Raw genomic sequence first — 288,358 nt, forward strand, 5'->3', positions numbered from 1 at the left:
CCTCCCACCTCTTTTTAGCAGTAATTAAATTATTTTTAATGAAAGTTTTTTCAGGATTTTCTGTTAGTTGTGGTTTTAGTGGTTTCCCACCCAAACTATCTCTACCTAATTCTTCATAGGATTTTTCAATTATTCTGGAAAGTTCAAAAGGCTCGTCTGCTATTTCTGTTTCTTTTAATTTTTGGCGGATCGCCACAGATGCTGCTTCTCCTTTTATGTTGGCTAGTAGTATAGCTGAGACTTGCATAAAGTCTTTCAGTAATTTCATACCTAGATTTAAAGCAGACTCTGGACCGTATTCATTTTGAATCTGTCTTAGTACGTCTGGTATAACTGCCATAGATGGAACACCATGTGTTTTTGTGTAGATTGAAGCAAATACTGTGCCCCAAGTGTCACAGTCCTCCACATGTGGTGCGATCCCCATTGGTGAACAGATTGTCAGAATTCTGTGTTTTTCATGAGGTGTACTATCAGGGAATACTGCCTCTATTTGAGTAATCTTTTGAGCCAACCAGAACGGAATTTGTTCCTGTTTTGCGGGTAATTTACCAATGACTGATTGTATAGTCTGTGGTGTAATTTTATTTGTGTTCCCCTGGTGAGGGGTGTGCTGTGGAATTTTTATAGCAGGTTGGACTGTTAAGAGTCTGCATGACATATTGGACCAATTGTCTATGTATTTTAATTAATTGTTTTAATTGAGCTAATAGTTCTCGTTCTGACATTTCTTCAATGTCAGGATGTGGTGTATAGCTGGCTAGAACCGGCCATGTGGCTCCTGGTCTACCTATTGGACTGAGCCTGGTAATGTGATTTTGATGTTTTAGGGCTCCATTAAACCAGAGCTGATGCTCCTGGTAAGTTAGTGGACTTTCAACGTCCTCGAAAGGAACGTATTCTGCTGGAGGTTCCTCTGCTTTGTAGTAGTGGAACTCGTGTGTTACAGCATTTGCTGCTGGAAAAGTTATCCATGAATAGAATACCTCTGTCTGCCGATTTTCATGTGCCTCTACCCCAAATATGACTGTACCACCTCTTGATGGTACACAACTATTTATTAGTCTGTGAGCTACACTCTTTCTTACATTTATCGGGGTGATTATTGCATCATCTTCATTTTCAATAAAGCCTGTAATGTCTGAACCCGGCTGATTCGCATCTACTGCAGCTCCCCCGGTTGCGTTGTTGTCGCCGAAAGTTGACATTGTTTAATGAAAGTTTGCAGAGCAAGTTTCAAGGAAACAAAGATTAGGTGCACAATATTTTGGAACACTGTATCCTTCAACGTTCAATAAACCAAAAAAACTAATACATAGGATTTTCGTCCTACTTAGTTCTGGCGGATACTAACCTTTTACCCACTCCAAACGTCTATTGGAGTTTTTACGGAAAAAGGGGTCTGTGTGAAAAGCACGACTGAGTTACTCTAGTATCTAGCGTTAAATTATCGCCTTACCAAACGTTGGGTGCCATGTAGTAGAGTTCCTATATTCCCAATAGGCTCTGCGCATTGGAATAACATAAACGATAGATTAGACGTAGGACTGAAGTCGACTAGGTCTCTATTGAATATGTTAGACTTGATTGTGAATGCCAGCTAGCACAGAGGTCACTAGAAACTTTCTCGAATACACAAGAAGGGATTAGTTTCTGACAACCATACCACATGACAACTTTGTTCCCCAAGAATAAGAAATATATCATCAGAGTCGCGGAAACAATAGATGGCTATTTCACTCAGTCAATCGTGCATGCCTCGTTTCACCAGAAGTGCAGAGAAATAGAGAGACGGGCATTTTCAATAAAAAGGTTATTTATTGAGCAGTCTTCTGTCTCATGCAAGAGAAGTGAATTGCTACAACCATAATACTCGCTATGAAGTAAAGTGCGTACAGTAAAAAGAGTATTATGAAATAATACTGTAAAAGCATTTATATGGTTTCTAAGCCATAAGATACATAAAATAGATAAAATACATACAATGATAAATAATGACTGAAAGTACTCAACTGGTGCATCTAAAATAGCATGGTGGACCAGGGCGGCTGCCCCAAGAGACACCTCTGCGAGCCCCTGTCCTGCTGGGCCCTGTTGCTGCTCTGCCCCCCGGAGAGCTCTGCACTGGCTGTCTTCTCAGGTAAGACCCTCTCTGTTTCACAGCTCTGTCCTCTCAGCAGGTGCCTTCCTTCCCTGTGGTAGTGTCCCAGCTGCAGCAGGCAGGAGCGTGTACTGCGCCTCGGAAGTAACAGCACTAAAGTAAGCAAGGAGTGCACCTCCTAACCGCAGTTAAATAGTGGAAACTGTCCAAATTGGGGTGCAGACAGTTCCTCTCACTCCTCAGCCTGGTGCCACTGCACCTGCTGCACTATGAATCGCTATACCTCCTGAACAGGCATGGTAGAGTTAACGCAACGCCTTATCTGGAATAACAAGGATGCACCTTACACATGCAGGCATGACCCTGTCAGCTGAATGCCCCGCAGGTGGAAGCACAGTTCCTCATCCGTGAGAGAGCAGTCATAGTTGCAGCTGGCATGCATCGCACTGTGTGCCTGTGTGCTCGTAACACAGATCTGCATGTCCCACACGTGGAAGTCTCACAGGCACGATTGGGGTTTCAATGCACTCACGGTGAGCGGAATAGCACACCAGTCAGTGTGAGGGTGAGCAACACAAGCATTTGCAATGCAATAGGTCTCGCATTTACAAGAGTTTAAGCTATCGCCATTGCAAATGACAATGCCTTTTATGTATGTTTTAAAAACCAAAACTTAAAAAAAGGCATTGTCATTTGCAAGGCCAATAGCTCAAACTCGTGTAGATGCGAGACCTATTGCATTGCAAATGCTTGTTTAGATATGCTGCCATTTGGAGTACAGAAATAAGGAGAACTGAAATTAGAAGGGAAATCTGGAACACGAGCAAGGTTTAAAATGATGAGTCTTGATCTGATGATGAAACAGCAAAGAACCTCTTCACACACAAACGCATAATCATAAATATAACCAGCATGTCTACCTTGCACACATTACTTCCTAGCACGTGGATGTCAGAGCTGCAAGAAAGTCCACAAGATTACAAATGTAAACGAAAGTTAAAATCAATATTGTATAAGTCTTATAAATTCATGGCTTATGAGCTTCGTGGTGAAAAAATGACAAGTCTTGTTGAATGATCTAGAAAAACTTTGTGCTTTGCTTGCTTTATGTTTTTGCTCCAGAATAAACAGATATCTAATTGCTTCTCTGTAACACAATAGTCCAGGTGGTTTCCCTTTTGCAGCTAATACAGTTTCTAAAATCACCCATAGTATTGTGAGTTTGGTTTGAGGCTAAATTGCGCCCTTGATGTCACCAAAAGGCGGTTTCAGTTGAGTTCAGAAACCAAGAAATGAAAACAAAGCGAGACCCCTCCCCTGCTACTCCCTGTCAGAAGAAGCTATCATAGCTATTGGCGTCATTTGATTTCAACTAAAACCTTATTTATTGCCCTGAGGGACTGGATTATACTCTTCCTACAACAAAGCGACTACCATCAATAGGTAGATTTGAAAAATACTTGTGAAAAGGGCCATTTACATTTGCATAAGGGGTGATTTACAAATGTGTTTTTCAGCTCAAGTGTTTTTTATGGCAAATAACATTTATTACGTGAACAAACCCACTTTTCTACGTTAGAAACCTTGGTTTTGCCCTCTAGAATTAATTTAGCCACATCTACTAGAAGGGAGTCGGAATTTGAGGTAAAGTAGGCTTTAGAGTTTTTGTGAACACAAAAAAATATGTTCGTGGTTATTCCCAAACTCATCTTTCATGTGTATATTTTCTTTTTTTTTTAAAGAAATATTTTATTTGATTTTCCAGCAACACAAACCATTGTGCCCCACAGGCACTCAGAACAATACATACATTGGAGTGCAATGGCTTCATAGTAGCAGCAAAGCAATGTTTTCTGACCGAATACAATGGGATGTGTCTGCGGTCATATTGTAACATATGTTTGGCTTTCAGACAGGTAAGACAGGCGGGACTGTAGTGAGGGGTGGTCCATTCTCCACCTCTCTTCCATTTAAACTGTAGTATGTCTTCCAGAGACCCCAAATCTTGTGAAACTTCCATGGGCTTCCTCTAGCTTTATATGTGACCCTTCGGCCACCATGTATAGTTCCATTCCCATTTTCCACTCCAGTAGGCTTAATACCTCCAATGCTCCACATTACTTGGCCACATCTCGTTTGGCCACTACTAATCCAAGGTTACTGAATAAGAGCTTGGGTCTCGGGAGGCCGATCTCAGTTGGTATCCCCAGTAATACATATTTTAGATCAGCAGGGATTACCTCACCCTGCACTGCTCCCCCAGTTCTTTCAAAGTGACTGACCATTATGATTGTATGTGTGGACAATCCCAGAGTGTGTGCCAAAAAGATCCTCCATCTGCCCCACATATTGAGCAATTAGTGTACGCTGTCCTCCCAAACCTGTGTATACGCACCCTGTCATAATATACACTGTGAAGGTTTTTCAGTTGTATCAGTCGCAGCCTGGTTCTAATTGCCACCTTGCGGGGTTGCATCAGGGTTGCCATGCAGTCCATGTTGTCCATCTCCCTTAAATCACCTTCCCACCTCTCTTGTAACTACTTAAGGGAGTCAGCAATTTATTATTGGTTATTTTGTATGTCCAGGAAATAGCTTTGCATACTAATTTGCACTGCAATAATCTCCCCTCAAGATGTGATTACTCCAGGAGATCAGATGGATCTGCGATTGCCAGACGTGCCTGAGTCACAGATATCTATAATATTGTGTGGTTTCTAGCTGGTAGTCCTCTGCAAAGAGGTGAAGGAAACAAAGTCTCCCAGTTCTATTAGTTCACCCAGTTGGGAAATGCTGATCATGTCCCAACTTCCAAAACCCTTTAGTTTTCCAACATCAGGCAGGCCTGCTCCCACCCATAAAGGTGTTTCTCGAGTTAGTTTTGTGTCTCATCGCATACATGTCCCTGCTCCTTTCCAGGCTGCTATTGTCATTTGTGTAGCCATCAATAATCTCTCCACCCCTTTACCTCCATACATGTAGTGTAGATACGATTTGTGATGGAATTGACTCCTTTCAAGTAGGAATGTAGGGTGATCTCCCCGTGTATGCCCCCAGTCATTAACCACTAGTAGGTGGGCCACCGGATCATATGCACATATGTCAGAGAGGGCTAGTCCCCCATTGTATGGGTTACGCTGCAGTGTTTGCAGCGCTATTCGCGGGTGTCCCACATCCCACAATATGGTCGGGACTTCTACCTCTATCTTAATGAAGACTTTCTCTGGGATCTTAATATAGCTGTTTTGGAGGGTGTATAATAACTTTGGTAGTGTGATCATCTTAACCTGTGCAGTTCTGCCCATCGACGTGACCGTTAATTTCCTCCACCGTTCTGCGTCACTGCAGAAATCTTTCACTATCCTCCAAAGGTTCTGTTCCCTATTTAGGGTCACGTAGACCCCTAAATATTTCAAACCCTCAGTGTCTATTCGTAGGTTCCCTGGTAAGTCTAACTGGGTGAGTTAGCCCCCGCTGTGTGTGTATATTTTCGAATTACAATTGAGTTCACAAATGGAGAAACCTGTGACTTTCATAAGCAAACCTGCAATTATCGTAGGGTTCCAGGCATACTTCTGGAAACCCTTGGGAATTCAGAAAATCCTAAATTTGCACCTGTAAGAGGTCACATCCATACGGCTGCAAACCCAGGGGCTTATTTACAACTCCTTGCGCTGCCGCTATGTCACTATTTCCCATATTAAAAGTGACGCACAAGCGCAGCAAGGGGCTTGTAAATAAGCCCCTGAGTATTTTCTTTTAGAGCCAGTGTCCAATGCCCTACAGGCCTGATTCACAAAAGTAAACTGTGGAAGCGGTGTCGCGCAGCGGGTGGAAGTGGTGTGATGCAGAGGACAGGGTGCCTGACTCCAGACCACGGCGTTCACATTTTGATCCCCGGTGCAGGCGGCAGGCCAGCCCAGCACCATGTGTCTCTAGGCCAGAGGCCTTCAAACTTTTGAAGGTTGAGCCCCCACCCAGCTGAATTTTATTAAATGTCGCGCCCCTCCCCCCCCCCCACCACCTGACAGAAATTTCTTGAATCTGGTACACTACATAATCGACCGCCACCCACATATCCTGGGCCATATCTGGCAAATAATGTTCAAAACAATGAGTGTTTCCTCCTCCATGAATTCCCTCACTACCAGTCACCAACAATGCACCTCATCTCTCTATAGCACCTTTCTGGCAAACATATAATTTTTTTATAGTGCTACTCATAGTTTCATCATACTCAGGGGCATATGTACAAGCCCCTATAGACACCACACCGTCACTTTCTACGATGTTGTGGTGGCGATAGGGGCATTGCCGTATTTACAAGGCAGAGTTAAGCCACTTAACTTGGCTTAACGCTGCGTTGTAAATAAGGCCCCCTTTCATGCTATGCTTAGCGTGAAAGGGTGGGCAGTGGGTGTTGCGGTGGGCATTCCACTGCAACAGGCACTGATTTTGATGTTGCGCCCTATTTACAAGGGCAGCGTAAAAGTGAGGCAGCGTTAAAATTAAGAACAGGGAAAACCTGGTCTTAAGATGGCGAAACTATCAGAAATGCATTATTTCTCCGCATTTTTGTTTCATCCATGTGTGCTGCCTTGTGCAGCACACATAGAAAAAGCAAAATGCCTTGTCAATTTTGTGATTTCTGTGTGTGCTGCATTAAGCAGCACACGTGGAAGTGGGACAAATGGCATTTAAAGATTGTTTATGTACAGGAAGGTCCCCCACCTGTACATAAGCAATCTTTTCCCTGCACCCAGACACCCTTGCACTATGGTGCAATGGTGTCTACGTTGGCGCTACACTGCTAAGTGTAGCGCCAGCGCAGGGAAAACGCAATGCTGCACCATATTGTTGTAAATATGGTGCAGCCTTCTTTTTCTGAAGTGGCGGAGAGAGGCATTAACCAATGACTGCTAACGCCTCACTCCACAACTTCCTTGAACGTATGCCTCTCAGTTCTTTGATCTGCATGGTACACCTTCTTTGTAGCAGGCACATTAACCCTCTGTGCTGTGAGGGTGGCAGGAGTGCTCATGTGAGTGCACAGTGAGGTATGCGACAGTGTGAGAGTAGGGTAAGTTGAGTGACTGCAGGGTGAGTTGACCATATGAATTTGGGTGTGCATGTTAGTGCAGAGCGGGTCTAATGAATGCATGGTTAGTGATGGGCTTGTTTAAGTGAGATTGCAGATTGAGCAGTGAGCGGGACAGGTGAGTGAAGTGTCACATGAGTTCAGGGTTGGTAGTGTGCTTGTGTGGCTGCAGGTTGAGGTTCAGGGAAAACCGCGCAAGTGCATTGTGAGAGCAGAGTGATCACTGAGTGCAGGGTGAATGGTGTGAGTGCATGGGGGTCAGTGTGAGGGAATTATGATCGCTGTGTGTGCAGAGTGAGCATGAAAGTGAAGGGCGAGAATGAGGCGCAAGTTGTCTGAATGCAGGGTGCATTCCCAGACACTTGCAGTAACTCAGCACGCTATTATAGGCAGCACAGGGTTTCAGATATGTTAGACTATTGCTATTGCAATTATGGCATTAACCAGGGATCAAGGGTGGAGGAAATAAATACTGGGCTGATCTTGCAACAAAATTCCAGTTTTATGATTAGGGTTGCAAGTTAATTAATTTGATGTCCCACGTGGTACAAAAAAAAAGCAGTCACCTAAAGCTCTATTTTCAGCCTTTATTTGTGCATACTCTGAACAGCAAATAGAAATATAAAGCACTTTAAAATGTGTTTTAGGGCTGCTTGAATGATATAACTGATAATAAAAGGGAATAAAGACAGAGAAGTAACATAAATGAATACATACTTCTTTATAACTCATATTTAGTGCCAAGAGAATCAATTTGCAGGCTGTTTAAACACCTGACTGGGATATGTCTTTTGGCAACTTAAAACCCTTTTAGCCCTGTGATCGTTGCTACTGCTGATGTAATTTAAAAAGCAACACTGTCGCCTTTCTGGGAAGAACTGTCCCTCCCTGGACGGGGTTAAATTCCTAGAGCTGAAAGGCTTCAGCTGCAGTGGGAGGCAGGAAGCCTTCCCTGCTAAAACCGAAAGCAAGTAACAGACATTCATTTCATCTGCAGTGTGAGGCAAGGAGTCTCCTCTGCTATGAAATCGTTGCTTTCAGTTTTAGCAAAGGGGGCTCCTTGCCTTCCTCTACAGCTAAAGCATTTCAGCTGTAGGAATTAACCAGGATAGCCCCCCCATCCCCAAACCCCGTGTGTGGCAGCCTGATGAGACAGCTTCCCAGCACGCACACAGCCCACCCGTATTTCACAGGTCTTTAAATGACCTTTTTCTTGTTAATGAGGCTTTGATGGCTTTTACCCCTGCTTAGGGCCCCTGCAGCTCCACTCTGCCTAGAGGACAAAGCAAAGGTGAGATTTTAGTGTGGAGTGCGCGCCCCCCCTGGGACAGATTGAAGAACTCTGCTCTAGGCAATAGCTTGCTTAATCTTCCTGAGGGCCCCCAGTGCCGGGAAACCACTTCGGAGGTAGCTGTGTGCTTTACAAATTCAAGGTTATTATTATTATTATTAATAAATTTACTCTTTTGGGTAAGTTTACTCTTTTTTGTTATTCACTAACTACGATTTAAAAGTAACCTTATGAGTGCGGCGTTGCTGCAGTCATAAACGAGAACACTGCACATAAAAAAATAGGGCAGATTTAATAGTAACTTTACAACTTCTGAGACTCTGCAGTTGGGGTCTCTGCAGTCGTAAAGTTACTATTAAATCATATATTTTGAATACCGAAAAAGAATAAACGTACACAAAAGTATAAGTTTAACTTTGTGAATCAGGCCCCATATTTAGAAATGGATTTAACAAAAACCTTTACTAACTGGCCTACTGGAAGTAAGTGTAAGTCTATTGATTTCATAATTGATGACGTCTTTGCTACACAATCCCCTTTGCTCGCTAAAATTGGGACTGTTAATGAGGTTTATCCGTGCTGAGTTGGGTCGATACGAGCTGCTCTATTAATTAAAAATGAAGGCCTAAGGTTCATGCGACAGTACTTGTACAATGTGCTTTTCCATCCCTCTGTTATTTTGTGCCCTGGCTCTTCACAAGGTTTTGAAGTTGTCTAAAAACAAAAAATCAATGCGGAGACCCATTTCAGATTGATTTTTCATCTTTCCTTTTAATCTTTTCAGAGAGGTGCCTACCAGATCTCCTCGCATTGCTGCAGATTTAGAAAGCTGCCCCTTCTCTCTGATGACCCAAGCATGGTAATGACGTGTCTGGGAGGGCCTCTTAACTCTCTTTTGAAACTGGTTGCACTTGTTTTTTTCTTTCTCGTTCAGCCCCTTAACTCAATGGATGAGACCCAGTGGCAAGAAGTGTCAAAGTGCAGGGATATCTTCTTCAAAGAAGGCTGCTGAAATACAGTCAATACATCGTTAGAAGCGTAAATTAGACATCACCCTTGTTCCATTTTTGAGTGTTTAATAAATGAGCTTCATTATACCAGGAAACCAGACTAACATGAACTTATTAACAGAATGTAACGACATTTATTAGTTTCGATCACTGAACAACTGTGTCGGTGATCAAGTTGTACTTCTTACATGCATCACTTTAAAAATAAATGTATTGTATTTAAAGGTTTTTGTATAGCACAACATTCACTGGTGTGCACTAGGTATGCAGTTGGATTGGAGGAGCTGGCGAGGGCTAGTTAAAGGCCACCAGATATGATAAAAAAATCACTTATCCAGTATCCATAAATCACTTATCACTTTCCAGTAGGTACAAAGTCAAATATCAGACGAAACAGCTCAATACTGTTGGGGAATCTGCTATTTTTTCAAGTCACTTTCTTGTTTTGATCTTTCCTTCTACTACTTTATAATTGAAATCAGAAAGAACATTCCATGACTATGGGTTCTTACTGTCTTCAAAATGCTATGGTATCTTGTGATGACATCCATGCATTATAAAAGCTATTCAGTAGAAAGACTGAACCACCACATATCCCTTTGCACAGGTACACCAAAGAATTCTCAGACTCCATACAAAAAAGAGAAAAAAATAATTCTCAAAATGTATTTGCTAGACGATAAACAAGAACTGACCAGCAGCACATGATCTTGTAAATCTTCATCTCTGCAGCTAAGACCACCACCTATGCATCTTCTCCAATAGAAGCAAAGCTTCTTTGAATCCTTCAAGTATAGCATCAACCACTTGAAGGACCCATCCTTACCATTTTCTAAAAATAACAAACAACAAAAGTGTGCTCCAAAATGCACCACCAGCTACCACAGCCATACCACTCTCCTTCTGAGTGGGCGTGGCTCATTTGCTACCATTGTTCATTGTGTGATGTTTGGATTTTTCACAATCCCTATAACTTAAGATATGTAACATTGAGTGCTGGAAAATGTTCCATCACTACTGGTGCAAATGAGAAACAACCAGGAGACTTTTGTTCCAGCTAGGGACCAAGAATGAAGAACACCATCTTCCAGCATCTATTCAGAAATGTGCTGAAGACCAATTTCTTTGAGTAACATCTTATTTACTAGTAATAGTGAAAGACTTCCTGCCCCACTACCTGCATACACCCAGGTATGATTAGTTCTTGTTCTTGTATCCTCTTCCATAGTTTATCATTGCACAGCATTGTTCCGTTGCATTCGAGCTAGGTTTACACTGTACAAATACTTGTAATCGAAGGATTACTGGTTGGAAGCCAAGTGGGTCAGACAAAATGTTTTATATTTCTGCCATTGATAAAATTGGCAGCAGAAGTTTGTCTAATAGTAATTCTGGTTATTAATTCTTGCTGACGTTTGAGTTTGTATTGTGTGCTATTTAAGTGTTAATTATGTTAATATTGTTATTGCAAGAAATTGCTCCTTCCAAAAAGATTTTTAATCTTGTCTCTCAAAAGGTAGCAGTCATGTAGGCGAGGAGTGGTAGCACAGTACAATGAGAACTGGTACAACAGGGTATTTGTAACCCCCGTTAAGAATCTTGGTCAATAGCTGAATCTCTGCTTCCTTGATACCAGTCTCTCATTTTTTTTATGTATGTTCTTATATAGCCCTCGACTACCCGGAGGCATTTCGGCGCTTGCCTTGGGAACCCGTCCTGGCTTTTCCCTGTGAGATAGCCCCTAACAGGCATCCCCAAGGTGAAAGCCAGGCATCCCGCTGCGGGGGGGCCGTTGTGGAGATTAAGCAAGCTTAATGCCCAGAGTTGCAGAGTGTGAACCCATGATTAGGTCAGGCACCGAAGCGAGAATTATCGAGTCCGTGGACATTTGAGCTCAAGACCCTGCCGCGTCGGGAATTGAACCCTGGTCCCGGGTCTGACCTCTGCTTCAGGGTCTGCCTGCTCTAACCAGTGAGCCACACTTCTCCACATTGACACCTAGGTCCCTATTTTTAAAACTGTATTATAATCTAACTTTATCATCACAAGTTTTATGACTGTTTTCGTGTTGCTTCTTTATCTTCAATAGTACGTACCTCCCCTGTATCTTCGGGACATTTGGTTTCACCCGTAATCCTCTGAAGCTCACCATGGAATTTTGATGTAAAGCTCAGTAAGATGCGGGACTGAGTTAACGTTGGACGGCAGTTGGGAAACTCTTGATTGTAATAAACCTACTTACCTTCTAACATTGTGTGGAGCAGCCTATCCCCCGGACCTCCTGGCGTTTCTCCTTTGGAACACTGTGCTCCACGGTTGCCGTTTTTCCTGCACTACAGTTTAGGCATTTGAAACCCTCTGTGAGGTGTTCTGCTTCCCGCAGCTTTTCTCCGCAGCGCATGCCCTGGTGAGGCATTTCCGCCGGAGGTGTTTCTTTCTGGAGTAGCCTCACAGGAAGCGTCATCAACTGGAAGCACAGCTCGTCAGTTTCCTCATTCCATCGCGGGACCGTCAGTTTTTATCACTCCTCAGGAAACGTTTCACTGGCGGTTACCTCAGGTCTAGTGCTTCGCGGAGAGATGTGTTTTTCTCCTCTGTGCTCCAGTGAGGGTGTGCCTATGGTATCCTATTTTCACCGGAGGTATTTATGGACAACCGCTCTACATGGTGAGTCCCTCATTCTATTGTGCGCCTGCCTCAGCGAAATCGTTAATCGCTGACAGGCTCAGCTTTCTACTGCCTGCTGCTGTGTTATTATTATGCTGACAGGCACAGCTTACATATTAACTTGTCCTCTACAAGGTCAATCTTTACTACTACATGGCTTTGACTGGCACAGTTGAGTGTTACCCCACTTCTACACGCTCAGCCCACTGCTGACTACCGCTCTATCAGCTTTTTTGGGGGGGATAACCATCCCAATTTACAACCTGCCTACAGCTGTTATTCTTATGCTGATGGGCACATCATTCTTATAGACCCTTCGTCTGCACCTTGCTGACTAATTCTGCCACTGTGTTTGCTCTCTGACTTTTAAGCCACACTGGTAGTTATTCTTATTTTTCCTGTGTTTTCTTTTTCCTCTCCAGTCATGTCTATCACAAACATGAGCCAACCCCCACCCCCCTTAAATGAAGAAGGTGAACCTGAAATCCCATGGGACGAATGAGTTAAAATACTCCATTCTTATTGAATTGCAATAGGGGGTGAAAAGTTTATGTCCTTGAGGAAGCAACACATCCTGTTGCATAATTTAGGTATTCATGGTAGAAAAGTTTATGAGGATTTAGCTGACTGTGCTGAAGAGGAAGGGGATGGTGATGTAGATGTGTTTACCACCACCTTAAGTAAATTAGGCACCCACTTTAAGGATAAAGTAAATGTGGTATTAGAAAGACACTAGTTTTTTTAGAGGGAGCAAGGAAAAAATGAGAAGGTTACTTCCTATATTGCCGCTTTGAGGGAATTGTCAGCAACCTGTGAATTCGGAGTTCTTAATGATTCCCTCATTAGAGATCAATGACCATAAAATGCAAGAAAGGTTGTTGACACAGAATCCCGACTTAGAAGTAGCCATATCGATAGCCAAGAGTATCGAATACACTGCTTATTGTGTTTAGGAAATGAAGGGCAACAAGGAGACCGCTAGGGAGGACAAGGGCATTAATGAAATAAAGGATGAAAATAATGTTTGTAAAGTGCAAACTACACACACTATGGTCAAAAGTAAGACAACAAATCTGAATGTCAGATGCTATAGTGTGGTAATGTTAATCACCTGGCCAATTTCCCTAAATGTCCAGCCAGAGGTGTCCATTGTAAAAAGTGTAATAGAATTGGACATTTTGCCAAGTGGTGTAACTCTAAAGAAAAAAGTAAGGATATACATGTAGTACACAAAGATCCAAACTCTGATCTAGGTAATGACAAATTTGTATTCCACGTGCACAATTTAGACAATGAAGAGAAGGTCAGATACCCAGTATGCGATATACATCTAGATGGCAAAAAAGCTAGTGCTTATGCAGACTCATGTTCACCCTACACGTTAATAGACAAAGTAACTTTCCATAATATGTTCAAAGATAATTAGTACACTTTGGAGAAACCAGATATAAGCCCAGGCGGGTATAACAAGGACCCCATTCCTTTAGAAGGAATGGTGCAGATGTGCATCACTTTTCAAGACAGGCACACTATCGGCAAGGTATACATTGCAGAAAGGGGCAGTAATTTGCTGGGTTGGAAACATCAGAAAGATTTAGGAATCACGCTAGATCCCAATAACAGTGAACAAGATTTGCTTATTAACAGATCCTTGGTAGCTGTTGATGTATGTAAGGAATTTCCTGAAGTGTTCACTGACAAGATTGGGATGTTGAGAAATTATGTACACAAGATTACATTAAGAAATGATGCCCATCCAGTTGTGCACTAGACAAGGTCCATCCCTTTGGTAATGCATGAACCTTCAAAAAAGGAATTGCAAAGACTAGAAAGACATGGTATCATTAGGGCTGTGGAAAACTCGGAATGGTTGGCCCCCATAGTGATTACGTCCAAAAAAGTGGGAAAAGACATTTGTTTGAGCGTTGATTTGAGAAGTTTAAATGCAAATATTTGGATTGACAGATATCCGCTGCCCAAAATTAATGAAATGTTGTCTACCATTAATGATGCAAAATACTTTTCAGCATTGGACCTTACATCAGCGTGCTATCAGGTTGCTTTGCATCCAGATTCCCAGGTTCTGGCGGCCTATACCACTCTGCCGCAGTTATCCAGATAATTATGCAGAATGTGCTGGAAGGAGTAGATAAAACCATTTGTTTTCAGGATGATATCCTCCTCTATGGTTCAAATGAAGAAGCATATAACAACAATTTGAGGGTAGTGTGAGCAAAACCTAGAGATGCGGGTTATACCATTAAGAAAGAACAATGAAAAATTGGGTTAGCATCTGTAGACTTTCTGGGTCACACCCTGTCCAGTGAAGGCATGAAACCTAAAATGAACTTAATTGAGTCAGTGTCGGAAGCTCCTATTCCCAACAACAAAGAGGAAACAAAATCCTTCTTGGGTTTAGCGGAGTATATGTCGAAATTCATCAAGAATTTCTCTGAGATGGTTCAACCCATCAGGGACTTGTTGAAAAAAGGGACACACTTTGTTTGGTTACCGGGCCATGACCATGCGTTTAATGACATTAAAAAAAGCCATTGCTTCAGCACCGTGTATTGGGAACTTTGATAGTTCCAGGGACACTTTTCTCACCACTGATGCCTGTAATAAGGGCATTGGTGCCATGCTTTCTCTAATGGATGGAGGCAAAGAAAATATTTTTGCATTTGCCTCCAGGTCTTTGAAAGAAGCAGAAATCAATTGTTCTACCACTGAAATGGAAGCTCTGTCATGTTTTTGGGCCACTAATCATTTCAAGTATTTTTATGGGGAATGCCTTTCATTCTTAAAACAGACCACAAACCGCTAGTATCCTTATTTGCCTCAAAAGACATTGAGAAAACCACTCCAAGAATTGGCAAATCGATGGTGTCTTTACAGAGTTTCAACTTTAAAATGGAATACGAGCCAGGCACTAAGAATCACGTAGTCGACTTTCTTTCTAGGCTACCCATAGATAATCCTGAAGATGAGGTAGTCGAAGACTTTGATGTTTTACAAGTTGCCATACCTGCCATATTAAAAGAGGATGTCAGGAGATGCCACATTAAGAGTGGTTACAGAATATATAAAAAAAGGTTGGCGTAAGAAATTTTGGCGACCTCTCCAAAGAAACACAGCAATTTTTGGAATGTAAGGGAGAAACTATCTATTGCTGGAATCAATGTTTTTAAGTCAGACAAGATTATTCTGCCGGAAAAGCTCAGAAGGCACATTTTTGCGAAATTGCCCATGAAGGTCATCTTGGGAGAAATCTTACCAAGAGTACGTTGCGTTCTGGATACTGGTTCCCTACATGGACATTATGATAGAGGAATGAGTGTAATATTCCCATGCCTATGGACTCAGTGATAAAGTTATTAAAAACCCCAGAAAGGCAGCCCTGGATCCAGTGCAAATTCCCATTAAAGCCTGGGAAAAACTAGGATTAGACATCATAGGTCCTTTACAAATTTCACGAATGCAAGAAAAATTCATTTTAGTCTTGGAGGACTATTTCTGTAAGTGGATCACCATCAAATTTGTCAATAGAGTGGATACTAAAACTATTATTCGTTTTCTTTCGGAGTTGTTTGCCAGCGAAGGTATTCCCCACACCCTCATTACCAACAATGGAGTCCAGTTGGTGTCGGAAGAAATTAGGGAATTCCTGGTCAGTTTGGCCTCAAACATATTTCCACTCCTCTATATTGCCCCGTGCAAATGGATAGGTGGAAAGATGCAATAGATTGATCAAAGACGTTTTGCAATTAGCTATGGTCGCTCAGAAGCCCATTGTTCAGTCCATTAGAGACATGTTATGGTCTTATCATATCACGCAAAACAGTGTGACCAATTATTCCCCTTTTTGCCTTTTAAGAGGGCGCAAACCTGGCTCTAAACTTACTCCCAACTGGCTATTCGAAAATGACTAATTCGAATGGGATAGTCAAGTTACCAAGGAAAGAATTGCGCTTCATCAAAAGAAATACAAACAAGTCTACGACTACAAATGGCTACCAAACAACGTACCTGGAAGGTAGGACAATGGGTCCTAGTTAAGAAACCGGACAACAGCCAGAACAAGTATAATAAATACTATGGTCCGGTGAGAATCAAAGAAGTGAAAAGAAATGTAGTTATTATGGCTGATGGACGAATGTGGCGCATGGACAGATTGGTGCCACATTGTGAGTAAAATAGTGGCAACCAGTGCACTGAAATGGCCAAGGAGGTTGATTCTACCTCGGACGTTACACGGAGTAGAAGATAAATTAATGTTCCCAAGTGGCATGGGAACTTTGTCATGAAATAACTTTTCCTTTTCGATATATCTTGTATAGGAATGCTGTTGTTAATAATCCTTCTCTTGCAGGAAGTGTTGCCACTACCTTTCCTTTTCTCTTTCTATTCCCCTGTTTCTCTCTCTTGCTCTTCCTCCTTTCCACCCGTCCACTTGTCTCTTCTCCTCTCCAATTTCCCCTTGAACTTTCTTCTTTTTTTCACCACCTGTTAAGGGAGATGTGTTATAATATAACTTTATCATCACTAGTTTTATCACTGTTTTCCTGTTGCTTCTATATCTTTTTCTTTACTCATCAATGGTACGTTCCTCCCCTGTATCTTTGGGACATTTGGTTCCACCCGTAACCCTCTGAAGCTCACCATGGAATGTTGATGTGGGAACTCAGTGGAACGTGGGACTGAGTTAACGTTGGACGGCAGTTGGGAAACTCTTGTTTGTAATAAACTCACTTACCTTCTCACGTTGTGTGTACTCATTACTTCAAACAGGGGCGTAACACAGGCCCACGCTGCCCCCGCAGTGCGGGGGGCCCGCTGCTCCAGGGGCCCCTTCACTTAGCTAAGCCAGCAAGCGCACGGCCTCCTGTGAAGAGCGAAGTAACAGGAAGCAGACTGTGAAAGTATTAAGAAATACTTTATTTAAGTAATGCACAGCAGATCACAGGAGCGCAGCCTGTTCAAGTCGAGTCCAGGGAACAACTGACACAAACCACTAAACATCAACTGTGTACAGGATTGACTCGAGGGACGCACTTTTGAAGAGAAACATTCTCTTCAAAAGTGCGTGCACAATGATGGAACACTGAGCGGGTGCTAAAACATGAGCGCGCCGTAGCGTGCTATGTTGACAATCAAATAAAGAAACTTACGTGTACATTACATCTTCTCCCTATTTACATAAATAAAAGAAAACAAAATGACAATAAAAAAGTCAATATTTAAGAAAGAAAATAATCTTTAAAACGAGCTGGGAGAGAACAATTCCTGTGAGACCTGTCAGAGGAAACAAGAGAAGAAGAAGTTGCAACAACATGAGGGTCATCAGCAGCATCACATGTTGTTTCTTCAATCTGAGAATCTGAAACAAAGTTTGAATTAGGAAGTGAAATTCGAGAAGAAGAACAATTATTAGCAAGTGTGTCTTCATCAGAGGTGGTACCTAAAGGGAAAAAGGAACAAGAGGACGATTCATTTACATATTTGGTAGTGGAAATTTTCCTTGCTTGTTCAGGAGTGAGTCTGACAATGACACGCTTACTCCACCACCCCCTTCCATCAAGAAAAAGAGATCCCTTAGATACTTTAAGGACCTGTGTAGGTAAGGAGAAGGTCGAAAGACCTTTCTTAACCTTGTTATTAAATTTAATCATGACCCAGTCTCCAACATGGAAGGGCTGAATAGGAGAAAGAAACTTTGAATTAAAATTTCTTTTTTGGGATAATTGCTTAGAAGCAACATTTACTTTGACAATTTCTTTGTCAAGACAAGCTAAACAAGAGTTGTCCTTAGTTTTCAAATCTTTTAACCAAGAAGGGCAAATGTTCCCATTAGGATTTCTCTTCCTCAGGAGTCTGAAAGGGGAAACACCAGTTGTACTATGAGGGGTAACCAAATAAGACCATAATTTGCCCCTAAGGAATTTTTCTACATCTAGACTAGAAGACACAGCGGTCTGTACTCCCTCCTTGAAAAACCTATTCAATCTCTCAACTAGTCCATTGGAAGAAGGAGAGTATAATGCCACTTTAAGATGTTTGATATCATAAGACTTGAGGAATGACTCAAACGAGGATGAACAAAAATGAGAGCCATTGTCACTGACCAGCTCTCTAGGGGGACCCTCAGAGAGAAAAACTTTACTGAGAAAATCAATGGCAGCAACAGAAGTGGGAGAGTCTGAGAAGTCAAAAACGCACCACTTAGAATGATAGTCAACTAGTGACACAATAAAACGTTTATTACTAGGTAAAACCTCCCAAGGACCAGAGAAATCAATAGCTAGCTTTTGCCAAGCTTCAGCAGGAAAAGGAACTGTATGCAACGGTAAAAGGGGTGTCTTCCAGTGCTTGTCCGAAACCAGACAAGTAGAACAAGAACCAATCCAGTTAGCAACATCACCATCTAAACCAGGCCACCAAAAGTGTTCCTTCAATTTCCTTGAGGTGCTGCCAACACCAAGGTGTCCCTGATGAGCAAAGTCAAAAAGTTTTTTTCTAATACCCAAAGGAGGAACACATAAATCACCCCTAAAAATGACATCATTAGCAATGGAAAGTTCACCAGACACTTGAGCAAAGACTTTCAAGGACGCAGGGAGAGAGCGAATTCTTGGCCACCCAGAAACAATTAGATTTTTAACATTGAGAAGAACTGAATCCTCAGAGCAACTATGCTTCCATTCAGTCTCTGATATACAAAAAGGTGAAAGGACCAACTCTTCTATGGATGCTACAACACACTCAACGTCATCAACGGAATCATCATCAACATCATTTTCAAGTAAAGTAAGTCTTGAAAGGGCATCAGCTCGCAAATTATTGCCACCTGAAATGTGTCTAATGGTGAAATTGTACTCTTGTAGCTTAGACAAAATACGAACTAATCTAGAAGAAGCCTTGCCTGTACCATTACCATTGAGAAGATGAAGTAAGGGCTTGTGATCACTGAGGAGAATAAAGTGAGAGCCCCATATAAATGTTTTAAATTTCTCAATTGCCCAGGAACAGGCAAGGGCTTCTCTTTCAATAGTGCTATAGTGAGACTCAGCTACATTTAAGGCTCTTGACGCAAAACCTATAGTATTCTCCCTACAAGAGTCTCTTTGAGTTAACACTGCACCTAAACCCTTTTGACTTGCGTCAACAGCAATGGTACATTCTAAACTTGGATTAAATGATGATAGTGCAGGTGCTTCAACAATAACCTTTTTAACAGTGTCAAAAGCCTTGTTAGCTTCTTCAGACCAAATGAATTTGATATCTTTCTTGAGTAAGGTGCGGAGAGGTTGGACAAACTGAGAATAATTTTGGATGAAGCGTGAATAGTACTCAGCAAGTCCAAGAAATGACCTTAGGGCATCCTTATCTTTAGGGACAGCAACATTGGAAATAGCTTTGGTCAAACAAATCTTTGGTTTAATACCATATGCAGAAATACTATGGCCCAAGTAGTCAAGTTCATTTACCATGAATATGCATTTCTTAACACCCAGAGTTATGCCAACTTCCTGAAAGCGAGACAAAACTTTCCTTAACACTTTAAGATGCTCTGATCTATTTTTTGAATGAATCAGGACATCATCCTGATAGGCTTGTACATTTGGGATGTCATGCAAAATTGTGTCCATAAATTTTTGGAAGACACTGGCGGCAGAAGCCAAACCAAAAGGGAGTCTGAGATATTTGAATGCCCCGAAAGGGGTTATGAAGGTTGTTAACTCATAGGAGGACCTCGAGAGAGGAATCTGATGGTACGCACTCTTGAGGTCCAAAAGTGAGAACATTTTTGATTCCGAAATACCTGTCAACAATTCTTGAATTTTAGGTAAGGGATGGCAATCCACAATGATGTTTTGATTAAAGGAGCGCAAATCCGCACATAAACGAATAGAGGAATCCTTTTTCTTAACGACAACAATAGGACTAACCCATAAAGAAGAATTGGTGGGGACAATAATGCCTTCTGAAACCAAGTTGTCTAGAACTTTTTTAAGGTCATCTCTTACATTCAAAGGAACATTCCTCAGTTTATGGCAGACAGGAATGGCATTGGGTTTCAATCTGATCAGATGCTCAAAATCTTTGATGTAGCCCACAGAATCTTTGAAAACCTCTGGAAATTCAGATATTAAATTCTGAATCTCCAAGTTTTCTTCATGAATTACATTAAAAATTGAGGTTTCATTGATTTGGACTGGTGTGTCAGAACCAGGAACCAATTTCAAACCCATTCTAGCCAAATCTTGCCATCCAACAATAAGTTTCCCATCAATGGCAATGTATACTTTCGTAGTAGTAAACCTACCTAAACATTCAATTCTTGAAATAAAATATCCTAACATGTCAATACGTTTCTTATTATAGGCTTTGGGAATGATGTCAAGAGGAGATAAAGTTACATTCTTGCTCCAGATTTCATCAAATAAGGTATTAGAGATGATGGTAACAGGTGCTCCTGAATCTGCCATCATGTCTAATTTTACACCATCAACAATTACACAGCAAGTGGGGTCTTTGACAAGTGTAGTGTCTAGATCAAGCTCAACTAAATCAATGGAGAGAATTTTCCTTTCAGGAATAGACAGGTTAGAATCAACATTTTGAATAGAGTTAATGTGAAGATCATCAAATGGAGAATGCAAGAAAGACATTTCAACATTGGAAACATTTACATTAGGGTCTTCAACAGAAGAAAGGTTATTGATTCTAACACCTTTCCTGTTTCTGCAAACAATATTAAAGTGGCCAATTTTGCTACAAAAAGTACATTTTTTACCCAACGCAGGACATGTGGGGCTGTTACTAAGGTGACTTTTTGATCCACATCTAAAGCAATAAGAATTAAATTTCTTTTGAAAAGGTTTAAATGATGAGTTTTTTTGAAGAACAGCATTAATTTGTACATCCTTTTCATGTTGAAGAGAATTTCCATCGGTGATGCATCTGGAAGAAACAATCGACCTTTCTACACTTTTGGCCATATCCAACACTTCATTTAACGTGGGGTCACGACAACTTAAAATCCTTTCCTGAATTTTTTTGTGATAGCAGTTGTAGACAAACTGGTCTCTTAAAACAGTATCTAGATATGCTCCAAAATTGCATTCCGCAGCCAAATTTCTTAAAACAGAGATGAAGTCTTCCACAGACTCATCTTGATGTTGTTTCCTTTTCATGAAGTTGAAACGCTCCATCATAACACTTGGCTGATCAATACATTTTTTATTCAATCTTAAAACTGCATCTGTGAAAACATTCCATCCTTCTCCATCTCCTGATGGAGGTACAGACAATGGAAGATTGTTGAAAATTTATTATGGCCGAGATACCCGCCACCCCCTCTCAACACAATCCCCAAAAGGAGGGAAACCGGAAACAGTTCTTGAAGTTTTTGGAAGTGGGATGGAGTGACCATCCCGGCCGTATTTATTAAAACAAAATTAAAACATTAAACGTTTCATGTTATGTACAATTTCATTACCATATTGCGATGTTTGGCTAACCTTAACAGATTCTCTAATACAGAGGTTCTCCTAGCCGAACTAGCAACCTACAAAACATTTCTTGACATATTGAAATTGTACAACCTAACGTTTAAGGGCCAACGGCAAGGTCATAACCGGTGTCAAGATCCCTAACCAGACTTACCCCTCCCACTTGGGATGGGCGACAGCACGGAGGCGTACCTCAAGTGCAACTACTACCAATTTCCCTTGACTTGACGGGGGCACCTAAAACTCGACGCCAGTTAAAGGTCGTTCGAATACTCGTGTGAGGTATCTAGAAGGTATCGTGGACCTTATCCCAACCCCACACAACTTACCGCATCTGCCGTCGCAGATGTCACTGGCCCCGGGAAATTCCCCAGGAGGGGGCTGTAACCCCTCCTACAAAGGAAGGGGCCTTGACCGCCTTTCCTTTACTTCCGGCGACCCATCCTTAGAAGGGACCGCCTCCCCATTGAGGGGCCAATGGCCACCTCTCCCGAGCGCTCCCATCCGTGTTGGGTGACGCCCACTCATAGGGATCTACTAATTAGTGCTCACCGATCATGACCTTACCGCCTACCAAAATAAATACGACAGTGCAAATTAACCTAAGAATACATTGGCCACTATGACCGAAAGATCATGCATCAAAATTCAACACTAAACTGAATATCTTTAATGGCAAACATACTCAAAAACGACCATTCTTTATTAACTCAAAATCAACATGGCACTACAACCTGTAAACGAAAACAGAAACAAAATTAATCAACTTTATTATACACAACTGGCTGTCTTCAGGGGCTGGTGGGTGGGTCAAAATTGGCTCTTCGTTCTGTCCCGAGCTCACGTGCAGCGAGGAGGTGCAGCTTCAGAGCACAAGAACAAGAGGATGTCTTCTGGTCTTGCGTCTCTTTTTATCCGTCTTCAGGGCGGGCGTATACCCGCCCCTGCCTGCCCCTGAGGGCGTGGCTGGCTGCGTCGGTGTCTAGGCCAGCCCACTCTAGGGCGGGAACGAGCGCGCCCCGGCTACGCCGCTTCGGGCATACCAGCTGAGACGCGCCTCCCGCCCAAAAATGGCTTCCCGGGGGGATCGAGGCACTCGGCCATACGTTCGGGGGGACCGAGTCGGTCGCCCCTTTCCATATGGCCGAGATACCCGCCACCCCCTCTCAACACAATCCCCAAAAGGAGGGAAACCGGAAACAGTTCTTGAAGTTTTTGGAAGTGGGATGGAGTGACCATCCCGGCCGTATTTATTAAAACAAAATTAAAACATTAAACGTTTCATGTTATGTACAATTTCATTACCATATTGCGATGTTTGGCTAACCTTAACAGATTCTCTAATACAGAGGTTCTCCTAGCCGAACTAGCAACCTACAAAACATTTCTTGACATATTGAAATTGTACAACCTAACGTTTAAGGGCCAACGGCAAGGTCATAACCGGTGTCAAGATCCCTAACCAGACTTACCCCTCCCACTTGGGATGGGCGACAGCACGGAGGCGTACCTCAAGTGCAACTACTACCAATTTCCCTTGACTTGACGGGGGCACCTAAAACTCGACGCCAGTTAAAGGTCGTTCGAATACTCGTGTGAGGTATCTAGAAGGTATCGTGGACCTTATCCCAACCCCACACAACTTACCGCATCTGCCGTCGCAGATGTCACTGGCCCCGGGAAATTCCCCAGGAGGGGGCTGTAACCCCTCCTACAAAGGAAGGGGCCTTGACCGCCTTTCCTTTACTTCCGGCGACCCATCCTTAGAAGGGACCGCCTCCCCATTGAGGGGCCAATGGCCACCTCTCCCGAGCGCTCCCATCCGTGTTGGGTGACGCCCACTCATAGGGATCTACTAATTAGTGCTCACCGATCATGACCTTACCGCCACAGGCCCGGATAGTTGACCGGCTATCCGGGCCCCCCACAAAACTCCTAGCTAAAGGTCATGTTCCAACGTTTTTAACCATGCTAAGAAGTCTCCTATGAGTAACTCATTTCCCACCCGAGACAAATGCACACCATCCCCCAGATACATACTGTCATCATTAATACAACCGTGCGAGATAGAATGCAATGTCCTGGAACGGAACAACCTACTCATTTTGTTATTAAGTTTCCTAACAGAATGGTTCAAAGCAGGGATCGAAATAGCCACCCGCCACACTTTTCGTGGGATCATATGAGACCACGCAATTATGCACCCCGGAACTTTCCTCGCCAACCAACTTACAGTGGAAAGCATTGCCTCCAGGAGAAGTCGTCTACCGGTGGTGACCAAATCATTGCCCCCTAAATGTACTATGACTATAGACGGCGGTGACCTCATCCGCCCTAACAAACCCTCAAAGAATGCCTGAAACTGGTCAATACAGAGACCGCCCCTTCCGTAGAAGGACATCCTGTACCCGTATTCCCCAGCTACGTGAATCATGTCACCTGCTTCGAATACGTCTGTGGCACGCCTCACGTATGAGTGGCCCACGACCCACACCTCCTTTCTCACAGCCGGTGATGTCTGACCGCTGGCCCGGTGTTGGGTCGACTGCATAGTCCGCCCCGCCTCGAAGGCTTGCGTAACTGAAAACCAAACAAAAGACAAGAAGCGTGAGTACATTATTACAGCTTCACAACATGTGCAACCGCACATACCTCTTATAACAATTGGAGGACCAACGCCCCACTCGTTTTACTTGTTCCACATTAAGACCCCTGGCTGTAGCTTCAGTGGCAGCCCCTATCCGAAAGGAATGGGTCCCAAACTCACCCGGGTCCAAGCCCGCTGCGGTAATTGACATCGCGAGCACCCGCTGAAACTGAAACTTCGTCAGTGGGGTGGCGTCCGCGTGTCTCAACAATGTCCCCCCCCATGATGCCACCCTTCGTGCTAGGTAATCTTCTAAACACTTCACCGGACACATGGAAGACCCTGGAATCCTGCGAATGACTATGCAGTCTCCCACCCCACTTTGATCGGTTTTTGACTTGACAAAGGATACCGTCATAGTCTCACCCCTGATCTGAACGTGTTCCCGGCACAAACCCCCCGCCACATCCCGCTTGCTCCTTGCAACCAGCTCACTTATCCTCATAGCCCCGTGAAATGCAAGCGTAAAAGCAGCTCGGAACAAACAGGCCTCGAACTGAGACGAGCATATGGCGGGGAGTGTGGCCAGCAACTGGGACAACCTATCCAGACCTATCGGGCGCCTCTCATCTACTCTGCGACCCTCAAGGCGTTGCCACCCACGCAGCGCTTTCTGTACCGCAAAAGACGCTGTCGGGTCCTGGATATTATGAGCCCTGGCAACAAAGGAGATGGCAGCACGATGCCTCTAGGCTGTAGCCACCGACTTCCCAGCCCTACGCAAGGACATCAGAAAATGTACTACCCAATCCTCATGCCCCCAAAGTCCCCCTCTCTCAGTCCCCAAAAAGGCTAAATAAGCCCGAAACGCCCCTTCGTATGCCTTCCTCGTCCTTGGTGCTAGACTCTCTCCCACGAGGTAACGAAGTTCGGGGCACCGAGAGACCAGAGAGCTTCGGGAAAGGGTGCTGGCTCTGGGTCCGCTGAGGGAAGGAAACCCGAGAAAGCCTGCATTTGAAAACGAGACAGTGCATCAGCAGCCTGATTCATCACCCCCGGGACATGTTTTGCTCTGAATACCACGTTCAGTTGCATACACAGTAAGACAATTTCTTTAAGCAGCCTCAAAATCATTTTACAACGTGCTGCCTGACTATTGATGCATTCTACAACGGTCATATTGTCAGACCAAAATATGACAGAGTGATTTTTGAATCCATCGGGCCAGGATCTGAGGGCCACCAAAATGGGAAACAGCTCAAGGAAAGCAATATTACTCGTCAGCCCCTCTTCGTGCCACCATGTTGGCCACTTTTGTGCCGACCATTTTGTGCCGAAGATGGCGCCGAAACCCATGCTTCCCGCTGAATCCGTCCATAGACCAAGCTCTTCGGAGGACAAGGCCGGTTTGTTCCAGACGACTCGACCATTGAAATCCGCCAAAAATGCTAACCAAATACGCATGTCTTGGCGGACCTCGGCCGATAACCTCGTGCGATGGTGACCCTCCTTTAGGCCGACCATCGCCTGTGCAATCGAACGGGAGAAGGGGCGGGCCATCGGGATCACCCTTAAGGCAAAATTCAACTTCCCCACCAATTGCTGCAATTGATGCAGCGTAACTTTAGATGCAGTAATACACATTTGCAGGGCTGTCCTGAATTTCGATACTTTGGAAGCTGGTAAACGAAAACAACCCTCACTAGAGTCCAACTCGACCCCGAGGAACTCGAGGCAAGTCGTGGGACCCACTGTTTTACCTGGTGCCAATGGCACGCCAAATTGATTCATTAAAACACAAAATTCAGTCAAGGCCCGGGCACATTCATCATCCCCAGCGGCCCCAAGGAACAGAAAGTCATCGAGGTAATGCATCACATTCCGAAAACCTGTTTTCTTCGTGTAAACCCATTGTAGAAAACTACTGAATTTCTCGAAATATGCACAAGATATAGAGCACCCCATCGGCATACACCTATCCATGTAATACGAACCTTGAAACATGAATCCCAGAAGACGTTGGTCGTCCGGGTGTACCGGGAGCAAACGGAACGCTGACTCGATATCTGATTTCGCCATCAGCGTCCCGGGCCCCAGGCGATTCAAAATGGCTACGGCCTCATCGAATGATGCGTACCGCACCGAACATACCTCTGGATCAATTGCATCGTTCACAGAAAGGCCATGAGGAGCTGATAAATTGTGGATCAATCGAAACTCACCTGGGTCCTTCTTGGGGACCACCCCTAAAGGAGAACAGACAAAATTCTGTACCGGGGGAACACTAAACGGGCCGGCAACCCGACCTCGGATAACCTCTTTCCGGATCTTATCCTGCACTACAGTCGAATGCTGCAAGACGGAAAGTTGATTTTTGCACGTCCCGACACCCTGAAAGTCCCCCACCGGGATGCGGAAACCATATGAAAAACCGTTCCGCAGCACCCCAGCAGAAGTACGATCCGGGTATTCGCTGAGCCAGGGAATCATCGCCAAGGTATCAATCGGGGTTGGTAAAGGCGCCCCTCGGACTACATTAGACCTGTTTGGCGCCTCCTCTACCCCCATTCTCACCCGTTCTGGCTCTGCACGAGGACTCAGGATGGGGTGCCCCGCAACCACTACATTCGTGCTTGAACTTACACGATCCCGGGGGCCTAGTACATTTACCTTTGTTGAAATTGAAACAGAAACCCTTCTTCCCTGCATTGCCGGCGGGCCTCGGATAATCGTCGGTACCCGTACCCGACCGAAAGGGCGTCCCACCATATTGGCGGGAGAACTCACCCATAGTACTCCCCACCAACGGTATTTTCAACATCCCGGACTCTTTCATTTTATCCCATGTCAAAGAATCATAACAGTCCCAGGTTAAACTTTTGTTATGCTCCATTGCTTTCCTGAACAGGTTGTCATAACAGAACCATTGGTTACCTTGGTGCGATATCGAGTACCCCATAATACGTGACTGATATACTGGAAACTCGGGGAGCAATTCAGGCCTACGTTCCCCCAAAATTGACGTAAAAATTCCCCATGCATTGCCCCAATTGCCAATATTCTCATTCACTTTAAAGGCGGCCATTTTTGCGCGCCAAACACTCGGATGCATCAGATCCTTCTGACTATTAACAGTTTCAACTTCATAATGATCAACAAGCAAGGAGAAAATGTTTACGTATTCCCCAGCCCAAATCTTTTCCTTTATAGCCAAAGGAACATGTTGCCCCAATTTTTCTCTACGAGAGGGTGTTGACTCATCCCTCGCGATCGGCAATGGCCGCTTACCTGCACCGGACGCTGCTTCCGTCCCTCGTGGCTTGTCTATCGCCGCATCCGGCGCGGGCACCTTGGCTGTATCACGTTTCTCGCGCAACTGCTTTATGAGTGCTTGCGCTTCGGTAGCCATGGCGCCCCCATTACCGTCCCCCAACCATGCTGCTAACTGTGCCGCCAACTCGGGAGGCATATCCTCGGCAGACGTCGGGGTGACTACTACGGGAATCGGATTCCCCTCCTCCGGTACCGGGGCCGGTACCGGGGCTGGCGCCTCGAGCGGTGAACAGGGAACCGGGACGTCTCCCCCGACCGGCCCCCTTCTCGGCCTCTTTGGCTTCCCTCCGGCCGGTGGACGCCCCGATCCCTCCTCGCCGTCTCGCTCCGCCAACCGCTTCTTAATTTCGGACATGTCCTTCATGAGGGCCCGAACCAACTGGTCAGTCGACATTCTCTTCGCGCCTTTCTTGGGCATCTTTTCAGACGAAGTATCTAAAAGACAAAGATAGAGATTAAAACGCTCAAAATTGGCTCTTCGTTCTGTCCCGAGCTCACGTGCAGCGAGGAGGTGCAGCTTCAGAGCACAAGAACAAGAGGATGTCTTCTGGTCTTGCGTCTCTTTTTATCCGTCTTCAGGGCGGGCGTATACCCGCCCCTGCCTGCCCCTGAGGGCGTGGCTGGCTGCGTCGGTGTCTAGGCCAGCCCACTCTAGGGCGGGAACGAGCGCGCCCCGGCTACGCCGCTTCGGGCATACCAGCTGAGACGCGCCTCCCGCCCAAAAATGGCTTCCCGGGGGGATCGAGGCACTCGGCCATACGTTCGGGGGGACCGAGTCGGTCGCCCCTTTCCATTTCCTGCAGTACCCAAATGGCTATATAAAATGGCCAGCTTCCTTTTTGCAGAGTATTCATCTGCTCCAATGGCCACTAAGTAATTTTCAAAACTTATGAACCACAACTTCCATGACTCTTTAGGTTTACCAGGATTGGGTAAAAAATGGTTCAAATAAACAATTTGTTGATTAGTGGCCATGATAAAGTAATTAAAACAGGAAGCTTTTAAATTTCTTGTGAAATAGTAATAACAGTATAAAACATGTAGTTAAAACGAAATGCAGAAAGTCTTTTAACTTGTAAATATAAAACAAATACCTTTTGAATTAGGTGTGCGCGCTGTTTAAAAGCAACTTGAGGGTCACTGGTTGAAGAAAATCAACTTAAAAATCACTCGTTAAAGCGTTGTCATAGAGACGAGTGAATAAACCTGGCTGTCTGGGCGTGAGCGTAATGACGTTGTGAAGACGATGTCATACGCGTAGTTGGCCGCTAGACGAATCAAACGCTGGTATCCCAAAACTGTGAAAAGAGAAGAAATGTCTCACGGCTCAGCGCAGTGCCACAGGATGACGAGGTTTCCAGGAATGTAGTAGCAGATCAAGATCGAGGTTAGCGCGGTGCACACAAAAATGAAGGTATTTGAGGAGGATGCGCAAAAATGGTGAAATGCTGGTAAAATCGCCGGAGTTGCCGAGATGCTTGTCGCCAATATGTGAAGAGCGAAGTAACAGGAAGCAGACGGTGAAAGTATTAAGAAATACTTTATTTAAGTAATGCACAGCAGACCACAGGAGCGCAGCCTGTTCAAGTCGAGTCCAGGGAACAACTGACACAAACCACTAAACATCAACTGTGTACAGGATTGACTCGAGGGACGCACTTTTGAAGAGAAACATTCTCTTCAAAAGTGCGTGCACAATGATGGAACACTGAGCGGGTGCTAAAACATGAGCGCGCCGTAGCGTGCTATGTTGACAATCAAATAAAGAAACTTACGTGTACATTACACCTCCCCATAAAATTAATTGAAGCGCCCACACCACGGGCTCTTCATTTATTAAATGTTTCTTGCGCATGCTCACGCCCGGGTCCGGGCGGGCCTCCAAGGCCTTTCATAAGTCTCCCCCGGCGCAGGTATGTGAAGGAAAGCGTGGCATCTGATGCAGAGCCCCTGTCTGCAAGCAGCGATGTGCCCGGCCTCTGCCAGCCCCGCAGGTCAGTCCTGGACAGTGGTCGAAGTGGGCGGGATCCGATCGGCAGGGCACAGCGTGCCCCTACTTTAAATTGTATAGAGTCCGTTACACCGCTTTCTTATTTTAAACCTGCCTCACGGATGGCAGAAATCGCCAAAGCCGATTGTTAAGGCTCGGCTTTTGGGGCGGGCGAAACGGGCAAAGAAGGAAAATGACTCTTGTCTTTTCCTAAGTACCCAAAGAAGACCAGGACAGTGACCAGTTTTCAGAGTCCTCCCCCACCCCTCTTTGTTCCCCTCTTCCCTCCCTTTCTGTCTCGCTCCTCTTCATCCCGTAAAAACCGAGACATCAAGAAACAGGAATTACCTTCTCTTTCCTCCTTTCGTTTATTTGCTCACCTGTGAAATGGATCCAAAAAAGAAAAACACTGGCACACATGTGTTTATATAAGTTGTCCCTGTGCCAGTCCTGAAAGGGCTAACTGGTTCAAGCGAAACATCACAAATGAACAACTGGAACAAACTAGAAAATCTCTTGCAAGAAACCATTGAGTAACACATTTCTTTAGAATTAATTTCAAAGAGGGGTTTACCAGATATTCATTATTTTTATCACACAGTTTAGCCAAATGTATAATGTGTTAGCTAAACCACCCCCACAGGTCCCAGGATTAAGAAGGGACGCTCTTTTCATGGCGTGTGCGACTGTGATGTCAGAGCAGCACAAGGTGGCTTCTATGAGTATTGACTTGAGTGCACAAGAGCAGGGTTCCCATGAGGAGCAGCATTTCTTCTGACCAGGCTAATATATTTTTAGCACAAATTAGTGTAGACAAGGCCATGGATACTGCTTACGTTTTGTAAAGATATAAGCAATGTTCATTGAAGGGCGTCCCTTCTGGGCCCTGTAGACATGGCCTTAACTTTTCAGGCAAACGCACTCACTCATTTCTGAATAACGAGTGTAAAAAAAAAAAGGTAACCATGTTCCTGCTTACATTTCACAAGATGTACTTAATATTGCATTACCTATAGGTGTTTGCTTTTTCTAGGATGTTGTTAATTTTTCATTAGGCAGCATATTGCTCTCGTCTAGTGCGTAATTTGAATTGAGTCACATCCAGGTGTGTATAGGTCAGTGCAGTGCATGTTTCTCTCAGTGGGGCAGCGTGGCGTTTAGTGGGGGAGAGGATATGGCACTATGGTCAGAGCTGCTGAATTTAGAACTGGGAAACCAGGTTCAGCCTTCATGACCAGTCCACCAGACCACTACCCCTGAGGGAGCACATTCCCATGCTATACCTTAGAAGGCCCAGCAAGATCTTTAAAGCCCTGGTGTCTTAGCACCAGCAGGTAGACCCTAGCAGTGGCAAGTGTAAGTTAACCTTGAAGGTCTGTCCACCACAATTCATAATGAAGTTCACCTCTGGTCTTGCAGGCAGGTCTATGAAGCAGCACAGCCTGGAGTGACAGTGACTCTGTCACTTAAGTCAGAGGACCCTTGAGCAGGGTGGTTCTAAGGCTGCACCAGGCGCTGACTAGCCACGGTCTGTGCAGGTATCAATGGTGAGGCAGAGGGGCCGGGTGAGGGGGGATTTCGAGGGACGATGCAGAGGGGAAATTAAATAAATAATTAATTTCCCCTCTGCATCGTCCCTTGAAATCCCCCCTTACCCAGCGCCACCGCCCCACCGCTGTTACCTGAATGGACCGCGACTGGCGCTGACTTCAGGTGGGGGCATCATGTTTGCAAGTATAAAATGGTTTAAAAGCACTTGCTGCCTCCTTCCTGGCCTCCAACATTTTTCGGAAACAATAAAAATGTCATGATAACTCCAGTGATTAATGATCTTTGTAGAGAGATAGTGTTTTGTCTAGTGGACATTTTGACTCATGGAAAAAAAGCACAGAGGGTTAAGGTGCCTGCTGCTAAGAACATGTATCATGCAGATCACACAGTGCACATAATGTAAATAGGGCAGTGGGTTACTGCTTTTGTCAGAGAGACCCTATTGTTACTTGCAGTTAATAAATTAAAATCCTAACAAAGAATTGTAAGCTCTTAACTTTCATGTAAGAGCTGCATGCAAACTGCAAGGTATAAATTAGAGCGTTATGGGTTTTCCCCAAGTCTTTGATTATCCTAATGTTGCAGAAATAACCCTCGCATGTGCCTATTCTGCGGAGACCCAAGCATACATACTTACCGGCCCCCGCATTCTGCTGTTGCCATTGGTGGGCAATAATGTCAGCCAACAATAACTGGTATTAGTAATGGTCGTTGTTGGCCGCAGTTTATTAATAACCAAAGACATATTAATAACACAAACTGGTTTCAAGCAATCTTCCATTTTGCGAACATTACTCATCAATCATAATTGGCATATTACACATTATGACACCATCTTGTGATAACAGGTGTCAGTCTTTTTGTGCCCTCCTTAGTTCGAAAATGGGGCTTGTACACAAACCAGTTTGTTGCCAGTCTATTGGTGCTCCAGTGGTTGGTTGCCCACGCCTTCTGCGTGTTGCGGAGGGGAGCTTTCCTGTCGGGAGTTAGGTCCCCAGCTCGCTACCAATTGCGCCCTGCCGTCCGGCCGGGTTTGGGCCGCGAGTGCCGTCTCCTCCTGTTACTCCCCTCCTTTATGCCGCCACGTCACCCTGCCGTGCGGCATTCAAAAGTGAGTGGCCATCCTCTTACACACCGCCCGCCGGTGTGTTTTCTTAGCCAACCAGTGTAGGATTTCCGCTAACGCCCCTTCCCTTATCCAGCACTGCGACTTTTGCTGTTCCTTAGGTGTGGATGGGTGGGCTTCAGTCGTTGTTGCCGTCGCGCCGTTCTCCCAGCTCCTCGAATGCGTTGTGCTTCTGCTGGGAGGGCGGCGCCGCTTAAATCCTCTTGAGCCCTCCATGCAGGCCTCAGGTGAGTCCCCCTGATTGGGGGGTTCAAATAAAGCCAGGTTGACCATTGGGCGCCCTTTGGGGGCGCTCAGGTCAACCGGTCACTTCCGGTCGGGTGGCTGGTGCGCACCCCGCTTCCGCTGGTTCCTGTGCGCATCGAAGCGCCCAGAACCAGTTTACCCCCGCTGGTGGCACCACGAGGGTTATGGCGCCGGCCTTCAAGCCTCCCCCACCCTTACGGGAGGGTGCGGCGGCCTCTGCAAAAGGGTTCCTTTGGGTAGAAATGAATTCTGATTATTAAAGAGAACCACCAACCATGGTACTACGTTTTAAATTCCGAGTCTGTGTTTCTCCAGACCAATCACTATTGAACTATGCTGCCTACTAGTATGGTTGTCGTATGGCTCCTACAAATGGTAGTCCTTTGTCTTATGTAACATTTCCTATACAGTGATTTACACACATATGATTGATCATCTATGTGTAATATGTGTGATGTAAAATGCTCTGACACTCTACACTGGTATTAGTGGTGCATCAATTTTTCTGATACTTTACTATTTTGTAATTTGTACACATGCTATCAGTCTCTGCAAAGATTTTTCCTTATTAGTACCAGTGGAACATACAACTGCAGCAGTGAGAAAGGTGACCAGTCAACCTTTGCAAAGCCCTCCACTTCACAGCAAGCACAAGTCACATTTTTTAGGAACTCTTGATCTTTGAGCTCTAAACAATTTACTAGTTAAAATTGTCAGACTATGAAGCACTCAGGCGGGAGAGGGGGGGGGGGGGACAGAGAGCGCCATTAAGCCGATCCTGAGTGCTGTCACACGGGGACAGCAGAGAAGGCGGGGAGTGGCAGGGATAGGGTGAGTGAGAAACTAAGTGCTGCAACCACTAAGAGACTGCCAAAGAGAGGGCCTGGTGGCAGAGAAAGAAAGAGGCTACATTGAGAACGCACCGGCCACGGCTAACTCGGACATGGATGGCGGGGCATGGTCAGAGAGGGGTCCGAGGCATGCAGCAGATCCGGGTCAGTGTCACGCTAGGGCAACAGGGGAGGGCAGAGTCGTGAGCGACTGAGGTGTGCCACTCGCTAAAAGATTGCCGAGAGATGGAGAGAGAGGGGTGCCAATAACTGAGGCAGAGAGAGCACACTGGCACGCTTGGGCTTAGAGGGGTTAAAGAAGCACCACGCGCAGGTCGCTGGCACTGAGACACCTGGACGAGCTGATGAAGGGAGAGCCAGAGATGGGGGAAAGGGTCATGAGAGAGGATTAGGGCAGAGGTGTTGTCTCAGACAGCGAGAGCTCGCTAGCAGAAGAAGAGGGCAGAGAGGAGGGGAGAAAACCAGGCATGGTTTGCACCAATATTTCACTGTCAGCACACACATGTGGAGCACAGGGCGCCCAGGGGGGGTCATAGAAAGGTGCTAGAAGCATGCAAAGTAAGCTCACTAGTGCTGACAGACTAGGACAGGAGGGGGCAGAGAAAGAGATGTGTGGTCTGACGCACAGTGGGGGCTTTGTGGCACACTCATGCAGCAGAAAGCACCAGCAGTTGTAGTCTAGATAGAGGGGTCTAGAGAAGAACGGTGCAGTACAAGTCAACTAGCTCCGGCGGACGGGGGTGGGGCTGAGACGTGACATGCACAGAGAGGCTGTTAGGACTGACACACACAAGTCCTGCAGGGAGGGGCACGGGCAGAGGGAGATGGGTGGCCTGCAGCGAGGACTCACGGGCAGGGACACACAGAGAGAAGAGAGTGACAGGGAGAAAAGGTAGAGAGAGTGACAGGGAGAAAAGGTGTACGCAGACAGGCACCCGAGTCTGCTGCCAGTGAAACATTCGGGAAACAGAGAGGGGACAAGGGGCCTTAAAGTGAGGCCTAGAGCAGAGTTCAGTGGTGCTAACTCTCTAGGCAGGCTGAAGATGGGGGCACGGAGATCTGAGGTCACAGAGCTGGCATTAAGGGGGGCCACAGTGAGACTAACACAGTTTGACAGTTACGTGTGGCACAAAGAGGGTACGGTTAGAGTTGTGGCCTTCTGGAATCTGAGGAGGTGGGCGACCAGGCCCGGTCAGCCCGCCTCCGTGGTAATTACCCAGCGCCGCAGCTCACGGCCTGGAAAGCTGAGTCAGATTCTGCACTGCAGGCTGCAGCGCATGTTAACAATAATTTGCTTTTTAGTGTAAGCTGCAACGCACCGCGCGATCAGCTGCCCGCCAGTATTGTTACTAGTTAAATCTCCCTTGCCAGTTTCAGACTACCTTTAAATGTAGAGAGTTGATGATGCTTTCATTGTTCATAAACCACTTGGACACATGCATCCCGCGGGTGCCACTTTTTGCACACTCTGCTCTTAGACTCAGGCGGGTCTCAGCCTTGGGGCACAACACACAAAGGCTCAGCCAGAGCTGCATGGGTGAGTTTTTTTAGTCCTAAGTTTACGGTTTAAGGCATACAAAGGCTCCTACGCAGAGGGCTAGCAGGTGCCACCGGTGGGGGCTGGAGTTATTCGAGTGTGACATCCAAACTTTGCCAGAGGTGTGTCCAACCTTGAATGTGCAGATAAAGTGTATTTGAAAAAACGCGCACATTCACCCAATTGTATCTTTGCGCTGAATAACAGATGTTTATCGTTACCCAACTCAATGGAACTCATTGTTCGAGGCATGTGGGCTGCTGAATTCATATCTGTGCATAGATCGCCGCCTAGTGTTGGGTCCGGATGATTGCACATTGTTGTCCTGGAAGAGTCTTCGAAGTATCACGAGATAGGAGGCTCCTCCCCTGGACTACAGTGCGCATGGGCATCGACTCCATCCCCAGATTGTTTTTTTCCGCCATTGGGTTCGGATGTGTTTCGGTTCCCTCTGTCGGAATCGATAGTTGTTTAAGTTTCTTTACTTGAGACCAAAAGGTCTTTAGGATCTCGCGTCGGTATTGTTATCGGTCGGGTTGGTTATTCATCGGCTCCGATCTACTGCTGCCCTCCCGCGTGCTGTCGGCGCGGACGGGCCTACACGACGCTCCAGACTACTTCAACATGGAACGAAGTCCATTTAAGAGGTGCCCAGTGTGTGCCTCAAAGTACCCGCACATCGACGTGCACCCAGTGTGCAACAAGTGCTTGTCGCCGGACCACGACGAGGCCAAGTTCCGGTCGAAGAAGACTCTCAAGCTACGCCGGGTCGCAAGACTGCAGGCCCAGAGTTCGGCACCCCCACCGGCTAACATCTTTGAAGAGGATGTTGAAGACGACACCATCCTAAATGTTTCGGACTCTAACCCAGCCTCGGAGGGCGAGGAAGACTACCACGCGGGAGACGAGGAGTTCGAAGAAGTCGTCGAGGAGGTAGGGGACGACGACTGGGCCATTGCCACCGTGGAGGATAGCTCAGAGGAGGAGCATCCTCAGACTGACTCCGGGGTCAAACCCCATCATAAGGCCCAGGTCGAGGGATCGCCTTCGGGCCTTACCCAGGACCTCAATACTCGTCCCACGGCCCGCCTCCTGGCCCGGCCACGGACATTGTTGATGCGCCACTCCCGGTCCAGAAACCGAAAGTGATGCCATCGGGGTCAACACCATCAGGATCGAAACCGAAAGTGCAAGTCGCACTGGTTGGATCAAAGGCGCCAGAGGCCTCGGCGCCGAAAAAATCCAAGATGGCCGTCGAGCTCAAGAGCCACGCCAAGGTGGCCGATCCGAAGACCACGGTGTCGAAGCCTAAGGCGAAGACGCCCGACGCTGCGGCGTCGGCGCCGAAGCTGGTCGACGCTCTAAAGAGTCGCGTCGTCGCCAAGAAGGTCGATGACCATAAGAAGGCCTCAAAGAAGCGTCAGGACGACCCCAAGTCTGTGACGGCACCGATCCCAGTCGAGAAGGCGAAGGGAGGTGCTGCGTCGGCTCCGAAGACGCCTGCTTTAGTCGCCGACCAAAATCCGGATTCGGGGGACTCGCTCGAGCCGATCCGGCCCTCCCCATCCCTCACCAAGAAGGTCGCGGAGTCCCTTCAGCGGATTCGAGAGGAGGCTGCGGCGACCGAGCCGAAGGACACCGTGCCGCACAAGCCTCCGCAGAAGCCGGCGAAGGCGCAGACGCCAATTCACTTCACGCTACCGCCAAAAACGGCGCCAAAGGCTTTCGCTCCGAAACATGGGGCCGGGGTGCCCTTAAAGCTGGTTTCTACACCGAAGGCATCATTGGTGGTGCCGAAACCACGGCATCAACCACTGGCAAACGAGGAGCGTCGAGAGGTCATCATCGACGCCAACACAGGCAAGCTCTCTCTCCTCAAGAGGAAGATCACCCCGGAACCGGCGTTGGAGCACTACCACATTCCCCTTAAACATAAGTTGGACTCTGCGGGTGCATCTGCCCCTATGGAACCGGCATCTCCACAGGGTCTGGACCTCTCACCCACTCACTCTAACGCTGGGAAGGGTGACGCAGACGAGGAGGACGAGTATAATTACCCAGCATACTCGGACCCAGAGGATGTGCATGAGCCATGGACTGCCGGGGGCGACCCTGAGGACCCTCAGTCGGGACACGAGCCGCAGCTTTTTGCTGCAAAGACTTCCCCAACGGAGGACTCTGCAGCCTTCAACGCATTAATTGAAAGAGCTGCAGCCAATCATGACGTCGACCTCCATGCTGACCCAGTCGATGTCGATTTTCTTTTTGACACTTTCTCAGTGGCTGAAAAGACAGTCAAAACATTGCCAATGCTTAAGGGTGTGCTAAAGCATGCGCCAGAGGTTTTCAAGGAGCCCACCCGGGCAAGAGTCATCAATCCTCGCATTGACAAAAAATACAAGGCAGCGCCCACTGACCCAACGTACATCAAGGGACAGTTGCTACTGGACTCTTTGGTGGTCTCCAACGCACGTAAACGAGCCAACTCACAGACCACGGGTGATGCTCCTCCCCCTGACAAAGAATCTAAAGTGTTTGAGGCATCAGGGAAACGTATTGCTGCGCAGGCAGCCAATATTTGGCGCATATCAAACACGCAGGCGCTACTTGCACGCTACGATAGGGCACACTATGACACCCTAGAAACACTTCTACAGCACTTGCCAGATCAGTATAAGGAGGGCGCAGAAATGCTGATTCAGGAGGGAAAAGTTATTACCAATGCCTCCATCAAGTGTGCTCTAGATGTGGCTGATACCGCCTCACGAGCAATTAATACTAGCGTTCTGCTACGCCGACATGCATGGATCAGAATATCAGGCTTTAAACCATACCTTCAGACTACCATCTTCAACCAAACAGTAAATCCAGACCACCTGTTTGGACCGGAAGTGGATGCAACACTTGAAAAAATGAAAAAAAGACACTGACACTGCTTAATCTATGGGTGCCCTTCAGTCCCAGCAGTTTCGGGGTGGTTCCTTTCGCCGCTCCAATAACAGAGGCACCTCAAGGGGGCAAGCGTCACAGTCCACGCAGTTCTATAAAACTAACACCCAATCCTCATATACCAACAAGGGTAGGGGTGGATACCGTGGCAACAACGTCAAGGGCAGAGGACGTGGAAATAACAGCTCCAGGTCCTCCACCGCCAGCAAGCAGTGACGCCTTGTCACTGCCCCCCGACCACACAACACCGGTCGGGGGGAGACTCCAGCAGTTCCTGCCCGTGTGGAGGTCCATCACCACGGACAGGTGGGTCAAATCTCTTATTCAGTAAGGTTATTGTCTGGAACTGACTTCCATCCCACCAAACATACCTCCAAAAAACCGTCCTATGTCCGGCGAGCACTTGCACTTGTTGCAGCAGGAAGTTCAAGTCATGCTGCAAAAAGGGGCAATAGAGCTCGTTCCACTGCAAGAAAGGGGAACAGGGGTTTACTCCCTGTACTTTCTAATCCCAAAAAAGGACGGATCTCTCAGACCCATCCTAGACCTCAGACCGCTCAACATGTACATTCTGTCAGAGCATTTTCATATGCTTACTCTGCAACAGGTTCTCCCACTGCTCCAGCAGGGGGACTTCCTGGCAACTCTGGACCTCAAGGATGCATATTTTCACATTCCCCTGCATCCTTCACACAGAAAGTATTTAAGGTTCACCATTCAAAACCAGCACTACCAGTTCAAGGTTCTGCCCTTTGGGGTCACCACAGCGCCCAGGGTCTTCACAAAGTGCCTGGCAACAGTGGCGGCGCATCTAAGACGTCAGAACATCCACGTATACCCCTATCTGGACGACTGGCTCATTCAAGCAAAGTCGCACAATCAGTGCACCGACCACGTGTCCCAAACCATTCACCTTCTGCACGATCTGGGATTCTCACTGAATTACCCAAAGTCCCATCTCCAGCCCGCTCACATACGGCAGTATCTGGGCGCGACCATAAACACTCTGGCGGCTACAGCACAGCCAAATTCAGTGAGGATCAACAGCATTCAATCGCTGATTCAAAAATTCAGACCTCAACACTCACTTCCAGAGCGAGTGTTCATGCAGTTGATAGGCATGATGGCCTCCTGCATCTCCATTGTCCCGCACGCGAGACTACATATGCGTCCGCTTCAGGAGTGCTTGGCACGTCAGTGGACTCAGGCTCATGGCCAATTAAAAGACCTAGTGTTGGTGAGCGGTCGGGCATACAACTCTCTGCATTGGTGGAATCCACAAAACCTTTGCAAGGGCCGACCGTTCCAGGAGCCTGTGCCACAGATTATCTTGACGACGGACGCTTCTCTCCAAGGTTGGGGAGCGCATGTACTCCACTACACAGTGCAGGGACTATGGACACTACAGCAGAGGAAGATGCACATCAATGTGTTGGAACTGATGGCAATCTTCATGGCCTTGAAGGCGTTCAAAGTACATCTGTGCAACAAGGTCGTGTTGATCCGGACGGACAACATGACGGCCATGTACTACATTCAGAAACAGGGAGGGACACACTCTCCACAGCTGTCTCATTTGGCTCAGAGCATGTGGAAGTGGGCCATTCGGAGGAACATCTTCCTCATGGCAGAACACCTCCCAGGCAAGGACAACCAGATGGCGGACCTGCTCAGCAGGCACAGCCACCAGATGCACGAGTGGGAGATGCATCCATCGGTACTCCAGCCGTACTTTCAGACATGGGGTCATCCAGAAATAGACCTGTTCGCCACAAGGGAGAACGCAAAATGCCAAAGCTTCGCCGCCAGGTTCCTACACCCGCAATCGCAGGGCAATGCGATATGGATGAACTGGCCAGGCAAATTTGCGTACGCTTTTCCCCCAGCACCCCTGATACCGCTGGTGGCACGCAAGCTCAGGCAACACTCGATGACCCTCATCCTGGTTGCTCCAACATGGGCTCGCCAACCATGGTACACCACGTTTCTGAAACTGTCCGTGGAACCGCATCAAAGGCTTCATCTCACACCCAGCCTTCTGACGCAGAGCCATGGCGACATTCAGCACCCAGATCTGCAACAGCTCAACCTGGCGATCTGGCTCCTGAAGTCTTAGAGTTTGGCTACCTTAACCTTCCTCCGAATTGCATGGACATCATTCGGGAGGCAAGAAAGCCCACTACTAGAGCCTGTTATGCGGCCAAATGGAAGCGTTTTGTCATTTATTGTGCAAACCACGACATCAATCCACTAGATGCTTCCATTCAGAACATCATTTGTTACCTGTTTCATCTGTACCAGTGTAATTTGGCATATACTTCCATCCGCATTCACCTGTCTGCGATGGCCGCATATCTCCAAAATAGACAGCACCTTTCACTTTTCAAGGTGCCTGCTATCAAGGCTTTTCTGGAAGGACTCAAAAGGGTCATTCCACCACGGACCCCTCCAGCTCCAGAATGGAACCTCAATGTGGTTCTTACTAGGCTGATGGGTCCTCCCTTTGTGCCACTACATTCCTGCGAACTTCAGTTCTTGACTTGGAAGGTGGCTTTCCTAGTGGCAATTACTTCGCTACGGAGAGTTAGTGAGCTGCAAGCCCTTACAATCCAGGAGCCATTCTTCCAGGTTCATGCTAACAGGGTAGTGCTCCGCACTAACCCCAAATTTCTACCCAAGGTTGTGTCTCAATTCCACATAAACCAAACAATTGAGTTGCCAGTGTTTTTTCAAAATCCTGAGTCACTGGCGGAGCGGATGCTCCACACCCTTGACGTCAAGAGGGCCCTAATGTATTACATTGACAGGACCAAGGGTTTTAGAAAGACTAAGCTGCTTTTTGTTGCCTTTGCGTCACACCACAAACGTAACGCTATTTCCAAGGCTGGTATTGCTAGGTGGATCGTGAAATGTATTCAGATCTGTTATGCAAAAGCTAAGCGCACTCTTACGATTCCACCAAGAGCCCACTCCACCAGAACGTTGGGGGCCTCTATGGCCTTCCTTGGAAACATTCCCTTAGAGGACATATGTAGAGCAGCCACATGGTCTACCACACATACATTTACAAAACATTACTGTGTAGACGTGCACTCTAAACAGCAGGCAGCTGTAGGGCAGGCTGTTCTCAAGACACTTTTCCAAACTGCTGCAGCTGGCACGGGCGGCCGCCGCTAATGGAGGGACTGCTATGTATTCTATGCACAGATATGAATTCAGCAGCCCACATGCCTCGAACTGCAAATGCTACTTACCAGTATGAATCTGTTCTTGGCATGTAGGGCTGCTGACATTCATATCGCCCGCCTTCCTCCCCGGCGCCTGTAGCAGCTGCAGTGTTTACATGCATTTCATGCCATGGTCATCACTCACATAGTTCACTCCATCTCGGCCACAATGGCTAAAAACAATCTGGGGATGGAGTCGATGCCCATTCACACTGTAGTCCAGGGGAGGAGCCACCTATCTCGTGATACTACGAAGACTCTTCCAGGACAACAATGTGCAATCATCCGGACCCAACACTAGGCGGCGATCTATGCACAGATATGAATGTCAGCGGCCCTACATGCCAAGAACAGATGCATACTGGTAAGTAGCATTTGCATTATCGACCTCAGAAGGATAAAAGGCCTGCTGGGATTTGAACCTGTGACCACAAGAACACAGGCCCCCACAGTGGATGTATTAATTCACTAAGCCACCAGACCCAGCTTGTTACTTAAGGGGGCGTGGACTATGTTGTAAACGAGTAACCAACAGGGCCATGCACATTTGCAGAGTGGGTAGAAAAGGGGTGGGAAAAGCACAACACACGACACACCATTCACCAAGCCTTAACACAGACACTGTGCAAGTGTAGGGTCTGGGGAATCACTCAGCCAGGAGCCTGCCAATCAAATCATTCTGGAGATTTTTTGGGCATAGTCCGGAATATTTCTGCAAAACCACGAAAAACGAATACATCGGATAATCTCACCAGTGAAATGTAAACCTCGCAGACGTAATCTATACCTTGTTTATGGAGACATTCAGGAATATCTAGAGAGGACATTGTCCGTTCATTGCCTGTGATGTAATTGTAGGCTCTGCTGATTTCTGATCTGGCCAACATCGAGCACAGAGCTCACCCACCCTGGCACAAACATGAACCACCTCATGGTGAGAGGGGCTCGGATGCATTCCCGGGCGAGGCCTTGGTGCTGGAAATGGAAACATTTCTCCATCCAGATGCAAACACCTCTTTTGAGGTTTCCAAAAATGAACGGAGACCCCCTACTGTTCCATCAATATCTCCTAGGAAGAGTTGTGCTATTGAAAACCTAGGATTCCAAGTATAAAACGCTTTTGTCCGATTCCATCACATAGATTTGTACATATTTGTCCTTTATATAAAGCGCTTGCCTTGGTCACAACTGGGTCTGGTAGGAACTATATAAAACTACAAATAAATGATCAACGCGACAAAGAGTAAGGAATAGTAGCTGGCCTGGGCCCGCCCTCGGTCTGCATTAGCGACTCAGAGTTCGAGAGAACCTTTTTTTTTCCTTTGCATCTGCTGCTTTCAGTTTGGTATTCCTATTTCAATCAGATAATGTTTATTGAAAGCAGTGACGCCAATGACGAGGTACATTACGCGGTGGACAGGTGAACATGATAGAAAATGTGTCCATGTCATGCTGAAGTCTAATCAAAATATACTAGAGTTCTGGGTGGTAAGGCAAAGTGGCAGGTGGTGGGCCGGGTCGCCGGGGAGGGGCCCCTTCTATGTGCTTTGCAGGGGGGCCCCCTCAAGTTTCGTTACGCCACTGACTTCAAAAGGTCTCAGAAATAAATAACCAGTTGAAATGTCAGCAATCTGATATGGTGTAGAGGCATTCAAAAATTATATTACACATATCAAAACGTTTTAGCCAGTCCTAAAACAAGTCCCTATTTCTGAGGTAGCCTCATAGACTAACAACTTTACAATGAAAGAGGCCATCTCCAGTCATAAGACTGCAGCATTTGGTTAAAAGCAGTGTGTGGTGAAAATTGGGAGCAGAGGAAGGTAGGCTGCAATCTATGGTATTCTACAAAGGTGCTTTTTAGGACCCTCTATTATACAAACATGGTGATATTTTTCCTACCTCACCTGTGGAGACTACACTTCTCACTAGGCCTCTACTCCCTGGTTTCAAGGTAATAAGGGAAAATGCAACCCTGTGCGCTAAAGAAACAAGAAGTGAGAGTTGGTCTCTAGAATTTGTTTTAGAGATGTAAGAAGAGAGATAAAAAAGAGGGCCCACCTAGGTATAGCTTGAACAGGCCTTATTTCCATGCACCATCTCCTAAAGAAGAGGAGCCAGCTCATGAATTATCGCAAAAGACATAAGCCCATGATCACAAAAACAATAACTCTCTCCACCCCACACTTTTATTTAGAATTAGGGTTCTCTGCTTTCAGTGGAGTTTTTGGGGGATTATGGTGCTCTTCCGATGCTTTTCCAGTGGTTTTCCAGCTTTTGGAAAAGTGTTTATCAGTGATTATCCAGTCCTCCCAGACAAGACGTTGCAGTGCATCTATTCAACATGCAAATATCATTGAAAGAAGGAATATTGCATAATGTAAAGAGTTCGTTTAGCATGGAGTTTTCTCACTGTCGTGTTTTCTCACTGTCGTGTTTTAGGGACAATGCCTCTAACAAACTCACACACTTTATTTCAAATGCTCACTGCCACAAGCACTGTTCTGTTCGGGAGATTATTCATGGATAAAGAATATTCTTTATTCAAATAATGATTTAAAACATGAATGCCTGGACACAATTAGAAGTCGTTCACATCATAACAGTTGCAAGGGTGGTCACGCTTCCTTATGAGAAAATACATTGTGAAACTTTTCAACGTCTGAGCAGCACCAAAGGTGTATCCTGTATCTATAAACCTCTAAAACTTGATTCATTTATCTTTTTCTTTTCTAATTATATTTACTCTTTGCCTAGTAACATTGTGCCAGTATTGCATGCATACACACTTTCAGCCAGTCAAGATTTTTAAACAGCATTACATTGCATTCTAATACTTATAGTTTCACTTGGAAGATTGTACATATGTTTTTAAAACCAATGCAACATTTTATTGACTAAAAAGCCCAAAATGGCCGAATATGTTATACATAACATTCAGTCACTAGGCCATTAAGAATACTGCCATCGCCACTCTTTCACCCATATGGTGCTCACACTCTTTCTAAAGATACCTGTCCTACAACCATGCATTGAATAATTAAAACATATATGTCACTATATGTCCTAATATAGATACTAGCTTTTGAACCAGCTATTTTGTTCAATTAGTAACAGAGCAAAACAGTCTTCCAATTTTCCAAGTTTCTTATTGAAAATATACTCGTAAGCCTTGTGTTTTTGCAGCAATCAGACTTCAGTGGGAGAAACTAATTTACACTATTCTTCCTTGCTCCTGTCTGTCTTGTATAGCAAAGCCACATGGTGTTAGCCCTTTGAGTAAGAATAGACAAATTACAGAATCTCTCTCTTTACATTTTGCAGGGAGCATTTTATCTGTGTGTTTGTAAGGAAATCTGTGTTTATTGGTGTTATTTGTTTAGACTAATGAGGACAATATCCCTTTCAATGGGTGTTTCCTCTGTTTTCAGGTTTAAAATGAAAACTTGTTTGATTCTGGATAAATCATTATATCTGTGTACCTTACTGCAATAATAAAATCATGCTTCAGAGGGTGACACTCTGAACCCAAATACTTTATTGTGACCTCAATATAGACCCAAACTCCTTATTGTTACCTTAACACTACAAACACTAAACGTAAGAATGATCAGGCTTCTAAGATGCTTCCATTCCAAATATCATGGAGCAATGGGCTAAGAAACTCAGCTGTTTCTGTTCTGCGATGATTTGACATAGTCAATGCATATTCGGGCGGATGCTGTTAAAATCACAGGATTAGATCCTAGGTCACCCCCGCCCCTCACCCCCAAAGAGTTTCCATTGTGGGAAATGTATAACCGAAAAACTTTGGACACTCTGCCAGGTCTATTTCCCCAGATGCAGCACAAATGACGTCCGTTATGTGAAAGCCTTTTGGACCACTGCTGCGTAGAGGAGCATGAGTCAACCACTCTAAGATGCATGCCTACCTAAAAGAGCGTTGCCTGATGCTCTAGGCTACATGCCCACTTCAATCTTGTGGTTCCTTCTATCAACTAGGAGCCACAATGTGATCACCTGGAGGAGCTGACTTGGCTATGTAGCACCAAGGCACAAGAGGAGTGGGTATGGGGCTTATAATGTTGTATAAAAAATTCAAGCCTAACATTGTACAGATTACATGCAAACACATCTACATTACATTAGAGCAATGGTTCTCTGGTACTAGATGATAATCATAGGTCTTTGGCTACATGGCGCTGGGCACAGGTCCACTTTACATGTCCCTGGCAATGAAGGACACAGTGTCCTTCATTGCCAGGGACATGTAAAGTAATGCTGGTAAAGTACCTTCACCAGCATGTAGACGGTAAATTGAACCAATTCTGGACCTGGTGCATCATGCTTGTAGGCCTTTGTGTCTTGATGGTACAAATAGCTTCAGACTATAGGGCAGGCGGATGTTGTGTCCAGAAAGTCTTTGGCACATTTCTAGGGTGACATGCAACTTTCACCAATTAATTCCACATTCAGGTGGTGAACTCTTAGCGCACACAGACCTGTGGTATGTAACTATACCCCTGGGCCACTCGACGAGCTGTCTACCATTGGCTGCAGTCCAGCAGATCAACAAATGCAGCTACACCCAGGTAGGTCCCTGTGTGTGTGGCAGGATCCATTACTTGCATTGTGACTCCATTCCATCACAAAGTTTGAATAATCACTGGTGGCCCCATGAACCCTTCACCAGATCATACACATGCAATACAGGGCCTTGCAAGGCAACACAGTAGACCTCAGTATGTGGGGCAAAATGGTTTCCATTGATTGGTTAATGAGTTTCAGTCCAGTCCAAAGAGCCTGAATGTGCGTGTGCAGCTGTCCTTAGTCAATGCCTTGTCTGCGAGAGACTGATAAAACCTGGTCGACATGGCCGGAGCACCTGGAGAAGTTGAAAGGAACTGTCCAGCCACTTTGACTCACAATTCGAGCTGTTCTCTGCAAGCCCCCAATACATCTTGTGGTCCAACTACTGTGCTGTCCAGGAAGTAGTACACAATACCCACAAAGGGCTCTTGGCCTGACTGAGAACGGGAACACAAACATGCATTCACTGATTTGTTTTTTTATTATTCTGTCACTGATTTGTTTTTTATTATTTTGTCACTGATTTGCTTCTTTATTATTCTGTCACTGATTTGATGTTTTATTATTCTGTCACTGTTTTTTTTATTATTCTGTCACTGATTTGTTTTTCTATTATTTTGTCACTGATGTGTTTTTCTATTGTCGTGTAACTGATATGTTTTTCTATTATTTTGTCACTGTGTTGTTTTTCTATTATTCTGTCACTGATTTTAAAAAAAATTATTTTGTCACTGTTTTTTTTTTCTATTAAAAAAACTGGGCAAATTCCTCCTCAATTTCAGCGTCTTCTGAAACTATCTTGTCGGTGTCTGGGCATCGTATATCTTTTATCCAGTTTCTCGTCTGGTCAGTTTTTATTTTCCAGGCGAGAAGTTTACTACACCCCTCCCCATATTCATGGTGTGCAAGTTTGCTAGCATCCCACTTTTTTTTTATAATAGATTCTAGGAAGTCAGCTAAATTATGTTTAGCAGAAGCTAAATTGCTTAAAGTTGTAGCATTCTCCTGATCTTTCTCAAGACACTCGTGTAATCTATGAATCTCGTCTTCAAGTTTTTTTGTTTCCTCTTTTCTTTTCTTTGCTTGTGTGCAAGAGATGGCTATCAGTAATCCCCTTAAGAATGCTTTATATGTGTCCCAAACCATTTCAATTGGGGCAGAATTTAAATTGATGTTAAAAAACTCTTTTGTTTCTGTTTTGAATTTTTCGATTATATTATATCCAGTAATAATGCTCGGTTAATAGTGCATCTTTGAGGTACATGTGCATTAGTAACCGCTATTTTCATGGTGACTGCCGAATGGTCCACCAAATGCTCAGGGGCATGACTAACTTTAGTATTCTTTCTGCTTACTATTGCACTGACTAGGAAAAAATCAATCCTTGACTGATGTCCAAATTTTTTTTGTACAAAGTGAACTTCTCACCCTTGGTTTTAGATTTAGTAACCATATCGCTCCAAATATCTATTAATCCTATAACGGACATTAGTTGTCTTAACGGTCTTCTCATTTTTTGTGTGCTTAATATAGCTCTGTTGGATGTAGAGTCGCTGCTTGGATTTAGGGCCAGATTAAAATTGCACCCTAGGATGGTGTAGTTGTTAGTTTGTTAAGTGAGAAAGCAAAGTGTACAAGGGACCCGGGTCATCCAAGTAAGGGCGTATTATCTTGCTAAAGTCATCCTAGTCCCATTAGTTTTTTATTTAGCAATAGCCCACCTCCCCGCTGGATCGGCTATACTTTCACTCAACACAGCCAATGCCATTTTTTAATTTAAATTCGCGACCCCTTTTGTCACACAGGATTGATTAGTGCAGATACAATATTCGATCCATCTCTGATTTTTTAAGATAGATGACCATTCCTCTTTAAGTAGGTGGGATTCCTGTATAAAGAAAATCTTACACTCTGATAGTCTCAGGTATTCCAGGATCTTTTCCCTTCTCCGGGGAACCCTCAGTCCATTTACATTCCATATCATGATTTCCAGGTCATTTACTCTAATATTTTTAGACATAAAAAATCAAGTATTTGTCGTATAATGTATTAGACATAGAAGCATCTGAGCCTTTAACAATCAAATATACATGATCTTCAGTCTCTAAAGTATGTCATGGTTCTGATTCCATGACTGGTATAGATGCTGAGAAAGCAAACGAGAGAACCAGGCTTGCACTCAGTCTTGAATTAAATTCTCCGGGATCAGACATCCATTTGCAAATGGCTACGATTATTAACTTTGAGACAGGGGAACATATGCTTATGATTGCTACTGACCTTGAAGCCGTGACCATTAAGATACATGTAAAAATATAAATACAGCCAGTCACTGGCAATCAATCAATCATTTGTAAAGTGCACTACATACCCTCGAGGGTCTCAAGGCGCTGGGGGGGCACTACTGATCGAACAGTTAGGTCTTGAGTATCCTTCTGAAGGTCAGCAGGTCTTGGATCTGTCGTAGGCTCAGTGGGAGGGTGTTCAATGTCTTGGCGGTGAGGTAGAAGAAAGATCCGGATGCGCGGGACGGTGGCGAGTGAGAGGTCGGCAGAATGTAGCTGGCAGTTGGGGATGTAGAAGAAGAGCCGTCTGTTGAGGTAGGCTGGGCCGGTCTTGTGGAGTGCCTTGTGTGCGTGGGTGAGGAGCTTGAAGGATATCCTCTTGTTGACGGGGAGCCAGTGCAGGTTTCTCAGGTGGGGGGTGATGTGGCCGTGGCGTGGTACATCGAGGATCAGTTGTGCCGAGGCGTTTTGGATGCGTTGTAGTCGTTTGATGAGCTTGGTCGGGGCTCCCGCGTAGAGGGCGTTTCTGTAGTCGTGTCTGCTGCTGACGAGGGCCTGGGTGACTGTCTTTCTTGTATCTGCCGGGATCCATCTGTAGATCTTACGAAGCATGCGGGGGTGTTGAAGCAGGAGGAGGAGATGGCGTTGACTTGCTTGGTCATTGCGAGCGTTGAGTCGAGGATGATTCCCAGGTTGCGTGCATGGTCGGTGGGTTCCAGGCTGCCCCCAGTGCCGTCGGCCATCAGGAGTCGTCCCAGGCTGAAGGGTTGGAGTCGAGGATGAGGACCTCCGTCTTGTCCGAGTTCAGCTTCAGACAGCTGGTCTTCATCCAGTCGGCGACGTCCTTCATTCCTTCACGGAGGATGGCTTTGGCGGTGATGGGGTCCTTGGTGAGGGAGAGGATCAGCTGAGTGTCATCGACGTAGGAGATTATGTTGAGGTCGTGCTGTCGGGCTACGTGTGCAAGCGGGCCATGTAAATGTTGAACAGCGTTGGGCCTTAGGGAGGATCCCTGGGGTACACGCAGATGATCTCGGAGGCTTTGGAATGGAATGGGGGGAGGCAGACGCTCTGGGTTCTGAGGTGGTCCAATCCAGAGCCTTAACTCGGATCCCTGCGGCGTGGAGGTGTGCGCGTAGTGTGCGGGGGCAGACGGTGTCGAAGGCGGCAGAGAGGTCTAAAAGGATGAGTGCTGCGGTCTCGCTGTTGTCCAGCAGGGTCCTGATGTCGTCAGTGGTGGCGATGAGGGCAGTCTGGGTGCTGTGGTTGCTGCGGAACCCTGACTGGGAAGGGTCCAGGATTCTGTTTTCTTCGAGGTATTGGGTTAACTATCTGTTGACGGTTTGCTCAATGACCTTGGCTGGGAAGGGGAGCAGAGAAATGGGCCGGAAGTTCTTGAGGTCTCTTGGGTCTGCCTTAGGTTTTTTGAGTAGGGTGTTGATCTCAGCATGTTTCCAGACCACTGGGAAGATCGCGGTCTCGAGGGAGAGATTGATGACGTTGCACTGGTGGGGTGCGATGGAGCTGCTTGCTCCGTTGAAGACGTGGTGCGGGAATGGGTCTGACGGAGAGCCGGAGTAGATTGTGCGCATGGTCTTGATGGTGTCATCGATGCTGCACGCTGGCCCTGGCTAGTAGGCGGTCGTGGTCAATGGTGTGCAGCGGGTCTGTTGTGTTGCTGACTGTTGGGGCTGTCTGGGTGTTGAAGCTGTCATGGATGTCTGCTATCTTGCGGTGGAAGAAGGTGGCGAGGGAGTCGCACAGGGCTTGCGACGACGGGATGTCGTTGGTGTTGGAGCTGGGGTTGGAGAGTTCCTGCACGATGTTGAAGAGCTCCTTGCTATTGTGTGCATTGTTGTTGAGGCAGTCTTTGAAGGAGGTCCTCTTGGCCGCCCTGATAAGGTGGTGGTGGTTGCGGATGGCGTTCTTGTGTGCTGCGTGCCTGTCTGGAGTTTGTTCACTGTGCCATTTCATCTCTAGTTTCCGGCAGGCTTGCTTGAAGGCTAGGAGTTCTGGGATGAACCAGTTGGCCCTCTTGCTGGTGTCTCCTTGGGGGGGGGGGGGTTCTTCAGCGGGGCGAGGGTGTTGGCGCAGTCCTCGATCCAGCATATGAGGCTGTGGGCAACGTCGTTGGTGTTGGAGGGTTCGGTGGGAGGGCTGAGAGTGAGGTTAGCGTGTAGTTGTCTTCGGTGATTTTGCTCCAGCAGCAGCGGGGGATCTGTTGGGTGAGGTGGTGTGTGGTGGGTTTCTGGAAGGTAAAGTGGATGCAGCGGTGGTCGGTCCAGAGGAGTTCAGTGGTGTGGCTGACGGAGATGCGCAGGCTTGAGTAGAAGAAGGGGTTGAGCGTGTGGCCGGCAGAGTGGGTGGGCATTGTGACGAGTTGCTTCAGTCTGAGGTTGGTGAGGTTATCGATCAGGGTTGTGGAGTTATTGTTCTCAAGGTGAAAGTTCAGATCTCTGAGGAGGATGTAGTCGGTGGAGGTCAGGGCATGCGTGCTGATCAAGTTGGCGATGGAGTCGCTGAACTGGGGGCGGGGTCCAGGGGGTCAGTAGACGAGGGTGCCTCTGAGGGTGGAGTTAGGGTCTGTGTGGATCTGGAAATGCATGTGTTCGGCAGTGCTGAGCGCGTCGTTGGTGCTAGTTGAGACCCAGATGCTCATCTTGTGGATGATGGCGATTCCTCCTCCGACTCCGTTGGTGAGGTCTCTGCGGGTGATCTTGTAGCCGTCTGGGATGGCTATGGCGATGTTGGGTGCGGAGAAGTTGTTAAACCAGGTCTCTGTCAGGAAGGCGACGTCCAGGGATGTTGTGTCGAGCATGTCCCAGAGCTCGACGGCATGCTTGCATGCGGAGCGGGTGTTTAGTAGTATGCATCGGAGGTGATTGGGGTCTTTCTTGGTGGTGGTTCTTCAGCTCTGAGGCTGGTGAAGCTGCAGTTCTGGCAGGTGAAGGGGCCATGTGTGCGTTTCAGGGTGGCCTTGAAGCAGGTGTGGCTGCCTCCGGAGTTGAGAGCGTGCAGAGTGCTGGCTCGTAGTGGTGGCGGTCATCGTGGCGGGTGTGGGGGCCAGAGGTTCTGGCGCTGGGTGCGGTCCAGGCGTGGACGGGCGCAGACGGGCTTGCCTTAGGCGCCCCTGTGGCGCGGCATAAATGGGGAGGTAGGAGGGAGGAACAGCAGGGAGGCGGGAGCAGAGAATGGGCAGTGGGCAGTCAGGGGGGCGGGGGCGCAGCGGCGAGGTCGGTGAGGGACAACGAAGGTAACAGAAGGAACAAGCATTTGCAATGCAATAGTACTCGCATTTGCAATAGTTGGAGCTATTGGCATTGTAAATGACAATGCCTTTTATTCTTTTGTTTTGAAAACCTACAAGCCATGCATAAACATTCCCTTTGTACGTATAGTCCTTGCTTACGAGAAGCAAGGCTGTCAGTAAAAGAGATTGCCAGTTTTGCTTCTCATAAGCAAGGACTACAATTACAAAGTGCTTGTTTATGCACAGCTTGCAGGTTTTCAAACGCTTTTAATAAAAGGAAATGCCATTTACAATGCCAATAGCTCAAACTCTCGCAAATGCAAGACCTATTGCATTGCAAATGCTTTTTTTAATGAACTGTGCAACTACAGATTTGACTCTAGTGAGTCCCTGCCTGTGGCGGCGCAGAGTACTGTGAGCCACAACATCCCAATGCTAGCCGTGCCAGGGGAAGGCCAGATTCCGACAGAGACGGGTATCCCTGAGACAACATAGAAGGAACAGTACCATAGTGTCAGGAAGCCACCCGAGCCCTGTGAGCCACGGGTTTCTCAAGTCACCAGAGCCTGTGACCGGGCAGAGAAAAGCAGTGAGCCATGGTGGCACAGAGCTACCTAGACCGTGGCAGGGCATCCTTTTAAGATGAAGTTTCGTGCAGCTCTGTCTTAAATGCACCAAAATGATTACAAACACAAAATTGTTTTTTTCCCCAAGGACTTGCGAGTCTAATAGGCACCAGAGAGGCACCAGTGGCACCGCATTCACACTTATAAACATTTGCATAGCTCCCACGCGGGTGTCTCTTGAGAGGCGCTGTATCAGCTGTGCGTTTTCCTGCAGACCCCGGCCAGTATGCACTAGCTGTAGTGCAGTGTGAGGGCAGCAGCAGCCCAGACCCCTCTGCGGAGGACGCCCTCTGACCAGTTGTGCGGGGCTAACAGAACGCTGGTGGGATATTAAGCCGGCCTTTGATTAGTAATTACAGTTATATGGGAATCCCAGCATATGACATGATAATCCACATTTGTAAAGCGGCATAATCACCCGTAAGGGTCTCTAGGCGCTGGGGGCCGTCGGGAAGATTAAGCAAGCTATTGCCCAGAGTCATGATGGTAATTTGGAAACGTTACTATTGATGCCAAGCCCCTCCAGAGATCCGCCCCAGCCCACTTTGAGAAGGTTGCAAAATTACCTCTGAAGCCCCCTTGAAGGGATTCCTCAGATCTTGCGGTTGTCGAAGTGCACATAAATCTGAAAGGCGCTGCTTCTGAGCGCTCCATAAAATCATAGCTCCCCGCCCCTTCCTCCGGGAGAGCCCCCTCTCCTGACCATTCATCCACTCCCTGCCTCGTGTTCATTTCTAGGCAGATGCATTCAGGGGGCGCTCAATGGGGCTGTGTGGCAGCCACCCCTAATTGGCGTTAAAGCACTCAGTACTTGGGAGCATATGCGGGGAGGGGGCTCGCAAGTCCCATCGAGCAGCGCACCCACCCGCAGGACCCTCAACCCAGAGGGGAAAGGTAGAGCAGAAGCTGAAAGTGTCAGGGTGTGAGGGAGCGGGAACTGGTACGGACCGAGGGACATTACCCCTTGCATTCCGCAGGTGTGGGAGCAGGAAGGGGGTTAATCTACAGGCAGAGAAATCTCGCTATAAGCCCCACAGGCCAGGCCACGAGGAAGGGCCAGTTGTTCTGCACTCTGGCTCTGCAATACAAATGGGAAAGGGTTGGGGGGATGCGCACCCCATGGGGGGCATCGATGGAAGTACATTACCCCTGCATTCCACAGACGGGGCCCAGTGAGGGGGTTCATGCACAGGTGCCCTCTACAGGCAGAGACATCGCGCTAAAAGCCCCACAGGCCAGGCCAAGAGGAAGGGGCAGTGGCTCTGCACTCTGCAGTACAAATAGGAATGGGTGGATGCGCACCCAATGAGGGTCCTCGATGGAGGGACAGTGGTTTGGCTCCCCTCAGGCAAGGAGCCCGGAGGGGATCTTGGTGAGCTGCACTGTACAGGCAGGGCCTAGAATGAGGTCTGCGGGCATCGGACTCAGCGCCGCACAGGCAAAACCCCAGAGAGTGTGCTTCAAGTCTTTGCGCCCGCATGCAGGGGCCCAATGGGGTGTGAGGGGGATCAGTACCTCAGAAAAGAGGTCTGCTTGAATCTCACAGGAAGGGCCATGAGAGGCTGCGAGAGAGTCCCAGAGGATAAAGGCGGTGGTCTCACCCGGCATAAAGAGGCCACTAAACAGGGTGCATCCAGCTCAGAGAGCCTGCAGTGAAGTCTGCCCAACAGGTGGATCCAAGGAAGACAGGATCTCGCACAGCTGAGGCAATCTTTTTTCCTCCTAAAACAGTCTATAAATGGTAACGTTTGTCTAAGGCTCTAAGAGTAAATAAATTTGTCATTCAGGTCAGAGTGAGCGTTGGAACTTCAGACTGAGGTGAGCTGGGGCAGAGCAGAAAGTGTGTCTCTCTCTCTCTCGAAGAAACCTAGGTTGGGATCCCGGCTCCCCACTTCATCAGCTTGTGTGATTCTTGGCCTATCGCGCCTCCTTGTATACAGCAACATTCGCAGCTCTTTAAAATGTAAATATTCTTATCTAGCTAATTGAAAGCTTATAGCGCATCAAACAAAGTTGGTAGACACTACTGAGAAACGCTGCAAGCAAATGCCGACCACAACAAGCAACGTACCTTTCTTGGATTGAGTGTTTCAGGTCCCTCTGCACGGGCGAGACACAGGAAGCCAGGCTGGACTGCCCGGGACTGCCTGCTTGAGGGCGGGGCCACCAGCACAGGCAGGAAGCGGACCGGAGCCTACACCGGGCTCCTGTGAAGGGAAGGGAGCTAGCCGCCTATGAATCCCGTGCAGCGCCACTACCGCGGGACAGGACGAGAGGAGTATGAGAGACCCGGTGAGTGGGGGCGTCGGGGCACATTGACGGCTAGACTGATAGACGGAAGTCATTAGGCGCGGTCATCAGGCACATTCGACACGTTCACAACACCAGAGCTGCAGCGCCCAGGAGAGTCTGAACATGTGATGCGAGCCCGCCAGCTGAAGCGCGTCCTCGAGGTGAAATCACTCAGGTTATGCGCGTAACCACTCCCTCTCAGCCATTCCCAGGAAACCCACAACAATAGGTCTTTTGCTGGAGCAGCGCTATGCGCTGCTAACACCAGCGAGACCTAAAAAGGGGCACAGAAACAAGGGAAAAACGAGTGGCACAGAGGGCGGAAGGGCACAAAAACGAGTGGAATAGAAGGCAAAAGGGCACAAAAACTGGGGAAAAACGAGTGGCACAGAGGCCAGAAGGGCACAAAAAAGCAAGTGGAACAGAGCGCAGAAGGGCACAAAAAAGAGGGAAAAATGAGTGGCACAGAGGGCAGAAGGGCCCAAAAAACAAGTAGAATAGAAGGCAAAAGGGGCACAAAAACAAGGGAAAAACGAGTGGCACAGAGGGCAGAAGGGCACAAAACAACATAGTGGAATAGAAGGCAAAAGGGGCACAAAAACAAGGGAAAAACGAGTGGCACAGAGGGCAGGAGGGCACAAAAAAAACGAGTGGAACAGAGGGCAGAAGGGCACAAAACGAGTGGAACAGAAGGCAGAAGGGCACAAAAAAATGAGTGGAACAGAGGGCAGAAGGGCACAAAAAACGAGTGGAACAGAATGCAAAAGAGGCACAAAAACGAGGGGAAATGGAGTGGCACACAAGGCAGACGGCCACAAAAAACGAGTGGAACAGAAGGCAAAAGGGGCACAAATACGGAAAAACGAGTGGCACAGAAGGCAAAAAGGGCACAGAAATACCGGAAAAACGAGGGGCACAAAGGCAAAATACAGACTACAGAAATACAGGGGCAGCTAAGAACAGAAGGCAGAATGGGCAGAGAGGCACGGGGGCAGCCAGGGGAACAGAAGGGAAAACCGGGCAGGGACACGGGGGTAGCGAAGGGTACAGAGGGAAAGACCGGGAAGAGAGAGCACAGGGGCAGCGAGGGAACAGAGGGAAGAAAAAGGGGCACAGACCACGTACACGCAACGGGGGAAGACAGACAACAGCAGTCACAGACACAACAATGAAAATACAGTCAATACAATAAAAGCAATCAAGCGGAGGAGGAACAAACCTACCTACAGCCTACCACTGGCCACCAGGGATGAGGCGCAGGTGGTAGCCTGCGGGTGGTAGAGGGCCTTGAACTTCCTCAGCAGCTGGGGCAGGGAAACACAGGCGGTGCTGTGCAGAGAGGTAGCGACCTACCTGGTAGGGTCAAGGGTGGTAATAACCTTTTCTCTATATGACAGATATTTGCTTGGTCATAAAAACAGGGGCCCAGTCACAGAAGTTTTGCTTTTGCAACAGAATTGTGCCAAGGACTGTGGGACTGCTGTCTATAGTTAGTTTTAGTTTTGTTTGTTTCATCATAGTATTGGAGAGTTGTATCTGCTGACAGAACCTTCTTGTACCTGGAAATGCTTGCTGGGGTTTAGTGTTTCATTTCCACATAGAATATGATTTCAGAAAGTCACACAGGGAACAGTGAGAAAGATAAGATTGTAAAAAAACCTCACGCAGTAGGACACATTATCCATGGGCCTGTTTTTTTGACACCGTCCATGGGGCTGATTTTGTGACAAACACTTTGGATCTCACGCTGTGCCTGTTGTGAGAGGTGGTAGTTGTGAAGTCACCACAGAGTTGAAAGGGTGGGTGTTGTATTCTATTGTACTTGTCATGATATTTCCTGGCAACTGCATCATAGCAACTGCAGGTTTCCACTACTGGAATCCAGTTTGTTGGAGTCCAGGAGACAGAGGCAGACGTTGTTCTGGATGGACAGCTGCTGGGGGTTGCTCCTCTTTACTTAAATAAACTACCTTCTGCAAGTATATATAGTGATCCATTTTTCAAAAATGGCGACGAGGATGGGATACACCTAATGAAGAAGGAAGTGAGGATGATTTCACCGAGATTTGAAGTTTTCATTATTTGGACCAGTATTGAATGGTATCTACAGGGTATTTTGTCTACTTAATACACGAAGACCCCGGCAGTGTGAGTATATTTCAGAAGTGTTAATTCGACAAATTTGTGATGCTACGGACATTTTTGAGTAAGTAACTAAACTTACTTAGCAACAGTTCTTCCTCCGGCGAGCACAAGCTGAGGAGGACGCCATTTGAGTCATCACGAAGTCGCGTAGGCAGGTTCTCTCCTTGATTCCAGTGCCCTGCGCCAAGCGTTCTTACCAGATGACATCATTTCGACACTGCGTGTCCAACGGGGTGTGACCTGTTGCCTTGAGCCCACGTCGTGCGTGCCGCCATCTTGGTTGGCATTACAGTGTTCTGGGGCTTTGTCGGCGGTAACGTTTTTGCCTACCACGGAGGCATCGACGTAAAGACTTAAGAGGAAGTCTGAAGAGACAATTACGTTGTGTGTGATTATTTAACTATTTGTGCAAAGTTACGGGTGACGTGATAAGCACATTGCCTGTCACTACAATCACACGGAAGACGTCAGTGATAGGTACACCTCCTGTCATTATAATCACACGCCTGTCCCTGAGGTGTGGATACTGAAGGATTGAGTGTAGTTCAGAAGACATCGGTGATAGGCACACCGCCTGTGATTACAGGTAACATGACCACTCAAGTTATTTCTCCTCCCCCTCCATTTCTACAAGATCCTGGTTCCCCTTGCATGGATTGGGAAGACTGAAAAGAGTCCTTTGCAACATATTTGGAGGCAATTGGAGGTGATGTTTATGTACCCAATAGAAAATTGGCTATTCTAAAACATATTTTAGGCTTGGAATGTAGAAATGTGCTAAAAACTCTTCCCAAACCTTCATCTGTATCAAGAAATGCAAATGAAGACTCTGATGACGAGGAAGATACATATGAAGTAGCCATAGCAATGTTGGAGGAGAACTATGGTAAGAAATTAAGCATTGTGGTAGAGAGACACAAGTTTTTTTCTCGCAAACAGTTACAAGGAGAAAAAAATTGAACAGTACATTGCTGCTTGAGGAAGATTAGCAACTACGTGTAGATTTAAAGACCTTGGAGATGAAATCATAAGGGATCAGATGATAAACGCTACTCGTAACAAAACAATCCAGGACAAATTGTTGGATTTAATTGACCCCACATCAGCGAAGGCTGTAGGAATTGCCAAACGAATTGAAAATACCTCTTTATATGTTAAAGAATTAACGGGTGTTGAATCTATGGTTGGTAATAATACTTCTAAAGTATGTAATATAGTTGATAAAAATAAGAAGAGTAGCGGAACTTAAGAAAACAAAAGTGAAAAGAAAAAACACGTAACTAGTGTTAATAAGTTATGTTATAGATGTGGAAGTAACAGGCATTCTACTAATGCCATTCATTGTCCTGCAGCAAAATGTAGATGTTACAAATGTAAAAGAATCGGGCATTTTTCGAGGGTTTGTAAAGCGTCCAACACATCTCGTTCAAAACTAGTTATAAAAGTAATTAGAGAAGATACTACTGTTGATTCAAATGAGAGTGATGTTGAAGTATATATGATGAATTAAGTCAATGATGTATGCATGAGCAACAGTGAAAATTACAGCCCTCCCAAATGCAACATTTATATAGTTGACATGGTCTTACCTATGTGGGCAGATTCATGCTCTCCTTTCACCTTAATTGACAAACAGAATTGGATGAATTTGCGTTCTAAGAGTCTACAGGTTGCTGACGCGAATCCTGTAGGATATTGTGGGCAGAGACTACCTGTTCTATGTAATTTTTCAACAAAAATTAAGTTTCAAGATAGAGAAACTGTAGCCAAACTATATGTTGTTGAAAAAGGGAAATCCTTGCTAGAATGGAGAAAACAAAATGCCCTGAACATTATTCTTAATCCTATTCATCCTGCGCAGGCACTCTTGACTGAACCTCAAGATGGAAATTAATGGGTGTCAAAATTTCCTAATCTTTTTAAAAAGAGTTAGGATGTCTGAGAAAATTTAGACATCGCATAATACTTAAGAATGGAGTTAATCCGAAAGTGCACAAAGTGCGGAATTCACCATTAGCACTGAGGTGACCTCTCAAAGAGGAATTAAATGGATTGTGCAAGGAGGGTATCACTGAACCGATTGAAGCATCTGAATGGCTTAGTCAGATTATAATTGCACGCAAACCGAATGGCAGTATCCGCATGTGTGTGGATTTAAGAGATTTAAATGAGTGTATTTGGATAGATCGCCATCCCTTGCCTCATATTAATAAAATGCTAGTTAGTGTAGACAACGGCAAGTTCTTTTCCACTTTGGATTTGTCAAGTGCATATCATCAGATCTTGTTGCAGCCAGAATCTAAGCACTTGATGTCCTTCATAACTCCTGAGGGAGCATTTCAATGTGTTTGAATGCCTTTTGGTCTGGCATCTGCTTCAGCAGTTTTTCAAAGGGTAATGCAGGGAGTTTTGAAGGATGTTTCTAATTTTCTTGTGTTCCAGGATGATGTTTTAGTGTGGGGAAAAGATAAGGTGGAGCACAATAATCTGTTAGGAATTGTGCTAAACAAATTAGAGCAAGCTGGTTTGACCATTGGTTTGCAATGTAAATTCTGTCAAACGGAAGTGGATTACCTAGGTCACACTCTATCTCAAGAAGGTATCAAATCTAGGTTTAAGTTGGTGGAAGATTTAGAAAAAGCGCCTGTTCCACAAAATAAAGACCAGTTAAGGTCCTTTCTCGGACTTGCTGAGTATTACTCAAGATTAATTTTCAATTTCTCTAACTGATGAAGAAAAATGTGACTTATGAGTGGTCTGACAAGTGTCAACATGCCTTCGAAGAGGTGAAGAAAGCAGTCGCTAATGCTACCTCCTTGAAACCTTTCCATTTTAGGTAAAAGTGCATTATTGTAACAGAGGCTAGTGGGTATGGATTGGGAGCAGCGCTAATGCAAATTCCTGAGGGTAAAGAAAGAGTAGTAGCCTTTGCATCATGCATGCTTCAAGGTGCCGGGGCACGTATTCCACTATTGAAAAAGAAGCATTGGCGAGTTGGAGGGGGTGCAACACTTCCGGAATTTTGTGTGGGGTACTAGTTTTGAATTACACATAGATCACAAGACCAAGGTTGGCATGTTCTCCACTGCGTGTTGCTAAGTCGATATATCGCTTGCAAGAATTCAATTTTATTCTTAAGTATGTTCCAGGTGTGAGAAATGCTGATTGTCTATCACTCTTTTCAGTAGTGAAAATGGACAGTGAAGAACTTGATTCAGAGATTGAAGATTGGGTAGTGGCTAATTTGAGTGATGTATGTCAGGCCATAGAAGAATCTGATTGGAAACAAGCCATTTTGGATAATGTCACTTTGAAAAAGGTTACAGAATGTTTGCCGATGAAGGAAGATTGGAAGCTACATGATGATCTATTACTATATAAAGAGGACTGGTGTGAATTATCTGTTGTAAATGGCATATTGAGGAGGAATGATAAATTACTGGTCCCCATTACTATGAGACCAAGATTGTTGCAACTGTTACATTATGGCCATGGTGGCATAACCGCCTTGAAGAGGAAGGCTAGAGAAGACTTCTGGTGGCCTGGCATGGAGAGGCAAATTAAAAGATTTGTAAGGGATTGTGTACCATGTTTTTGTAGTGACAAGGCACACGTAATACAGGAAACCTCTATTCATCATGTGAATTGGCCAAAACAGGCATGGGAAAGAGTGGCAATGGACATTAGTGGCCCTTTTGAGATTCTTGGCGTTGGTAGTAAGTATGCTATTGTTTTGATGGATTACTTCTCTAAACGGCCAGAGGTGACTTTTGCACGTGAAGTCAAAACTAACAATGTCATTGATTTTTGTGAAAAAATATTTTGCAGAGAAGGGTGTCCTGCAGAAATTGTGACTGATAACGGCCCCCAATTTGTGTCTAATGAATTTGGTGGATTTCTTAAAAAATGGGGCATCACACATCTTGAGACTCCGGTTTATCACCCAAGGGGAAATGGGCTTATAGAATGATTTAACCGTGACTTAGGGGGGGATTTAATCAGATGGCTGTACATAAAGATGTAGGTTGGAAGAATTTAGTGAAAAAGATGTTGTGGAATTACAGAACTACTCCACACTCAGTTACGGGTGAGATTTTTTTTTGTTTACTTAAAGGTAGAGTTCCGTGTTCAATGCTGTGCCTGCATGGATGGGGATGTGTGGGAAGAAATCAATTAATGAAAGTACCATTAGGAAAAAAGTTGAAAATTATAAAAGTTTGCATGAGCAGAGGCACAATGACAAGGTAGTAAAAAAAACAAGAATGTTTGAATTGGGTATGTATGTAAGAGTAAAATTGGGAACCACTCAGTGTAAAGGTAGTTCCAAACTGTCGGATCCTAGGAAGGTTTAGTCAGTTAATGGTGACGTCCTGAAGCTTTCGGATGGGAAGTGGTGGAATGCAAACGCGTGGCCAAATGCAATGAGACAGAAGTGCGTGAGTGGTTGTATCTCAATATAGTTAAATCTAAACCAGCTGTGTGCAACGAGTTTAATGATGTCCCTATCAGAGGATCAAGTGCACATCTCAATACATTGCTTATGAACAGAGAACTTAGCACGACTCCCAAAAACTGCCTAAGATATTTAAAGATTGTATTTGTGATTAGTCTGGTAATCTTTATCTAAGTTAATGTTTGGAATGTTATAAACTTTGGATATTTTATTTATGATATGTTTTCCTGGTTATCATTTTTGTTTGTTAAAGAAAAGGGATATATCCGGCTTATCCCTGTCCACGAAGTCGTCATGCTATTGGTGGGGAGAGTCCCTAGCCTCAGCTTCACATACAGGGCCCTATCTCTTGGAACCTGTATGAAATCAAGGTAGGGTTCCAGTCTGCAGATGGATTTATGTTCAAAGAACCCCTCAGAAAGTTTCCCTGCTTTGGGGTTCAAGATCTCATGTGTCTGAACCCAGTCCCAATATGCCCGCTTCAGAGCCTGTTTTGCGGGGTGGACCTGGGTCGCCCAGGCCTCCCTAAAACCTTGGTCCGACAAGAGTTGTCGGACGTAAGTTATCCACTTAATCCTGCCCCCCATGGCAGCTGCAATCAATTCATCTAGGGCTGACGCATTGTTTGACAGTTTAGCTGTCCTCCTTATGCGAGACCAGACAAGGAGGGGGCTCCGTCGTACAGTATCCCTGATGGAGCGCTTTCCCATATCATCAATTAAAGGTTTCAAGGGGGTTGAGGCAGGGAGGGAGACAAGATCTCAAATGAATTTATTTTCAGACTTGGTGAGCTCATCAACATTCTCAAAGCCCCAAAGCTCAAACCCGTAAAGAGCCAACGGAAGCGCTTTGCCGTCATAGACTGCTAAGGCAGGGGCTGCTGGCCTACACCTAGAGAGATGTTGCTCTTTGACGATAGCCCCAGAGACCCGCTTGTGGTTCAGGAGCATTTTGGCTAGATGGGAGCCCCACCTCATATTGTGAGAAATGCGGATTCCCAAATATTCAAAAGACTCAACGGCGTCCAAGGGGCAGTCGTTTAGGGTGATGCAGTTTCTAAAGCGTTTTGAGGGGTTGATACTCATAAGTTTTGTTTTGGACGTATTAATTATCAACCCGCAAGAGCTGCAAAGTTAGCAAACCTGGTCAAAAGTTTCTGAAGTCCCCTGGTGATTTAGAGATCAGAAGAGTATCGTCGGCGAACAGGAGGGTTGGTGTTTTCTCCCTTGCCAAAACAGGTGCGTTAGCTGGATCTTGTCTTAAAAAGTCAACCACCCTGTTGATGTAAAGAGAAAACAGGGTGGGCGCCAGCACACATCCCTGGCGGACCCCCCTGTTCACCGCGATCCTCTCTGTCAATTGCCCCTGGGATCCCCATCTGATTTTTGCATAATTGTCACTATGCAGACTTTGTATGATATTCAGAATCGGGGGTGAAATGCCTAGCTGTTGGAGGACGAGCCAGAGTTTTTCCCGGGGGACCAGGTCGAATGCGGTTTTCCCAAATTTAGGGGGTTGTGATCACTATCTACAGTGGGTTTAACCTCCATATCTATCAAGTCTCCCCAAAGCCGAACATCAATAATACTGTAGTCTATTCTGGAGGGGGAGGTTATCCTAATAAAGGTATTTGCCCCATGGGAGTCCAAACCTGTTCTCCCATTTACCGCTCTAAGATTAAATTCCAGAGGGAGGGCATTAATTTGAATAGCCCTCTGTGACCACTTCTTAATGGGGGGTATACCCCATTTTACATCCTCATCAGCAATGTCCAGTAGGTCATCCGCACTAAGCGGTTCAAAACTGCAGTACAGTAGAGTTGGGCGAGGTGGAGGAGACCATGCTTTCCAAGGATGTCACAGTCGGTTACCCGCGGAACCCCTTGCATAGATATTAAAAATTTCTAGAACTGCGGCGGTGCTCCTCTACAGGATAAATGCAGAATGTACTGTGAGGTAGACTCTTGGTGAGTAATTGTCCAATTTAGGTTGATACTAACCCAATTTTGGAGGCCCCCAGAAGGCCAGCCTTTGCCTGAGGTAACGGCCGGGCTGAAATCCATACTAATATAATAAAGAGAGAGCCCAAACCTTTGAGGCGGGTAATCTCAGGAACCACAGCACCAATCACAACACCCAATACAGCGTTGGGAAGCGCAGTTGTAGCAGAAGGACATAGGCTATGCAGACGCCCACCATATACATTTAAAAGGTAAAAGAACCGTGCCAGCAAAGTAGTCCCTTGTGGACGTGTCTGCGTTGTGCTGGGGGCGTGACGAACGCTGGGGGCGTGTGGTACGTTCCGCCCTTCATGCCATGTCTCATATTGTGTGCTAATCCCACCCTGCTCCCTTTAAATACCCCTGCACCCCATAATCATAACCCACCCTAACTCCTTAAAATACCCCAACACACTTAAACACTAACCCATCTTAACCCTATAAATATACCCTGTACCCCAAAACCCAAACCTATTACTAAACCCTAAAATACCCCTGTACCCCCAAAACCCAAACCTAGCCATGAACCCTATAAATACCCCTGTACCTCAAAACTCAAACCTACCCCTGAACCCTAAAAATACCCCTGTACCCCAAAACCCAAACCTAGCCCTGAACCCTGAAAATACCACTGTACCCCAAAACCCAAACCTACCCCTGAACCCTAAAATACCCCTGTACCCCAAATCTAGCCCTGAACCCTTAAAATACCCCTGTACCCCAAAACCCAAACCTACCCCTGAACCCTAAAAATACCCCTGTACCCCGAAACCCAAACCTAGCCCTGAACCCTAAAAATAACCCTGTACCCCAACACCCAAACCTACCCCGGAACCCTAAAATACCCCTGAACCCCCAAACCTAGCCCTTAACCCCTAAAAATACCCCTGTACCCCAAACCTAGCCCTGAACCATTAAAATACCCCTGTACACCAAAACCCAAACCTACCCTGAACCCCAAAATACCCCTGTACCCCAAATCCCAAACCTACCCCTGAACCCTAAAAATACCCCTGTACCCCAAAACCCAAACCTAGCCCTGAACCCTAAAAATACGCCTGTACCCCAAAACCCAAACCTAGCCCTGAACCCTAAATATAACCATGTACCCCAAAGCCCAGACCTACCCCTGAACCCTAAAATATCCCTGAATCCCCAAACCTAGCCCTTAACCCCTAAAAATACCCCTGTACCCTAAACCTAGCCCTGAACCATTAAAATACCCTTGTACCCCAAAACCCAAACTACCCCTGAACCCCAAAATACCCCTGTACCCCAAATCCCAAACCTAGCCATGAACCCTTAAAATACCCCTGTACCCCAAAACCCAAACCTACCCCTGAACCCTAAAAATACCTCTGTACCTCAAAACCCAAACCTAGCCCTGAACCCTAAAAATAACCCTGTACTCCAACACCCAAACCTACCCCGGAACCCTAAAATACCCCTGAACCCCCAAACCTAGCCCTTAACCGCTAAAAATACCCCTGTACCCCAAACCTAGCCCTGAACCATTAAAATACCCCTGTACACCAAAACCCAAACCTACCCCTGAACCCCAAAATACCCCTGTACCCCAAATCCCAAACCTACCCCTGAACCCTAAAAATACCCCTGTACCCCAAAACCCAAACCTAGCCCTGAACCCTAAAAATAACCCTGTACCCCAAAACCCAAACCTACCCCAGAACCCTAAAATACCCCTGAACCCCCATACCTAGCCCTGAACCCTAAAGATACCCCTATACCCCAAAATCAAAACCTAGCCCTGAACCCTAAAAATTCCCCTGTACTCCAAAACCCATACCTATCCCTAAACCCTAAAACTACCCCTGTACCCCATAACCCAAAAACTATATCTGAACCCTTAAAATACCCAAACACCCCAAAACATATACCTCAGTACCCCAAAACATATACCCCTATACCCATACTTACCTTATCCAAACATTTTTTTAATAAACATGCTTTTACCATTCATGCATTTACAACGAATTTCGTTGTAAATGTATGCGTGCTAAAAGCATATAAAATGTAATGCCATGCGTTATAATGGCATTGCGGAGTCATGGTACTTTCGTAATGAAAGTATGCGGAGTGATGGTATACGGAAAGAAAGTTGCAGAATAATGGGTGTTTAACCTCCCCCGGTAAGTACATTGGTGGCACGGCGGCCCACATCTCCAGCAACATACTCATATTTTTTCACCATCCATTTGAAAAATGCACAGATCTCTCTCATTGATGGCCAGCACCGACATACACTTTTAGACACACCTCCCGCCACAAGTTCTAGAATTGCGAACTTTAGAGCTGGGGAGCTACGTTCGAATGTCAGCATCACCTCAACATCCTGTGATTCCAGGCAAATCGCTTTGTCTCCCCGTGCCTACCACAAATGCATGTGTTCTTCTGTAATGTAAATTATGCTCATGCCATGTTGTCGAGTTCGCGCTATATAATATTGCAAGGAAAAATATGCAGGGAAACTCTTAAGTGCATCAGCAGTGCACTGTGAATCGGAGCGTTTCACAGCCCTGTCACAGATAAGAAATGCTATCAAAACGAATTCCTACAAAACAATATACTACTGGCCGGCAGCAATTCATACCCGGACAACGTCTGGAAGGGCTGCTAGTAGGTAATGTAGCCTGATTTATGGATAGGGGTTAGACTCCATGTCTCCTGAAATAAACAAATCTCAAAGTTTCCGACTAGTCTATTTCATTCCGGGAGCAGTATCTTCTTCTCCAACCCCGCTACATTCCATGAAAGGAGGTTAAGCTTGTTCGTATTTTTTATGGCTCCTGCAGGTATAATGATTTGACCAACACAAGATGCCCGCCTTTCTTCTCCCAACTGACTCTGGACACTTAAAGGTGTTGGGGAACCAGGGGAAGGTGGGGCAGAGGTGACCCTATGACTAACCGGTGAGATGGTAGTAATACAGGTTTGAAATGGATCTAATAATAGTCAGTCAACTTTATTCAGGCCCGACCCTGCCCAAGATTTCCCCTGGGTATCATTCTCACTCTTTTCGGAGGGGGACCACAGGGGAGAGCCCCTTATCTGGATAGATGAAAACTCAGGGGAAGATTTGTGAAATTCGAGGGCTAGTAGATTCTCTGCAAGGACAGTATTAACTAGCTGCAGCTCAATACAGTCTATCTTGGAATTATGTAACGCAATCCTCCTTGCACCAACAATGTCCTCCCTGATTATAGATCTACAACCCCTAACATGTCGCAACCAATGTATGGCTTTGTTGCGAAGTGAATTCCCAGTTTCATATCCCTTGCCAGTGTGACACTTTGGAACTTTCACCATGTAAACAGTGGCGCTTGGACTCTGCATTTTATTCAATATGCAATGACCCCGGGGCCCCGTACTATTGTGCATATCATTTCCAGCCCCAACATAATGGCTCAAAAGCCCATTGTTATTGTAGGCATCCCCAAAGACCCCAGGGGCTTTCAATAACTCCCCACATGTCTTCTTGGTACTGGGGGAGGAGGAAGAAGGGGCCACACGTGGCGAGGAAATTCCTTGATTGCATGATCTCCGAGGGCCCATACTGGGGGAGGGGAGGGGGACCAGTCGGACACCCAGTCCGAATTGGCTTATCTATGGAGGTAGTAAGTTTTGTCCACAGAGAACTAGGCTGGGAGGGGATATTATTCCTTCGATTTAATGCTCAAAAATTTTCCTCAGGGAGTCTAACTCTCTCTGAAGAGCTAAAACTTTTAATGATAACTCCTCTTGGCTGAGTCTACAGGTACAAGGTCTCATCGGCGGCTCTTCATGGATAATGCTACCTTCCCTCCCAACTGGTGGTAGTGTTCCCTCCTCCAGGCTCTCTAACACTGTAAATCGATTAGTGCAAAGAATTGGTGTGGGGGGCTCAACTATAGTTCTCTTTACATTTAAATCCCCTGTGACAATTGGATTCGGATTAGGCCCTGGTGAGGTTGACACAATGGTCCCCCAGTGCCTTCAACTGGTACACCATGGCATATGAAGTTGGGCTGTTGAGTCGACTTCTTTTTGAACATCGACGGAATTGCCCTTAGGGAATTGGTTCCCAGCCCTCTAATTGGTTCTCCCCACCCCCATTAACACCTAAATTGTCTGCCTCAAGGATTTCTGCACATTCATCAACTAAGCTCTCTAATCTGTCGAGGACACAGTTGCTGGCTGCATGTCTTAATTTTTTTATTTTTCGACCCTTTTTATTACCTGTAGCCCCCCACCCTCTATTGACTTTCTTATGCCCATTTACTAAAAAATATATGTCCAAAAGTCAAAGTTCGATGGTGACACACAACCAATGTTTTTGTTAGACCCTCATTTGGCCGTCAGAGAGTACTACGACAATGGCGGAGACCCTATGAATGTCCAGGAAAGATCATGCCGCCATCTAGCATTCCTTCGCGCCTCCTGGACCGGGCTTTCAGGATTCTCAGCGCCATGATGCTCCCTCCGGAGCGAACGCTGCACTTTAGAAATACCCCCTCAAATATCAAAATATCAAATATCAAATAGTTGTAAATAAAAGTACCTTGTGTCCCAGAACCTTGATGTTAGAGGGGGGGCCCTGGCCTGGCTCTTCCTGGCGAAGACGGGCGCGGACGGGCGCGGACGGGCCCGCCCTTGGCCCGGGCTTGGCCCGGGCATGTCCGCGCGCGTCCCGCGCTGCATGTGGTTCCGAGTGTTCTTTTGCACCTCCTGGCGCAGAGCTGAGACTCGTTGCGCCGCTGGGGATTCTGGCTATTGCAGTTCCCCACTGCGGCGGTGATGGTTCTGCAGGTGTAAGTGCTGGCGTGGCGAGAGGTAACAGCGTCCCCCGTGCAGCAGAGAACAGAGCCCGTAGCAGGATTAAGCTGGACTCACAGGTAATGAGAAATAGAACACAGCAGGGCTTCCTGGTAGCACGTCATGCATTTACTTTTTCATATACTTTTGCATATGTGCCAACATTTTCAAACTTGGAGATTTTGAAAACAAATCAGAGTAATGTATTTTTTCCATTGGCTTATATTAAAGCAGAGGCAATCATAGGCGGGAGACACTTAAAATAAAGACACTTTTTGGCTGCACAAATCGTGAGTTTTCAACTGGATTGGGTCAATTGGCATATATGCTTTTGTACATTTATTTATACACTTACTTTCAAATGCTTCACACACGTTCCTGCACTTCCATTACAAGATAGCCGCCACACTGACATTTCCTGGAGTCCCTTTTTAGGTCTCACCTAGGCAGCGCACAGCGCTGCTCTAGGAGTGACCTTTAGTAATAGGTCAGCTCTTTTCAAGCACTCGTGCTTGTGCTGGCGTCTACCTTGCGGGAGCAAGCAGCCCATGGGTCTACACCACCGCTGTTCACTCGCGCAACGTGGATGCCAGCACAAGCGCCAGTGCTTGTAAACAGCTGTTTGCATTTTCCTGGTTGCCCTCACTATCCCTTGTTTTACCAGCCATTTCCTTACATCCGTGACGCGGGAACCATATACCTCCAAATAAACTGCTTATGAGTAAGCGAATCCCCTGTTTATCTTAAGGAGGCACGTCATATCTGCATTCCAGATCTACCATACTGGCTGTCGCCAGCGAGGTTTGTGTCCCCAGGGTAAAATCGTGGACTTGAAACAGTGCAGTAAGGAAATGTCTATTTACTCTGTGTAGTGAGGAATTGTAAACTACGGAAGTTTTACTCTCTTCAATACCCTAGAATTACGCTCTCTCGCGTGCATTCCGTCTCTCTGGTTTTCCCCTTTCTCTCTCCTCTTCCTTCACTGCCTCTCTCCCTCCCTCTAGTCCTTTACTCCTTCTCATCCTTTCTTTATCTCGCACTTTCTCTCTCTATCTCTGTATCCTATCCCTGTGTCTCTTTTCTGCTCTCTGTGGCATTGTCTGTCTAAAGCACACACACTTGTGTATATTTGTTTATATCAACACTCCGACCCCGTCCTCTTTTCCTGTTTACCATTGGTTACGTGTCTTTAAATTTTGTTTTACACTATGGTTGTCTAAACACTCTATCCCTTGAGTACACCATCACTAAGGGTTTCTGATAAAAAATAAGATTCACTGTAAGAAGGTTTACATGGTCACACCATATTTTTCTCTTAATTTACGGCAACAGGACAGTGAAAGCAAAAGAGCATGTGACTTTAGTCCACTTGTCAATATATTCGGGAATGCGACTTTCACTTTTCTATTATTGAGATCCAGATTCCTTCGTGGACACTGTTGTCGCTTTATGTGCTCACACATTTCACGAGCTGCTGTATGTTTTGTTTTCTCTTCATCGTTGCACTCATAATTTACTTCAGTGTACCAGTCATAATGCTCCCGCATGCTGGGGAAAAGACAGTCTTCCTTTTTGACTTAAAATGGCAGCTTTTATGATACGATCTGTGCATGTCTCATTCATTTACTTTTCATTCATTTGTTCACCCTCCGCTTTTTATTTATCCTTTCAGAAAGCAGGAATCTTCACTAAGTTGCACCACTGGTCTGCACGTCATAGCCGTACATATTTAAATCACCGGAACCCAGTTCGTTTTATTCACGTATACTTACCCGGGCCCTTATTTATGAGGCCTTGCGTCAGTTTTGCGCCGCCGGTGTGTGTCTTTTTGTGACGCACCAGCGGTGTACAAAATGCGCCTTGTGGCGCCATATTTAAAAAGTGACCCATCTAGGTAGATGCGTCACTTTTTAAACCCCTGCGCCACATTATACCTGTGTCAGGTATAATGTATGCAGAGGGGGCGTTCCCCCGCAAAAAGCCTCGTAATAGTGACGCAGTGAAATCTATGAGATTTCACTGCGTCACTTTTAGGATGCTGTTGCGTCAAAATCTTGCGCCCTCCTCACAGCAGGCGTAAGACCGACACAAGCCCTTTCACATGGGGCTTTCCCCATGTGAAAGGACGCATTACTGGACTTGCATCACTTTTGTGACACACTCCAGCAATGCGTCACTTTTGCGCTTACAGATGCGTCAGAAATACTGACTTATCTGTAAGTCCTTGCGACATGATGCGTCATACATTAAATATGACGCATCATTGGTGTCGCAAGGAGTGCGCAGTGAAAAGTGACGCATCGCTGTTTTCACACAGCGATGCGTCACTTTTCATAAATGAGGCCCCCTGTGTTGCTGGTTGTGTGTATTCCACCAACATTCATTTATTACTTTCCAGGAGAGTATATCCTCTCCCAGAGTAGGGGGAGGAGCAATTAATTCACTATATTAAACAAATAAATTGTTCTGTGTTGCAAATTAATCTTTCAAATTTTTGTAAATGTAATGTCTTGCTTTATCATGCTATTTCATGTTCCGCTGGCCTTTCTCCTCACTCTTGCCTTGCATGTTTTAGTGTTGCATTTGAAGTAGCACATGGAAACAAAATAATAACCAAGTGCACATAAAGCTTCTCTTTTGTGCTGCTACCTATTACCACCCTTCTTTAACGGTGCAATATTGCTTAAAACTAAATCCACCTAACCCTCTTCCAAAGCCCTATTCTACTGCATGGCTAAACACTTACAAGCTTCCGTCGGCGAGACTTATTGGCTATGCCAAACTTGTTTGTTCATGTCAGGCTAAATAAAGACCTAAACATGCTCTGTATGTGGTCACTAGTCAAAAATGTGCATAATCTCTACTATTTAGCTTGCGGCTGGATGATGAGTAAGGAGTCAGATATTTTAGTTGATTCCTGCCTAAATTGCAGATATTATGGAAAGGGGCGACCACTCGGTCCCCCCGAACGTATGGTCGGGTGCCTCAATCCCCCCGGGAAGCCATTTTGGGCGGGAGGCGTGTCACGGCTGGTATGCCCGAAGCTGCGTAGCCGGGGCGCGCCTTTTCCCGCCCAAGAGGAGGCTGTCCTAGACACCTACACCGTTGGCCATGCCCTGTAGGCGGTCGGAGGAGGGTCCACGCCCTCCCGGAGAAGAATAAATGGAGCAGCAATCCAAGGAAGCATCCTCTTGTTCCTGTGCTTGGAAGCTGCACCTCCTCGTTGCACGTGAGCCCTTGACGGAACAAGAGCCAATTTTGAAAAATTGAATTTTTGTGTTTCTTCTTTCAGCGAGTTCGAAGCTTTCGGACCTAGACGATGCCTAGCAAGAAGGTCGGAAAGAGGGTTGGAACCGACCAGATGCTTCTTATGCTGATGAAGGACATGGCGGACATGAAGAAGCAGATGGTGGCAATGAATGGTGCGGGTGGACCAAAGAGAGTCATCGGACCAGCATTGCCAGGAGTAGTCCCTAACGGGAGAGGTAGAAGAGCCAAGAAGGGGGCATCGGGTGGGGAGGCCCCGGTTCCCGAACCACCTCCAGCGAACCCGGTCACCCCGACCGAGGCCCCAGTTCCGGTCCCGAACGCGGGACAACCGATCCCTGTGGTGGTCACTCCTGTGAATGGGGAAGATATGCCTCCTGAGCTGGCTGCCCAGTTGGCGGCATGGTTGGGCAGAGAGAATGAGGGGGCCACGGCGGATGAAGCCAGGTCGATAATGAAGCAGTTGCGGCAATCGAAGGATGCTGCGAAGGCACCGTGTCCTCTTGTTTCCCCACAGGTTCCCGTGGAACAACCAGTATCGGGCGTGGGTTCGGCAGCAACAACGGTCACAGCTACCGGTTCAGGTAAGCAACCACTGCCGATGGCGGGGGAGGGATCGGTCCCCTCGAGGAGGGAAAAAGTAGTTCAACATATCCCGATTGAGGTGAAAGAAAGGATTTGGGCGGATAAATATGTGAACATGTTTTCCTTGTTGACCGATCACTATGAGATTGAGCATGTAAAGAACCAGAAAGAGTTTTTGCATCCTAGTGTATGGCGCGCAAAGATGGCGGGTTTCAGAGTAGATGAAACGATCGCCAATTGGGCCAGAGCGTTTGGAATGTTCACTGCAATTATGGGGGAACGTAGGCCTGAATTATTGGTGGAATTGCCTGTTTATCAGACACGTATCATGGAATTTTATGAAACGTACGGGGGTAATCAATGGTGTTGTTATGATAGCATATTTCGTAAGTCCAAGGAGCACGACTCATCTCTGACGTGGGATTGTTTCGACTCCATTTCATGGCAAAAAATTGAGAGGTCAAGCACGGCGAAGTCGCCATCTTTAGGCGGAAACGGGGTTGAGCCTTCCCGCCCTTCGTTGGGGGCGCCCTTTCGGGCGGGTACAAACAGTGATCAGAACACAAAGAATAATGGCAACCCGGGTAAGAAAGGGGTCTGCTGGAGCTTTAACAGAGGCAAGTGTTCTAGGCCACAGGGAGCTTGCAAGTTCAGGCATGAGTGTGCAGGGTGCGGACAGTCTTCGCACCCCGAGAGTACGTGCAGAGCCAAGACTGGTGATACGGGAGGTAGGGGAGGCGCCAAACAGGTCTGAAATAGACCAAGGGGCGCCATTACCTACCCCTGTTGATATCATGGCACTGATCCCTTGGCTGAACGAATACCCGGATCATATCTCCGCCGGGGTGTTGCGAGACGGTTTCTCATATGGTTTCCGCATCCCGGCGGGGGATTTTTGGGGGGAAGCACAATGTAAGAACCAACTATCGGTTCAGCAGAATACGGCGGTGGTGCAGGCAAAGATTGGGAAAGAAGTGGCCCGAGGTCGGGTTGCTGGACCATATGACACACCACCAGTTGGCGATTTTGTTTGTTCACCTTTGGGAGTGGTCCCGAAAAAGGACCCGGGGGAGTTCAGGTTAATACACAATTTGTCGGCTCCTAGGGGTCTTTCGGTGAACGATGCGATTGACCCGGGAGTTTGTTCGGTGCGGTACGCATCCTTTGATGAGGCCGTCGCCATTTTGAATCGCCTGGGGCCCGGAGCGCTGATGGCTAAATCAGATATCGAGTCAGCGTTCCGGTTGCTCCCGGTACACCCAGACAATCAGCGTCTCCTAGGTTTTAGGTTTCAAGGACGCTATTACACGGATAAATGTATGCCAATGGGTTGCTCCATCTCTTGTGCGTATTTTGAGAAATTCAGTAGCTTTTTGCAATGGGCTTTCACAAGAGCCACGGGTTTTACACATGTTATGCATTATCTTGATGATTTTCTGTTTCTGGGGGCAGCCGGGGATGTGGAATGTGCACAGGCCTTGAGTGAATTCTGTAATCTTAAGAAGGTATTTGGTGTGCCACTGGCACCAGGTAAGACGGTAGGGCCATCTACTACACTCGAGTTTCTCGGAATTGAGCTCGATTCTGTAGAGGGATGCTTCCGCTTGCCTAAAGAGAAGGTGATGAAATTCAGGGCCTCGCTCAAAATATGTCTCGGCGTGAGAAAAGTAACTCTCCATCAGTTACAACAGGCTGTGGGTCAGCTTAACTTTGCCCTGAGAGTAATACCGATGGCTCGCCCCTTTTCCCGTTCTATCGCACAAGCCATGGTGGGCCTCAAGGAAGGGCACCACCGCACAAGACTGTCAGCAGAGGTTCGCCAGGATATGCGCATATGGCTGGCATTTCTGGCGGATTTCAATGGTCGTGTCGTGTGGACCGATTCCCCAGTTTCCTCGGAAGAACTGGGGTTGTGGACCGACTCGGCTGGGAGTGTAGGTTTTGGCGCCATATTCGGCAATCAATGGTCGGCGCGAACCTGGCCTGAGTGGTGGCACGATAATGGACTCACTGCTAACATTGGGTTTCTGGAACTGTTCCCTATTCTGGTAGCCGTAGAAACTTGGCCAGAGGGGTTTCGGGATCGCTCTGTGGTGTTCTGGTCTGATAATATGACCGTTGTTGAGTGTATCAATAGTCAGGCAGCACGCTGCAAATGGATTTTGAGATTGCTGAAGGAAATTGTCCTGCTATGTATGAGACTGAACGTCCACTTTAGGGCAAGACACATGCCAGGGGTACTAAACCAGGCAGCTGATGCGCTCTCTCGTTCCCATATGCAGGCCTTCCGGGGTTTTCTGCCCACAGCGGACTCGGTGGCGGCACCATTTCCCGAAGCTCTCTGGTCTCTCGGTGCCCCGGATTACAAAACCTCGTGGGAGAGAGTCTAGCACCCAGGACAAGGAAGGCATATGAAGGGGCGTTCCGTTCTTATTGGTCTTTTTTAGGGTCAGCTAGGGGGGAGCAATGGGGGCAGGAGGAGTATGTCCTGAAATTTCTGGTATCTTTACATCAGGCAGGCAAATCAGTGGCTACGGCCAATAGGCACCGGGCCGCCATTTCTTTCATGGCACGGGCCCATGGCATCCAGGACCCCACATCGTCCTTTCTGGTGCAAAAGGCCCTGCGTGGGTGGCAACGCATTGAGGGTCGTAGAGTGGATGAGAGGCACCCGATAGGTTTAGAAAGGTTGTCCTTGTTACTGTCCGTACTCCCTGCGACATGTTCATCTCAATCTGAGACGGTGCTATTCCGGGCCGCTTTTGCATTAGCATTCCATGGGGCTATGCGGGTAAGCGAACTGGTAGCGAGGAACAAGCAGGATACGGGGGGAGGTCTGTGTCGAGAACACATTCGAATAAAGGGCGAGACAATGGTAGTCTCTATAGCCAAGTCAAAGACCGATCAGGGAGCGATCGGGGACAGTGTGGCAGTCCAGCGGATTCCGGGATCTCCCATGTGCCCGGTAAAATGCGTAGAGGAGTATTTAGCGCAGAGGGCGGCATCATGGGGGGGAAGCTTGCTGAGGCACACCGATGCCATCCCACTGACTAGGTTTCAATTTCAGCAGGTGTTAACAATGGCAATCACGGCAGCGGGCTTGAACCCGAGCGATTTTGGGACCCATTCCTTCCGGATAGGGGCTGCGACAGAGGCTACAGCCAGGGGTCTGAATGTTGAAAAGGTGAAACAGTTGGGGCGTTGGTCCTCGAACTGTTATAAAAGGTATGTGCGGTTGCACATGTTGTGAAGCCTATGTCATGTACTCACGCTTCTTGTTTTCTGTTTGGTTTACAGTTTCGCGAGCAGGCTTTGCGGGGCGGACTGTGCAGTTGACCCGACACCTGGGGACCAGCGGTCAAAGATCACCGGCTGAGGAAAGAGTGGTGTGGGTCGTTGGCCACTCATACGTGAGGCGTGCCGCGGACGTATTCAAAGCAGGTGACATGATTCACGTGGCTGGTGAATACGGGTACAGGGTGACCTTCCACGGAAGGGGCGGGCTCTGTATTGACCAGTTTCAAAGTTTTATTGAGGGATTGTTAGGGCGGACGAGGTCACCGCCATGTGTAATCATAGTGCATCTTGGGGGCAATGATTTGGTGACCATTGGTCGACGAGTACTCCTCGAGTCAATTTTGTCCGCAGTGAGTTGGTTGGCGAGAAGGGTTCCGGGGTCCACAATTGCATGGTCGCACATGATTCCTCGGAAGGTGTGGCGGGGGGCCCTCTCAGTGTCAGCTTTGAACCAGTCGGTAAAGAAGGTTAATAACAAAATGAGTAGGTTGTTTCGTACAGGTAAATTGCATTGTATTCCACACGGATGTATCCGGGGGGACCATATGTATTTGGAGGATGGGGTCCATTTGTCCCGGGAGGGTAATGTCTTACTCATAGGAGACTTCATAGCTTAGTTAAAGAGTTTACGTAGCCATGACCTTTCGTAGGAGCTTTTGTGGGGGGTCCGGATAGCCGGTCAACTATCCGGCCTGTGGCGGTAAGGTCATGATCGGTGAGCAGTAATTGGAAGATCCCTAGAGGTGGGGCGCCACCCATTATGGATGGGAGCGCCCAGGGGGAGGCGGCCATTGGCCCCTCACACGGGGAGGCGGTACCCTTCTAAGGATGGGACTGCCGAAAGGGAAGGCGGTCAAGACCCCTCCCTGGGGAGGAGGTGCTACGGGTCCCCTCCTTGGAATTTCCCGGGGCCAGGACATCCGCGACGGCGGATGTGGTAAGCAGTGTGGGGTGGGAGGGGGGTCTACGCTACCTTCTAGACACCTCACACGAGTCCTCGGACGACCACCAAGATGGCGTCGAGTAAGTATGGGCCCCTGTTAAGACAAGGGAAATTGGAATTTGGCACAGAGGTACAGTCCTCTGTGCACCCGCCCCTCACAAGTAAGGGGGGAGTCTGGTATTAGGGATCTGACACCGGTTACGACCTTGCCGTTGGCCCGTAATGTTAGGATGTACAATTTGAATTTTGAGAAATGCATTTACAGGATGTTTTAGAATCGGCTAGGAGAACCTTTGTATTAGAGATATGTTAAGGTTAGCCAATAAACATCGAATGTATAAATGAAATTGTACATGTTATGAAACTGTTATTTTAATGTTTTAATTTTGTTTCATATTTTAATAAATACGGCCGGGAGGGTAACTCCCTCCCGCCTTCCAAAAGCTCAAGAACTGTATCCGTCTTCCCATTCTTGGGGATTGTGTTGGGAGGGGGTGACGGGTATCCAGGCCATATGTACTCTTTTTTCACGCACTGGGTAAATAGAAGATTGTGTACTATTTGGCATGTGCAGGTAAATAGTAACTTCCCAAAAAATACCCACAAACAAGGCAGATTTGAATGCATGCAATATGAAAATGAAAAATATCAGGAGAAACTCGGTGATAGCAGTTCATCACAAAGCTTCATAAACACATATCACCAGCCATCAAAATCCGGAACAGTAAACAAGAGAGCTCCTCAGTAAGTGAATTTTAAAGGAATAAGTGAATTATAAAGTACAAAGATATAAAAAACGTGTTCCTGAGACATAAAGTGCAAAGATTCCAAGCCCCAAACGTAATAATAAAACTCACTCTGACGGGGAAGATGGAAGCCAGTGCAAGACTTTGGGGAAATAAAATGTCTTTTAAAAGACTTCTAAATAAAATCTGCTGCATTTGAAAGAAACAAGTTCATCATCCAGATGCTCGGTGCATGAAAGAAAACGACAAAAACACCCAAATACTATTTCCTTGCTAGAAAATGCTTTCGCTTTCCTTGTGCGTTCTCATTTGTCACAGCAAACAAGACACACTTTAGAGTGAATGGCAAAGAAATTCAAGTGTGTTTTTCATTGAAATGATGTTTATAAATAAGCCACTGCTCCTGTACACAAAAGTAATCAATGGCTTTTCATTTAGAAAAGGGCACTCTTTTTTTAATTAATGTTTTTCCATTTAAACCACTAGAGCTATCCTTACAGTAGAAAGCTATTTCCGGGCCCAGCACCTCGGTTTGCGTTAATGATGTATTTAGATACAATCTGTTGTGAAAAACCTCCATTCAGAGATGAACACGCAAAAAAAAACAGGAGAGGCCTCATATTGTCAACAAGATGAAGGGGAGGGGGACAATGAGGTAGGAAAGAACTGGTGAGGAAGCGCCATACCCATTCAGCTAGGGGTGGATTAGAAGGTTACCTTGACAGATCTCTAAAAAAGGTATATTTAGAGTCGTAGGCAGGGCGAATATGCCCCCTTTAAGGATAGGACAATGGAATCTTCCTTGAGCCAAGCCACCTGTAGAGAGAGGACTTGTAATTGGCTGACCCAATAGTAAAATGTGAACACTCCGGACAGGCCATCTCTGAAAGGCGGTCATGAGTACGAGTGTCATGTGAATCCCTGAGAGGCGAGGCCCAAGTTTTATCCAGGAGCTGCCATTAAGAGTAGCACAGAGCATAAGTCCATACATTCCTCCAGTGCTTAATTTGTAAACAAACATAAGTGCTGGGGCGCTTGTCAGGATGTCACCGCAGCTTGCGCCACCCATTGCCACTGCCAGCACTGCCAATGACAGAACCTAAACAACTGCTTGGTGCACTTATATTCCTTAATTTCATTTTTCTATTCGCTCAGTCTTACCTACCCTACCTTAAGCAATACCTACCCTTATGATAGGTGTAAACACTTGTCTGAGGTACTCCTGTAAGAATAATGCCTCTGAGTGATTAGTTCTCATTGTCAGTAAATACCCAGCATAAAGGAGCCAGCTCAAATTTTGAAACAACATGTAGAAAGCTCTCCTAGAAACACAAAGAATGTACATTTAGGGAACCTTCTCTTTACCAAATTGACGAAAGCAGCCTTCTTGAGTTTTCGAAACTCCTTGTGCCAGACCCCATTGGCAGTGGAAGTACTGTGGCAGAATGGGCACCATCATTTCCCTCTAAATAATGGCGTAACATTACACAATATGTGATGCATAATATAATTATAGGAATAGACTGTACACAACAAACGTTGGTCCCAATAACAGGCAGATTTGGATTTTTTAAATAATCTTTATTGAAAAATCAAGGCTCTAGCAAGAAAACTATCAGTGATCTGTAGCAGGCACATAAAACCAGCTACTAAAAACAGAATATCAGTAGATAAATCATTTAAATAACAGTGGATCAAGCAGTTCATGTAGATTTCGAGCAGCATTCGCTACCTTTAAATGCTCCCAATGACAGGGTTATTGCAGTATACCCTCGTGCTCTTTCCTTAGCACGTGTGTAAGGTTCTTATTTATAGAAGAATAACGCAGGGACATTCGAGATGATTCTACAAGTAAAATAAGGTCAGGGTGCAAAATGCCCTCGAGGAGCCCCGACTGCATGGCATAATGAATCAGAAACTCGGACACACAAATGTAGGAGCCATTGTCTTCCAGAGTGGAAAGGAGGAGCAGCCCCTCACATTTAATCGAGATAAATAGATGGAGTGGTGATCAAATATGATGAAGTAAATTCACATTTCAGCATTATTTGTTCAGGTAAAATGTCCATCTGGTGCAAATTCTACATGCATGCATTTTGGTATTTTTTTCACTCAAGGACAAAATCTCTTAAAATTCTTTATGAATCTCACAAATTTACTCCAAAATTGGAAGTAATCCTGTGAGAGTAAGTTTCAAGCGTTTAGAAACCTGCCTTTTGAATTGTAGCCACAACTTTCCATCAAGTATGTTGTCTGAAAGGAAAAACGTACCTCTTATAAGCTTGTTTTACTTCAGTTGTAGAGAATATTTCCAATCTTTAACTACAGTGAGGCACCTTAGCAATTGATCCGACTTTTTCTCTTCATTGTGTAAACAAATTGTCCTAATTGCATTTCCAGGCTCATGAGATCAACTTAGTACTGCTGAAATAATTTTGCAATGCCAAGGCTTACTAGCATAGAGGGACGACAAAGAAATGCATGAGGGGGGTAAAAATGTGTCGAAAATCATAAAGGGGAGAGGAGTTGTCCTAACGGCTAGGGCAGCCGACCTTGAATCGGGGGAACCGGGTTCAAGACTCGGCAATGACGCTGAACATCCAGTGATTCTGGGCAAATCACTTAATCTCCAAGTGCCAAACAAAAATGAATGTGTCCTCATGTAGCGCAACTGGTGCTATATAAAGTGCTCTGATACCCGATACCGCGTCAAGTTTGCACTATAGAAAACTTCATAAAAAAATAAAAATAAAGGATAGTGTATGGAAACAGCAATAATAAACATCTGGATTTGGAAAAAAGGGATATTGTAGAAAGTAGAAACGTTTTATAAAATCTATCTTTTTAAGAAGATGAACAATTCATAAAGACAGGGATATGGGTGGAGTGTGAATTATGGAATGCTGGAGGCTACAAAAGCCATCCTACAAATGGTAACAAACCATTACTGACAGCCCATTAGTTTTCTGTACGAAAGCTACCCTTTGTTGTAAATTAGTTTATTTGAAACAAAGACTTCTTAGGTAAATCATGCGAATCAGGGCTAGTTTTGCCAGAGCCAGAAAGAGTTACAGTATTCCACAGTAAATTCAGCTTTCACAGATACAGCAAAGATTGAAAATGTCTGAATTTATGTGGTTAGTTCAGTAACACTATGCACTGTACACAGTCATTGAGAAGGAGGGAGGATTAGAATAGTTAAAATTCCAGAAGAGAGGGTGTGTGAAATTTGCAAATTTGTTTTTGTAACATTTCTGAAATGTTAGGCGTATATTTACAAATCTGCAAAATAGGCACATTTTTAAAGAAAAATAGAAAGTTGAAAGTCCCACAAAATGTAGGTTTTGTGATAGAAAAAACTTGCATACTCTACTCTTTTCATCTGATAATGTTCCTGCAAAAATGCTTTGCTAGATCAGACTCCTGCAAATCTATTTTTTTCCAAGACATTTTGCAAAAAAGTAAAGTTTTGGAAAGTGACAAAATTATGCAACTTAGTCTAATGTCTAAATCTGTCATTGTAGAATAACTGCCAGGTTATATATTTTTTTGCTAAAATATATTTTCAGACATGCCTTTATATGAAAATTCCCTGCAAATAATTTGAAGAGGAATATATTTTCTATTTCTTTTCAGGGTGTGGTAGACCACACTACTGCATGGGTGAACAAGTGGTAAAGTCGAAAGAAGTGAAAGAGTCAAAGGTGTTACAAGACAAGCATTGGCAAGGGACTGAAAAATGTAAGACCCTCTTGGGTTGTCTAGCATTGCGATAGGAAGTAGGATGGATTTCACTATTATTATTAGCACCTAGTTTCTATGATTCTCTGGGCCTCCTGTTGCGGAACGAACTCAAATTACAAATATCCAGACATGAATTAATCAGATGTTGACTTCTCCTAAAGCTTTTAACCATTACCTCTGCAATTCTACCAGAAGTCAGCTCAAATGCTGCAAAGGAGGGTTTAATTCCATCCATCCCAGCCCTCCCTTGTCTTCTCTCTGTTTATGGTTTGTCATCTTTCGAGGAAAACACAAACTTGTGCATAGCCCGGACGTAATCCGATCCATTGGTACAGGACAGCTTCAGCTTCATTAGGGGCATGAAGAACTGGGTAGTGAAATACCTCAGTGGGGGGCTGGGGGCTTGTATAGCATCCATGAAAACCTAAAGGATAGAAAGCATACACACTAAGTATGGCTTATCAGTTACATTGAAATACATGGGTGACAAATACATCCAGCCAATGGACAATTAAAAAGGCTGATGTGATGAGTAAAGCTTTCCCCATATTGCCTTTTTGTTATTGGTCTTTTAAAGAAATTACTAAAATATGTTACGCGTCATTTAATTGAACAATTGGATCAGCTTAAAATAAATAAAGGAATTACAAATAAACAACTACAGAAATAACACTTTTAATATCCTGTTCCAAGGCAACAAAAGAACAAATATACACTGTTCCATATCACAAATGCAGGAAAGCTTAAGAAGGAGACACAACAATGGAAGAATAAGAATCAAAAGCATAGAGAAGGTTGGGGGGAGGGGGTCTTAGGATACAGAAATCTACAAGCATTATGTTACATTTTTGACTTTGCAATGCATTTGAAAACAATTATTAAAATACACCATTATTTGCATACAATCCTTAAATGGATTTTCACATTTCAAGACATCCTGTGAAATTAATAGCTGATGTAGACAGTTTTAGCTTGCTAGTCTGTTAGTGTGTACTATGCCCTATGTATATGTTTTGTTGTGTTGGGAAAATATCCAGAGTTTCTTGGGTCTCATTTATTAAGGACAAGGAAATGTTGAGCGGACATTCGGGAATGCAAATTTTTAATGGATAGTTTTTCATGGTCTTTTGCTTTAAAGGCAACCTACTGTTTGAAGGATGCTCCTACATTGCAGCAAAGAACTGGAACAGCCTCTCCACTCACCACCGGACCATCACCTCACTTCCAGAATTCCGAATGGCCATCAAGACCTGGCTGTTCGAATAAGCTTCAGGGGTCTGCAAGTGCCTGGAAACCCTATCGTCCAGATTTGCTGTGCTCTATAAATCCTGATTGATTTAAAACTTACCCGCAAAACATCCTCTGTGTCTTGGGCAACGTCCTGAAATATAGTCTGGCAGTGCTGAAGGTACTGACCATACAGGTCTCTGGTCTCCGGATCCACACTTTCCAGACTCCCGTCTTCTGGGTCAGAGCACTGGACATTATTCAGGAAGTCGGTGTTCACAGGTCCACATTCTATCAAGCTCACACTTAGCAGGACAAGCCAGAGAGAGAAAAACACATTATAAGCGATTGCACCTCAAAAATGTTAACAACTTTTCGAGGCATTCCTCTAATAGATAATGAAAGTAACTGTGTGGTGTTTGCTCCTCTGCAAATATTGCACATTGTGCAATATTCACAGCTAAAGAATTGTGCAACTACTCTAAATATAAACGCAAAGCAGGAAAGAGGGACAAGATGCTTCTTTAGATTAATTGTATTTCCATTACACCGACATTAGCATGTATGCTGTTATTTAAGTTTAAATTCACCCTAACTAATGTAGACATAGGGTTAGTATGACTAGCGTTTAGGAGCTATCTTGCTTCATATGATGTGTGTATTTTATTTCTAGGAGAAGCAGCGCTCACAATTAACAAACAGGATGTGTCTTTGCTTTCTTTCTCATGTCAAATGATTTCCTTCACATGATAGCTGTAGAATGTTCTAATTAGTTGCTACATTCTACCTTCAGAGTACAAGCTGGTCCAATGTATCTTGTTTGTTGCAGATAACTGTCAGTTTGAAGGACGTTTAGAGAAGCTTCATTGTGTAGGATCCCGAGAAACTAACGACCCCTAGATATTATACTAGGTGATCCTTGAAGAGTTGTCTCTTAAATTTCTTCTTGAAATGGAGGAGAGAAGGTGCTTCTTGGATTTGGTTGACATGTTGTTCTTGTTCAACTCATTTGTGCTCTTAAACACAAGACTGGCAGTGTCCTGGGTATGGAGGCAAGTTGAAGGCCGCTGTTTGGTAGACGACTCAACAGGTCTTGCTGGTGACACAGCTGGCCAAAGGGAACCGACTGTTTTACAAGCGCCGCCACAGATCACTAGTCATTTTGACACCTGGGCCTTGCCAGGCTGTGCACAGTGAACCACCTCATGTTATGGCAGTGCTAGTGCCATATTGCTGTGGGTTTATTGGACTCACTTCTCACAAAAGAGGATTCTCGGCTGGAAGATCACGCCATGGCGCTTTTCAGTACGGCACAGTTGCGGCTCTGCATAACAGTTTAAAGTTTACAGTGACTACCTCACAGAGTGTCTTAGTGGTGCAAGCAGTGGTTTGTGTGTCTGGTGCACTGATGGCAGTGAAGCTAGGCTGACGGTGAGGTGAAGGTCAGCTGGTGGTAGAAGGTTCGACACCTGGGACAAATACATTTTAGAAGAATTCTTGGCTTTTTAGGTCTGGCTTTTGATAGTGATCTATTGGGTCCATATCTTTCGGCCATTGGTTTCCTACAATCAAGCTCTTTCAGCTATTGGCTTGAGACTTAGTCAATTATGTCTTGGCTCAGCCCAGTGGAGAATTCCTCTGCCAACTAATGCTGCTGGCTGTTTGGGTGGATTGTCTCAAATCCATTTGAATGCACAAAGGACTATTTTACAACTCAGTTTGTGCTGCATACTCAAGCTCCCACCTTGTTTACCATATGTCTAACCTGCTTACTCTACTCACAGATATATCGTGGCAATGCTCATACACCAAATGGACACACGGAGAGCTAGACCGCATCAGTGAAGACTCAGCAGTGGTGTGGAATCTGCTGGTGCACTTCTGTACCCAGAATCTCACCAGATGTACCCTGTCACTTTGCAATATCTGTGTCAGATATCCTTCACAGATATGAGAAACAGCATCAGTGTACAGGGTACTTGCAAGATTATAGCTCTTCTCTGCTTGTTAAAAAAAATATATAAGATATTTTGCAGGCTATCTGGTGTATGAACTCACAGTGCGATCATCTCCAGGGACTAGATTGTTTCTAGTGCTGTTTTAAAATAGATATGGACTTTTTGAATTTGCGCTGTACAACCCTCCAAAACGGTGAAGTGGCTTTCTACTTACACAGAAGTTTATTTATCCATCCCACGCTATTTGTCTGCAGCCCAAAAAAATCTGTAGCTAAAAAAATAAATAACAGACTTCTTTACGCCGTAGACATTCAATTCCCTCTCGTGGTCATTTATGAAATTCCACCTATCTACAATTGCAGACCAATGTAACATTTCATGGCTTCAGTGGAACTGAATACTTTTCTTAAATATTCTTTCTACACTTTGAAAAAAAATGGCGCAGTTATATCCTTTGTAGTGGACACTTGTTAAGGTGTAAAAGGTTTCTTTATTCAGGAGCAAGTTGTGTTTACATTGTACAAACCTTTGGATATACGGTACATGCTAACATGACCTAAACAATGATATACAATTGAATAACTATCCCTTCCCAAACCTCTACATAATTTCCAATGCCTAAATACCCCTCCCATCTTCTCTTTAAAAGCCTCAAACTCCAGTTTAACTTCTTGTCTTTGAGCCTGCATACCATCTGCGCTGACAAGGCCTACATGTCAATGCACTTTTCCTTCTCTCTCGCCATACTTTTTCCATTGTTCTCTTTACCTGTCTACCAGGATGGGATAGTAGGCATGCTCCGCAAGCGGAGTTTGCAGAGATTTGTTAACTACGCATTGCATTAAAAACACGGAATTCAGGCATACACTCCATAACCAAAGGCCCTGCAAAGCATTATGGGACCAGATTAGCAGTGGGGAGTGAATATTAGAGTATTCAATATCAAAACATCCTCAAGGGGCAGCAGCTCTGGGGCTGAGCTGAAAGCTAATACTATAAATTCTACAAAGAGCTGCAGTTCAACTAGTCGTTGCTTGGTGTCCCTCAAGTCAAATGCTTTTGCATTTGACTCATGAGGGACACCTAGTAACAACTAGTGGAACTGCTGTTTCATGAAAGGGTTTCAATGCTTTTGCATTTGACTCATCAGGGACACCTAGTATCGACTAGTGGAACTGCAGCTTGATGTAATAATTTCAATGCTTTTGCATTTTACTCGTGAGAGACACCTAGTAAAGACTAGTTGAACTGCAGCTCTTCGTAGTATTATTTTGATATTAAATACTATAATATTCACTGCCACTGCTAATCTCACCCCATAATGCTTATCAGGGCCTTTGGTTGGGATTGTATTTTTGCCCATAACTGTGCTTGGGGTGGCCCTAAGAGGATGGGACAACCACCGAATCAATCAGCAAGATGTGCACTTTGTTTTAAAGGCATCTGCTTGGCTCTGTCCCTAGGTTAGGGAGGATCCCAAAATCATCACCTCTTTCACTGCTTGCTAAATTTTCATTTTCACTTTTGTGAAATGACTATATGCATTTTAGCATGTAAAGACAAAGTTACTTGTTATTTTATCAAAAGTATATGAGGTCTGCGTTTATGAGGTCTCTGTTTTATTAATTGGGAGTCAGACGGAGCGAAGTTGCGGAATTCACTGAGTTTTGGTTCAACTTTGTGGAATTCCGCATACGCCCACCCTTAGTGATAACGCAAGTACGGCAGACGTGTCTCTTCCAATGCATGTTCTATAAATTATCACAAATTCAGAACATTACACAGTTATTTCATCATGGTCTTTTGGATATGCTACATTGACATACCATGATGAAATAACTGTGTAGTGCCCTGTATCTGTGATTGTATTAATATAAGGAAGAGCCTTTTTTCATGTATATCTTTACACTAGTTGGGTGGCTTAGTGTTTGTCTATCCATTTGAGCATACGCTACTTGTTCACTATATCTACTTGCCCTATATGTTGGATGTGCAAGCTGTTCGGTGTTACCACTGCTACCTCTTTGTATTGTTCATGTTTTATATCTATTGTGTGAGCATGTGTTCTCTCTGGCTTTAGTGACCTTCAGTGTGTGTGTGTAAGGCTTCCTACCTTGTCGAGTTGTATATATAGGTGCTTCTGTTTGTGTGTGCATGGCTTAGTGTTCATGTATGCAGACCCAGGCATGTACAAATGCTATTTACCAAGGGTATAATAAAACTTGAGGGGGCCCCTGCAAAGTACATGGAGGCCACCCCCATGCTTCGGACCCAGTCAGGGGCTATTTTACACTACTGCTATTTACTTGTGTTACCACATAAACCCAGACCTATTGGCTTTTGCAATGATTGTTACTTCTTTGTGGATGTCTGGTCCGAGGTAGCAGTCAGGTACGGCACCTCAATAATCTCTAGACCCATAAAGGTAGCTGAGTGGGAAGTGCATGTCAGGGCATTTCTGGGATGTAAATATAAAAATCTAATCTGTAGCGGTCGCTAGCTCTTTTTGTGCATACCACATACAGTGCACTCACACCTCACCCCCAGGCACACTATAGTTAAACACAGTTGCACACTTTTTTCACTTTTTTTTTAAACCACATGTAAGCACAGTTGCTTACTGTCTTCATGCACATCACATGTAAGCACAGGAGCCCTGCACCGCCTCTAGGATATAGGATATAGACTGCAGTTGCAGTCCAGTAAGCATTCTGCTTGATGAGAGCAATATTCAAGGCTTTCATGTTTTCAATGTGGACTTTTTGTGGATTTAGTGGTGGTTTCTCAGGGTTTTGCCGTGTTTATTTAGCTGCTTAACCCCCGAAATAGACATAATACTGCATTTTTTTCAGGATTTTCAAAATTACTGCCCTTTGCAGTGATTGTCACAGGGTTCATATTTAAGGTAAGGAGGTGTATAATAGGAGGCTGCGTTCTGTCTTTCCACTGGCAGTGTCTCCATTCGACTTATGGCTGATTGATAAGAATAGAAGTCTGTGTATTGTACTCACACTCACAGACTCTCTTATATCTCATTGCCGCTCACATTCTGTGTGTATGAACTCTGTCTGGTTTACAGGACTCAATTCCTGGACACAGTTGGCAATTTCTGGACACAGTTTGGGTGGATCATTACCATACTCGTCATTATTTCTATTTCTATTTCTATTTAGGGGGTTTTGTAAAGCGCATGGTGACGCACAGCGGCGTGTCCCCGCGCTGAGGAGCGACTCTTACTGGAACCTATAGAAGCGGCATACCTTACTGAGCGAATAGTGCAGTTTTAAGTTTGGCTCTAAAAATTGATTCTGATGGCTCTAATCTCAATGCCATGGGTAGTTTGTTCCATCTTGAGGCTGCAAGGTGCCTGAAGGATCTTCCGCCCATCCGTGCTCTAGACACCTTGGGAACAACCAGGAGTCCAGAGCGGAGGATCTCAACGATTATAACATTGTGGGGGTGGCCAGCCCTGCCAACAGCTAGGAACCGTGCAGAACTTGTAAAACTTTAAACTACACAAGTTTAATTTGCTGCCCTGCTGTCTAAAACATCTGAAACCTCATGCAGGTCTGACACTGCTGCTCTGAACTGTTTATTGGATTATGTGAAAGTTGTGCTACTGTGGTTGCATAGGGATTCCTAGCTGCCAAGTGACCCCATGCAAAATTTCACAGTTTCCCATTCTTAGCCCTGTAATTGATGTCACATTGCAATTTAGGATTTAAAATGTTTATGTTAAGATTGTAATCAAGGACTCAAAACCCTATCAATTGTCTTAAAAACTAGGATTAGTTGAACTAGTCACACATTACAATGGGGCACCATCCAGCAGTTAATGTTTGTTTTAATGCTTTTTTGGTGCGTGGAGTATTTGATATCAAGTTTTTACCACTGTACCATGCACATGGTGACAACATACTTTTCACAGGTATTTGTCACTACATATTGTAGTGAATGTTTAAAGCCTGGAATTTAGACAGCTGACCTGCTATCAATACTGGCTTGTGAGCAAAGGGGCCTGATTCTTCAAACGTTTTACCCAATCTGTAATTATGGAGGAATGTGAAAGTACATGTTGCCCAAGATTCGTATGAGCCAACTATTTCTCCAATCAGTGGCAGAATTAAACACTGCCAAAATATTAAATACTTTTTTTCTACTCCCAGATTTTCTGCAATGGACACAATAATTAGATCTGACCTGAAAACATGCTTCTAAACCCTGCACCTTTAATCAAACACCAAAACTGGAGGGAACAAGTGGAAAAAGAAAAACCATGTTAGTAATACCCCTAAACAAGAAAGCGTAAGCAGACTAATCTCTCTTGCTGCTTGTACACCAAAATCACATTGTTTTGGCGCCATACGGGAGAAATAAAAAAATTACTCATTCTTTCACACTATATTTTCTTAGTGTCACAGTTTAGTTTGTGGAATTGCACGTGTTTAGCAGTGTCAACATCTATTTCCCTTTCAACTGTGTTTTATCAGTTATTACAGGTTAAAACCTAAACTAGGAAAGCTTACATTTCCTACATGCTGCAACCATGCTGCAGCTTGTTTGAACCATGTGTTAAACTGTCGAGATTTGGAAACAAGCGGGGGTGCCTCTGTGAGACACCTTGTAGAACATGCATTTCGACTTTATTTGCTAAGCTGTGGCCATATAACAATCTAAGATCTGTGTGGGGTTGTAGGGCAATTTCTGAAATGTGTCAGTCTAACCTATGATGTCAACAGTTGGCAGGAGCACTTTGACGGAGGAAACAAGGGGTAAATTAAAATATGACTTTCCATGTTATCTAATTAGGATTCCATTATGTGATTTTCCAGACATGAGGCACTGACCAATGGAAAGGGTGATTTAACAATGATCTGTGACATTACAGATGATAATTTGTTCAAGCTTCAAAAATACACATATTTGCTTTACTCCCTTTGCCTTCACTCTACTGCCAACAAACGAGAGTAGTGCCAATTTCTATTCCCAATAGCTCATCTAATCTACACATACGATCTCTCCACTTATAGCTGTTTTGAAATGGATCCAGCAGAAAGTTTAATTTAGTAAAATAAATAGCATATTTCACTTAAAACACTCTTAAGCTCAACAACCAGAAGTTAGAAGTTAACAATCTCTGGGAGCACAGAAATGTTAGAAGTAAATCTATCTTCCAACTGGACCAGTGTTTCCCAAATTGTAGGTTGTAGAATAATTTTTGGTGGGCCCCGAAAGTTCAAGTAAACAATAAAGATGCCTTTAAATCCAGTAATTTGTCACATTTGCTGCACTACAAAGACAGAGGTCAAAGGTCAGGCTATCTTCTGACAAATTGCTGCCTAATTATTTATCATGGGGATTGCTGTCAGTGAAAGGAAAGCAAGGTGAATTATGCGATAATCTTGCTTGGATACAGACAGTGTAAAAGGAAAAGCTGTAGAATGTAATTTTTTGTAACACACACAACAAAATGTAAACACCTGTAAATGAACTGTACGCATTCAGCAGTTAAGAAAGTCAATACGATACACATTTTTTGTAAATCCGAAAAGTGATGCAAACGCAGATTTAATAGCAGCAAAAAAAATGAAGACACTTTACGCGGTGATGCACAAATGATAAATATTCACTGAAGGCCAATTTCCACACATTATGATTTGTGTGCAATATAGTTTTAGCAGTAAAAGTGGATAGCCATTTGATTGGAAAATGTGCTGTCTGTATGTGACAGTGCACTACCACATGATGCTTTAGGTACATAAAAATCACCGCCTCATACCCAGTAAAGCTGGGTGGGTTGCAGAAGTTTGTCGTTCAAAAGATTGGGTTGTGATTCTAAAACATTTGAGAACCACTGCAATACAAACAGGTTTAAAAGTAAATCTACTCTGACTCGCTCTGTATCTGTAATCAAACTTAGCACATGGAAGCAATACACTCTTTGTCAGACTGGTACCTACTTTGGCAACTTTCAAGAACCTACTTAAAGAATTCATGCTAGAAAAATCTCACTCCAAATGTAAATAACACCTGCAGAGCTGAATGTTTACCTCATATCCTGTTAGAGACATAATGATTGTTGAACCTCTCTTCACCTACCATGATGAAACACACTCTCAGTTGCAATGCTGTCTCTGTCTTCATATTGAGATCTCTGATACAAATCATCACGTCTTGGATCTAGTGACTTTTCGTTAATGAATCTCTGTACCTATGCACGCCAGTTCTGTTTCTTCGAATTCTCGTTTGCGTCACCATCATTTTTAATTAATGCCAGGTTGATGACTATAAGCTGGTGCGATATCATATAAAACTTCATTAAATATTGAAAGCGAGTTGCTAGTGCTAATGTAACCTAAAGCATGGTAATATTTGCCACTTTTGTCCATCTAAAAGATAGATCCACTAAAATATATAACCTGCAAATTACGTAAAATTCAAATTGAAGTAAATGTACAATATGATCCACGAACAGTCGTGTTAAATATTAAAAATATTAATTTAAGGAGAAAAAGAAAATTCAAAAAAGAAGAACAAACAAGATGAGAAAAATGGAAAGGGAGGGAGAGACGACCCGGATATAGTTCCGATGAATTTATAAATGATATTACATAATAGCAACAACATGCACGCAGGAATAATGATAGATGTGGCTGTATGAGTTGTGTATGGTGACGATTTGAGCCTCAGTTTCTCACCTCCTTTACTGTAAGTGAGTTAGCAGATGGGGTGACTTACTGAATATTGAAGTGCTGCAGGACAACAGCTAGGCTCTCACACAGACCCTCAACTGCAAATTTGCTTGCACAGTACACGTCATTGAAGGGAACCCCTGAGGAAGACAAAAGTGAGACCTTGAGTAGAGCCTCTGTATACCCTCACGTATAAATGCACGCATTGCTCTTCAGAAGCCAGATTAGTGAATTTCCCATATATAACAGTGAATAATATCAAGCACATTATACAGCATATATTAATGAATATGAGAATTGTTTTATTGAAAGTGCAAGAAGAGAGGCAGGAATGAGGAAGAAGCAACACAAAATATTGTTTGATAGAGATATGGTGTTCTAATTGAAGTGTTCAAGCATATCTGCCCTTTGGATATAGAGTTTCTATTGTTAACTCCATTGGGATAAAGTCTTTGTAAACTATATTTAGAATAAAATATTTTTGTCGATGATATTTAGGGCCAGATTTATGAGATTGTCATGCAGTGCCGTGCAACAAGTTACCTTGCTGCTGTAGCATCCTCCCCAGCCTGGGTACTCGCCAATGCCTATGCCACACACAGTGCTGGGTAGTACAGGTCTTTATCCGGCTGCGTGTAACCTCGAACTTAACATTCTAAACCTGCATTCACTTCATACGCTCTGACCCTTACATCAAAGTTCTAAGGAGTCCATCAGGATCTGAAAGGGTTCCGTCATTGCTGACTCACACAACACTACAGCTGTAATGCGCTGCACTGCATCGCCGGGAAAGGGCAGGAATGAGCTGTATTTAAAAGAAAATGGTCCCTTCCTGTCTTTTCCCTGTGCTTCTGCCATTTTGGCAGCCTAGTGACAACGCAGGCACTCTTGCACCATAGTACACAGGTGCCTGCATTGTGAGGTGAATAGGTGGCCCTTCCTGCACAAAAATAATCCCCTGAGGAGTTTTACTATTTATATGGGTGCCTAACATTTAGCACACATAGAAAAGGGAAAAAAATAAGGAGCAATAAAGATATTTCTCCTCATTACATCTCATCTGGAGAGGTGTATGTTTTTGGCGCATTCGCAGGTCTACCACTTCAGGTAAATCTGAGAATACGTCAAAATCCATGGATCTTGGGTGGGAACACACACGCAACACCCATGGAATGCTTTACGTTGTGCAGAGTAAGGCAACGCAGTGATTTGCGCTACATTGCATTTCTTGAGATTTATGTAGCCACTCAGGACCACGCAAGGTGACCTTGCGTGGCTTCATAAATAAAAAATTAGATTTGTGCTCCTCTTGCACCACGTTGCATGGTGCAACCTGATTGATCAATAGGGGAAGCAATCAGAGGCCTTGTTGGAACGTAGTCATTTAAAGGTGTTTGGACCCATGCTTATTTAGTGAGAAGCACGGCGCAGAAATGCCGGTGGTGCATCAAAGGCACGCCAGTCTGCGCCCTTCCTCGTCAGGTCGGGGCCAAGGGCCAGGCACCATGCCCAAATCATCGCTTACTCTTCGGAAGAGCTACTGGATGTCAGCCCAGTAAGCCAAAATATATGCCCTTCACTTACAATGCAGTTAAGTAAGTAAGTAAGTCCTAAACTTTTGTCACCCCTCAGCCTAAATAGCCCCATTAGCACAATTATTGATCTCCATTTCATTATCAGTCCTCATTTCACATAGACCTCCAACCGATCCTGGCACTTCAGCCAAGAACTGGTCTGAAGCTAATTTGACGTCCTTCTGTAACTATGTGGAAAAATCCCTGCCATCACCTAAGGAAGACATAGATGACATAGATGACTTAGAGGAAGCAATTACAGGATGGCGAGCAGAGGCAAGTAATGAATGTTCATGGCCCTCTCCTCATAATTAAACAGACAAGTCGCCATGACGCCAGCAGATGTTTTTCAGATGATCTGAAAATAAGTAAACTGGAACTGTGGCCCTTTGAACGGAAATGGCACATTGCTTACTCTCCTGGCCTCAGAAACACCATTGTAAGACAATTTAAAGAGTATAAACAGTCGATCAGGCAAGCCAAAGTTAGTTTTTTTCACCAGTAAGATCTTGAATGCCAGCAACAAATCTAAAGAAATCTTTAAAATTGTCTCTGAACTTTCAAACCTGGACAGAGTTACCTTACATATCATGCCCTCTCAAAACCTCTGTGATTCTATCAATTTTTTTTCATTAATAAGATTGAGTTCATCAGAAAGAGTATTCCTTCCATCCCCTTGCACAATAGTCTGCCATTCGATTATACAAATACACGCAACTCTTTGTCCTTCCCCGAATTCATTAAAGAGAGCCTAATGAACCTACTGATAAAAGTTAAATCAGGGTCGCCTAATGATACCTGTCCTCCAAATGTCTTAAAAACGGTATTCTCCCACTTTCCAAACATGGCATTATCACTTCTTAATCAGTCTCCCAATCAAGGCATAGTCCCACTTCCTTTAAAAAGTCAATTATAGTCCCCATACAAAAGAAATCAGGTGAACATGAAAAATTACCGGCCTATCTCCCTCCTTTCCTATCTGGCAAAACTGCTTGAGGCGCATGTAGCTTGTCACCTCTGCTTATTTATAGAGGCCTCAGACTTCCTTGATTCCTGCCAAGCGGGCTTCCACCCTGCGCACTCCACTGAAGCAGTGATCTTCTCGGTAGTTGATGACATGCCAAAGGAGGTGATAGAGGTAACATTGAAGCCCTAGTTCTCCTCGATCTGTTGGCGGCCTTTGGCACGGGTGACCACAGCACCTCTCAATAGGATTGTCTCTTTTCTCAAGGACAGATCTCAATCAGGTAGACTTTCCGCCTTTAAATATCCTGGAATCTAGTTGAATTGCAGGGTGCCACAGGACTCCTTTCTCTCCCCTCATCTCTTTAATCTGTACATTCATCCTCCTGTTTATTCTCTCAAAAACAGGAAAGTAAATATTTTTAATTATGCTGATGACATGCAACTCCTTTTTACGATTGATAATACTTCAAATTCCAAACTGCATTTCCAAGACACCATCCTGTTCTTCTGGGATTGGATGAACAGAAATCATTTGAAACTTAACTCTGACAAACAGAGATAGTTATCAAAAATAGGTTTAAATCTTCTGGAGCCCCTGCTTCCGGCTCACCCCCTAAGAAGTCCCTTAAGGTAAAAAGTCTTGGATTCATTATTTACGAGGAGCTATCTACAAAACAGCAGATTGGTTCAGTGAGTTCCTCCTGCTTTTATAACTTAGCAGGATTAAGAAAATAAAGACATTTCCTACTATTGAAGCCTTGGTCCAGGTTATAATTGCCTTAGGCATGTCAAGAACTGACAATGCTAGTTCTCTCTACTTGAGTCTTCCTAAATATCTTACATGCAGGCTCCAATTGATTCAAAACCAGGCTGATTAACTGATCTATCAACTTCCCAAATGCTGTCACACTTCTCAAGCGACAAAAGATCTTTGACTTCCTGTTGCACAGAGATCCATGTTCAAAGCATGTCGAGTTATCTTCAAGGCTTTGCACACAAATGTCAGATCCATATGTATTCTCCTACTAGGGATCTTGGATCCACTCATCTACACTATTTAGTGATCCCACAATTTAAGAGGAATAGGACGGGTGATGTCAGGTTCTCGGTCACCGCTCCCAGTGTCTGGAACTTCCTGCTCTGAAACTTTAGACCACTTAAAACTATGGAAAGTTCAGACAAACGTTGAAGACTTAGCTCTTTAACCAAGCCTATTAATAAGTAACCTGAGATGTGCTGAGACTGTTACCTAGCGCCAAGAGATGACATGACAACGGGGCTCGTAAATATGCCCCCTAGTCAATGATATTCTGTTACCATACCTGAGCTGCAGTATCTACGAAACAGTGAAATATGGCATACCAGCACACTTGCTTAAACAATGCACCACCTTAGGCAGTCAATGCCACATTAGAACTCAACTCATGAAGAAGGAAAAGCAGAAACAATAGCCAAACCCACTCTGTGCATTGAAGATCTGAATTAGGATTTGCTTCCTTATTGTGCTTCACCTTCACGCCTTCAATACAGAAAGGAACCGAGGGACTACTTCAATAAGGGCTGGTCCTACAATACAACCCCACCACCTGATACCCTCTCTATTCTTGTACATGATCCTGTATTATTCTGCTCTTCTCTCCGTCGCTTAACCATTCTGTGCTTGCTTATACTGCTTCCCAGCTAAGGATTGGCTATATAAATTACATTATATACATTTATAAGATACCCAATGGATAAATTTTTCTATTTGTTATTCAGCTGTATTTTCCATGTTTGTTCAAAATCCTAATAAAAACTTCTTTGAAATGAAAAATAGAATTTCCTGATTATTGTGATCTGTTCAGGATGCTAAATATAATGAATGCTGTCCTCCAAGTTGAATTCCACAGAGAGGTCAAGCAAATTTATCACTGCAATATTACACTTATCCATCATTTTCAAGAGGTTGTTTGATACATTACCTAAAGCCAACTCTGTATCATGCTGTAGGCAGAATCTGAATTGATAGACATCAAAGGATACTGTTGTGTCTGTTCTTTATTGTTCTCTGGGCAGGAGCTCGTTGACGGTCCGGCTCAGGACGCTTCCGTCAGCTTCTCGCTTGAGCCTTTGTCTATGCGTTAGTGCGGTGGTGGTTGGTGTTCTCTGTGAGCCAGGGGCATTCAGGAGCTGTTATCGGCTGCCGTCAACATATATTATTATGCTCAATAAATGACAACCTACAAGATGAAGCTGTCTTGCTGTCTTGCTGTCTGCTTCATTGCTCCTTGTAATAGATTCATATTTATCCAAGTGGTTTTACAACTCAAGGGTAGATTTATCAGTATTTTGCACAGCCTAGAAGGCCGGGCCCGCGAAGTCCAATTACCGATGCTGTTTCGTCTCAGGCAAACTGATTCGGAACGGCTGTCCGAATTGGTCATAGTACTCTCTCGTTGAGAAACCATCTCCATTGGGCTGTACGATTTGGCTCCGAACGACTCTGGCTGCCTGAATCCTGTGTGGAACCGATTCGGACACTCCGGTAGGCTCCCTTGCATCATACTTGGCCATCCGGAAAGGTGACCGATTCGGTCAGAAACAAGGCTTCTGAATTGGATTTGACCAAATTGAATGCTGTTCAGAGCTTTTCCTGACGACATCGAAATTGACCCCTTTGTAGTTTTTTTGCCCTAGTGCTCCCTCCCATGGTGCAAGGGCAATGTAACTCAATAATAAATGTGCCCCTCAGTTTTCAAGGACGTTTCTTACAGTTGGCATATTTCTAAATTGATATTTTCTCAAAATACCCCACTTCGGTTGACATCTAGAGTGCCACTCCTCTTTGAGCTTGTGCATGCTGTAATTTGTGTCCACTTTAACCCTTTCGCTGCTAGACCTTTTCTCCCCTTGTGCTAAGCTTTTTCTTGGCTATTTGGGGTAGTTTGCGCTTAGGCCCCTGTAACTTTTGTTCCACATAACGTATCCATGCCAAATTTGTGACCTTTTCTTCCAACATCATGGGGAGTTTAAAGGTACCCAGGGCTTGTGGATTCCCCTGGAGGGGACCCAGAAATTAGCCAAAATAAAGCTAAATATGTATTTATATGTTTTTAATGGGGAAAACGTGCTGTAGAAGAAATCGTCTGTTTGTTTCACTGCAAATGGTATCAACAGGGGTTTGTGGTGCTGAAATCACCATCTTCCCAACTTTCAGGGACAGGCAGATTTATGTTAGAAATCTAAAACTTTTTACACAGTTTTGGCATTTTACCATAGCCTATTTTTGCTACTTTTTGTGCTTTCAACCTCCTTCCACTTAGTGGTAGAAATGGGTGTGAAAACAATGATGGATCCTGGAAAGCTATACATTTCTGAAAAGTATAGAGAATTCTGAATTCATCAAGGGGTCATTTGTGTAAATCCTGCAAGGTTTTATTTATAGAAACTAACAGTTGAAAATAATAAAAATTGAAAATAAGTTGAAAAAACAGCCATTTGTGCCAACGTTTTCACCTGTAACTTCTGTATGACAGTTTTTATAAAGCAATATACTGTTACATCCGCTGGACACTTCTGGTTGTGGGGATATATTGGATTGGTAGGTACATCAAGAACCTGAGGAACCCAGAGCCAATAACTGATCTGGGTCTTGCAATGGTTTGTCATTGTGTACTGGGTATATAACAAATCATTTGGTACAATATAAAGAGTGAAAAATAACTATCAAGGGCACCTATGTATTTCTGAAATGGGAACAGAAATAGAGTTTAGAAGCAGTAGCTATTTGCCCATCCCACGAAATTGTTGGTACCTATACTAGCATGGGAATTATAGGACATTTTTCAAAGTGACTTCTTTTTTACACATTGTCTTACACTTGGAAGGCAGAAATGCATAGAAAGTCAATAGGTAATACCAGTTGCTTTACAATTCTGTGTTCCCCTTAGTCTCCCGGTAACAATGGTTCCTCACTTGTGTGAGAAGTCCTAGTGTCCGCAACAGGAAACGGCCCAAAATGCAACGTGGACACACCACATTTTTAAAGTGAAAACAACCCCTTTTTTTTTGCAAAGTGCCCAGCTGTGGATATTGAACACTAGCTCAGCTGGCGTCTAGGGAAACCTAGTAAACCTATATATTTTTTAAAACTAGACACACAGAGGAATCCTAGATGGGGTGACTTGAGTGTCTCTCAACAAGTTCTGTTATCCAGAATCCCTTGCAAACCTCAAACTTTGTAAAATAAATAATTTTCCTCACATTTCTGTGATGGAAAGTTCTGGAATCTACGTCGATCCACAAAATTCTACCCTCTTTGCATTTCCCAAAGTCTTCTGATAAAAATGGTACCTCACTTGTGTGGGTAGGCCTAGTGATTTTGAACCCTAGCTTTGCCGGCACCTAGGGAAATCCAGGAGGGGGTGATTTGTGTGTCTCTCACAAGATTATGTTACCCAGAATCCCTTGCAAACCTCAAACTTTGGAAAAAAAACATTTTACTCACATTTCTGTGATGGTAAATTCTGAAATCTGTGTGGAATTCCACACAAAGCCGCATTCCCCAAAGTCTTCTGATAAAAATCATACCTCACTTTTGTGGGTAGACCTAGAACCCATGACAGGAAACAGGCCAAAACACAATGTGGACACACTACATTTTTGTACCTAGCTGTGGACTTTGAACCATAGCACTGTCGGTACTTAGGGAAATCTAGCAAACCTATACATTTTAGTAAACTAGACACACAGGGGAATCCTGCAGGGCATGATCTCTGTGGCTCTTGCCAGGTTCTGTTACCTAGAATCGCTTGCAAACCTCAAACTTTGTAAAAAGAATCACATTTTCTCCACAATTCTGTGATAGAAAGTCCTGGAATCTGCATGGGTCCACAAACCTCATACCCACCCTGCATTCTTTAAAGTCTACCAATAAAAATGATACCTCACTTGCGTGGGTAGGCTTAGTGGCCGCAACAGGAAATGGCCCAAATTATACTGTGGAGACTTCAAAATTACCTATAATAAAACAACCAGGTTTTGCAAGGGGGGGTCACCTAGGTATTTGGCCCAGGGCTCGGCGGCCAACTAGGGAAACCTATCAAACCCACACATTTCCAAAAACTAGACTCCGTGGGGAGTTCAGGGAGGTATGGCTTGCATGGATACCCCAACGTTTTCCTACCCAGAATCCCATGCAACCCTCAAATTTAGCTGCAATTTAGTTGCAAAAATATAAAGAAATCTCAAATTTCTGTGTGGTTAATTTGTGGGATCACCAGGCTGACACAAATTTCCTACCACCTGGCGTTTCCCCAGGTCACCCGATCAAAATTGTACCTCACTCCTGTGGGTGGGCCAAGTGCCCACTACAGGCAAGGACCCAAAACGTATTGTGGAGACTTCAAAATTACCTATCACAAAACAACCTGGTTTTTGAGAGGGGGTCACCTGGGTTTTTGGACCTGGGCTCGACGGCCATTTAGGGAAACCTACCAAACCCACACATTTATGAAAACTAGACACCTTGAGGAGTCCAGTAAGGTATGGCTGGCTTGGAACCCCAAATGTTTTCCTACCCAGAATCCCCTGCAATCATCAACTTTAGCTGAAACAAATCACTCTTTCCACACATTTGTTTTTGGGATCACTGTGCTGGCGCAAAGGTCCTACCACCCAGCGTTTTCTTTGGTCACTCGCGTAAAATGATACTAGTGTGGCTGTCCAAAGCAGAATCGGCTAAAAATAAATATTTTTTAAATGTAGCGCTGAGAATTCTCTGTGCTATACTCTTAATCCCTATGTTTTTGGCCCTTCCCAGTCACAGGCCCTTGGCCCACCCACACAAGTGAGGTATCATTTTGCTCAGTAGAACAAGGGGAACGCTGGATGGTAGGACATTTGTGCCGGCAAGGTGATCCCATGCAAAAATTTGTGGAAAAAGTGAATTTGTTTAGCTAAATTTGAGGTTTGCAGGGGATTCTGGATAGGGAAACGTTGGGGGATCCATTCAAGCCATACCTCCCTGGACTCCCCACCATGTCTATTTTTCAGAAATGTGTGGGTTTTGGTAGGTTTCCCAAGATGGCCACCGAGCCCGGGGGAAAAAACCCAGGTGCCCCCCCCCCCTTTCAAAACCAGGACTTTTTTTGATAGTTAATGTTGATGTCTCCACAATACGTTTTGGGCCCTTACCTGTCGCGGGTACTAGGCCCACCCACACAAGTGAGGAACCACTTTGATCAAGCGACCAGGGGAATGCTGGGTGGTCGAAAATTTGTGTCAGCCTGGTGATCCCACATCTTTGCCACACAGAAATTTGAATTTTTCAGCTAAATTTGAGGTTTGCAGGGGATTTTGGGTAGGAAAACGTTAGGGGATCCATACAAGTTAGGGCAATCGGACTGCCAACACACCCGCTAGGGAACCGCCATTCCCTAGCAGTCTTGCTGTGGTCAGGAAGTATCATTATGCTTGGCGGGACCGCTGCAGTCCCGCCAGGCATATTAGGAGTTTCCTCTCTGCCATGGTTTTCATGGTTGTTCCTCTTCCATGAAAACCCTGGTGGAGAGTAAATAGAGGGGGCAGGGCCCCCTTGTGCCTCTGGACCCTGGGGTGCTTGCAGGGGGGCACAAGATCTGCCCCCCTGGGTGCATGCACCCCAGTTCCTGCATTGCATGGACATTTCAGTCCATGCCGTGCAGGAATTTTTTTGGGCATTCCAAATACGCCAAACTTGTAATCAGGCCCAAACTTAAATCACTTACAAATGTATTCAACCCAACACTATTACCTTGCAGGCTATGGTTTTACTTGGAGACAGCTACATTTTCCAAGTCTTTAGCAAAACTATGTGTTATTGTGGGTTTTTTCTCGCAAGGAGGCTGCTAAGGCAGCCATTGCCAGGTCAGCTGTTATTTGGCTCTCTCATGGGTATAATATTAACAGAAATCTGATCCTGGCAGACTTCATGACAATTCCACCAGAGCTAAGGCCGCATCTCTGGACCTCCAAAGCTAAGCCAGTTTTATTAGATGAGATGCATCATATGCTACTAAGTTCATTACAACCTTGAAACTTTAGCCCAGGTTTTCTTGTTCTGTCTTTCACATCTACTCCATCCAGTTCATGTGAACTTATAGATGTGGACTCCTTTTCTGATTGTTTAAATGACAGTATAATTTCGAGTGCAGATCCAGCCCTACCTGTGCTAGCAGGAGTTCACATTAAATTGTGAACTATTTCGACTAATAGTCCCAAAATTATTTTTAAAAATGGCTACTTCTAGGTTTGGCCTCAAGTACACCTTAAAGTTAGGCGCTATGTTAGAAATCAGTTGTTGAAAACATCTTGCCAATAGAAACCACTTTTTTTTAATACATGCATGTTGCTCCTTCCACCTTGTATGTGGTGTAGCATTAACTTGTTCAGGTAAAACAGCTTCAGGCCTGGTGCACTTACATTCTTCATTGTGTGCAGCAAGAAGAAGTCATAGCCCCATAAACGTGATGAACACAACACCACAACTAAAAGAATGGTGTTAGTTGTGCAACACTATAATTCAAATAACTTCATGGCACTGGGAACACCAGACTAACTGCAAAGTTAACATCTTACATCTTGAGTCACAAAGGTAAACTTACAATTACTATTTCTATTCTTTTGGTATTCACAAACTAAGAGTTTCATTTTACCAATAGTAATTTCAAGACTTCATAGACTGCACTCATGTTGAATGTCCTACACGTAAAAAGAGAAGCATGTCCTATCTTTTAGTAAAATTTAACTTACACAAAAGTGTAACATACCTTTGTGAATCAGGCCCTTATATTGCAATCTACACCAATAAAACTCTATCATACAATGGCAGATTTACAACACATTAACTACAAGAATACAGAAAAAAAATCTCTGTACCTTCAACACTCTAAATCTACAACCGCATTTAAACCCTACAAAATAACTGCTCATAACTTTAGAACTACATTACCTTGCAGTCCTCCTACACTGCTGGAGACGATAATCTTCCCACACTTTCTGCTTTTCATCCCCGGCAAGAAGGCCTGGATGGTGCTGATGGTTCCAAACAGGTTCACATCAAAGATCTTCTTCATGGTCTGGTAGGAATGGCACTCCAGGGGGCCCATTAACCCCACCCCTGCGTTACACACTGCAAAGAAAGGAAATATATCAGTGCTTGATCTACACACTGCATGTTCAATCCCACCGTGCACACTGAACACTGCACTCTTTTGTTCTGCACACTCTAAGGGGAAGAGATGCTGCTTACTGCCAGGGAAAGAGAAGTGTTGAGTTGCTCCCAAAAGTCGCATCCCATTAACATTCTTAGGTACATAGGCCACTCTATTATCACAGAGTAAGAGAGGTATGCCTGGCCCGGATTCGCAAGTTAGCCACCTCCTATATCTACTGCTTTAGTATGTCTTCACAGTAGTTTTTCCCTCTATGGTTTCCTGGGTTCCAGGTAGTCTTCTGTATTATTTGTTGTGCATTATCTTGTCCTATTTCTTTGTAGAGTCTCACCTGTGAGTGTTAGCATTTACAGAAACATCCAGACAGCGTGGCACCATCCCTTGAAACAAACGAAACGTCAGAGCGTGCACTCCAGCCTGGACTTCACTTTATCACTCCCTTCCCTGTTTATAGCCCTTTTTCTGTATCTGATTATATGTTTGTAGTAATCTGTGTTTAGTTTAAGTTTGTAATGTATTGAACATTGCTACTGTACTGTGCTAGCTCTTCTAAGAATGGTATGCCACTGCCTAGATACTATGGAATGTAGATTGATTTACTCTTGAGTTGAGATCTGTTGGAGTTGGCTGTGCTTTCGCTATTCAAGACATCTTCTGTTTCCTGGGAAAATACTACAATGTTCTATCTTGTTCATCAGTGAAGAAGGCAGGGACTTCAGGGGGTCCACAGTACAGAAACCTGACAGTGTGCCTAGCCTCTAAATGGGCCCATCTCAAAGACCCATACAAGTGGTGGCCCAAACTATTACTAAGATCAATGAAGAGCTTGAGGGTGGTTACAGGGGCAGAGATTTGTGCTTAACCAATTGAATCAATTAGAACCAACTTCAAGTAATGCTACACTGCCCTTGCCACGTAATGACAATCCGAAGCCATTGTCTCTATCGCAAAGGAAGGTATGAGTTGTAATATCTGTGTAAAGCATAAGTTATCGGTCACTCCAAATTTGGCTATAGCTCCTCAGAACAAATTTGGGGGGGATTCTCTTAAGTTTCAAAATTTTCTGGCCCAGTATTAATTCCATTTTTGTATTAAAATCGAAATTGTATAACAATGATTTCACCAGGATTACTTTTGCACTCTTGTATCTTACTAAAGATGATGTTGCTAGCTACTCCATTTATTTTGAGACATGGTTCCCTATTATCCAGCTGAACTCAATTTACAATGCAGTTTATTGCTATTTTTGGAAAGAGACATACAACCCAATCGGCTCACATTTCCTTGCAGACTCTCAAACAAGGCAGTTGGGATCTATCTAGTGAGACCGGTCATCCATTTTCAACACTTGGGGCCCCATTAGGATGGCAGGCGGATTGCCCCCGCCAGGCCGGCGGTTGTCACCGCCAGCCCGGTGGGGGCAATCCGCCCACCATCCCTGCAGAAAAGTCCCTCCACCTTATTACAATGACTGGGGGGTCTGCGGCGGACGGAAATTGTGACCAAGACCCGCCGCGGCGGGTATTGAACCCTGGTCCCGGGCCAGACCTTTACATCAGGAACTGCCGCTCTAACCATTGAGCCACGCTTCTCCACATGTAAGAGCCTTGGAGGAACCTAATATCGAGTCAGGCAAAGTTGATTAAGGTCCCTAAATTCAAGCAGGTAAGATTGGGGGGAGTAACTTTCTGCCAACAAACAGCTAAAACTGGAACCAACTCCCTTTTACAATAAAAAATAGCTCCTCACTACTATCATTCAGGAAGGCTGTAAAAACCTGGCTCTTTACCACCTAGTTAGAACATCATATCATTTGATAGCTCTGGACTTTTTGCATTAACGTAGCGCCAAAACGCCCCTGGGCATTCGTGCGCTTTACAAATGCACAAATTAAATCAATTATATCTCCAGGTGTCTGCCGCCTTTCCCCCTCCTCTCACTAACTGCGCAATGATGACTACCCCTTCGCCCTGTCCTGCCCCACCTTGCTTCTCCTCCCTCCCTTAGTCCTACACTCCCCTCTACCCTCTCCTCATTGCTTCCCTTTCTATCACCAGCCATATTAGAATGTGGCCTTGAATATGCCACCACGGAAAGGCATGCCGAGTCTGCTTGGGGGGCTCGTTGCGGGCCACCAGGGACTCTGGGGGGATGGGGGTGCACAGGGGGGGTACCTTCGGTACCCCCTTGCCTTTCAATGAACAACATGGCAGGCACCGCGTGGTGCCTGTCACGTTGTGCTTTGAAAGGCACAACGTGCCACTGTGGCATTGCGGTGGGCGGTGCTCCCTCCACCGCCCGCCACAATGTTGCAGATGCCCTATGCACCCGCCAGTGTGGCGGCGCATGCTAAATGGTAGTGCGGGACCCCCGCACCCTCAGAGGGCGGTCTTGGTTTCCAAGCGTAAGGCGGGCGGACAAAGTCTGCCTGGCATACTAATGGGGCCCTTGGCTTTTAAAGCTGCTTGGGCAGACAAGTCAGTTGCCCCAGACCTTTATCAGGGACTCAGAGATTATCAGTATTAATTATTTTAACACTGCAGATTGACAGACAGAGTGGTACAGTCCTTTGAAACAAAAGAAATCTCAGGGAGTGGGCAGTAGTTCAAGACCTCTCTCTCACACCCTTCCATGTTTCTCTCCTGATTTCTCTGACTGGTGATATGTGCTATCTTCTTCATTAGCAGAGATATTCAAGTGTGGCAGAGGCTTTTAGTGGATACTGAATACGGAAACCTGCAGCAGTAAGCACTGGGAAAATGTGGGTGTCTAGCATGTTATACTGTGAGTTATAAACAGGGCTTACGTCTGCACACCCAGAAGAAGACAGAGTCCACCACATTATATATTCAAAAAATAATCTAGCTCAGCACTGCCTATCGAGAAGAGAATCTATTGCTGTACACTGCCAGCAATGAATCAAGCTCTGCACTGCACACCATGAAGAGGGAAAGTCAGGTGCAGTATACTGTCAGTCATTGAGCTCTACACTGCACACCAGGAAGAAGGGAAAGTCCATCTATGTACACTGCCAGTAAAGAATACACATACACAGGGAACACCGGAAAGAAGTGAGAGTCCTGCACTGCTCAACGTAAGTAATGAGTTGAGGCCAGCACTGCATATTGTCAGTAATTGAGCTCTGCTGTGCATTCTAGGAAGAAGGAAGGGTCCAGCCCCATGGACTGTCAGTACTGAATGAAGCTCTGCACTGCAGACCAAAAAAGAAGGAAGAGTGAGCGGTGTAAGGCAAAATGATGGGGCTCCTCTCCAAAATGTGGTGAGGGTCTCCTGCGACGCACATAACTCACAGATATTCATATGACTCAGCACTGGCGTAACGAAAAGTGAGGGGGCCTCCCTGCACGGTACTTAGGGGGGCCCCATCCGGGCTCAATCAGGAGCTCTCCTGGCCAGGGTTCAGTGCGGAGGCGGCCCCTTGAAGCTAGGGCCCCCCCGCACCGCGTGGGCTGCGGTGGCCTGTGTTACGCCCCTGCGACTCAGGTTGAACAGGGGTCCATCTTTCAACTGGAGGTGCAGATGCCAGTGTTATGCCCTTGAGGACAGCCCAGGTCTGCACACTATAGATATAGAGTAGACTCTTTCCCTGTACACCAGAAAGAAGGAAGACTGCAGAAGTGCATACTGGCATTGATGACCAGAGCTCGCATTGCCCACCACAGAGGGTTGACACCCAGCACTGAAGTATGTCTGAGAGAGAAGCAAACACCGCAGAAATTAATCGAGGGCTGAAGATCAGCGCATCCTGCTGTCAGAGAAGAATATAGCCGTGCACTGCATACTGAGAACACAGAAAAGTCCACAACTGTGTACTGTCAGTAAAGAATAAAGCATAAAGAGTGAAGCATTGCACACCAGGAGTGAATATAACCAGCACTGCAGACTGTCAGTTATACACAGAAATATGCACTTAACAGTGGGAAGGAAATAAATTCAGTATTGACTTGCGCCAATAAAGAGTAAATCCTAAAGAATAAAGAGGTGCACTGCATATCATACAAAATGACGAACTGCACAGCATAAGTGTATAAAACCAGCAGTGCCAACTGTCTGGAATATGAAAGGGACAGATGCATGTATTCCTGCAATGAAGAATAATGTTCTGCTCTACAAATTGAGAATGATTAAGGGCCAGATGTATCAAGCGTAAAAGCCTTTTGGGATGTATCATCCCAAAAGGCAATCGAAAAATAGGTAATCACAATTTTTCCTATTACTTATTTTGCAAATGCATTTAGGGAATTGCAATTTGCGATTCCTTAAATGAAATGCAGGAAGCAAGAAAAAATTGCAACCTGGCTTTAAGGAATCGCAAATTACCACCAACTTCTAGTTGGTGGTAATTTGCAAATTCCTTTAAAAATGCATATTTCAAGTGTGCAACAGGGTGTCCTTTTGGCACCCTTGAAATTACATGCGCAATTTGCGAGTACCTATTTGGTACTCGCAAATTGCAAATGCAATCCTTTTCATTCCTATGGGCCTTTAGGCCCGTAGGAATAATGGAAAGGCAATCCTTAATAATGAATCGCAATTTGCGATTCGCTATTAAGGAATCTGTAAAATTAGCTATTTAGGAATCGCAAAAGTAATTGCTTGCAATAATTGTCCATATTATTTTTACTAATACAAATTCTCCTTTTGAAACTTAAATTCTTCTACAATCATTGCATCATAGCTACTGAACCATATTTAATCTCTGGCCCAATGCATTTCGGAACGCAGGTTCCTTCCTCAGGGGCTGTATTCTTAATTATGGTAAGCAAAGTTTCCTTCCGTATGAATGTTAACTCGGGAAATGTTCAATACAATACGTCTGCCTTCTCCGTCAGAAAAATTGCTCTCGACCTTCCTTAATATGTGGGACTACTTCAGATTCACGTGTAATGGCCCGTTATCGGAGTGTCGCAACCCTGATCATTGTTTGTCATTGCAATGAAATAGCATATGAATGTTATATGACTATGAATATGCATGTGAAAAAGCTATAAAATTATGTTATGAAACAAAAAGTAAACACCAGTATACAACAAACTGATACTGTGGTACAACGAGTATAATTTGAAAATAATCAATGTTTGAAATATTGTGAACGTTGTGTTCATTAGGTACAGTGCACACTAGAGCAGGTTGATCCTGTTCAGGGTTTGAATAGAAATCAGGGCCATATCACATAAAACACCCCTTCACAAAAAGGCAAATCAATTTGCACTGTATTTGCTATCTATGTAATACAGACTAAAAGACAGATTTTGCTCCAGTCCACATTATAGAGTTTTTTTGCAATTTGATGAAAACTGACGGTCCAACTTGCTGGTGACTAGGGTGTAAGTGACAGTTTTTCTAGTGTTACTGAGGAGCCATTTGAAGATCTTCCTCAGCATCTTCATGGTGTGGAAGTAGGGTGCACTGACAGTGTTGACTTGTGCAGTCATGTCGAATTTCCTGTAGATGATTATTCTGAGGTTTCTTGTGTGGGTGCTGGGGATGGATGTGGTTCTACCAGCCACCAGTTGGAGTCCCACGGTGAGGTTTTCTTGCTGAAGATCACTACTTCTGTCTTGTCAGTATTGATCTTGAGACATTTGGCTTTCATCCAGGTGGTGAAGTTATTTCTTGCTTTGAGGTTTTATCCAAGAGGGAGAGTATGAGTTACATGTTGTCGGCGTAGGAGAGGATCTTGATGTTGTGTGCATGGATGATGATGGTAAGAAGGATCATGTATACATTGAAGAAGTTGGGACCGAGTGGTGAACCTTGAGGCACACTACAGATGTGTTTGTGGCTTCCAAGGAGTAAGATGCTAAGCTGAGAGCGGGTCCTTAGATACCAATTTCATGCAAGTGCCTGGTGAGGGTGAGGTGTGAGATTGTGTCAAATGCTGCAGAGAGGGCCAGGTGAGTGACGGCTGCTGTGTCTCCTCTGTCAACGATCATGTAGATCTTTGGGAGCGATGAGTGCTGTTCCTGTACTGCTGTTGGGCCTGAATCTGAACTGCATGGCCTCTAGGAACTGAGGGTTGCTGAGGTGGTTGGTGAAGTACAAGTTGATTAGTTTCTCTAAGACATTTGACGGGTATGGAAGGAGGAAGATGATTCCGTATTTAGATGGCATGGCTGGGTCAGTGGATGGTTTCCTTTGCAGGGGTATGTGAATTTTGACCAAAACTCCCAAGTTCGCACCCATCTCCTCCATTGTTTACCAACTACACTGGCTCCCAGTAAAAAAGAGAACCAAATTCAAGGCTTTATGTATTATATACAAAGCACTGAATAGCCAAGGACCTGACTTTTTTAGGGAATCACTGCAGGTGTATGTCCCTAAGAGAGCGTTAAGATCTGCCTCATCCGCATCCCTATGCATTCAACGGGTGAGAACAGTTACATGGGGAGACAGACGCTTCTTGGTGGCCGCCTCGAAGCTCTGGAATACCTTGCCCCACCATATAAAAAGCAGCTCTTCACTGATGATTTTTAGAAAGCAAGTGAAGACCTGGCTATTCATTCAATAATGCACAGGAGGTGCCTCTCTGTCTGCTCAGCGCCGAGACACCATTTGTGGTATTTGTTTGCGCTTTATAAGTTTAGAAAATAAATAAATAAATAAATAAATATGTTTCCTTTTTTTTTTTAATTGATATTTGAGTTGCAAGTTTATACAGAATATAACATAATTTTCTCTTAACAAGGTATTTAAATGCATATTATAAAATATATTCGGAAAAAGATACAGAATAAAGAATAGAAAATAGTTAAATAACAAAATGAAAAGGTTCATTATGTCATTACTCCATCAGTCCATTTTTGAATTGGTGACCAAATTTTTAAACCAAGTAGTTTCCTTCTTTTTCCCTTAGTAGCATATATTGCTGATTCAAGTTTATATCTAGCTAAAAGACGGCCCCTCCATGTAGAAAATGATGGCGGTTCTGGGCTGATCCAATCCTGTGATATGCATGCACGTAATTCAGCCATCATAATAAATAATAGGTTAATTTGTTCTATGTCTATTGAGTCTTTGGAAACACCAAATAATATTAGTTCAGGTGATATAACAATAGTTTTACAAAGAATGTTTTCAATAAATTTGTGAATATCAGAAATTAATCCATCAAGCTTTACACACGAATAGAACATATGTAATGTGTCAGCCCCTCTTAGGTTACACCGATTACATTTGATTCCAACGATAGACCCCCATTTCAGAACTTTTGCAGGTGTATAATAAAGGTCACACAAAATCATATAATGTTGAGTACGATTACGCCCAGAAAATAGGATAGAGGTAGCCATTTTGATTGACTCTTTTAAAAATACATCCTTTGTGCCTAATTTCTCTTCCCATTTATCACTCAAATTGTTAAAGTCATCCGGAAGATAAGTCATTAGAGTATTATAATAATACCCAATTCTTCTTTTATTATTTAAACTATCTATAAGCAAATTTTGCATTAGATCCTGTCTTATTATGTTCGAGGGTGACTGTAAAAAGCTATGAATCTGTAAATATTTAAAGTAATCATGAAAAGGAATTTTAAAATTATTTTGAAGTTCACCAAAGGAAAGTAGTGTTTCAGAATTATTTGTATATAAGTCAGAGAGAAAAACGATCCCCTTAATATTCCATTTTTTCATCACCTGGTCTCTAAATATAGATGGGAAACAATGAATTGAATTTAATGGCGTGTATCTTGTGACTTTTCTAATTCCAGCCACTTTTTTGATAATTCGCCAAGCTTTGTATGCTGCGGCTAATATCTTAAATTTTGTTTTTTTATAGTAGCTTGGCTCTATTATTCTTAACAGATGGTGGTTCGCTTCGGTGGTAGGGGTATGTTTCCAGGTGTCTAGGAATGAGGATGAGGATGAGGATGGGTTCAAGTGCTCCACTGATCAGTTGGTGATCTTTGGTGAAGGTGTGGTGGGGCAAAGGTCAGATGCGACCCCAAGTCGATGGTCTTCTGGTTAGCAGTGATTTCAACAGTGATTATGGTGGACCCCAAAGTCAGGGGTTGGTCTTCGGCCATGATGCATTATTGAATTGCGTTGGTGCAGTGTTCACTTGAGGATCAAAGATGCTGTATATGAGGGTAATTTTGTTACAGAAGAATTCTGAGAGCTTGTTAAGTAGATATAGTGGGGCAGTAATATTGCTAGAAGAAGCAGAACGCATGGTGACATCTTTGATGATGGTGAAGATTTTCTTACTGCTGTTAGTGCCGGCAATGCGATCTGCAAGAGCAGAGTGCTTGGTGTTCCATATCTGCTGGTGGTAGCATCTTAGAACTGACTTGAAGAGGTCTTTATCTGTAGTATCTTGACTTCTTTTCCGTTTGCAATTCAGTTTCTTCCAGAGGCATTTAGCCAGCCTGCGTTCCTCTGTCTACCAAGTGGCCTGTGGTCAGGCCTTGTCGTTGGGGTGCGTTTGAAGGGAGCCAGGATGTTGGTGCATGCAGTGATCCAGGTGTTGATGTTCTTGATGGCTTTTGACAAGTTGCTGGTGTGCTGAAGCCAGTGTATATTTATTTTATTTATTTATTTATTTGTCCTTTTTTATATAGCGCGAACTTTACCCGAAGGCGTCAGAGCGCTTCACAATAGGAACAGAAAATTACAAATGAACAAAATTACAAAAGCAGATGATAAGTTACATGAGGTAAAAGTGACAATTGTGAGCAAACAAAATACATGAGGTAGCAAACAGTGCAATACAAGAGGAAAGAGTGACAAGCGTGCAGGTTACAAGAGAAAACAAAGTACAATTAGAGGTATAATACTGCACTATATGCTAGACACAGAGGCACAAGAACAAACGTAACGTAGGCAATGGTGGCACTTGTGCAAGTATCAACAGCAAACAAAATGTGAGAGGTAGCAAAACAGTGTGTTACAAGAGAAAAGTGACGTGTGCAAGTTACAAAAGGGTACCATACACAGGTACAAGGATAATACTGCAATAAATGGTAAACACTCAAACTACCAGAACACACTGGGAAGGCACTTCCATAGTCATGGAGAAGAGTTTTCAGTGATGGGAAGTCTTCCTTCAGATAATAGAGAGGGAGTGAATTACTTTAGGAGGTGTCTTTGGAGGAGGAGAACTTTGAGGTCCGTTTTGAAGACCTGGGAGGAGGTGGTGGTCCGGAGCTGAGGCGGAAGTGAGTTCCATATTCTCACCGCATTGCCTGAAAAGGGTTGGGCCATCGTTCTTTTCTTCTTGAAATAGGGAGGTTCAAGCAGTAGATTTTCGGCATTACGTGAAGGTCTAGAGCCTCCAGAGAGTTTCAGCTTGCTCGCCAGGTAGCGAGGAGAGGAGGAGTGCAATGCTTTGTGGGTAATACAGGCAGTCTTGTAGATAGCTCTAGCCTCGATGGGAAGCCAGCGGAGGGTGGATAACATGGGTGTGATGTGGTTGCTTCTTTTGGCCCCATAAATGAAACGAGCTGCTGAATGGAGAATAGATCTAAGGGGGGACAAGTGGGATTTGGGAAGGTCAGTAAGAAGAGAATTGCAGTAGTCCAGTCTGGAGAGGACCAGCAATTGCACCAGGGTTTTAAGGTCCTGCTCCAGGAAAAAGCGACGAATTCCCCTTCCCCAAAGAAGGCGCAATTGGTATCGAGCAAACTTTGCAATGGAATTGATGTGGGAGATTAGATGTTTTTTTTTGTCGAGTATGACAAGATGGTTTAGAGATGGTGTAATCCCATTCCTCTACTGTGATACGTTTTCAGCTGGGTCGAGTGATTCCAGTGATGATAGGTCTGTGGTGGTGTGGGATGGGTAGGTTGAAATTGATGAGGGCATGGTCTGTCCAGGTAATAGTTTCTGGCTAGTCGGCTGTGATGTTGCATAGCAGTATAGGTGGGTTTGATAACGTGCTGCATGAGGCCAAAGATTGCGAGGTTTTTTAGAATGGCAGTCGAGTGTGAGTTGGTGCAGCATTCTGGTGAAAGTTAAAGTCTCCAAGGAGGAAGAAGATTCTGGCGTTGATGAGGGGTGCGATGCCGACCATGATATCTCTCGCTAAATTGGTGCGGTATGCTGCTGGTGTGTATATGACAGTTCCACCCAGGAAAAAGTTGGCTGCGATGCATATCTTTACTCTGAGGTGTTCCATGTAGCTGGTGGGGGTGTCTTTTTAGGTGGTGCAGCTGATGGTATCTTTGGCTATGATGGCAAGTGCAACTCTAGGCTTGTGCTGATGGTCTTGCCTCTCAATCGTGTAGCCAGCAGGAATGGATGCAGCGATGTCCAGTGCAGAGATTGTGTTTAGCCATGTTTCAGTGGGGAAGAGCAGGTCAGGAGCATGGTTATACAGTAGGTCCCATACCTTAGTGGTGTGTTTGGTGAGCAAGCAGGTGTTGAGGAACCTTCATGAGTTTGGCATGTTGTGTTGGGGGTGTTTGGTCTTTGTGAGTCAGTAGCTGGTTGGTGTGAGTGTGAGCTTGTGGCGTGCTGAGTGCTGTTGGTGCAGGAGTGGTGGGTCTCGGGTGCGGGAGAGCACAAGAGAAGTTGCAGGAGGTGCTTTTTTCTTTATGTTTATGCACTCTATAAGAGTACCTGTGTGTTTGCACTGCATTCCACATGTGCTTCTCTTCATCCTTTCACCACAGTCCCTTTTCCTCTCTTTCAACAGTGTGCTTTTCCCCCACTCCCATTGTGTTGCTTTCTCCCCACAGCTCCAAATGCTCTCTTTTGCCCATATGATCCCTCTGTTAGAAAGGTAAGAGAGACTTTTCAATTTGAGTAGAACTAAGTAAATTATCCTGCAGCTGCATGGCGGGACAGAAAAAAAAAGTATTGGAAATCCGACGAGTGGCATTTATGACACGGGCACGGTGCTGCGTTATACAAAATCACATAACTACACAAACTTGCAGCTCCATGGTGAGATAATAAATAATTAAAACCAGACGCTTGGCATTCGTGAAGCGGGCGCAATGCTGCTGTAAAATAAAGCTAGGCGGGTTCCAGAAACCTACAGTTCCATGGTGGGGCCAAAAAAATGGATATTAAATAAACACGCTGAATAAAAAGATAATTTAAAAAAAAGGATTTAGGCGAGCCGTGCTATAAGAAAGGCAGGCGGCTTCCATTGTTCAAGATTAAACGCGGCATACCAGTCTGCTTACTAAAGCTTGGCAAGCCGTGCATAAGAAAACTAAAAACAGGCGGCCGCCATTCTTAAAGGTGAAGCGCGGTGTGATGCGCTGCTTTGCTCCGACAAAGTATTTACAAAAATAGTGCTCAAACTGTAAATAACACATCCTGAATAACAACACATGTAACATGGACTGTTAATATGGGAGGGGCACATAATATAAGTGGGCAACACCCCCACTCCATAATGGAGGCACCACCCAATGAGGTCAGCACTGTACAATGTCTAGAAACATGTACACAGCCCTTGTTATAAAATTAAGTGTTGCAAACTGCAAGAATTGTAGAGGGTTTACTAACTTGCAGCTGATGCTAAATTATTATTTCATGTAATATATACTATCTCACATGCAAATAAAGTGAGCTCTACATTTTTCCATGCATATACCAAAAAGCACCCTCTTGCTATATTCCTGAAATTGTGTATGAAAATTGACTTAAAACAATCAACTGTTTTTCTCTCCTTTTTTCTATCAAATCTCCCTCTCCTTACCTTGCATCCTCTGCATGCATGCCTTCTGTCTCTGAGTATAGCTTACTGAAAGTACATGACTGCCAGTTTTATTCTCTACTATTATATCTCTGTAAAATGCCCTCAAGTCATTTCATAGAACGCAACATCTCCTTCTTTGAAACTAGTTCCCTGCAACCTAACAGTATCTATTCTCCTCTTGTCTATTTTTGGAAATGTTCCCTTTCTGCAGGGTCACTCTAAATTGAACCATAGAACTCTGTGCACTTCATCCATGCTGACCAGTGGTAAAGTGTCTGCACACCACCTTTCAACATGGTAAAATTGGTATAGTCCTCATTGGCATTTTTCACTTACCTTTACATCCCTAGTATGTGGTATCCATTGTGTCTATGGCCTGGAAATAAAATGTCATAAATGGACTACAGCACTCATGTTGTCACCCACTACAGTGACAGAGGAAATTATGTCTTCAGACCTACCACTGCAGCTTGTCTGTTAATATAAAAACTGCCAATTTGACCCATCAAAATAATCCCTCTTGACAGTCCCAAAACTTTCTTTTAAATATTAGGAAGTCACCCATGGTTATGCCCTATTACCCATAGAGTAGGTTGCATGGCATTTAACATTAGGACATGTAAATGTTTAACATTCCACAAGTCCTTACAGCGAAAATGCATAAAAGCTATTTTCACTGTAGCAAGGTTATCTGCTTACATAAGAAATATGGGATTAAATAACACCTTATAATGATATTGTTGGATAGGGAACAGCTACAGAAATAATTGAAGGCTCCGTTTAACAGTTGAACAAAGTCTAATTTAAAAGTAAAGTTGAGTTTTGTCTCACTGTGACAGAAAAGGTTCTTTAGAAAAGTTACCTTTTGCCTGTCTAAAGTCTCTGGAAGACTTTAGGTTAGTATTTAACTGTCACCTGGCAGCTTGATGGCTCCCCTGTGGTGAGTTGTGAACTGCTCCCAGGTCAGGGACAATGGCCTTGGGTGTGGAGTTGTGTTGTCTTCCCCTTGACAGGATGTCCTTGGGGCTGCACCTAGACCCTTGGTGCACTTCAAAGGTGCATCCTCTGTCACAGGCAGATGCAGCTCACACCTGCGTCTGCCTCCCATTATGTTGTTCTAGTCAGCCAGGCACTAACCCCAGTAGGAAGGATTGCTGCTCCTGAACTGTTTTAGAGTGATCATCGGGGTGTGGCTGATTTAATTTAACTTCCTGCTTGACAAGTCTGCTGAGATTTTGATTATAACATTTGAGGTGCACTTCAAAGTAGAGAAACAGAATGCCAAAGCACTTTGCGTGTATCCTCTCTCTGGTTTCTGAAATTCAGTTTTGATTTTGCAAGACTTTGGTGGTGGTTCAAGGAATGCCTAAAACAGGATTTTGGTGTTCGATGTGGGAGGATAGTAGGATTACCATAGTACACTCCCTAAAGGAGACACCCTAGCCCTCAGATCCCAGGTTTAGTGTGGCTGGAGACTACAGCCATCTTGAAGATGCCTAAAGGGGTTAGGTTTAGCCTCAGGAACCTTGCCTCATTGGTTATAGAGTCCCCAGGGTTAATTACCATTCACAAGCTTGTGCCAGGAATAAATGTGGTACCTTCAGAACAGTCCTCAGCCTGTGGAAGAGTACTGAACCTGCTGTCTGAGCCCTGAGAAGATCCTAGAAGACTGTAACTAATCTCTCAGGTATCCCCAGGTCAAAGTAGTGTGCTCCAAGGGCCATACGGTTGACCTCCTGTTAAAGTTGTAGGGACAAAACAACTTACAAGGGGACTTTTTCTGCAGCTATCCAGCTGACCAGTGGCAAGAGGACCTGGACTGGACCCTCCTGTTGGGCTCTGCCTGTCACCCTGTGAGTCTCTAAGCATCTCACCTAAGGTCCTGGGGGGGTTTAGAAGCATAGTCCTGTGATGCATTGGGACTTAAAGGACAAAAGTCAGAAGGTAATATATTTTCGCCAGGACTAAGTGGTTAGTGTGTCTGACCTGCTCCATCGCGGTCAGAGTCAAATTACACCTAGGTCCAGTTCTACTGTGACCATTAACTGCCACTGGCACTTTGGGCTTCTTGGCGCTACTTCAACTTAACATTTTAAAAATGTATATCTCCTTTTCCTCTTATTGGATTATAGTAATTTTGTTCGTTAAATGTTTCTAATACTTTTGGAATTTTTATTGTTTTACATTTTGACTTTTATACTGTTATAGTACTTTATTCATTGCCTCTATGCTAAGCCTGTCTGCTGTGTGCCGTAGCTACCCGGGGTTTGAGGTCAGCACAATTTAGAGACTTTAGGAGTTCACCCTCACAAGGATTGTGATTATTATTTGCTGTAAATACTTACCCCATCAACTGACATCCCAATTTCACATCACCCCACCACCCATCCGCATGAACTCACATACCTCCCACAAATTACCGCTCCTAACTACTATTAATTTATTCAGCCACAAAAGACTGCAATAGATGTGTGGAATTCTTTCCTTGATAGCTCAATGACCACCAATGACCAACAATAACCAATAACCATTGGATTAATTATATCCTTGTCTTATGTTACTCCCCACAAAAGGCTTCAATGCCTCATCAGAGCTAGTAAGTGCTATGTAAATATAACTACAATACAATCAAAGGTAAAACGATGCTCTTACCTAGCACATCTACTCGTTGCTCCTTGATTTTCGCCACTACCGCCAACACTGACTGCTGATCCGCGACGTCCATCTGTAGAATCTCCAGGGTGCTGGAATGGCAGTCACGGACACATTCTAGGAGGCGCTGCTTCTTGGACAGGTTCCGCATTGTGGCATAGACTGGCTCAAGGAGGCAAGAAGATGGACAGACAAACCAATGGGTGAGCCAGGGCTCCAGAAAAGACTTTAAAATGGGACAATTTAACCACCTACTTATGAAAGTTGGGAGACAAAGGCCACTGCTGTCAGCTTATCTTTGATGCAGTGCAGGCTGTAGAATGGGTCAGACTGGATAAGGGGTCAGGCTCCCTTCTAGACATCACTCCCTCATGCAGTGATTGTGTCTCTTTATACTGTGGACCACCAAAGAGCATAATATGTGTTCTTCCATTCCAAGAAAGAGTTAGACAGATAGGTATCTACATAACAAATTAGAGGAGTGAATAAAACAGCTCCATCACCCTTCCTGTTGTATCACATTTATTGTATCGAAAATAATTGCCGACTAACCGACCACATAATTCCACCTCACCTCAGAGTGGTCTCCTAGTGATACTAGGGGGAAATCTACAGAGCTATAACACAAGTGAAGCTTAGGGTGTGGGGAGAAAGGATGCTTAACATTTACACCTACATTACAAGCGCATCATTGGCACATGGACCATGCTTGCACAAAGGGCACATTGATCCTCTTGAATGCAGATTGCTGTCATCTCCCTGTGACTGGCTAGTTGGTCGTTGTGACTGAAGCTGACACCTTGAAATGGTGACTTTTATAGATACTACAACATCACTGAAAAGGCCGACACCGCATTCTTACCCTCAAACTTGTGGAACATGTGTGTCTGGCTTTTACTCGGAGTACAATCTACCAATTCTGCATATAATGTGTCATTAGTATTTTTTTAGCGACTTATATGACGAATTATATGACTACTAACAACGTTTTTGGCACTTAAAAACACACACACACACACATTCACTCTCTCTCTCTCTCTCTCTCTCTCTCTGGGTGGGCCTGGTCTGTGTCCAGTGCTATACATTTATTATTTCATGGAATTCAGCTCATAAATATTACCATCACGATGGCTGATAAGTTATTTTTCAATAAGTGTATTAATAATTTGCAGATATCAAATCTAAATGATGCACAAATGATTCTGCATTCTGACCCGTTGTTGGATTTTTATTTCAAGAAACTTCAACTTTTTAAAGAACAGTTCTTTTTACCTTGATTCACCCCAGTGCGTTTTTCATTCCAAGATAAACACTTTTTCCTCCAGTTAGTTTCAGTCCAACACATTGATGTTCATCGTTAATGGACGTTTATTTATAGGTTTATGACTCACAGAGATCTTTCATTCAGAGACGTTTTTGTTCAAAGTTAGCTTCACTTTAAACTGACACGAACCTTTTCCAAGTTTTTAAGTGTCTTTAAACACAATAACCACGTTGTGTAATAGCATAATTGACTGATTAAGTGCGCTTATATTGCGCCGTAACAGTACCCTTTCTGGGTACTGGATAGTTCTCGTAAGACACTGGTCATAAAATTGGGGAACTATAGGGAAAAAATTTGGGTAAAGAATGAACCTTCCTAAAGTCTTAGGGCATTCCAGGACAATGCTTAATTGAAGTCAGAGTTTGCTGGTTGGGCCCACAAACGCTATTTATAGGCACTGGGTTTTATTTTTCATCATCAGGCTTTGACTAAGAGCAAGAGAGAAAAAGGTAGAAAAGGGCGAAAGAAGGAGGAAGAATTTTTTTTAAAAAAACAGGGACAAACTATGCTGATCCCTTCATAAAGCCAAAAAGCCCACTTTTTATACTTTGGTGGTCTGACCCTTTGACAAAGTCCTGGAGTCTGCCTTATTTAAAATGACACCCTTTATATTGTAACATCACATAGTCAGCTGTATGCACCTGCAAGTTATAGTTACTTTAGGGCACGAGTTATAGTTACTTGAGATAACTATAACTGTGAATTTCTATGGTTTTGTTAGTTTAAAACAGTATGTTTTAGCTTTTTTACATCATCATCATACTTTATTTGATTAATACAAAATTAATCATAAAAGTTCAAATATACATCACAGATAAGAGCTATAAAAAACAGTTAAAACAATTAATTCATCCATCAAATGTGCAATTTTCTGGTTTTCAGTGACAAACATAACAAGCATTGGCATAACCAATAAGTCTCGCTTTGGGACCTTATTAGACTTATAGCCGTACAGACATGCGATCAAAAATTAGATGAGAAGTAGTGTCAAAGTGACGTAAGTGCCCAACATACACGTAATATAATTAGGGCAAAACCTTAACAAAATAAGTCTAATTCCAGATAAGATGGTACCCCCTCACCCTGCATTTGGCCCTCAAGATACTCTCTGACCGTAGATTTAGTATTCTGACCCGTCATACTCTCATCACTATTGGGCTATTAGAACTTTTTTCGAAATAGATACACAATTTTCTGGTAATTCATATAAACTCCCTACATCTAAGTATGGAGAGTATTTTCAACATACGCTAACCACTGGATGTTCTGTGGTTGTTCTAGAGATAAACAATCCATGATAATTTGCTGAGTAAGAATCGCAGTGTTTCTTTGCCATATTGAATGCCAAAGGAGGATAGGTGCTACATTTATTTGATCAGTGATGTAGGGGATATTCAGCTCATTATGTAAATAAAAATTGGAACAACTGATGGGGAGGCTCATCATTGATTTCCATAAAGAATACTCTATTGATTATATCAACTTTACGTTGGTGTAGCCGCATGCTCCAGCACCATAGGCAACTACTGCACTAGAAATCGGCCCTGTAAACCATTTTTATGATATCTAGATGTCTAGTGCAGAGAACAAATGGATGACATCTATGCTCTTTTCGAGCATGATCCCTCGATTCGCCACCATGCTAATCTAGGATGATCTATAGTTAAAAGCTACCCCTATATAAGAGAACAACTCTGTCTATGCCACTTTGCGATCAGAGATAAAAAAGGAAGGGGGTTCTTCACCTTTTGGCCTGCAATTAAAATAAATGACTTAGATTCATTTGTTTGTAAGTCCAGAGTTTGCATGAATTTTACATAGGTGTCTAGCAATTTCTGGAGTGCCTTTCCCGCACGTGCAGTTATAACTGCATCATCTGCATACATTAAAATTGGGATACGCATCTTGTTTACTCTAGGGACATCTATAGCTGATTCAAGCAATTGAGACTCTACACCATTTGTATATAAAGAAAACAAAAAAAAGGGGCGAGAGCGCACCCATGGCGAACTCCTCTAGAAATTGAAAACCATCATGTGCACTCGCCCTGCTGCCCATACCTTACACACGCTTCGGCCTTTGAATACAATTGTCTTATAAAAGTAATTATTTCATGATCCACCCCCATTTGTTTCATGATCCTCCAAATTACCTTGCTTAGCGTGGGTTTACTTTGCTATGAGTAGACTCAGGTTTAGACATTAAACTTGGGTGCCTCTACCCTTTTTTAAGCCATATTGGGCGGGGTTTGTCAGTGCCCAAACCTCCATTCTGTTTAATAGCACTCTGCCCATATGTTTTGCTGTGCTATCAAGGAGGGAGAATGGCCTATAGTTTATGGGATCTAATTTGTCTACTTTTTTATAACTGGGTATTAAAATTGCTTTATGCCAAGAAGTAGGCAGGCCCTCTTTGGCTACGGCATTGAATATATTAGTGAGCACGGGTCCCCAAAGGTCAGGGCAATCTGTAAAAAAGTCTATTGGGGTGCCATAGACCAGGCGCCTTGTTACTAGTGCATTGTGCCAGAGCTACGCTTATCTCCAGGTTATTAAAGGTGAGAGCAAAGTTAGATGGGGAGACAGGCTCTTCGCCTAACATCCGGGTACCCTCTCTCTTTCCATTAAAGATTTTACTAAAATGCTCCACCCATGAATCTTCATCCACATGGTTGTCAAGGTTGGGATCTGAATTTGGTTTTAAAAATGGGGCATTGATCGTTGCCAAAAATCCCACACATGATTTGTTATAGATGCTTTGAGCTGTTTTTTCCGTGCTCCTTCCTTCAGTAACTTTAGGCTATTCTTCCTGGTCGTAGAATACCTTAGGTGAGCCTGTTTAACCAGGGCTGGGTCTTTTGGCACACACTTAAGCATTTGATGTAATTAAGAAAGTGCTTTAGTACAATTCTGGTCGAACCATTTCTGGCCCTTGTTTTTTGTAACCCACCGCTCTTTGAGAGATTCTTTTTCACTTCTAACCAAATAGCTTCAAAGGCCTCAATAATGGTCTGGGGGTCCGGGATTAGATCTAGACATGTACTATTTCTTTAAGTCTACTAGACACTACCCGGGGGATAAGGACTGCCTTATCAATGCTCTCCCACTTAAGTGTTATCCCATTCTTCCTTGCACTATTGGGTTTTATATGTGAGATGTTAGGACCATGGATGCCTACCCGCTGCATATGACAAGCTACTGCCGCATTATCGCTAAAGCCCAAGAATTCAACTGTCCTATTACTGAATACTCCTCTAAGTGTGGCTGAGGCTATTATAAAGTCAATCGGGGAGCTGTTTGTAGTGGAGCGGAAGGTTTCCAGCGTTGGGCAGTAGATTCCGACATAGGGTTCATTATCTCCAGGTCTTTTATAATAATGAGCTTATTTATTACGTTCCCATAATGATTGTGACAGAAATGCACACCACCCCCTCCATCCTCGTCTGTTACACAGATTGAGGTTAGTGCAAAAGGGCAAAGGTGTACATTAAAATCGCCCATCCACGGACTGAAGGGGGGGCGTGGCTAGGGGCCAGCTGCGATGGCCGCCTGACCCGAGGGTTCCGCGCTACCGAGCCTTCTTCCCCCAACAAATCCGGCCTAAATCCGGGAAATCCAGCCTCACATCAGCGGCACTGTGGCGCCCCGCGAGCGGGGTCTGTGGCAGTCTGGCTCCGGTCTCGCTGCTTGCCTGCGTGGCGGAGCGGCGCCCCCTGCCCTTGGTGACCGGGCGCCGGCCCGGAGTGTGGCTGCGGCGCGGGCGGCCTCCCGCACAAGGAAAGGCCCCAGCTTTGAGGCCAAGTAGGGAGTGAAACAGCCCGGCTCGGCCTCACTGTGGGTGATTGGCAGCAAAGGACAGCGCAACGGGAGAGCTGCGGTACTGGTGGGCCGGCGCAGCCCTTCCTTTCTCTTCGAAGGCCAGTGCCGGGGTCCGGCGTAGTTAAGAGCTGAGCCTCCAGGGGGGCGTAACTGCGGCCTCCGCAGCACGTAGGGAGTCATCGCTGCCCGCACGCGACCCAGCCCCGAGCAGCGGCAGACTGTGACGGCGCGGGATGCGTTAAGGGGCATCATCTCAAACCACCTGGAGGGCCAAATTAAAGGTGGGCCCAACTGCGTCCGAGCTCTGGTGCCTGCGGGGCCTTGTCGGCCTGGACTCTTGCCTGAGTTGCTCCTGTTGTACTATTGGCCAACCACGTGGCTGCCTCCCATAACCTGCAGATAGCACTCAAGGGATTACCGCTGTTGGCCTGGGAATGCACAGGGCCTAGAATTAGGACTGCTGAGAAAGCAGCGCCTTCGCCACGGCGCCCCCTGAAGACTGCGATTTAGCGCGGTGACCATCTTCCCATCCCGGTGAGTGTCTTGGGGGAACGCTGCCAGACCGAGGGCCCGACCAGCCGACGAACAGGGATTGGCGCACCCCCGTGAGGGATCAGTTTGACTGAGAGGTGGGAGAACGTGGCTTTGGCTGGGGCCCCAGATATCCCTGAAGAAACGGAGCAGTGCCCCCGGACGGGATTGTGTGCATCACGGCGCTGTGTTCTCCGAAGCAAGAAACCGCCGTCATGAGGCCTAAGCAGGGTGCGGCCTCCCAAACCAATAAACTTGACAATTACACGGTGCAGAAGGGTGCACCGCAGGCGGAGGGGCCGGCCGTAGACCCATCGGGCTCGAAGGAGCCGTTGTTGGCATCTATCATGGCGGCCATCCAGTCGCTTGGCACCACCCTAGAGACTAAAACAGACAAGGTGTCCATCGAGGTCAACCTCCTCCGTGCGGACCTTAACAAAACATCGGAGAAGGCCAAAGCTAATGAGGCTGGAGTCACGGAGCTGCAGACGTCGACCAAAGCACTTGAACAGCGATTGAACGGGCTGGTGCACCAACATCGTCAAATGGCCCTGCAGCTGGAGGACCAGGAAGGAAGGGCCCGAAGGAGCAACATCTACGTGGTAAGTGTGCCGGAAGGTCTGGAGGGGCCCAACATGGAACCTCAATCACCTCAATCACCTCAGACCCAAACGCCTCTCCAACATCTTTACGATCGAGCGGGCACATCGGGCGCCCATCCCAAAGCCTAAGCCAGGGGCACCACCAAGAACGATCATTGCAAAAGTCCTAAACTATAGGGACAGAGATGCCATACTACAGACAGCCAGGCAGTCCGGGGACTTACAGTACGAGAACGCCACAGTCCGGTTTTTCCCGGACTTCACGCATCAGGTCCAGTGAGAGAGGCGATCCTTTGTGAGTGTTAAAGCGGCGCTGAGGAAGAGAGGCCTCAAATACATGATGTTTTTTCCGGCCAAGCTCAAGGTTTTAGCTGGGGGCAAGTCCCTATTCTTCACTTCGCTATCGGACGTGCAGGACTGGATTGACCGTGAGGCGACGAGACCTCGCGACAGGGCCGGCGATGAGAACCGGCGAGACACCCGGGCGGCGTCCCCGGAGTCAGCGGCTGGGAGGTCGGACATGGACGTTCGGATCCAGCGTTCCTGGAGGTCCAGGTCTGTGAGCCACAGGTGGGGGACCCAGCGTGAAGCAGCTGATTACTGAGAATGAGAGAACTGCCGTATTGGATCAGTTTATAATGTACTCTCTCACGGAAGACGCAGCCGGTAAGGGCGGCTGAGGTCCACCTTGCGGGTTTTACCCCTGGGTGATCGGGAGGGGGAAGACAAATAGTGCCCCCCGGCAATGACAGGGAGGTGGCTCCGTGTAGTAGGAACTGTAGTGGTTTCCCCTCCCACCCCCCTCCTCCGAACTAGTGACTCTCTGACCCGGAGGGTCCCACTGAGTACTTGTGTCAATGTTAGAAGGCATGGGCTGCAGGCCAACACTGGTCCATTTCAATTGTGTTGAGGAGTAGGATTTCCTGGTTTATAACGTTTATTTGTGGGGGGGGGGGTTCGGGCGGGGGCTGGGGCCAGTGCACGCTCCTGGCAGAAGGTCCACTGGGAAGGGAAGACAGGGTAGTTTGAGTTTTTGCTCCTTCCTCTTCCAGGTTGTGTTTTGGGCGAAAGGCACTCTGCTAATTGGGGATGTGGGTAGTTTGGAGCCCTCGGAGCAGGGCAGCAGGGTGGGGGGTGGGGAGGGCGGATGTTGGGGTTGTGGTTGGATAAGGGTGGGGGATGGGCGGGGGCAGGGGGGGAGTTTGGGTTGGTCACACCAGAAATGTAATTCTATAGTTAGATCTTTTACCAGTACTCACAGGGCTGCTTCTTCAGTAAGGACCGGTTATGGCTAGGAAGTGGGACAAAAGCCTTAAAATACTGAGCTGGAACGTCAACGGGCTAGGCTACAAGCTTAACCCCTTTACTGCTAAGGCACTGACATCATTTTACATTAACTTTCCATTGAAATGAATGGAAAGTTCATGACGAGTTACCCTTGTCATTAGCGGCGAAGAGGTTAAGCAAACCATTGTGTTACAATTTGTTAAACGACATCTCCCGGGTGTAGTATTGCTGCAGGAGACTCATCTCCTGGGTAATACATGCCACACATTGAACAGATGTGGTACTCCTTGGCCGTCCATTCAGGCTTCACCTCTGGGTCTAGGGGGGTGGGTATCCTTCTTCGTCACAACTTTCCTTTTGTCATTGACCACACGGACACTGACCCTCAGGGACGCTTCGCGGCTCTGGCGGGGAGGTGGAAGGGCACAGGCTGAGTCTGGTCTCGGCATACATCCCGCCGGGCCTCCAGACTCAGTCGTTTCAAGACCTGGGCAAGCTCCTTCTTTGCCTCCCTGAGGGTCAACTCGTGGTTGGGGGAGACTTTAATGCAGTGGTATCAGGGGAGCTGGACAAACACCCACCCAGGGACATACCATTGGGGTGCGTGTGGTTAGCACACTTTATCGAGTCCTATGGCCTGGCCGATCTCTGGCATCTCCAACACCCGAAGTTCAAACAATATACATTCTACTCCGGCCCACACCGCTCGTTCTCACGCTTAGATTACATTCTGGCACCAATGCAGCACGGCATCACACTCCGAGACATTACACACCTTGTGAGGGGCATTTCGGACCACTCTCCGCTACTGGCCCACCTCACATTGGGTGATCGGAGGGAAGGAAGTATCGTGCCGATTAACACCTGGTACCTGCGCAGCGAAGAAATGAGGAAGACACTAACCCTTGCCATTGACCGGTATTTCGAGAGTAACGACGGCTCGGTGGAATCCTCGATAGTGTTGTGGTAGGTGTTCAAGACTGTCCTTAGGGGGGAGGCCCTGGCTGCGATAGCGGGCCGGCCTAAAGAAAGGGAGGCACAGATGGTGACTGTCGAAACTGATCTTATAAGTCTGGAACGGGTGGCTCAGTCTGGCGAAGACTCAGGGACGCACCACCGGATGCAGCTGAAAGTGGCGGAGTACAGGGCCCTGGCCACGGACGCTGCCAAGACCTTAGCGAGGGGCAGAGAGGGCAAACTATACGACCAGGGAGATAAGGCGGGTACGCTCATAGCCTGGTTAGATAAGAAACAGCATGCGCAGAGAGTAGTCGCAGAGCTTCAGGCAGACTCAGGAGCTGTTATCACGGAACTCCGTGAGATAGTTCAAGAATTCGCAAAACACAATCAAAAAGTCTATAGAAGAGGGTCCGTCCGCCCAAAAGAGGACTCTGTGGATCTGTTGGCTGAAATTCGGATGCCGACCTTGTCAGAGGTTGAGAGACACACTTTGGAGATGCCTTTCACAATAGAGGAATTGGGGCTGGCAATTAGAGATCTTAGTTCGGGTAAGGCCCTCGGCCTAATGGCCTGCCGATTGAGCTCTACAAGCTCAAACCCGACAGCCTCTGCCCATACCTCAAGCGTATGTTTGAAGAAAGTAAGGAAGTGGGTGTGTTGCCGCGCGATCAGTGCATAGCCACAATTGTGGCCATACCAAAGGAAGGGAAACCGCATAACTCCTGTGCCTCCTACAGGCCCATATCTCTACTCAATGCTGAGCCTAAGATACTCGCCAAAGTCCTCGCCAATAGGCTCAAACCAGTTTTGCAGTCCCCTGTCCACCCGGACCAATCGGGCTTTATGCCGCACCGAAATACTGCACTTAACCTCCGCCGCCTAAATGGAGTAATGGGGAGATGCCATACAATCCAGGAAGATGCGGTTGTGGCGTCCCTGGACGCCTCAATGGCGTTCGACACACTTGAGTGGCCCTACATGATGGCAGTACTTCGGAAACTGGGCTTCGGCCCTAATTTTATTGGATGGGTGCGTCTCTTATATACGGAACCTTTGGCTCAGGTTACAGTGAACAACAAAACCTCTGAGGCTTTTGTGTTAGAGAGAGGGACGCGTCAGGAATGCCCTCTGTCGCATCTGCTATTCGCCCTCTCTCGCTCGAGCTGCTCTCTGCCTGGATTCGACAGGAGAATTTCACTGAAAGCGCTCCGCTGGGCAGACGGGTCGAAGGATGGGATATCGCTCTATGCTGATGACATCCTCCTCTATCTCTCAAGACCTCGCAGATCTCTCATGCAGGCCCTGGACATCTTCACCAATTTCGGGAAGAACTTGGGATACAGTATCAACTGGAGTAAATCCCTACTGTATGTTCTTCATGGTGACCCCCTTCTACTCCTGCGAGATTGCCGGATTCAGGTGGCCGGCGATGATTTTAAGCACTTAGGTACAGTGGCGGTGCGTCCATTGGGGGCGTTGCCCCACTAGCCATGGACGACCATTACGTCACGCATTCGTGCGATTAACAATTCAAAAATAAACTAAATTATTGAGCGCACTCACACACACAGTCTGTACTGTAGCTCTCAGAGAACGCTGTATTGGGACAAGCCCGACAGAATCACCGGACGTCATCGCGGAAGGATGTGGGGGTGGGCCTGCGGTAATGAGTGACAGTGACAGCAGAAGAAATAGCGCAGCAGGCAGGGCAGCAGCAGTGTGTGGGCATTTTGGACTAGTCATTTTTATGACTTGCCCACGCATGCGCACACACGCAGTAGCCCCTTCCCACCTCCTCCTCCCCTAGCACTCAGACAGGCAGGGACCCGGGTCCCCCGGGTCTCATTATGGGCAGTATTAGCCAAGCTGTTAGCTAATCCTGGCGCAGTGGCACTGTTAATGCTGCGCCAGGATTGGCTGAGTTACCACGTACTTCAGCAGGATTGACCCATCTAGAACTGTGGTGGCGTGGGAAGGTAAGTTTTATATTTCTCTTTAATTAAACCCTCCCGCCTCCCCCCGAATACCCACCCCCGAAGACCCCATTTCCCCCCTGCCCGTCATGCCGTCCGCGACTAAACCTGTCTGTCTCCTGCTGCTGACCTACACAAGACCCTCTCCACACTTTTGTTCTTGGCCGAAAGTGAATAAACCCTGCCTGTTTCCTTACAAGTATATTTCAATTGTGCGTTTTATAATACTCGAAGCACTAGGTCTGAATGACGGGTGATGTCCATGGGGCGGATATCGGTGCTTAGTGTCCGAGACCGCTGATGTACAAGCCAGGTTTTGACTGTTCTATGTGGGGCCAAGCAAAGAGCCTGGCTGCCGGAGACTGATGAAGTTCTCGGCTCGGGGCTATCAATGTGGACACCCTGAGTGAGCAGCAGGTTGTCACAGATGACCCTGTTAGTCTGTTTGATTACATTATGGATGAAAAATGATTTCCCTGGATGCAGGCTGACTGAGAACAGAGTGGTGTGTGAGGGGAACATATAACGTTCACATACATTTAATGTTTTTCCCATGGGAGGGTAAAACTGTCTAAATTGCTGCTTTAGATTTTTTTTCCGGAAGCAGCTTGTACTACATTTCATTCACTCATGAAATACGCCGTGGGAAGGAAAATCTTTACTTGACATGACTGTTGTAACACAAGGAATCCAATTATTTGTGAATAGAAACATACTTCGTGATGGTCTTTATATAATGGTGTCAAAAGCCACGGGTTGAAAGAAAATGGGCCAACAGCCTTTTTTCCCCAACGAAGCGGGAATGTTTTGGAGGACAATAGCATATCTCTCAATTGCAGTACAGGAGAGAGAGAGAGATGGACACACACGCGCTCACACCATGTTGTTGGATTAATAGAGCCCCGTTATGTCCTCATATAAACCCCTTATACTTTTATTTTGTTGTCTCTATACAACAAAGCCAGCACACACTGCCAGTTTCGCTGTCCACCATTTAGCCTCTCCAGCCATCACAGTACGCACGTTCACACAATCGCCCCACCACTTTCAAATGTCACCAGCCGCGACTGCTTAGGTATCTTTATCTCTAAAGATAAAACCCTCATGTACGAAAGAAACCTCCTGCCGCCGCTACAGCGGCTCAGGTGTGACTCCACCACCTGTCAGAAGCTCCTGTTGTCCCTGCTGGGCAGGGCGGCCCTTTTTAAAATTATGGCGCTGCCACGATGTCTATGTGTCCTACAAAATTATCCTGATTTGGTACCATAGTCGTATTTCGCGTCAGTTGAGGCCGTGCAAAGAGAGCTCCTATGGGCCGGGACACCCAGAATATCCCTACAGAAACTGACACTGAGGTGGTTCGATGGAGGCATAACGCTCCCTGACATCCGTAAGTATTATTGGGCCGTCCACCTCTCTGCCATAAATCAGGGCACCTACTGCGATGGGACCGACCCGGGATACAGAATGGATCGATGGCTCCTTCCGGGCGGTAACTTTGAGGCGGCGCTTTATTCAAAACCGGGCCGGTACCAGCTCACGGGCCCTACCAAACACTCGGTCCAAATATGGCACATAGTTCCGCGAAAACTGGGGTGGGCTAATGTACTTACACAGGCTTCCCCGCTATGGGTCTCTGAGAAGTTAGACAATTTAGGCCGCACCAAAGGATTCCGCAACTGGGACCTCATTGGCATTTCCCACGTTAAAGACCTCTGGGCAATGCAGGGGGTGGTGTCGTTTGCCTCACTCCAACAAACATATGCACTCGCACAAACAGAATATTTCCGCTACCTGCGGGTCAGGCATTCCCTTCAGACAAATATTCCCCCTGGGACCCAGCCCCCTAGTGCCTCCCCCATGGAGGACGGATTATTGGACGGCCATCTCCCAGAGCGGGCAATCTCCCTCACATATAAAAAACTAGTTAACAACTCCCCGGACCCGTCACTACCTCTCAGAGGGAAGTGGGAGGCGGACGGCCTGGAAATAGATGAAGAAGAATGGACAAGCATGCTAGCCTCCCCAAAGGAGGTGGCCATATCCGCCAGGCTTTGGCTTATCCAGCTCAAGGTACTTCACCAGGTGTATATTTCAGGCACTAGGTTGAAGCTGATGGGTCGTAGCGAGAATGGACTCTGCAGGAGGGGGTGCGGGGAGGTTGGAACCTTCATCCACATACTATGAGAGTGCCGGTTGCTACAGCCCTACTGGAAACGAGTGATCAGATGCATGCAGGAGGTGTGGGGGGTAGAACTACGGGCTGAAGCGAAGAGGTGCCTCTTGAACATATGGGAACCCACGGACTTGCCAGCGAAGGGAAGGTTGTGGGTGACGCTGGGACAAGCGGTGGCAAAGCGTTACATTGCTAGGCTGTGGGGGGAAGAGGCGCCTCCCAAATTTAATTCCTGGAAACAAGACATGGACTGGTGTATGCTCCAGGAGAAAACAGTTTACACGGCGCGAGGGTGCCCCAGGAAATGGGTAGCGGTGTGGTCGAACTTATATGACTACAGAGGCAACATCTGTGAACCTCCCCAAACACTTCCCAATGACGAGATTCTTACTATCTAACCCGCTTTCTGGAATATGCTGTAAATACTTCAGATGTAAAGTGTGTTGCAAGCCCCGTGTCTCTATGGTACAGATTGATGCCTGTGTACGACTTTGTGATGACCGCCACTTGTTTTTAAGTTGCAAATAAAACAAATTAAAAAAAGAAATCGCCCATCCACAACACTGCTGGATCTTTTCTGCACGAGCTAATTAGCCCATTGATATTTTCCTCCACTGTAGAGACCACTTTATACATCTCACCCCCAAATAGATTATTATATAAATTAATCAATATTGCCCTCAGGACCTTTAAGGTGTAGCATATTAAAATATTGACAGTCATTGTGAGATGACAGAACTTCAAATCTCAGAGTGTTCTTTAGAAATGTCACAATCCCGTTCATCGCCCTACCAGCATTTGAGGCAATTGCTGGAGTATAATAGGACCTGCAACCATCTATATTAACTGAACCCACTGCTCAAGTCTATTGCAAACAAACTAAGTCAAAGGTGGAAATATACTTTAGCCAATCTGGATCCAACAATTTATGTCCCAAACCTGCAATGTTCCGAACGCTCCAGAGCATCATTCACTGCTACATTTTGGGACCCCTCCCTAATACTCAGTCAATTACAAACATCCAGGTTCGACAACACCATAAAGCGGTTAGAGGTTGATAAAAATGGAGCGGTATTTCCTCCACACTGCAAATGTAATTGAGCCTCCGCTAAGGTGGAAGTGAGGTTACCGAAAATTCTGCGCAGCGTAGCGTAGTGTTTTTTTGTTTGCGCTTTTAAAATGTGACTTACAGGGATACCAGCATTCGCCGACGAGATTTCCTATCCGTTTGCGTGCACCACGAGATTTTGGTAGCCAGCCGCACGATCCCGCGTGAGAGTGCAATCGCGAACATGTCATTCGAACACGCCATCGGACATCGACGGAGGTACGACGAAACTAGCGATGCCGAACATGCAGAAATTGCAATCTGGAGAAGAATAAAACTTTCTCGAAAATGATGATTTCGATGAAAAAACTCCTCAGATTGACATTTGGCTGTACTTTTTGTGCAAGGAGTCTTTTTTCTTTTTTTATTTCTTTTTTTAAGGGGAAGGAAGTGCCCCAGAGTCTCCAAATGCCTGTTCCTGTCCAGCAGGCTCCTCCCAGTGCTTTGTCAATGTCCTGTTCACTTTTCATTGGGATTTGGAGCTGGAAGGATCACTCTTTGTGTCTGCTGCATCATATGTCATTGGATTTGAGGACGTTTGGATTTGAGATTTTACAAGTAAATTGGAGAATTGATGTTGTTTTTTTTTATTGGGGAATTGCAAGTTGCAACAATAATTTGTTGTACTTTTCATCAGTTTTTTAAAATTTATAGTGGGTAGCTAGTAGGCCGAGAGCTACTCATGGGGGGTGCATGAAACAACTGTCTCTGTGGTGTCTGTTGAATTTAAACATAATTTAGGGCATGGCTGGCATTGGATTGAATTGCAAAATGTGTTTTTGTAGGGGTATTTCACTTTTTTGTTGTGTGTTAAATAAATGCATTGTTGGATGTGTGTGTGGTGTGGTTGTTGTTGTGTAACTTGGAAACCTTGTTCAGCCCTGTGGATTTTTGTTGTGGCATGTTTGCATTTAAGCTGTGTTGTTTAGCATGCCTCCTTTGCATGGCCATTATAGGCCTGCTTGAGTTCATTGTTTTCCAGGCCTCCTGCTTGTTGTGACCTTGAGTGACCATGTGGCTGGTGGCCATTTTGTGGTGGTTGTTTAGTAGTGTGCTACTTTTGCCATATATAGGCCAGCATGTCTTTCCTTTGTTCCTCTTGGCCAATGCTTCTGGTTGTTGTGGGCTGGCCAAGAGACTTGTGGCCATTTTGTGGAGCCAGAGAGTGCGCTTTTGCCATAAGACTGCAAGCTTGTGGCCTACTCTGCCAATATAGGCCTTTCAGCCAGTATGCCCAGAGCTACTCATGGGTGCATGAATCAACTGTTTCTGTGGTGTCTGTTGAATTTAAACATCATTTAGGGCATGGATGGCATTGGATTGAATTGCAAAATGTGTTTTTGGGGGCGTATTTCACTTTTTTGGGTGTGCGTTAACTAAATGCATTTGTTGGATGTGTTTGTGTGTGGTATGGTTGTTGTTGTGTACCTTGCAAACCTTGTTTAGCCCTGTGGATTTTAGTTTGTGCATTTTTGCATTAAAGCTGTGTTATTTAGCATACTTATATTCAATAGGGAGAAGGAGGATACAGCTAGTTTCAACCTCCTTAGTTTAAACTACAACACAAATTATTCTGAATAGGTATACCCAAAATCTGGGGAAAGCCTAAAGACTCTTTCTGGCTAGGTTCCCACAATCCATTATCTATGGATTTTTGTGTTGTTATTTAGCGTACCTTCTTTGCCTGGCTGTTAATTATAGGCCTGCTTGAGTTCATTGTTTTCCAGGCCTCCTGCTTGTTGTGACTGTGAGTGACCATGTGGCTGTTGGCCAATTTGTGGTGGTAGTTTTAGTTTAGTAGTGTGCTGCTTTTGCCTTATAGGCCTGCATGTGTTTCCTTTGTGCCTCTTGGCTTACTGCTGCCATCCCCTTTACCAGCTGAAGCTCCCTGAATGACTGAATGACGTGATACACAAATTAATGCCAAACAGTTCCACTTCCATTACATTTGTATTTTTGTTTTTGGTTTTCTTCTTTCCTGTATACCTTGAAAGTCCTTGTTGTCAAAGTCTCACAAATGGCTACACTGTTATTTTGTTTTTTTAATAACTGAGTTAATAAAATGTAATAATATAAATTATTATAACACTAACAAGTGTGCCCACCACACACTAATTTATATATTATATTTGTTTGTACTAGTAGTAATTGAACCACCACAACAAATGCAACATTTTACTGATGTTCTTCTGGCTTCTTTGCTTTTAGGTGCACAAAAGACTGAGGAGGAAGTGTCATCTTCATCACTCGTTGTACTGCCAGACAGAAGTCCTGCTGCGCACGATGTTATGTGACATGTGACCACAGACTGCAACTCGCGCAACTCGCGCAACTGCGTCCTGCTGACATCTGAAGAAAATGGCCCCAAAGAAAGGTAGCGGGTCCTCCAGTACCAAGAAAGTTGCCAGTGAGAAGATGGATCAGAAGAAGGAAGAAGTGGGTGGCACTTATCAAGACTGGTGTGCTGCCCAGGTTGTTTTTTGGGGAACCAAAAATTAAGCCTGCAGTAGCGGTGTCCGGGGAGCAGCTGGGAGCAGCAGCACCGCATCAGTGGGCCCACCCCACTAACCTAGGCCCTAGCCCATGAGTGTCGCAGATGTAGCCAGTCAAATTGTGCAAACCCCAACGAGCAGTGATGTTAAAAGAAATTGACTTATCGTTATTGCAAAGTAGTACCCAATCAACGCAGGAGGAAACTCAGCAGATAAGTGGGCAACAACAGCCACAACAGCCGCAACAACAGCCGCAAACATCGCCCACAATAGTAGTTGTTCCTCCCGAAGTAGGGGCAGTTCAGGAAATCGAGCTCCCTGCAGAGGAAGAAGAAGAAAAAGCCACTCATTCAGAAGATCCATTGTCTTCCACATCACCAGCAAGGAAAAGAAGGGTTAGTCAATCAACTTCTTCTTCAAGCCCCCCTTCTGATGATCTAGATGCCACTTGGAAGCCACCAGCTCAGTCTAAGAGTGAGGCACGCAACAAGACAAGGCTAAGGATATTAAGGAGTTATGGAGGTAAATGTAGAAGACGAGAATGATGACCGGCCAGTCATCATGAGCATCACTCCCGCCCCAGGGGAGATTGAGACAGACATTATTACCCCATGCCAAATTGCTGTGGGGAATGTGGCAAGGATATCCCCAACACAGGTAACACCTTCACCACCATCAGCTTCCATATTTGCATTTGCAAAGGCCTGGCAGGGACCTACATCTAGCACAACCACCAGCTAAGTTCTGCATATTTCTGGCTTTAAATCAACATCAGAGGGGTTGGTCACCCAAATGCCAGCTCTGACAAGCGCCGGAGCAGTGCTTGACCAGCTTTGGAAGATATATATATATATAGAGCTTATCAGAGCTAAGCGTAATTGCAGTACAGAAGCGAAATTTGAAATAGAGAAAAACATCATGTGCAATAGATTCAAAGAAAGAGGCTATAGCAACAAAGTCATTACGCAGGCTATTTCCAAAGTTGATAACATGCAAAGGCCTGACCTGTTAGTTCCTAAGGAAAGAAAAGAATCAGAACAAATCAGGTTTATAACCGGGTATGACAGTCAATCATGGCAGCTGAGGAAAAGCCTCGAGAAACACTGGGGTATTCTTAAACTTGATCAGGACCTGAATGAAGTACTAAGTGAGAACCCTGCCCTTACCTTCAGAAAGGCTAAGTCTTTGAAAGATTCCCTGAGCAGGGCTACACTCCAACACCCTGTGCAATCCCCCGTAGTGTGTGGCTTTTTTCCATGCACTAAATGCAAAGCGTGCAAGAATAGCCACAAATGCAAGAGCCTCAAACTTTGTAAAGATCAGATGGAGCACAAAATCACAAAAATGCTGGGTTGCAATACTGAGTATGCAGTATATGCACTCAAGTGCCCGTGCGATAAGTTTTATATTGGTATGACTACCAAAAAAGCAAAACTACGGGCATTGGAGCATCTTCGTGCTATTAAGAATGCAAATCCACAGTACCCTGTGGCAAGGCATTTTGCGAGTGAGCATCATCAAAACCCCAATTTGGTGCAATTCTATGTGATTGACTGCGTCCATAGGAATGAGAGAGGAGGCAACAGGCTACTGGAATTGCGCAAACTCGAATCCAAGTACATCATCCGATATAACACCTTACAACCCTTTGGGCATAACATAGGGGAAGAATTGTCAGTACACTTACAATCATAAATTGCATTATAATGTCTGCTTTCCTTCATATAGTCTTTCCATGCTGACTGTTTTTTATAACAATGCACTGTTTTTTGCGTGACCAGGAGTTTAAATGGTATCACTGATACATTGTTTTTTCCATCTATAGGTACGCTGCATAAACACAAGAGATTGGGATCCTTCTAGCCCACTTGGGCATGACACCTTCTAAATTTGTATAATGGACATTCTTTTTACCATTAATGTGTTTGGTAAAGCTAATACCCACTAGGGCAACACAATCTTGTTTAATTTTTCATGGAAATGAAGTCTGGCAAACGGGCAGGAATTAATTTGCCCACTAGGGCATGACACCGCTCTCTTAATTTAATTTAGTCATCAAATGAGCAGAAATGCCGAATTCATGACTGCGTGGAGCTTCATGACTGCGTGTAGCTTCATATATTGCTTTGAATTTTGTAATATACGTTTCCATTTTTCATTTATGTTCCCAATTACAATTACATGTGTAATATGCTTTGCAACCGGCCGACTTGACACGAAAAACTTTGTTTGTAACTTAGTATCTCTTCAATGTCCATCAATGGTCACGTGCACGTTTCTAAATGATTGTATCACTTTAAATATGGAATGGCCACTGTTGCACTCTTACCCGTGAGCAAGAGGCGAAAGCTTTGAAACGCGTTGGGTTTTCCGTGTGCCAATAAAATATCTGCACCTTGAATGAACATTTGGGCCCCGGCTCTGGTGTCTTCCTGATTTACGAGCGATTGTACTGCCAGGAGTTTGTTAAATACTTTGGGAGGTGGCGATCCCGCCGGGAGCCTGCTGAGGCGAGAGGCGAGAGCAACGCTAATCGAGTGTGTGTTTATATATATATATATATATATATATATATATATATATATATATTACCTACTGGCGATAGCCAGTAGGTATATATAGTTAGGATTTTTTCTCTATGGAACTTTTGAAAATTCTATGCCTAATAACTTTGGCGTTTGTGGACGGAATTGGCTGAAATTTTCAGGAAAATGGCACATTTTGTTTCTGAGCAGCTCCTGGAAATTTGGGGGGGGGTTCGTCAAGGGGGGGCCGAGAACAAAGGGGGGTCCCAAAACGCGTTTTTCCCATGTTAATTTCCATAGGGCGGTTGGCCTCACTTTTAGCCCGAACGGCTGAATGGATTTCCACGAAACTTGGCAAAATTGTAGGGACTGTTAGCCCAATGTGCCTTTGCTAGATCTCAATATATGTGCTTCAGTGGATTTTGAAAAATTAACGTTTAAAACAAGATATATATCTGTAACAGCGCTCCGGGTAGCGCTCCGGTTCGCGAACTTTTCGCGTATCGGAACTTTGAGAAGCGAAGCTGATTGGCTCTCCGGTGTCTGTCAACATTCTAAACAGTCCGGAGCGGCCGCCATCTTGTCTCTCGGTAGGATCGAGAGACAAGAGGAGGCCAAAACAAAGAGGGAAATGAAGGAAAGGGGGCAAGGTAGACCCCTTCTGACCCCCTAGGATTGATGAGGGGGATATTATAGAGCCACGCGGGGCCCCAAAAAAAACAAAAAAAAATCCGATTTTTTCGCCGTAGAGACGCGTCTTGGTACGCGAACCGGGCAGCTAACCGGGCAGCTAACCGGGAAGCTAACCGGCAGTGTAACGGGAGTCTGAGGAGTAGCTGATTGGCTGTCAACATTGTAAACAGTCCGGAGCGGCCGCCATCTTGTCTCTCGGTAGGATCGAGAGACAAGAGGAGACCAAAACAAAGAGGGAAATGAAGGAAAGAGGGCAAGGTAGACCCCTTCTGACCCCATAGGATTGATGAGGGAGATATTATAAAGCCACGCGGGGCCAAAAAAACAAAAAAAAAAAAACGATTTTTTCGCCGTAGAGACGCGTCTTGGTACGCGAACCGGGCAGCTAACCGGGCAGCTAACCGGGAAGCTAACCGGCAGTGTAACAGGAGTCTGAGGAGAAGCTGATTGGCTGTTATCATTGTAAACAGTCTGGAGCGGCCACCATCTTGTCTCTCTGTGGGATCGAGAGACAAGAGGTGGAAAAAAAAAAGGTGTAAATGAATGAAAGGGGTAAGGCAGACCCCTCCTGAACCCCTAGGATTGATGAGGGGGCTATTAAAGTTCCCTGCGGGGCAAAAGAAAAAAAAATTGCGATTTTTCGCGGTAAAGGTACTTCCTGGTACGTTAACCGGGCAGCTAACCGGCAGCGTAACGGGAGTCCGACATATTGTGTTTTTTGAACGTTTGTGATATGTGCACGTGTGGATTTTGTCTAATTAAGGTTAAAAAAATATATATATATCTTTAAGCGTGTTCTGGCGCGCTTACGTTTTGGGTTTGGTTTGCGCTGCAGAGACGATACGTCACGGTTATGCGATGCATCATGAGGCGTCTCACGGGCTACGTGATACGTCACTTAATAAAGAATATATTTTACAGCTATAGATATTAGCTTTTAAAAAGCCAATGAAATTCACAGAAAAAACCATAGGTTATAGACCATATATAGTTAGGAATTTGCATTTACAAAACCTTGAAAATTCACTGAAAAAACCATAGGTTATAGACCATATATAGTTAGGGATTAGCATTTATCATTGTATCAAGGATTGTATAAGAGAGTAAATATGTGTTACTATATGTTTGAATAAGTAAGGTGTGTATAACTGTATAGTTGAGGAAATGGAGATGTGATTGATTCTTTCCATGACTGACTAGGTGTGAGAGTAACTCCATGGATGTGTGACAGTCTGTGAGTGCCTGTTTACACTGAGTGTATCTAAGGTTATATTAGAGTCTGAAGATGTATTATCACATAAATGATATCATCAGTGATGTAATCAGTAATGTCAAATGAGATGTCAGTGATGTCATCAGTGATGTCATTTGAGATGTCATCAGTGATGTCATCAGTGATGTCATTTGAGATGTCATCAGTGATGTCATCAGTGATGTCACTGACCATGTCATGAATGATGTAATATGTGACATCATTAGCAGTGGATTGCGGGTCCGCGATATATAGTTAGTGCAACTAACTATATATGGAATTTCAATGGTTTTGTGCAAATAAAATAAGGTTTTTTAAATGCTAATCCCTAACTATATATGGTCTATAACCTATGGTTTTTTCAGTGAATTTTCAAGGTTTTGTAAATGCAAATTCCTAACTATATATGGTCTATAACCTATGGTTTTTTCTGTGAATATATATATATATATATATATATATATATATATATATATATATATATATATATATATATATATATATATATATATATATATATATATATATATCTTAGTGCAGCTGTAATCTACCCTTGAGGGACCGTAATCACACGAGGGAGTTTATTGCACTGCTGAGACACTCCGAGGTAGCGGTTGCGCTTTGTTGGGGGGGGTGTAAGGTCCAGGACAGCCGCTTGCCCACTTGGAAGACCCAGGTGCTAGGGGAGAAGAGGCAGGCACCGCCCACTGGGGTAGTACTAACGATGTTTGCCTGCCTTACTGGAGACTCGGAGCGCGGAGTTTTGAGACACTCCCTACTACCTGCCAGAAATCTTCAACCAATCGTAGAGAAGTAACCTGGTTAAAAGGTGTACATTTGTGAGTTTTTAACATTGGAAGGCATTTGAAAAAGTTTGACTACGAAACATTCCATGCCGTAAAAACCATTTAAAGTGTTCTGGACCTGGTATCTGTGTGGCTTGCTCTTCTTCCTGCCGAAGTGAACTTGGATGTGTATATATATTAATATATATATATATATATTTAATTTAATTTAATTTAATTTAATTTAATTTAATTTAAAACACTTGTAAAGCGCGGCGTACACCTTGCGGTTTCTTGGCGCTGGAGGTTCAGTAACTGAGGGAGAAAAGACCATGGAGGGGTGGAATAAGTATTAGGCGGGGAAAGCCTGGCTGAAGAGGAAAGTTTTCAGGTCTCTACGGAAGGAGAGATACTGAGTGGCAGAACGGAGATTGTCTGGAAGAGAGTTCCAGAAAGTAGGGGCCAGAGTTGAAAAGTTAGAACCGCCCCACTTTTTGCGTGAGAAGCGGGGAATCTGGAGAAGGGACTTGGAGGAAGACCGGAGATTTCTAGCGGGGACATAGGGTTTAATTAGTGAGGCGATGAAAGCGGGGGTAGTGCCCTGACGGGCCTGAAAGACCATGCATCCGATCTTGAAAAGGGAGCGTTGTTTCACGGGGAGCCAGTGAAGCTCTTTTAGAAGGGGGGTGGAGTGGTGATAGCGTAGAAGGCCGTATATCAGCCTGGCCGCCTGGTTCTGGATGGTTTGGAGTCTACGCAGGCTGTACGCTGGAATGCCATGATAGAGGGCGTTGGCGTAGTCCAATCGTGAGATTACCAGGGCGGCTATGATGATCTTAAGTGCCTGGGGGGAGAAGAAGCGGGAGACAGAGCGGATAGTTCGAAGAGTGAGGAAACAGGAGGAAACCACGGAACCGATTTGTGAGTGAAGAGTGAGCTGATTATTCATTTTAACACCCAGTGTTTTGACCACGGTGGAGGGAGATGGTGCCGGGCCAAGAGAGGGGGGCCAGAAAAGAGAGTTCCAGGGGCTGGATGAACCACCAGTGAGAACCAGTTCGGTTTTGTCAGGGTTCAGTTTAAGATGGTTGTGGTTCATCCAGTCCCTGATGAATGTCATAGTTGACTGGAAATTAGAGACCGAGAGAGGAGAGGGGGACAGATCAAAGATGAGCTGGAGGTCATCCGCGTAGTTGTAAACAGTGACCTCCAGCTGCTGAAGTGCATAGATAAGAGGAAAGATATAGAGATTAAAGAGTAAGGGAGAGAGAGAGGAGCCCTGGGGAACACCGCAGGTGACAGGGAGAGGGGTGGAGGTGAAGTCGCCTAGTCGGACCGCCTGGGTGCGGTCCCTCAGAAAGGAGGAGAGCCAGACCAGAGCTGATCCCCCGATGCCGGCCGCCTTGACACGGGCAAGTAAGATGGTATGGTCCACCGTGTCAAAGGCGGCGGAGAGATCGAGGAGGATCAGTGCCTGGTGGTTGTTGTCATCCATACCCTTTCTGAGGTTGTCTAGGACTGAGACTACGACCGATTCGGTCGAATGCCTGGGGCGGAATCCTGCCTGACGAGAGGCCAGCCCGCCATTCGCCTCGATGTGAGCGCTCAGTACCGCGGTGACATGGCGTTCCATCACCTTGCCCAGGAAGGGCAGCAGGGAGATGGGGCGAAAGTTAGCCGAGATGGAAGGGTCCGCGCCGGGTTTCTTCAGCAGAGGCACTATGGTGGCGGCCTTTAGTGCAGGGGTCACAACACCCTGAGCCAAGGAGCTGTTAAGGAAAGCGATAGGGGGATCAGGGCAGCTAGAGTAGATTTGCTGTAAGATGCGTGCGGGGCAGACGTCCACCGGAGACCCCGACTTTACATATATATATATATATATATATGTATGTATGTGTGTGTGTGTGTATATATAAATATTGATATCGTTATTGGTATGAACAACCTTCCTTTCCAGTCCATAGAAGCATGAAACTGCAGCCTTTCGTGTTGCACTTCCTCAAAGGCTTTTGCGGTTCAAAGGAACATGAGAGTGCCACACCTCCCCAATTATTCACATCCTACGCTGTGTATCAGCTGCTCTGAATGAGAATTGCGTTAGGATTTATGGGAAATGTAGTCTGATTTCAACCCACAGATGGATGCTCCTTGAATAAATGCTCAATCCAAGGCTCTGAATGAGCCCCCTGGAAAATTGGTTGTTCTCAAGCTACACTGCTGCAACCGGGCATTTGCCATCACGCTGCATTGTGGGAGCTGCAGTCCGGCATTGAACTGTGGTGACACAACTCCAGCCAAGTGGTTGCAGGTGAGCCCTTCATCACATGATAGGAGTAGCCTATTTTAGGAACTTTTCAGGGCACTTGCCATCGGAACTGAGGCATTTGAAGAAGGCGTCAGGCCGAAACCGGTCTGACGTTTGTTCATCTATAAAACAGCTGAAACTCTCCCTTGGTGTCCTCTGCTCTTCTCTGCAAGGAGGGGTGTTTGGAGTATGTATAAATATATATATATATATTGGTATCACAGCGCTCATCAAAGGTACTTACCGAACACTGCATCATGGTAGCTGTAGTTTTCACTGCCCAACTACAGCTGCGCTGAATTTGAAAGAGTCAGCTGACTCCCCATTCAGGGGAGGACCGGACACTTCAAGGGAGATGTGGTGTATTCCTCATTTTGTGAAGGGCGTCTGACGAAGGCACACTACGCCGAAATGCATTATGCCCAGCAAAATCTGCATTAAAGAATTTTCTGAAGCCCCATGGTGTCCTCTGACCTCTTTTCACTTCGAGGGGTCGCGCTTGTTTATATATATATTCACTGAAAAAACCATTGGTTATAGACCATATATAGTTAGGGATTAGCATTTACAAAACCTGTCATCAGTGATGTCATCAGTGATGTCACTGACCATGTCATGAATGATGTAATATGTGACATCATCAGCAGTGGATTGCGGGTGCGCGATATGTAGTTATTGCAACTAACTATATATGCGAATTTCTATGGTTTTGTGCGAGTAAATTAAGGTTTTGTAAATGCTAATCCCTAACTATATATGGTCTATAACCAATGGTTTTTTCAGTGAATTTTCAAGGTTTTGTAAATGCTAATCCCTAACTATATATGGTCTATAACCTATGGTTTTTTCAGTGAATTTCATTGGTTTTTTAAAAGCTAATATCTATAGCTGTAAATATATTCTTATTCTAATTCGCAAATATATTTTATATATTTTTGTATTATATTTTTTTAATTCAATTTATATTATAGTTTAAATTATTTTTTCTTGTTTCGCTGCCGGTCCGCGAACCGGTAAACGTTCTGTTAGTGCAAGTACCGCGTTAGAAAGCCACATCGTGACGCGTCGCGTAATCGCAACGTATCGCGTTACTGCGTAATGCGCCTTATGACGCGCCGCGTTAGAGCATTCGGAAGCGTTCTGGAACGCGAACCAAGGCGCGAAACGCAGAGCCCCGGAAACGACCAGAGGCGCGGCGCGGAGCGCGTAACGTAAGCATAACAGGTCATGTGACTAGTTCATAAAACTTTTCATTGGTTCATTTTACTTTTAGTTTCCTAATGATGGAACGCTTGATCATATGACGTAAAATAAACACTTTTCATTGGTTTAGAACATTTTTTTTTCCCAAATGATGAAAGTCCCACCTTTTTTCCTCACTCCGACTTTCATTTTTATGAGAGAAAGACCTGTTTTTGCTTGCTTAGTCATGGCATTTGTAGTAGCTGCAGTTGGTGGATCCCCACCACCTCCACCACCACAAAAGAAGAGAGGACCAACTGGCCAGGTCATCTTCCAACAAGAGGAGGAAGAAGAGGAAGACGAGGAACATGAGCAAGGGACAAGGGGGTTTTTGAAAGAAATGCCAAGGACGTCCCATGTTAAAGAAAATTTTATTTGGCAATTTTTTTCTTTTCCTCCACATGAAAAGAAAGTAAATGCCAGGTACGTTACCTGCCTCATCTGCCACGATAAACTCTCCAGAGGGACCGAAAAGAAATATAGTTATGGTAATCATACCATGCATCGACACATGGAGAGGTGGCACCCGATTAATTATAGTGCTGCACAAATTAGAGATTTGGTGGATAACCCCCGACCGGCCAATACATCCACCAATGAACTAGCAATAACTGAATCAGAGGCAAGGGAAACGGTCCCAAATCTTCAAAAGAACTTTGGGCAGATGAAATTGACATGTATAGCTTGTGGCAAATTAATTTCATGTGGAGAGAGGAGTGTTACTCTAATAAATAGAGCATATGAACATCATCAATGTCCAAAACGTCCAAGAAAGTAAATTTTGGTTTTTTTTTGTTGCTCCTGTTGAGCCCTTTGAAGTGAATCATTTTTGTTTCCCCTTCCTCCAAAAAAACACAAAAAAATATAAAACAACAAAAATAATAAAAAAAGTTCTTTCCAGAACTACCTTCCCTTTTAAAAAAAATTGCTAGAATGTTTAGCACTCTAGCATCCTCATTCTTGTTTCCTTATAGTACGCTCCCCAGACCGCTTTCCGGTACACGTACCGGGCGCACCCCACGAAAAAAAAACGTTTTTTTTTTTTTTTGCCCCTCTGGGCCCTTTTAAAGCCTCCACATCAAACCTAGGGGGTCAGGGAGAATCTACTATGCCCCCTTATGGTCATTTGCCCCTTCGCTTTGGCCTCCTCTTGTTTCTCGATCCTACCGAGAGACAAGATGGCGGCCGCTACGGACTGTTTAGAATGTTGACAGACACCGGAGAGCCAATCAGCTTCGCTTCGCAAAGCTCCGTTACGCGAAAAGTACGCGAACTGGAGCGCTATCCGGGACGCTGTCTAATTTAATTTCTAATTTAAAACACTTATAGAGCGCGGCGTACACCTTGCGGTTTCTTGGCGCTGGAGGTTCAGTAGCTGAGGGGAAAGAAGACCAGGGAGGAGTGAAATAGCATTAGGCGGGGAAAGCCTGGCTAAAGAGAAAGGTTTTCAAGTCACAGATATATCTGTTTTTTTAAACGTTAATTTCTCAAAATCCACTGGAGCACATATATTGAGACCCAGCAAAGGCACATTGGGCTAACAGTCCCTACAATTTTGCCAAGTTTCGTGTAAATCCATTCAGCCATTCGAACTAAAAGTGAGGCCAAACGCCCTATGGAAAAATGAATGGGAAAAACGCTTTTTGGGACCCCCCTTTTTTCTCGGCCCCCCTTGACGAAACCCCCCCAAATTTTCAGGGGCTGATCAGAAACAAAATGTGCCATTTTCCTGGAAATTTCAGCCGATTCCGTACACAAACGCCAAAGTTATTAGACATAGAATTTTCAAAAGTTCCATAGAGAAAAAGTCCTAACTATATATACCTACTGGCGACCGCCAGTAGGTTATATATATATATATATATATATATATATATATATATTATAGCTCAAAAAGCACCAAAGCGCCGCACTCCCAGGCGGGTGCCTCCGTTGCGAGGGTGCACTCGCAAATCAACTACTGCTCCACCTCCCCAAAGCGAAATCTCCCGCAGGAAGAAAGGAGGCACTCACGGAGGTACGTTTTCAGAATATATTTTACCCAGCAAACTGACGCGTTTCGGTCGGAACCTTTCTCTAAGTTTACCGAACTGGCAGAGGCGTCGACATTTAAATGAAACAGGGTCATAGAAATAAACATAGGACATGCCTCAGTGGAGGGGAAAGGAACAAAAGCGCCATATTGGAATGTATAAATAACACCGTCAATGACTTGTAGGAACACAATAATTAAGCCCTGGATGGGCTATTCCATTGAACAAAGCAACATACATATAATGAAACATAAATGTTCTATGCATCTCCAAAACAATATATATGGTCGAAGTGCAAAAGGTAAAAAATCCATGTACTGTAACCTTAACCCCCCAGAAAACTGCAGAGAAAATTAATTGTAGAAAAATTGTACTCGTGTAGCCATCCAGCCCTGAATGGGCTAAAAAAGCTAATCGTTCAAATATTGAACTAAGGAGGACCCTGACTCCTATGCATCTAGTGTCCAAATACGGTAACTCTATGCATACTCAACAATAGTTTGATTAGATCAAAACAAAAACAAAAGCAGCAAACACAAAATCTAGCATCATAATCAATGGCATATGCAGCAAGAATAAATACTATCCAATTCAAACTCCTATACGTGGAGATAAATCACATCAAAATGGTTAATTGCCTAAATTCATGAATAATGAAAATACGGCAACCAAAATAGGTAAAGTGGCAAAAGCAAAAGAATAAATACAGAGCATATCAACAAAACAACAATTCAAGTCATCACCTATGTATGATTAAGAGAGTTCTATGTCCAAAACCCCTGTAGCTACAATTTCATGGTTGACATAGGTACATATCAAAATTATTATTCTAGGAGGACTGATGACATCTACTCCCCCAGATGAGATGACAATTCTTCATGTATATTCATACCCAGTGGCATCTTGGTTTGCAGATCTATTATGTACCTGGACTCATCTACGGAGTTGGACAAGCCTGTCCCCTCCTCTCGGGTTCAGTGGTACATGGTCCAGGCCAAAAAAGCTCAATTGATCCCGATTGCGCTTGTGTGCCAGATCGAAATGGCGCGCCACCGGGTACGCTTCATCGAAATTGGCAATAGCACGCATGTGCTCTAAGACACGCATCTTTAGTGGATTTACTGTGCTTCCGATGTACCGCAGCCCACAAGGGCATGTAAGGCAGTACACGCAGTATGGTGTCGAGCAAGCTATAAATTTGTTGATCCTACGTTGTAATCCCCGTATTGGGGATAGTGTAAGATCGTACTCTTTTGCTAAACTTGCACGCCTTGCACTTCCCACAAGGGGAAAAACCACAGATTTCACCAAAGGCGTTAGTCTTAAGGGGCTCAATCAAATGGCTCTGCACCAAATCATTCTTGATAGAACGTGCCTTCCGGTTTGTAATCAGGGGATTGGTAGGTGGGTCGTCCTTGAGTAGGTGATCTGTCAATAAGATATGCCAGCTTTTCTTCAAGGTTTTATTCAAAAAAGCGGCATCTTGGGAGAAAGTGGTTATAAGCCTGAATTTACCCCCACTCTTGACTGATGTTTTCATATCTTTGGTTTTGAACAGATCTTCCTTGTGTGTGGAGTTGGCTCTTTTGTAGGCATCATTGAGGAGTTCTGCCCCATACCCTCTCATCTTAAAGCGTTCAATGCATTGGCTAGCTGCCCTTTGAAATTCCTCATCGTTCGTACAGTTACGCTTTATCCTGAGTAATTCCCCATAGGGGATACTCTTGATAAGACTAACAGGGTAACTGCTGGTAGCTCTCAGGACACTATTGCCCGCTGTAGGCTTGCGGAAAAGTTTACTTTTGAGTGCTCCCCCCTCTACATAGATGGTTACATCGAGGTAATTAACAGTGGTTTGACTCACCTCACCTGAAAATTCCAGGTTTACACTGTTCTCATTAAGTCTCCCCATGTACTGTTTAGCACTCTCCGTTGTGCCGTTCCAGACGATGAATAGATCGTCTATGAAACGATACCAACTGATGATATTGCAAGACCATGAAGCATTATCTGCCCCCCAGGCCACCTGCTCCTCCCACCAGCCTACGAACAAGTTCGCATAGCTGGGGGCGAAGCAGGTGCCCATCGCAGTTCCTGATAACTGACGAAACAGCTCTGTCTGGAAAAGGAAAATGTTATTAGTCAGGCAGAATTGGACAAATTCCATCAACATTTGACTATGCCTCATAAATTTCAATGGTCTCTGGTCAAGATAATACTTTATGGCCAAAAGACCATCACCATGATCAATAGCGGTGTAGAGGCTGGTGATGTCCAACACCATCAGGGTATAGCCTTCCTTCCACTCGATCTTACTCAGTTTTTCAAGAAAATCTGTAGTGTCACGGATATGTGACTTCAGGGTTAGAACAAAAGGTAACAAGAGGTAATCCACAAACATTGATAAATGTTCTGTGAGACTCCCCTGTGACGCAACAATCGGTCTCCCTGGGGGTGTAGTGGGGTTCTTATGCACTTTAGGGAGATGATAGAATGTAGGGATGATAGGATTGAGGCGTCTCAGGAACATGTATTCGTCCATTTCAAGAAGACCTTCATTATGCCATTTGGTAATAAGCACATGATAGTCATTGACACTTTTCTGATATTCTCTATCTGTAATCGTCAGGTACGTAGATTTGCAGCTCAGTTGTCTTGCTGCTTCCTTGTTGTAATTCTCTTTAGTTTGTAGCACAATATTCCCTCCTTTGTCCGCAGGTTTGTACACTGTGTTTTTATCTTTACTCAAGGATTTGAGGGCCAGGTTCTGTGCATTAGAGAAATTGCCCTCCTGATCTTTTTTTACAAAATGTTGTTTCTTACGAAATACTGTCAGATCTTTTATGACAGCATCCGAGAACACATCAATGGCGTCATATGCCAATTGTGGTTTGAAGGTAGAAACAGGTTTAAAAGGAGTGGTTTCTCCTTCTTGTGCCACTCCTGTAATCGCAACCTGTTGTGAATCGCTCAGGGCGGTATGGTTCTCTGTCTCACTCCCATCATACAGGTCCTCTAGCACCATAATCGCACCAAGATCTCTGATGATGAGGCTGTTGGTTTCCAGAGGTCTCCTTGTTTTTTTCTTTTGTGTCGTGGATTGCACCTTCGTCTTGAAGAACTTATGCAATTTAAGCTTGCGGGTGAACTTATAGAGGTCAATCCGGGTCTGTGCGAATTCCATGTGTCTAAGCGGGCAAAAGTTCAAACCTAACTTCAAAACTGATTCTTCAGTCTCGGACAAGATTTTATTAGTCAGGTTTATAATGGTGTGACTTTCTTCCTTCGTCACTTCCGTTTGTTTTTATATATATATATATATTCATTGAAAAAACCATAGGTTTCACACATGTTATAGTTAGCTGGACATGTCACTCATACAAAACCTTTGAAATTCCCCCGTTATAGTTAGTTCAGCTAACTATAACTCGCACATCCGCAATGCACTGTTGATGACGTCACATACTACATTACTCATGACATGGTCAGTGACATCACTCATGACATCACTGATGACATCTCAAATGACATCACTGATGACATCACTGATCACATCATCCAGTGAATGTGTGTCTTTCTGAAAAATAAATATTTTTTATATATGTATATCTAAAGGTCGATGCAACGCCCCAACGCCCCAATGGATCCACCGCCACTGGGAGCAGCCCATCAAACAAACAGCAAAGAAGCTTTGAGGCCCATTTCGTGTGAAAGAGCATTTATTGTGATGACAACAGCACGCTAGTTTCCAGACTCCTTACGCGTTTCAGCTTTGCAGTCTTGATCACAGCTGGAAACACAATGAAAGTGCTATGTGCGCAGTGCATGCTTTTATATTTCAAAAGTCACATGACATAGTACACTGCATTATGGGACTTGTAGGATTAGTCCATGTCATGTGACCGCGATTTAAAAAAAAAATTATAATTTTGTTTTGCACTTGGTGGATCTTTCTGGGACCCCCTGATAAGGGCTAGGTGGTCAGGGGGTCTCTACCCTGCCCCCTTTTCGCGTTTTCCACTCTTGTTTTGTGCTCTCTTGTGCCTCACTTCTCCTGAGAAACAAGATGGCTGCTCAGGTGGTCCCAGAAGGATAATAACATATATAAACATTATCCACTAATAGAATTAGCATTTACAAAACCTTTGAAATTTATTGAAAAAAAATATAGGTTTCACACGTGATATAGTTAGGAATTAGCATTTAAAAAACCTTGCAAATTCACTGAAAAAACCATAGGTTTCAGGCCTTATATAGTTAGGAATTAGCATTTAAAAAACCTTTCAAATTCACTTTAAAAAACATAGGTTTCAGGCCTTATATTGTATTATAGTTAGGAATTAGCATTTAAAAAACCTTGCAAATTCACTTAAAAAACCATAGGTTTCAGGCCTTATATAGTTAGGAATTAGCATTTTAAAAACCTTGCAAATTCACTTAAAAAAACATAGGTTTCAGGCCTTATATAGTTAGGAATTAGCATTTAAAAAAACATTGAAATTGGTCCTATATAGTTAGTTGTACTAACTATATTTCGCGCACCCGCAATCCACTGCTGATGATGTCACACATTACATCATTCATGACATGGTCAGTGACATCACTGATGACATCACTGATGACATCTCAAATGGCGTCACTGATGACATCACTGATGACATCTCATTTGACATCACTGATCACATCACTGATGATATAATTCATGTGATAATATGATGCACCTCCTCACACTCTAATATAACCTTTGATACACCCAGTGTTAAATACAGACTACCATTCTTGAAACCATTGACACACCAATACCAGTTACTACATACACACTCACTGATTCCTAGGTCTATACACACATTCACTCATTCACCCATAGAATCACTCATACATACCGTCACTCATCAATACAACACTATCATATGCACTCATACACCTATACAGACACTCAGACACTGCCACTCATCCATGGAGTTACTCACACACCTAGTCAGTCATGCAAAGAATCAATCACACTTCCATTTCCTCAACTATACAGTTATACACACAACACCTTACTTATTCAAACATATACTAACACATACTTACTCTCTTATACAATCACTGATACAAGTACACAATGATCCATACAGCCACTCGCACATTCACTGGCTCTCATGTATAGTCATTTATATATGCCAACTCTCACATGCACTTTGTTTTACATATGTACTTACTTGGACATGTAGCACTGAGATATCCATTTACTCACCAACACACCCATGCACACAGTCAACCGCCCATATGTAAATGTAAATGTAAATGTAAATGTGCTTCGATTTATATAGCGCGCTTTAACCCAGGGGTCTCAAGGCGCTTGCTTAGGGAACCCGTCCTGGTATTCCCCTGTGAGATACCCCGGCCGGGTATCCACAAGGTGAAAGCCAGGCATCCCGCCGCGAGGGGCCGTAGTGGAGATTAAGCAAGCTATTGCCCAGAGTCGCAGAGTGTGACCCCGTGAGTCGAGAAGGCACCGGAGCGAGAATTGTCAACTCGGTGGACTTTTGAGCCCGAGACCCGCCGAGGCGGGGAATCGAACCCTGGTCCACGGCTGATCTCAGCTTCCGGGTCTGCCGCCTCTAACCACTGAGCCACGCTTCTCCATATAGCTGTTTCCACATGCACTCTTGAACTCATACACCTAGTGAATCAACTGCTCACACATCTATGCACAGAGTCACACACCTCCCAGCCACCCACACACACACTCAGTCTCCCATTCAAATACTTGGGCATCCAATCAATAACCCATATAGCCACTCATATAGCTACTGATCAACACATGCAGCAGTTTACACAACAACAGACATACTGATGCACACATTCAGACAGTTTAGTCACTAACCCATGCATTTAGTAAGACACATTTAATCACTCACTCATACAGTCAGTCACGCACCTACTAAATCCTTCATCCAGACACTTATACATCCACTCATTCTTCAATATGTAAAACATATTTAAACTTTACAGAAACACACAGTCACTGGATGATGTCATCAGTGATGTCATCAGTGATGTCAAATGAGATGTCATCAGTGATGTCATCAGTGATGTCATTTGAGATGTCATCAGTGATGTCATCAGAGATGTCACTGACCATGTCATGAATGATGTAAAATGTGACATCATCAGCAGTGTATTGCGGGTGAGCGAAACATAGTTAGTAAAACTAACTATATAGGAGCAATTTGAATGGTTTTTAAATGCTAATTCCTAACTATACAAGGCCTGAAACCTATGTTTTTTTAAGTGAATATATATATATATATATATATATATATATGTATATATATATATATATATATATATACATACATACACTAACTTGTACAGATGTTCAGACAGCCCTCTTCGTGCACTGATCTGCTATTGTGTCAGTCACATTATTCTTCCAACCACTACAGTATACAGCATGGGACAGCCCTTTCAGCCACTGTCTAACTTCACAGTGAGTACCAAATTCCACTCGTTCACATGCCACACATCCACAAACAAATTAGTTCCCTTCAGTGCTAAGGACTATAATAACAATATGTGCTTTTTGAGACCCCAAAAATATTTTCGTTTCTAGACAGTATTTTGATGCTTGTTTTTATTTTGAAGGTAGTGAATTGTAACCAACTACAATACATCCATAATTCTAGATCAGAAGGGCAAATGGCGAGATTTTCAATTTTGATCAACAACAAGAGAGATAGGGAGAGTCATGAACACTCTTAGTCCCCAAACTGTATTAGATATCAACAACAAAAGAGTGTTCCTGTTCTGTTTAAGGTGGAAGAAGACACAGAGCACAAGGAACCAACAAAGCCCAATTGGTTTGTTAATAAAGCCCTCACTCACCGACCTAGTCGGTGACTTGCTTCATCATCGGGCCCCACCGGGTGTGACCGAATGTCACCCCGGTGTGCTGCGACGCCAGAATTACTGCGGAGCTGGTCTTGTGAGGGTGGGAGGGCTATGTGAAAATTATGTGAGTAGTGTGAAGTGGTGACTTAAAATTGCCTTGTATGTATCCAAAAATTAATTTAATCACAGATCATCAAGGACAAATTTAAAAAATGTGATGGCGAGTACGGCCAACTAATTGTATGGTCTACTCCCACTAGCATTAAGTGACAACGTGAGTGGTCTAAATTTTAAGTCACCACTTCACACTACTCACATAATTTTCACATAGCCCTCCCACCCTCACAAGACCAGCTCCGCAGTAATTCTGGCGTCGCAGCACACCGGGGTGACATTCGGTCACACCCGGTGGGGCCCGATGATGAAGCAAGTCACCGACTAGGTCGGTGAGTGAGGGCTTTATTAACAAACCAATTGGGCTTTGTTGGTTCCTTGTGCTCTGTGTCTTCTTCCACCTTAAACAGAACAGGAACACTCTTTTGAGATTTTCAATTTGACATTTCTTCCTGTAAACACCAATTGTCATTTTTGCCTTGTCAGCAAAATACTGGAAGTCTTGTCTATAACCTTAGATGAGAAAACCTATGGTATGGTAAAAGTTAGCATAGTGCTAAAAGAGAACATAGTGGGATCCTGCAATAGTGGTCTGCTGGAACCATTCTCACATTGGAGTATGGTTGTGACAAGACATATTTTAAAGCTTCCCTCTCAGTTTTGCCTGCTGCCGCTAAATGGACTTCCAGCAATAGAAGGCAATCGTACTCAAAGTGACAGACAGACACAGAAAATTTACATTTCACGATATCCTTGTCAATAGCATCTCTGAAATTATTTCCCACATTTCGAAGCGCTGTCCCTGTTCCGTGTCAAAACCCGAACTCCCTCTGTTGAGTATCTAATAAGTAAAAACCAGCATGGGATTGATGCTTGTCACTACTGCTTTACTCACTTATGAGAGATCTCCATTTTGCCAACTTGCTAATTACCTTTGACGGCCAATGTGAAGCAGGATCTCTTTCCATTTGGAAACAAAACCTTGAGGGAGATCTTTAGAGCTCATCTGTTCTGGCCTCATTTGAAGAGAAACTAATGTAACTTTCATGCAATTAGATATTTATGAAGGAAGAGGTGTGGTGCCGCAGCCAGGGCGACTGACTCTGGAATCTGGGGATCACGGTTCGATTAGTCCAGCACCATGTGACTCTGGGCAATAGCTTGCTTAATCTTCCTGAAGGCCCCCAGCACCTAGAGACCCTTACAGGTGATTGTTTGCGCTTTACAAATGTGGATTATTATTCCCCTGCTATTCTGGTGTACTAATCCATGTTGCTTGTAAATCATATACTAATACCTCCTCGGGTATTGTTGGGCTATAGAGAGCCATGGACAATAACTGTTTGGGTCTTCAAAATTGAGCCTTGGTTTCACAAGCAGACTCTATTTGTTAGATCTTGGTTTTGAGAGGACAGATGAAAAACACACCTATTGCTAACAATATTCACAGAGTGGCCTTTGGCTCATGCCCCTTTTAACAACTGTCTTTTCGAACCAGCCTCTTTCAGCCATTAGCTGGTGACTTTGTCAATCATTGTGTGGTCCTGTCAACTGCGGTATTCATCTCTCACCTAATGGCTATTTGGGTGCTTCTATTGAACTGCCTGAGACACTACTTTAAGGCCGTAGCCCTTCCTGTCTGAGCCTGTTCGCTCCCTCTTGAGTGTCTCACTCTATTGTGACAACACTGCCGGCATTAGAACATTAAGCCCACACCTATTGACTTTGCCATGGGTTCTTAGAAAGTGATACATACTTTCAGAATCAATGATGTAAACTCATCAGGACATCCAGGGAACAGCCGGCCTTTCATTCTGCTGATTGCTCTTTTTGAGAGGTTTATTGACTTCAGTAATTGAATTATTTGCTTCAAAAATATGGCTGCAAACTACAAGGGTAGCTGGTATCATCCGGTACTCGATTTGAGGCGGTAATGCATTTGACGCACCACTAGCCTTAGTCACTGGAATGATAATGCTTATAGTAAGGACTTCTATTTTGAAGAAGTTGACAATACAATTGAATGGCTCTTGCGTAGCATGGTAGCAGTAATGGCTGCTCTAATTGCTAGAACATCTTGTATAGCCTTAATTAGCACTTCCTCTTGGTTGTTGCACTCTGTAATTGTATCTCGAAAAAGGACAAGTTGACGGCTTCAGGGTAAACTATTGAGATACCGTCACAAAGAGAAGCAACGGAGGGTAACTATGGAATGCACACCTCAAAAAGTGTTATTGTAAGTCCAACTCAGTCTGGCTACAGTAGAATGAGCGCTGTGTGTGGGAATGACATCTGTTGCCAGAGGTGCTAAAGGCTGGCAAGAGCAAACCAACACAATCTTCATGGATCACCTAATTTAGCACAAGGATAGCTGGCGTCCTTCAATAGATTTATTCATTTGTTCCATTGTCTATATCACATGTATATTCTCATTTTCTTTCATACAGTTGTTGGATGAGTACATATTTGTTCAGAGTCAAACGTATTTTTTGTGAGATTTTCTAAGCCAAGGTGTGTTTTCGCCCATTTGAACATTTTGAAGGCTAAAACACAATATCACACACAGAGAACATCGAACATTAAATCCCCATCAGTAAAATTCAGACCTCTTTAAATATTATTCATCAATTAATCACAATGTTTTTTTAGGTAAACCCATCACTGTCATGGCTAGGCGGAGGTAGGCTAACAGAGTAGGAACACACAACACTGTATGATTGTTTAGGCATGAAACTAAATCTCCCATAATCCTGAGAGAGAGCTGGTTAAGGCACCTGACTTGTTTACTTAAGCCCCGCCCTTGCTGTGCTAGGGGCTTGTCACTCGAGAAGTTACCTTGGTGAAGTGATTGGGAGAAGGCTGCTGCATCAGGCACTCTATTTATTTATTTATTTATTTATTTATGCGTTTTTATATAGCGTGGACTTTACCCGAAGGTGTCAGAGCGCTTCACAATAGGAACAAAACTGATACATGAGAACATTACAAGTGCACAAAATACAAAAACAAACGTTACATTAAATAAAGCAAAAATGACAATCGTGAGCCAACAAAGTACAAGAGGTAGCAAACGGTGCATTACAGGACGAAAAAGTGATGTGTGCAGGTTACAAAAGCGTACAAAGTAGACAGAGGTATAATACTGCAATATATGGAGGACACTCAAACACAAGAACAAGCATTAGGTGGGCAATGGTGGCACTTGTGCAGGTATCGAGAACAAACAAATGTAAGAGGTAGAAAACAGTGTGTTACTAGAGAAAGTGACGGGTGCATGTTACACACGAGTACCAAACACAGGTAGAAAGATAAAACTGCAATAAATGGCAGACTCTCAAACCACAAGAACACACTGGGAAGACACTTCCATAGTCAAGTAAAGTAGATTTTTCTATAGTGGAAGGGCTTCCTTCAGATAATAGAGAGGGCATGAATTACATTTGGAAGTGTGTTTGAAGGAGGAGAACTTTGAGGTCAGTTTTGAAGGCCTGGGAGGAGGTGGTCCGGCGCTGCGGCGGAAGGGAGTTCCAGATTCTCACCGCGTTGCCTGAAAAGGATTGTGCCATCGTTCTTTCCTTCTTGAAAGTGGGAGGTTCAAGCAGAAGATTTTCCGCATTACGTGATGTTCTAGAGCCTCCAGAGAGTTTCAGTTTATTCGCCAGGTAGCGAGGAGACGAGGAGTGCAAGGCTTTGTGGGTGATACAAGCAGTCTTGTAGATAGCTCTAGCCTCGATTGGAAGCCAGCGGAGGGTGGATAGCATCAGTGTGATGTGGTCGCTTCTTTTGGCCCCATAAATGAAACGAGCTGCTCTGCTGAATGAAAACCGATTTAAGGGAGGACAAGTGGGATTTGGGGAGGCCAGTAAGAAGAGAATTGCAGTAGTCAAGTCTGGAGAGGACCAGCGATTGCACCAGGGTTATAAGGTCCTGCTCCGGGAAGAAGCGAGAGATTCCCCAAAGAAGGCGCAGATGGTATCGAGCAGACTTTGCAATGGAATTGATGTGCGGGATTAGATTGAGTTTTTTGTCGAGAATGACACCCAGGGATTTTGCGCTGTCGGCAATGATGGGTTTAGTGTTAAGTAGATTCAACTGATCCATCCATGATTGCACCGGGGGAGGAGAGATTGAAGAGGGGAAGAGGAGGAATTCGTTTTTTGGAGTGATTCAGAATCAGTTGATGAGTAAACATCCAGTTATGAATGGAGTCGAGAGTAGAGCTTAGGATAGAGAGATCGTGAGTGGAGGCAACCTTGAGGTATATTTGAGTGTCGTCAGCATAGAGATGATAGTGGATCCCGGATTTACTTAGAAGATTTCCTAGTGGTTCTAAATATAGATTGAACAATGTGGGTGCAAGTATAGAGCCTTGAGGAACACCTTGACCTACCGCCACAGGAGAAGAAAGACTGTTCGCTATTTTGATCATTTGGGATCTATCAGAAAGGAAGTAGGCAAACCATTTAAGCACAGTGCCCTTCATGCCCATTCTCTGTTTAAGAATGTTGAGGAGGGTGTTGTGATTGACAGTGTCAAAGGCTGCAGAAAGGTCAAGGAGAATTAGATGACAGGACCCCCTGAGTCGAGGATCCTCAGCGCGTCATCAACCACTTGCAGTAGGGCTGTTTCAGTGCTGCAGTTTTGAATGAAGCCAGACTGGAAATTGTCAAGAAGATCATTGTCCTTGATATGACGAGAGAGTTGTTTCGCTACACATCTTTCTGTAATCTTCGCAAGAAAGGGTAAGTTAGTGATGGGGCGGAAGTTGTTGAGGTCAGACGCATCAGCAGTTGGTTTTTTAAGAAGCGGGGTGACCTGCCCAGTTTTGAAGGAGACGGGAAGGGAGCCTTGATAGAGGGAGAGGTTGACCAGAGTGGTCCAGTAGGAGAGGGAAAGGGTATAAAAGTCAATGGCAATGGCACTGGGGATGGGGTCCAGATGATGATTGGAGGGCTTTGTTTCATGGATGCACTTGAGAAGGGCATCTTCAGATATGGGGTCAAAGTTTTGCCAAATGGCTAAGGATTTGCACTCCTCTGGAGGGGTAGGATGAGCGACCTGATCCACAAGTGATTTCACTTTTTCGTCGAAGAATATAGCGAAATCCGCTGCTTTCTTTGCAGAATCCTCCAACTTGGAGGATGGGGGAGAGCAGTCAGGAATCTTGATGAGATCGAATAGTTTTTTGGATCTATTTTTGGCTGAGTCAAGAAGGGTTTTGAAGTGCGCCGTTTTCCCAAGCAAGATGTGCTTGTGGTACTTGGACCTTGTCGAGCGAAGCGTGGACAAGTTATCGGTGGTGGGCATTTGCCTCCATTGTTTCTCCAGGAATCTTAGCTGCTTCCTTTCTTCATAGAGAGATTTGTTGAACCAGGGTGCTGAGGGGGTGGGCCTTAATCTTTTGCTTTTGAGTGGAGCGACGTTATTGATTTCATCTGCAAGAACTGTGAGGCATTGGGAGGTGAGTTCGTCAACATCAAGGTTCAGGTCTAGCATTGGAAGTGATAACAAAGCTGATTCACAGAGGGGACCGACATCAATATTTTTAACATCACGGAACCAGGAGATAGCCTTCTTGGGTTGGCCAAGTGTTATAGGGTGTGATAGTTGAATAGAGAATGGGATGAGGAGGTGGTCAGACCAGTCTACATGAATAGGGGTAGTGATGGAAAGCGTGCCTGCTTTAGAAATAACAAGGTCCAAGATTGTGCCCTTAGAGTGTGTTGATTCTGTGCAGTGTTGGATGAGATCGTTTGCAGAGAGGAAGGTGGCCAGGGAGTTTGCGGAAGAGTCTTGCAGTGAGCCCCAGTGGAGATTGAAGTCACCCACGAAGGTCTGATTGTCACTTTGCGAGTATTGGTCACTGATGAAGTCAGTGAGTTCCTCCAAAAACGAAGGGCCACTACGAGGCGGGCGATAAATGACATGGAATCTGAGGGGTGAATGGTGGTGCACTTGTAACTCAAGAGAAAGGCATTCAAAGGTGTGGAAGGAGCTGATAGGAGAGGCCTTAAGTTAAAGGGAGTTTCTGAAGATGACTGCAACAACTCCCCCCGTGCTGTCAGTTCTGTCATTCCCAAGTATAGAATAGCCTGAAGGTAATAGGAGATCAAACATAGAATGCAAGGTATCTTTGAACCAGGTCTCTGTGAGGAAGAGCATGTCAATATTGTGGTGGGTGATGGTATCTGAGATTTCAAGTTTGTGTTTTACTGCAGATCTGCAGTTGTGGAGCAGACAGCGCAGCTCTGTCAGGACTGTTTTGGTGACGGGGGTACTTGGGCTCTGAAGGGTGATCGGGATGTTGTGCTAATGTGTGGGTGCTCGGGAGGGTTTAGGCGGATGCTTGGTTCTGACAGAGGAGATGGTTGGAATAGTGTAGATATTAGGGTTGCTAGAGTATGCAGGTTGAGGAAGGGCGGCGTTCAAAGGCTTGTGCGAGTTAACAACGTTTGCAGACGACTGATTGAGCTTGGCTTAATTGAGGTTAGGGGGCGAGGTGCATCTCGTGGGAAGTTGGGAAGGAGTAGGGGTGCAAGGAAAGGTGAAAATCTTAGAGCTTAGAAGTTAAATTGCAGCTGTAAGCTGGGAGATGAGGTGATAAGAGAACCTAGCTTATTTTCCAGCGAGAGTAATGCAGAGCCCAGAAGGTTGGGTGGATCGATGGAAACAGGGGGGGAGGTGGAATTGGTGGTGGAAGGCAGAGAGAGGTGGGTAGACAGGAGGTGAGTTGGGGTGTCGTGTTCAAAAGTGGGGAAAGATGGAGGTTGAGAGCGGGAGTTAATGAATCGGAGGTTAAGGGAGAGTTGCCTTTGTTGGTGTTGCAAGAAGGAGAGGAATTAGGGATAACTTTAGGGGGAGAAGGGTGCGGAACACAGCGGTAGGGAAGAAGGAGAGGGGAGGACTGTGTGGAGTCATGGGAATGAAGGAGGTTTGGGAGGAACAGAGGTGAGGTGGTTGTGGAGGGCAAGTCGGGTAGGAGAGGTGGCTGTGAGGGAACGGGCATCTGGCAGAGTGGGGGGGGTTGAGAGGAAGGGAAGTTAGGTAAAGGAAGTGGTACTGTTGGACCCGAGGGAGGGAAAGGAACAGGGTTACCGGGGGGGAAAGGGAGTAGCATAGTATTGCTGGAGGAGTGGGAGGGAGGAGAGAGATGCAGTGGGATTGTGGAGAAATCCGGGTGAATAACGAGGGGAGGTAGACAGGAGGTATGGAAGAAGGGATAAGGGGAGCGTAGGGAAAGTTCACTGGGGAGAAGGTTGGAGGAGAGGTGATCTAAAAAGGGGGGTGACTGGAAGGAATGTGTGGAAGGAGAAGAGATTGGAGTACCGGGATAATGCAGACTGGACGAGGAGTGCATTGGCTAGCGGTGAGGCTGAAGTGAAGTGGGAGGGGGCATACTGTGAGGGGGGAGGAATAGGAGTAGAGGTCACAGGGGAGGGGGAGGGAAGAGGGCCGACCTGTGCTTCTCGAGAGTGCAGCCAATTGGAGTGTCGGGGGGGTCAGGGGAGGAGAGAGGGAGTAATGGGTGGAGCTAGAAGGAGAGTTGGGGGAAAACCCGGTCCCAGAGGAGGGGAGTAGGGAGGGGAAGAGGTGGTCAAAGAGCGAGAGACAGGTGTCATTGCCTTGGATTATGACAGTTCCGTTGTTATAGAGTGAGATAGTGAGGTAACCGTTGAAACGTGCAGAGGGGGAAATTTTTAGCTGTTTCCCATGAGGGATAGAGGAGGAGGAGGTGACGTTAAGGGAATTATATAAGCTGGTAGACCAAGAGGGGGTGTCGTGAGTGAAGAAAAAGTAATCATTTTTGAGCCTCCCAAAACGACTATTGTGAAATTGATCAACAAAAAGGGAATCCGGGAAACGTTCAATAGTGTTATGCTTCCGTCGTTTTGTTGCAGCTTTAGTCAGGCTGGGAGGATAAATGATTTTGTAGCAATTAGTTCCAACCTTAACTCGAGAGGTGGCCATGATGGGAAAATGTGGCGGAGGAGGGTGGGGGATAAGAGGAAGGTGTTACTGGGAAAGCGGTGGAGAAGAGAAATAAAAGGGCATACAGGGGGCACATAATCCAGACATTAAGGTGAGGGTATCAGAGCTAATGTGCCGTCCGGGACTACCAAAGCCCAAGTATGCACAACAGCCTTATCATCTTAAGACCACCTGTAGAGGTGCTCAGCACAGGGTGCGAAAAACAAACTACATGAAAAGCAGTTTTTAGCACCAACATATATGTACAGGCCTGGCGCCCTACAAACCTTGCATACTCCCTGGCCAACTGGCCATCTCAGAGGGGGACTCAAATGCCCTGAAACCATAGTGTCAATGGTGCTGTCCCTGCAGCAGTATTCCAACTTAATCAGACCTGTCCCCACGGAAAAGTAACTTAAAAGGTGCAGCTGACACAAATAGCTGCGCAGCTGAAAAAGGTCTAAACAATGCAGCTGGAAAAAGCTCTACTTGCTGCACATCTGTTAACGGCCTAAACGATGCAGCTGGCACTACTTGCTGCGCAGCTGTAAAAGGCCTAAACGGTGCAGCTGGCACTACTTGCTGCGCAGCTGTGAAAAGGCCTAAACGAAGCAGCTGGCACTACTTGCTACGCAGCTGTAAAAGGCCTAAACGGTGCAGCTGGCACTACTTGCTGCGCAGCTGTAAAAGACCTAAATGGTGCAGCTGGCACTGCTTGTTGCACAGTTGTAAAAGGCCTAAACGGTGTAGCTGGCCCTACTTGCTGCGCAGCTCTCACTGGTAGTCCGGGGCTCCCATCCCCCGCGGGGGGAGAGTGCCATCTTGGAGAGCGCCGGGGCGCTGGGGCAGGGCTTCCCACTGAGTTTGGACTGCAATGGGGAGTTAACCATGACAAGTACCATGACAACCATGACAAGTTCAGGCGGCAGACACCATTGCAATGTATATAAGTCTGTTTCCGACAACCATTTGGCTAAACTTGGCCAAAGCAGTAGATTGGCAGTGAGGACTTTATCACTCATGCGCTGTGCCCAACAAGTTAACCGGGACTTTGCGCCGATCCAACGCTAAAGAAACAATGCTCACCTCAGTCTTACTTGGCGGCCATGACGGGGTCAGGCACAGTTAGTTGAGTGAGACAACAGCTGGGTCTGGTCTCCGCTTCAAACCGCTGCGCTCAACCGCTCTTACAGTCACACCAAATCAGCTGATTACACGCTTACCCAAGTCGCTCAGTTAATTTCACTTGCTGTTGAACAGACGGATTTCTCTCGTCCTCAGTTGCAGCCGCCATTTTCAGATCAAAGCGCCGTAGCGCCTCAGCTCCCTGTGTGTCAATTAGCAAAAGGTTGTAGTCCTTTGAAAATACTTTTCCCTGCGTTTCTGCTACTTTTAGCAAGTTTGGGGCAAGGTGTACGTTTCGTAGCACTCCTGTGCGCTCCGAATGGGAGAAATGGACGGCCCCTTCAAATGCTCACGCATCTAGCGTGAGCAACCGTACATGGCGTACAGCTTCATAATGGAGCGCGCAATTCTTTTTCAAGAATTTTAAAGGAGTACGAACCATTCCGCTCCGAGCGTTACCTGGAGGCAACTTTGGCACCAGTCCCTGGCTCCTCCGGTCCCCAGGGCGAGTGGAGATCACTGGCGCTGCACGGGGCAAGCGGGGGCAGTCCATCTATCCAAGAGGTGAGCCAGGCGCAGGGGTCCGAGTCCAGAGGGTTCGCGCATCCACGGCCACTAGCGCAAACGGGGTTCGCGGATCCACGAGAGAGGGGGGTGGTCGCAGGTCCAAGCACACCGGTGGTTCGCAGCTCCAGGGGTCGGAGGGTCGGAGGGGAGGGGGCTTAGTGCGCCAGGACACTTATCTGGAGACCCTATGTGGCCGGCGGACACAGCACCTCCGTCGCACTCAGGCACAGCGCTGGCAACGCCAAAGCCACAGCCCCTCCGGGTGTCATCCGCTCCGTATGTCTGGTCAGGGCGCCGCCGCCATCGCACCATGCGGCCGATTGCCCCGCCCACTGCAGCCGCCGTCTGCTGCTCCCGCGGCCCCCAGGATAGCAGGATTCACCAGAACAGGGTCGGTGCTCACTCAGTAGTCACACTTCGAAACCAGTGTCACTAGTTTCAGCTTCCGCTCATCGGCAGCGCCCCCCATGGCGCGGTGGCCGCGCATTTTGGGCGGCAGCTCTTCCGCTGCCGTTCACGCTTGAAGTCATAGCGATTAGTGTTAATCACCTTGCGGGGCACTGCAACTCGTGACATTTGCACAAAGAGGCATGTCAACAGATAGCGTAAAGGCAACCAAGTATTAAGAGCATGGCATGGCAGACCGGATTGGAGTTTTTAAGGATTTACCGCCGCACCTGCATGAGGACGGCTGCTTTTATGTCGGAGTAGAACTTGAAAAGAATTCATCCATTTCTGCTTAGCGTCTCATACGCTGTGGGCGGTAACCGTTATCGAAGCCCGAGTCGGCTCCTACAGACAGGTTGTATCGTTGAAGCTGTAGCAAGACAAGGTGCAGTTGCATGAGGAAAGCTTGCCTTTCTTTGGAGCGTTTCACGCTCGCTCTGAGACTTCTGATTTATATCTTTCTGTTGTGACTGGCTTAATTGCCCTAGAGCTGTTCGGTGAATACGCGAACAGGAAAGGGGCATACACGCTAAGGAAGTGCTTCTATTTTTGGTTATTATTTCTTGTCCCGGCTTTTCGCCAACAAAAAACGCGGAAGTACCGGTGAGCTGTTGTCACTTCTGTGAAACCTCCCGAGTGAAGAGGGCCTACGCACTAGGAGGCGCTCCATGCTTACAGTTTATTAGCAATACTTAACACGCTCAGGAGAGCGATATATGTATGGGAGAGTTACCGGAGTATATCTCAGAGATTCCTTGAGATGCAGAGTGGCCACAAGGATTATATACTAAGTATACCAGAGGATTATCTACAGTCAGATAAGAGCCTCATTCTTGTGTGAATCAAGACTGTTTATTTTCTATTTTTCTTTATTTTTCTCTTTTGTGCTATTTTACATTGGGAGATGTACATTTGCATAATATGTAAGTACAATACACATAGGAGTACATGGGGGTGCTGTTACTGAAAGAATAGTGATCTCATGTATTGTGTTTCATTTACAGGGCATACGGGGTGGATTGTAGGAGAGTGAGGTTCACCACATCCGACGACATCCCTCATCTGAGACTAGCAGCTGCAACTTTATTGCTTCTTTTGTCCCTTTTTTCCCTTTCCCCGGCAGTGGTGTTATCCGTGCAGTGTTATATCTATATACTCATGGGTATCTCCGAGTAGGGGAAGGGATTAATTAGCATCTCATCCATCCCGCTGTATCCGGCTGTAAGGTTAGTGATGACCTACCTCTGCATGACAATCACATTGATATCTGTAACTAACATTAAAGAGAACATCTTAAATAGTAAGCTGTCTATAATGTGTGGGTACATTTTGCCTCCAATTGCAATCCATATTCAATTAATAGTTTTACAACTTGATATTTTCCTGTCTAGAAATGTATAGATCTACAATATAATATATCAAAAGAAGGGGACCCTCAGGACTTTACAGGTCCAGTGTACTTGCCCCAAACAATCTTAACCAAAAGAAGGTACATTGTTCCTATACTGGTTTATAGAAAAAACAGGAGGGGGAAGAGAGAGCTAAGTACAAGGTGCACCATGGTTAGAGGTAGTTCTATGGATTTTACACTGCAGGTAAATAATTCCCTTTGGAACTAGGGCCCTCACACACCCAGTATGCTCCTCGTCAGGTCGGCGCTGCAATACCCGACGGGCACCCAATGAGGGGCTCTTTGGCAGAGATCTTTTGTTCCATGCCGTTTGGTGTTGTGGAGGTGAGGGGCCTCTTAAGTGTAGATGTGCTGAATTGGGCTCCCTGCCTGATTAAAATAAAAAAAAAGAGTGTGTGGCGACTATATGGCCGTACTAGATCAAAAACTATGCGCCCCACTCTTACTTGAAGGGTCAACATGTTTCTTGACGAAAGGCAATTAATCAGGACCTCAGTGAAGACTATCTACACAATGTGATTAGGTGAAATAACCTACGTACCACATAAAAAACCCACAGGGGAAGTTCCAGCAGTTATAGAGGACAATCTGAAAAATGAAAAAGTATTATTCAGACTCAAATGGGTTAGTAATTGTATACATATAGTGGCAGTAAAGAGCTCTCTTTAAAACCTTAGACTGTATGACTATAACCCATAGTGTGCATAGGTGTGCATCATGACTTCACGCAACTGTAGAAATGTCATCAGTTTCAGTTTAAAAAACTTTATTTCGATTAAAAATCACAAAAGTTGATACATGACATAAGAGTGGTGAGATAAAAAAAACACTATAAAAAACATTGCATAAGAGTTAATAATAAGTAATCAATTTTACATTTTAGACAATTGGTCAAAATATATATATAAATATACATATGACACATTAAAACCGTATTAAAACAAAGAAGAACCCTAATATATAAACCGTTTACAACATTTCATTCCAACAAGCAGCAATCCAGAAATACTACCAATACTACATTCGACAGCACAGTGCAAATATTATAAAGTGCATCGTGCAATGAACAGTTACAAGGCATAACCTATCACGGGATATTAGATTTTAAACAGTTACGAGACATAACTTATCACAGGATATTAGATTTTAAACGAATAACCCACACCTATCCCAAAAACTTAGCGACAGCGATCACTATCTCTTCCAATGATGTAGATAAAATCCTAACAGCCTCATTGCTCAACCTGGTTCCCATATTCTGACAAACAGGTTTCAACCATCTTTGCCTAGGTTTGTGATAGGCTGGACAAGAAATTAAAATGTGAATCTCTGTCTCTACCACATCTAAACAATAGGGACAGGCACTGGTATTCGAACCATTCCATTTCATTGTGAATGCCTTAGTGGGTAGAGAGCCCACCCTAAACTGGTGGTATAATTTTCTTTAATTGGGGGCGGTAATCAGATCCCAATAGCCCTCATACTTGGCTTCACGTTTTAAGTCAAGAAATGCTGTAGACAGAGAAGGCCCAATAGAAGACACGTAGCGCCTGGTTACAACCATGTTCCAGTACACCACCTTAAACTCTGCCTTGGACGGAAAACAACATCCCCTGGGTTGGTCCATAACCTGCTCATACCCATCTCACTGAGTGTATTCCTCACACACCTTAGCCATAAAATCTTGTTAGAGACATACGAATTCTTGACATCATTTAGTGCCAGAGCATAGTGTTTTAACTCTGGAGTCACCCAAATCCTCCTCCAATAAGCAATTGGTCTGAACTTTGCCACATCCCTAAAGGAGTGGCAGCCTAAATCCAAAAGCAATGGTAGCAATGGAGTGGACTGTGGGAGCCCAATTAGGGACCTCCATAAACTTATTTTGCGCTAGGACCAGATTATCTAGGTTAGCGTAGCCCCACAGCTCAGCCCCATAAAGGATTGATTCAGAAAAGGGGGTGGTGATGAACAGAGTGTCTGAATTAAGCAGACCACTCTTACCCAGTCCAAAGATCAGGGCTTGATCCATCACCGTTTTTTAGCTCACTGCACCATCCCAGCTCAGAACCTGACTACATGCAAATTAGTCTGTTCCTGTCCCAGTGCATGATGGGAACAGGGCAAACCAAATTACCAAGCCAATTCTTATACTGGGAAGGAAACAAGCTACCGGGGACCGGTTTCTGGCATTTCAGCCGTCGTCGGCCCGGCTTGCTTGAATCCTGATGGTGCAATGAGCTAGGGACTCACATCTGAGTATACCCTTCCACGCTTGTGGTGGACAAAATGATTCAGAAAAGGGGGTGTTGATGAACAGAGTGTCTGAATTAAGCAGACCACTCTTACCCATTCCAAAGATCAGGGCTTGATCCATCACCGTTTTTTAGCTCACTGCACCATCCCAGCTCAGAACCTGGCTACATGCAAATTAGTCTGTTCCTGTCCCAGTGCATGATGGGAACAGGGCAAACCAAACTACCAAGCCAATTCTTATACTGGGAAGGAAACAAGCTACCGGGACCGGTTTCTGGCATTTCAGCCATCGTCGGCCCGGCTTGCTTGAATCCTGATGGTGCAATGAGCTAGGGACTCACATCTGAGTATACCCTTCCACGCTTGTGGTGGACAAAATGATTCAGAAAAGGGGGTGGTGATGAACAGAGTGTCTGAATTAAGCAGACCACTCTTACCCAGTCCAAAGATCAGGGCTTGATCCATCACCGTTTTTTAGCTCACTGCACCATCCCAGCTCAGAACCTGGCTACATGCAAATTAGTCTGTTCCTGTCCCAGTGCATGATGGGAACAGGGCATACCAAACTACCAAGCCAATTCTTATACTGGGAAGGAAACAACCTACCGGGGACCGGTTTCTGGCATTTCAGCCGTCGTCGGCCCGGCTTGCTTGAATCCTGATGGTGCAATGAGCTAGGGACTCACATCTGAGTATACCCTTCCACGCTTGTAGTGGACAAAATGATTCAGAAAAGGGGGTGGTGATGATTGAGGCACCAATTTTAGTATTGTATATTTGGAGGACAGGGGCTATCGGTTTCGTGTATGATGATCTATGCTCTTTAATCAATACACCTGACAATTGGGCGTGCTTAACTGAGAGGAGATCTACTTGTGGTTTCCAGCTCACTTTGCGATCAATGTGAACCCCCAGGTAAGAAAAAGTATCGGTTTGTTCCAATAGACCGTCCTTCTTTTCAACTCTGCTGACAGTCCGCCTAGGTTTGTGCAGGACCATGCACTTAGTTTTGTCCACATTGACAATTAGTTCATGGTCCTCACAGAACTCCTCAAATCTACAAAGAGCTCTTTGGAGGCCCATTCTTGTTTTTGAGAGGATGAGGGTGTCGTCGGCGAACATGAGTAGGGGGATCCTAGTCCCTGCTAAGGAGGGTGTGTCAGTAGCAAAATCCTTAAAATAACTCACATCCCCATTTATATATAGCGAGAACAACGTCGGAGCTAATACGCACCCCTGCCTGACCCCCTTTTCAATTGGAAACATGTGGGTAAGATTTCCCTGTACACCCCATCTCACCTGCGCATAGCTTGCAGTATGTAACTTGACCAAAAGGACCAGGATCTCCAGTGGCATGCCTAGCTGCGAAAAACAACGCCACATCTTGGTTCGGGGAACAAGGACGAAAGCCGACTTCAAGTCGACGGAGGCAGCATATAAGGTTCCTCCCTCTATTACCACAGTACTCCAATATACAAGTATAAATCTTAACACCTGGTCTATGGTGCTTGTACAAGACCGAAAACCAGCCTGTACATTAGAAAAGATGTTAGATTCTTCCAGCCAGGACTGGAATCTATTTAAGATCATTCTTGCCAGGACCGTTTGTATACAATCTAATTGGCTGATGGGCCTATAGTTCCCAGGCATTGTATGATCTCCTTTTGTATAAATAGGTAATATTTCCGCTCCTACCCATGTACTTGGCGTTGGCGCACTACTAGCCACTGCATTTGCTAAAAGCTGAATGTATTCTGCCAAGTTTGATATGTCATAGATGAAAAGGTCAGCCGGAATACAATCGGGCCCCGGAGCCCTTCCTCTTGGAACAGACTGTAGTGCAATTACCCATGCTGAGTGATCAGCCTGTGGTGTCAGTTTGGAGGGCCAGCCAGGGGTGGCATAATACATGCTGCAGCCCCTGGTAGGCCTTGGATGCGCCTATACCCTGGGTACCTAGGGTACACTATACAGGGGCTCACAAAGGTGACCCAATACCCAATCTGGTATGCACCTAAAGTACATGGTAACCATTTAGAGAGAGAACAGCTGGGCTGTGGGTCTGATTAGCAGGCCCACACCCACACTAAAGTCGAAAAAACGGAAAATCACAGCAAAAAATGGGAGTGACCATAGGAAGCAGACCCTACTCTCCTACACAACCTCCACCCCCCGCCCCCCAAACGCATGGACATTAAACTAACCTTGACCAGTTGAGTCTTCATGTTCTAAGTGGAAATATCTGGAGAGTCCATCTGCATTGGCATGGTCAGTCCCAGGTCTATGTTCCACTGTAAAGTCCATCCCCTGTAGGGAAATGGACCACCTAAACAGTTTGGGATTTTCACCCTTCATCTGATTTAGCCACAAGAGGGGCTTATGGTCTGTCTGAATCTTGAAGTGAGTACCAAACAAGTATGGCCTCAGCTTCTTCAGTGCCCAAACCACAGCAAAGGCCTCCCTCTCAATTGCTGACCAACGTTTCTCTCTAGGGGTCAGCCTTCTGCTAATAAAAGCTACTGGCTGGTCTTGACCATCTTTGTTCAGTTGTGAAAGAACAGCACCTACACCCAACTCAAAAGCATCCGTTTGAACAATGAATTCTTTGGAGTCTTAGTCTGGACTTTGCAGAATAAGAGCAGTGCACCTGGGCTGCTTCAGGTCATCAAATGCCTTTTAACCGCTTACTGTCCGCTGAACTTTCTTTGGCATTTCCTTGGAAGTTAAGTCATTAAGGGGTGTCACTAGGGAACCATATCCCTTGACAAATTTCCTGTAGTACCCAGTCAGGCCCAAGAAAGCTCTGACCTGTGTCTGGGTGGTGGGAGCAGTCCAGTCCTTTATGGTATGGATCTTGCTCTCCAATGGTTGAACCTGACCTCCACCTACTAGGTGACCCAGGTATACAACCTTGCTCTGCCCTATCTGGCACTTGGTAGCCTTGATAGTTAGGCCTGCCTTTTGCAGGGCCTCCAAAACAACCTTCAGGTGGATCAGGTGATCTTCCCAAGTGGAGCTAAATACAGCAATATCATCCAGATAAGCTGCAGAGTAGTCATCCAGACCTGAGAGGACTTGGTTCATCCACCTTTGGAATGTGGCAGGTGCATTTTTCAGACCAAAGGGCATTACCACAAATTGAATATGTCCTCCTGGGGTTGAAAATGCTGTTTTGGCTTTTGCATCATCAGCTAGTCTGATCTGCCAGTAGCCAGCTGTCAAGTCAAATGTACTCAAAAACTTGGCAGATGCCAATCTTTCAATGAGTTCATCTGCCCTTGGTATTGAGTGGGCATCTGTCCTAGTGACAGCATTGAGACCTCTGTAATCCACACAAAACCTCATCTCTCTCTTACCATCTTGGGTGTGAGGTTTAGGCACCAGGACTACCGGACTGGCCCAAGGGCTGTCTGAGGGCTCAATGACTCCCAACTCTAACATCTTTTGGACCTCTGTCCTGATACAGTCCCTGACATGATCAGGTTGCCTGTAAATCTTACTTTTAACAGGCAGACTGTCCCCAGTGTCCACTTCATGAGTGCACCAGGTAGTCTGACTTGGAGTCAGAGAAAACATATGTCTGTAGGAATGTAGAACTTGTCTGCAGTCCTGTTGCTGTTGGTCAGTGAGGCTGCCTGCCAAGGCTACACCATCAACTGAACCATCATCAGGGTTCTGAGAAAGCAGGACTGGGAGAGGGGCACTCTCCTCCTCCTGTCCCTCATCTGTAGCCATGAGCAAGCCCATGTCTGCCCTGTCAACATATGGCTTCAATCTGTTGACATGAAGCACCCTGTGGGGGCTCTTGGGAGTTCTAAGATCAACCAGATAGGTTACCTCTCCCTTTTGCTCAACAATAGTGTGGGGCCCAGACCATTTGTCTTGGAGAGCTGCTGGGGCCACTTGCCCAAACACCCACACTTTCTGTCTTGGCTGGTAAAAAGTCAGCACAGCCTTTTGGTCATGCCAGGCTTTCTGTAATTCCTGGCTAGCTTCAAGGTTTTTGGATGCCTTTTTCATATACTCAGCCATCCTGGAGCGGAGACCAAGTACATAATCCATAATGTCTTGTTTGGGAGGTTTGAGAGGTAACGCCCATCCCTCCTTCGCCAGACAAAGGGTTCCCCTTACAGGATGCCCAAACAGAAGCTCAAAAGGGCTGAAGCCAACCCCCTTCTGTGGGACCTCTCTGTAAGCAAACAAAAGGCAGGGCAGCAGGATTTCCCATCTGCGCCTAAGCTTTTCAGGTAAACCCTTGATTATGCCCTTTAATGTCTTGTTGAATCTCTCCACCAGACCATTGCACTGTGAATGATAGGGTGTGGTGAACTTGTAGTTCACTCCACGCTACTTCCACATAGCAGTCAAATATCCAGACATAACGTTTGTACCTCTGTCTGAGACAACCTCCTTTGGAAAACCCACTCTTGAGAAAACTCCCAAGAGGGCTCTTGCCACAACAGGTGTTGTTGTGGTCCTTAGAGGAATAGCTTCTGGGTATCTGGTGGCATGGTCCACTGCCACCAGAATAAACCTGTGCCCAGAGGCTGTTTGGGGATCCATTGGTCCAAAATGGTCAATCCCTACTCTTTCAAAGGTAACCCCCACAAAAAAGGTAGTGGTATTAGGGGGGCCTTTGTAGTGCCACCTGATTTGCCACTGGCTTGGCAGGGGACACAGGAGCAACAAAACTCCTTGGTGTCTTCTGACATGTGGGGCCAGGCCCGGACTGACCGTTGAGGGCACCGGGCAATTCCCCGGTGGGCCGCATGGTTGGGGGCCGGTATTGGGCCCCTGGGGCCGTTTTTGTTACAGGGCCGTTATGCTGCAAAAACGGCCCTGTAACAAAAACGGCCGAAAACCGGCCCTGTCACAGAGCGCGGTCACACCTCTCCCCCCTCCCTTCTCCTCCCGGAGGGGGGAGCGGGGCCGGCCGAGCACTTTGCCAGGGCCGGTTCTGGTTCCCAGTCCGGCCCTGTGTGGGGCCATTGAAAGTGAGGGACAAGCTTGTCCCAAGTCTTGTTCTGGCCAAGATGTCCTGTAAGGGGAATATCATGGGCTAGTGTGAGAAGGAAGCCCCTGAATGCCAAAGGTATGACCAACGTCCTGGAAGCACCAGGCTTGGGGTCTCTAGCCTCAGAATACAGGAGCCCATCATCCCAATAGACTTTGTGGGTCCCACTAGCATTCCCAGCAGCCTCAGCAGCAGCTTGCTGTCTGAGGGGTTCAAGAGAAGGGCAGTCCAACTGCGCCTGCCTTAGATCTGTCCTGGAGGGTCCCCCTGACCCAAGAAACTCAACCTGATCAGACTCAAGCTCTTCTAGGACAGTCTCCTCCTGGGTCTCACAATCAGTTTCCTGAGAAGGTTTATCCTCTTACTGGGGCTAGGGGGAAGGCACTGCCTTTACCCTTCTGCTTCTCCTCCTGGTAGGCAACTGGTCCATTATTTCAGGATCCAGGGCCTGTTCAGTGTTGCAATTTTTGACCTGTGACCTGGTCACAGCAAGGACATTAGCTGATATACCTAACATATCTGCATGAGTCCTATACTCCACTTCAGACCAGACAGAAGATTCTAGGTCATTGCCAAGCAAACATTCTACAGGGAGGTCTGAACTAACAACAACTCTTTTGAGGCCAGTTACCCCTCCCCAGGAGAAATTAACAGTTGCCATACTATGGGTGGTAGTGACATTGCTTGCGATGGTCACTAGGTAATTGTCACCTAATATTATCTGTCTAGGGTCCACAAAGCTGGGTGTCACCATTGTGGCACTAGCACATGTGTCCCTGTAGGCCTGAGCCACGTTGTTATTAATTAAAGGAGTCTGTCTGTACTTGCCCAAGTTACTGGGGCTCACAGTAGAGGACATAGCCATGTCCACATCACAGACAAGAACAGCATGAGTTGGTACTCTGACTAGGCCAGAATCCACCTCAGTTCCCAGGGTTAACCCTACTACAACACTATTAGCTGTACTAGGGGGAACAGTTGCCTTAGGGGCAATGGTGGCTAGAGCTGTCTCCTTCTTGGCGCATTCACTGGTCCAGTGAGTATTTACCTTACATACTTTGCACCATGGTTTCTTAGGACCTTCTTTCTTTTTTGCAGGTTGGGTACCCCCACCATTAGAAGCTTTTTGGGGACCTTGAAAAGAATTCTGGTCTTTTGCTTTCTCCCTACCCTTTTGGTCTTCCTTCTTCTGATCACCACTGTGGTTCTGTACCTTCTGCTTCACCCTGGTTCTGACCCATTTGTCTGCCTTCTTACACAATTCTTGGGGAGAGGTCAGATCAGAGTCAATCAGATGCAATAACTGGCTCTGACAGTTGTTAAGAATTTGTTCTGTCATAATCAAATTATACAATCCTGTATAGTCATTAACCTTACTGCCCAGTAACCAGCCTTCCAGAGCCTTAGTAGCACAATCTACAAAGTCAGTCCAGTCCTGAGTCTGTGTCTTCTGGGTATCTCTGAACAGCAACCTGTACTGCTGAGTGGTTAAGCCAAACCCATCTATCAGAGCACTCTTCAGGACATAGTAGTTGTCAGCATCCTGTTCAATAACTTTCAGGAGCTTGTCTCTGCCTTTATCTGAAAGGGAGAGCCGCAAGATTGCTGCCCACTGACTTTGAGGTACCTGTTGTACTTTGCAAGCCCACTCCAAAGCAGTTATCCATTTGTGGATGTCATACCCAACCTGGTAGGGAGGGACAATCTTATTCAGGTTTCTATGGTCATGAGACCTTTCCCTATCTCTAGGTACTGTGCTGCCACCAGTGGGCCTAATCCCACACAATTTTTTTTCTCTCTTTCTCTCAAGAGCCAGATTCTCTTTTGCAAGGGCAACTTCTTGCCTCCTGATTCTAAGCTTTGATTCCCTCATCCTAGTTTTATGCTCTCTTCTCTGAGGGGAAGTCATTCTCCCTAGAGCTGAGGCATGAGACCCTACTGAGTCATCAGAGTGGTTGGACCCACTAGAGAGGGACCTTCCTCTTCTGTGCTCAGGGTTAGGCCTACTTTGGGGTCTGGATTGGATTCTTCCTCCTCCAGTCCTAAATAGTCATAGGTTAACCTGGTTCAGTTCCCTGACTTCTACCTGGTTAGCATCCACATAATCATCAGACTCCCCTTGGTTCTCCCCAGTGTGATCTTCTGTTGAGGGATGGCCCCCCTCTGTACTATGTGTTTGATCTGGGGTAGATGCCTTTTCTACATCATATTCCACTAAAATATCTACCAGGTGGTTAAAGGTTGGACTCTGTCCTTTTCTCAGCCTTCTGGCTGTACAGAGGCTTTTCAATTCATGAAAAGTGAATGTGTCATATTTAGAAGGTGCCCTGGTAGGGTCGGCTTCTGGCAGAGGCCCACTAAGCCCTGCATCCAAGGACATTTTCTAATGAGGTGTGGTGTGTGCACCTACCTACACTAAATGTTTTCCTACTAGAACCTCTCTAGGAGTTGTAGTCAGGGTGTGCTAGGCCCTTACCACCGACAACTGCTAAGTTCAGTAGAACTTATGTATTATAAGAACTTGATTTATATGTACCTACAGGTACCTTTATGTGATCTTTCAAATGATATCTTAAGATTATATGGCAAAACAACAGCAAGCTCTTATCCCATCCGCTGCACACCAATGTGAGACGTTAGCCTGGCATACGATGTCCACTATTCTAGTGGGCACTTGCACCAGTCTAATCTACCCTTATTGATGGTGATTGTAAAGTCAACCTTATAGACAAGCTATCCTAGTGGTAGCATGGACCAGCAGTCTTAGGCTAAGACTTCAGAGAGCATGTGAAGCAAGCTGTTTTACCAATTATAATCCCTTGAATACCAAATGAAAGGACACCACACAAGGTATATATCAAATATATATGTATTTATTCTAAACACAACCCCTCTGCACTCTTTATGAGGTCAGAGGTAAAAGTACATCACAAGTTACTCAATTAGCATATGATAAGTTGCACAAATGCAGTTATGCCCTAGGGGCCTCACAAACCATAAACAAAAGAAGTGGTATAAGAACCACGTGAGAGTTAGACAGCAGGCCTAGGGCCTGCAGAATCGCTGGGGCTACACTAAACAACCAAAGGTTGGGAAGTAGGAGGCTCACGGGAGACGTGTGCAGTGTCTAAACACAGTCGCGAGTTACCATTGACTTATAATGGGAAACGAAGAAGTTACAAAGTTACTGTTTAAGGACACTTCCGGACAGACTACGATAAAACCCCTGTAGACTAGGACACTTCGAGAGTCAAGACCCATGGGAGCACCGGAGTACTCGTGCTACCTCACCCAGGGAAGCCGGGTGCATAGGTGCCTTTTGGTGTCGGGTTTCGTCATCGTTTTCTATGGAGAGCTGCAAAGAAGTGCTGCAGGCAACCAGAGGAAAAGTGTCCGGGTGGAAACAAGGGTGGATCGGTGATGTGAAGAACCTGAAAGCAGAGGGGACAGAGTCCGGGTCACTAGCCAGTGACCAGGAAGGAACCAGGCGATGTCACGTGCTTGAAGGTGAAGAAGGTGAACATGTCTCTTCAGCACGAGGTCCAGGAGGCATCGACGATGACCAGGCGCTGGATTCGAGCTGTCCCACAAAGGATCTAGTTGACTACAGTGTCGGTATCCGGATTGGACCCAAAAAGCCTTGGCAACTACAACTACAACCCAAGCAGGATGTCAAGATGGGCTCTGTTGCAGACCAGCAATTTCTGTGGCGCTTTTCCTTTGAAGGGAAGTTGGAGCAAACCTTGAGCAACCAAGAAAGCAGTTTAGTTTTATAGAAAAGTCTTCAGGGAGCTCACTAGCCAACGGGCAAAGAACCGGGAAGACGCGTCAAGCTGAAATGCAAGAGCGGGCCCCATGCGGCACTCTTGGAATGTGGGGGCTGAGCTTCGGTGCAAATGGCCCTCTGATCTGGGGCTTCTCGTACCCCAATGCACAACTGTGAGGGTACCTCGGTAGTCGAGCTGTTAGCAAAATGCAGGATGTCCAGGGTGTCCGGTCCCACGTCTCTCTCGTGTCCGTCATGGGTCTCAGCTTTGCTGTGGATGTGGGTCGGAGTCAGAGAAGTCTGAGAGTCTAGTTCCTGTGTCGCTGAGTTTTCAGGTTCCGACGGGAGTGTGGACAAAGCAGACTGGCAAGTTACTGGTGGTGCCTGTTTGCACAGGGTGGTCACTCCTTGACCGCAAGGGAGATGTCTTCCGTCTTCTAGTCAGAATATAATGTCGAAGGTCCAAGAGTTCTGTATCAAAGTTTCTTTCCAGGATAATCTAAAGTCCTGGGGACACAGCTCCTACACTTATACTAAGCTAAGGGGCTGGATTACCTGCCTAGGTCCCTCCTATGGGTGGACTTGAGAAGGCGGTGGTTACACCCCTTTCCCTTTGTCCAGTTTCGTACCAGAGCTGGGGCTGGAGTGCCCCAGCAACTGGTTTGAACCGGGCTATGCATGGAGCACCTTGTGTGCCCCAGGTAGTGTCTCATAAAGCATCTGCTCATGCAGCCTTTCCTGTTCCAATACACATCTGTCTGTCTGGGGAGGTGCTGGCACCTCCCTGGACAGGAAACCTATTGTCCAGGCCTTCCCTGCCGGAGTTTCGTCCAGCAGCAGGAGGTCAGACTTGTGTCTTTGGCAGCAGCATCCATTTTGTGATGCTGGGGCTCTGTTTAACTTTAACCGAGTAAAGCAGTAACATACATGTCTGTTCCCTCTAGAAGGGTGGAATGCTACCCCCGCCGACAGTATTGGCGGGGGGGGTAGTATTCCAAAGTGTTTGACACCTTACACGACATGTTTTGATAAAGCCAAACCAAAGTTAGCATTAACCACAAGGATTATAATGCACTTAAGAGTATATGGTATGGCTATATCATAGAGCAGCTATAAGGAGATGGTTCCGAAAGCTGCAGAGGGGCTCCGCTCATGCTAGGGCACCCTCTCACATAAAACCAAGCACTTTGCCTCCAGGATTGTTGAGGCCTACCATAGTCTTATAGGTGCATATGTGTCTATATATAAGGTAGATATAGGTATACTATATCTAAGTAAGGGGTGATTACACCACCTTGCCCAAGCTGAGTGATCACCCTGTGGTGTCAGTTTGGAGGGCCAGCCAGGGGTGGCATAATACATGCTGCAGCCCCTGGTAGGCCTTGGATGCACCCATGCCCTGGGTACCGAGGGTACACTATACAGGGGCTCACAAAGGTGACCCAATACCCAATCTGGTATGTACCTAAAGTACATGGTATCAATTTAAAGAGAGAACAGCTGGGCTGGGGTTCTGATTAGCAGGCCCACAACCACACTAAAGTCGAAAAACCGGAAAATCACAGCAAAAAATGGGGGTGACCATAGGAAGCGGACCCTACTCTCCTACATTGGACTTCCTGACCTGCTTTTAATTCCGCGCTCACCAGCCCAGCACATCTACACTTAAGAGGCCCCTCACCCCATGACACCAAACGGCATGGAACAAAAGATCTCCGCCAAAAAAAACCTCAATGCCGACCCGACGAGGAGCAGGCCCAATGATGAAACATGACACCTGCTGGCTGGGTGTGTGAGGGCCCTAGTTCCAAAGGGAATTATTCCCCTGCAGTGTAACATCCATAGGACTACCTCTTACCATGGTGGACCTTGTACATAGCTATCTATTCCCCCTCATGTTTTTTCTATAAACCAGTATAGGACCAACGTACCTTCTTTTGGTTTAGATCTACAATATGACTTTTAAAAATATCAGCTTCATCTAGTCAAAAAACATGTTCCACTTATAACTCATCACGTAGCATCTCATGTACAAATGATAATCATTGCTACAAAAATAATTATTCCCTGTCTGCACAATTATTATTTTAACCATATATCCTTTCGAGTGGATTGCAGTGGGAGTTTTGATTTTGAAGTAGAAGAACTTGGATTTTTTTCCAATGTATGTGATGATTCTGCATCATACATTTGACACACCACACAAGCCCTCCTTATGAGTGATGGTTCCCCCCAGAGCATTAACTTTGGAAGAATACCGCCTCTGGCTGGTCCAAGTAGGCCAGTGTCTGTGAGTCTGGTATTTCCAGCACTGGGTGCAGTCCGGAAGTAGGGGCAGGAGCACAGCCAGCCCTGCAGGGTGAACATACAACGCTTCCCTGTCCTAATTCTGCCCTGCTATGCCCCACTATACCGCTATCCCCACCACTGACCCTTCTACAGACACTGTCCAACTGCTCCGAGCAAGCTGAAAATGTTGGCATATTTGTCCCTCAAATCGAGGGACTTTCTGGGGACAAGCCATGTAGTAATTGCACTATTTTGGTGCAAGGATACTGTCTAGAATTGGAGATTTCGGGCTCTCAGTCACCCAGCACCAAAATCTGGAAAATTTGTAATGAGGTCTTAGACCCATTTTTATAATCTGGATTTACAGAGCACCTGTCGCCAAACAATTATAGGATCATCTTTAGAGAGGAGCGTTGGCTCTGCCCACGTGTTGGGAGCCAGGAATACGTGTTTTGATTGGGCAGAAGGTGTGTGCTTCCACAAAACAGTGCATGGCCTCCACAGCCATGCTCATTTTGTTAATTTATCCAGCTACCTAAGCTTGAACTTTCAAGGACACTCACATGACACTGGATTGCTATTAAAGTGTCTTAAATTACCTAGATATTGCATGTTATTTTTTCATGGAGGGCAGCCTTTTAGGACTGGTTTAACAGTGCCACTGTCACTTTACCTTCTAACCTACACAGTCGCAGCCGACCATATCGTGGGTGGGGGGATGGCACGGGGAGGTAGTCGCACGGGTGGAGGGGTTAACTTAATTTAATTAAAAATGTTAACTTACCTTCGCCTCAGGTCCCGTGTCGTGTCTCCTCTCTCCTCTCCACACAGGAAGAAGGCAGCCTCCCTCCCCTACCCTAAGTCAATCACAACACTGCAATGGCAATGTATGTTAATGTGACGCTTTACATGTAAATAGCATGGGAATATATATGTATTTGTGTGGAGGCAAAGAACTGTTGAATATTATTGATGTAGGTTCAGGGGCGGCTCCTTCACATGGGCGGAGGAGCCTCGCCCCACTGCTTCCTTGCAGTGCGAGAAGCAGAAACACAAAATGGCATTAAGAATGCAAGGTTTGGTTGGGGAAAGGCAGGCGAGTGGGCGGTCTGCTCCAGGCAGGGGACGAGTGGCTAGCCCACTGTTGTGGGCCCTGACTGTTTGGTCGGCCCTAGGGATTGTAAAACCAATCTTTTGTAGCTACTTTGTTTACAAAACTGTGAGGTAAAAGTATCATGACACCCGCTTGTTCCAAACTTTTCTCTGAGTTCAAACACATGGGGGAGAAGGCAGCCCTGTCTGCTGTTAAGTTCGAAATGGCCATTTTAAAATATGCCTTGTCTCAAAGTATAGTAGATGTCACATTGTAAACAGAGCTCCTAAGAGCACCTGCTTCTTGAAACTTTACCATCAGTGGATGCAGATTTTTATACAAGACTTCAGAGAATCTACATTGCTTCCATGTCCTCACACCAAGCGTGACTGTATGTTATATTATGTTGTGTTATGTTAAAATTACTTCTAAAGCGCACTTACACCAAACGGTTTCATGGCGCTGTGAGCGGAGGGAGAAGCAGAAAGTCAGCAGTGAAGGTTAATGGACAGGTAATGTGTTACACATAGGCCTGGCAGAACAATAGAGTTTTCAGACGGGATCTAAAGTGGGTATAGAAAGTGGTTGATCTAAGTTCCAAAGGAAGTGAGTTCCAACAAGAGGGGGCAAGAAAAGAGAATCTGAGGCCACAGTGTTTCTTACGGATAAAAGTAGGGGTTGTGAGTAGAGCCAGGTGGGAGGAACGAAGATTATGAGAAGGAAGATAGCGGTGAAGCAGGGAAGAAATAAAGGCTGGACCAAGGCCGGCCAGTGCTTTAAAAGTGATGCAGCCTAGTTTAAATTCACTGTGTTTAGCCGCTGGGAGCCAATGAAGGCTTTTAAGCAAGGGGCGGACATGGTGATGTCTCGGTTGATGAAAAATGGGTCTAGCAGCCTGATTTTGTACCAGCTGCAGACGACGAAGATGGTAAGCGGGGATGCCAACATAGACCGAGTTGGCATAGTCGATACAGGAGATGACCAGGGCCAGAAGAGCCAGCGTTAGAGCCTCCGTAGTTAAAAATCGGGAGATCTTACGAATTCTGCGGAGGTGGAAAAAGCAGGAAGATACCACTGCGCTAATCTGGGACTTCATGGAAAGGTCTTTACAAATTATGATCCCCAGGCTTTTTGCCGAATCAGCAGGGCAGGGAGGGGAACCAAGGCGGGGGGGCCAAAAGTTAGAATTCCACGGGTGGGAAGTACCTGCGGTCAAGATCAACTCAGTCTTGTCGCGGTTGAGTTTTAGATGATTGGCCTCCATCCAATTACTGATGAGGCACATAGTGGACTGTAAATTATGGATTGAGTGGTCTGAGGAGTCGATATCGAAAACCAGCTGGATGTCATCTGCATAGTTAAAAGCGGTGACCTTGCTTCCACGTAGGGACCGAATGAGGGGAGTCAGGTACAGGTTAAAAAGAAGGGGGGAGAGGGAGGATACCTGGGGACACCACATGTCAGCTTAACTTTTTCCGCAGAAAAGTTGGAGAGGCGGTCGGCTTGGTGTCGGTTGCTGAGGAAAGAGCAGATCCACCTGAGAGCCGGCCCCTGGATGCCAGCGTTGCCGACACGGTCGATTAAGATGTTATGGTCGACCGTGTCGAAGGCAGCCGACAAATCCAGGAGCACTAAGGCCTGGCTGGTCTTAAGATCCGCTCCCCTCCTAAGTTCCTCCATAACTGAGAGGATGACTGACTCAGTAGAATGAGCTGGCCTAAAGCCAGCTTGTTGCGGGTCAAGGAACTGGGAGCGTTTGATGAAAGAACTAAGGAAGTTAATAACATGGGCCTCAAGCACCTTACTGAGGTAAGGGGGCAACGAGATGGGACGAAAGTTGCTCATTAAGGAGGAGTCAGCATTGGGTTTCTTCAGAATGGGGACAACTTCGGCTATCTAGCTATCTAAAAGGAATCGGGGACCAAACCAAGTCTGAGGGAATTATTGAAAAGTGCCAGAGGGGGTTTAGGACAGGTGGTGAAAACTTCTTGTAAAATGTGAGGCGGACAACAATCTGTGGGGGAGCCAGAGCCTACCTTTTTTAGAAGACCAAAGAACTCGTCCTCGGATATCAGGGGTATCTGGTCCACTATATAAGAGTTTCAAATAATAGGTACCGAAATAGAGGGTAGTATGGAAGAAGTGATGCTACTTTTAATCTTAGCGATTTTATCCATAAAGAATGAGTTGAGGGAGTCACAAAGAGTTTGAGAGGGGAGGGGCTTTATAGTCACTCTATCAGGGTGTGAAAGCTCCTCAACTATAGAAAATATATATTTTGTCTTGTAGCGGAATCGATAATCTTCAGGGAGAAATATGAAGTTTTAGCTTGGAGAATAGCTTGTTTATAGTCTTTAAGCCGGGCCATAAATAAAAAAAAATTCTAGGGGCGTAGTCTCCCCTCCAGCTGCGTTCGGCTTGCCTGAGTGGGAGTGTAAACACAATACGATAATAAAGCAGGTTTCTTAAAGGGGAACTCACTTTTATGCTAAGGACAATTCTAGGTCCCGAAGGTCTGTCCTCCCTAGAACCTCTTGTTTCAGTACCCGAGACACCAGGAAGAAGAACAAGCATTGGCAATAGTCAATAGGTCTCGCCTTTGGGACCTTATAAGTGTTTAGCCACGCAGCAGTTGATGTTGTTGCACCAAGGATATTGTGCTGCATAATTAAATACTTAGAAGGTCCCAAAAGTGAGACCTATTGGCTGTGCCAAATCTTGCTCATTTTTGGCCTGGTCATGGCCCACGGTCCTAAACAAAAACAGCTTAAACACAGGCCCCTTCAGCAGTGCCAGACTGCCCAAAGTTCCAGTACATAACTGTGGTCAGCACTCATATTGACACGTATACAAGGACACCCCCCCCCCCACCTTAGCGAGACCTACGTTTACTTTTTGAGCTTTTAGAAGTGGAAATGCCAGCACATTGGTTGGACATGTGCCCCCAGTGAGCCTTTTACCTCAAGCAGGACAAGAGTGGGCTTTGCGAATGAGACGGAATGCTGGTCTGTTCTCATGAACAAGTATCGCCATTTGTTCAGAGATTCTGGAAGGGTCAGCAGCCGGTACTTTAACATGATTTCGTCTAAAATCAGTATTTTTTGCGGATAAGGAAATACCTTGTTAGCTGTTAATTTTTTTTTTTAATCATCTAGGAATAGTTTGGATAGATTTAAAATATATTTGAAGCGATTTCCTAATTAAGTTATTTCAATTTAGGTTTCAAATTTGAAAATACCGACTTTTGATGGATTTCCCCAATATTTGTTACTTGAAAAATACTGTTTATGCGGGTAAAATACGACTAGGTGCCACTCAGTTTTGGAGAATGCCGGCAAATGTCACCTAACTACACGACTAACTGTGAGATTTGCGGGAGTAGAAAACTTACTGCGCATAATGAGCACAATAGAGTTTCGAATGGTGGCTCTGTTGGTGCGCTTCTAAAAGCAATCCTTTTACAATGGTTTCCATGGGGGGACGGGTTAACAACAGCGTACAGGCGTCTCTTCAGAGCCGTTTCCTGCTCTCACTAAATTAATATGTAATCCCCAACACCTGCTGTTCAGTGGTCTTTGCTAAACCTCTGCAAGTATGCAGCATTCCAGGTCCCCATCAGGTCACGTGCACAGGGCGGCCTTTCACATATCTAACCCTGCATAGTTGCACGCAGCCCTCGAGAAAAGATTAAGGTGTTCCGAGCAAAGGCAGCAGTCAAACGAACACTGCACGCACGCCTCTGCACTTAGCACAATGCGGTGTGATGAGTTCTGGGGAAGTATATGTGAGGAAACCAGGTGAACGTTAGCTTACTCTGGAGCAATATCACTTTCACCTGCCATTTCAGTGTACAAACACCAGATATTACGTTCTGGAACCCAAAATTATTCACTGCTCCTCACTGCAGAACACAGGACGCACGGTGTTTGGAAAGCACGGTAGCACACCCAGTATTATTACCCCTATCAAGACTGGAGACCAATTAAATTCGCTAAACTGTGAACACCTGACAACAAACAACGCTATGAGCGGGACTGGAATGCCAAAACTTCATGAACAATGTTTTCTCCCAAAATAATGTTCATGCACTGTGAGAAAAGTCATCAACTCTAGACACAGCAGTCACCGAATTAATAAAGATCCCTCTTTCGCACAAATAAAGTAAAGATGTGCCACCCAAAGTCAACCAAACCTTCTAAATGTTCAAATGAAGGCTAACAAGCGCACGCCTCGCGCCGCAGCAGGGGGAGGGGGCCTAAACGATTCCCTTGTGGGAGCATGCGACTATATGGCACCGCCATATGGCGCCACGCACTCCCGCAAGGGAATCGCCAGTTGTGCACACGTTGCCATTGCAAGCAATGCAATGCGTGCATGTCTTTGCAGGGAAAGCTGTGCCGATGGCATTAGGTCTCTCCCCTATGGCAGCGCATGCGCGTTACATATGCGAGACCTAAAAAGCACAATAAAGTGAAAGAGACGATCTTGGCTAATAAGTGCCCATATTTCCTGCGATCAGGGGAGCCCTATAGTTCTCAAGTGACCTCATTAGGTGGCCAAGATTTCATTTGGCCAATATAATCAGTCCCACAATTAACACTTTCCAGTTGTAACATTCCAAAAATATTCTTCCAGATCGATGTATTTAATAACATGCTCAATTTAGAAAAACATTTAAATGTGAGAGGACCATCATTAGCATAGGAAGCCCAAAACCGTGGAAAAATATTTCTACAGGTATAGGAAATACAATTTATTTGAGCAGCTTTGACCGATTACAATATTTATAAGCAGAATCCAAAAAATAGAAAAGTACATCAGACTTCATTGTGCATTTATTTTCAATATTTCAAAACGTTTAGAAAGTAAGATAATTGAAACACGCAGGGTCTCTGTAACCTGTACACATTCTGCTTTTATGTGAATCCGGATAACATTGTCTGCTTTCCCATTAGACATCTCTCCATTAAATATTTTTTTTCAGCATCTTTTTCTGTCCTGAGTGTTTGTACGTCTAACAACTCAAATTCAGGCAGGAAACGGACAAAAAATGTGGGAAATTCCCCAAATTGCACAAATATGCCAAAAATCTGCTAATAAATCAAATAAAAAATGTTCATGGCACTAATGGCCTGATATGCTATCCGTGTTTACAAACCAGAGATGCACGCATTGCAAACAGACTGATTTGCTAATGGCAGGGCCAGCCTCAAGGTTTTAGGACCCCAGGCATTAAGGTGAAAGTTTGAGACTCACTAATTTGAATTCGACCTTACATTCCAGGAAGGACTTTTCATACTCTTTGGTAATATCCAAGCAACTTTACAAGAAGTAACTTCCCTGGTAATCAGTGACATGGATAACAGCATAAATAAATAATGGCCACAAATTAAATACACACTGCTTTTATTTTAGATGGTTATGCACTGCATTATCCTGACTAGCTAGAAAAGCTGCCCATATGCGTCTTTTTCTGACAGGCCATTAAGACTGGGGCAAAGTCAATCACATGTGAGGCCCAGGATTGATAATGTATTTATTATTTATATAGCACTACATTGCCCACTTCTGTCATTTCTAAACGCTGTAAATAACAGATGCTACTGATAGCCAATTTATCGTGCTTCATTTTACAGACTTTAGAAGGATGGAAGGCTAAGCCTTCCTTGCAGGATGATTAGAACTCATAACCTCCATAACAGATTACTGCAGCTTTTTAGCAGGGAGCCTGCAGCTCACCATTCTACTGGCAGTAGACATGTGTCAGGCAGAGCCTGAAGTTTGACTGACTCAACCCCAGGCCCACTCTCAACCCTCTTCTTCTCATCCGCTTGCAATCTGAAATCTCTGCTTTTCCCCCTTTCCTTTGGCCCTGCCACTCTTTTCTCTTTCAAGTGTTCGCATTTCCTTTGCTTCTTGCTCGTTTGCCCCGCTCTCTCTCCACCCCTTTCTTTTGGTTCTTTTTCTACCTCTTGCCTCATCAATTTCTTCTTTCTCTTATTTCTCACTTCCCTGCTCTCATTCGCCCTTCTATTTTTCACCCTTTCAGTGTTTTGCCCTTGTTTCTTTTCCTTTCCCCTATTGTGTGCTGTCCCGTTAAGGGAGTCCTTATTTTATCTTCTTTTCTTCTTCTTTTCTTGTCTTTCTCGCCCTATTGCAGCTGTTTTTCTTCCTTGCACGTGATTCCCCTTTTTCTCTTACTACATTTTTTCCTTCTCCATCTTTACCTTCTGTGTGCTCCTGTCTTTAACCTTCGTTTCATTCCTCCTGCACCCTCATGGCCCTGTCCTGTCACCCAATCTCCCCCCATGTCCCACAGGCTGACTGACCCAGTGCCAATTTAGGGCAGCGTGACCAGGGTGGCCGCACTGGGCGCTGACCTGGAGGGAGGCTACTAACCTCAGGGGGGCGCTGGGTTTAGCAATAACTTACGATTTAAAAGCACATGCTGTAGAGATTCTTGTGCATCTAGCTTATAGGCAGCAATAAAAATGTCAAGATACTCTTGTGATTATTGCTCTTGCTAGAGAGAGATTGGAGTTTTGTCTAGTGGCAATTTTGACTCAGCATGAAGTAGCACAGAGGGTTAATATGCCTGCTGCAAAGAGCAAATCTGTATTTTATGTGTATAGCTGAATGGATTAGTAAAGCGAGCCTTTACGTGCACTTTGAAACAAATTAAATGTATGTGAAAGAGGGGCTATTGCGAGATGATGGGCACCTTTGCAGGTGATAGGAATCCGAGGAGGAGATCATGGGTGGGGCGCCAAAAAAGACTGTTGCACCAGCTGGCACCAGCACTAAAGCCAGCCCTGAACCGATCCATCTCTGGCTAGTAGGAAAGGAGTCAGTCATGATGGCAAATGGGTAGTTGCATGTTAGTCACAGTTTTACACACAATTTCACTTGTGAACGGTTTTGCGAAGCACAACCAAACTTTCAGTGACAGGTTGAAAGGTGGTGTCTCGGTGGATGAGAGGAGGGAGAAGTGATGTGTGCACCATGTGCGTCTGCAGCTACATACTTGCTTAGCTGGGGGCCGAGGAAGACTCCTGCCGTGTCACAGTATACCATCTTTTAGATTTTGCCTGACATGCCGCAGCCAGTGTGTGGACTTTAGCACTGCAGAGCAGGGCATGTACCGGCTGCAAAGTCAGACACTGCTGGGTGAAGGGTAGTTTGTCCTCCCCGCCTCCAAATGGTACAGTGACGTGGACTCTGTGCCAACGCCCACTATGCACATGCCTAGTAGCTGCGCTGGGTACCCGAATGCCATTTGCGCTGTGACTATTTACGAATAGGTTGAATTGAAGATTGCCCATTTTCTGTTGGTCTCAATACAACCTGCCTCATGAATATTAATTAGGTAGGTCACCATTTGTGATCCTCCGTAATTGGCTGCGCATGCAGGGATGGTGGCCTGTAAGAGACAGCAAACCTGCATCCCTGCTCCTGCTTTCTCGAACAAGAAAGATTTTACTCTAACAACACCGTGTGCCCATCTAAGGAACAGCTGCTGCTTTGAAAAAAAATGAGTTTGTTTGGGATGACATCAGGAGAGAGCAGCAGTGGTCCACTGGCCCTCCCCCACCCACATCCTGTAAGGGCACCTGGAACGATCGTCAACAGAGAAGCCCTGGGCAAAAGCTTCTCCCTAAGGAATCAAACAGCACCTAATTTGAGGTGTTGGAATCTAATTAACAATTTGTAATCGCATTGGTGGTCACAAACCATTGATACATGTCAGTGCAAATTGCCATTGGGAAGCGACGCCCCTTTCATAATCCTCCCTAACTGAGATTCGCTAGGACTTTTACCTGACAAAAAAGCTTTATTGACTCTCAAAAGGGTTGTGTACATTTCGAAACACTCTTTCCAGGTGGAAGCCCCTGCTGGTTTTGTGAATGGCAGGACCGTGACGGCAAAGGTCTTTTTTTTACATCGTGCCCAAAGAAATCTGTAGGAAAATAGGAACTCTGCATTTTTTTGGAAACATAAATGTGCTGGAGATTTGAACAGCCACTGCTTATCACAATTTTGAATGTTGAGAAACAGTTACAGCCAGCAATGCTGTGTGTGGGAGGAGCAGGGAACGAACCAATGTGCACATTGCTTAATTTGTGTGCCCGTGTCAAAGTTTGGCTCCGAAGCCACGGAGCGCGCTATGGAATGTCTGACATGCTGAATACCAAGGCGCTATAGTCTTGATTCCACCTCAGGCATCTTTCATCCACCACCAGTTCACTCTTGCAGCTTATTTTTATAGCATTGCTTTCTTTCGTTATCGCTGTGTTTTCAGTCTCTGTCCCCTTCCATCTTTCCCCCTTTGCGTTTTATTTGATCTCTTTTGCTCTGGGTCAAAGCCTGATGAGAAAACAAAAGTGCCGGTCCCAAAAAATGAGTACCAGTGCATGCACAGGAGTTGTTGAAGGGAACTACAGTGGCAAATGGTTAATTCGTATTTTTCATTTGGCATTGACGGTTGTTGTATGAGCTTACACTGCCTCGCGGCGGCTTCAAACCCCAAAACACATTAGGCCTTGAGTACTATTATGATTATAATTACTTGCCTTTAGGCCAAACCAGTCAAGAATTGAAGTATCACTATCAAGTGGACTTGGGGTGTCTAAAGGAATTTGTTAATGGTATATGTTATAACCACCGGGTCGGTAATATTTGCCAAAATGAGGTAAAGTTTAATTACATATTTCTTCAAAGCACGGACACAATTAATAAATTGCCTTCGGTGTAGACAGCTGCGTCGAGCTGCAAAGCATGTGGTGCGCGTAAGGATGGACGCACACGCCGGCGTGCGTGCGCAGCGGTAACATTGCACCTGCATTTTGGACGGTCAGGTCTGCAAGTTCTTGCAAGAGGGGCGGATACCTGTGCAATCAAGACACCCGTTCCACGCGCAGAGGTGCGGGAGCCAAGTCATCGTGTGGCGCGCTCTGCGCCACCTCAGACGTAAGTACACTCGGCTTCTATGCGCACGCGAGAGCAGGCCAGACGAGGCTGGACAATTTGTAATCTGACTATGAGAACCGTGCCCCCTGTCACCAGAGGACATGCTCGATGAACCTGCCGTGTGTGGGGTGGGAGGAACGTCCGACCTATCTGGTGGCACAGAAGGGACCCGTCTTAGAAGCTGCGTAATGATGTATGTAGTACAGCTCTCGAGCTCAACTTTCAAACACAAGAACATACACGCCACACTCCCGATGTACACACATTCAGCTAACTCCTAACATATGAACATAGACACCTCTTCACAGTGCGGACAGCATATATTCACAGCCGAATCTGAGGGATACCACGGAACCCTCAGAACTGTTTTATCCCTCAGATTCGTTTGGGAAAGTCTTCCCCAGACTACGGAAAGCGCCAAGATGCCCGCAATATACGCCAAAGGCAGAGTGTGCGCTACACAGATGCTAATAACATAACAGGGCAGGTATGACACGACAGTACAGGCCAGGGCAAGCACAATTGCTGTTTGAAGTTTGCCACCAGGGCTATGCTATCAGTGCAGCAGGTACAGTGGCGCCAGGGTCTGGGAGTATATCGGGCTCATGGCTGCCATCCTGCTCACGGGAGGTCAGAAGGGTTCATTTTCCTGGCTCGCATTAGGACCCATGGCACCCATGCTGCGTCAATTTTTACCACCCACAGAGCTTGCTCACATAGCGCCTTTACCTTTGAACGCCCCGGCGCTGTCGGAGGCCAGGCGGACAGCTAGGCCGAGCCCTATCCCGGACGAGCAGCCTGTTATGAGCACAACCGTCTTCTCCATGGTCCCGGCCGAGACAGCCGCGCTGGATCCGAGACTCCTTCAATGCGCTGCCAACCCCTGACTCTTGTAATTCTCGGTTTTTCCCATTCCCTATGGTTTATGTTGCACGACTCTCGTGTTGTGTCTGCCCCCTTATCTCAAGGTTTTCTTGGACTGTTTTGCTCTGGCTGGCTGTTCCTTGGCTGTGAACCCTGTTCCGACTCACTGTTTCCCACCTCACCTCGTAAAATGTGAAAGGGCACACATATATTTCTAGCTGCCACTGAGTGGGCGCTCAAGGGGAAGCGGGCTCTGGGCACCCGAACCCCCGGGGTCGCGTGAGGACAGGACCCCGTTTTATGAGGCTTCTTTCGGCCTGGCTCGATTGATGGCCTCGCTCTCTGAGGCAGGCGCTGGCAACATCTGTGCGAACGTAACCCGAGGCCTGCAGATGCAAGGTCGGCCTAGTAGGCGTCCAGAGCAGATATCTGGTTGACGACATTAAATGCGAGGGTGGGGAGCTTTGTAGAAAGCCGCTTTCCATGCTGCCAAAACATGGGTGGTCACATCCTTCTGAAGATAGCCAACTGGGGCATTCAAGGTAGCGCACGAATTCCCCTGGGGCGTCCTGCCACGGCAACTTGTCTCTGTGAATTCAACTCTCGCCGCTGACCGATGCGTGAGTGAGAGGTCACGAGATAGAATACCAGCTAGGGGTTCAACTGGACACGAACTTCAAAGTTGGGAAGGGGGAGGGGGGTTGGGGGAGACGGCTAAAACTCCCAGCCCAGGCCGGTTAGGGCGTACATTTAATTTTTTATGCTAGTCATAGTTCACGCACACTCAGTTCTGTTGTCTGCATGGAACACGTTCTTTGCAGCAAGCACATTAACCCTCCGCGCTACTTTACGATGAGCCAAAACTGCCAATAGACTAAATTCCGAACTCTCACCAGTAGGAACGTTAATCACCAGAGTTATCTTGACCTTTTTATTGTTTACTCAACACATGGGGTGCATTAACTCTAGGGAAAATATGGCGCTCACATTAGACGTCCTATTCAGTTTTACATCAATTTTTATGCGGTGCTCCAGGGGAGTGGAATCACCCAGACCACTCCAAACCAAACCAAAAGGTCCTTCTAACATCAATGCCAAGGATTGAATTGAACTTTTATTGTTGCCTGAAAGCTGTCTGGTGCACAAGGAACTTCACGTATTTTTAAACAAAAACATATTTTTAAGCTGTCTAGTATTTTGTGATCCGCCTAGAAGTTTGCCCAGGTTTCCCTAACATGATAGAATTATCCATGGTTGCCCAGATATCGGCAGCACTTTAAATAGCGCAGAGAAAAAGGACAACCAGGCTTCCACCAGCCCCCATTTGGCAATTAAAGAAGAAGGGCAGTGATTGAAAGTAAATAAAGAAGCTTGGGTACTCTTTCAAATTAAAAAAGTGCTGCTACTCAGTACCGGACTGCACAAGCCCCATTAAAGCACTTCTGTACAGTATTTTGTGGTGATGCAAGCCAATATAACAATACCAGGCAGATCTCTACTGCAATTGTATTAATCACTGCAAGATTCTTACCTGTCCCTATAATACACCGAGTCATAGGGCATCATTAGCAAGGCGGGCGGACTTTGTCCACCCGCCATAGCGCCGGGAAATAGGACCACTCGCAATGCATGTGGCGGTCCCGCACATACAATTAGGATGCGCCCGTCACAGTGGCGGGCGCCTCCCGCATTTTTAACATTGCGGCGGGCGGTGCTCAATGCACCACCCGCCGTAATACCAAAAATGCAAGTTGTGCATTTGAATGAACAATGTGACAGGCACCGCGCGGTGCCTGCCACGTTGTACATGCAAATTCAGGGGGGTACCACAGGTACCCCCCAAGTGCACCCCCACACCCACAAAATACTTGGGGGCCGCTACGGGCCACCAGTGTGAAAGACTGCATGCCTTTCCGTGGTAGAGTTGCAGCCACGGAAAGGCAAATCCCGCAAACATCCTGATATAGATGGTCTAACAGACACCGCAACCATCTTAAAACTTTTTCCGCCCGGTAGACTCATTGACCAGGTGGAAAACCAGCGGACGGTGTTTCCGTCCACCGGGGTCCCCCGCCATAGGAATATGGCGGGGGGGGGGGAATTGGCATGCGGGCGGGAGAAAATGTCGGGCGGATCGCCACCGCCATGCGACACCCAGAGCTGTGCAAACAATGATTGCGGTAAGTTAAAAATAACAGTTTTACAGCGTTTCTAGTTGGTTACACTGTCCCTAGGGTTAAAGGATATAAAAAAAAGTAAAAATATAAATTTTTATTCATGATTTTATGAATATATTGTCTTCTTTGAAAACATAAGAAAAAGTATCCATGTTTAGAAGCGGTGATAGGATGGCTTTCACAGAATCTTCCCCCTTCTGACTCCACCCCGTGTATGACGCCTACCTGTGCTAAATTTGTGCATACCCAGATAACCTTTTTTGTCTTTTCCATCACTTGTTGGTGTCTCGTATATGAACTGGAGATGAAATCAAAATGCAACCACTCCATTAGCTTAGGAAAACTCAAAATTCTCTTGGAAAGGTGGCCAAGGCAGCTGCTAGCGCTATGAGACCATACCAATGGAGTAATGTGTGCTGTGCAATGGCAGTCACATAACATAACAAAGGTAACCTTTCTTACCTATTGCCCCCTTGTGGTTATGCTATGTTAATAACTTTTATAAAGCGCATCGATTACCCAAGGGTGTCCTGGCGCTAGATTATATATCCTGAAGGCAGAGGGCAAGGAGGAAAGGAATTATTCAGTGGTTCAACAACGGCAAATGCAGGTTCCGGCAGTTTCAACTTCCAGATTGTCGCTGGAGTGTCAGACGCAGACTGCCTCAGCCTGCTATCTGCCATGCCCCAAGAGAGCAGCCCCAATCCAGATGCTCTCCGTGCTGATGCCCTACTCTACGCCTCTGCAGTATTGCCAGATTTTGAAAACCTTCCAAAGTCCAAAGCTTTTGGACTACCAAGCCACAGTAAGCCCAAAATGAACCAGTCGTAGCCCAAAAATGAGCCCAAACCTGTATCACTCAAATAATGCAATCATAGGCTGAAACAAACATTTTGGAGCATTCATCTAGTTTCTGTTTTAAGAAAATATGTATAACTCATAGTGCCTGAATTATTCATTGCACTCCACACATTAAATATTGAAATAGATATGGAAAATGATCACTCACTTTTACTTTTCATTAAAACAACATAGAAATCTACACAAAAAAAAAGGTTAATGTGACGTTATAGTTAGGAATTGTAAGAATATCTATCTTTACTTTAAAAAAAACGTAGATATTCTCTGAAAAAACAAAACCACTGACATTTAAAAAAAAAACAAAAAAACATACACACACACACACACACACACACACACACACACCAGTGCAATCGAAATAATTAGAGCAACCAATGATATATTTTATATAATATGGAGCGATACCCCTAAATTCATTGCATGAAATGTTATGAAACCACTGTAAGAACAGAGCACAACAATCTACATAAATGCATGCACCTGGCCAAGCTCCAACCCAAGTTAGGGAGAAAATGTCACTGTAACTTGTGAAAGAAATTAGCATTGTGAAAATGAACATCTTCAACTTAAAGCTGACTATCCTGAACGTGCAGAAAGCTGCAGCTCAAATAACCTGTGACCCTCAGGTCTCTGTGCTGCCATTCAACAGCACGGTTTAGAAGGATACTACAGAATGTATCACATACATTCATTAGGAACTCACTCTGCACCTACTAATGGGCATCAGTTTGACTGGCGTTCCCTAATAAAAATACAAATATTTAAAATTTGGCAACCAGTAGCCTTGGTGAGCTGTTTGTACCTTTACTGTGTTTGTACAATTCTGGTAGGAAATCTCTGAATCACACCTGTTTAGGAATTGGGCGTGAAAGCGGTGCAGACTCAATTCAATTATAAACCCAAAAGATTTGACCAGAGATTAATATTCATTTCCCTTTTTCTGACCTAAAGCCCTTTGTATTAGCAGTAGAAATGAAAATTAAGGAATATTCTTGGTAGCATTAATATATAGATAGAATCAACCACAGGCAACAATAGCATCTTCGCACACCCCTACTCGATAATATGCTACAAAGCCCAGTTGAATAATAAACATGTGCTAGAAATATGGTACGTCACACATTCTTGAAATAGTGACCGCGAGTTCTGTCGTTTTACTTTGACTTACACCAGTGCACATTACACTTATACATGGCTCATTTTGGTTGCCAGCACTGGACGATCAGGTATTCGTGCTGCAAGTCCGGGCTGAGGTGCACCGCAGAGCTGCTCGTGAACCTCACTCCTGGAACAGCAGTGGTGAGTTCTGCAGGTCAGGACTAAGATGTATGGCAGAGCTGTGTGTGGACCTTACTCCTGGACAGTCGTGGCTGACAGAAAGTGGTGGCATGGGGGGAGCATAAGGGGAAGTGCCGGGGGAGGAGGTGGGTTCATAATAAATAAATAAAACTTACCTGATGCTCCTGGCCGCCTCGAGCCTCAGTGCTTCTCTTCTTCCTGCTTCCAGCAGTCCCTGGGACAGTATCACAGCTTCTCCCATGCTGTTATCAAGTATGAGAGCAACACAGGGATTGGCCTGAGCGGTCTGGTTTAATGGTCTGCAGGTGCACGGCAGAGTTGCACGGGGACCTCACTCTCGGAACAGCTGTGACAAGTGCTGGAGGGCAGGATCGAGGTGTACGATAGTGAAGTAGTGTGGCTCACTGGTTAGAGGCGGCAGACCCGAGAGCAGAGGACGGCCCGGGACCAGGGTTCGATTCCCGGCGCGGCAGGTTTCTGGACCAGGATCAGCGGATTCGATAATTCTCTCGCCTCGGTGCCCACTCTGATCAGCGATCACACTCGGCAACTCTGGGCATTAGCTTGCCTCATCTTCACTAACGGCCCCACCAGACCGCCGGGGATGCCTGGTCTCACCCTGGAGATACCCATTAAGGGACCATCTCTCAGGGAAGCCAGGAAGGGTTTCGCAGCGGTCGAAGCGCCTTGGGACCCTACGGGTAAGTAGTGCGCTATATAAATGCCTATACATTTACGATACATGTAAATCCCAGCTCTGGAATAGTACTGGGTGGCCACTGAAGGTGAGGGTTCAAATGTTTGGCAAAGCTGCATGTGGGTCCAGGAAGTAATAGAACAGGATGGAGCTCTGAAGTTCAGGACTCTTGTGTATTAAAAAGGACTAGGTGCTGCAGTAAAGGATTTAAGTGCACTTGTGAAATTGTGAAGGGGTTGAAGTGTGTTTAGAGAGCTCTGTTTGGATTCCAATTCTGGACTACAGTGGGTGGGGGAGCAGGTTCTGAGTTGGGTGTGACCAGTGTGTGGCTCCCAGTACTAGAAGATCATAGGAAGTTGCTGAATGTGTGAATTAGGCTGTACGGCACTGCTGCATATGGGCCCATGTAATGGAATGACAGTGGTAGGTCAGGATTAAGCTCTATTGCAGAGCTGCTTGTGTATTCAATCCTAGTTCTCCAGCAGGAGTTGTTGGTGAGGCTGCAGGTCAGGAGATGTATGGCAGAGCTGCATTTATGTTTCACCACTGGGAAGCAGTGGGTTGCATCTGCAGGCCAGGACTGGTGTATGACAAAGCTGCACATGTCCCAGTGTCCGAGTACTGGAACAGCACTGGGGAGTAGGGGGCTGGAGGTCAGGTCAGGCACATGGTAGAGCTGCGTGAAGGTACTGAGGATGGAATAGAAGTGTGTGGTGTGGTAGGTCAGGATTAAAGTGCATGGCAGAGCTGCTTGTGGGTCCAAGAATTGATCAAAGAGGAAGTGAGCTGCAGGTCAACCAGTGAATGTGACACTGATCTGTAAATAAAGATGGTATTTATTTTCAGGCAAGATGGTGAATCTGATCCTCTCTTACAACAGTGTAAGTAGATTGTGACCACTTGAATTGGCAGGTACTACAATCACCCTGAGACATACAGACGAAAGCTGGATTATTTTAAAATAAAACATAGATTCTTAGTGGGCTGTTTTATGTGTGACACTTTGAGCCAGTACTTTTGAGCTGAGATTTTTAAGACCTGACATCTATAGGTATCTCAGAATCTTAAGCAATGTTGGCCAAACAGCCAATACCATTCAAGGGGTGCACAAATAAAATGAGATGCCTCACTGATTTTCATACAAATGTGTGTCCCAACACTTATAGGTCTAGCTTTAATGTAATAAACCTAAAGTGAGAGCCGAGACTTCATTTAGAAAAGAGGTCTGAACATTGCTGAATCCATTATCCAGCAAATATATGTAAAAATAAAACACCACTTTCATGTAAATGTTTATTGGTTAAGTCTATTAAAATTCAATTTTGCAAGATCCAAATCTGGTGCCTTTTATTCAGTTAGACAAAACTCACATACTACAAAATGCTATTCACTAACCTACACATGGAGACCTCCACCACTTATGTGGAGCTCTCTAAACATGGAAGGATACATTTTGGTAGCAAATGTGGCAGGGACCAGGGGAATTGTCTGGGAATTAGTATTAATAATATTAATTAAATTTAAGAAATATTCATAAAATATTAAAATGCTGTTGAGTTAAAAATGAGAATAAAAATAATACCTTTAAAATTTAATGAATATATTTTAAATATATATTTAATAAACATTTAGCTTGATTAATTTTAATGGCCAGGGGAGTCTTATGGATTGGTCATTCTCAGAAATCATAAGAGGGCAATTTCATCATTGTTAATTATAAAAAAAACTGTTTATGTGCATAGCTTATTACTTTACTTTACTACATCAACAGTGTCAGTATATGTAGTTCCAGTGTGCACTTACCTCCGAGTTTTTTCTATTTTCTCTCAGCCGAAGTTCACTCAGTGGATAACTCTACTGAGATTTTTTCTGCTATGCATTAGAATGCCTGGGATGCTGTTAAGGTATTTTGCCATTAGAGAGCTTAGATCAGTTGTTTTTAACTTGTGGTCCAGGGACGATATTAACAGATTAATGAATTGTATATAAATGAAGAAGCAACATTTAAAGTTGAAAAAAATGTAAACATTTCTGTAAATGTGAAGGAGTTTGAAATTGAGGGCAATACAAGTAAGCTAGTATTCTCAGATTGAGTCGAAGAAACAGTGTAAGTGAATTAAACAGAATATAGTATGGACAATGAGTGGCGTAAATTGAATTTAAAAAAGCTCCAATATTCCCATAAAACTTTAAATTCAGATTTTTTGTATATTTGCTTGTGAATTAAAAACAATATGTCATCATTTATCTATTTATTTATTGAATGCTTGTATCTGTATTATTTGTGTATTGTTTTGTGGTTCAAATAATTGAAAATGCTTGTGTTAGGATGCTGAGCTTCCAGTAATGACTCAGTCAGTCAGGATTCTTTATTCGATGATTAAAAATCACCATAAAAGTACAGACATACAATATACACTCAGTTCGTTTTAAAAAAAACATTAAATTAACATGAATCCTAATATAAGTACAACAAAGTCACAGTGGGTTAAAAAGACATTATAATGACTCAGTGGATTCCTCGGATTTCAATAATGGTTCACTGACGGTGGCCCTGGGTTCCAGTAATGATTAAGTTGAAGTCCACAGACGTCAAAAGTTTAAGTACCACTGATTTAAGGTCTGAATGGTACAGCTTCCAAGGGGAGGCGTTGGGAGGTGCAACTAGGAGAAATGTATTAATTTCTCTTTGTTTTGAGGTCTCGCTGAGCGAACGCGCTGCGTTCTCAACGAGACTTAAGTAAGGGCTCTCAAAAATGCACCCAAAGGCGGATTGCCTACAGTGCGTGTGTGCGGGCGCGTGCACATCGCACACCATTTTCCTCTCTCCTCACTCATGCTGGTTTGCTTGCAGCCGGCACCAGACTTTAAAGGGATCCGCTCCCCCGCCCCCCCGCCATTTCTGGCTTTGCTCGCTGAAGGCTGTCATGCCCAAGATCACTCCCGATTAAACAGCCGAGGTAATGCGCCTATAAATTATATTGTTGCTTCCTGCTACTTTGGTGTCACCTCCGCTTTCATCATTGGAGCCAAGTGTTTTGCTATCTAGATGTTGTAAAATAGACATAAAAGGTTTAGTTATGTCCTGATTAGGGTCACTTTCGGAAAGTCTTACAGAAACTACACTGTACGCATTCCTACCTGTTCTGGTCTCGTTTCTTAGAGGTTTATGGTGCTGTTCATTCACACTTGCCAGAGATGCCGAAAGAGCTCTTTTGAGCTACTTATTTAATTATGTGCTAAGAAATGTTTTACTGTGTACTATACCGTGATGCCAAATTCTGTGTGAAGTCCGTGCATTGCAACAAATGCCTAGAGGTGCTGCTGAATTTTGCACAGCCTGCTGGTAGACTCCTGCAGGATTACCACCACACCCACCTCCACCACCACCACGTTCACCACCCACCACCACCATGTCCACCACCACGACCACCACCACCACATCCACCACCATGTCCACCACCACGTCCACCACCACAACGTCCACAATCACCACCTCCACCACCACCTCCACCACCACCACATCATCCACCACATCCACCACATCATCCACCACATCCACCACATCCACCACCACTACATCCACCACCACTACGTCCACCACCACCACATCCACCACCACCAAACCCACTTCCACCACCACCACCACATCCACCACCACATCCACCACCACATCCACCACCACCACATCCACCACCACCAAGTCCACCACCACCACATCCACCACCACTACAATCCCACCACCCACCACCACCATGTCCACCACCACATCTACCACCACCACCACGTCCACGACCACGACCACCACAACCACCACATTCACCACCACCACCACATCCACCACCACTACATCCACCACCACTACGTCCACCACCACTACGTCCACCACCACCATGTCCACCACCACCACATCCTCTGCCAGCATGTCCACGACCACCACCACCACGTCCACCACCCCCACCACCTTATCCACCACCACTACATCCACCACCACTACGTCCACCACCACTACGTCCACCACCACTATGTCCACCACCACCATGTCCACTGCCACCACATCCACCACCACCACGTCCACGACCACTACCACCACATCCACCACCACCACATCCACCATCACTACATCCACCACCACTATGTCCACCACCACTACGTCCACCACCACCATGTCCACCACCACCACATCCACCACCACCTCGCCCACCACATCCACCACCACCACCACCACATCCACCACCACCACCGCATCCACCACCACCACGTCCACCACCACCACCACATAAACCACATCCACCACCACAGCATCCACCACACCGCGTCCACCACATCCACCACCACCACCAACACCACCACACCCACCTCCACCTCCACGACCACCACCTCCACCACCACTCCAAATACCACTCAGTGCCACATAATTACACGTCACATAATTACACTGCACTTAATGCAACATACACTCCAAATACCACTCAGTGCCACATAATTACACGCCACATAATTACACTCTACTGAATGCAACACACACTCCACACAATACCACTCAGTGCCACATAATTATATGCTACATAATTACACTGCACTCAATGCAACATACACTTCAAATACCACTCAGTGCCACATAATTATATGCTACATCTTTATACTGCGCTCAACGAAACATACACTCCAAATACCACAATTAGTGCCACATAATTACACGCCACATAATTACACTATCTATTTATCTATCTATCTATTCCTCTGGGCTTAACCAACGGACAGTAACCTCACCTTTGGATTTCGGCGACCCTGCTGCCTGCTGCCTGCTGTTACCGCTACCACTGGCCGGACCCGCTTCGCGGGTCCCGCTGCGCGGTTGGCAGCGGCCGCCACACATCGCATTCCAGCAAGGGGCTGGGCGTTTCCACTGACCGGCAGGGCTGCGAGCTTGCAGCGGGGGACTCCAAGGACCAGGAGTCCCCGCGCGCCCGTCACCACCTGGGCTGCTCTCCCTGCCAGCTCCACCCCCATCTACCTTTCTTAACCGGCGGCTAAACACTCTGCAAGCGGATTCCTCTGGGCTTACCCAACGGACAGTAACCTCACCTTTGGATTTCGGCGACCCTGCTGCCTGCTGTTACCGCTACCACTGGCCGGACCCGCTTCGCGGGTCCCGCTGCGCGGTTGGCAGCGGCCGCCACACATCGCATTCCAGCAAGGGGCTGGGCGTTTCCACTGACCGGCAGGGCTGCGAGCTTGCAGCGGGGGACTCCAAGGACCAGGAGTCCCCGCGCGCCCGTCACCACCTGGGCTGCTCTCCCTGCCGGCTCCACCCCCATCTACCTTTCTTAACCGGCGGCTAAACACTCTGCAAGCGGATTCCTCTGGGCTTAACCAACGGACAGTAACCTCACCTTTGGATTTCGGCGACCCTGCTGCCTGCTGCCTGCTGTTACCGCTACCACTGGCCGGACCCGCTTCGCGGGTCCCGCTGCGCGGTTGGCAGCGGCCGCCACACATCGCATTCCAGCAAGGGGCTGGGCGTTTCCACTGACCGGCAGGGCTGCGAGCTTGCAGCGGGGGACTCCAAGGACCAGGAGTCCCCGCGCGCCCGTCACCACCTGGGCTGCTCTCCCTGCCGGCTCCACCCCCTCATTCACCAATCTCACAGCCATAAAAGAGAAGCAACACCCCCGCTGCGCGGGAGCACGCGGGAGGGCGCCGGGAGAAGCCCGGGACAAGGGCGGGACCGTTTGAGGCCGTTCGAGGCCTAAGAGGACTGGCCTGGCCCACCCCCCTTGGTTCTTGTCACTGTCATCGTGCCTGGACTTTGAGATTAGTGAGTACTCTACAAGAACTATAAATGCCACACATCATGTGTACTCGGGGTAGTCGCAGTAAGACTGCACTGGGTTTGACCAAGCCAAATGGTACCCTGGATGATTTCCTTGAAAAAACAAACTTGGCAATAGATGCCGAAATCACTAAAATGCAGAAGAGGGTTTCAATTGAGCTAGACGCTGCGCGCAGACTCTCCCAAACATTCGCTAACTCCAAAAAATCTTCCCTGGGAAACATTGCGTCTGCTGCATCCCCCCAACAGGCTTCACGCCCCCTCCCTCTGCTAATTCACGCTGACATCCATCATCATTCTCCCCCTTCTTCTTCTCCACTCCCATCAGACTCCTCCTTTATCTTCACTCCCATGCCCTCCAAATCTACTGAGGGTCATGTGCCTACTGATCAGGGAACCTCTATCACTGTGCCGGACATCCCTGCCCCTTCCTTTTCTGTAGTAAAAAGTAAAAACCTAGATCGCCAAGCCCTGAAAAAGAAAAATAATGCAAAATCTGCTTACGCTCGCAAGAAAGCAAAAATTGCAAGGCAGCAGTTTTTCAATCATAGAAGAACTCTGCCCAATACAGGGGAGCTCAAACAAACATCACATACGGCCACTCAGTCAACAGGGGGTGATAGCGATCTTATCCATTTTAACATCACTGCTGCCCCTGTTTCAGAGAATCTTGCTGTCTCTGGCGACAACTTAACAGAGGGAGGGCAAAACGAGCTAGGGAGGGACATGGACAAGGCGGGTGATGATGAAGATTTTCTCAAAACAGTCTGGGTTACTTTAAAACAACTATTGTCACCTTTTGAACTCAGACTGTCACGCATTGAGAATCACCTTCTTGAAATGGACAAGACCTTAGTATCCCTGGCCACGCTTAGCCTAAAACAGCTGGAAGCAACATATCCCCATATTACTGAGGGTGCCCCCCAGGTTAGTAATGATGGCATCCAACCTGTACCAGACCCTAATGCTGGCATTCAACCGGCTCTAGCCCCTAACGAGGCCTCCCTTGCTCCTTTAATTCTGCCCTCACCTTTGCCCCCCCCATTACCCAAACCTACTCCAATTCCCAAACCCCGGTCAATTGCAAATGTCCCTGTTCCCCCCCCCATCTAATTCATCAAAACCAGAGATAAAACCCCCCAAAAAACAGGTGCAGCCCAAAACTTTTCCTAGAGCTGACCAGAAGGCGAACAAGCCTATCACCCCTCTTTCACAGTGCACATTTAACCAACACCAAAATCATCAGAACTTTCGCGGGGGCTATATTGACCTCCCTCCTGATGCCGGGCCCTATGTTGTCATTTTGGCTGGGGTACCTCCGCTTGACCCTGACACTGTGGAAACCCAGTGGTCCTTAAAGAACAAAGTGATCTACTGGCTAAATGTTAATAGGCAGCTCCCTCATACCACCAGGAGCAGGGTCTTAATGGTCAGGCGAGTCCCATGGGTGGGTCGCACTTATAAATCCATACCGGGAGACTGCATTGTGGTGTCATTTGCAGACCCTCACACAGCCCAACTCATCACCACGTGGGATCCATACGCGACTGACCAATCCATCGTCACTAAACCCCTTACCTTTTTTTACCCTCCAAAACAGATAGTAGAGCTACCTGGGGCCTGGTCTATAGCCCACAATCGCAGATGGAAGGGGCAGGGGCAGGGATGGCAATCCACTAATAACTGGTGGGAAGGAGCACCCACTATGAACAGGTTTGAATGCCTAGATCAGGTGGATTGACTGGGAGCCGTCGATCTCTCACCCCCGTCGAGTGCCCAAAATTACCCAATGAATGCCAGTAACAGTGATAAATCACCACCCATTAACAAAAATTCAACCCTTCCGGGGGCAGAACAACCCTGCCCCGACCAGCGTCCCCTTGCTGTGCGGGCTACACAACATTTAGAGATGGCACATTCCCTAGTTCCGTTAGACGTAACCGGGAACGTGGGCCAACCATACCAGAAAAATAGCGACTCAAAGCATTCACTCCTATCCTGGAATGTAGCAGGCCTGGGTAATAAGATCACCCACAAACCTTGGTTGGAGATTGTGCAGAAGCATGGCATTCTTTGCCTGCAAGAAACTTGGCTTGTAGAGGAAAGTCACATTATGGGGTATCGAACATTCCATTCACCCGCTGTTCCCTCTCCCCAGGGTCGAAATAAAGGGGGTCTGTGCATATATACATCGAATGTAGGGGATATAAAAGTATATAATTTCCATTCTGATCAATACTTCCAAATCCTTTCATTCAAATGGGGCACCACACAAAAGGTGATACTGGTGAATTTTTATAATAACATGGCAGCTAATGAAATGGAATTGATTTTGAACAAAATGACACACCATATTCACAAAGTGAGAGATCAAAACACGGGGGACCACATAGTTCTGTGGGTGGGAGATTTTAATTGTGCCATCTGTCCATCTTCTGAGTTAGGTTTGTGCGGCCTTTCAGATCACGAGGAGGATGGCCCTTTTCACTTCTCACACACCAATCTGGGGTCTCTCCTTAACAGTATTATATTCTCTTTTGATCTTACCTTCATCAATCAGGCATGCTCCCCCCAGTTCCCTTTGCCCCAACATATAATGGAAGAGGCTGTGAAACTACAATCGATTTTGCACTAATATCACCCACTAAACCCAATTTTATAACTTTCTGGGAGATCGGGGATGACCCAATGAGCGATCACTATCCTATTATCTTTGGGTTAAGGCTCGCAGAGGGGAAAGCAAAGGAATCCAGCGGGCCTCTTTACCCACTTGAGGTCACTCTAACACAGATAAACGGCTATGTGATAAAGTGGGAGAAATTGAACCCTACAATTTTCTTTCACAACCTCATATCATCTTGCTCTACAGACATATTTGTCTGTTTAGAAGAAGACACTGATCCAAAGGCGATCATGGCAGCCTTCGCTAATATCCAGTGTTACATAAAAGAAACGCTAACTAGGAGCCACAAAAAGAATGGGAAACACACACGTGGGTGGTTTGACTCCAGGTGTACAGCTGCCCTAAAGAATTTGAAGAAAGTTTTATCCGCCATTCCCAAAGACAGGGTTCAAATTTCCCAGGCGAGACGAGAGTACAAGAGGGAAATTAACCATCGGAAGGCGACAATGAAGAGGGAGGCCTGGGAAGCTTTGGGGGAAGCTGCCAGGAATAAGGACACTAACCTCTTTTGGAAAATTATAAGATTAGTATATAACACAAAAGATAGTGACAATTGCATAGACGTAGCAATCACGGCAGAGCTCTGGGTAGAACACTACGGCAAACTTTACACCAATAGCCAGGGGGACACCCAGAACCAACAAAAGGCAACTTTATCCTTGAAAAAATCAACTAAGGATTACCCGTTAAGTGACCCCCCAGTATCCCCCTATCCAATTGATCTGGTTTTTACCTCCCTAGAAGTGGAAGATGCCATCAGGGAAAGCCCGTCAGGGAAAGCCCCTGGCCCCGACCACACCCCAGTGGACGCCTACAAAACAAATCTGGATTTCTGGGCTCCCCTGTTAACTAATGTTTTAAATATGGGAAACAAATGTGGCTTAATTAACACCTGGTCAGACGCAATTGTAGTGCCCATCTTTAAAAAGGGGAACAGGGACGATCCTGCTTGCTACCGTCCAATTTCGCTATTGGACGGCCTCATGAAAATCGCAGGAAGGATCGTCCTCAAGAGGATCCAGCACTGGGAGACAGAGAAAAAGGTCATCTCGGAACTCCAATATGGGTTCCGAAAGGGATTGGGTACCCAGGAACAATGCTTAAACCTGTCCTTATTGATCTCCAAATACACTGAGGCCAAAAAAGGGGACCTGTTTGTTACCTTTGTTGACCTTAGCTCAGCATTTGATTGTGTGGACCATCTGCAGCTCTGGTCAACATTGGAACATATCGGGGTGGATCCTATCATTATCATATTCATAAAAGAATTATACAGAGATGCCGGCGCCAGAGTGAGGTTCGGGACCCAGGGGCAATGCACACAGAAATTTGCCATAAATAGAGGGGTTAGGCAAGGCTGCATACTTGCGCCCCTCCTATTTAGTTTTTATATAAACTCCATCGTAGAGCATTTAATAAACTTGCCATGTGATTACCCAGCTGTCAATGGTAGGCCTGTACCTATTCTTTTATATGCTGATGACGCGGCAATCATGTCTAGGACTAAGGTAGGGCTGCAGAGAGCCGTAACTGAATTCTCATCCTACATGGGGAAAAGAAACCTGAAAGTGAATACCTCTAAAACTTTCTCCATGTCCTGCACCCAAAAAAACAAAAGGCCACAATGTTCAATATATCTTGATGAGCAAAGAATTGAGATCACGGACACCTTCTGCTACCTGGGTGTTGTCTTTGAGAGGAAAGGAGGTTGGAAACATGCAGTATCTGCCAGGAAACTTGCCTTCAGCCGTGCCATTGGGGCCCTGCGAACTTTCGCAGCTAAAATCAGGGGCAAACCGATTGGTGAGATGTTACAGATCTATCAAGCTAAGTGTATAGCGACAGTCACTTATGGAGCAGGCCTATGGGGCTTCGAAAATGTGTCCTCACTACAAACCTGTGAGAACCTTTTTATCCTCTATTTACTAGGTGTGAGCAAAACTACTTCGACTTTTATTACCCACATTGAGACTGGCCTCAAATACCTTAGCGACACTATAAAGTTATCACCGTGTTTGCTTTGGCACAAAATTTGGACCACTGTGGAATGCCAATTTAACAGAGAACTCATCACGGACTGTAGGACCCTGGATGGCGCATCCAAAATCAAATGGCTACGATACGTCCAGCTGATGTTCTCTAACATTGGACATCCCGAATTTTATGATGACCCAGAGTCTCTAGGAAACTTGTCCAGGCCAGCTCTCAAAAAACTTTTAATCACACACCTAGAAAGCGCCAGATGGAACACTGAGAAACTTAAAAGCACTACCCTGAGTTACCAAAAAATTACCCCTATTGAAGGTTTACAATTGTATCTCAGGATTGAAACTGCACCTTACCCTCGTATGCTTCTTACTAGGCTGCGTTTAGGGACCTTCTTCCGCATGGTCACCTTCCCAAAACAGAATGATTGGACTTCGTCAAATCTAATTTGCCCATGCGATGATCATTCATCGCAAAGTAACATTCATATTATGTTCTTTTGTAATCTGTACTCTACCCCGAGGAAATTGTTCCTCTTACCTCTTCTTAAACGCTGGGGCATAAGAACATGTAAAACTGCCTATCTGAAGTTACTCTTGTTAGATGAGGTGTATGTTATCTTTGTTGTTTCTCGTTTTTTAATGTCAGTGATGAAATACAGAAACTCTATGATGTAAGCCTTACGTGTTTAAATTAACTAGACACTCGAATATGAGGCCTCTCGTTTATATGTTTATCACTGACCTTTTTATATATGGAAAAATGTTTTATAGATTCTTTACAAATTTTTTCTACGTGGAAACCATTTTTAAATTTATGGTATAAATTGTACTTGTATGCTTTTATGATTTTTCTAGATAAATCGAATAAAGCTAAATTTGAATTTGAATTTGATATCTATCTATCTATCTATCTATCTATCTATCTATATACATATCTTCTATCTATCTATCTATCTATCTATCTATCTATCTATCTATCTATCTATCTATCTATCTATCTATCTATCTATCTATCTATCTATCTATCTATCGCCCTCACTCTTATTTTCACCCTCACTTTATCTATCTATCGCCCCTCACTCTATCAATCTATCTATCTTTCGCCCTCACTCTATCTTTCGCCCTCACTCTATCTATCTATCTATCTATCTATCTATCTATCTATCTATCTATCTATCTATCTATCTATCTATCTATCTATCTATCTATCTATCTATCACCCTCACTCTATCTATCTATCGCCCTCACTCTATCTATTGCCCTCACTCTATCTATCTATCGCCCTCACTCTATCTATCTATCACCCTCACTCTATCTATTGCCCTCACTCTATCTATCTATCTATCTATCTATCTATCTATCTATCTATCTATCTATCTATCTATCTATCTATCTATCTATCTATCTATCTATCTATCTATCACCCCTCACTCTATCAGTCTATCTATCTATCTATCGCCCCTCACTCTATCAGTCTATCTATCTATCTATCACCCTCACTCTATCTATCGCTCTCAATCTATCTATCTATCGCCCTCACTCTATCTATCGCCCTCACTCTATATATTGCCCTCACTCTATCTATCTATCTATCTCCCTCACTCTATCTATTTTTATTTTTTATTTTAGAAAGTTTTATTGAGCGCGAACAAGATCTTAAGGATATCAGAGCGTTTTACACACATAGGGGTTATAAAGACAAAAGAATCATTAACAAAGCATTTTGTGCAAAGATGAGCAAAATGGTGCAAGCCAGTAAGTACCCATAGAGTCAAGGCAGAGGCAACAAAGGTGCCTAGGTGGTCTGGCTGATCATTGTCATAAAAGGAAAAAATAGTGAGTCTCGAGATTCATGTGAATTTAGCTAAGAGGATCGATTGTACTTTTTTGAAGGATGTCGTGGATGAGATAAGTCTGGTTTCTGGAGGGAGGGCATTCCAGATCCTGGGCGCCATCCCTGAGAAGGAACGTTTATATGTTTTTTTCTTGTGGAATCTTTGTGGTTTCAATAGTAGATTTTCTGCGCTTCTTGTGGCTCTAGAGCCACCCGAGATTGTCAATTTCTGAGCTAGGTAACTGGGTGAGTTGTGATGTATAGCCTTATGCGTCATGAATGCGATTTTCAGGTGTATTCTAGCTTCATATGGCAGCCAGTTCAAGGATTTTAAGTCTGGAGAGATGTGTGAGCGTTTTTTTGAGCCAGTGATGAGTCTCGCTGCAGCATTAATAGAGGCTCTTAGGGGTGCGGTTGTCGATATGGGGAGGCCACAGAGGGCGACACTTCCATAACCTACTCGAGGGATAACTAGAGCTTGGACTGCGGTCCTGAAGTCATTTGCTGGCAGGAAGCGTTTCAGCTTTCTCGGTGTATTGATTTTGAAATTACCTCCCTTAGTTGCATTACTGATATGATGCTGCATATTGAGATTTCAGTCGAGGGTTTTGCCTAAAGTTTTCACTGAGTCCACGATGGTTGGTTGAACGTTGAATGTAGTAAGATGTTAAGCCAATCCTGAATGATGGGGACTTTGGCGGATGGTGCTATTAGGAGGAATTCCGTTTTTAGAGCATTCAGTTTGAGATAATTCCCTGCTAGCCATGTCTGTGTGTTCCTAAGCATTGTGTTGAGTAGTTTGATGTCTTCGGGGAGGGTGTATTTTGAGGTAGAGTTGGGTATCGTCTGTGTACATGTGAAATTGCACGTTAGATGCTTGCAGCAGTGCGGTGAGTGGTTCCAGGACTAGATTGAACAATGTAGGGGATAGGGATGATCCTTGTGGGACACCTAATGTTACTGGAACGGGTGTGGACATGGCATTGTTAATCTTGAATTTCTGAGTCCCTGATAGACCCATTCCGTGATTCAACTGACCTAGTAGGTTCTCGTGTTTGACGGAATCAAAGGCTGATGAGAGGTCGAGCAGGATGAGGAAGAAAGTACCGTTCTGATCAAGAATTTGAAGCCTGTCATTAATTATGTGTGTCATAGCTGATTCCGTGCTGTGGCTTGCTCGGAAGCCTGATTGGTGTGAGTTGAGGAGGTCAAAGTGCTCAATGTGTTTTGTCAATTGAAGGTGTACACATTTTTCTAACAGTTTGGGCAAGGTAGGGATATTGGAAATAGGGCGATAGTTGTTTAGGTCGGTGGGGTCTGCTGTGGGTTTCTTTAGTATGGGCGACACTTGTCCCACTTTAAGGGAGTCCGGGATGCATCCTTGTTGAAGGGAACTGTTAACGATTTTGGTTCAGAGCGGTAGAAGCAATGGGATAAAATCCTTTACAGCGTTTGCGGGGAGAGGGTCAGTGAGGTGATTGGAGGGCTTCAGAGTACTGAGAATCTTGCCTATAGTTTCTTCCGTGTAAGTATCAAAGGACGACCATGAAGCATTGTTTTTTAGATCAAGGGATGTTTTACTGTGAGGGCTAGAGTGTAAGCTTAGGTCAAAGAGGAGATCTTTCCTGCTGTTATCTCTCTTTAGATAAAAGAAGGTAGAGAATTTTTCACAGGTCGGTTGTGTGCTAGTTGTGTTTTGTAATCATTGAGGTTCATCCTTGGATTGAGTTTTGATTAACTCAAACAGTTTTTTTGGCCGGTTTCTTGCTTGGTCTAGCTGGTTACTAAAGAAGTCTGCTTTCGAGCGCTTGACCTTTCTAAAGCAAGCGTTTCTTTTTTTCTTTAGTGTTTTAAGGTGCGTAGCCGATGGGACTGATCTCTAATTGCGTTCCGCCAATCTCAAAGATCGTCTATCTTCGTTAAGCATCCCACCGTACCATGGTTTTGAGTTTTTGAGGAAACTCTCTTTAGCTGAAGGGGAGCAACCTCATTGATTACCGAGGTCATAGATTTGAGTTAGTGGTTGGTAAGAACCTGTACGTCAGAGGTGCCGGTAGGGGGTAGGAGAAGATTGTAACTGGGAGATGGTAATGAGTTGGGATTGAGTTCCTTCAGGTCTCTTTTCCAAACTTTTGGTTTGGTGGATTGAGCCGGGTTAAGTTTCATTGATTCATTGATGAAGAAGGTGATAATATGGTGGTCTGACCAATCACAGGGTTGGATCGACTCAAGTTGGATGGAGTCGCCTTTGGAGATGATTAGATCCAAGATAGAGCCTTTGTCGTGTGTAGGGCTGTTGCAGATTTGGGTGAGGTCTAGAGCGCCGAGGAAGTTTTTGAGGCTATTGACCACAGAGTCTTTGTTATCGTTCCAGTGGAGGTTAAAGTGCGGTTTGTCGTCCGTAATTCGTTGTGACCATATCCATGAGGTGTTTAGTGAAAGTGAGGTTGTCCCCGGTGGATGGTAGATAATATGTAAAGAGCATACTGGATTGCCATTGCTGTTAATGTCGAGGCAGATGTGTTCACAAGAGGAGAATACAGGGGATATGGCTCTATTTACGGAGAGGTTGCTCCGGTGTATACATGAGATTCCAACCCCTGTCTTGCCACTCCTGTCCAATCTGATTTTTTTTTTAAAAAGATTTTTATTGCATCACCAATATAAATGTACAGACAAGATACTCAGCAAAAGTAGTATGACATGGACCAGTTCAATTGGCGATATTCGTGTTTCGTCCTGGGGGTTTCCCCCGCTAGTGATGCGGGTGGCTTCATCTCCGTCTCGGTCTCGTACTTCTTACATTGTCTGACCGCCTCATTTTGCACATAACCCTGGAATGCTTTTGTGGTTTACGCCCCTCCCCCTCCCCAAATTTCGGTACCCCAACATCCCTCCAAACCAGCTTCCTACCCTCCCTCCCCCGTGGTCGCGCTGCGCTTGAGTAACCATGTATCAGTGCTTGGTGTGTTGCAGGAGGAAGCAAACAATCGCTAAGGTGTGTTCTCCTGTATAGTGTTAGGGTCTGCTCCGGCTAGTTCGCTCTCGCCTTCCTGCCCCTCATCGTCCACATCCCTGAGCGCCTGCACCATCACCTCCCATGCTGTCGCCCTTTCTAGCGCTTTCTCGTCATTCGACCTCCAGGCCATCTGGTATCGTAGGGTACTATCACACGCGGCCCATCTCAGACACTCCCCATACCATCTTTTATACGTGGGCCCCACTCTGGACTTCCAATTTCGTGTGATCTCCCGCTTGGCCAAGATAAGCCCTAAGTCTATAAATTTACTCGACATCGTATTTCTAGGTGTGTGCGGGAACCAGTGAAGGATGCCAACTGCTTTAGTATACTGGATATCCCGGTCCGTCGCACCGTTAAGGGCCCGCCCAACTTCCTGCCAATAGTCGCCTAAAGAAGGGCAATCCCACAGCATATGACACAGATCCGCCCCCGCTGTATTACATCTGGGGCAAGCAGCGTCGGCCGCCCCAAAGTACTGTTGGATTTTCCCGGGCGTGAGGTATGCCCTGTGGATAACATAAAAGTGGATCAATTGGAACCTGGCATTCCTCGAGCTCTTCCGCGCCCTCCTCAGCAGTTGGCCCCAGGTCATGTCTGGTATCTCCACCTGGAGGTCCAGCTCCCACTTGGCCTTCAGGGCTGCCAAAGGTTGCAAGGCCTCCCGCTGCATCCTCGAGTACAGGCATGTGACGGCCTTAAAGGTTCCCGCCGCCATCATGGCGTACTGGCAGGCCATCGAGGTACCTGGTTCCTGCAGCCCTTCCCCCCAGTGGGCTCGCATGGCGCCTGTGACTGCCGCGTGCAGCAGATAGTCACCCCTCGGTAGGTCAAATCTCTCTTGCAGGTCCCGAAACGGCAGCAACACCCCGTCTTCGTAGAGGTCACCCAGCACGTGTATTCCCGCCTCCTCCCACCCTAGCAAGCGTGACCAGTCACCTCCATGTGGGAGGGCAGTGACCATCCCCAGCGGTATTTCGGGGGCGTACATAAGGCGGACACCCGCCCGCTTACGGGCTCGGTCCCAACATAGACGGAAAGACTGCTCCTCGACCGTCAGGTCTCCCACTCGGAGTTTCCGGTGTAGCGTGATATAAGCCAGAACGTGTCGCGGGGTGCCTTCGACTCTCGCGTCCTCGGGGCCTCTATATACTCTCGCCACCTCCTGAGTAAAAGTCTGCAGCTGGGCAGCGAGGTAATATCCCTCGAAGTCCGGCACTGCCATACCTCCCTCATCTTTGGGGCGTAACAGCGTGTCGAGCGCTATGCGTCTCCTACCCGTGCCCCACAGGAACGCTATGATCAGTGACCTCAGGCGTTTGAAAACCGAACTCGGGATCCATACCGGCAGTGTCCTAAAATAGTACAAAAGCCTGGGCAGGGCTATCATTTTAAGCAGGGAAATTCTACCAGCCAGAGAGAGCGGTAGGGTCGCCCAGAAGTCCATAGATCCACGCAGGGCGTTAATACAGCGTGTTACGTTGCCATCCAGCAGGTCGGACGGGGTGTGGTAAACATAGACCCCTAGATAATGGAGGCAGCGCGGCTCCCACCGGAGTTCCTGAGCAGTGAGTGGGCACGGCTCCCCCGGCCTCAGGGGAAACAGACAGGATTTAGGCCAGTTGACCTTCAGGCCCGATAACCTACCGAACTGCTCCAGTAGCCTCCGCGCCCCCTGTAGTTCGGCGCCGGCATTGGCCAAAAACATCAACAAGTCATCCGCATAAAGGGAGATGAGGTGCGGCCTCCCCCTAAAAGGCAAACCTGCGTAGTGGCGGCCCAGTCTGGCTACCGCAGCGAAGGGTTCCATCGCTAACGCAAACAGTAGCGGGGATAGGGAACAACCCTGTCTAGTTCCACGCCTGATCGGGTATTGTCTCGAGATCAGCGCACCCACCCGGACCCTCGCTACCGCCTCAGTATAGAGGACCTTGGTCCACTGTATATATCCGTCTCCCAACCCGAAGCGACGCATCACCTCATACAGGTATCCCCATTCGAGGCTGTCAAATGCCTTCTCAATGTCGATGGACAGGACAAATGGGGAGACGGTATCTGGCCAGTCCACACCCATCAGTCTCGTGAGTCTGCGGATGTTATGAGTGGTGTTGCGTGTCGGTATGAAACCGCACTGGTCACCATGAACCAGGCTCGTCATGTGCACTAGCAGTCTGTTGGCCAGAATTTTACTGAGGATTTTATAATCCGTCGTCAACATAGATAACGGACGGTACGAGGACAGCGCCGTACCCTCTCTGCCCTGCTTCAAGAGTGGGATCATAAGGGCCTCGCACATAGAGCCCGGGAGTCGGCCCTTCTCCTGCGCCTCATTGTATACCTCGCGCAGCCGCGGAGCAAGATGCTCTAGGTATTTGCCATAAAATTCGATCGGTAGACCGTCAAGGCCCGGGGTCTTGTTTCTAGCCATCTGTTTTACAGCGCAACCTATTTCTCCGAGGGAGATGGGCCGCCCTAACTCTTCTGCCTCCGAGTCCTCCACGCGCGGCAACTCTAGCCCGTCCAGGAACTCCTCAAGCTCCTCCGTCCCTCCCGTATCACCACTCAGATAGAGCCCTTCATAATAGGCTCGGAACTTGTTCAGGATCCCGGGTTGGGAGTGGCAAGGCTCCTCCCCTGGTTCCTGGATCCTCATGATCGGCCCTCCCCCCCGGATAGGGTTAGCAAGCCAAGCCAACATCGCCCCCGCCTTATCACCTTCCGCATGCGCCCTCGTCACGTACGCCTTGTGGTCGAAGCTACGCAGCCGCTCTAGCTCTACCGCCAGCCCCTCCCGCGCCCCACTAAGCCCCTCCTGCAGTTCTGGGTGATTCGGGCGCCTCTTCTCAAGATCCCTCAGCCGTGTCTCAGCCTTATCTAAATCATCCAACAAAGTCTTCCGTGCCCCTGCCGTGTGCCCAATACAGTGTCCCCGCACCACCACCTTGAAAGCATCCCATTCAACCGCCCTCGTGGAAGCCGAGCCACTGTTCTCCTCAAAATACCTATCGATACGTTCACTCAGGGCCTCCCTGAACAACAAGTCGTCCAGGGTGTCAGGTTGCAGGCGCCATGTTGGCACGCAGTTAACAGTCACCATCCATTCCAGAGACATCAACAAGGGGTTGTGGTCCGATATTGTCCTTGCCAAGTATTCCGCCCCTCCCACCGCAGGGAGCACACATTCCGAACAAAGAAACGCATCCAGCCTCACATGTAAATCATGCAGGTGCGAGTGAAAGGAGTAGTCCCTAGTGGTGGGGTGCAACGCCCTCCATGCATCCGTGAGGGCCCAGCTCTCCTGCCATTCTAATCTACGCTTGGCGATCCTATGTGCTGGGGACGCGCGTAGCGGGGGATGGGACCTATCTAGTAGCACATCCTCAACCGAGTTGAAGTCCCCCCCCAGGAGGACCGGTCCTGCCAAGTAACCCGCCAATTTGCCCGAGACATTAGACAAGAAAGCGGGCAGGTCTACATTAGGAGCATATACATTGCAGAGCGATATCATCCTGCCTCTCAGCCTTCCTTCCACCGCCACATATCTGCCCTCTGGGTCTATCGACGACTTCGAAACCTGGAAGGGGACCCCCGCCCGTATCCAAATCAATGTCCCCCTCGCAAATGCCGAAAATGTCGTGTAGAACAACTGCCCCCTCCAGCGCCTTTGTAGAGCCGCCCCTTCCTGCTTATTGAGGTGCGTCTCCTGCAGGAACGCTATGTGAACCCCCCTACGCTTGAGGTACGCCTGAACCTTATGTCTGCGCGTCATGGACTGCATGCCCCGCACATTCCAGGTCACACATTTCAACGCTCCAGTACTAGCCATTCCCCCCTACACAACCGGACCATATAGCAAAGAACAGTGTTCGCCTAAGTCTCGCGACCACGGGCCCTCCCCCCCACCCTCTCCAAACAGGAAGCCAAACCCCTCCAACAACTACAACCCCTTGAGCAACCCCAACTGCTCGCAACTCCCACCCCCCCAGGACAGGCCCCCCCGCAACTGGAAGTACCCCCATCCAAACCAACACTCCCGACCACCCCTCAAGGAAAGGTGGTAATATTCGCAGTCCCCACTGCGACGACCTTAGGGGCCAGTAAGGCGCGGCTCAGTGCTATAAGACCTCCAACAAATCAGCCCCGCGCGCTCCACCCCACAATCCCCACATTACAGATCCCCAAAACCTCAGTCAATATCATTTCACTGCTGTGGGTCCATCGCCCCGGTGTCCAACCAGCGAGTCCATTCCGCCAAACCAGTTCAACACGCCTCCAGTATCTCTCCCGAGGTCTGCGGCGTCACAATAGGGCCCCGGGCTCCACCAAATTCCGATAGACCTGTCTCTGAGCCCGTTCCCGGGGCCTCCGAATCCGTGCCCTTCCCAGACTGAGTCCTGGCGGCTCTAGATAAGTCCACCACCGCCTGTAGGGCCGCCTGCCTCTCCGCCTCCGTCTGCGACATCGAGGGTTTCCCGGTCCTCCTGCGATTCTTTCTGATCCGTTGGGACTGCCTGATCGGCTTTTCCACTTTGGCCTCTTCCTCCCTGGTCTTAGCACCGTCCGTTCCTGCCTTATAAGTGTCCCACCAGTCCCATGCATCCGCGGAAGTCGTGAAGAATAAAGACTTTTCGTCCACCACCACTCTTAGCTTGGCAGGAAACAACAGGGAGTACTTGATGCCTTCCTGGCGGAGCTCTCGCTTGAGGGACAAGAAGTTGGCCCGAAGTCGCTGAGTCTCAAACGTGTAGTCCGGGAACATGGTGACTCTGTTGTTTTCCACTTGAAAGGGCCCTGCCTCTCTCGCCCTCTGTAAAAGCCAGTCCCTGTCCCGGTAATGGAGCAACTTGAACACCACCGGGCGAGGAGGAAGGCCCAAGGCAGGCGGACGCGCCGGAACTCTATGTGCCCGCTCTAGGGAGAAGAAGGGGGACAGACCTTCAGGTGCCACCTCCGTCCGCAGCCAGTTATCCAAGTAGCCCACCATGTCGTCGCCTTCAATTTTCTCCGGCAGGCCCACTAGGCGTACGTTGTTGCGCCTGTTCCTGTTTTCTGCATCCTCGGCCCTCCTTTCCAGTACCTTCAGACGGTCCATCACGTCGGCCATCTGGGCCTTCACCGTTGCCTGGGCCGGGGCTAAGTCCTTAACCGTGGTCTCCACGGATTTCACCCTGTCCTTGAGTTTATCGTGGTCGGCCTTCAGGAGGCCCAAGCCCGTTGCCACCTGAGCTATATCTTGCTGCAGGGCATCCTTTGTGGTGGCGATGGCTTCCAGGATACGATCCTGCATCCGCTGTAACGCCGCTTGGTCTCTCTCCGCTCCTTCCGCCGCCTCAGTGTCGGTCGCGCCATCTCCCTTCCCCTTCGGCTTCCCCATCTGGGCCGGGATGGGCGGCGATCCTCAAATGTGTTCCTGGTCGCCCTCCGAGCGTCGCCGGGCACCGTCCCCCGGCCGGGTTCTCAGGCCCAGAAATGTCACCAAGAGGCAGGAAGCACCGAGCGGTCGTGGCCCGGCCAGCGCCAGTTGCGCCTGAGATCCGGGGTCCTCGTCTCCGAGTCACTGTCGCACCGTTGTCGCCCCAATCAGGAGACGGTCCTCAGCCACCGCCCAAGGGCGCGCCCAAAGTTCTTCCAGCACCTGGGGAGAGGCGCGACGCGGCCGCCAGCACCCCTAGCGTGTCCGGGAGCGGTCTTCAGTGGGTCTCCGGGCAGATGTCTCCGTCACAAGCAGTCTCATGCCACCGCCGCCATTTTGGGGTCCGCGACTTCTCGGCCGAGTTCAGCTTTCAAAGTTAAGATACTGCTGCGGGAAGGCTCGGTGTCGTCCTCCGCGGGTCCCGGACCCTCCGCAGTACCGTCTAGTACCGGATAATGTCCTTTATCTCGGGGTTCGAATGAATTTTCAGGATATTTTCCGGGATCGGGCACGGAGCTCCGAGCTCACGCTGCCTACCTCCTCGGCATCCAAGCCACGCCCCTCCTGTCCAATCTGATGATGTTGTAATTAGGGGGTACTAGAATGTAGATAAGTGATGAAGAAGATTCTGTCAACCAGGTTTCGGTGAGTTTTGTCAGGTCTAGGTCGTGTGCGATAATGAGGTTGGCTATGTCTGCTGCGTGTCTAGAGGCCGATCTACAGTTCAGGAATGTGCATTTAATCCGGGGAGTGAGGAGGGAGGAGGAGGGGTCCAGAGTGAGTGTGACCTTCCTGTTTGCCCAGCCTCGCTAGATGTCACCCTCTCCAGCTTCTACGGTCATAACATCTTGTTCTTACAGCGCCGGGACACCTCCTCGTGAGGTAGCTGATCGCGCTATATAAAACTCCGTATTATTATTATTATTATTATTATTATCATTATTATTGTCAACGATACCTCTATTGTTTTGTGTGGAGGATCTGTGAGAGTTGGGGTGGATAGTGGGGATGGGAAGGTGTGTGGGGGCTATGTGAGTTGTGCAAACTGGTTCATAAGAGTGTAGAAGGGAGCGAATGTCGTACCGTGAAAGTGGATTGATGCTTCGCAGTGGGCGGGTGGTAGAATTAAAGTCCAGTAGGGAAGATTATGTTTGTGGGAGAGTGGACGATGGGTAGGGGGCTTGCTTGGTGTAGGGGTTCTGGAGGGTCTGGGGTGCCTTGGTTGATTCGAAATCAACTCTTTGAAAGTATAGAGTTCCTCTTTAATTTGGAGAAGTGTGGACATAATCTTGTCCAGAGTGGTGTTTGGAACGGTTATGGTAGGGGTGGTTGTCTGTGGTATGAGTTGAGGAGTCTTGGCCCTCACTCTATCTATCGCCCTCACTCACTATATCTATCTATCTATCTATCTATCTATCTATCTATCTATCTATCTATCTATCTATCTATCTATCTATCTATCTATCTATCTGTCTGTCTGTCTGTCTGTCTGTCTGTCTGTCTGTCTATATATCGCCCTCACTCTATCTATCTGTCTATCTATCTATCGCCCTCACTCTATCTATCTGTCTATCTATCTATCGTCCTCACTCTATCTATCTATCACCCTTCCTCTATCTATCTATCTATCTATCTATCTATCTATCTATCTATCTATCTATCTATCTATCTATCTATCTATCTATCTATCTATCACCCTCCCTCTATCAATCGCCCTCACTCTATCTATCGCACTCACTCTATCTATCTATCTATCTATCTATCTATCTATCTATCTATCTATCTATCTATCTATCTATCTATCTATCTATCTATCTATCTATCTATCTATCTATCTATCTATCTATCTATCTATCTATCTATCTATCTATCTATCTATCTGTCTGTCTGTCTGTCTGTCTGTCTGTCTGTCTGTCTATATATCGCCCTCACTCTATCTATCTGTCTATCTATCTATCGTCCTCACTCTATCTATCTATCACCCTCCCTCTATCTATCTATCTATCTATCACCCTCCCTCTATCAATCGCCCTCACTCTATCTATCGCACTCACTCTATCTATCTATCTATCTATCTATCTATCTATCTATCTATCTATCTATCTATCTATCACACTCACTCTATCTATCTATCGCATAACCACAGAATCACTCAACACCACCAGAGCATCACTCATGGTAGCACATAGTGATGGGCACCACAACATCACTATGTGCTACCACAGCATCACTGAACGCCACAGCATCACTCAGCGCCACCACAACATCACTCAGCGCCACCACAGCATCAATCTGTGCAACCATTCAACAACAACTGGTTCAAATATGTTCTCTCAATGTTTCAAGCTTTGTTACAAATGTCACAAAAAGATGTTACTATTTCACTTCTGTTCTTGGATTTTCGTCACAATAAAATACACTGAACATAATCTTCACAAAAGTTATTTACAAAAGGTTAAGCTATTGCCATTATAAATTACAATAACTTTTTTTTAAGTATTAATTATTAAAAAAAAATAAAAGCTTTTGTTATTTGTAATATCAATACATCTAAGTCACGTAAATACAATACATATTGCATTACAAATGTCACATTTGTGAAAGTTATAACTATTGGCATTGTAAATGACAAAGCTATTAATTTCGCTATTTTCAAAACCAACACATAATTAAAAAATGTGTCATTTCCAATACCAATAGCTCAAACTTTCCTAATGCGAGACCTATTGCATTGCAAATGCTTGTTACCTCTTTGTATGCGTGCTGCATTCTGCAGCACACATAGAATGAGAAAATCACCTCTTGTGATTGTTTATGTCCTGGAAGGTGTCCCTTCCTGCATATAAACAAAAACAATCATTCAAAAAAAGACTTTTTGCAACTTTTTTGTGTGTGTGCTAATGCAGCACACATAGAAGTTTCAAAATGTAATTTCAGATTGTTTATGTGCAGAAAGGGACACCTTCCTGCACATAAGCAATCATCCCCGCGATGCAGGCATCCTTGCACCATGGTGCACGGGTGGCAACGTCGTTGGCGCATAGTAGCTAATTGTGCGTCAGCACAGGGGAAAGCAAAGGAATCCGTCATATCATTGTGATATGACACATCCCTGTGCTTTGGAATTATCGCAGTGCAGCCAAATAGCTTGCGGCACTGCGTTGCATAAAATCTTTGTAAATAAGGCCCTTAATTCCAGAATGTCTGGTGATCTTTACGTTTATCAGCAACTAAGAGACTCTCCCACCTTTCCCACTCCCATTCCTTTTTGGTATCTGAGAGAGCCTTTTTGTGGGTGCCCCTAGCTGCCTGTATCAGACTACTGTCTTGTTTTTTTTTATTGCTTCGGCTTAGTTAGTCTTAGCATCCCTGCAAGATTTATTTTACCAGGGCAATGGATGCTTCTACTCAAACACTTATCTGGTCTCAACAAAAAAGAAGTTCCTGAGATCCATATAGGGTTGTTTTCCAAACAACCCTATATGGATCTCAGCGAATACCACTAACGATTCTTCTGGGTCCCCGATCAAGAGCAAGGATGCCATTCCATCCAAACTATCTGCCACCAAGCTGAAGATCTGGCTAAGGGCCTCCTGTGAGTTCTCCAGGATACACCAATTGACCCTACGCTTGTTACTAGTGAGTCTCAATCTTCTATTCAAAGGCTCTCCAGTATTAGCAGATCTACAGTAAGCCTTTTGATGGAGCTTGAGAGCCAAGGCATTGTGATCAATATCCTGGCATGGCTTTACTAACATGTCCTCCAGGTATGGCCAGAACTTAAGATCCAAAAGAATATAATCTATTAGGCTAATGGAATTGTGGTGATTACATGTATGTGACCCTGTCCCACGGTTTAGAGTAAGTGTGTTAAAACTGCAGTCGAGGACCACTTCTTAATGGGTGGAATCTCAAGGGCTGGAAGTGACCAAAGGTATTCCTCATCTGCTGACAGAGATGCGGTTTCAGAGCTCAATGGTTCGAATTGGCAATTAAAATCAGCCCCCACAATTTACCTAGCATTTGTGGCTGTAGGTCTAAGGGTGCACTTAATTGATCTAAAACAACCGATTCCTCATTGCACCCAGCGGGTCTAGAGTACACATTGTATATGTTCCAGGTTTTGCCCTGAGGGACTGATAGACATACACAGAAAAAGTATAAGAATTCACCTCAACTTCTCTCCGTACACCCAGCACTGTTATCCTCACCCATATTATAAGGCCCCTGGAGGGCCTACCATTCCCTGCTCTAACAGCTTCCGTAGAGAAATGTACGTAACCTGCATGGTACTGGGGTTGCAGAGACCAAGCTTCTTGAAAGATACAAAGATCGAACTGCTCTATATACTCACACCAATCCGGGCGGACCAGTTTGGAACCCAGGCATGCTCTGCTTCTAGAGATGAGCTTGGTCTGCCTATCCAGAACGACGACTAGAGCTCCCCCTCTCTAGACCAGTCGTTTGGGGTTTGGGAGTTGTGCATGGCACCCTAATGGTACCTCCTGCATTGAGTGACAGAAGAATGCCATTGGTGCCCCCCTTATTATTAATGCTAATCTGTCTAATGCTGTGCCCCTCTGCAAGAGGTTGGCCACTCTCCTGGTTGTTTGGCAGCTACCCTGTTTTATGTTTTATGATGCAGGCATTTATTCTGTCCTGACAGTATTCTATATTCATGACCCTCCAAATACTGATTCCAAGTCTTACAGTATGAGGCCTGTTCACCACTAAAGGTATCAAAAGTGGCACAGGGTTCGTATTGGGGCCTCTCTCCACTTTAGGGTAGCTGGGACCCCCAGCTTCTATTCTCTTGGGATTATGGTGGGGACTACCCGCTGCCTGTGTTCTAATGGCCAGTCTACCCATGCCAGACAATAAAAACGATTCTGTAAAGGTAAATAAAAGGTGTTAATAAACCTCCTCGGTTGGGGGCAGGGCACAGGCACAGAGAAAGGTGAATTCTTCCTTGGTGCTTGTTGGGGAAGTTTAGGATGTTGCCAGATAGTGGGATGGTAAAAGTAGCCTAGGTTTGCGGCACAATGCAGGTCCCTACTGGTGAGTTAGTTGCACTGCCAAATAAGACACTTTGAGCCAAGAATAGGGAATCTATTATTATTTATTATTTAGATTTGTACTGCGCACAGCTACCTCAAGGGGTTTCCCGGCGCAAGGCAGGTAGGGGAAAAGATTCTTAAGCTAGAAGAGCCAGGTCTTCAAGCCTTTGCAAAAAGCCAAGAGAGATGTATATTTTCTCATTGAGTCTGGAAGAGAATTTCAGAGTTTTGGACCCGAATATGAGAAGGAGGGACCTTTCATGTGAGACAAGCGAAACCTAGGCACACTAAACAAAGAGTGATTCATAGATCGCGAAGAGCGATGATGATAATGCAGCCCGTGCACAATCCACCCTATAAGGCCCATTCCACAGTCTTCTGGTAAACAGAATATTGATTGAGTTCTACAGCAAGGTTGGTGTGCCAGCTATTTGAATTTCCTTGTACAGCACTCAAGTGCTCCTTTTAGGAGGTGCCTGGCTCCTTTGACCACCATACAGAATTGGGCTTTCCCTGTTTTTATGATTTCCCTTTTCACTGTTATTTTAATTGGATTATGTCACCAGCAGTCCAGGCTTGTTGGGAAGCCCGCGATTCTGGTCGGGGTTGCTGGACCCGTATTAATTTCCCATTCTCCTCTCTGGTATCGCGTCTAGTGCTAGAGCTAACCACGCCCCTGGAAAACGCCCTTCTGTATTACGGGCCACTTAAATGTACAAACAGTGCGTACGCGAAGCTGTCGCGCCACTGGCGTGCTAAAGTCAAGCAACACAAGATCCTTAGTCAAAAAACTCAATGGACTGTGCTGAATTTTTAGAAACTCACCAGGTTGACCTAGCCTTTATTACGGAAACATGGCAGACCTTTCGTGCGATTCCGACCAACTGACTGCAATGCCCCTTGGCTACGCTATCCTTAGATCTGACAGAATGCACAAGAAAGGGGGAGGGCTGGAATTATAACACAGAGTCTCCTTCTCAGCCTCTTGTTCTCTCGCATTGGTCAGCGATTGTGAAGCCCTACTTTTTAATATCAAACTTTCCAAAAATCAGTCCTTTAGTGGTCTTCTTCTCTATCGCCCAGCAGGTGCTAGATCTAGGTTTCCTCAACACATCAGCACTCTTTCATAATCATGTCATACTCCTTAAAAAACGACTACACCATTCTCAGAGATTTTAATTATCATCATTTAAATTTCCGGCCCGGGTGCAGACGTAAAGTTAGTAGTCTTAAATCTATTCTGTGAATACCGAAAGTAGTAAGTTCATTCTGTGAATCCCGAAAGTAGTAAGTTCACTCTGTGAATCCCGAAAGTAGTAAGTGCATTCTGTGAATACCAAATAGTAGTAAGTTTAGGATTTAGTCTTAAATTCATTCTGTGAATCGGGCCCTTTCAGATCATAACACAGAGAATCTGATAAATATCATGCTTGGGTTCGACTTTTCCCAAATTGTCAACACCTCAACACATTCGGCTTGTCATATACTGGATGAATTGTTTACTTACAAACCAAACATTACATTTCTGAAGGCCATGGACCTTTTATGGTCTGACCATAAGGCAGTGATGTTTTCGCTCGCACTATCTCCCTCAAACACTAGGCCAGCCAAGACAAATGGTACTAAATCCTTCTGTCTTTGGCAGAAAATCCAGGTCCCAGAGCTTACAAATGCTCTCTTAAGTACAGAGCCAGCAACTTCAATAGATCCAGATATTGCTGCTTGGAACTACAAATCATGGATTCAGGTAGCTACAGATAGCCTAGCGCTGTTAAAAAATAATGTCTTAAAGAGAAGTAATCTCGCTGCTCCCTGGTGTAATTCTGAACTTAAAACCATGACAAAATTATGTTATAAACAGGAGAGATTATGGCGGAAGGATTATAGTTCAATTGAAAAAGAAAACTACAAACAATATATTGCCAAATATAAAGCTTTCATCATAGCTACCAAGTCAAAACTTTTTAACAGAAAAAATAGAACAGGCAAAAACCTTCTCTAAGGAGCTCTTTCACACTATTACTTCTTTAACTACCTTTCCCACTACCAATTTCAAGGTAATCAGTAGTAATGTTGCTATGCCTTGGCACTCTTATTTCAGAAGAAGGTTCAAGACATCTTTGATAGCTTTCTGACTACTATAGTCTTATAGCCCGCCGTAGCGGGCTATACCGGCTATTAAAGGCACGCTGAATTGTTAAAGGCCCGAGCCGAAGGCGAGGGACTTTAACGAGACAGCGGGACTTTAATAGCCGGTATAGCCCTGCTACGAAGGGCTATAAGGCTATTAGAACATTCTGCCACTAGAGGGCAGAATGTTCTAACAAATTAAACAAAGGGTTCTCGAAGCTCGAGGGGATATAAATCCCCTCGGGCTTCGAGAAGACTTTGTAGAACATTGGAATGTTGCTCTGCAGGCCTTTACCGGCCCGTAGAAGCAGGGAGCACTCCATTGTCTGCAATGGAGCTCCAAACATTCCAATGTTCTAATAATCAGTACGCTCATGCCCCTGCCCCTCGCTATCTCTTTGGAGACGAGGAATCCAGTTCTATTAGAGAACTCTCTGAGCTAGTTGAGGAAAAAATTAGACAGTTGATCTTGTCCATTAATTCAGGTTCTCCTCTCGATCCTTGTCCTCCATCCATAATTCACATGGCCTCGGATATCATAGCAAAACAGCTCACTAGCATTTTCAGCACCTTGTTTAAATCAGGGACTTTCCCTGAGGATTAGAAGAAAGCTTCGGTTCTGCCCCTTCTAAAAAAATTCGAACCTTGATCCCTTAGACACCAACAACTACAGCCCCATAGCTAGGCTGCCTCTTCCAGTCAAACTAGTGGAAAATGCCATGAATGAGCAGCTGCCATCTTTCATTGAACAACACAATCATTCCGACTCTTCCCAATTTGGATTCCGTAGTGGACATGGCATGGAGACAGCCCTTATAGTTGCCACTGAGGAGATCCGGACAACTCTGGATAGTGGTGGAAGAGTAGCCTTGGGCTTACATTGACCTTTCCGCTGCGTTTGATACGGTTGTCCATGCTTGCATGGGCGACTGTTCAAGCTCTTTAGGAGTTAAGGGCAATGCGATTGCCTTACTCAAATCCTTCCTCTCCTCTAGAGTTCAATCAGTCCAGCTCGGCAAATACACCTCTGAATCCTATGTGTTACTATGCTGAGTTCCCCGGGGCTCAAATTTGAGCCCTTCTTTGTTCAACATCTATCTTAATCCACTGGCAGCACTCATCAGAACCTTTGGGTTCTCATTGGTCTCATATGCCAATGATACCCAGATAATTGTATCTCTTTTCAATTCTAGTCAAGGTATCAATGAATTATTTCGCAACTGTATGTCCGTAGTTAGCAACTGGATGGGTAAAAACTGTCCTAAACTAAATTCAGCTAAGACGGAGGTGAAATGATTTGGCCATAACTAATCCTTCTGGACTCCATCATGTTGGCCCAAAGATATGGGGACTCTTCCCATCCCTAAGAATAAAGTTAGGAACCTAGAAATCCTTTCAGATAACAAATTAACATACAAAAACCAGGTCACTACAGTCATCTCTTCAACTTTTTTTACATTAAAAACCTTGATGAAAATTAAAAATCTGATTCTGCATGACCTTCTGAAATCGGTGGTCATTGCTTTAGTACTTTGACGTATTGACTACTGCAATGGCCTCTATCTCAGCTTGCATGTGAACTCTATGCAGAAACTGCACAATGTACAAAACTCTGCAGCCAGAGTGCTTAAAAATGTGCCTAAATTCCTATATGCCACCCCAGCGTTGAATGATCTCCACTGGCTTCCAGTGAGGAAGTGAGCTGCATTTAAATCGATATGTATTGCCTATAAGGCACTGGCCAGGACAGGTCCCGAGTATTTGAAAAATAAACTCTGCTGATATATTCCCAACAGACCCCTCCAATCCAGCCTAAAAAAACTGTTGTGGTGCCTAACCACAGATTGGCTACTTGGGGTGGCAGAGGCTTTGTGAAAAACACCACACTCCTCTGGAATTTACTTCCTTTTGATCTAAAAACTGCCCCTCTCTCCCTATTTTTTAGCAAAAAATTAAAAACGTAGCTCTATTGTAAATAAATCACCCTACTGGGATAATAGCTTAGCATCCCAACTTGCTTAGATCAGCGGCAAGATGCCTTAGGGCAATAGAGCGCTTTACAAAATCCAAAATCATATCAAATCAAATTGTACCAGGGGAAAGCCTCTAAACCATACAAGCCATCCCAAAGTTTTGCTAAAGAGCTCATCAAAAGTCTTGCTTTCTCCTTCCTGCAAGTGAGGTACTCCTGTTAGGACAGCTACATATGGACAAGATGCTGGAGGGAGATTTATCACTGGCAACTTAGAATCGCCCCTAGGAGTATTTAACCTGGTATTACCAGAACACGATGGTCCATGGGCAGGGTGCTCTGTCTTGCTGTGACCTGTGGTGCTCAACCATGCATGGGGACCTTGTGTATTACAGATCAAACCATCCCACCCCTGAACTTGACAGGTGGGGTCACTCAAGGTTCTGGTCTACGGGAGTAGTTTAATTTAGGGCAGCCCTAGGGTGTGATGCAATTGCTGCTCCTTACTCCCAGTTCCTGACACCACTCTGTGTTGGGGCTAGTTTCATCGAGCGTGACCTGCGCCTGTCTCATAGTGGCTACTTCCTTCTATATGGATACAAAGCGGTCACATATTGGAAGTAATTGCTCCACTAGGAGCTCCCTAACCTTGATTAAGCATTTGTCCATGACTTTGGTGAAGCCTTTAGGCAGGGTCACATTGCTGGACTCCTCAGGGGATACATTAGGTAGCTCTTTCTTGTGAAATGACCAAGTGGGAGCTGAGGAGCAAGCAGCCTTTTGGCTCCAACATCCTTTGGGTTGGCTAGTTTTCTTCGCTCTTGCTATAGATTGGCCAGTACCTTCCACGCAGAGCTCTGAATCGCTTGCTGGTTGAATTTCGGTCACACCTAAGGGAGAGCATAAAGGTGGGGATACAGGCTCAGGCAATGGTGGTGAGGTATATCCCTATCGAACTCCAACGTGATCAATGTTTCCGAAAGGAGAGACATTCACTGTTCAGTGAGCTCGATCTCTGTACTTATATAACCCCAATGGCTCTAGGAAGCATTCACTAAATAGAGGTGGTCTTAGCCGATAGTGCACTACTAGGGTGATGGTCCTTGGCTTTTCTCTTCCCCATCTGTGACTACATGGATTATATTCGGTGAGCAGAACTCAGCAGATCAATTCAGCCACCCACCCCCATAGGGTGTACGCAGGGAATGGAATAGAATTCACAGAGCAATACAAGACCACAACACATAACAAAACCCCACTTCACTCAGGTGCCGTCACCGCATCTAGAGCAATCAAATGGCTACAGTCAACCTAAGGGTTGCTCCTTTTGTGAACCCCTGGGATGTAAATGTAATTCGTCCTCTAATGATGGTTTGAGAGGCTGCCACTTGCTGCTGGTCAAATCTTGCATTACCCAGGGTTTCCCTTCCAAAGGCCACTGTTGGGACGAGGTTTCCCCAGTGGGTCAAATTTAAAAGGTTTTATAGAAAATACCATTCGTAAGCTCCTATGGTGGTGGGACTCCGGGTGCATCTACGGGAACTGTCAGTTATTGTAGCAGTGGAGCAGGACTCCTTCTTTCACTAGTGTAACATGGGCCTGGTAGTCTCCTTATGTTGTAGAGTTCATAGCTCCCCTGCAGGCCAGGATAGAGTAGGGGGCTCTGTGTTTAATAAAGGGGGCCAATATCATCGAGGCTCAGGAAACAACGTTGTAAATGCGCAGCACCCACTGTCACGATACTTCCCCAGGAAAACCACTATAAAATCAATCACCCGTGTTACCACAGTACAGAAAAAAACATGCCTCCTTAGGACAACATACTCACAGAAAACCAATGTCGATCAGGCAGCAGTACTAGAAACGATAAACCAAGGAAGTAATGCACAAACCTTACTGTGGGGAGGAATACAAGAGCAGTTTTCTAATATCTGCTGCTACATTAGGGATGTGCCAATTGCCAAGTAGAAAAGTCAAGGGGGGGGGGGGGGGGGGGGGCAGCCTGGCCTCTTTCGGTCAATGACCGGCACAGGATGAACCCAGACTTGCCTGGGCATGGCTCGCTTGCGTCCCGTGCTGCAAGAGCATGATGTACCTTAAATAGCGCAGTTGATCAGGCTCATGTGATGAGGAACAGGGAGGTCTGGGACATGTAGTCAATCCCCTGCGGCAGCAGCAAAATCCTGCAGCAGCTCTCCCCAGCAGGTCTGAGCAAACAAGTGTTCTTCTGTAGGGCAGTGCAGGGCAGGTGCTCGTTGGTCCACCAGTGGGCAAACAACAGTGGAAAGGCTCGTCCCTGAGCAGAATACCAGCAGATGCGGCATGTTCAATAGTATCTCATCCGTAAATGTGTTCTCACCCTTTCTTTTTGGCACCCATGTGCGTGATCATGTAAGTATCAGTCATTCCCTGTTTTTTATTTTACACTGAAGTTTATTAATAGAGAGTTGTATTTCCTCCCTGTCAGTGTTCACCGATTTCTCGAACTCATCTGCCTTCCTCCTCAGTTGAGCTAACCGCTTGCGTTCCTCCTCATTTTGTTTCTCTTTTGCATCCTCCCCAGGCGGAAAGTCGGAGTTCGTGTGTGTGTGTGTGTTTGTACATTTTGTTATCTTTCTCTCTATGCGGTTTATCAGACCGACTTGATATGGCATACGCTGAATTATGGAAATCAATTGTGATCTGCTTCTGTTCACATGCAAACAAAAATACTCACAATATTTCTGGCACACATTGAAATCGATAGAGGCCAGGGGGATTATTCCGACTCAGGTCCCACATTACTGCTGCCCAATGGGTGACCAACTATCTAGCATTTATTGTTATAACCATACCAGTGTAAGTGAATCTACCCAATATTCTTTGTTTGATGCTACTAAGTACCTTCTTCCATTTGAGTTTCACAAGGTAGTCTCCGCCCTAGCGACCGATGGGTAAAGCTCCCCTGTCTGATGGGGTGCCCATGGGTTTATTCAATCTCATATCAATCTCTTGGCACCATTGCTCACCAATGTCCTTAACAATATCTGTCACACCCAGCTCTCTAGTTCTTTGTCTGCCTCTGTCATTGTTCCCATTTTCAATAAAGGCATTGAATCATGCTGCTACCGAAAGATATCACTTATTGACTCCACAGTGAAAGTTGTTGGCAGAATTCTTTACTGTATGGTTATGGACTGGGCAACTGATAATGGGATTCTGTATGAATCCCATGGGTTCAGAGAGGCGCTGGCTATAATGGATCAATGCCACGAAGCACAATGGAGATTGGGGACATGGAGCCAAATTGAAATACTAGGTCCAGTACCCTACCTCCCAAAGAAACGCGTTATACTCACTGAGGTGAGGGGTAGCTGTTCCTAAAGGAGAGACGATAGACCAAACTATTATTATTGGGGAATTTGTGAGGGTGTTCTCTCAATAAAGTTGGATAGTGGTGAAGGTGGAGGAATTCCTCCTTTTTTACTTGGTGCCCTCACACACTCTTGCTCTTCGTGTTGGTGGCATTGCTTCCCCCATGGGCCCCACGAAAAGGCTCTTTAGCGGAGTTCTTTTAAGGAGATGCCGCAGTTGTGCATGTGGGTGTGTGGGCCTGTAGAAGTGAGTGGGTAAGTTAAGATTAACTTTCATGGTACCCAGAACCTAGTTTTATTCAGGGGTCCAGAAGATAAGGTTAAAAGGTGTGCAGGATGTGGAGACCCTCCTTAGAACAAATGTGGAGGAGGAGTGAGTATTTTACAGCTGCTCTCAAATCTGTGAAGTAAAATGTGAGTATGAAAAGTATTGTTTAGGTCAACATGTTTCGGGCTGCAGCTGGTCCCTGGTGGATCTAAGAGCGCTTCATCAAGACCATGTGATAAAGTGAAGTGAGAATAAAAATAGGAGTCAGGGAAGAAGCACCCTATACACCTTCTGTACCTACAATCTGGTGTCAGTGCGTATCAGCGCTGACTATGAACTCTAATTCGAATTCCATAACCCAACCTAGTAAGCAATGGCTGAATCTCCATCTCATTATTGGTAAATATACTATGGCGAAGAGTTGCCCATTGAATCTGGCCTTCATAGCCCTCCAAAGTACTTTTGACTGGGTCGGTCAAAATTATGGTGGTACCTACTACAGACTAACTTAGTCTCACAAATAATTAGTTTTTTTATCTGATTTTAATTCTATTCTGACAGTGATGGTAAGATATGGGAAACTAGAGAGTGCACATGATCTTTTAACTTGGAACTTGGAGTGTGCCAGGGCTGTGTACTCGCTCCAGTATTGTTTATTTTATATACGAATGGTTTCAATTTGGTTTTGGTGAACAGTGGCCAAGATGTGCCTTTAACTAATCATAGACCAATTTCGTCACTTTTATATGCTGAGGATTCCATGCTTCTGTTATATACTCCCAAGGATATAAAGTCTATGGTGAAGTGCTTTCCTTGTTTAATGATGGATTTAGATTTGGAGACCAGTTTTTCTAAATCCCAAGTCATAACCTGTGGCCCTAATAGTCGGACTACGCGAGCATTTCATATTGATGACAGTGCCCTCGAGAAGGTGTATCAATTTCCATATCTTGTTATAGTGTTTGAACGTACTATTAAATGTAAAATCCAAACTAGGTGGTATTGTCGTCATACCCGTGCTTGAAATGTATAAGTATCTTTCGATTGTCCTTTATGGCGCTGGTGTTTAGGGATATGAATAGACAAATTGTCTACACCTCAAAGTGAATCGGTTTTGTTGCATTCTACTTTCACATCCTTTGAATTATCCTCACTTTTTCTGCCAATGGTGAACTGCAGCCATCATACATCAAGAATCATTACAAGCTTGCCCTTTTGTTGCTATGGGTTTCTGTGTGGCCCAAACCCCATGCAACTTTCAACTATGGTACAATCGCTGACTGTCTAAGCTGTGATCATGGTACCAAGGTTCCCTGGGTATCTTATATATGGGCCACAAGAGAGAACTTGGGCCTGTTCTTGTTATTTCTCAATATCTGTGCTATCAGCAAGAAGGACAAGAGAAGGGTCAAAAAGTCATTTTGGATGATAGATTCATGAACACGGAATACTGCCCTTGGTTTTCAACCCTACTTAATGTATGTCGAAGGTAAATGGGAAATATCTTTGTTATCTAGATTAAGAATTGGGCCAATTCGCAGTCTATTGTTGTTTGCTCTGGGTCAATACAGTAGAGAGCAGTCTGTATTGCATTTTGATTTCTTCTGTAAATGTTATTGTATTTATGCCAAAAGGCTTTTAAGTCCTCTTCTGAAGCATTGCAATTTTTTGAAACGTAGACCAGCACTGTATTTCTTAGAGATGCTACTCTTTTGTTACTGGTTCATTCCTAAATTGTGCAGTGGCACATGTAATGTAAATTGAACTTGTATAGCGCATACAGTCACCACACGGGTATCCTGGCGCTGAGACTTACCCTGTTGTCTGTGTACACAAGTATTGATTAACTCGTATTACTCCTCCCTCGGGAAAAAACATGTCTTTAGACTCTTCCTAAATAGGAGCAAAGTTTGGATTTGTCTGATATTTAAGGGGTGATCATTCCAGAGTCGTGAGGCTGCTACACCAAATGCTCTACCACCCGTCCTAGTCTTCTTAAATCTCGTGGGGGTCACCAGATTTGTATTTGATGAGCGGAGGTTCCTCCTGGGAGTATACCAAGTAAATTTCTCCTGCAAGGATGTCGGACCCAGTCCATGTACTGCTCTAAATACAAAACAGATGGATTTGAGTTGTATTCTCTGACCGATTGGTAGCCAGTGAAGGTCCTTCAGAGCCAGTAGTTGAGGATCTAGGCTGCCTATTTAAAGCCAATTTGGCTGCTATAGACTGAATCCTTTGCAACTTCAGTAACACTGAGTTAGGTGCTCCCAAATACAGTGAGTTGCAATAGTCCAGCCTGCTCAATATTACGCTCCTCACTACTTGTGATCTGGTAGTAGTAGCCAGCATCGGAAGGATCAGTCGTAATGCTCTTATCAGGGAGAAACAGATGCCAACTGTTTTATTAACTTGTGACTCCAACTGGAGGTTATCATCGGACAAATCCCTCAAATTGTGCACTGTTCTAGCTGGAGTCAACGGTTTATCTGTAGGGGTGAGTCTGATTTCGGAAGGGAATGGAAGGGACAAGCATTTGTCGACGTAGAGCAGTATACTATCTCCGTTTTATCTCTGTTGAATTGTAGGGAGTTCTTTCTGAGCTATGTTGTGGTGTTTTGCATGCACTCCTGGAATTTATACAGAGAAACTGCCTGGTTTCCTTCTAGAGAACACCAGTTGCGTGTCATCTTCATAGTTGACTATATTAATGTCAAAGGACTTAATAATAGGGATAAGTGGACGCAGATAGGTATTGAATAAAATTGAGCTGATTGCTGATCCCTGTGGTACCCCGTGGCGCACGGGGTCCTTTGGGGATGTAAAAGGTGGAATTGTCACTGCCTGTTGCCTGCCCGTCAAAAATGACTGCAGCCATTTCAGTGCCAGTCCTTTCACTCCAATGTTCTCGAGTCTTTTCAACAAAATACTATCATTCACCGCATCAAATGTGGCTGACATATCCAATAATACTAATACAGTTGGTTTGCCATTGTCAGCCCGCATTCTTAGGTTATCAAGTACTGTCACTAGGGCGTTTCCGTTCTGTGCCCTGGTCAAAAACTAAACTGAGCCTCATTCATCAGATGATTTTCTGCTAAATAAAGGGAGAGAGATTTTCTAACTGCCCGCTACAAAATGTTTACTGGGTAAGGCAGCAGGGAGATAGGCCTGAAGCTTGATGGACACTGAGGGTTCAGTGTGGGCTTCTTGAGCAGCGGATTCACCATTGCCTGCTTCCAACCTTATGGAACAGTTCCTTTTTCCAGTGATTGGCAGCAGATCTGCCACAATCGAGGGAATATTTCTGAATGATATTCTTTCCCTATCCTCTGCGGAAGAGGATCCAACGGCGAACCAGAGGACACACTCAGGGCCTCTTCCTGTTGCTCTATCACTACTATTGAAGGAATAGGAACTTCATGCTTTTTCAACTGTTTACACAAATAACGTTATTTATTGATTAGTATTATTATTTAAACATTTAAATTGATGAGTAAATGTGCTGTATCTCTTTATTTGATTAGTTCTAGGTTAATAATTATTCTAAATTAATTTATTTTTTTGCAGTCAAATATTTGTAGTATTTTTTCAAAGAATTAATTTGCTTCATTATTTTTCTTTATTCATTCTGATAGGGCGTTCTTTACCCTGGACACCGAAACCTCTGCAAAATTATGAAAAGTTAGCAGTAGCAACTTTACACTAGTAAATTCTTAGATGTCTCTACTTCTTGAACTGAGCGGGTGGAGTCATGTAAGTCTGAACTTAGATGTTTATCTACACTCGGAAATGGTGACTAGTCAAACAGTTTAGACTTACACTTAAATGCAAGAGCAAATTTATACGTTAATAAATCTACACTAGTAAATTATTTACCTTTGTAAATTTGAAAGTATTTGCACAGGACACTTTCTCTATTAACATGATGTACTCAAATTCTTTTTCCACTCCTCTTATTTAAAAAAAAAACTGTGAAGATCATGATAGGAACCTAGAAAAAACTTTGTTCCCACAATCAATCTGCACAGTTTACCGTCTTAAATAGTCTTAATTAGGCAGGAGGCAGTGTGCTGCTCTCACCCTTTCCCTCTGGCCAGTGTTCCTCTGTGTAAGACTCTCTATTAGTTTGACAGGTAAAAGCTTCATAGTCTTCAGCTTGAGTGCTCTTGGGTCGGTGGTTCACTTGAAAGTTAAAGCTTAGCCTTTTTGCTGCATATAGAATAACAACAATATAAACTTTACTCTAATAAAAAAAAGGCAAACCTTTGCTTTCGTTGAGGAAACAGAATAGCCAGAAATTGATTTATTTCGTTTTTAGAAATTCATATAGATGAACACTATGCTTTTAAATCAACATCTGAAACAGAGACATTTTAAGGCATGGGCAAAGTGGGCTATTGTCCTAGATCCCCTTCCAAGGGCCCCCTGGCAATGTGACCGGTCACTCTAGGTTACCTTCGATGATTTTTCAGAAGCATTAACCTTTCTACCTCTTTCTTTCTCTTTTAAGGGTATCTCTTTCTTTCTTTCTTTCTTTCTTTCTTTCTTTCTTTCTTTCTTTCTTTCTTTCTTTTTCTCTTTCTTTCTTTCTTTCTTTCTCTCACTCACTCATATATAGATAGAGAGAGAGAGATAGATAGATATATATTCACTGGAAAAAATAAAGGTTACAGGGACGTTACCGTTAAGCTCAGATTTCACTGTGAACCAGTGAAATTAGGAGGTATAGTTACCTGAGCCAACTATAACTTACACCCCCGCAATGCACTGCTTATGACCTCACACATTACATCACTCATGGCATGGTCAGTAATATCACTGGTGACATCTCAAATGACACTACTGATGATGTCACTGACACCATCAAGTGAGTGTAAGCATTTTGTAAGAGTTTATGATTGTTAATCATCTACACTAAGGTACTACAAGAGCTAAAGTAGTATACTAGGGGTACTACTGATGAGTGATACTACTTTTAATATATATCATGTGAGTGTCTGTGTGACTGTATGTATCCTTGTACGTATGGGTGTACGAGTGGCTGTATGGGTGTACAAGTGGGCGTGTGAGTAGCTGTGTGGGTGAATGAGATGCTGTGTGAGTGGCTGTGTTGGTGAGTGAGTGAGTGGGTGTGGGTGTCAGTGGCTCTACGGGTGGGTAAGTGGGTGTGTAGTGACTGTATGTGTAAGTGAGTGGGTGTATGAATTGCCGTGTGAGTAAGTGACCTGACTGTATGGGTGCGTGAGTGGTTGTTTGAGTGGATGTTTTGTTAAGTGAGTTGGTGTGTGAGTGGCTATATTGGAGAGGGAGTATCTGTCTGAATGGCTGTATGGGTAATTACTGGGATGTCTGAGTGCTTGCTCTGATGAGTGAATGGATATGTAAGTGAGTGTGTGCGGGCTTGTATGAGTGAGTGAGAGGCTGTGTTGAGAGGCTAATTGGGTAAGTGGGTTTGTGAGTGACTTTGTAGGAAAATAAGCGGGTGTGTGAGTAGCTGTAGGTGTGAGTGTGGTTATGTGGCTGGCTGTATAGGTGAGTAACTGGTTGAATGAGTGGCTGTATGGGTGAGTGAATGGTTATGTGAGTGGCTTTATGAGTGAGTGAGTGGGTGTGTGAGTGCTGGTCTAGGTCTGTAACAGGGTATGTCAGTGTGTATGGGCGTACAAGAGGTTGTATGGGGTTGTGAGTAGGTGTGTGAGTGGTTCTGTGGATGATGTCATCAGTGATGTCATTTGAGATGTCATCAGTGGTGTCACTGACCATTTTATGAGTGATGTAATATGTGATATCATAAGCAGTGCATTGCGGAGGAGTAAGTTATAGTTAGCTCAGGTGACTATAACTGCCAAATTTCACTGGTTTGGTACAAGTGAAATTTGAGCCTAACTATAACATACCAGTTACCATTGGTTTTTTTGGTGAATTTCTAAGGTTTTTTAAATTCTATTTGCTAACTATAACAACCCTGTAACCTTTGGTTTTTTAAAGTGAATTTCTAATGTTTTGTTAAATAATAGTCCCATTTACAGGGTGGTGGACAAAGGAGGCGGGGCCTCTGACCAGCTCTCAGGAATCCTGCTGTGTCTGACTTACTGGATGTAACAGGAGGGCTTCTGGGCTCCCAAGGACCCTCAGCATCCAAGAGGACTTCGCCCCCCAATCAGCATTGTGCCAAGAGGCGCATTTTCAGAATGCTGGAGAAAGGGTGTGTGGGTTCTGAAGACCTCTCAGCAATTCTGCTGTGTGGGACTTAATGGAGGTAACAGGAAGGTTTGTTGGTCCCTAGGGACACTCTAGAGCCAACGGGACTTCATCCTCCAACCAACAGTGTTCCAGGAGTTGTGGTTGCAGAGTGGCAGAGAAAGGGAGCATGGCCTCCGAAGTCCCCTCTGTGGGGCTTACTGGAGGTAATAGGAGGGCTCATTGGCCCTCAAGGACCCTCAGCATCCAAGATGTTTTCTAGTTTACATAGTGGTGGCTAGCTACCATGTCACTTTTCTACCTAATTTTGTACTGCCTGTGTCCAGCTAATTGGTATAATTGTTTAGAAAATGCATGTTCTTCTAATGCACCATACATGTTTAGAGGTATTGAACTAGTTATAAATCTTTGTATAGAAGAGTAACTCTGTGTGCAGGTGACAGTTGATGACTTCTATTTATTATGTTCTTTTTTTTTGGTACTACAGAAAAAGGTTCCAGCACAGCAATGATTCCACTTACTACATACTATAATAGTATTGTAAGCAGCCTAGAGTTATTACACGGAATCATCTCAGCATAACAATTTCTACTTAACATAGAAGAATCTGTGCACCAGGTACTAACCTATGTACATGTGCTTATTTTGCTTTAGAAGATGGGCTATCTGTAAAGTTTTCACCAGGGTATGAAGGATGCAGCTAGTATGATCTTTATAAAATTAGACCTTGGTTATTATAAGTGAATAGTCGCTTTTTCAACAAGTTTTGCATATAGTGTATTCTGTTCTTAGTAAATACTTTTTAATACTCTGTAATGCATTTCTCTTGAGAGTTTCACTGTCTGCAAGCAGTGTGGTACAGTGTAAACTCTCTCCATAGTTTAAATACTATTTTAAGTACCCAGTTCTCTATTCATATCAACTTCATTTCTCAATTTAGGTTCAGTGCCTGTCAATGTTTTGATACAGATAAAAGCTGTCCATAGTAGAGCATTCGTTTTGGAAGACACATTCAGTATTTTTAAGAACTTGGCTTTCTCGGAACAGTTGTATACAGATTGAACACTGTATGCAAGGAGGGTTTCCCCTATATCTGTGGTTGTTTGTTAATGTGACCTACGCTACCTGTAAAGTGTATGGTATAGGGTCAATGTGGCACATAACCCATGCTTTCTATGCCTAAGGGAGTTGTTTCTGTGATGGTACTAATGATGCCTTATACTCTTCCGAGCTATTATGCACTTAATTTCAGAGCTTTAATGCTATACCCATTTATAGATCAATATCTACAACAGAAGCTTGGATGATGTAATCAGTGATGCCATCAATAAGGTCATTGAAACTTCATCAGTCATGGCATAAATTATGTCATATAGCCTGTCATGAGTGATGTAATATGTGAAGTCAGAAGCAGTGCATGGCAGGAGCACAAGTTATGGTTAGCTCTGCTAACTATAACCGACGCCATTTCTCAGTTTTTTTTTATTCAAAACATTAATGTTGTCATTGAGATAGTCATCTAACTATAACATTACTTTAACTTTTGGTTTTTCTGTGAATTTCTACGTTAAAAAAAACAAAAACAGATCTTTTTATCAAGCATAACTGTAACATTACTTTAACCGTTGTTTCTTTTTAGGGAATTTTTTTTTTCCGTAAAGTAATATTTTATTAACATACTTAAAGCCAACCCATGCCAGCAGGGTGTTGGCCATAGGATCTTATATTCTTTATTGGGGATGGGTCCACATGATTAGGCTTTGAGAACCCCTACCCCCAGGTCTTTTATAATGAAAGGCAAGGGGGTCTTGCATGGCTCCCCTCCCCAACCCTTATTAGGCCCGGAGACCCCATCCCCAGGACCTTTTTTTCTATTAAGGGGAAGAGGTTCCCCTTTGCCCCTCCCTCGGGCCTTATAGTCCCTGGGGACCCCATCCCCAGGGCCACTGCTTAAATTAAAGGGGAGGGGTTCTGCGTGCCCCCACCGCCCCCCCCCCCCTTGAGCTTTATTAGGCCCTCAGGACCCAACCCCCCAGGGCCGTTTCCTTAAATTAAAGGGGAGGTGGCCGCGTGACTTCACTCCCTGAAACTTCTTACGCACTGGGGACCTCAACAACTTGTGCCTACCCAGGACACCCACATTATACTCCTTGGGGACACGGGGGGAGCCCCAAGGCCCCTGCAGCCCCAGTAGGCTCCCCTCAAGCAGCAGAACCGGTATTGTTCATGCTGGAGGGAGCAGCATTACTAACAAGAGCAATATTTTGATCTGTTTAACCTGTCCACATCAGTGTGAGCAGGGAACCAGATAAAAAATCTGCTCCAAGCCTGCTGGAGCATTTTTAACACCTTGGGTGCTTGAGAGATTCCCCTCCTGTGCTGCATTCTCTGAATTCCCATTGTTCATTACGAGCTCAGCTCGTCATGAGCACAGCTCAACCGTGCCTCATAACGAGCTGAGCTCGTCATGAGCAGCGAAGGGGTTAAAGCTCCTGCCGGCTGTCAGCAGACTTTGTGTTTGTTCCCAGTTGGTGGGAGTTTTAGGAATGCTCCCACCAAGTGAGAGAAAACACAGGTTTCCCTGCCCGTGCCGGTGGGGGCAGGAAAACCGCTATGTGCCCAGGGGTGAGCTCCCCGGGACATAGCATGTGAGCCAGCCCCAGGGGATTGGGTAGGTGGGGCAAAATAATGGATCAGTGAGGGAGTCGCACGGCCCCCTCCCCATTTCCACTACTTTCTGCCTCAAGGGAGGGCTCCTGAGTCCTCTTGAGACTTGGGGAGGGAGGCCGCGTGGTGCCTTCCCCTCACATGGAAATGACATCCCCACGGGTGGGCTTCCCAGGGTCTTTATTAGCTCAAGAAGGGAAGCCATGCAGCCTCCTTACCTTTTTGCATGATTTCGGCCCTAGTGTGGGCTCCCCGGTGTCTTTAATGGCTCTGGTAAGGGGGCCTCGCAGCCTCCATCCTCTTTTTTACTATAGCCCTGGTTATGGGCTCCCTGGGTCCTCTTTGGGGGGGACTGCATGGCCCCCCTCGCCATTTACATTAATTTTAGCCCTGGGTTGTGCTACCCGGGGCCTCTGGAAGCTCAGCAAGGGGGCAGCACAGCCCCTTTCCCTTACATGGAAATGCCAGCCCCGGGGATTGTCTCCTTGAGGCCATTAATTGTTCAGGGAGGGGGTCTGTCCACCCCCCTTTCCCCTTTTTTCATGATTTTGACCCCAGGGTGGGCACCCCAGGGACCTTTAATGGCTAAGGGAGGCAGTCCCCCAGCCCCTCTGTTTTATATGAATACAGCCCTGGGAGTGGGCTCCCTGGCTCATAAAGTTAGTGAATGTGCCCCAGCGGACACTTTTATTTTTTTGGTACGGCGGGGGGTACCTCAGGGTCCCCCCCATTGGGTCAAAGGGGTCAGGATATCCCGACCCTGCCCCCTTATATTACTTTTATTTCTTTACTTCATGACAGGGGACTTAGGCCCACATGCATCAACAATGCCATTTGCGATTCCTTATTAGCGAAAAATAAGGATTCGCTAATAAGGAATAGCAAAAGGCTATGCATGAAGAAATCGCAAAAAAAATTGCAATTTCTTAATATTCCTAATAATACTCCCCCATTCATTCCTATGGGCCTAGAGGCCCATAGGAATGAATGGCCTAGAGGCCCATAGGAATGAATGGCCTAGAGGCCCATAGGAATGAATGGGAAGACATTCTCAATTTGCGAATCGCAATTAGCGAATCGCAAATTGAGAATGCAATTTCAAGAGTGCAGGGGTGTCCCTGTTGCACCCCTGAAATTGATCTGTGCACATATGTTGCGCACACACATGCCCTTAGGGCATGTGTGTGCGCAACATGAAACTTTGAAAAATGCAGAAAAGTGCATTTTTCAAAGTTTTTGCAAATTACCATGAGGTTGAAGTTCATGGTAATTTGCTACTCCTATTAACGAAATCGCAAATTTTTTGACTTTCTTGCATTGCATTTAAGGAATCTCAATTTGGGATTCCTTAAATGCAATCGCAATTTAAGGAAATGCAATTTAGATATTCCTTAAATTGCGATTTTTGCATTTGGGATGATGCAAAGGGGCAGATTCTGAGAATCTGACGTTTGCCACCGGTTTTTAGCTTGATGCATGTGCCTGTAAGTCCTCAAGTCCTGTAATGGCTGGCAGCAAACATTTTCTGAAAATGCTTGCACCCAATGAGAGCACTCACTCCCATGGGAGACTGATTCTAGCGGGAGCGTGATGACCCAGGGGAATTAAAGTTTCATGGCCCATCAGAATGCTCTATTTTTCGATTTAGCGCTCCTGCGATCGCTGTCCCTTAGCGCTCCTGCGATCGCTTTCTTAACCGTCCAGGTATACAATTATTTATAAACCTTAATTTAAAAAAAAACAACTACTGAACGGATTTACATAAAATCACAAAAAGCACAATCGGCTGACCAAGATCTAGCTTCCTGTCAAATTGGGTATAATTCCGTTCTGCAGTTTTGTGGTAGCCCATCTCATAGAAGTCTATGAAAAATGCATTTGTTTTTTTGTGTTTTGGGACCCTTCTTTGTTCTCTGCCCCCGCGTGACGGATCACCCTAAAACCGTCCATGCAGAAACTAATAAAAAAAATAGCACATTTTTGAAAAGTTTTAGGGAGATTCTTGAAACAATTAAATTGATGAACTGATGAGCTTTTTATATATATAAAACGATTTCACTGAAAAAGGCGAGTATTTTCAAAGTTGCTCAAAACAGAGGGGCCCAAAAATATGTTTCCCTCCCGGCCACAAAAAGTCTTAAAGTGACACTGATCTGCCAGGTGCTTCTTATCCGCTCAACTGTGGAATCTCTTTGGATACATTATGTTCTGTCCCCACATTTTCCAGCAGTGGTTGTTGTTGTAAAGTTAGAGCAAACAAGTAACTCTACTCACAAAATGTCACCATTAGTGGCATTCCTGAAAACTGTGCAGTGTCGAGAGCTTGCCAAATCTCCTGCTCACCTCTGCACTTAGGGGTCGATTAGGATCGCGGACGGACTTGCGTCCGTCCGCGACCCCAGAGCAGGAGGGAACCTCCGCATTGCCTGCGGAGTTCCCTCCTGTGCAATTAGGATGTGACAGCCACCCTGGCGGTCACATCCTCTATTTTTAACATTGCAGCGGGTGCAGCTTCAAGCTGCACCCGCGGCAATGTTAAAAATGCACGCATTGCATTTGCATGCAGAAAGAGGCAGGCACCGCGCTGTGCCTGCCGCTTTCTGCATGCAAATGCAGGGGGGTACCATAGGTACCCCCCATGTGCACCCCACACCCTCCCTTCACCTAGGGGGCCCGCAACGGGCCCCCGCAGTGAAGATCCGTATGCTTTTCCACGGCGGAAAACCCGCCGCGGAAAAGCACTTTTTAAAGCCCATCCTGATATGGCGGACGGTGTCTGAGAGACACCGTCACCATATCAGAGCTTTTCCGCCGCGGTTGTAAGCCGACCGCGGCGGAAAAGCTGCGGACGGAAACCAGGACCCACCAGCCATCCTAATGTGGCGGTGGGTCCTTGGTCAGTCTGCTGCGGTTTTTTCGCATCCTCTGGGCGGTGGCTTCCGCCGGCCCTGAGGATGCGGAAAAACCGCAATCATAATCGGCCCCTAAATCTTACCATTCCATAGCTTAAAGTATGTTTAGGAGAAGTTGAATATGATTTAAAGAAAGAGGTTTGTATTCTGTGCCCCTAGCCATTTAACGCAAGAAGACAGCATTTTCTGCTCCTTCATCTGTTTCACCTGAATATGGACCCAGAGCACTACATAGAAGTGGGTCACTGCATGTTATGTTATGTTAAATAGTTTCATTAAGGGCTTGAATACCTTGGGGTGTCTTGGCCCAAGCAACATTGTGGCAGGAAGACCGGGATAAGAACCGAGACCCATTATGAAGAGTTAGAAAGCCAAGTCTTGAGGGTCTTTCTGAAGATCAGAAGATTTGGGGAAGTTTTGATAGTTAAAGGAAGCTTATTCCAGGCTTGAGAGGTTCCCCGCACAGAGCTGTGGCCGCGCCAGGTCACGCGCATGTATACTGCACAGAGTTTTTGCTACCCCGGCGTGTGAGTACTAGCAGAGTTACTCGGATTCTACTGATCTGTGAGGCACTGCAGGTTGTAACAGCAGATGTTGCCACTGTCTACTCTAGGTATTTATTTTCCAAATTAGAGCACCCTTTAGCATCTTCTTTCACACATTAGTCTTAAGGTGAATTTTTATATTAATATTGTTTGCAAAGAACAACAATCTTGGCCTATATACGAGCAATTTGATAAGGATTTGGGTTAGTGGTATTTAATGGTGATCATTTGGTGGAAATTCTATGCACTACAATGAAATATCAAATGGCTTAATTAGGGGCCTGCGAAATTAGCGCAATTTCCGTATTTAAGCAAAGTTTTTAAATAATTGCATGCATTTAAGTGCAATGGATGCAAGTATGCAATTCGTGGAATTTGTTTTGCAGAAGAACACACGTGAGATCATGACAGAGAAGTGGACACCAGTACTCAAATGAGCAACGTATAATATGGTAATACATATTTTTGCCACTTTGTGGAGTGCTAATGTTTAGTTCACATTTTATTTAATCCTCTGCTGCGCTCACCAGCCATAAAACAATCGCCCTGCAACACTGAAGATGAAATATCTGGATTGCATGCACACTTGTGCTCAGAACTGTCTTACTGAGATGAGTCATCTGTGGCGTGTGAACAGCTACATTGTGGATTCGAGGCACATCCCCTACGTACTCTTTAAAATACATGGAAAGGCGCCTTATACTTCCCTCCTGCTTTCCCACCCTCCTCACTAAAAGCAGAAGAGCAGCTTGATAGGGAGCTACAGCTCTCCCTTTCCCATCAAGGCAAAGATATTTTGCGATTTTGTGTTTGTGAACAAATGACAAAATAAACAAAAGATAAGCGTTCTCAGGGCAGAAAACGCCAGGAGCACAGTTTTAAAATGTGAACGTTTTTTTCTTCACCTCTGACCAACATGATAATCTCTTGCTTGGGTTTGGTGGCAGAAAAAACAGCTGGGCAAATATTGCATATATGGCCTAATTCATCATCTATCATACGCAAAGGGCTCCTGCTGAATGACTGCTTGGTCGAAGGTTCCTTCTGGGTGACTTGTACTCGGTGCACAACTTTTACATTTGTAAGCGCGAGGGCCTGATGTGCTACTGGGGAAACCACTGTAGTTGATGCTACCCGCCATCCCTGGCAACACTGGCAAATGGTGTTCAAGGTCACCTAAAGCTGTAAATATGTACTGAGCCCACATCTTTTATTTTTTTTAAAGTATTTTGACTGCGTTCTTGGTGAGCTGTACTCAAAACTATACAGACAGCACCACCATGTGGAGACTGTCATGTATAAGTGCATGTCTTTACAAATAAGAGCAGGTGCTAAGCACTAGCAAAGACCTGCACACATAAAGCACTGCTTGTGCTTCATTTAATGATGCAATGGACTTTATCCACTCAGTGGGCGAGTATACTATGCACCATTCAGTCTGCTACTCATAAACCTGGGAACTTTCCATCTGCTCCCCATGTTAATGGGGTGCGTGGTCTCATGTTCATACTTCTAGGTGTGCAGCTGTCACCTGGGTTGGATTTTCAGCATACATACACATACATCTGGAGACAGAAAAGAGGGATATTCTGAAAAAAGTGGGGAAATGTATTTTCCCTGCAGACATGCACCAAAGACGAGGAGGTTGAGGTCAGAGACAGTTAAAATAAAGTCATTTTCAGCATAAAAAAGTGAGTCTCCCCCATCTGAATCTGACGCTATAGGGCTCCTTCTAATTCTATTCATTGGCAAACCAGGAGCCACCAATTCCCATGTAATGCTGAAAGTTTCCAGGACCTTAGGGAGTGCGCCTGGCACCACATAAGACCAAGGACTATTTGATATTTCTGGGCATTGGTAGGCATGTCCCGCCTACAATATCTCTTATCATGTTGTCAAATTCAGGCTATGTGCTCTGTGATTGTGGAGATCCCTTCAAAGGGCAAGGCAACACAGTGTACTTTCCAGAGCCTGGTAGGAATCTAGGTGCAGATTTTCAAAGAAGTCACGCAACGCAGTGCAGTGCAGGACAGCAGCCAAAAATGCTGTGCTGCTTTGCGAGATGGGGGGGGGGAGGGGAGAAGGAGAGCGTCATATCTACAGAGATATGGCTTTCTTCTATCCTCGCCCTAGTGCTGGCACTGATTTCAGCTCCAGTGCGACAGGCACACACCGCAGCGCCATAGAGCTAAGGGGTGTACCTGAGTCTAGCATAGGTTTTGTACGGGAAGGCTACCCTTCCTGTACGAAATACTATGCCTAGACAAGTTCAAACACAGTGTAGCACACATGCAAAGTAGGAAAAAAAAGGAGAATTGAAAACATCTCTCCTCGTAATGCCTGCTTTGAGATGGCGTTAACTTTTGATGTTAAACCAGGTCTACAACTGTTTGTAGATAGGCATTTGTACCAAATGGTATGGGTGGTTGCATAGTAACGCCCATATCCCACTCATGTAAGTCCCCATTGGCAGTAAGTAACGCAAAGCAATGCTTCACGCTGCTTTGCGTTACTTGTAGGGTACTTTCCAACACAAAGCAAGTTTTGAGCTGCAAATTATACTGGTAAAAACATTTTCTGCTGGTCAGCTTCACTTTTGTTATGCTAACCCAGCGCAAAATGTTTGACAATCTTCCCCTAGGTATTAAAAAGGACTTGGCCATGTGGTCACCTTTCACTAGGCCTTCCACTGACCCATAGTTTGAATGACACCCCGTGCAACAAACCAACAGATACATTTTTTTACGGATACAGCAGGTAAAGAAGGATTCAGTACCATTATTGGGAATGCATTGGAATGCAGTCAAATTGCCTAGTGCCTGGCACAAATGCCCAAATTACTTACTGCTCCTCTTCATTACTCCAAGTCCTCGTCTTCCTTGTCACACATCTTAAATCGTGAGGTGTGCCCACATTACACAGACAGGGCCTACCAGATTTACACCTAAAATAAACGTATAAACACATACTTATTTCAAGTCCCTAGCATTGGCTCCAGCTCCTCCCTGTGATTCATAAAGAACGAATATTCCTACCCTATCTCCTGAAATAACAAGCACCCCGACAGCCCTGTGGTCAAACCAGGTAGGGAAGCAGGTTGGCCATTGAGGATGGTAATGGAGAAGACTGGTACTCAGAGTAATGAAAAATACAGGTAAGTAATCTCGTATTACCTCTTCATTCTTCTTCCTTGTCTCAATCCTTACATCGTGAGGATGTACCAAAGCAGATAAACTAAAAATGGAAAAACAGAGAAACAAAAATTATTGTTGGAATCATTCATGCGATTTATTTTTCCAAAGCAAAAAGCACCCAGCAAAGCGCAGGGGCCAGTATTCTAGGACTAACCACATGAAAGGGATCTGCTTCCCCGACCATGTAAAAACATGTAAAAAAATAATCTTTTTAATTTTGATTGTTTTCATCCACTTCTTGTGCAAGAGAATCTCCCTTATGGCCAGTTTCTCTGCCTACGGCGCAACTGTAGCCGAACAAAAGACTTCAAGAAACAAGCAGAAATATTAAGAAACAAGCTGAAAGCCAGGAGCTACCCTGAACAACTGATAGAGATATCAAAGAAAGAGCTAGAAACCAAAACAATGAGGCACTTTTGGAGGGCGCAACATGCAATAAAACAGATCACTCCTGGTGTGCGTCACTACATATAACATAGCATCTAACTAAATGTAAAATACCCTGTGGGAGTTGGGAAATCATACTAATTGCAACACCAAACAAGTGATCTACCTCATTGCAGAGTGGATGACAAACAGCGCCTGAAACTGAACTCAGATAAGACGGAAGTCCTTATCCTGGGATCATCACCCTCCGCCTGGGACGACTCCTGGTGGCCCCCTGCCTTCGGCAGCGCACCCAAACCAATGGACTACGCATGTAACCTGAGCTTCATCCTGCACTCCTCCCTCTCGATGACCAGACAAGTCAACGCCGTCTCCGCGTCATGCTTCAACATCCTACGCATGCTCCGGAAGATCTTCCGGTGGATCCCGACCGAAACCAGGAAGACGGTCACCCAGGCCCTCGCAGCCGACTGTACTACAGGAACACCCTTTACGCCAGAACCACAGCCAAACTCCAGAACAGACTCCAGCGCATTCAGAATGCCTCAGCACGACTCATCATGGACATCCCCGACACAGCCACATCTCCGGACACCTGAGAGACCTGCGCTGGCTCCCCGTCAGCAAGAGAATCACGTTCCGACTCCTCACCCATGCTCACAAAGCTCTCCACAACCAAGGCCCCAGTTACCTCAACGACCACCTGACCTTCTACACTCCCACCTGCCAACTCCGATCGACCACCCACGCCCTCGCCGCCGTTCCTCGCATCCGAAGAGCCACAACGGGAGGAAGATCCTTCTCCTACCTGGCTGCCAAGACGTGGAACTCCCTCCTCATCCACCTCCGACTGACCCAAGACCACCTCTCCTTCAGGAAGCAACTCAAGACCTGGCTATTCGAGCAGGAGAGGACCACCCAAGCGCCTTGAGACCCTCCGGGTGAGTAGCGCGCTATATAAATGCTTTGATTGATTGATTGATTGATTGTATCCCCATGTAATCTCAAATACATAGGAATGAGAACACGAAAAGTAAACACACATGTTGTGGAACACAGGAGCACAATACGATATAGACCTAGTACCACCAAGATGGCAGAACACTTCATTACAACCAATCATAGCCAGAATGATATGAGATGGATAATTTTAGAACAGGTATCCGCAGAGACAAGAAATTTGGAAATAATAATTTTTGAAAAAGAACAAAGATGGATTTATAAACTATCTATTCATTCCATAGGATTACATGATGATGTTCTTTGGGGTAATATTCTCTAAATATTCTCATTTTTTTTTGCAAATAAGTCGGGAATGAGGAATAGTGATAGTTCTGAATCAAGACACCCTAAATATTGGCATTCCCCTATTTACACAGCGGAAATACTACTTGAAAATGGAGTAGGTTCATTATGCAAATAAGGTTCGATCATAGATAGGTTTGACACCCCGTTTAGGTTACAAACAAGGGGCAGATTTACAAGCCCCTTGCGCCTCTTTTACACCGCCGCTGCGTCACTTTTGTGACGCAGCGGCGGCGCAAAAGATGCGCCATGGTGCGGGGTATTTACAACGTGATGCATCTCCCAGATGCGTCATGTTGTAAAGCCCTGCGCCAGAAGAGGCGTACCATCGCAGGGGGAGGCTTTCTGGTGCAGGAACGCCTCCCAAAAGTGGCTGAGTGAAATCTTCAATATTTCACTCAGTCACTTTTGGGCCCAGGCTGCGTCAAAACCCTGCGCCTGCCTGAAGCAGGCGTAAGGATTGACGCAGCATTGTGCACATAGGGCCCCCCTGATCATTGCTGGAGCTGCGCCGCGCTTGTGACGCAACTCCAGCAATGCGCTGCTTTTACTCACAGATGTGTGACGCATCTGTGCCGTTTTTGCCACATTGTAAATGCGGCGCATCAAGGGTGGCGGAGCTGCGGCGCACAATTACTGGCGCATCCCTGCCGATATGCAGGAATGCGCCAGTAATTATAAATCTGCCCCAAGGTATTTTAACTACAATCTCGATTTTGGACTCAAGGGGGCAGATTTACAAGCCCCATGCACCGGTGCATCACATTGCGTGACGCACCGGTAGCGCAGCCTGCTAAGGGATATTTACAAGCACAGGTAAAGTCACCCCGCAGGACTTAACCTGTGCTTGTAAGTATCGCCCCTGTTCACTCTGCACTTTGCGTGTTAGGGGAGGGACATGGGTGTTGCTGTGGGTGTTGTACGAGTGAAATGTCCAACTAACTATAACACCCCTAAAACCTATGGTTTTTTTCAGTGAATTTCTAAGGTTTTTTAAATGCTAATTCCTAACTATATCAGGTTGAGCATGCAGACAACGGCCTGCATGCAGTGTGCACTGTTCCTAGTGAAACTAAGTTCCTCTATTTTTCAAAACAACTATTGACAGACAAAAAACATTCAAGATTATATTTTCAAGAATACTTTGAACTCAATTTTCTAATAGAATTATAGAATAAACAATTGCTTCATTGTTTTTCTAAACATCAAAAATATATATACATAGACATATATCTTTTTTTCAGTTATACATCATATTAGTTGATACGATGGTTATACAATACAATTATGAAATCATATTGTAAATACTATACTGAAAAAGATGCACATAATCAGTGATCATGTCACTTACATTTCAGGAAGACCGGTGCCTGATGCATTTCAGGAATTAATTTCCCTTCGTCAGGGGCAGTGTCCTGTATGCGATCTTAAATGCGGGTCTTCGTGAACAATATGGTCATTCAAACGGATACACGGAGCTAGTGAACCTTAACAAGAAGGGGGACGTGGTGCCTCTTTCCGAGATATCTGGGTGTAGACCGGGTAAGACCCTGCCGGTTAATGTTGTTGTATCTTGCCTCAATGATAGTTCACCCGTATCTCTATTTGGTGTGCAAATTATGCTTGTAGCATCAGTTGATATATTCAATCCTGTTCTGCCGTATCTGTGTTAGCTATTCAGTTTTCCTGCCGAATCTGGTGGATATACTTGTCGTTTAGCGAACGACAAGTATGTTTTTTCAGAGAATTTCAAAGGTTTTGTAAATGACAATTTTTAAATGTATTCATTCTTATATATTTTTTTATACTGATTTACAAAAAAATGTTTAACTATTTCTTTTTTAGATATTTTATTTTTTAAATTACATTATAATTACATTATACATTACATTTCAAAATATAATTTCTCAGAATGAATTACTTTAGAGCAAATACTTTGCAAATAGGCAATAGACTTTTAAGTACAGTAGTTACAGTTGTTGCAATGGGCAACACAATTTCAAACACAATGCAACATTCAGCTGAATGGGAATTTCTAGTTAAATGCAATTAGTTACTTTATGGATTGCTTTTCTAGCCACAGCAATTGATCCTAGATTCAGTCCTGGGACATCTCCTGTAAACAGTTGAGTAAAATCCTTCATGGTTACAGTAGTGATTTTTAAGGAATATTATTGTATTTTAAAAGTTGACACTTCGAAACTTTTTCACATTGAATCACCAATGTTATCCTATGGGAAGAAATTCACTTTGCAAGTAAGTAGTGTTATAGTTACTTTTTCTTACTCAGTGGTGGATCCTGGATCCAGCACTGGTGCATCTCCTGTAAACAGTTGAAAGAATGAATTTAATTCATACAGGCGATTTTTAAGGAATATTTGTAGTTTGTGGAAATAGACACTTGGAAACTTTTCTGATGAAAACCATAAAATGGATTCCTATGAAAGGAAATACAAGTTACTTGTAAGTATGGTTAGAATTACTTTTCAGGGTCAGTGCTGGGCTAAAAGATGCAGTTCTCTACTGATAACAGGTGAGTAAATCGGAATTCGTTGTTCAGGTGATTTTAGGTGAATATTTAAAAGTTCTAAAACTCCACTCAGAAGAATTTCCAAGTGAAATCAGTCAATGTTAGCCTATGGAAAGAAATTCAAGTTACTGGTAAGTATGGTTAGAATTACTTTTTAGGATCAGCACTGGGTTTAAAGATGCAGCACTGAGGTCTCTCCAGATAACAGGTGAGTAAATCGGAATTCGTTGTTTGGCTGATTTTAGGTGAATATTTTAAAGTTCCAAAACTCCACACTTGGAAAAATTTCCAAGTGAAGCCAGTCAATGGTAGCCTATGGAAGTAAATTCAAGTCACTGGTAAGTATGGTTAGAATTACTTTTCAGGATCAGTACTAGGCTCAAAGATGCTGCACTGAGGTCTCTCCTGATAACAGGTGAGTAAATCAGAATTCGTAGTACATCCAGTAAGCGGCACAGAGCTGCGTATCAGAAAGATGTAAAAAGGGGCACGGCCTCCACCACCTCTCTGCAACGCAGTGCAGTGGCGCTTCCTGGAAGCACCTGGTGGGCTACTTGGCCCCCATGGTCCCTCAGGTGTGAAGTGGAATTTCTTTCCCAACTTAAAACGCTCCACAGGGCATGTTTACACACATCACGTCAGGCCCCTCCCCTCCCTTCACCACTGTGTAAATGCGCCCTGTCACCGTTCTAAGTTGAGAGATTAAGTCCCCTTCAATCCTAAGTGTCCCTAGTGTCAAACTAGCCCAATAGGTACCTCCAGTAAGCGCCACAGACCTGCGTTGAAACGAGGTGTAAAAAGGGGCATGGCCTCTGCACACCTGTTTGGAACACAGCTCCCTGGCGCATACTGGAGTTACCTGTTGGCCTATTTGGCCCTCAGGGACCCTCGGTACTGAAAGAGAATTAATTCCCCAACTTAAAACACGCCACAGGGCGCGTTTGCACAGTGGTGAAGGAAGGAGGCATGGCCTAAGGTGATATGTCTGCCAGCACACCCTGTGGCGCGTTTTAAGTTAAAGAATTAATTCCTCCTCAATCCTGTGGATCCCTGAGGGCCAACTAGCCCACCAGGTCCCTCCGGTATGCGCCACGAGGCTGCGTTGCAGAGAGGTGTTCAGAGGCCACGCCTCTTTTTACAACACTCTGCAACGCAGCTCCGTGGCGCTTACTAGACGTACCTGGTCGGCTAGTTGGCCCCCAGGGACCCTCGAAATGACAAGGTATTAATTCCCCAACTTAACCGCGCCACAGGGAGTGTTTGCACACATGTGAACTCTGGTCCGCCCCCTCCCTTCACCACTGTGCAAACGCGCCCCTTGGCATGTTTTAAGTTGGGGAATTAAGACCCTTTGAATCCTGGGGGTCCCTGGGGTCCAACTAGCCCACCAGGTACCTCCAGTAAGCGCAAAAAGGCTGCATTGCAGAGAGGTGTAAAAAGGGGCATGGCCTGGAGTACCTCTCTGCAACGTAGCCCTGTGGCGCTTACTGGAGGTACCTGGTGGGCTAGTTGGCCCCCAGGGACCCCAGTATTGAAGGGGAATGAATTCCCCAATTTAAAACGTGCCACAGGGCGCGTTTGCAGAGTGTAATTTTGTGAGGGGGTGGGGCTTAGGGGCGATCGTGTCTTTTTTTAAAAAAAATTTGTGAAAGGGGGGCTGTGTGGCCCCCCTTCCTTTTACTTTTTTTGGGCCCTGGGGACCCCATCCACCAGGGCCTGACCCCCAAATATACATTTTTCCTTGGAAGGGGACTGCGTGGCCCTTCTCCTGTGGCCAATTCCAAACCCCGGGACCACATCCCACGGGGCATAGCCAATTATTTTTTTTTTTATGGAGGGGGCCTGCAAAGCCCCCCTCTTCAGGCCACTTCAAGGCCCGAGGACCCCATCCCCCTCAGCTTTGGGGACCATGGGGGAGTCCCCAATCCCCCCACGGTACCGCCGGCTCCCCGCCTCCTGCGTTTCTTTTTTTTTATATCGTTAGGATGCGCGGATCCTACGCGCATCCCGCAATTTAAAAAAAAAAAGAATTTTTTGGGGCCCTGGGGGTTCTTGTGGGACCCCTTGAGCAGGCCTAGGGGATCAGGGTGTGTCTACCCTACCCCCTTTTCACGTTTTGCGACGTTTGTTTTGGGTTTCTTGTGCCTCGGTTCTACTGAGGAACAAGGTGGCTGCCAACAATTCCTGATTTGGAGTGTTGACAGCCAATTAAAATACAGCTTGGGCACGGCAGGGTGCGTACAGGCTGCGCTTCGGGTACGCGGACCTTCCAAGCCCATAGATATATAAATGTCTTTCACTGTCATTTTCTCAGGAACTACTGAACGGATTTACACCAAATAAGCAAAAGGCATGAGTCTAAACCAGGGACTACCTCTTTGCCAAATTTGGTGTAATTCGGTTTAGCAATTCGAGCTGTAGCTGCGGCTAAAGGTCCTATGGGAAATTGCATGGGGAAAATGCATTTTGGGACCTGCCTTTTTTCTCGCCCCCCACTTGATGAATCATGGTGAAACATTCAGGATAAGAGCGGACCGAAGCTGGCCAAAAGTTTGGAAAATTTTGCGCAGATTCGTCAACCAGCACCAAAGTTACTCCAAATAGAATGTTGCGGATTTCCTATGGATAATAGGTCCTAACTATAACTACTTAGTGGTGATCGGCAGTAGGTAATATATATATACATATATATATATACACCATCTCAGAAAAAGTTTACTGTCTGATAAATTGTGAAGCAAGCATCAATTTACTTGGGTGCATTACGCTCACTTGTCTTGGATACAGGCGAGACAGACACTGTTACAAATAACTGGATCTCCCCTCTCCTTGCGTTTATTGCATAACTAAAACAGTCCACTAGAAGAATACCACACCCTAGGGCTTTAAAGGTTTGTGAAAATAGGTAAATTATGCTTCTTCTTTTTAAATTATGAAAAGGTTGCTCTACTACTGATGTTTGAGAATGTTTTAGCCTGCTTCATGAACCACTCTTTACCCAATCTGGGGTCCCAAAGTTCTCTCCAGAGCACAATTAAGATGCTTAACATGTCATGGGAACTTGACTGACAAAGACAAGTGCAGGCCAGAACCTATCAGCTCAACCAATCCACCAGCCTCAGTCTCTCAAAAACCTCGGATGGTAGGCAGGTACGACATACGCTTCCAGAAGGGGAAGGGCCAGTAATTAGCCTATAAAACATTTGAGTAGAAAAAAAGAAAACAAATGAACAGACCATACAACATACCCTCACTTCCCTAAAATGGGGGAGTGAAGACCAGCTGAACCATAACCCATATAAAGGGAGATTCACTGAGTACAAGAGGCATGTCCCTATTGCAGACCACGGGCATTAACGGAAATACAAACTTGTCACAGGGTAACAGTAGAAACAGCCCCTAGAAGGAACAATAGGACCCATGGGATAAAAACCCACAGAAAGGGCTTCATAACAATTGTTGCTGCATGGGCTGCTTGTTAATAAGAAGGTCATTAACTTTTCACTTACTGGGAAAACATTGACACTTCTTGTGACTGAACTATTATTCAAGCGTACACATACTCATGACTAAAAGTCTAAAGCTTAATCACTAGGCAATGAGGTTACGCCCCCAAGTAAAATCATAATCTGAACCACTCTCTCAAATAAACATGCCCAGAGCACGGTAACACCAAAATGAAGAAAACACACACAGACCAAGAACAAACAGTAGTCATGCCTGCAACATGACAATTTGAGACAGAGACTTCAATGATGGGCTGGCAGGACAATACAGGACAACTCAAAACCAATAAAACAGCAAACAGAGCAGAACAGAGGACCTTGTAGCATACTGAAGCCAAGCTACAATAGAGAATATCCTTTATCTATATGAAACAATAGATGAAAATCAGATCCCACAAAACATCTGACAGATCTCTGTGGCAAACGTATGAACCAGTCCTATTGTATATCTAAAAAGGTATGAAAAAATGCTGATACAGAATGTGCAGGTCCTCATTTCCAAACACCTTATGGTTCACAACCCCCAACTTATTTCCTTAGAGAGCAAAAATAGGAGTGTACTCTTGAAGCTATAATACAAGTGCTATCTGGCGAACTATACGTTCTCACTTCGTAAGGCAAAAAGCACTTTCTACACCTCCAAATTTGATTTGAAGCAGCATCCAACTCTTCCAATTAATTATTTGTCGCTATCACACAGTCCCCCGTCTCTCCCACTTCCAATGTCTCATCTCAATCATTCTGCAATTTGTTGGCTGGCACTATCCGTAGAAAGGTCGAAGTTGTTTTAAACAACTTTGCCAGCATTACCTCCTCTGCCTCTTCCCCTATTCTTCTGGTCCACCCACTGTCCTATTTTCCACTCTCAACAATTTTGTTCCACCTTCTACTGATGAGGCCATCAGGTTACTACGTCTTGCTAAATTGGACTCACCATTGGACCCATCTACCCCCTGAGTGGCCAGGCTTGTCGCACCATCAATCAGTCGCTTCCTGGCCGATATCTATCGACAGGTGTTCATCTCTGCTGTTTTTCCTTTCAAATGGAAAAAAGTCTCAATTTCTTTGCTCCTAAAAAAATCTTCCCTGGACCCTTTCGAACCAGCCAACTATTGATCTATAGCCGGCCTGCCTCTCCAAGCTAAAATCATTGACAAGATGCTCAATTCTCAGTTAGTGGAACATATTCAAAACAACAACCTTTTGGACCCCACCCAATTTGGTTTCCGGTCAGCGCCCAGCACTGAAACCGCTCTTATCAAGGGCACCGAGGATATTAGGACAACCCTCAACAAAGGGAGCAGAGCTGCCCTGATTTTCTTTGACCTCTCGGTGGCCTTTGATACGGATCACATGGATTTCTGCTTGATCGTCTGGACATACTTGGGGTGTCCGGATCTGCCTGGAAGCTGCTCAAATCTTTAGTTGCTGATTGAGAGCCACTGGTGCTTCTTGAAGACCTTCCCTTAACCTTTTCTTCTCTTCCGTGCGGGGTCCCACAGGGGTCCTAGCTCAGCCCAATGCTCTTTAATCTCTATGTCACTCCTTTGACAGACCTGATTAATTTCTTTGGTTTCGCCTTAACATCATATGCTGATGACACATACATTTTCGTCTCACTATACCATAAGCAAAAGGTGTGGATGCAAATGTTTGTGATTGTATGAGGGCAGTTAGTATCTGTGTGTCATCTAATAGACTTAAACTGAACTCCACCAAAACAGAGGTGTTTCTGTTTGGAGCTTAGTCCTCCTTCTGGTCCCAAGACTGGTGGCTGTTTGAATGTGGTCCTCTTCTATCGCCGGCTAAATCAGTTAGAAATCTTGGAGTTATTCTCAATACTGACTTTTCATATACTAATCAGGTCAATTCTGTCACTTCCGCTGCTTTGGATATCCTCAAAATTATCAGGGCGATTCTACCCTTCAATCCTACTACTCTTTGGAAAACTGTGGTTACATCCTTGGTTTTGTCGAAACTGGACTACTGCAATGGTCTTTCCTTAAACATGCACCAACAGGTTCTTAATAAGCTACAGACCATGCAGAATACAGCTACCAGGCAAGTTTCCTAATTATCACTCTGTCTCCTTGGATATCCAGCAGCTTCACTGGCTCCCTGTCAGAGCTAGAATCATCTTCAAATCGCTATGTATAGTTTACAAAGCCCTGCACGGTCAGGGCCCTACATTTTTTAGGTCGGCCATCTCTTTCTACTGTTCATCTAGATCTCTACGTTCTGCCTCATTTAAACTTCTGCTAGTTCCTCTCTTCAGACTCGTGAAATGGGGCAGTTGTGGTTTAATCCTCGGTGTTTCCAAAGCTTGGAATACTCTCCCTCTTTCCATTAAATCCTTGCCCAATCTTCTGGCCTTTAGAAACATCCTTAGAACTTGGCTTCTTATCTCTCACTAAATTCAGTTTCACTGCTGTAGCTATTACTCCGGCACTCAGCTAGCGCCAAGTCACCTTATTGGTATTCGAGTGCTTTGTAAAATCTCATAACATAGCAGCCTGTTGTCCATGTATAAGGCCCCTACATAAGGGATAGAGTAAATATTTAGATATGAAACGTAGCGATTGTTTACTAACTTGAGCTCATTATCATAAATTCTTTGAGACGCTATATGATTCTTCCGTCAAGCAGGCAATGCCACATTGAGACAATGATATTAGAAATGTTTTGTCACATAAATAAGAAGCAATCAGTGACCACCATAGGAAGATAAGGCATTATGAAAAACTTGACATTCACACATGCCTGTAAACACCATGGCGTAAACCAGTTGTATTGCTGTTACCCACATGCCGAATAGTAGTATCATAAGAAAACGCATGAGAGAACCAAATAAACAGCTTGTCTGAATAAATTAGACATTTCAAGTCATTAGATTGAGCCTAGCAGACAGCACAGCTGTATGGTTGAAAAAGACCTGTTGTGGGCTTATCAAAAACTTACTATGGGCTTAAAGCACACCTATTGATTACCATTATTGTCCCTCTCATTTCCTCGTTACTTTTTTGATGGCATGCCTTGCCCGTTTTTTCCATCCTGTGTTGGCCCCTCCTGTGAAGAATAGCCCATTTACCATCCGCTTGATTTTAGTCCTGGCCCCTTGAGAAACCCCCGTAAAAAAAAAAATGTGTCCAGAGATTTAAATTTTTTTTTTCAGAACTAGATTTTATTGACATTTCAGATATGATTGCAAGACATCCACAGCACTCCGAACACCGGAGGGGCTGTGAGCAGATAATCAAGAGGCAATGCAAAGCAATCAATACTGCAAACAGGATAAGACAATAACTTTGAATTACCCGAACCCTCCCAACCCCATAAAACCACCCCCTCCCGGGTCCCACCCTAGCCCTGTTCACGATGGTTACCTGGATCTTCGTAAATCAGTCTATACAATAACGGTAAATCACTCACACCCTCACCCCAGTTCACAGGACAATTGGTCTTCAGTTGCATTTTGTTGCAGCGGCGGCTCCAGCCACAACCCCCTGTAATCGGCCCACCTCTTCCAGGTTTTATAATGCTTTCTGGGGCAACCACGAGCCTCAAACACTGGGCGTTCCAGCCCCATACAATAATCCATGCCCCGTTTCCATACCTCAATCGGGAGAGCCCTAGGGTCTTTCCAGGTGCGGGCCACATCCCTCTTGGCCAATGTAGGGCCCAGGAGTAACAAGTGCCTTTTATAAATGTTGCCACCCACCTGCTCCAAAACATGAAGGAGGCCTAGCTGTGATGTACGTGGGAGTTGCCAACCCAGAACCTCATCCAAACAGGCCCATATAAGCCTCCAAAATCCCTCCAGAGCCCCACAGGTCCACACGGTATGGAGGAACGTGCCCACCTCTCTGCCACACCTCAGACAATCAGGGGAGGCAATCAATCCGGCTCGCCACAGCCTCTCTCTCGTGTAGTAAGCCCTATGCAGGTATTTAAATTGGATAAAACGCAGTCATACGGCTACGGCCGCTTCCCTCGGAGCCACAAGGGCCTCCCTCCATCCCTCCTCATCAATTTCTCCAACATCTCTCTCCCACTTGGACCGCAGGCCATCTAGGGAGGACGAACAATGGGTGACAAGGGATTGGTAGATGCAGGATATTTTCTTTTCTGTCAAGTCTCCCATAAATAGTTTAGCTTCGAGCGGACTAAATTCCGGCAGAGAGTCTAACCCCTCCAAGGCGGGGGAGATAGCGTGGCAGAACTGCAGGTATTTAAAGAACTGGGTACGTGCCATATCATATTCGTCCCTCAGCTCCTGAAAGGATTTAAGGGTTGTGCCCCTCATGACATGCCCCAGCGCCGAGATCCTTATCGAGTCCCAGCCGCGAAACCCCTGCAGAGTCGACAAGGCCGGCAGGCGACCTTTTTGCCACAGCGGGGTCTCCCTAGTCAGCGTATTCCACCATCCCATACGACTAAGTGCTCGACGCCAAACCTGGAAGACAACCCGCGTGACCACCGGGAGCCTCTTCCTCTTCCCCGCCGAATAGAGCAACGTGTGCAAAGTATCCGGGTCCATTAGGTACCTCTCCAGGGCGTACGCCGGGTCACCCCGATCCCCGTACCACCATTCGTTGAGTACCAATAAATGGGACGCTTGGTAGTAGGAGAGGATGTCCGAAGACGCTAGGCCACCGCAGTATGTAGAGAGGAAACAGGTGCGGAGGGCCACACGAATAGCACCCCCAGCCCAGAGGAAGCGGCCCAGCGCCGAGTTAACCTGGCGAAACCATTGTGGCGGGATAGGATAGGGATGGCTTTGTAGTTGATAGAGCAGACGAGGGAGGGCCACCATCTTAAAGATGGCCGACCGGCCGTACAAGTTCAAGGGCATACGGGACCACGTTTTCATATCCGACCGGACCCTGTCCTAGACCGGAACGATATTGCGCTCCCACGAGAATCCAGGGATATCTGTCACGAAGACCCCAAGATATTTAAAGCCTCCTATCGCCCTCTGTAAGGCGGATGCCCAAGTTCCCAGAACCACACCGCTGCCCAGAGTCCACAAGACGGACTTCTTTACATTGAGATTAAGCCCTGAAACCTCACCAAACACCCTCATGATGTCAAGAACTCTTGGGCCTGACCTATTGAGATCCGTAAGAAAGAACAGCACGTCGTCCGCGTAGAGCGCGATTCGGTCTGACGGCCCAGCCTCCCATTCAAATCCCTTCAACTGTGCGTCTATTCGCACCCAGGCCGCAAGAGGTTCCACCGCGAGCGCAAATAAGTACGGTGAGAGCGGGCATCCCTGTCGGGTACCCCGCCTGATGGGGAAGACGTCTGAAATCGCACCGGCCAACCGCACAGACGCTGTCAAATCAGTATATAGCAGCCGAACATACGAGAGAAAATGAGGGCCGAGATTTAGACGGGGTAGGAGTGCCTGCAAATAGACCCAGCTCAGTGAATCAAAGGCTCTATCAATATCCGCCAACAGAAGCGCCACCTGGGAGCCTGTGGCCCGCATCATTTCCAAGGCCACCTGGGCCCGCCTGATGTTGTGTCTAGTGGCCCTGTGTGGCATAAAGCCAGCCTGGTGCGGGTGGACCAGGGCGGTAATCAGTGGGAGGAGGCGGTTGCCGAGCGCTTTCGCCAGTATCTTCGCCTCGATATTCAGAAGTGAGATAGGACGGTACGATTCATGGCGTTCCGACGGTCTTCCCGGTTTGCAGAACACTACGATTTCGGCGTGCCTCCAATCCGGCGGCAGCAGACCCAACTCTCTAGCCTCATCTAATGCTTTCTTGAAACGGGGCCCTAACTGAAGATGGTATTTCCGAAAAAACTCACACGGGAAACCGTTCGGCCCTGGGGCCCTCCCGGCGTTCAACTCACCGAGTGCCTCGCCTAATTCCTCTGCGGACAAAGGAAGCTCAAGACTATCTCGCTCCTCATCGGAGATGCCCCGTGGTGGGAGGTCCGCCAGAAATTTGTCCACGGCCTCCGCTGGGAGAGATTCTCGGGGGGCGTACTGTGTTTCATTATAGCGCGCAAAGCTGTCGGCAATGACCCATGGGTCAATTATAGAGTTTCCGGCCTCATCTCTCAGCGCCGGCAGCGTCTGAGCTTGGAACTCGCTCTGGCACAGCCTGTACAACATTGAGCTGGACTTGTCCCCCCACTGGTATATTCTACTCTGCGTTGCAAGCCAGATATGGCGTGACTTCTCAAGATGTAGGGAAGCAGCAACGCTCTGTGCCTGCAGTAGACGTCGTATGTCCTCCTCCGCCCCAGTCTCTGTGGACCGCGCCTCTAAAGTGCGGACACGATCCGCCGCCCTCTCCAGGTCCTCCCCTCGCGCCCTATGGGCCCTCGCGCACCAGGCTATATCCACCCCCCTAAGTGTAGGCTTCATGGCCTCCCAAAGGGTCACCGCGTCCGAATCCGACCGTTCATTGTCCTCCCTGTAGTGAGCGATGGCCTCCCGCATATGGGACTGGTAGTCGTCCTGCTGCAGGTGCCAAGTAGAGAGGCGCCATCGGAATGGCTGCCGCCTCCTGTCAAGGAGGATGTCAATCGCAACGGGGGAGAGCCCACGCGGCAGTATGGCCGTCGATGTCACTCTTCCCATCATGACGCATGGGACAAATAGGTAGTCTAACCGTGAGAAGGACCGATGGACCACCGAAACATAGGTATATTCCCGACTGTGTGCGTGTTGATAGCGCCAGGCATCCATCCATCCCATGCCTCTCACAAAGTCATTCAGTTTCGTCGGGGCAACCTCCAGCTGTCCGCCGTCCGGCCTGTAACGATCCACGGTTCCATCCATAACGTAATTTCAATCACCTCCAATCACCGCAAGCGCGTCTGGAATCTCGGCCCACACAGTGAACAGCTTCTCCACCAGAGACCATTGTAGGGGGGGAAGCATACACACTACCAAAGACCACCTGTTCCCCATCAATCATTCCTTTGATAAAAACATATCTGACCTGAGCATCTATCCAATGCGTAGAATGAACATAGGACACCCTGCGATGAACCAAGATCGCCACACCCGGGATCCCTGTACAAAGCCAGCGTGGAACACCTGATGATACCCATATCGCTGCAAACTCAGAGTCTTGGTACCTAGGAGATGAGTCTCCTGCAACAGTAGGACATCAGCCTTCTCCTTTTTCCCCTGTCGCAGCACAGCGCCTCTTTTAATTTTATCTAGCATGCCCCTCATGTTCCAACTCACAATTCGTAGCGCAGCTCGGGGGAGCTCCGAAGCAGAACCTCTAGCCGCCATCAACTAGATAGAGCAGTAATCGCCTGGGTGTATGTGAGTGCAATGAACCATAAAAAACGTACCCAACCAGGTGGACCATCGTGTGTGAACAAGTTGCCCCTGTGGACCCAAACAGTACGCATCCCCCCACCCTCCACCCCCGAACCCGACCCCAACCCAACTCCCGTAAAACTGGCCTCCCCCCTCCCCTATACCTCAACAACATTGAAGTATCTGTCGCGGTGCAGGAGTGCCCTAACACCCAACGGGAGGTCAGCGGCCACCCACTCCAATGGATCCCCATTAACCACTCCCTCAACCCCCAACTAGCCCCACCAGGTGGGCAAGGAATGTCTGCGGGCGACTGTACTGCCGCTACCCAGGGGCAGTAGTCCACCTCCCCATCCCCCCAACCCCTCCCACCCCGCATCTCAGAACTGTTTGACTAGTCCATAACGCAGGTTAGCAGAGCTTCGGCCATTGTCCGACATCTCAGGCTGGGCCACTCTCAGTCGCCTGCAAAGTCCATTCCACAACCCAACACAAATAAGAACCGCATGGGTCTTCTTCTTTTTAAGAAGCTGACTCCTGGGAGTTCGGAGGAGCAGTCTCCTCCGCTGCGCCCCTCTTGGCCGGGGACCCCTTAGTGGAGCGGGACCGCCAGTTGCTCCTACTGCGTGAGCGTCGGTGGGTCTGCCGCGGCTCCGTCGAGGAGGATGAAGCAGAGTCCCGGGCCGGTGGAGTGTGTGGTCGAACCCGAACCGTCTCGTCGGTCCATGTAAACACCTCTTCCGGAGAATTGAAGAACATGGTTCGAGATTGAAAGACCACTCGCAGGCGGGCCGGTTAGAGGAGGGCGTACTGGACTTTGAGTCCCCTCAAGCGAGCCTTGGCCTCTGTGAAGGACTGCCGTTAACGCTGTACAAGCTTAGTGTAGTCCGGGAATATCATAATTCGATGATTGTCGCACATGAGAGGTTCCTTCAGCCGAGCTTGCTTTAAAATAGTGTCTCTATCGTGATAGTTAAGTAGTTTGGCTATGACCTGTCTTGGGCGCTTCCAACTAGCGGCTTCGGAGCAAGCGCCCTGTGCGCCCGCTCAATGACAAAACAGCGAGAAAGGGACTCCGCCTCCAGCCATCCCTCCAGCCATTGAGTGAGGAAAGCCTCCATGTTTCCTTTCTCACAATCCTCCGGAAAACCGACAAACCGGAGGTTGTTGCGCCGGGCCCGCCCTTCGCCATCCTCCGCTTGAAGCGCCAGGCCTTTCTGGATCCCTTCCATGGCGGCGACTTTCTTCTTCAATATGGCCACATCATCCTCCACCCCAGTGATCCTTGTTTCGGCCTCGGTGATGCGCGCCACTGCGTTTCTTAGGTCCTGGCGCAACAGTGTAACATCAGTTCCGACTGCCCCTATCTTGGCGTCCAGGGCATCTCTAGACTGAGTAATTGCCGCCTAAGCATGGGCGAATTTTGCGAATCTCGCGTTCGCGAATTTTGCGGATTTGCGAACTCGCAATCCGCAAAATCCGCGAATTCTCGCGAATTTGCGGAATTTTTTTTGTGTTCGCGCGGGTTTCTGCCAGTTCGCGAGGGTTTTGTACAATTTCGCAAAACGCGAACTTACCTGTCGGGTCGCAAGTTTCGCGAACTTGTTGTTTCTACGTGTCCAGCCTGTTTGGGACACTCTTCTTCATCACTGCCACTCTCTGTCACCACTGCCACTCTCTGACTACTCATGCCACCCTCTGGCCCACCCATGCCACCCTCTGTTTCATCACAGCACCCTCTGGTTGTCCAGTCAGTGTACATTATTGTGGCAACGCAAGCCCACCTTCCCTGCCTCAAGTGACCTGAATTAATTTGGGGCTGATTAATGTGTCACAGAATATTTTTTTAGCTGGCACCTGCTTCCTTAGTGCTTCCTGATTAGTGATCTTTTGCACTTGCTAAGTGCTTTCATTGTTGCAAAATTAGTTACAACACCTGCCTTGCCCCCCCTGACAATAATGAATTAGGGGCTGATTAATGGATTTGAACTTCCAGCCTGGCTCCTGCTTGTCTCCCTTAGCTGTAATTCAGGACCTTTGTGGCATATGTGTAACTATTCTGAGGTTCAGAGCAGGGTCACATAATAGTTGCAACTGGCAACTGAACTCTGGAGGGATCCCTCAGGAAGCACTACAGGAAATGGCTACTAATGATGAGCCTGAACTTTTGAACCTGGTAAGTAGTTTCAGTTTTGCTAAAATTGTATTTCTGCAATTTAGCGCTTATTCGCGGGGCGCGAAGTTGTACTGGGAAGCCGCGAACTCACGCGAACAGTGCGAGCAAAATCCGCTGCTCGCGGATTTGCGGATTTTGCGGGAGATTCGCGAATCTCGCGGATTGCGAATTTACCGAAAATCCGCAAAATCCGCGAGCGAAACGGATTTTCTGCCCATGCTTATCAATGCCGCCAATATTGCAGCAGTGTCCGGCCCCTGGGGCGGAGGGCCCCCGGCAGCCCCAGCCGCCCCGGTAAATTTATCAAGGGTGCCTTGTTTCGAGGATCCACTGCCTCCTCCCCCTCTGGTCATGGTCCACAGCCGGTGAAGACCGCTCGGTAGGAAACTGCCCCTCTCAATCAACCTGGGTTCACCGTCGCGGCCCGGGGACCCTCCGCCAGCCGCCCGCCGGCAGGCCCACCAGTCAACCCCCCGTGTAGTTTCGGGCACAAGCGGTCAGTTAATTCACAGTCCGGCGCTCCGGGACAGGCAGTCCACTGCCACCGTGCTGTGCAGGCCTCAAATGTCTCTACAGCTCACCCCGAGCTACCACTCAGCTCCACAAGCCCGTGATCAGGACGCGGCAGCGCAATCACCAGGCCCGCGCTGCCCCGGCAGTCCCCACGTGATCAGGAAGGCCAGTATCGGGGGTGGTGTATCAAACCGCGTTCCCAAAGCCCCAGGTCACTGCTCCACGGCAAGGGGGCTCCCAAGGGGGGGCACGCCGCGGCTCGATTCAGCCGCCGAGTCGTGGGCCTCTATGGCAGTAGATCAGGCACCCTCCAAGCGCCTCTGTTGAAGAGTGACTTGCCCGCGCCCCAGAGATCAGGTCAGCCGCGGTCCGACCTGACTGCCGGAATCCCCACGGTCCCTCCTCCGCTCTGTACAGTCACCGCCTCGCGCCCCCAGTGCACACTCACCACCGGGGTCGCGCCACTAGATCCAGGCCTCACTCGGGTCCCCGCCGCCACCAGCAGTCAGATGAGCATCTCCGCACCGGCCACCGCCTCTCAGCAGCTCTTCGATCCCCCAGGGGCACCACCAGGTCCGACCCGGAGCTCCGCCGGCGGCCCCTCAGCAGTGTCTAAGTTTCAAGTGGGGCCGGGCCGCAGCGCCGCCGCCCCTCCTCAGCCGCTGTCCACCCTCTCACTCCTCGGGCATCGCCAAAATTTACGGCCCGGCTGCAGCCGCCGGCACAGGCCGCACTGCCTTCGAGGCCCGCCACGCCTGATCCGCACCTCCGGAGCGGCTAGGAATCTCCTTGCACCTGCCGGACACCCTCCGCCATCTATTAATGCCGCGTGATGGGCATAGGCATGGGGGAAGGCAGGATAAATGGCCAGAAAATGATGCGGCGGGACGGTGCTCTACAAAGCCGCATCCGCCATGACAGCCGCCGTAGCCACGCCCCCATAGATTTTAATTTTTGATTCGTGTTTTTGTAACACAGAAGAAGAATGTGACTTTAAAGATGCAGAAAAATACTTTGTGCGTGTGTGGAAAACGAGTTCTGACCGTCACACATTTGATGAACTTTGTTATAGTCAGTTCTGCTGAGTGACCTTCCACCATGTCATTTTCTATGCGTGGACACATTAAAAGAGCCTTCTACTTGATCAGTGTGTAAATGTTTTGGATCATGCATATGTAGAGAAAGATCCATGTGAATCTGGTTGGGAAGATATTGATCGGGTGCTAAAACCTACGAAATTGATAAAGCCTTTACCTACAGAACTTATACATACATGTACTTTCAAATCCTGTGCTACAAAACGATGTCCCTGTCGATATGCTCTTTTCAAATGTTCAACATTCTGTGATTGCTGAAACAAATAAATAAAGTGAACTATGAAAATGTGTCTAAAACAGGATTGATAAGCATTATTCTTTTCATATTCAGATTATAAACATTGTTTGGTGTATACATAAAAGGATTAAAAACCATTTTTATTTGTTTCATTTCAATGTATGTCTCTTCTTCCTCTATTATAGCCGCAATTGTGGTACATGGGGAAGGGTTCCCCTAAGGCAGTGGTTCCCAAACTTTTTTGACCTGTGGCTCCCCTGACCTAATCGGCAGTTGGCCGTGGCTCCCCGCCATTTTTTTACCGGTGGGTGGGTGGGTGGTGTGTACCTCCTGTTATCTTCCTTAAAGTATTTGGGACGCAATGAAGGTATTATATTGGTTGGAATGCTTGAATTATTAATCTCATCCACTGGCTGCATCCCAATCCATCGTTTTTTCCCCCAACAGAGTACCTGGTCCCAAACCCTTATTTATTGCCAGCTGCTGCTTTCAGTACCTTTTGGTACTGAGACCTGCTCTGAGAAAATGGAACATTGTGTTTGGTCTGTCGTAATCAGTATCCCCAGCCTTATTTTTACACTAAAAAGGTCTGTCCTTCCATCTGTGTGCCCATCTATATCCAAACATATTCAACCATTTGCACACCTATCCACCATATATCCTTCCGTCCATCATTTCACTCATCCATCCCTCCATCCACCCTTTCACTCATCCATCCATTATTCATCTACCCACCCTTTCACCCCATCCATCTGTACAATCATCCATGCATCCACTCTTCCACCCAGCCATCCATTCACTTACTCATCCATCCACCCATTCACTTACTCATCCATTCACCCAGTCATTTATCCTTCCACCCATTCACCCTTTCAGTCATTCATCCTCCCTTTCTCTTTCCATCCCCCTTTCACTTATCCATCCATCTACCCATCCATTTACTCATCCATTCATGAATCCATCCATTGATCCTATTACTCATCCATTCTTTCACAAATCCAACCATCCGTTCACTCATCCAGCCATCCTTTCTCTCATCCATCCACCCTTTCACTTCACTCATCTATCCATCCTTTTGTCCATCTACCCCCTTTCACTAACTCATCAATCCTTACATCCACCCTTTCACTCATCCATCCATTCACCATTTCACTTATCAATTCATCCATCCACCCATTCACTTGCCCATCATCTACCCTTTCATTCATCCACCCATCCATCCTTTCACACACCCATCCACCAATTCACTCGCCCATCAGCTGCCCTTTCACTCATCCATCCATCCTTTCACACACCCATCCACACTTTTATCCATCCATCTACCCTTCCACCCATAGATCTACCCTTCCACCCATACATCCATCTATTTACATTTTCTCTCATCCATATTCCCATTCATTCACTCATCCGTCCATCTTTTCTTTCATTATCTATCCATTTCCCCTTTCATTCATGCATTCATCCTTTCAGTAATCCGTCCAGCCATTCAGACATTCCTTCACTTATTTACTCACCCACCTTTTCACATTATGAGCTGAGCCTTTGTTTGCAGAGTTGCAGGCAGAAGAGTCCCATCAAGAATGAACTAAAGCAAGGCGTGGCTTGAGCGCCGAGGGAGATGGCGGCGTGAGCCCGGAGCTCCGTGCCTCTTTCCCCGCAATACTCCTGAAAACGGGGCCAGGGTGCCCGCAAATGCCCCGGAGCCGGTTGCGGACCTGAGGGAGACTGGCTGGGCGAGATCGGAGCCGCTGGCGGCACTGCGGCGCCGAGATCGGCCGCCGATCGCAGCGACCGCCTAAGTGAAGGGAGAGACGGCGGCGAGCAAGATGGCGGCCGAGATGGAGCCTTAACTGACCGAGGGCTGCGCTGCGGTCCACACACCCGAAGCACACGGTGGGGGCGCGGCCGCCGTCTCGGACGATCCCGACGGCGATACCCCCCGCAGCGGGAGGAGCTCCCTGACCCTCGGCTGCGGTGCACGGCGACCGCGACCGCTGGAAGAAAGGGCCGCCAGGTACGCAACTGCAAGCGGAGCTCCCAGGCGGCTCCATTAGCCAGAAGAGCGGAGCGATGAACTACGGCCCAGCCCTGGGCACCGACCTTGACGAAGGGTGAGCGGGGGCAGCCCTGAGAGGTGGGCCACGAGGAACGGGACCTACTGCAGCACGGCCCGGGGCCCCCCCCACCCCCCACCTCCTTTTCTCGTCGCCCCCCCACCACGAAAGTGCGATTGGTGGTTGGAGGCATAGCGGAGACGCCCTACAGGCCAGCGGAGGCCCCCCCGGCGGAGCCAAACTCCCGATAGCGCGCCACACTTGCGCCGCTAGCCCAGATGAGGGAAGACGATACACCATAGTCCCCCCGGGGGGCGGGCTGCACAGCAGGCGCCGCTTCTGGAGAGCCGCAGCAGAGCAGTGGGATCCCGTGGCGCACAGGAGCCGGCCACGTGGCTGAGGCCCGAGAGAAGAGAGTGAAATCATCCACGGCCCCCGGGGGGGCCGTGAACCACGACTGGCGCCACTGCTGGGGTGAGACATCTGAGAAAGCGCGACCCCATAGCGCACAGAGACAGGCCGCGAGGCCGTGGCCCGGGGGGGTCTCAGCCAACCGGGCAGGCCGAACAGGACGAAGTCAGCCACAATGGGGAAGCCGAGGACCAAGGCGGAGGAGGCAGTGCCATCTGAAGCGGCGGAGGGAGGCCCCACCGGGCAGACGGACCTGCAGCGGTTACAGGACCGGATACTGGAAGCCATTACGGCCACTCGAGACGCACTCCACAATGATATTGCGCAAGTGGCGTCGGGACTGGGCTTGCTCCGGGCGGATCACGATAAATTGAAAGACAGGGTCAAGGACGCTGAAACGGTGATCAAGGACCTGGCGCCGGCTCATAAGGTGATGGAGGGGAAGCTAACGGACGCCCTGGACCGCATACGCACCCTGGAAAGGCGGGCGGAGGACGCGGAAAATAGAAGCCGGCGCAGCAATGTACGGATCGTAGGTGTACCGGAGACGGAGGGGGCGAGGGACATGGTTGCCTACATGGAGGAATGGCTGAAAACGGTGGTGGCGCCGGAAGGGCTCTCGTCATTCTTCACACTGGAGCGTGCGCATAGAGTCCCCTCAGGGCCTCCCAAGCCCGGACTTCCACCCAGACCGATCATAGCCAAGTTGCTTCATCACAAGGATAGAGACTTGCTCCTGCGGAAAGCCCGGGAGGATGGCCCCTTCCAGATTGCGAACAGCAGGGTCACGCTTTTTCCGGACTTCACCTTCGAGACGCAGAAGCAGCGGGCCTCCTTCCTTACCATCAAAAAGGAACTGAGGAATGAGGGGATAGCCTACTCGTTGCTTTTCCCAGCCAGGCTCCGAGTGGTGGTGGACGACAAGGCGAGCTTCTTTAACACATCAGCAGAGGCCTGGGACTGGTGGGAGACATACAAAGCTGGGACGGACGGCGCCAGAGCACAGGAGGAGCGGGAGAAGGAGCGAGAGCGATCGCCGCAGCGGCAGCGGAAGTCGAGGAGGCTGAGGAAACGAGGGCAGGGGAAGATGGGACCGACGGCCTCCCAGACTGAGGCAGAACGGCAGGCCGCACTACTGGAAGTGGGAAAGCTGAGTCGAGCGGAGGGCCCCGGTTCTGGGGGGGCCATGGACTCGGACACTCTTCTGTCGGCCTCAGGCTCAGAATCGGACCTTTCTGGGATTCATCGGACTGGAGGGCCGCTGGTGACACCGCAGACGGCGGACGAGATCCTGAATGTCTGAACTGCTGGCAGAAGACTATGGGTAATGTTTGGAAAGCTGGGAGGGAGACACATGCCTGGGTCTATAGCGGGCGCCGGGGCACACCGGGGCACTCGTGGCAGGGAGGACATGGGGAATTGGGGAGGGAGCGAGGAGCTGGGCGGCGTAGCCCCCCTCTGGCCGAGGCCGCACTCCGTAGGCCCTTAAGGCACCCACAGCTACGGCTGTGTAGTTAGGACCTGGGTCATTCAGGTGTGGGAGTTTGGATGGGGACTGATATCTTGGTATTGGGGCCTGTTCTGGGGGAGGGGGGGGTTCCACAGTTGGGGATTGTTTAACCTTTTTGAAGTCATTGACCCTGGGTACACCACGGGTAGGCCTGCTGAATAGTTTTGTTTTGTTAAGGGGGGACACCACCACCATTGAAGAGCGGGAACTGGAGGAAATGTGTCGACCAGATCGCTGGGACAATGGCTAATGTAAATAACTTGAACTGTATTACCTGGAATGTGCGGGGCCTACACACCATGCAGCGTAGACACAAGGTACATGCCTATTTAGTGCGGAGGGGAGTGCACATCGCCATGCTGCAGGAGACGCATCTTACACGACAGGAGGGGGCAGCGCTGCAGCGAAGGTGGCGGGGACAGGTTTTTCATACCAGCTACTCTGCATATGCTAGGGGGGTACTAATCTGGATTAGAGCAGGCACACCTTTCCAGCTCACGCGCCAATGGGTGGACCAGGAAGGGAGGTATGTGGTGGCGGAAGGGAAGCTGGAAGGTAGAGATGTGGTCTTAGCTAGCATTTATGCCCCGAATTCGGACCAGCTGGCCTTCCTCACGGCACTATCTGGAACGCTGGCACACGCACTGGCGGGCCCGGTCCTGCTGGGGGGTGACTTCAATTCCATTGCGGACCCCTTGTTGGATAGGTCCCATCCCCCCCTACATGATTCCCCGGTACACAGGCTATCTAGAGGTAGGAGGGAGTGGCAAGAGAGTTGGGAACTGACGGATGTCTGGAGAGGGCAACACCCGGCGGACCGAGATTACTCATTCTTCTCCGGACTGCACGACTTGCATGTCCGATTGGACACGATACTCTGCTCCCGGGGGGTGCTTCCATGCGTCACGGGCTCGGAATACTTGTCGAGAACGATCTCTGACCATAATCCACTCCTGATCCGGCTGGCTAAGGTGGCGGAGAAACCCAGGATCCCGATCTGGAAACTACGGCCTGAGACCTTAGAAGACCCCCTATTCGAGGCGGCCCTGGCGGAGGGGGTGGCCTCATATTTCGCGGTAAATGAAGGGACGGCGGCCTCCAGGGCGATGGAATGGAACGCCTTTAAGGTGGTGGTGAGAGGTATCTGCATCAAAGACTATGTAGGGGTGCGAAAAGTGTTGCTGGGCGATCTGGATAAGGCGGATACTAGGCTGAGAGTAGCGGAAAGGGAAAGGCCCGGACACCCTGAACTTCAGGAGACACTCTGTGCAGCTAGGGAGGCGGTGGCAGTCGAGGTGGAGAGGCTTCGAGCCTTTGACTTCAAGAGGTATGTGCTGCGTTCCCATGTGGACGGCGACAAGGCGGGCACGCTTCTGGCGTGGCTTTCGAACCCCACTAGACGGTACACTCCCATACTCCAACTAAGGGATACGTCGGGTGTAGTACAGCACACTCAGTTGGGCATAGTTGACGGCTTCCGGGAGTATTACGAGGGCCTATATAAGAGTGCCCCAGGAGACCGGCCGGGTCTAGCAGAACCCTTCTTGACGGGTCTACCATTGCGACGACTAGAGGCAGAGCAGGCGAACGACCTGGGCTCGGACATTGAGTTAGGGGAGATCAGGTCGGCGGTGCGACGCATGGCACGAAACAAGTCGCCGGGAATAGACGGGCTCCCCATAGAATTCTATGGCAAATATCTAGATATCCTGGCCCCAAGACTGTTGACCGTCTATAAAGAGGCCAAGGCAGCGGGCCACTTACCGCAGTCAATGCGGGAGGCATTGGTGGTCCCACTGCTGAAGCCCGGTAGGGAGAGTAGTGACCCGGCGTCCTATCGTCCACTCTCCATGCTCACTACAGACTATAAGATCCTGAGCTCCATATTAGCAGCGAGGCTCCTGCCACATATGACGGACCTCGTGCACGAGGACCAGAATGGCTTTATACCAACGCGCAACACCACAATCAACATCAGAAGGCTTGTCCGTCTCATGGACGGACTACGCGGTGGAGCTGGGACGGAACTGATCCTTTCGGTTGACATCGAAAAAGCCTTCGACAGTCTGGAGTGGGACTACCTCTATGCAGTAATGGAACGGTTCGGGCTGGGGACCGGCTATATTCACTGGACGAAGGTTCTTTATGCGGAGGCGATAGCGAGAGTACGGGTGGGCACGACGGTGTCCCTCCGATACCCGGTTGAACGAGGCACTCGACAGGGTTGCTCTCTCTCGCCGTTGCTATTTGCACTGGCTATAGAACCGCTGGCGGCTCAGGCCCGGACTGGGCGGCACTTCCGTGGAGTGCAGGCCCGAGACGGGCAACATTTCATCTCGCTGTATGCCGATGATCTACTGCTATTCCTCCAGGACGGCGTTGAGGACTTGCAGGGAGCGGAAGCGCTGCTAGAGAGCTTCGGAGAGATGTCGGGCCTGAAAGTTAACTGGCCCAAGACGTGCTTGTTCCCACTGCGGGAGGGCGCTGCCCAGCCACACCACCGATCGGAGATAGCTTGGGAGCCTGCCTGTATTAAGTACCTGGGGGTCCAGATTTACCATAAGACGGAAGACTTGCTAGAGGGCAACCTGGGGCGCTGTGTGCGTGGCTTGAGGGGCTGCATGACCTTCTGGGCCACATTGCCGCTATCGGTGGCTGGCCGGATTTCCTTGCTGAAAATGGTTGCACTGCCAAGATTATTATATTATTTCCGGACGCTCCCGATCTGGCTACCTGGCTCCTTCTTTAGACTACTTAAATCTCTGATCACGACTTTCATCTGGGGAGCGGGACGGTGTAGAGTGGCGCTAGCCACGCTCTCTCGCCCGAAAGATGAGGGGGGATTAGCGGTCCCGGACTTCGAGCTTTATTACCTAGCGGCCCAACTGCAGGTCTTCACGCAGGAGGTGGCAAGGGTGTTTCGGGGTCCGGAGGATGACATCATGCGGGGAACGCCCAGGCACATCCTGGCTTATATCACTCTCCAACAGCGGCTGGACAATAGGGACTTATCGCTGGAGCAGCGCACGTACCGCCAATGCTGGAACCGGGCGCAGAGGAGAGCCGGAATTCGGCGCCCGTACGCACCGGAGATCCCTCTGGGCATGTTAACAGCCCTACCGCATGGCGGGGACTGGTCACGTCTGCAAGGCTGGGAAGAAGCGGGAGTACAAGTAGTGGGGGACCTGTTCGAAAACGGCGCGCTGCTCCCGTTTCAAGAGTTAATGGAGCGCTTTGACATCCCAAGAGGGGGGTTTTTGCTTCACGCGGCGGTAACCAGGGCAATGCAGGCCCACTGGGGCACGGGGCTTGAGGAGCCCGAGACGGCGGCAGCGTGTCAGTACACTATGATGGCGGCGGGCACACTCAAGGCAGTAACATGCCTTTACAATCGGATGTTAAGAGAGAACATTCCTCCTCTTGCATCTCTGAAAGCCAAGTGGGAGGCGGATCTGGGTAAGGACATGCCAGACACGACATGGGCACAGCTGGTCCGAAGGGCCCGCAATAGCACAAGAAACGCTAGATTCCAACTTATCCACTACTACATATTACATAGGGCATATATGACCCCGGGTAGAATCAGGCGATACTTTGGTGCGGAAACAGCGTCCTGTCCCCGATGCCTAGATGAGGGGGCCGAATTAGTGCACATGCTGTGGGCGTGCCCGGCCCTGCGGAGTTATTGGCAGGAAATAGGGATGGTGCTGAACGAGGTAACTGAAAGGACCATAGACTATGGTCCAGCGGAATGCATCCTGCACTGGTTTCCCCATACCCCCAAAAACAGACTCACGAGCAAGTTCATTGATATGGGACTGATGGTGGCTAAGAGGGAGATCACTAGGAACTGGAAGGCGAGGATGGGGCCAACTCCGCGGAGGTGGCGGCAGGAATTCTTGAAGTGGGCGGCGGCTGACAGCTCATATAGATACCAGATTGCGCGCAGGTCCCCTAGCCAGACAGCGGCAGACACGGCGACCTCTTGGGAAGTAATGGTACAGGCACTCCGGGACAACGAGGCAGATGAGGAGGAAGAGGCCCCCGAGGCAGGAAGGGAGACAGAGACTAGCTGAGATCCCGAGAGCGTCAGGTACACAGGAGGACAGGCACTGGTACTCCAGGGACGATCGCTATGAGTGCTTTAGATGGGTGGTGGTGCATGGGGTGGGACAAGGGGGGGGGAGTTCTAGGGTTTTGCGCAGAGGGAGGGAGTTGGGGGTTAGCGCATAAGTTAAGTAGGACTATAAAAGTAGTCATGCACACGATCCGGACACCGATTACTCCTTTGATCTGGACGTCGGGCATGTGAGAGCAGAGATACCATCGCCGCCCGACCCCCGGGTTGTGGGCATAACGGCTGTGTACTGACCACCAATTAATATTGCGTATCTGCTCATTTTTATGAAACTACTTGCACATGTATGAGCCTGTACAGGCATGACTGCAATAAAAATTATTAAAAAAAAAAAAAAAAAAAAGAATGAACTAAAGCAAGGGGTGGGCTGGTGGAGAGTTCACTATGCCCCTGCACATAGGCAGACTGAAAACGTAGAAGTCATGCATGATGCACAGTGCCAGGATGTGAGGTTACTGTAACATGGTGTGGTTTCCAGTGCTTTAAGCGGTGTAAAAAAACTGAGGGGGGTCACTTCAAAGGGGGTGTTTGACGTAATTAAGAGCACAGCTTAAAACACCTAGGCTAAAAATATGCGCTTAGCATAGTGTTCTGCCTCACTGGTATTATGTTGTCTCTGTCATTGCATCCAGATATATAATATAGCAAGTATCATTAAACCCCAACAAGCCAGGACTATTGGCTTTGTCAATGGTTGCTAGTTCCTTAAAAAAAAAGGAGCAACCATGGCTTTGTAGAATACAATATTGAAAATATTTCAGCTCTAAAATGACAGGACAGTGTTCTTTTAAACTTATTTTACAGGCTTCTTTGAATGAAGTCGTGGGCGTTTTACTTTTTATTGTACAGAATGCCCTTCTGTACTGAGGCAGGAGGAGGCCGCCACATGGTGTCACACCCCCAGACTGCCCCATTGTCATTCAGTAAGTGGCAATCAGCGGCATACTGAATGACAATGGGCCGGAGGGGCTGCTCGTGCTCCTGGAGGAGTGCGAGGCGCCTCCAGCAGCAGGGGTGAGGCCTCTCACAGGGGAGCAGCGCTGCTCCCTGTGATGGCCAAAATTACAGATAGTGTGCGTGGCGCCCCTGGCACCTCATTACGGCGCACCAGGGCGCCGCGGCGCACAGTTTGGGAACCACAGCCCTAAGGAGTTATTTTCTGTCTCTATAAGATTACTTGACCCCCAAAACCTATGTTTTGACACCAAAAGGAAATATATAGCTCTCATGGTTCCTGAAATATTACATCATCACTGCAACACATCCACCATTGTTAAAAATGCAGTAAAAAAAATTCATGCCGGATCAGCAGTGTTTACCCAGAATAAGTTACTTCTTGATCCAAAAACACAAATCAAAAATGAAAATCTCTGGACAACAATATTTTTATGGCGGTATATCAGGGGACCGGGATCATTTGGGTGACCAGTGCCTTTCCACCGCTCATGTTTAGGGAATTACTTTTTTGTCTTGAATAAAGCACTCTATGAAGCACTTTTGCTCTCATGTGCTCCTCCAAAACTGCCTGTGAACTGTGCTTCTCTTTCACCTCTTTTTTCTCATCTACTTATCCCTCTCACCCCCATGATGGCATCCATCATGTTGTCATTATGTTGGTGCAAGCATGCATTGTGATGCAGGCACACTTAAAAACATTTTTTATTAATGTTGTACTTATTCAGAAAACAATATTTTTGCTTTCGATCTCGATTCTGAACACCACTGTGGAAAGCCATTGGCAAAGCCGAGGTGTGAACGTCTGTGCTTACCAATACTTGTTTTTCTTTTCTTTTGGTTTTTAGGAGACTTGCCTCTATCTTCAAGCTGAGAACACCTGATATGACATTTTTGTATCATGTTTCTAGGAATTACATCAATTTACCAATGAACCATCAGTGTAACTGCAAATTGGCTAACTCTTTGTCAGACAAAAAGCAACTGTATTGCCTTCCCTGTACCATCCTATACTAATACATGATCTCCATGCAAAGGAAAGAAAACGGTTTGGTGGACAGCACATAGGGAGTACAGGACTTCAGGGAGCAGGCCTAGTGTGCAATCCTACTCTCTGCCCTCTCTGGCACTTCCCCAAGTCCTGAGACTTTAACACCTAAATCAATTCCAACAGGTGTATTACTGTAACCACTCAAAAACAATAAATCTGTGTCATCAGGAAGCTTCAAGGGATCCCAGGCTCACTTTCCATTAAGCAGTTGTCCCCATTTACATTTCTTTCATGCAAGCAGGCATCCTGGCAAGAAGGCTTGTTTAGCTGTCTGCCCTTCTCTTAGTTTCACAGCACAGGAGACTCGTTGCATTACATTTCAACTGAAGCATTTTTGATATCTCGGAATTAAGCGTTGTTGGAGGGTGCTCTTTTCATAAAAAAAGTATGGGGACTGTTTTTCTTAAATTAGAAAAATATGGACATTCCGTGCCCCTCAGATTAGATCAAGGCATCCTCAATATTTCTTTCCGTAATAACCACTTCCTTTGTGCCCCGACCTCCCTTCTCAGTTTGAACAACAGAAGATAACACACAAAACTGTGCATGTCCACTTACTTCAAGTGGGAGATGTAGGAGGTGTACAACCCCTTTGGATAATGTGCAAAGGTCTAGGTGATGTCAGCCTGTGTTTCTACCAACTCCCACCACAGTGTGCAGACTACTGAAATCCACCGTTGGCCCTCATCGTGCTTGACCAGCCATTCCAGCATCTTCCCTACCTAGTTCCCTATCTCATAAAGTCTGTACTGTTGTGCCATGCACAGTGTCCTTGCCTCCTGTGCCTATATTCCTCCCAGAGCCGGACTAAGGTCTGTGCCAGCTCTACATCTGGTTGTTCTGCTTAGGCTGCCTTTCCATCTGTCATCTCCTGGTCCAATTCCTACACCATGCAGAGTCTCTCCCATTTTTCCCCACCACATGAGCTATTAGATGGCCTCGCACTACTGCTTTATAGGCCTCCTAGAGTATTGTCAATAAAGTCACTGAGCCTTCATTTTCCTGGAAACACAGGTTTGACATCTCCAAAAGAGAGCATCTTGTGTCCCAGTCTGTCAGCTCCCAAGGGTCCAGACAGCAACTAGGACATGAGGCATGAGCCTCCGCACCCATAGTTCTGTGATGATTGGGGAATGGTTCAATATGACCCATGGCATGTAAGGAGTAGTTTCTTAACTGTAACTCCAGTTCTGTGGTAGGGGTATCTCTGTTAAAGTCATAATCTTGTGAACAGTCCCGCCCATTTGAAGGGACCCCGGAGCAATCGAAATAGTCTCTTTAGTTGTCTTCGTCTGCAGTCCAGCATAGACACTTAGGAGAAAATCAAAGACAAATAATGCAGCCTAAAACTACAAGGCTACATTGGCCAGCAATTCAACTCAAAGTGAAAAAGATAGCCGCATAATATTAAATTTTACACATTTTGTAAAGTTTCACACCTAGAGAAACTCCCCTTCACAAAAATCCTTCGTCATGATAGAGAGGAAGGGTTGGACAGACAAGCCCCATAGGCTGCCATTATGTGTCTGGAAAGGAACTCTCTAGAGACCCTCGGTATTCCAGGATGCACAGCCAAAGGCCGTTTACTTTTAGTTCTTTTTGAAGGTGTATAAAGCCAGGCCTGTAGCATTCAGTACATTATCGTTTCATCCACCGGGGAGGAGGGCGGGCGCTTATGACTATAACAGAAACACCCCTACTACAGAACTGGAGTTACAGGTAAGAAACTACTCCTTCTGTAGTAGGGGATCTCTGTGTATAGTCATAATCTTGTGAATAGAATGGCAAGCCCATCCCAACAAACCAAACCAGCGGTGGAGGAAACAGACAACACCACTACTGTGCAAACAGATTTCTCAACAAAGCCTGCCCAACCTGAGCGTCTGCCCTGGCATCAGAGTCCAGGCAGTAGTGTTTGGCAAAGGCATGGACCGACTTCCAAGTGGCAGCCCTACAGGTATTTGCAATGGGAACATTACGTAGCAAAGCTGTTGTAGCCCCTTTGCCCCTGGTGGAATGAGCCTTAGGCTTACCCCCTAAGATCTTGTTAGCCTTTTGGTAACATAGCTGGATATAGGACACAAACCACCTAGAGATGGACTGTTTTGAGGTGGAAAGACCAGTCCTGATCGAACCGTAATTGACAAACAATTGGTCTGACCTACGAATGTCCTTGGTCTTATCCAAGTAGAACTTCAACACCCTTCTTACATCCAGGGAATGAAGAGACCTCTCCGCCGGAGAAGAAGGATGTTGGCAAAATGTAGGTAAAGTTATCGTCTGATGAACATGAAAATCAGAAATGACTTTAGGAAGGAACTTAGGGTGAGTCCTCATGACAACCTTGGAAGAATGAAAAACTGTACACGGCTCTTGGCAACACAAAGCCTGGATTTAACTCACCCTGCGGGCCAATGTCATAGCCACAAGGAAGGCCGCCTTTCAAGATAAATGCTGTAGAGAAGCCTTATGAATAGGCTCAAAAGGCTCCTTCATCAACCTGGACAGCACCACATTCAGTTCCCATGAAGGCGAAGGACGCCTAAAAAGGGGAAATACCTTCTTCAATCCTTCCCAAAAATCTTTTATGACAGGAATCTGGAAAAAGGATGTTTGTGAAGGGCATTTCCTTTACGCAGTTAATGCTGCAAGGTGAACCTTAATAGAATGAAAATTAAGGCCAGATTGAGCAAATGCAAGAGGTATGGAAGGATGACATCTTCCTTGCAGGAGGTAGGATCAGCATTCTTGGATGTGCACCAGATGCAGAACCTTTTCCACTTGTAGCATAGGAAGTCCTTGTGGATGGTCTTTTAGCCTTCTTAAGTATTTCCATGCAGTTGTCAGGCAAATTCAAGTGTCCATATTGTACTATCTCAGGAGCCATGCCACCAAACTCAATGATGATAGGTTGGGGTGCACCATCTGTCCCCCGAACTTTGTTAGAAGGTCCGGCCGACATGGAAGCCGCAGGTGGGGTTGAAGAGACCGGTGGAGCAGGTCTGTGAACCACCACTGTTGAGGCCACTCCGGAGCAATGAGGATCATTTGCACTCTGTATTGAGACAGCTTGATGAGTACTGCCGGAATCAGGGGAATGGGCGGAAAAGCGTATCGAAAGCTGTTCGACCAGCTGATCCATAGCACATTCCCCAGAGTCCCCGGTTGGTAATACCTGGAGGCAGAGTCTCTGCATTTCCTGTTTTCCGCGGTGGCGAACAGGTCTATTTCTGGAGTGCCTCATTTTTCGAAGATGTTTCCTAGCACCTCGTCGTTTAGTACCCACTCGTGGTCTTCCTGGACAAGCCTGCTGAGTGCATCCACCTGAGCATTCTGCACACCTGGTAGATGGATAGCCGTTATTGTCAGTCCTCTGGCTAGCAGACAGTGCCAGATTAACTGTGCTTCCTGGGACAGTGGGCGCGATCTCGAGCCCCTCTGCTTGTTGAGATAATACATGGTGGTCCTATTGTCCATCTGTACAAGCAAGGAGTTGGTCCGGAAGGACGGATGAAAGGCCTTCAGCGCCAAATGAACAGCTCTGAGTTCCAAAAAATTGATGTGGTACGTGTATTCCGCCTGGGACCACGTTCCTTGGATCTGTAGATGGTACAAATGCACTCCCCAGCGGTGGAGAGAAGCATCCGTGACAATAGTCTGTATGGGAATGTCCTTGTGGAACGGAACTCCCTTGAGGAGGTTATCCGCTGAACACTACCATCTCAGGGACTGTTGAGTGTGCAAAGACAGTTGGATCTTGTCGTCCCAGCTCCCTCGTTTCTGGTCCCATTGATCCTCCAGACATTCCTTCAGGGGTCTCATGTGGAGGCCTGCATGTGGTGTGAGGAAGATGCAAGAAGCCATTGACCCCAGAAGAGAAGACACAGTCCTCACTGTTGTTGATGGAACGAACATGAGAGCCTGAGCCTTCGGAAGGATCGATAAGCGTCGCTCCTCCAAAGGAGACACACTTGCTCTCAGAGTATTGATGGAGGCTCCCAAGTACTGCAGGCACTGAACAGGAGTCGGAACGGACTTGGACCTGTTGATGTGCAAACCCAGGTGGTTCAACAGAATGGCCGTCCTGTTGAAATGCAATTGCACTTCCTGGAAGGTGGAGGCTTTGATCAACCAGTCGTCCAGGTCCGGGTAGAAAAACAGTAGTACGGCAGTACGGTGTATTGATAGTGATTGGTGCCGACTAGGAAGCGCAAGAACTTCCGGTGTTTCCATGCAATGGGCACACGCATCCTGCAGATCTATTGCACAAAGCCAGTCACCTCGGTGCAGCTGAGGATAAATCTGGTGCAAGGACAGCATGCAAAATGTCTCCCTGCAAATCCATTTGTTTGCTTGTCGCAAATCCAGAAAGGGCCTGAACTTGTTTTTGTCCTTTTTGTGTCCCAGAAAGAACCTTGAGTATAGACCATGGGTACTCACAAACTTTCTCTCGGGGGCCAAACTTACAGTGTGGTTTGTGTCCGAGGGCTGCACCGGTGGGGGTGGGTCAGTGGGGGAGGGGGAGGGGCTAGAGTAACAAAAAAACTGTGACCGTGAGGTTGAACACAGGTCCCTGCAGCTGACACCTTCGTCCACTGAGCCACCAGACTCAGCATATACGTATCTCTCTCTATCTCTCTCTCTCTCCCTCTCTCTGTCTCCCTCCCTCTATCTCTCTAACTCTGTCTCCCTCTCTCCCTCCCTGTCTCCCTCTGTCTCACTCACTGACTATCTCACTCCCTCTCAATCCTTCTCTCTCCCTATCCCTGTCTCCCTCTGTCTCACTCACTGACTATCTCACTCCCTCTCAATCCATCTCTCTCCCTCACTCTGACTGTCTCACTCCCTCTCACTCCCTCCCTCTCTCTCCCTATCTCTCCCTCACTCTGACTGTCTCACTCACTCCCTCCCCCTCTCTCTCCCTATCTCTCCCTCACTCTGACTGTCTCACTCCCTCTCACTCCCTCTCTCTCCCTATCTCTCCCTCACTCTGACTGTCTCACTCCCTCTCCCTATCTCCTTCTCTCTCCTTCCCTCTCCCTCACTCTTCTACCTTCTCCCTCCCTCTCCCTTCCCTCTACTTTCATCTCCTTCCCTCCCTCACCCTCACTCCCCTTCCCCTTACTCCCCTTCCCCCTCATCCCCCTCTCCCTTCCTCACTCCTCTTCCCTCACTCCCTCCCTCACTCCCCTTCCCTCACGCCCTTCCCTCACTCCCCTTCTCTACTCCCTGCCTCCCCTTCCCTCACCCCCCTTCCTTCACTCCCCTTCCCTCATTCCCTCCCTCCTTCACTCCCCTTCCCTCACTCCCATTTCCTCACTCCCCTTCCATCACTCCCCTTCCTTCACTCCCTCCCTCACCTTCTCTCACTCCCCTTCCGTCACTCCCCTTCCATCACTCCCCCACTCCCTGCCTCACTCCCCTTCCCTCACTCCCCTTCCATAACTCCCCTTCCATAACTCCCCTTCCCTCACTCCCTCACTCCCTGCCTTACTCCCCTTCCCTCACTCCCTGCCCCCCTTCCCTCACTCCCCTTCCCTCACTCCCCTTCCCCCATTCCCTCCCTCCTTCACTCCCCTTCCCTCACTCCCATTCCCTCACTCCCCTTCCATCACTCCCCTTCCTTCACTCCCTCCCTCACTCCCTGCCTCACTCCCCTTCCCTCACTCCCCTTCCATCACTCCCCTTCCCGGCACGGTGAGGTGTTAGCCAGATGCTTTTTCACATCTCCCCACCCTCAGATGCCTTCACTCTCCCACGAAATGTCTCTTGCTGTCGAGAATCCCTCCCCATCCAGGACATAGTTCTTTCTCGCTGTTGCCCTTCCTGTGAGGGTCTTCGGAAGATGAAACCACCCCTCCAAGGAAACATTTCTCCCCGGAGCTTTTCTAGGGAGGGGTTCAGCAGACCGCCCCTCTCCCCCCCACTTGTATTCACCATTAAGGTTGTGACGAGAACCTCGCTCCCTCCACGGGGGTGGTCTCTCCGGCTCACCTCAGGTGGCTGTCTTCACCTCAGATCCCTCCCCCTCTTGATATGTTCTCGGCGCAGTTCATCATGTGAGGGTCTCGGGCTCTTCCAGTGAAAGAGCACTCTATCATTCAAGTGCCTCACGTGATTTTGGGCCTCAGAAGGAGACTGCTGCTGCTTTTTCATGTTTATTTAAATCTAGATGTATGTCTTCCTTAGCTGCTCCCGACACCTTTAAAACACCCCACTTCACGAGCTACTTATAATTCCTGCTTTTTCATGTTTATTTAAATCTAGATGTATGTCTTCCTTAGCTGCTCCCGACACCTTTAAAACACCCCACTTCACGAGCTACTTATAATTCCTGCTTCTGTGTGACAGTTTTGTGGCCACGCTTACAGGACGTTGCACAAACACAGACTTCACTGTTACTTAATAGGCTACTTCCTACATTCTAACCCTGCCTTCTGGACACAATCAGTAATTAAAATGCGTAGAAGTGGAGCCCCGAGTTGGAAAAAAAAGCGATAGTTTACAGAAATACTGGAGGAAAGCACTCTGTTACTCTCTGTCTCCCTCCCACCTGTCTGCCTCTCTCCCCCCCTCTCCCTCCCTCTGCCACCTCGCCTGGAGTGCGTGTGTGTCAGCCGGGACTGAGACAGCTTCCCACCGCACCCGAGTACTTAACAGGTCTTTAAAAGACCACTTACTTGTTAATGAGGCTTTGTTGTTCTTTAGCCCCTTCTTAGAGCCCCTGCAGCTCCACTCTGACCTTCGCTGGAATCGCCCGGCCCCATAGAGCGCTGCTGCAACCGGCAGTGTTTGCGGACACAGGACACTCTTACATTTTTCTCAATAACACTGGTAGGATGTCTGCAAGGTCCGCGGGCCGCCAGGGAAGGCTTGCCGGGCCGCTGGCGGCCCGTGGACCGTACTATGAGTACCCCTGGTATAGACCCTTTCCCCTTTGAGACAGAGGGACGTCTTATATCGCCCTTTTTCTTAACAGGGTATTGGCCTCTGCTTGAAGTTCGCGCAGCTGGTATTGCGAACGAACCGGTGGAATAGCTGGAGGAGGGCTGACAAAGTAAAGACTGTATCCATTGCAAACAATATTCAGCACCCACTTGTCCTGAGTAATTTTTCTCCACTCTGCCAAGTAATTCTGTATCCCCCCCCCCCCCACCGGAGCGGGTAACTGACTAGAGGAAGAAACTCCTCAGGTCTTAGACCTGGCCGGGCCCTTATTCGCCGAGGAGGCCTGCTGGCTGTCTCTGCCCCTTTGGCGTTTCTGGAACGGCTGGTGCTGGTATTGCTGTTGTTGCTGCTGCTGTTGGCCAGCCTGGCGACCTCGTCCTCGCTGATATCTCTGGGAAGAGTAACGCCTCTGGAAGGGGCGGAAGGACTTCCGCTGTTCCTACGGTTTCTCCAAACCGACAGCTTTTAGCATTTCCACTTCCGCCTTCATGTGGGCCATTTCCTCGTCTGCATGAGTCCCGAAGAGGGCAGATCCAGAAAAGGGCAAGTTAGCAATCCGCTGTTGCGCTTCTGGTTAAAGCAATGTCGGGCGCAACCAGGAGTGGCGTCTCAAGTTTATTCCATGGCAGTACCCATGAGCAGCCAGGAGAGGGGCGTCTGCCGCCGAACTGTTGACCTGATTCGAGACCATCATGCCCTCATTCAATATCTCCTGGAAGTCTTCTATCCTGTCCCTCGGAAGGAGCTCAATGAATTGCTCAAGGAACTCCCACAAGGAACGGTCATACCGACCCAAGAGCGCTGATGAACTTGCCGCTATCATCAAGGTGGCAGCTGTACTGCAGACTTTCCTTCCTGCCGAATCCATTTGACAGCTCTCCTTGTCAGGAGGGAACGTAGACAAAGGGGCAGTAGAGTGCTGCTTCTTGGCCGCTGTCACAATGACAGAATCCGGGACAGGATCTGTTCTTAAGAACGCTGGATCCGAGTCCGGGGGTCTATACTTCTTCTGAAGTCGAGGCGGCGCAGACTTCACCGAGGCCGACGTTAGAAACAGCTCCATGGCGGGATCCTCCAGTCCAGGGACCAAAGGCAGCAAAGGGCAAGAGAGGTGCCTGCGCTGCAACATTTAAAAAATCACAGACGTGGAAGGGGTGGGCACAGTCATTGTGATCCCCAACTTCGCTGCCCCCTCAGCAGCACATCCTGGAAAGTCACAATGTCATCCACTGGCGACACTCTCGTAGGAGGAGAGTCCGACAAAGTGGTAGAGTATCTCCTGTCACTGGACGAGTCCGTGTACCTGGACTGTGAGCTTTCCCTCCACCGACGATGACGTGACCTCGTTGACGATCTACACTCACTGCGAGAGCGATGCCTCCCTCTGGATTTTGACCTTGGCTTTCTGCGCCTTGCAGGAACCACTGGCCCAGGAGGCTGCAGAAACGGAAGAGGCTGAGCCGGAACCAAAGGTTTCGGTTGTGGAGGCCGAGGCGGTGGTGGAGGAGGAGGAGGTGGTGGAGGTGGAGGAGGCCGCGACCGGGGACTCGCCAATGATGATGACGATAAGACGCTGACCACAGAGGCACTAGACACCGTTCTGGGCCTCGTCTTCCTCTTTGACGTCGACTTTTCCCTCCTCGACGTCGACCTCTTTGACGTCTCTCTTCTCGACGTCGTTCTTCCTGGCGTCGACGAACTCCCCAACTTCGAGTGTCTTCACATAGACATCGTTCTTTCTCTCCTCGACGACGATCTTCATGTTGATGTTGAAGGCGAACGGCGATGTCGCCTCAACGGCGAGCACCTGCCTCTTCGGGACTAATCACGACGTCGATGGTGTGGCGACGCCGGTGAAGTCCTTGACGTCGACCTCATCGAGGTCTCGACGTCCTACTCCTCGACGCCGAACATCGACGTCGCTTCGTCCCAAAGTCCTGGGTCGATGGGGAGCAGATGGTAGTCATACCTCTCGACGCCGACGTTGAAGTCATCGACGTCGATCAGGACCGGTGCCTTTTCTGGGCCTTTTCTTGACTGGGGAGCCCCTCACAGGCTTATGCACGTGCAGAGGACGATGACAGAGTCCCTCCATGCCCAGAAGTCCCTCCTGGTTCTTGATGTCTCCTCTGCTCCGGGTCTTGGAGACAAATCTTCTCCCTGTCACGCAGGGTCCTCCTGGAAAAAGAATGACAGATATCACAGAAGTCAGTGACATGGGTAGAAGGGAGACAGAGTATGCACACTCGGTGGGGTTCAGATTTATCCTTCTTCCTACCACACTCAGGGCACTTGTCAAATAAAGCTGGCATTTTGACAGAATAGAGGTGGCAAAACTGGTCAAGAAAGACAGCAACTGGTAGAGGAAGACCCCAGACGTCAAGTGAAACACTCAAAACACTAGAAAAGCTCCAAAAATTGAGGATATACCAAAAAAGGTAGAGCTTAATGCTCCAGGGTCCTGCTAACAGGAGCTGGAATAAAGTACTGAAAGTAAAAGGCCTTTGGCTGTGCATCCTGAGATGCCGAAGGTCTCTGGAGAGTTCCTTAAAGGCACGGTATCCCTTTTCCAGACACATAATGGCAGCCTATGGGGCTTGTCTGTCCAACCCTTCCTTTTGTGAAGGGGAGTTTCTCAAGGTGTTCAAAATGTCTAAAATGTAATATTATTTGGCTATCTTTTTCACTTGGAGATGAAGTGCTGGCCAATGTAGCCTTGTAGTTTTAGGCTGCATTATTTGTCTTTGATTTTCTCTTAAGTGTCTATGCAGGACTGCAGAAGAAGACAACTTAAGAGACTATTTCGATTGCTCCGGGGTACCCGCACATGGGCAGGACTATTCACAAGATTATGACTATATACAGAGATCCCTACTACAGAAACTGTGTTCCTATATCTGTGGAGTTGAGACTCTGACTACCAAACACAAAGAAGGTCCCAGGGGTAAGTTTATAGACCCTATCTGTTAAGCCCCCTGAACAGAATTGACACCAACCAAAAATTAACAGAGAGTCCAACTTGAACAATGTACCTATATATGCAGAAAAGGAAGTAGTTTTAACTAAAACGAGTTCCCATCAGTCCACCATCGAGACCGCCCTTCATCATCTGGGATCTCTTTTGCATTAATAAATCACAATCAGGGGTAAAAAAACCTGTGTTAGTGCATAGCTACCATACACAGGAAAAACCCAGTGTTAATGCTGATGTGAAATGCTGATGTGAATAGGATAGCGTTTCTAGTGGTGAACTGAATAGCAGTGCTTAAGAAAAAGTGAATTGTGAAAGATAGATAGAGAAATCTAAAATTAGGTCGTGATCGGGGAAACAATTTTAATAAACACCCTCACACTCCTAAGTCAATAAAAACAGTGCTAATTAGTGGTATAACAAATGTCCACTAAAAAAGATATAAGGTCGACATGTTTCTGCAGACGAATGAGGTCTAAAGATCCCCTGCTGCTTCCTCAGGACCATTAGAGCTACTGCTAGGTTAAACAAAATAAGTCATATCACCTGAAAGTGTATGTGTAATCATCTTCTCATCCTGAAATATAGGAAGAAAATGATATATATAAAGGTACAGTGTCAAGAATTAGAATCAACAACATAACATACACATTGTGCTACAAGTTTACAATGTTATGTAAAATGTGCTAGTCATATAGTGAGTAATGACCAACAATTCAGACCGTCAGAGTCAGTCAGAAATCACCAAGTTAGTGAGTTCATAAGTATAAGTTCACTCACCAATCTGATGAGAAGGAACAGCCCCACCTCACCTGGCACGAGCTCAGGTAGTGGATGCACCGCACTATAAAGAAACAACAAACAGAGATGTATCTACATCTATATACAATCCATAGCCAAACACGTCCATGCAAGCGCCACCCCTGCGTCACACGCATACAGGCACCAGGACACTTTACCTGGTTGAGTTTGTTATTTTAGTGTAAAATGGTCGCAACGATCTTTCGACCCAACAAAGTCTGCGTTAATCTGTCCATGCATTACCCATACTGTGACTCACCTATCCGTCGGTGCACCGGTCGTCCCTCTAAGCTCTCTCGTAGGGAGGAACCGACACGGTGCACCGGCGAGGGTTTTAATGTCTCATCCTGTTCCGCCCTGTTCCGCTTTCGGCGTCGGGCAAGTTCTGACGCCCCTCGCGCGTCATCACGTCAAGCGTGCTGGTCGACGCGCTGGTAGTATTGGGAAGTGTAGTTGAATCAGCCCATAAGCCGCGTTAATGGGAGTTCGAATCCCTAGTAGGGGAGCAACAAAAAAGTCTAGTGGGACACAATTAATAATTCGCCCACAGTCAGTTTGGTATTTGGACGTAGGCAATGATAATAATCCTGGATTTATTCCTAGGATTAGAATTGGAAGTGTAGTGAAATCGGCCCATAAGCCGCATTAACGGGGGTTCGAATCCCTAGTAAGGGAGCACCCAGGATTATTATCATTGCCTACGTCCAAATACCAAACTGACTGTGGGCGCTTGACGTGATGACGCGCGAGGGGCGTCAGAACTTGCCCGATGCCGAAAGCGGAACAGGGCGGAACAGGATGAGACATTAAAACCCTTGCAGGTGCACCGTGTCGGTTCCTCCCTACGAGAGAGCTTAGAGGGACGACCGGTGCACCGACGGATAGGTGAGTCACAGTATGGGTAATGCATGGACAGATTAACGCAGACTTTGTTGGGTCGAAAGATCGTTGCGACCATTTTACACTAAAATAACAAACTCAACCAGGTAAAGTGTCCTGGTGCCTGTATGCGTGTGACGCAGGGGTGGCGCTTGCATGGACGTGTTTGGCTATGGATTGTATATAGATGTAGATACATCTCTGTTTGTTGTTTCTTTATAGTGCGGTGCATCCACTACCTGAGCTCGTGCCAGGTGAGGTGGGGCTGTTCCTTCTCATCAGATTGGTGAGTGAACTTATACTTATGAACTCACTAACTTGGTGATTTCTGACTGACTCTGACGGTCTGAATTGTTGGTCATTACTCACTATATGACTAGCACATTTTACATAACATTGTAAACTTGTAGCACAATGTGTATGTTATGTTGTTGATTCTAATTCTTGACACTGTACCTTTATATATATCATTTTCTTCCTATATTTCAGGATGAGAAGATGATTACACATACACTTTCAGGTGATATGACTTATTTTGTTTAACCTAGCAGTAGCTCTAATGGTCCTGAGGAAGCAGCAGGGGATCTTTAGACCTCATTCGTCTGCAGAAACATGTCGACCTTATATCTTTTTTAGTGGACATTTGTTATACCACTAATTAGCACTGTTTTTATTGACTTAGGAGTGTGAGGGTGTTTATTAAAATTGTTTCCCCGATCACGACCTAATTTTAGATTTCTCTATCTATCTTTCACAATTCACTTTTTCTTAAGCACTGCTATTCAGTTCACCACTAGAAACGCTATCCTATTCACATCAGCATTTCACATCAGCATTAACACTGGGTTTTTCCTGTGTATGGTAGCTATGCACTAACACAGGTTTTTTTACCCCTGATTGTGATTTATTAATGCAAAAGAGATCCCAGATGATGAAGGGCGGTCTCGATGGTGGACTGATGGGAACTCGTTTTAGTTAAAACTACTTCCTTTTCTGCATATATAGGTACATTGTTCAAGTTGAGACTCTGACACCAGAAAAAAATCAAGTGGTGCCAGCGAGTGAGACACATTGGCTGCATGGGAGGATTGTCTTTTACCTAGATTAGTGGCCCGCCATATGTCCTCCAGTCCCATGGCCCCAGAAAGGAGCAGAGTTGTGGGGCATCCATCATTGGCCCCCCTTTGTACCATGTGATCCATCACCTCATGAAGGTTTAAGTTGAGATCCCTCAATCTGTAACAATGCCTCTGGGCAGTCAACAATCCATTTCCCAACTCCTTCAGCCCAGGCTGCTGCAGACTGGGCGGTAAGTACTAGGAGGCCACTATCAGAGGTTCCCTGTTCCAAGTCACTCCCACCACCGCCCAGAATGTAGGTGGGTCTGCCAATGTTTTTGTGATTTGGAATGGTGTAGTCCTACGGGCCAGGATCCCACCCCTATAAATGCATTACACCTTGAAGGTAAATAAAGAACATGCAATGCTGAAAATGGAGCATCGAACATTCAACACAGATAAAAGTTAAACACAGGTTTGTTATAATAAAATGGTACACATTTTCAATAATTGAAAATGTTGACAATAACTGTGTTAATTATAGAGTTGCTACTTTTAACATGGCAAAACCTATATTGGGGGAGTTTGCCTGCTATTCCACCTACAGAGTGCTGGTGAAGAGATTAATTGAGACTGTGCATGTGTTGTGGGTGGTTGAGATGGAAGTGATTGATATGGTAGTGTTGGAGGCTAAGGTGGTGCAGGTGGAGGCGTTGCTTGTGGTTTTGGTAGAGGTTAGCAGCTAGTGGTGTCCCTCCCATGTTAAAGTACCTCTGTAGAATCTCCTGCATTCACCATGAAGATTGACATTGGCTGTTTTTGCCTATTGCCTCGATCACCTTCATGGCCAAAGCACTGCCTTACACTTTCTACCAAAAACATTTGAAGATGTTCTTAGTGCATCTTTGCAATGTCTTGCAAACAGTTTGCAAAGTTATTCAAGGCATGGGTCTGCCTGTCAATTATCTGAAGGAGTACTTTAAGGGAGGCAGCTATCTCACAAAGAGAAACTCCCATTGCATGAATATCCTCTCACACATTAGACTTCTATTAGTAAAACTGATTCTCTCAGTGAGCAGCATTAAACCATGCCATCCCTCCCTCCCGTGCATGCCTGACCATCGAACAAGACCAGCAGGATTTCCAGGCATGAAGAGGGGTGTGATCGAGGTGGTTGTGTGGGGTGGGGCATGATGAATGGAAGACTAGAGATGCCTAGCTGTGAAGTGACCTTCTTGAAGATGTTCTGTGTTGGGGAAACAGTGTTCTCCTCATCCAGGTCCTCCTCATCCTCCTCGACCAGCTCCTGCACCTCCAACACCTTAGGTTGAGCAGTTCTGGTTGCTGACATTATTGCTTGGATTCTCTCCTCAGATTGCCTGCAGCATTCCTCTTATAAATGGTTCAGCATCATTTCCTGGTGCAATGTTGCCAGTATTTAGAAGAAGAACATTTGCATAGTTAAAGTATATTAAATGCAGTTTTGTGTCTACATTTCAACATAGTACTTCAGTAAACATAATTCTGCAAATAAATAAAGAAGTTAGAACCATGTGAACATAAAGAAAGATATGACATTAAGGGATGATCCATGGGTGGAATTATTGTATTTCAACAATGTTTCCTTGCTAGTGTAGTGATTTGCCATTTGGGCCCCCTTTGGTTCTCCCTCAGTTTTGCGTATTAGATGTTTTAGGCTGCCTCTGCTTCTTTGCACAGCCAAACAGAATACATTTGTTTTTGTGACATTATTTTAGGAACACACTGTATTTGTTTTTTATTCAGTGAGTCTTTTCGGGATTCATTCTGCACATTTTATTCAAGGTTGCATAGAATACATAACAACATGGTGTACTGTTTTCTTTGCTTGAGTCAGCAACAGCTTCAAATGTTTTAGACATAACACGTGTTAGAAATGAGGCTCTCTAGTTTACAGTGGCTTGCACAGTGTCCAAGTAGGAACCCTTCCCTTCTAGTCAGGGTAAGGGTATTACACACTTAAGAGAAACCCTGCTCACTTCCTCTGTAGCTTGGCCCGAGCAGTAAGGCTTATCTCAGAGGCAATGTATAAAGCATTTGTACATAACACACACAGTAACACTACAAATGGACACCACACCAGTTTAGAAAAATAAAGTATCTTTATCTAAACCAAACAAGACCAAAACAACAACAATCCACATGCATATATCAAAATATCACTTTTAAAAGGTAAACACAGTTCAGTCCATATAAAGCTATGGATGCATCACTCTTAGCATAAATTACCTAGGATGCATGAAAATGAAAGATGAAACTAGGCACTGGGGAGGGGAGACGTAGGAAAAAAATAAATGCATTGGTTCCTTACATGCAGGGAAGTTGATGCTTCGGTTCCCTACTGCTACGCACGGGAGGTGATGTATCGGTTCCTTACTGCATGGAGAGGGGAGGGGTTGATTCTCCAATCACACGGTCTTGGTTCCTTACTGAAGACCAGCGTCGATGTAGACTTGGTGCACAAGTGCGATGCATGGAAATTCCAGTCACTGCAGGTCAATGGGGTGGAGATCCAGGTACTGCATCGATTTCTGCAGCCACAGACAGGTGATGTGTCGATTTATTTAGCCATGCAGCAGGGCATGCATCAGAGTCAGCGAGGTGGTCTTGGACTTCTGAGACACGGTGCGCTGAACCCGGGCTACAGTGGTTTCTTTGGGCGCAGGCAGGCACTGCGTCGATTCCTTCAGTCGCAAGTGTGGCGGTACGTAGAAATTCTTCCCACACAGCGGTGCTGCATTGGAAAAACAGTAGCTGGAAGGGTAATACGTGGAATTTCAGAAGCAGGAGCAGCAAAACCTCCTACAAAGGACGAGAACTGGAATTGACACCACAAGGCAGGTCAGAACTCCCAGCAGTGGAATTCAGGGATGCTGCAGGTGAAGTCTTTGTGTCCCTGGGACTTCTTAACAGGAGGCCAGCACACACTCAAGCCCTTGGAGAAACATCCCAAGCAGGATACACAGCAAAGTCCAGTCATTTTCCTCTCCAAAGCAGAAGTAGCAGTTGCAGACAAACCCAGCAAAGTAACACACAGCAAAGGGGCAATACTCCTCTTCACAGCTCTTCCACTCTTCTTCTTGGCAGAGGTTCCTCTTGATCCAGAAGTATTCTAAAAGTCTGGGGGTTTAGGTCTAATACTTATACCCCTTTTGGTCTTTGAAGTTGGCAAACTTTAAAGAAAGTCTCTCTTGCTCACAAGAACCAGTTCTGTCCTCACTGTCCAGCTACACTACAGGAGGTTCCACTGGGGAAGGTTAGGAGTTCAGGTGAGGCACTGTGAGCTAGCTACGATTTGGGCCGACAGATACTGACATTGTAGAGAGACTCAGTGTAATGTAGTTCCTATATTCCCAATAGGCTCTGCGCATTGGAATAATATATCCTATATACTAGACGTAGGACTGTTGTCAACTAGGTCTCTATCGAATATACTAAACTTAATTGTGTGTGTGCCAGCTAACTCAGAGGACACTAGAAACTTTCTCAAATACACAAGCAGGGATTAGTTTCTGACAACTGCATAAACATGACAACTTTGTTCCCCAAGAATAAGAATATATCTCTCAGAGTCGCGGAAACAATAGATAAGTATTTCACTCAGTCAATCGTGCATGCTTCATTTCTACAGAGTTTGCAGAGAAATAGTGAGACAGGCGTTTTCAATGAAAAGGTTTATTAAACAGTCTTCATTCTCATGCAAGAAAACTGAACTGCTACAATCGTTAGGCAAACTACAAAGTATAATGCGTACAGCGAGAATAGTATTATAAAATAATACTGTAAGAGCATTGTATGGTTTCTAAGCCATATAAAAATACATACATAAATGCACAGGCTAAAATACTCAACTGCTGCTTCTAAAATACACCTACACCAATGTACCTAACCTAAGTCTAGTACGCGGGAAGAAGTAAGTATTGTGTAGCATACGTTTTAGTTTTCTTTGCAAAAATCTACCAAAGGCTTCTCTAGGTTCTAATCAGCTCCATACCTTGGTTAGAATGAGGGAGGTCTGGTATCTCAGTCTCAGGACTTGATTTCCCAAGGGGAGCCGGAAACACTGGAGCTGGATTCTCGGCAGGAGAGGGCAGCTTCCTGATCAGTGCAGCAGCTGGAGAGTCGGCTTCCTTTGCCACTTGCTGCATCGGGCAAGTAGGTCTTCGAACTGCTCCTAACCACCGTAGTTTGCCATAGCAAGTGAAGGTATAGTTATACGTTGAAGGTGTTTAGGAATGCCATAGTTTGACCTACGGTCGGGCATATGAATGTCATAGTGAACCCCTGGGGAATCGTTGTTTATTGTAAAGTAACTGAGTTCTTGGAGAAATCAATATTCAAGCAAGGGGAAGTTCCCTAACTGCTTAAGCCGATTTTCCAAGAAATTGTTGTGACGTTTGGTACGGGTGGAAGTTGCCATACCTGTATTTGGGTAGCATGGGTTATGCCTAAATAAGGGCTTGATTTCTATGCCTATATAAGGGCAATGTGAATTGTACCTATATAAGGGCATAAATTGGGAAAATTCACTCAGAGCCTAAAACGCCACACAACACCCACTCCACTTTCTTATGTACAACATTACTAATTTCTAAACACATAAAAACATATCTAAACATGATGTGTTAAAAACCCACCCACAATACATAAGAATGCATTAGTACTGGTTGTACACGAAAAAAGCATTTGTGCTGTATGCATTTAAAGCAATGTTTCATTCAAAGCATATAATTTGACATGTGAAAATGCTATCTGAGTGAATCACGAAATACATTTATGAAATGGCTCTTAAATACAGAAGAAAAAGTCGAGACCATTTCATGGCAGAGTATATAAAATGGTTGAATGTGAACAAGGTCAAATATTACTATCTTGGAGGTTTTTTCAAAGAATTCTTGTTCTCTATGAATAGTTCTACTTTAGGCAAATTACTTTGAGCGAAAAAATGAAAATACAAATTTGGAAAAATTAATATTCGTAGATAAAATTGAGTTCCAAAGTAAGATCTTTGTTTTGAAAAAATGAAGGTCGAATTCAGAGACTCAGAATACTGTGTGCCAATTTCAAAAGTCATTTTTATTGGTCGGAGAAAACATCACATCTTCTAAGTCTGTAAAAAAGTTGTCTACCATTGTATGTGAAAGTTAGATTACGTTGTTAAGAAGAACAATCGCACATAGATGTGAAGCATCTCCGCCAGCATTGGTCGCATTAGCAATGTTCGAATCAGATGGTACCTGTGCGCCTGTCACTTCTCATACCTCACCGTCAGTATTTTGCGTCTGTGAGATCTCAATAAATGCCGTCATCAGAATTGGTAGCCACTGGGGACAACACAGTGCATGAGCCGGCACTGGTCCAAGCAAAGTATCAACATCCGCTGGCATGACTGATGGGAGTATCAGACAGATGTCTAGCACGCATTCCTCTCCGCATAGCAAGCAGCGCAGAACAGGTAAGATGCAATCTTGCCAAATTGATCTGAATGATAGAAACCATGTGGTATTTAATTCTCTTAAACGAGTTAATCCCAAAATTTGGACGATGCGCTCACAACACTTCATCGCCAGCAGAGTTGTCTCCACGGTGATCTGGGTGTCACTTGTGGATTGGCTTGCCATATCGAAGCAGTAGGAGCAAAAATAGCATCCCTGCAGCGAGTCCCAAAATGAGAGGCAGCCCGCCAAACACAGAGTGCACGAAGTTTGGAAATATTCCTGGGACTGCTTCAAAAGGTGCTAACAGTTCTGAAAAAATTGTCTTAAATACATGTACAATACCACTTCTATCAGACATGTTTAAGATACTACCTAATATTTCTGAGAAATGTATATGGCAATTTGTGGTTAAAAGGGCATGTATCTCTGCAGAAGTCCTTGCGACTTGCAGATCATACGTCTCTTTGGCCGAGTTCAATGGCACAATTGTTTGCAAAAGAATGGCTTTCATTCTGCTTAAAGTATCAATTCGTATAGAAGAGATATTCAGTGAAGGCCATAACAGCGACTCCCAGTCTGTCTTGGTTTTTGGAAGCAATATTTGCATACAGCAAGTGACCCTGGCTGACACAGTTACGAGATAGGGTAAACCTGGCAACATGCCGCAGCAGCTGTGATCATTCAACATGAGGTAACTTCGATTTGAAAGTTGTCCAAAAATTGGATCAATCACAGCAGCTGATGAACCTTGCAGGTGTCAGGATAAGTTGTTAGAGGACAGTATCAATGGGGGCGTGGGAACAACCCACGCTGAATCTTGAGGAGCGCCAATGGGCCTTGGCCTCTAAATGGTCAGACGTTACTCCAATTTGAAGTTGAATATGCTTTTATTCCAATTATATCGACATTGTGGTATATTTGAAAATCATATAAACAATTGTAGATTAGTCATTGGAATCGACATTTGTGTTACAATCCTTTGAAAATCCCGTAGTTAATCCCAATGCATTTCGGGACAAGGAGTCCCTTCATCAGGGGATCTAATGAGGAAATAAACATCGTATTAGGGTGGGCACAAGGGTGGGACTCATCTTAACACCCGTGGGATTAAAGAAAAAATAAATGAGTCGAGTGAACCAAATCCAGTTGCTGGTATATATGGTCCATTCAGCGTCAGGGTGATATTAACATGCAAGTGGTTTGAAACAGGAAAAAACCATAAAAATTGTGGGCTACACAAGTCTGAAGTCGGGTGAAATGAAATAAAGTGAAAGTCTGACGAAAATTTCTGTAGAAGGCTCCAGTGATCGTAAGGGTAAACGCACAGTGACAAACAAGGATAAAGACCTAGTGCACGAACCAACCCAAATTCGGAATCGATATGGTGAATTAACGAGAGTGCTCAAAGCGCAACGAATTCTAACGGACCCTAAAGTTTGAAGTAAAGTGCCTGCTGGGACTCACCACAGGGTCGGGCGTGTAGTTAGTATTCTGGCGTTTCCGCGTTCTCTGGAACTCGATGGTGTGTTGTGATGGTTAATAAAGTGAAAAACGGACTAGCGTGATTTAGACGAGCACGTTACCCAGGAACATAAAAAACGGACTAGGAAGGTGACGGATAGGAAAACGGACCATAGGGGAAGGCTGGGATGCTAGACACAAACAGGGGACTACGAGTGAAACCTCAATCGAGGAAATTTACACATAACAAAGATGGAATCTTAAATAGATGATATTATATAATGTGGTTCAGACATTGTGAAATGATGTATGTAAAAAACAATGAGGTTAAATGAATATACGAGGTAAAGAGACAGTAATTCAGTTATAAAAGTGGGAAAGGAAAGTAGGAGAAAATGAATGAGGGAAGATGAGCTGAATGGTATAAGAAAGGACAGTACTTATAAGAAACAACTTAATTCTATACGATCATTGAGACCAAAAGGTTGACAGGAATCCAAAGTTTTTATCCAAATTAATTCTCGTTGTAAAAGTCTCTTGTGATTATCAACTCCCGGTCTCATGGGGACAACCTCCAGTGCCAG

The 288,358-nt window shown here is 46.1% G+C and overlaps 1 protein-coding gene across 2 annotated transcripts; it reads right to left on the reverse strand.

Annotated features, from left to right (window-relative positions):
- Positions 1 to 77,931: 77,931 nt before the first annotated feature.
- On the reverse strand, positions 77,932 to 185,013 carry HSD17B1 (hydroxysteroid 17-beta dehydrogenase 1). Of its 2 annotated transcripts, none has more exons than XM_086920487.1 (6): positions 184,775 to 185,013; positions 115,044 to 115,205; positions 100,496 to 100,675; positions 90,033 to 90,126; positions 81,458 to 81,641; positions 77,932 to 80,533 (listed from the first exon to the last, which is right to left on the reverse strand). In XM_086920487.1, exons 1-6 carry the CDS (start codon positions 184,869 to 184,871, stop codon positions 80,372 to 80,374), a joined length of 879 nt encoding a protein of 292 aa, XP_086776613.1. In that variant the 5' UTR covers positions 184,872 to 185,013; the 3' UTR covers positions 77,932 to 80,371. The 2 variants fall into 2 exon arrangements, with proteins under 2 accessions (XP_086776613.1, XP_086776614.1); XM_086920488.1 differs by lacking the exon at positions 184,775 to 185,013 and adding an exon at positions 131,499 to 131,620 and having other exon boundaries at positions 80,239 to 80,533.
- Positions 185,014 to 288,358: the final 103,345 nt, after the last annotated feature.

This window comes from Lissotriton vulgaris, chromosome 5 (genome assembly GCF_964263255.1).
Source record: "Lissotriton vulgaris chromosome 5, aLisVul1.2, whole genome shotgun sequence".
Classification (NCBI taxonomy): domain Eukaryota; kingdom Metazoa; phylum Chordata; class Amphibia; order Caudata; family Salamandridae; genus Lissotriton; species Lissotriton vulgaris.

Bases quoted from the DNA above. Each gene is read 5' to 3' on its own strand.
- HSD17B1 (XM_086920487.1), bottom strand. From the start codon at position 184,871: ATGGAGAAGACGGTTGTGCTCATAACAGGCTGCTCGTCCGGGATAGGG. The intron at 115,206-184,774 runs GTAAAGGCGCTA...TCCTTGAGCCAG, and splicing joins CAGCGCCGGGGCGTTCAAAG to TCTATGCCACAATGCGGAAC. The intron at 80,534-81,457 runs GTAAGTTTTAAA...TCTATCCTTTAG, and splicing joins ACACAGAGGATGTTTTGCGG to GTTTTCATGGATGCTATACA.